Source organism: Heteronotia binoei, chromosome 9, assembly GCF_032191835.1.
Source record: "Heteronotia binoei isolate CCM8104 ecotype False Entrance Well chromosome 9, APGP_CSIRO_Hbin_v1, whole genome shotgun sequence".
NCBI classification, from domain to species: Eukaryota; Metazoa; Chordata; class Lepidosauria; order Squamata; family Gekkonidae; genus Heteronotia; species Heteronotia binoei.
The window spans coordinates 76,826,168-77,114,525 of NC_083231.1; the positions used below are offsets into that span (position 1 = coordinate 76,826,168).

At 41.6% G+C, this 288,358-nt stretch overlaps 1 protein-coding gene across 1 annotated transcript; it reads right to left on the bottom strand.

Moving 5' to 3' along the window:
• Nucleotides 1-15,306: 15,306 nt before the first annotated feature.
• FAT4 (FAT atypical cadherin 4) lies at nucleotides 15,307-202,114 on the bottom strand. Its single transcript, XM_060247379.1, has 17 exons — nucleotides 196,823-202,114; nucleotides 101,043-101,174; nucleotides 96,997-97,258; nucleotides 92,634-92,984; nucleotides 86,341-87,263; nucleotides 85,168-85,342; nucleotides 63,543-63,723; nucleotides 60,575-60,825; nucleotides 54,202-58,551; nucleotides 45,584-45,688; nucleotides 40,935-41,242; nucleotides 34,216-34,301; nucleotides 31,948-32,127; nucleotides 28,015-28,139; nucleotides 27,393-27,610; nucleotides 23,826-24,087; nucleotides 15,307-17,193 (listed from the first exon to the last, which is right to left on the bottom strand). The coding sequence occupies exons 1-17, from the start codon at nucleotides 202,112-202,114 to the stop codon at nucleotides 15,326-15,328; spliced, it is 15,069 nt and encodes a 5,022-aa protein (XP_060103362.1). The 3' UTR covers nucleotides 15,307-15,325.
• Between the last annotated feature and the right edge of the window lie 86,244 nt (nucleotides 202,115-288,358).

The following is a 288,358-nucleotide window of genomic DNA, read 5'->3' on the forward strand; positions in this document are numbered from 1 at the left end:
CCAGAGTCCTGAGACCACCCTTGACTGCCAAGTCCTGGGAGGGTATATAAATGTGAGCCCTCGTCCAAGGCAAAGACCAGCTAAGCTTGTTGTGAGCAGAGAGACTTGGTGGCTGAGAGCCCTAAGTCTACCTACACCCAAATCCCAGCATCAGAGAACAGATCATAATCAGGAGGGGGGGATTTGAAATCTGGATCTTCTACCAAGGCACCCAGTACCTCAGTGCTCAGCATGAGCAAAGACTTTGAGGCTTAGAGTCCTGAGTACACCCAGACCCCAGCAGCAGAGAGCAAATCACAATCCAGAGGGATGGGGTATAAAATCTGGGTCTTCTGTTGAGGCATCCAGGGTGGTTTCACACAGGAGATTTGACCCGACCTAGGAACGCCTCCCATTTGATTCAAAGGTGCACCTTCACACAAGCACTTCTGCCCCCCAAGTCCAGCCCGTTCCTGTCCTGTCCCCAGCCGGCTCTTATCCGCATTTAAAAGCTACCTGGATTCTCCTGGTATCATTCCCCTGAATCGATTGTAGGTTGCATAATTGGCTGCTGTCTGAATGTCCTGGCATGACTCATGAGCAGAAGAGCTGTGTGATCACACCAAGCCATTTCTGGCACAGTCAGGGTGTTTTTTCCCCTAGCCCCTCTCCACGGTGCGCTAGTGTGCTTCTCCGCATGAATGCATACACACAGGGGTCCCTCACAGAAAAAACTACCCTCTCTGCAGTGGAGACAGGCTAGCAGTGTGAAGAGGAAGCACAGACTGCTGCCGGGATCCTGTTGCTTCAATGGCAGCTGTCTGATCCCTCTTAAATGGATCTGCCTGAGTCAGGTTTTTTCGCCGCAGGATACTATTGCGTCAATTTTCCAGTGTGATAGCACCCCCAGTAGTTAAGTCCCAGTGGTCATCATGAACAAAGAGACTGATGGTTCAGAACTGAGTCCAGCTACACCCAAACCCAAACAGAGAGCCAATTACAATCAGGGGGAGGAGTATGAAATCTGGGTCCTTAATCATAAATAGCTTCCTGATCTATTGCATCTTCAAATTCAGGGCTCTTGGGGATCAAAGTGAATCCCCAGTAGAAGAAAGCAGTTCACAAGCAGATAGCAATGAATCTGCTCTGCTTTTAACAAGCTTCATGCCTATTTCTTAGCAGCCAATACAGAAAAGAGTGGGAGAGGAGCTGACTGAATATATAGCATTCTGAGTCCATAGAGCAGAATGGGAACTCTGTGATTGGTGACTGGCAGTGCCTGTTAAGCTTTGGAGGGCACATATTGACATTTCCAAGGTTGGAGAATTCCACCTCCCCTATTGCCTTGGAGTTTTATAAACAGTTTGAGTGATGCCAGTCTATCTCCATTTACTAACCACCACAAACAGTGCTAAAAGTTTGTGAAAGTTCATGGTGGAAGAGCTGCCACAAGCTTCATGTAGTAAACTTCAAAACAGCAAAAGTTCATCATGAAATTTAGTTCATGAACCAGTTTGTGCTTCTTTCTAGACATGATTGAAGTCACATTCTCCTTATCATATAAAATAAATTACTTCAGTTCACTTAGTCATAAATAGGTTCCTGATCTATTGCATCTTAAAATTCAGGGCTCCTGGGGATCAGAGGGAATTACATCTCCCACATAAATTACCACTTTCAGGGATGGAATTCTAGCAGGAGCTCCTTTGCATATCAGGCCACACCCCCTGATGTAGCCAATCCTCCAAGAGCTTACAAGGCGAAGGAGATCCTGCTAGAATTCTACCCCTGACCACATGTTTCATAAATTGCAAAGAAGGATGGATCACAAACTTCTAATCTGTGAAAGGGAGATCAAAAGGATTATCTAAGAGTCAGCTTTTGAGTTCAATCTTTGCTGAGTCTTTCAGGGGTACACTGAAATTTTCTGGGGTACAGTCAGAAGCTGACTCTCAGCTCATCAATCTTATTAGCTGAGAGTTAGTTTCTGATTGCCCTCACCCCAAACATTGCTGTTTCCCATGGAAGATGACTCTCAGCTGATCCCCATGACCAGAACAGTAGCTTCCAACTCTTCTCAGAGTCATACAATCATGTATAGGTTGTGTACAGCTGACCAGCCCCTTGATACAATGGCCACCTCATCATGGATGATGAACGGGACTTAGGTTGAATAGATGTATAATCAAGTGCCCATTGATATAGCCCACAAAAGTTAATGGTACAGTGAAGATAACAGCAAAATATGCTAAAATAAGTACATTTGAGAGATGTAATTACATACTTTCTCCACTCCACTTTCCATTTTTTTGTAAATGGAAAGCCATCTGGAAAGAGATGACAATATCCTACTGGGTTAAAAATGCTTTTCTTCAGTTAGGTGTTCTGAGGGGAAAAGTGTTGATATTATTTTGAAAACTAAAGAGAAGGAAGTCTGAAAGAGAAGATAAAAAGTCATGAAACAAACATTCAGCCACAAGCACTTTAACAGTTTGATTTACTGACACTTCACTTTGGAATCTCTGTCTCTGTCTTTCTCTCTGTGCCATATCAGCTTGCAAGACTGGCAAACTCTGAGAATATTCTCTCTGTAATAAAATAAATTTGCTCAGTGGCCAATTTACCTCTTGCCTATGTCTAGTCATGAGACCATTATAATATAAGAAACAGATCCCAAAAATTTAGGTCACTTGAAGGTATTTTTTTCCCTGTGACATGAATAAAAGAATCGCACAGAATCTTTTATTTCTGGTTGCAGCTGTGGAAACATGAAGAGGGTTATTCTTTCACACTGTCGAGAGCTCAATAGTATTGCAAAGATGCACAAGCCTGGCCTTTTAATGAGGTTATGGTCATGAAACCAACACAGATCAATTGCCTTGAAGCAGTAAATCCTTAGCAGTAAACTTGATCAGGGAATCATCTTTGGAAACCCCAATCAAGCTATTAAAATAATAGAAGAATTTGGTTCAAAGTTCAAAAACCATTGCTCTCATTGGGTCTTACAGAACCATAGAGGTGAGCAAGTCTACTCAGAATCCTACTCAAGTCTATCAAATGGGACTTACTCCCAGGAAAGCATTCTTAGGATTGCACTGCAAAAGCAGAAGTGATGTGGGATAGGCACACAGGGCATAATTTGTTTTCAAGGCTTAGTACAAATTTCAACAGTCCCTTCTAAACATTAACACAAATGCCATGCCATGCACACAGTCTCATGAAAGCAATGTCTATTTTATTGCTGAAATAAATACCATTGAATGAATGCTCATGGATTTCTGTCCCCTGGTAAAGTGTATCCCTGACCACATTACAACCTGAATCAGCAACTGGATCACATGATGATGTAATTTTCCCTTATAAACAGCCACAGACTTATTTGATGGAGTAAGTCACACTGGCAGAGGGTATGTTTATCCCTTTCTTTTCTGCATCATTTCTCCATTAAGTGTTGCCTTCACAAATCAAATTGACCTTTGCAAACTGAAAGGGAACCCTACTGGTACTAGTATGTGTTCCCCAACAGGGAATATAGCAATTTCAGAGGCAAATTTGAACCAGAAAAATGTCCTACAAAAAAAGTGACCGGCAAGCACTTCTTTCCACAGTAGCATTTCCACGATCAAAGCATAAGCACTTAACTGTGGCTCCTCTTAAGTGAAAATTAACAGGTCAGGAATCTAGTCATGGATTTTCCACATCTCATTGGTTTTCATCCTGTTAAGGTGCTTTGGAGCCAAACCTCTGCAAATTTGTCTTATCATTCTAATGGCAAAAGGGGAGGACTGTACCAATGTGAAAAGAAGACTTCTTTTAAATTCTAGGTTCTGTTAGTATGAATAACATGGTAAAGTATCATACAATATCACTTTAAAATTTCCCAGGAAGTAAACATTTCAGTTAAATCTGAGCATCAGAAAAGGGATCTTAATTTTTTTAAAGTTTAATTTTCAAAAAGTGTGCATGAGTGGGGCTGTGGAAGACTTGGTGATGAAAACAGTGTGTTTTCATAAGAAGACAGTTGAGGTTGCTATCATCCAGCTGGGACCTGAAGATCTCCTGGAATTACAATTGGTCTACATATTACAGAGATCTGTTCCTCTGGAGGAAATGGCACTCTCCTCTGGCTCCATGCCCAAATCTCCAGGAATTTCCCAACATGGAGCTGCCAACTCTAAGGACAATGTATGCTCCTCTTGTGTGTTTTATGCCATATACATTGTGTTCTCCTCCCCCACAAAAAAAGATTGCATACTATGACAGCCCAGTCCACTTCTCTCCCTCAGAGGCAAGATTTTCCTTCTGTTTTAATTCCTTTTGTGACTGAGCTACCATAGTTGTCTATTTTCTTCTTTCCTAAAGAATTCTGGTTGTCCCACCTGTCACAGTATGAGATTTTGGTTGTTTGTTCAGCCCAGAACCTGAGGAAAGATCAGGAGCCCACTAAAATTTACACAACTTAAATGTCACTTGATGCATTTTGAAATTCAAAAATAACAAAATATTTATTTAACATAGAGGTGAAAGGTCAAATGAAATCAGATGTTGAAATTTCTATACATGCACAGACTTAAATTTGTATATTTCAGGTGGAGAGTTTCTTAAAAATCTTCCTTGGTTTGGAATTCTTAAATACATTGAAAGATGAACCTCTCTAACTTATTAAAATCCAATTACATTGCTACTTTTTCAGATATTTCCACTAATTTGAAACAGTGGGACAAATTACAATTGTCCTGGATAGAGAGAATCCATACTATCAAATCTTTCATTTTTCCACGCCTACTGTACCTATTTCGGGCTCTCCCTATTGAGATACCCCAAAAAATATTAAACTCCTGGCAGCATTCTCTGACTACTTTCATCTGGAAATACAAAAAAGCTAGAATCAAGCTTTCGACTATGTCGTTCAAGAGCCAAAGGTGGTTTGGCGGTCCCTGATATCACTCGTTACTACAAAGCTGCCATTCTCTCTCAAATGGTTAAAATCCTGTACCTGCATCCTTTTCCCCCACCCTGGTCTCTTCTGGAAGAGGCCCACTTCACCCCTCTTAAATATTATGAACTTCTTTGGCTTAAAAAACCGGACCGCCCCCCTTGGCACTTTGTGAACCCATTTCTCAATGCACTTCTTTCGGTCTGGGACTCAGAACGATCCTTTCTTTCTCCAGGTCTGTCTATCATTTCCTCTTTCATAGGTCAAAAATGGTTTCCCCCGGCTCAACCCCCTTCCTCCTTCAAAATCTGGCGCGACTCTTCCAAGGTTTTCCTCTTTAACCTTCTTTCTTCTTCCAAACAAATTCTACCTAAGGACAAATTAGACCACCAACTCTTAAACCCCTCACCCTGGTTCCAATACTTTCAAATTAGACACTTACTACAAGACCCTAAACTGAGTTCTTCACTTTCCCGCCCAACAACTGACTTCGAGCACTTGATTCTCCACTTACAAGACCCCGAAAACTCAAAGGGTCTTATCTCACGTATATATCGGGTCCTCCTTTCCAAACTGGAAGCCCCACTCCCTTCATATACAATTCTATGGCATAAAGATTGTGGGTCTACGCTCTCTTCGGATCAATGGGATGCTATATGGGATAGCGAGATTCTTCACTCCAACGTGGTAAACATATCACAACAGAACTTTAAACTGATTGCTCGCTGGTATCTTACCCCCACCCAACTCGCACACATGTCTACTTCATTTCTCCCAAATTGCTGGAGGGATTGTGGTCTCAAGGCCTCCTATATCCACTGTTGGTGGGAATGTCCTAAACTAAGACCATTCTGGTCTTCAATATGCTCTCATCTCTCAGCCTTACTGGAAACCTTAATTCCGGAAGACCCTAAGATTATACTCCTTAATCACTGGCCTGGCTCTAAGCTCTCAACTTCTAAAAAATCCCTAATGGCCAAACTTTTAACGGCAGCCAAAACAACGGTTGCGCAGTTTTGGAATAACCCTAACAGTCCATCACTAGACTCCTGGCTCCTAAAAATTTGGGACCATATCGCAATGGATAAGATTCAAGCATCGCTTGACACCACCGACCCTTACCAAGCCTACTCTAAATATATCGCAGTTTGGTTTCCTATCCTGGGAAAAATTGACAGTGACCCATTCTACATTAACTCCTACAATAATAGTAAACTTTACAATGACTTTTTGTGGTTATGATCAATTCTAATGTACTCTACGCTATAAATCTAGTATTGGTTTTTCCCTTTTTATATTTTTGTCCCCTTTTTCTTTTTTTATGTAAATTTCACTGTTGGATGCTTTTTTATCTTCTAGTATATTTGTACGGTTAAATCCACCCAGTTATATGTACCTTTGGTTTTACTTCACTACTGCACTATGTATTCTTTTTTCAAACAATAAACCATTTATTGAGTTAAAAAAAAAATCTTCATACTGAAAGGCTTTTGTTCCAGTGTTTCCCCAATCACTTCTGTATACTTTTTTGAGTATTCTCTATGTTGGTTTAAATAAGGCTGGTACATTCTTTCCAGTATTCTTTTGAAACACCAGTATTCGTCTTGAGTTTTTAACTGACTCTTGGGCTGGGTACAAACAGGCAGCTTGGGCTGGCAGCCTCCCATTGCAAAAGAAGAAGATACTGGATCTATATCCCACCCTATACTCTGAATCTCAGAGCAGTCACAATCTCCTCTACCTTCCCTCCCACACACAACAGGCACCCTGTGAGGTAGGTGGGGCTGAGAGAGCTTTTTACAGCAGCTGCCCTTTCAAGGACAACTCCTGTGAAAGCTATGGCTGACCCAAGGCCATTCCAGCAGGTGCTAGTGGAGGAGTGAGGAATCAAACCCGGTTCTCCCAGAGAAGAGTCCATGCACTTAACCACTACAGCAAACTGGCTCTCAAAGCTGGCATAGTGGAAAGTGCACTGGGAGAGGCCAGACAGTGCATGGGCCACTGCCAGAACAGGGATAGGCTATGTGTACCTTGGAGGAGTGGTCATACCACTCAAGTGCATTAGTGATGCTTCCCTGGTGCTCCTCACCATTCAAAGGGCCGGAAAAGGCACCCCTGAAGTGCTTCAGTGATTTGCTACCATTTACTACCTGGTAGCTTTTTAAAGTGGCAGAGCGACTGTGGAAGACAAGGTAAGATGAGGCAGGACCCAGATTTGTGTGTTTGAACACACCATTTATATCTGGATGTGGGCTGTTCCTGTGTCAATCCAAATTGGCCATCTGAATTCAGCCTTAAGGTCTCCCAAGGCAGTTTCTAACCACACCAGACCAGACCAGGCATCTCTGCACTCTTCAGAGGTAACTCCTTGTTTAACAGGGTAGGGAATTTGCTTCTCTGTCTAGAAGATCTAAGAGCCCCATGGTGCAGAGTGGTAAGTTGCAGTATTGCAGTCTAAGCTCTGCTCATGACCTGAGTTTGATCCCGGCAGAAGCTGGGTTCATGTAGCCGGCTCAACCTTCCAACCTTCCAAAGTTGGTAAAATGAGTACCCAGATTGCTTGGGGTAAAGTGTAGATGACTGGGGAAGGCAATGGCAAACCACCCCGTAAAAAGGTCTGCCATGAAAACATTGTGATGCGATGTCACCCCAGAGTCGGAAACGACTGGTGATTGAACAGGGGACTACCTTTACCTTTTTTACTAGAAGATCTATCCCCTTTCCTTGTTCTGAATGGGAGTTTTTGTCTACTTCCCAATCTTCCTTGTCAACTTTTCCCCATTCTCTTGTCTGTGTTAAATTGCTCTCAGCTAAGGCTGAAATCAGACTGAATTCAGTCAAGGCAGAAATCTAACTGACTATCTTCACATCATGCAGCTCTTCCAAGACTTTTTCTGCTCAGCTGATGCTAATCAGATTGCTTGCAGCAGCCTGTCATTCAAGGCCCTCTGTTTCACAGCCCTTCACTCTGTCTGTACAGTGCTTCTAAGCTTTTAAAAAGTGCAGTCAATCACACATACAGTACACCAAACAACTTTTACTAGGAGCAAAATAAGATGGGAATACAACATGACAACAAGGATTCTAAAAGGCAGTATAATTTGTCCTCTACCAATGCTTGAATCTATAATGTTAAAAACAAACCCCTCACAACTTTGTCAGTTTCTGGTTCCCTGCTCCTTTCTGCAGAGAAACATGATGCCAAGAGAGCCAAGAAATATGCACCCCTGCCCAAGTAGCTCAATAACATTTCCCATTTTGGAAAATACCTCTATCATGACATGTAGTAAAAGGGCTGCCTTTTGAATGACTGGTGCTGACTATTTAAAGAAAAGGTTCCTAGATGCCTTCTGAGAGCAAAGTAATTTGATCAGAAACATTGATAATGCCACAGCAAAATGGTTAACTTCGTGTGGGGAGAATACATATAGAACATGCTGTACTATACCAATTAAACACTCAGATAAATACACATCCAATTATGTCATGGCTGGAAATATAAAGATCTCAGCCTCTCTCTTGCTTGATTCTCTTTTCTTTGCAGTAATGCATGTCACATGAAAATAACAAATTGCCTACTTTGTATCCTATTACAGCCATCCAGGGAAATCGTTAAGTCAAAACAGAAGCATTAAAATTTTGAGGCAAAAAGAATGTCAGTGGCACTGGGGTGGAGGGATTGAAACTTGTCAAATTCAGTTAATCAGGGCCTTGGCAACTGTTGGAAAGAGTTAATTAATTAATATTTGACAGACATGTGGAGGAAGGGTGGGTTGGGTACTTTGGACACCTTTCTCATCCACAGCAATCAGGGTCATAAGAAACATTCAAATAATACTGAGGGCAAAGGATAAAAGAGGAAGGAATAGAGCAGTGGTTATGGATGTTTTTAAAGCACAATCCATCCCAGACCAAACACTCTGTCAGATCTTTGGCATTGCAAAGAACATCTGGTGATTGGAAAGCAAATGCATCCCAATGCTCCCACTCCACTTCCATTGTTGTGGTTTACTTAAGCAGCCTCAGATAGTGTCACCATGCACCTCTAATAAGAAGAGTTTCTTATCTTAATTGCAGCAGCAGAAGCAGCAGTATCCATTATGAAGATAGCAAAAGATGGTGACTTGTGGAAAGAATTAAAGGTTTACAAAACAATATACATTGCCCCAACATTTTAAGGTAGGCTGGTAGGTTTGATGGTACCACTTGCCCCATGGAAAGCCATTTCGCTATCAGTATTTACTTGCAGAATTATCTCCAGAGTAAAAATGTTACTGTGGTCTAGAGGTTAAAATAAATGGTTGAACTAGAATCTGCGATACCCTAGTTTGAATCTGTACTCTGCCATGGATACTAACCTTGGGCCAGTCACACACTTTCAGTCTAACCTACCTCATGGGAAATTCAGGTGGATACCCATGTGGGTCTGAAGCAGCAGAACAAAGTTTGAATTAAGACCAACAAAGTTTTATTCAAGGTATAAGCTTCCGTGTGCATAGACACTTTTTCAGATATAGTGGAACAAAACATCTTCAACCATTAAATATAGCTAGAGGGGATAAGTTGCCAGGAAGGGCTAGTTAGAGTCAAGATGCAAAAGTAACTGGGCAATTATAACTGAGACTGGTTTAAGACAGTTGTTAAGACCTGTAAATAGAAGTGAATTAGCATACAAATAAAAGAGTTAACAAAAAGATGTGAGAATTGAGTTTGAGACAAGTGGCACCTCTAAGACCAAGGCTAAAATGGAGAGGAAGGAAAGAATGCTATATGTATACTATCATTATATCAAGTCTCCTCCTCCCCTCCACTTGTAATTTGAAACAAAATAGTGTTGTGACATGTAATCATGTTCTGATACAGGCACTGGTATTTCCTATCCTAAGCATTGACCCATGCTACTGTGGAAAGTCTGAAGTGGCTATTTTCATAGAAATTGAAGTCACATATGTTAATGGGTCATTTGGGGACTTGTCCATCCTTCTTACACAGTGTCAGAAATCTATTAGTGATAAAATTAGAGCATCTTTGTATATCACATAAAGTAGGATCAGCCCAAGGCAAGACTGATACAGCCATAGCTTGCACATCTCTTCATGGGGCTTTTTTTTCAGGGCCTGATGCACAAATACTTTTGTCACCTTCCAGAACAGCTGTAGTCATTCCAATGTTTCTAGTAAATTTGCTGGGAAAGGAAATGCTCAGAGAATGTTGTAGCCCCTCCCCCCCATGAAATGTTTCTACTGGGGGGAAGAGATCCGAGGAGCTCACCACAGAATTACTGAAATAAAACCCAGCAGAGAATGCACTGAATATGTCAAGTTGCTGTTCGACATCAATATATTTTTTGTTACTATAAAACAGTTGTTTAGTCTGGTTTAGTTCTGGATTTAAGCTCTTATTAATCATTCCAAGATAAACTAGACACTCAAATCTGATGTTTCACAAAGCAATTATCAGTGTAGCAATGGACTGTATTTTTGGTTTTGGTAATTGATAGCTGCGTCTTTTCTGTTTGCAACAATATATTCAAAATTTGTTCAACAATCAATATAGTTAAGATTGATTTAAGATCAGAAGAATTTTTGTTTCAACACAACCTGGGTGTCACATTTCCAGAACTGATATCTTTAAAAGCCACTCCAAAAGCCAATTTAAACCATGAAAAGTTACCAGTCAATGGCTTTCTGAAGAAGGAAGTCTTCCCAAGTCGCCATAAGGTCTTTAGCAATCTCGGTAAATGAGAAGGGGATCTATGAGGACTTCTATGGAAATCATACTCCCACATTGATTCCCAGTCTCCTGACCATGCTTTCTCCCTCCGCATTTCATGATGTCTTAACTTTCTTCTTGTTTCCTCTGATTCAGTATCTGATCTTTACCCCTCTGATCTGTTTCCTTAAAACCATGGCTCCTTCCTCTAATTTATCTTTCTTTCCTTGCCTGGTCATTTCCCTACAATTACTAGAGGGTTCCCTTGTCTGTCTCTGTTTTATTTTTGATCCATCCAACACAAGGTCTTTGTCTTCTTAACATGGTGGCCATCACCATCATATTTTCACATGGTACATTGAGTTGCTACTGTAATCTAACTTGTTGTTGTTCGTGCAAATACAGACCACTTCTAGTTGTTTTTCTTTTTATAAAAAAATCTTCATACCCTCATTTAAAAGTTTTGCAGTTTGTGACCTTTTTTTGGCAGAAATCTAAAATCTAGTTGAACTTGCTGGGCAGACTACTGACAGAGACTTCTATGGCTTATTATACAAGCAGAGATTCCACAGGGAGTGCCACAGATACCCTTTCCCAAAAAATGTCTCCTGCAAACAGATGAGATAGTGATGTCATCCAACTCCTTTGTGTGCCAGAGGTCTTGGACCATGAAGAGGTACACCAGGCTTCTGTGCATCCCTAGACCAGAGTCTAGAATCATTCTATTTTGGATATGAAATTCACTCTGGAGTACAGCTGTCTTCCTTGGGTGCCGTTGAATTAAGTGGTTAAAGAACAATACCCTTCATCCGCAAATTAGAATTTGTAGGTGAAGAGATATATCTTGATCTGTACACTTTTACTTATTTTTTTTTATTGTGAGAGCAATGTGTTCTTGTGGTTAATATACCAGTTTGCTTAGTAAAGCTAACCAGTTGTGTGTGTGGTTGGTCTTGCTCTTGCTGGAATGTGGAAAAGAACCTGGGGCACCATGACCTGCTCAGAATATTGTAAGAGGTGGAATGAACTGCATTCATTCTGCTGCCCACTAAAACTTTTCAGAGTGAAATTTAGTTGTTCTGCTTATTCCTAAGTAGTTTTCATATGGTTTGGATGTAAAACATATGCTGCTGGACCACTTCTGTAATAACTTTTTTTTTGAAAAATTATAAATGGGGAAATAAGACAATATAGGGGGGAATCAGAGTAGTTGTAAAGAGATTTACCCACATTTCTGTATCCTTAGGTGCTAACGTCAATGAAATTGGTTAAAACATTTTTTTCTTTTACTCAAAATTTATCCCACACATATTTAAATGTTGATTTTAAACTTTCATACCTTGCAATGTTTTCTTAAACCCATTTGTTTCTAAACATTATTGCCAAATATTATCTGGCTTTTGAAGGTATCTCATGTTCACAATTTTGTACTTTTAATCTCTTTTTAGTAACAGAGGCTTGAACTCAGTAAAATAGGCTATGAAAATAGAGTCTTGCTGATGGAAATCTGATTGGTCATCATAGACTTTCTGCTTCCATCTTCTGGAAATCGAAAGCATATGACCTCAAAGCCATTGGTAAATGCTGAAATATATATTTTGATTAAGCACAGATTACATGAAAAAAGAGCTTAGATTAATGCACTACAAATACAAAAACCAAAAACCACTTTAAAGGAATGTTGTCAATTCATTGCAAAGCCATACTGCATATAATTTCTCTATAGCAAAATAAATTGATTTAAAAAAGGATTTTCCATTGGCATATTGGAAATTTCAAGATGCCTGGGGTTAATTTCAAAAGATTTTGTTCACTGATGCTTTCAACAGTAGTTTAAAAAACCATTGCTTGGCTTAAGTACAGTCAATATTAAAAGGATAATATCCAGACCAAAACAGGCAGCTTTTAAACAGATGTTTAATTACACATGTCCTAGTCCAATAGATCAGTGGTAGATGTCCTGTTGTTTCAGATGTATACTGTTCTGGCTCACTGTTTTCTGCTAAGCACTTTATCATTAGACAACAACTTGACAACAACGTAATTTTAGTTAGAAAGCTGAGTGCTAGTACAAAAAAGCTGAAATGACCAAGACTTGCTACACATAAAAAATAGCTAGAGTTCTTCAATGTACTTTTGCCTGTATTGCTTGAATTCACTTAGTAAAGACTGAGTATAAAAATCAGTTGAGTGCTAAAATGATGTAATTCATCTTCATAATCTATAACTTTTCTCTTCACAGTCACATAAATCATAGTATGCATATTAATTGTTCAAAATATAGTTCTTTTATCAGATTTAGGACACAGTCCTAAAGTTACTGGAAATAGCAAGGTTAAAATGGAACACTGGCCTAAGGTCACCTACCTGGCCTAAGGTCATCTACCAGGCTTCATGTGTTGAATCAAAGCCGGTTCTCCAGATTACAGTCTGCAGCTCTTAAACACTATACTACACTGACCTGTTTTATTTGCTCAGTTAAAATTCTGCAGTGGATCTAGAGATTATATGTTCTAGATGGCCTTCTACAACAAATATGCAATATACAATACTATAGAATACAGTTGTTAATGGGTGGAATTCTAGCAGGAGCTCCTTTGCATAATAGGCCACACACCTCTGATGCATCCAATTTTCCAAAAGGCTTTTTTTGTAAACTCTTGGAGTATTGGCTACATCAGGGGTGTTTGGCCTAATATGCAAAGGACCTCCTGCTAGCATTCCACCCCTGGTTGTAAAGCTAATGAATCTGAGGCATCATGGACATTACGTTTCGCTAGCTATGACTGCAAATGTAAGAACTGGGAGTAAGCCCAATTGAATAATATCAGAGTCACCATTTGATTCCCCTCTGTATCTTACTTGTACACCACTGTTTAACAGTATTTTTATCACTAAGACCTTATCTTCTGAATAAAAACAAACTGTCAAGAAAGACATTATATGATAAAGCAGCCACAGTGTAAGGTTTACAGTGATGCACACTAGACATTTTAAATAAATATTTTAATTCTATTATTGGCATTTACACATAAGAAAGCGTACAGTATGTTACAATTTTATCAAAATGTGAAAATATGAATGTTACATAAGTAACAAATGTAAAAAAAAGAGTATTTTCTTACTTTCCCTGAAAGTAAGAAAACTATTCAGTATAGGAAAATATTGATACCAAAAAACATAGTTTAGCTAAAAAAAAAACTTCTAAAACTTTTTAAAATGTTTTGTTTTTACACAGTACAAATAGGATTTCAGAGCTGCATGGAAACAAATTTCTTCACAAGCCAACTTTAAAATGAGGGTATTCAGAACCATTGCGTATTGGAAATAAATCAGAGTCCCCCCCCTCACTGTTGTTTCAGGCCATCTTGTGATATATTTTGCACTCTCATGTAGATATAAAAAGAGGGAAAAAAGCATCTGTATCACACCTGTTGTGATAAGAGCAGGCAACTACTGTCTGCCACTTTCTCCTTTGAAATGCATGTGAACTGAAACTAGTTTGCATGTATTCTAAAGTGGGGAAAAGGAAAATTTGTAGTAGTTACTGCTATGGAGTGTTTCATACACCTCAGTACAAAACATACTTTTAGAATCATCCTTCCAGCAGAAATGTTTTTTGCTTCAAAATAAATAATTTTTCAAATGCCTCCATTAGAAAATTCTATGATGTACCAAAAAAAGGTCACTCTGAGGTCTCACAGGCAAGGCCGTGCTAAAGATTAATGATAATGTTTATTATGACGCTACATGGCTTTTTAGCACTTTTTATAGGCAAGAAGTCTTTCCAATGGCCTTCTGTGAGGTAGCTTTGTACTTTTTATACCATCTTCCTCCCAGAGAGATGAAAATACAACAGAAAACACAAAAATACAGATTTACCTAGGCCATACAGAGACAGTGGCCAAATGGAAAATGTGATTATTTTTAGTTCTTCTTGCACTCACCCAAGCTACCTGTTTCACATATTTTACCCTTTGTTTGATTTGACAATGTCCATTTATTTCTACACTAGCTAGAAATACTGCCAGTTTGGGGAGGGGGGGGGGGCTGAAGTATCAAGATTCAGAAGTTCTCACACAACTTTGTCAAAAACAATAAATTCCTAAAGTGCTGATGAGCTTGAGCTGGTTCTAGCACCCCTGTGTTGAGAAAAATAACAGAGCTATCACTCAACCTTATCATTCTTTAAAGTATCCAGATCTGAACAATCACAGAAATTGGATATAGGAAGTACATTTTCCGGGAGGCCCTGAAAGCACAGCTCCTTCACGCATTTACAAATGTCTCCCAAGGAAAAGAAAAGTCGATATTTAATTTTAGAACCACGTAATAAAACTGGATACAAACACACTCTGCACAATAAACAATTTGTGTCCATTTTTAGGACAAATCACTATTAATTTAAAATTTCACCATCCAAACATGGTTGCTGAAAATTCTTTCCAAATGCTGCATACCAAATAATGTGTTTGGAAATAATAATGCATGCAGGAGAAACAAATCCCACCAATCCCAATAAATTTAACAAAAAAGTACTTGTCCATTTCAGCAGCAAAACTGGTGATTACTTTTGAATGCATCCTTCTAACCACTGGCCCTGGGTTTTAAAAAGTGTGCCCTTTTCTTATCTACAACGATAGAATGGCTTGAGTGTTATGTTGTTGGGTTCACCCTCTAAAATGTCAGTATGAAGTTTTATACATACTGTTCTGCTTCCCCATCTTTTGGTTGTGTTGTACCACTTTTGCGCTCTTCAATTATATTTGTTCCTATCTTTTCTGGAAGAGATGCCAAATCTTTAAAAACATCTACATAATGCCCAAATCCCGGGCCCCAGTTCAAAAGATTGTCCCAATCAAAGTTGCCTCCTTGTTGTCCGAGTTTTAAAGGTGATGTATTGTCATTAGTACTAGGTGCAGTTGCTTGTGCACCCACAGGCCCACCACCTTCTCCTCTGCGGCCAGGGTATCTCCTAGGCTTAAGCCTAGCACCAAAATTGTCTTCATCATCTGCATCTGATTCATTAACTTGAGATAATTTAGGCATCCTGGAAGTATACACCATAGGTTTATCCCTATCATACTCCATCTCAGAACATGTAAAAGAATCATGGGAATCACTGTCAGATGATGATTCTGGAGCTGGAATACCATCAGCTGGATTCCTTGTTCTTGAAAGTGGCCTTCTGCAATCCTCCTCAGAAGAAGACCTTCCATGGTCAGCACTGCAGATGCTTGGGTTTCTAGGACGTGGTGTGTTAAGCCTCTCCACCTCTTCAATGGAAAGTCCAACAGGAGGACCGCTCTCCAGAGCAATCTGTCCAATTGGTTGCTTTAGACGACTTCCTGGCCTGGAACTATGAGTTGCCATCATTTGAGGACTCTTGCTTCTTCTCCCTAGTCTAGTAGGATAGTTAAAAATGCCTGTTTGACAGACATCATTATGCATTTCCAAAGGGCTCCCTTCACGCATTGAAAGATGCATTTCCCTTGCTGGACTATTTCTGTAGAAAGTTGATGATTTGGAAAATGGAGCTGGACTGTGGCGAGAAAGATGGTTGGGTGTAGGACATGCAGAATGGCTTAGGGAAGTTGTCCTTAGTCCTTGACTGTATGAAGGCTGATATGTCAAGCTACTTGCTCCCAGGGGCATAGGGGACTGTCTTGCAAACCCTAAAGGACTGTGCCTCTGAATGGAGAATTTGGGAGTGTGGCTCCGGAACTGCTTATAGTGCTGAATAATGTCTGCATCAGAAGGCGCTATGCTGCTTGCATTGTCAATGTCATAGTGTTCTATCTCTGGTTCAGGGGAAGCTAGAGGGGCACTGGGTATTGTCTCTGTATTGTGTGGTAAGTCTGTTTCATCAAAGATGAGGTAAGGGTTTTCTCTTTCAATTATGTCAGGCTTAGGGTTTCCTTCAGGCTGTTTCCTGATTGTCATATCATCACCATAGGGAGGTATATTGTCAGGATCATCAAAGCCATCATTCTCGCTGCCCTTCTTTTTCTTTTCCTTTGTTTTCTTCTCCTCTTTTGGCACTTTTGCTTTCTTTCCCTTACACTGATTGCACAAAATCAAGCTAAGCACAAGCAATGCCAGCACAGTAGCACAGCTGCCAACAATGGCTGGAACAGCCCAGAGTGGCAAGGACAGCTCAGCTGGGTAAGGCTGAGGGACACATATATGAGCTCCATTAATTCCTCCCTTACATGCATGTCCATGGCCACACAGAACACCAAGACAGGCCACCGCTGTCTCACATGTTCTTCCAGTGTAAGAGTCAGGGCAGCTGCAAGTAAATCCACCTCTATCTTCAGGTTCACAACTGCCTCCATTCTGACAAGGGCTAGAGGCACAGGCTCCTGGAGGCACACATTTATACGTATGCCACTGGTTAATGCACATTAACTCTCCCCAACAGGGATTGCTCGCACAGATGTTTGGCCCTCGGCAGCCAATCTTCACAGATGGATCTGTTCTGGAGATGGTAGCCAGGCTATGTTTGCCCGTGAAAGGAAGACTTTCTTCACCATACTTCAGGTAGGCAATGCAGCCATCAAAACCTAGGAAAAGAGAACAACAGTGACTTACAGATTGTATATATAAACAAAGCTACTCTGATTTAAGACTAGAAAGCAAAAATACTCTCTCAAAACCATCTTATGTAAAGTTGAGAAAAAAATAAAGACACTGTTCACTGGGTGTGGTTCTTTTAAATGGAGCTCAGCAAAGAAGCTTAAACTTCTGGATTATATACTCTGATTTTAAAGCCTTTTCATACACTTGGGTTTTTATCATTATTTGCTATGACGGCATTTCAGAATGAAATACACACCTTTCCCTATCCCCTAAAAATTGTTTGCAGTTCAATACTGCAATACTTTGCGGTAGACATGGAGACCTTATAAACTATGGATTAATTGATACCCAAGTTTATGATCACCTGAGCATAGAAACATACACAGTATGTCATTCCTACTGAAAAGCAGTGGTGATGCAAACATCAGGCCAACCTGGGCTATATACAAACTAGGAATTCTTTCTACTATATTATAGTAACAAGCCATAGTTTGACAGGACATCTGACTACAGCCACTATTTATTGGGCATGTTGTTGATTTTCTGACTAACAGCCTGTTTGCTTAATAGTTAATGATGCACTAGCTTTTGAAACAAAGATTGGACAAAATATTATGGCTCAACCTGGCTTAAATCAACAACCAATCTAATTAAGGTTTTGTGGGATTTTTTTTTATATCAGACATTTATTTAAAAACTAATTTTCTGCTATGTCAAAGAACATATTGCTATGTTGTATTCCTTTTTCCTGTTGGCTCTTTGGTTCTATCATTTCAACACATATTGGATAGCTAACCTAGAGAGCACACAGATTTAGAAATAAAAATAAACACAAACTCCGTTTCTGCACTACAACCTCTCAAAACTGCAAGAGCATTTTAAAACTTCTGAAGAACAAAAGCCATTTCTATAAATGGTTGAAAGCATATGTTTTCCTAAATATTTATATTTAAATTAATAAATATTAAAGCATGATCCAACCACAGTTAGGCACTACATCAACTTGATTCAATGGGAAAGATAAGACAGTGCTTAGCAGCCCTATCCTAACACACATTTCCTTGGAATTCAGGCTCAGTGATGTCAGCGGAACTTAGGACCAAACTAGACATTCTAGCATCCAGAGTTCTGACCCATGAACACTAACACAATTTCAGAGAAGAATTTGGCCATTTTTAACTGGTGTCGCATCCACAGGTCAGACCCATGGACATCATAACATCTAGTTTGACCTACTATCTAGTCAACATGCATAATATTGCTACCTAAATATCTTCCAATGAAACGAATGGAACAATGTCCTTGTTTTTATTTGTAATTGCCATATTACAAATCCTACTGATGTCACTTTAATCTCTAACATGGAATGTTTAGGATTAAAAATTAGTCAAGTTTTTAAAACTTTCATTACATGTTATAATATATGACAAGGCTTGAAAACACATTTCCTGCTTTGTTATTTGCCTTCATCAGTTAGGATATAAAAATATTGTAAGGAAGAAACCCCTAGGCAAAAAAGGGCACTTGCAAACAGGCACATTTCTGTCAACTAATGACCAGATTATTTTTGAACTTCTGAAATTCCAGTGGATATTTTTCTGACAGTAGCCTGAATACATGAAGACACATTATGACACATCAACCAAGTGCTGAAATTTGTTATTTTCATGACTTTTTTTTTCATTATCAGTAAATGCAGAACTGAAAGACAAAGAATCTAAGTCCACTGTTCTCTGTACCAGAAACTAAGGAACAGTGTTATTTGTTTACACAGTTCTATATGGTCAAAATAGCCCCGTGGTGCAGAGTGGTAAAGCTGCAGACAGAGCTCTATGCTCAAGACCTGAGTTCAATCCCAGTGGAAGCTGGTTCAGGTAGCCAGCTCGAGGTTAACTCAGCCTTCCATACTTCCGAGGTTGGTAAAATGAGTACCCAGCTTGCTGGAGGGTGACTGGGGAAGGCAATGGCAAACCACCCCGTAAAAAGTCTGCCATGAAAACGTGAAACCAACGTCACCCCAGAGTTGAAAATGACTAGTGCTTGCACAGGGGACTACCTTTACCTTTTATATGGTCAGACAAATGAGATGACTTCACATTGGACTCAGCAAGGTTCAGTTTGCAATGGAGCCATGCAGGAAAGGATGACCTAACCCTAACCATTCATCCTCTGCAGCATTTAACTATTCACTTGGCACTCAGTGTGCTAGATTTTTATAAGGATTTGGTAGCCTATTATTTATGGATTTGATAATTATCTAGCCTGCCCACCAAGGAACTAAAATATCTTCTTTATTTTCACAACATTTATGTGAAATAGGTTTGACAAGGAGACAGAAGGATCCCAAGGTATCTGTTGATATATCATACCATATGTCTCAATGCTTGGTACACACTGTGTGTGCCTAAGATGGAAGGCAACAGAATGGGTAACACAGAACTCTACCCTATAAGGATCCTTCCATATGGGTATTATACCTACACTGAATATGGATACTGAAGACATGTTACGATTGTCAGAATTATAGCCAAAATGTTTACAGACATATTTCTTGACTTAAAGGAACTTTTTCTTTAAAAGGAAATATATTTATCTATTAACATGTAGAAATGAATATTATTTCACCTTGCATATATCAAATTGTAAGCTGAGTTTGTGATAGAAATGGTATCTTCTGAACAAATCTATAAAATAATAAAAGCTCTTTCATCTTGACAAAACCAAGCAACTTGATTGGTTGGGACTGAGTGAGACTGTGGTGCACCAACCTTTGGCCCGTCAAACTATTTATTAACAGTACTTGTGTAACATTGGTTGAGCCCGCTCCTCTTGTTCGCCTGAGTGGCTGTTGCTATACAGCAAAACTGATTCTGTCAGTAAAAGGCAACCAACCTTAGTTCTGGCAGCTACTGGTTCTCCCTACTCTCCCATTGGTTGAGCTGCCTGTCACACTTATTCACAGAGGAGAGAAAGAAACCTATCCTCAATTGGCTGAGGGAGGGAGGAGGAGGGAAACAGCCAGAGAAAGGCTTCCATTGATTGGCTGAGGACTCCTCCCTGTCCTCCTCTGGAAATGGAAAAAAAATGGTGCCCTGTGGCAGCAGCAGGACTGGATCTACATGTTTTTTTTGGGGGGGGGGAATTAAAAAATGATGCCCCCTTATGGGCCATTATATCTTATGGTCCCATAGAATACAAGGGACTCCGTACAACATTTGGCGCCCCCCCTCCATTGGCGCCTGTGGCAAGCACCCCCCTTTGCCCCCCTAGATCCAGCCCTGTGCAGCAGACTAGATACACAGAGAGAGATATGGAGGGAAAGCAAGACTTGCAGAGAGATTGAAGTCCTCTGCTTAAGACCAACAACGTTATCAGAGACAGACTGTTGGTCTGAAAAGTATCACTAAAGGCCTCTGAGGCAGAACTCATTGGGACCAGTGCTGACTACAGCTGACAGTTCCAGGTTGATAGAAAATTCCTGGAGATTCTGTGGTAGTTTGAAGAGGGCATAGGAGTTAGGGCTTTACAGTGGGGTCTGCCAGACACAGGTTCTTGCTGTGGAAGCTGACTGGGTGATTTTGGACCTGTCACAGACTACCAGCCTAACCTGCCTCACAGGGTTGTTGTTCAGAAGAAGATATTGGATTTATATCCCGCCTTCCACTCCAAAGAGTATCAGAGTATCTCCTTTACCTTCCTCCCCCACAACAGACACCCTGTGAGGTGGGTGGGGCTGGAGAGGGCTCTCACAGCAGCTGCCCTTTCAAGGACAACCTCTGCCAGAGCTATGGCTGACCCAAGGCCATGCCAGCAGGTGCAAGTGGAGGAGTGGGGAATCAAACCCAGTTCTCCCAGATAAGAGTCCGCACACTTAACCACTACACCAAACTTGCTCTCCAGATAAAAGGGAGGAGAGGAGAATGATGTAAGCTGCTTTGGTTGCCGCACACTGTGGAGAAAGACTGTCGTTTTCCTATGTAAAAGCTGCAGGAAGAGGGGAGGCAATGGAAAGCTGAAGTCAGAGGGGCAGATAAAGGGAAGGAGATTGAGTTGCCAACTCCAAATTAGGGGTGGGGCCCGGAGAAGGTGGGGTTTGAGGAGGGGTGGGACTTCAGACAGCTACAATGCCATTTCCTCCTTGGGAAACACTGTTGCCAGTCTCCAGGTAAGGGCTGGAGATGATTCAGAATTACAACTGTTCTCCAGATGGTGGAGATCAGCTCCCCTTGAAGTGGGGGAAACTGAATGCCTTCACTTGGGTGGGTGTGAGAAGACAGCAAGGGGGGGCACTCACCCAGAGCCTCTTACAGAGCCCATTGTATTTTTCTTCATAACGAGCCTTATTCCTAGTATACAAATAATTCCTTAATTTGCATACATTCATTGTAAATTTTAAAAAAAGAGTTTAAAACAGGCTATTTCTTTCCATTCTACAAATAAAACAAAGACACAATATTATTTCATACTCTGCAGTTAATTTGGACAGCTCCATGAACCAACAGCATGATCTAAAGAGGTGGCTTCTCTGGTGACTTTTATTACAGAGCACAGATATTATACAGGGTATCTATCCTTTGGATTGTGTTCATTCTTTGCACAACTCTGGCATGGTTATCAATGCATATTACATTTTCTCTTCTTGTTTTTCACATATTGTTGAACATCTGAGTTCAGAGTGTTTTACATCTCCCATTTGTAAATCTTTGGCATGTCTCATGTGCTGTAATTCAATATTAAGAAACTGCTATATAAAAATGGCATGTACATTCCTACTGCAGGAAAGACTCCAGTAACTTGTCAACTTCTACATCATTCATTATTATTATTTTTTTAAAAAAATCCCTGCTCTCCTCCCATAAGCAGTCTGTTCTTGCATAAAGTACAAATCTTCTCTACCAACCTGGTCTATGAACATAGATTGGGCTAGCATGGTAAATGCCTTCTATGTGATTTCATTCACACCACATCTCATACCAACTGAGGTGATGCAGATTTCATTGTTTTCATTGGACATAGCAAAAGAATGTGAAGTGTGAACTTACTACAGGCAACGTTATTCTATCTAGTGATAATCCTTTAAGTTAGACAGGTATTTAGTTATAAAGAGCTCTCTCTAAAATATTACTGATTGGTTGGCCTTGGTGTCTGCACCTAAATATATATATATATATATATATATATTGTAAATCCTAGGTAAGGATACTAATGCCTACACTGCTGATTTAATGAACAAATGAGACTAATGTATTTAACAGTTCTTTATATGCATGGTTCTGACCAAGATGGACTGAACAAGCTGTTTTCTGTAGTAGCACACCTGTACCAGAGGCTGAAGTGGTAGCTTTCCTGAGTAAACATGACAGTTTGCTAATTTAACACTTGCAGAGTCAAAACAATTTGAGAACATTTCAACTTCCCAAGATATTCTACTGGTAATCTGAATATCACTACCCTGTGCACTCTCAGATGACACCTGTGCCCTGCTGGACTTGTTTAGTTTCCTCAGGGCATGCAAAACTGAATTATTTAGGTTGGCCTTCAGAGGATAATCACATGTTTGAGCTGTTTTAATAGTGGTATAGTGATAGCCATGTATTTTAATGTCAATCATTATATTTGCTAATTTATAGGGGTTTTTTACCTTATTGGGTAAATAAGGTAAAAGACCTTTTGGGTTAGAGGTAACTAAACATTTAATAAATAATAATAAATAATTTAAGGGAGATCTCAGTATAAAAAGCTGAACTGTATCAGGAAGGACAGATTAGCTGCATGTTGCTAGCAAGACTGTGATAACACCTATTACACCTATCACTTTACCTATCTTGTAAACATTTTAATTTTATGTTTAATTTTCTCTACCTTACTGAGTCTCAAAGGGTCTTACAATCACTTTCTCTTCCTCTTTCCACAACAGGCACCTTGTGAGGTAGGTGAGACTAAGAAAGTTCTGAGAGAACTATGACTAGCCCAAGGTCACCCAGCAGTTTCATGTGGAAGAGTGGGGAATCAAATCTGGTTTTCCATATTAGTTTGCCACTCTCTACACCATGCTGGCCTGCACATGTAAAATGCCACAGATTAATTTGCATCTCTTACATTCTGTTGTCTTCTGGACATTGTACTTACATTTTTGGTCTACAGGCTCTACAGCCACACATATGCAACACCCAACTCAGAGAATACTCTGGGAACAATGCTGTATATTTTATGATATATCAATTTCAAACACTAGTCATAATCCTACTAAGGTCTTCTCATAAGTAAGTACTATGTTATTTATTGATGCTTACTTCCAGGAAATTATCATTTGCGTTGCAGTCTTAGGTTCCTTTGCAAACTGATCTACCCATGTACAGTTATACCATTCTAAATCAATAGATTTGCACTGTCAGAAGTTAATCTCATTCATGAATACTCTGTTGTATACTCTACTGTAGTATACAGTAGTATACTCTGCTGTACTCAACAACATTGTGTTGTGTTATTTTGGCTAGTCTTCATAAAACTTTATATATGACTTTGATTTGTTGGTTTTTCTAGGAGCCTGCACAACTACCTATGTTGTCTGAATACTCATCCATTTTATTTGTTACCACCACTGTGAATTACATACCTGGATCACTGCTTCTTTGGGCCTGGTTAGGTGGAATCCCACCAAGAGAAACTGTAACAACATTCAGTCCCCCAAAATCTTGTGTGACATGTAGGATATCTCTACTGTGGATCTGGTCAACTACTAGTATTGTGGAAGTCCCATTTTTTTCAATGAAGAAAGAATGCCAGTGACCATCAGAAACATAAACTTCAGGGATGCTTCGCTCTACCTTGCCACCAACTCCAGCATCAGAAATATACTGTGTTTTGCCACCTTTTACCTGCAAAAAGTAAAGAAAAGAAAGATGATAATAAAGTAGATATTTTGTGTACATTGTTATTGCATAATACAGATTATAAACAGGAGGCCAAAAGGACTCACTGGGAAGGGAGCATCCCATTTCGCCCTCCTTTCATGGCCCCCTGGGTCCCTGTTGTGATAAGCAGTGGCTTGGGGTGGGAAGCACTTATGGTGAGGTCCACACCAACACAGACAATGAGGAGTTGGGCTTGAATACAGTTTACATTCCCATCTCCCCCTCCAATGTTGCCAGTCAACTGACTGGGGATGTGGACCTGAAACACAAAATGTGTCCATGATCCTTTTGCTCCGAGCCCAGATCCTGTCAGTCTCATGAAACAGCAACACAGTGACAACAGAGCATCTATGCAGCAGTTTTCCTAGCCCTTTCCTTGCAGTCCTGTGCCGTGCCACTCCACCCTCCACATAACCAGAAAGCTTTTATGTACTTAAAATAAGAAAACAACTATTCAACTGCTATATTGCTGTAACAGAATAACAATTGTACAATTTATTGCAATGCTCTAATAATTCTACTGTATCTCCATCTTTCATCAAAAACATGCCTGTAATATATTGCTTTATTTATACCCCGCCATTCTCCTCAGTGAGGACCTCAAGCAGCTTATATTGTTCTCCAAATATTCATTTTATCCTTTCAACAACATACCATGAGGTAGGTTAGGATGAGAAGGAGTGACTGACTGAAGGTCACCCAGCAAGCTGCCATGGTGGAGGGGGGACTCAAATCTGGGTTTCCCAGATCCTAGCCCAATATTCTAACCACTAGACCATACTGGCTCTAGCCCTTTGATGATAAGGACTGGAAATTTTCTTGAAAGAAATACACCTCTGCATTCAGGGTATCTGACCATCTATCGTATCATTATTTCACTATAACAATTGTGCAATTGTTGATTTTTTTTAAAAAAAAACAAGGCTTGAAAAAGGCTTTTGGTGACACAGGAGGAAAATGGCAAGAGATCTGAGACATGGAAAGTGGCACCAAGGTGCACAGAACCTTAAAAAAATGTACCTCTTCCTTCCCATGCACTGTGGAAAGGTGTTTTGATAGAAATCTTGCTAAGAACATCTACTAAATCAGATTTGCAAAAGTCAACAATTAAGGAATGATGTTGTGCAGATACTCAAAAAAAAAAAACCTGCTCTAGTTTGGAAACCAAATAGGAGCTCTCATTCAAGCATCCGTATGTGTTGTTCCTCTCAGAAGCCTTTGGGTTAAGCAAAGGTCTGACTTTCAGACCTTCTCTGTCCCTCCTTCTAGATAATTCTTGTCTGGAAAACACCTCTGGGGGGGAAGCAACCAAAGAAAGCAATTAGACCTCAGAAATTCATATCTGCTGTAGTCCACGGTATGTGTGTATGGCTCTGGGATTCCATCATTATATTTATATGCTTTTCCTAAGTACTTATGCTATCATAGGCTTAAAATCCCAAGATCATCTGCAAACACTTTTTTTCGTAATAATAGTTGCACACTGTCAGGGGGGAAAAATACACCCCTCCCTGCCAGGCCATACTGAGAGGCATTCTTAACCCAGAACTATGGAGCTTTTCTGCTTTAGAGGTATGCCAAGGCATAAGCCTGAACATCTCTTGGGATCACTGTAACTCTTTCTGCTGTCTGCTTTTTTTTTTCCTTTTTGATAAGCAGAACTAAATTTGTTGACCTTTTTTTTAGTATGAGTCATATAACTATCTACTTCCTACCCTTGTGTATGTTTGAAATAAAAGCATATTTAAAAGTACAACATTACGAAAGTCTGTAGACAGATTGTCTGTGCAGCAATAGGATTGTCTAAAGGCAATACTGTTGTACTCTGCTGAAGGGCTGTGGGGCAAGTGTTTCATATAGTTCTGTTATATAAGTCATTCCAGAGGCAAAGCTACATGGTCAGACTATTATACTTTAAAATCTAAAGCTATACCCTTCTGTGCACTTACTTGGGAGTAAGTCCTATTGAAATCAGTAGGACATCCAAGTAGATCTAGATAGCATTATGCTGCAAGTTTTTAAAACAGCTCAGTAGAATCTACAAATCACACTGTCAGGAGGAGTGGACTCCTGGGCTACAACCACACAGATGCTCTATAGGACAACAGTGATGCTACTAACTGTTTAACTGGACGTGCAGGGACTGTTGCATTGCTCTCTGAGTAGGAATGCATCTTGCACAGCTATGGAATAGTGGGAAAAGATTTCCTGTGCACTCCTCCTGTGAGTTTGATAAAGGCTGCTAGAGCCTGTGCCTATCAGATTCTCTTTTCCATTTCTTTGCATATGCACACATATACATGCTCAGCAGCCTCCTTGCCATGTCTTTTTTTCATCCCTGTAACTGCATGCCATGGATAGCTATCTGCTAATGAAAACACAAATATAACCAAATATTCTAATGGTTGACTTTTTTTAAAAAAAGTAGAAGCAATGAAAAATTATGCAGTATAGCTCTGAATATGCTAGTTAGGACTTTTGGTTTCTAGAAATCCCACAAAAGAACAAACCATGGACCTCTGAGAGAATGGGAAGCCAGATAAAATTGATAAATTAATGCTGGCTGAAGCATAAAACTGTGGTCTTACACTGGAGATTCATATAAGCTGAGAGAAAATGGAAACAATTAAAGTAGTCCAGAAAACTTGGATCTTATACCGATCCAATAAAGGAGCTTGCCAGCATTACTGTTCTACTCATTTAGTGTTATGACTAAGTAGACTGAGTCATACAGAAAGACTGAGCCTACAGGTTTGTCTTGTAAAAGGTACAGATGTTGGCGATACACTTTGAAATCCATTTGTACTATGTCATACTGATTCTTCAGCATCTCTTCTGAGAAGATGAAGACACATATATTCCGTATAGAGCTCAGCTGTAACTGTGGCTGATACTCTATTGATAACAAGACAACATAGCTGGCTTAAATCAAGGACTTTGGCTCAGTTGGTTTGAGGACTGGATTTGTGTGATTATGCAGTTAAACAGAGATTTACATTTCATAGTGGTGGTCACATTTTATAGGAGGACTGAACAAGAAAAGGATTTCACTCTAATGTGCAACGTTTCATTAAGAACATATGCAGCAAACAGCCTTCCGACTGCCATTCAAATAGTCAGAACTTGGAGTCTAGACAAAGCTGATTAGAAACAAAAAAAATCCAGCCCTCTGATACTTGGGAGCTGGGCCTAGCACTAGTCAACACTCTGGTATTTATTAAAGCATCACTTCATAGCAAGCAGCCCAATCAAATCAATGCAGATCTTACCTTCACGGTAGTATAATTACTGTTTTCCTGTACATGAATTAAAACTCCATTTTCACTCCTTGTTCTGAATTTGATTTCTATACTATTCATACTTTGGGGCTCCAAAACGGTATCTCCAATGTTAAGCTTCATCATGTATTCCCATTTCCTATTTTGACGCATATAGTAGTCAAGACGACCTTTGCCTTCTAATGATAAGGCAGTGTCAGCAGAAAGATCTAGAGTAATGAAGAAAGTTTTTATGGTTTATGACCTGATTCCTCATCTGACAAAGTGTGCTTAGAGCACACGAAAGCTTACATTCTGAATAAAATTTGTTGGTCTTAAAGGTGCACTTGAGTCATACTTTGTTCTATGGTAAAAAGTGTTCATCATGTCTTGTATGAAAACTATTCTTGTTAAGCAAATGGAAATGAATGGGGAAAAGAATCAAAGCAAGAATAATAATGATTAAAAAAAGAAAATGAATAACATATTAATGAAAAAATGTACCAAATCTGAATAAAATTTCTGTGCATTCTCTTTCAATTCTATGTGGAAACAGTAAAAATTACAGCAGTCATAAATAATGGCAAAAGAATGGCAAGAGAATGATAGAGAAAAAAGAAAATATTCCATTTACATTTTTCACAGTTTTTTCCAGCTAGGCCTTCCTTGCAGTGGCATTGCTGCCAAGACCAGTAATCTATACACGTTCCACCATGTTGGCAGGGGTTAACAGCACAGGCTCCTTCCAGCCTTGGACACCTCAACAAAGAAAGAAAATAATACAGAAGCATATTTATTTATTTATAGGATATTTAAATAGTTGTGGTCTTCTTTGAGATTAGTTCATCACACATGTGAAGCTATGTGCACATATAGCATGGCTTTTGGAATAATATGTTGTTCCCTTTGAAGAATTCTGAAAGAGAAAGTTTTCCTTTCCTACTAAATAAGTCTACAAGGCTGAGCAATAACACAGGTCTGAGAGGCAGGCTGGGTATCTAGGCTCTTGTGTCATCTTGAAACAGAGTACAAGACATGCTACATTCACTTCCTGGAAGCCATGTACAGTGGTTATCCATTTTATGGGGGACTGTGAGAATATTTATGCAAACTTCCTGTCTGGGTAAAGGTATCTGTAATTTCTGTGCAGTCTCCAGTGCTTTATTTGTGTGTGTTCCAAGCATGTATATTCAAATTTATATCCTAATCTCTGAAAGCTGCTTGTAAAATTACAGCCCTCAAAATTTCACCAATATCCCACTCAGTGCAGTCAACAAGCAGAGTGGGAACTCCCCCATTTCAAGCAACACCAAACCTAATATGAATGGTTACTACTGCTGAACTGATTTCCATTTAGTTGTGCCATTAGATATGACTACTTAACTGTTAATCTAGGAGTAACTTTATTACAGAACATTACAGATTTAATCTAGGAGTAACTTTATTACAGAACATTTGGAGGCATATTTTGTTGTTCATGTTTTGTTGTTGTTTTCCTGGGAACTGGTTATATGGGGGATTATTCCTCGTTTTGAACAACAGTTTCACAAGTTATCTGCTACCAAGCCTTTTGAATCATATCTAATTTCTGACCACAGCATTATGATGTTTTATCCTGACATATTTTCTTTTAAACACAAATATACATTTTGATGCTGAGAAGAAATTGCTATATTCATGGTCAGGGAGGGGGGGTTGGTAGGAAAAGCCCAGGAGGAACTCATTTGCATATTAGGTCACACCCTCTGATGTCACCATTGTTACGCAAAGGGCATTTTGTAGAAAAAGCCTAGAAGGGATTCACTGGCATATTGGGCCACACCCCCTGATGCCAAGCCAGCCAGAACTGCATTCCTGCTCAAAAAAAGCCCTGTTCATGGTTCTACTTTAGTTTCTTCAATTCCTTTCACTTGTCACTTCTTTTTGTGTCAAAAAGGAATTTAATTATATAATATTTTGTAAGTTTCCTTCATGTTCTCTTTGGAAAGAGGAAGAAGTTTGAATAAAATAAATAATCCAGTCAGATTTAAATTATACCTCTGCCCATTCCTGCCAATACCTCTGACCTCCCACTCTGGTTATAAGAAATTGTGGTACTGTCCTTAATTAAATTAATTAAAAAAAAACCTCCTCAGGAAGAAATGAAGAAACACTGGGGTGATCCTTCTGTTTAAAAAGATACCCCCACATTCATTTTTTTTTAACTTTTAAAAAGTAATTCTTGTATGTGTTACTTTTAAAGAATAAGTACACCTTGGTTCTTAGATATCAGGCTATCTGAACTATTACGCTCCAGCAAATTAACACATTAGCATATTTTGAAAAAAAACAATATCTCACTTATTAAAGTAAAAACATGAATGCTTATATTATGCTTCTGCCACATCATTGTTAAAATATGTGAAGTTACCTCACAAAAAGTTTATGCTTTATTTTTATAGGCAGAACAAACGAAATTAAAGTTTATAACTTCAAACTAAATGTTAGCCACTTGTGAACCTCTTTCTTTCCCTCTAAATGCTAAAAGAATGAAACAAATTCCAGAAACATTTTTGTATAATAGCTATATTGCATATAGTCTGAATACATAACATAGCCAGTAACCAGAGCGGAATAACTTGCACTATACATTAAATTAAGAGCAGAATGCTTTTTTAATGCTGTTGTCTGCCAAGCAAATCTGAAAGGAAGCCTGAAACCACTTTTCACTTTGGAGCTGTCCAAGGCATTAAAGAAGGAATCTTGGTAGACAAGAGACACACACATTATAGACACTTTTACTTTTCACTGGTGATGTTACAATGGTTGGCTGTCTATGAAAACATAATTGATGTTGATTTTCTGTGCTACAGAGGTTTTCTGCTATAAACTGAGACCATGAAAGGACAACGGATGAGCTAATCATTCTGGACATTCTCTTATTCCAACTCTGGTTCAAACAGCAGGATGGAAAAGACAACAGGTTCAGCTAATCAATCATTTTGAACTGACATTCACAAGGGAGGACCAGGTTAAAGGGAAAAGCACTGATATTTGAGAGGAAGAGCGAGATAACAGGCCCTAGGACTGTAAAAAAGGGCATTAAATGTACTGAATCAAATAAGGTGGGTTAGAGGATTTGAAATTGCTAAAGGAATCCTGCTTATCTACTAGAAACTGGTATCACTGGAAGCATAAATATATTTCAGTGCAGTGCTTCCATTCATTTTACACATGTAAAGTCCTACTGACCTCACTGTGGTGAACTAGGTACAGGACTGCAGTGGTAAAACTCCAATGCAATATAGCCATGTACAACAACGCATACAAAACCAGATACAATACCAGAAACATACATTTCCATATTGCGCATGGTAATACAGATGGAAATGTGTGCTGCCCTTTACACTGAATACTGAAAACAAATTACTTTTGTACTCTACAATATGTATTTTGGATATAAGTATTCAGTCAGTGGCAGAGTTCCAGAGCCAGCAAGAAAATTAGTATGCTGATGGTCTTCATGCACAACTCACTTTTTTTTTTTACAGAAACCATGATGACTATGTAAATGAGCTCCCCCTGGAGATCCGGGCCCTGCGGGATCTGCTTCAATTCCGCAGGGCCTGTAAAACAGAGCTCTTTCACCAGGCTTTCAGCTGAGGCAGTGGGCGTTACTTGTTATCGGCCTCCCCTCCTCATTCCAAACCAGCGCTACAAGATCTGCTGGACCTGAACAATAGGCCACATCTGTGAGGCAGAATCTGCCATCTTAGTCTGTCTAATTTTAGATTTTATATATTTTAAACTGGTCTTTTATTGTTTTTATTGTTGACTGTTTTTATGATGTAACCCGCCCTGAGCCTGTTCTACGGGAAGGGCGGGCTAAAAATCGAATAAAATAAATAAATAAATGAACATATAAAGCTGCCTTCTACTGAATCAGACCCTCAGTCCATCAAAGTCAGTATTATCTTCTCAGACTGGCAGCGGCTCTCCAGGGTCTCAAGCTGAGGTTTTTCACACCTATTTGCCTGGACCCTTTTTTGGAGATGCCAGGGATTGAACCTGGGACCTTCTGCTTCCCAAGCAGATGCTCTGCCACTGAGCCACCGTCCCTCCCCTTCAGCATCTTAATTGGTTGACTCCCTGATTATTTATTTGGATCCCATCTTTCTTTCCTTACAAGGGCTACTAAGGTAGCTAACAATTAAAAGTACACCTTATAAAAATCATATTTTAAAACCATTAAAGTCAACTCCCCCAGAACACACACCATACACACACATCATTAAAACAATTTAAAAATCAGAGTTAAAATACATACAGCACATAAACAGCAATTAAAACATTGGTTAGGAAGAAGAGATCACTGAGAGAAAGTAAAATGGAATGGGAGTAAAAAAAGGGTTTTTACTCGCTGATGGAAGGTGGCAACAGAAGGAGACAGATGAGTCTTCCTGGGGAGAGATTCATTTGTTCTAGAGAGGAAGTTCCAGAGCTTTGGTGCCATGACAGAGAAGGCACTCTCCCAAGTCACTACTCCCTGATCTCAGCATTGTATAAATAAACCGAATAAATGACATACTGATCTAAGATGCCTTCAGCTGCCAAAGCTTGACTGGGTTCTAAGGGACGTCCATTGACTGCAAACTCCATTATGCAACCGACAAAATCATGACTTTCCACCTGTCCTTTCCTTTGAAGTATTGGCTCTATGGACCTGATACCTCCAATTGTGACTCTGTTTGGCTGTACATCTAAAGTCCTGGGGAGGGAAATACAAAAAAATAGAACACTGACTTAAATGGCAAAAGGACAGATATACTACCTACTAATAATGGTAATAATTAAAACATCAGGAATCACATCAGTGGCTAGAAAAGCATTTATGGAAAAGTAATTTGTTGAGGATGTTGGTCAAATCCTTCCGAAAGTTAAAATTAGTTTTGAAAGGGAAGTGTGGGAAAAACCCACTGTCTTTTTAATGCATTTGATTACAGTTTTCACTTAATCAAAACCATTAGAGAACAATAATTTATAATGACTTCATGTAATATAATAGCTTCTTCTAAACTGTAGTAAATACCTTACTTTGTTACAACTAAAGGCCTCAATTTGATTGTACTGAGTGTTCCATATACAGTGTGACCGAAATCAAGCCCTGGAAGTGATTCATTGAGAAAGTAACATTACTTGGGTTGGAAACTGATCATTTGAACATGAAAACAGGGCTCAGCCAGAGTCCACAGGGGTCAATTATTTCATTCACCAAAGGAGTACTATTTGTACATATACTGTGAATGTTTCTGTAAATGGATCAGTTTTTGACTAGCAATGGCCAAACTTCCCCTGGCTCAAATCATAAAAGGCCAAGCAACTGATTAGCAACTTTGGAGTATTCTTGGGAAAAGAATCTTATTGTTCTACAAGATGTGAAACTACTGATAATATGCCATGTCTTCCCTATGAACCCTTTATCCTATCAGCTTCTAAACCCCCTTTCCACCAGCCCCCTGAATCACTTTAGGTATCAGATGTTTCTTTGGTGACAACATAATTTCTACTCCCTTCACACTCTCAGGGACTTCAATAGCTGTGGTTAACATGAAAAGACTAAAAGAAAAAAGGGAAGGCCGTCTCCATACGACCTTGCCTGACACCCTGAACAGTGCCAACTGCAGTACTCTTAGGATGCCTGAGAAATGTAGTTTATTTCCCCAGGGTGTCTTATGGCTGGAATATCATGCTGATGAAGATGGCAGAGACTGAGACCTCCTTTCCATCATCCCTCCATCTCTACTGTAGACTGTTGGCTAACATATGCATTCTATTCTTCAGGATGTTTTCATAACCCTATTCAGCCAATGGCTGCTGCTAATGGTGGCAGCAAAACACATATTGTAATGGGATCTGGACTAGACAGTCTAGAGGTAGTGGAGGTAATAAACACAGTACTGCCATTCTTGGTGTCTTGAAGTTCATCTCTCTACATCTTTTAATTACTATGTAGATAACAGCAATAGTGAAAAATTTATCATACCTTAAGTAAAGTTTTATAGGACACAGGAAGAACAGACAAGCTTGATTCGCAGGCTACACATGGCTTCCAGGCTTCCAGTTAGTGAACCCTGATACTGATTATTATTCATAATTTATAAAAGCTGTCTCTGAAAATATATTTTTTCTCTTGTTCTTAGATCAAAGTGTGCATCTGAGAACTAGTGAGTTATATATAAATTTTGTCTGTTTTATGGATTATAATATTTTACAATTAAATCTAATTGCAGTTTATTAAATATGAGACCTTGTTATGGTCATCATTGGCAATTAAAAGAAAAATGGTTCCTGTTGCAAAGACTACACAAAAGAATTGTAGCATTAATAAAGATGTAATGTTTGGAAAAGAGTCCATTTGCTTCCTGGTAAAGTTTGGAAGGAAGAAACAAGAGCAGGTTTTCTAAAATGGTTGCTGGAATTGTTGCAGTTACAGCCTCTAAACCCAAATTGTATAATCTGTAAACAAACATGTTGAGTTCTTTTGTAATATGATAGGATCAATCCTATGATAGGATCAAGCTCCAGTACAACAGTTTGAGACCACCTTCTAACTCTGCCCTAAACCTGATCACCTTGTATTTAAATGAAAGGAGTTGCTAATAAGTTATTACACCCAAGTCTTTCTAAAACCTTAATCAGCAATTCAGTTGTGTGTCAAAATATGTGGACCTAAAACTTATACTTTAGGGAATCAATCAGTCTTTAGGGTCAACCAATATATTTATCTGAAATCGCCTAGCCTTTATGGATTTGGCTGCATATTCTGTGCTAATGGATAAGGTGAAATGTTCTTTACCAATCACTAGAGACAGCCACATTGCTAACAGTGCAGTAGCCTGGTTCCACTTCCTCTGAGCAGGAGTCCACAGTCAAGGAAGCTGCCTGCAAAATTACATCAATAATGGATTACTACTTTAGGCATTCATCATAAAGCCCCAAATAAGAATTGGTTTAATTTATTACTAAATGTACAAACTGAGAGGGTTGAAACTAATTTTTGCAGTTTAGTTTTCTATTTTTAAAATGCACTCAAAAAGAAAACTAATATGTTAACTCTTACCACCATCTTTCAACACTGGCAGCAACTTTCTTATTACAGTAGTTATTATAACTACACTTTTGTCTCCAATCCCCTCTGGGAAAATACCCCAAAAGCATTTGGAAGACAGGAAAAACAAAGGAATTTTTATACTTTGAACCCTACAAGTTAACTGATGGCTTGCTCATTCTCTTTCACCCTGCTGACTCTGGCTAAATTAACTAAGTACCTTGTGTTTTGTGCCTGACATAGTCAAATAGACAAGATGGAGATGATACAAGATGATTCATACATAAAACACAAATTGCAGAAGGCAATATTTCTCTTTTAAAATGGTTAACCACCAATCAGGAAAACAGGCTTCAAATACCAAAATCTAGTAGAGATTGAAGGGTTAAATCCTTCTTGGCATACTCCCAAGGCAAATTGAGACTGCAGGAGTCCACAATTTGCATTTTATTGAAGGACAAGATGCATTAACTGAATGTTAAAATCTTGAGCTGTGTTTATATTAGCCAAACACAGGCTACAAAAAACATGGAAGAATCTTGAGTTTGTCATTACTGTGTAAAATGCGCTCTAATTTATATATTAATATTTCTGTTAAATGGCTTGTCTGACTACAAGCACCAAACATGCATGCTGTATAAAAACACACTTTCTATTAGCCAGCTCCTTACAAGTAATTTCTATCAATTTATATTGCTACACATTCTCAATGCTAGACAAAGAGTGACTTGAAAAAAAGTTTCGGAACTATATTTTACTTGTATCTGATTTCACAGAATTCAATTCCTAACAAAATTCAAATGATCCTACAGGTTACTTCAGCAGTTAATTTGCTACTGTTACCTCTTCAGTTATGAGAATTTCTACCTTGTCACTTTACTGTATCTCAAATCTGACAAGTTAATGATTTTACCAGTTTCCTACATCCCTATAGGAAATGGCAGTTTAATCCAGTAGAGTTACTATATGCGCTATATGCACTTTTGACACTAGAATATCTTATTTTTATGGTAGGGAAATAAAACACCATGATTTAATAATTAAGAATAACAACAAAGCAATAATTAGCCATATCAACAATACAAGTTTAGTTGCATCCTCTCAGAAGTAATCTTAGCTTATGAGTGTCCACAGTAGCTGAATATTTTGATAACCATTTCTAAAGAGCCAGTTTGGTGTAGTGGTTAAGTGTGCGGACTCATCTGGGAGAACCAGGTTTGATTCCCCACTCCTCCACTTGCACCTGCTAGCATGGCCTTGGGTCAGCCATAGCTCTGGCAGAGGTTGTCCTTGAAAGGGCAGCTGCTGTGAGAGCCCTCTCCAGCCCCACCCACCTCACAGGGTGTCAGTTGTGGGGAAGGAAGGTAAAGGAGATTGTGAGCCGCTTTGAGACTCTTCGGAGTGGAGGGAGGGAGGGATATAAATCCAATATCTCATCTTCTTAAAGAAATTTTGCTCTGCCCTCAGCATGTTTTGGGCAATAAAGAAAAACATGCATTAATGAGTCAACTGATGACTAAGAGCAGTCACAAAAGTGCTGTTCTGAAGACATCCTGAAAAAGCAACCTTACAACTGAGATGTGGGTAATGCATTACATCGTGCAATCAGGTACGACTGTCTCAGTTTAGGAACTGTCAATATGTGATGATAGTATGGAGATTAAAATTCAGCTTGATATTTAATTCCTGTGTAAAGCAGAGAACATTTCCTTCTGTAATATTTAAGCAAGAGGTGTCACTCCTGTTATTTCTTAATGAGTAGCTCTCTTAAGGTGCTCAAGGGCCTTACTGGGAACAATTATGTCATTTGGAAATCTGCAGCTCTGTTCCACAAAGCCCAAAAGTACTCACAGGCTGCTGATCAAGTGAAAGCAGGAAGGTCTTAAATGTTAAGCACTCTAAATCTAAAGTTAATGATTGTTTTCCACATCAAAGTAGAAATATTTAAAAGACCCAGTTAAAGCTATATGACTGTAGATGTTATACATGCAGCGCCAGCTCTAGGGCGCGCGCCTGCCGTCATGCAAGCCCCCTGCTGGTGCCCTCTCTCTCTCTGCAGCACTGCAATGAAGTGCTGTACTCCATCACCCTTGCCATCAGAGCATGCCATGCTGAGACTGGTGGAGCGCTTTGATGCAGGTGGTGTGCCATCTAATCCTTTGAAGTGCGTGTGGGAGAAGGCTTCTCCCCCCTCCTTCCTGGAACCAGAAGTGAGGGGGAGTGAAGCCTTCTCCTGAGCACGCTTCAAAGGATTAGATGCCACACCGGCCGTATTGAAGTTGATAGGACCCAGTCTCAACGCACTCCTCTGATCGTGCTGGGGGGTGGGGGCAGGCAAAGTGCAAGGGAAGGGAGGGGGTGGGCAGCAGTGGCGGGGGGAGAAGACAGGCAGGCAAACAGACTAGGCAGTTGTTGTGGACACCAGGAGGGGGGAGCCCAATTTTTTGGGGGGTCTCCTTCTGGCACCCTAGGTAACTGCCTAGTTTGCCTAGTGGTCAAGCCAGCCCCCAGCCCATGGGGGAAGTACAATAATTTTATGAAAAAAAATTGTCTGAAGCCTACTGAGTAATGCACTGAAAAATCCAATGCATGGTTATAGGATGGGGGAGACTTGTCTTAGCAGTAGTATGTGTGAAAAGGATCTAGGGGTCTTAGTGGATCATATGCTGAACATAAGTCAATAGTGTGATGTGGTGGCTAAAGAGGCAAATGCAATTTTGGGTTGTATCAACAGAAGTATAATGTCCAGATGAAGTGAAGTGATGGTATCACTTTACTCTGCTCTGGTAAGACCTCACCTGGAGTATTGTGTCCAGTTTTGGGCACCACATTTTAAGAAGGATATAGATAAGCTGGAACGGGTACAGAGGAGGGTGACAAAGATGGTGAGGGGTCTGGAGACTGTCCTATGAAGAAAGGTTGAAGGAGCTGGGAATGTTTAGCCTGGAGCAGAGGCGGCTGAGAGGTGATATGATCACCATTTTCAAGTACTTGAAGGGCTGTCATCTAGAGGATGGTGTGGAATTGTTTTCTGTGGCCCCAGAAGGTAGGACCAGAACCAATGGGCTGAAATTAAATCAGGAGTTTCCGGCTCAACATTAGGAAGAACTTCCTGACTGTTAGAGCTGTTCATCAGTGGAACAGGCTTCCTTGGGAGGTGGTAGGCTCTCCTTCCTTGGAGGTTTCTGAACAGAGGCTAGATGGCCATCTCACAGCAATGAAGATCCTATGAATTTAGGGGGAGGTATTTGTGAGTTGCCTGCATTGTGCACGGGGTTGTACTAGATGACCCTGGATGTCCCTTCCAACGCTATGATTCTATGAGTAGTTCAACTTGGCCTGAGAACCAAATTGGTGATCCATAGAGCATATGTGGTACCACAAGTGTCCTGTCTACTCTCAAAAAGTGCTGAGCTCCTAGGATAAAAAAAAATACCTAAATGCTAAAAATATTGATTTGATTTTCAGTTTAACAGTGAATTTGCTAAGATCATGACAGATTCAATGAAATACAATCCCTAAGTCTTTAAATTACTTTACCACTTGCACAGAATGTGTATCAATTTTCCAGCTTTTTTTTATTTTGTGAATATCAAAATTTGGGTTTATCATAGTTGATCTCTAAGACTTCACTGTTACGTTATAAAGGCCTTTACTGCTCATGTTAGATGATTTGTGTTCTTGAAAGTAAGACTTAAATTGTCAGTGTACAATAAGGCAGGAACTGGATGACTTTCCAAATGTACTGCATGGACAGAAAGATCCCATAACCCAGGTACAAAGCTGTTCAAATACAAGTTGAAAAGATGGAGTGCAAGGATGGAACACTGTTGTACTTCCCTCTGGACGGAAATTTGATTAGATAAGCATATCGAGTTGTTTAGTTTGATAAATAATGAAATCCCAGTTACAAAATGTTTTGAAAGTGAATTGAAACTGCATTATTCAGTGAGTGTGGAAGTACAGGTAGTGGTTAGAGTTTTGGACATGGAACTGGGAGATCCAAATTCAAATCCCACCCCCTCTCCCATCATGGAAGTTTGTTTAGAGGCCTTGAACCAGTTGCACTCAGCACAACATACCTCAAGGAGTGTTGTGAGGATAAAATGATGCAGAAGAGAACAATGTAAGCTGCTTTTGAATACTGTTGAGGAGAAAAGTGGGGTACAAATTAAGGAAATAAATAAATAGATGACATCACATCTGATTTCTCAATGGAAAAAGAGGAAGGGGGAGGAATCTTGGGGTTGCTGTTTTCTGCGTCAGTGTCTTTTGTATGAGTACTTCTTGTCAAAGAAAACTATTTACTATATTTTAAATATAATCTACTAATGTAGCATTTACAATAGTTATACTTATAGACAGTAATAGCCTGACAATTTGAATTCATGAAGTTATAATGGAGGTAAGAGACTGCCAGTGCAATTCAATACAAAATCCAGCCTATTGAAATCAGTGGGTTAAGACTAGAGAATCTTTGGGTATGATTGCATTGTAATAGTGTCACATTATTTTACCTACAATGAAACACCCAACCAGTTATTGACAAGTACTGCCAGTATATCGGGTAACTCTATAACCTGGCACAATACCATTCACAGCTAAATATGTACTTCTGCGGGGGAGGGGGGGAGCTGTCATTGGAGAAAATATTTTCTCTTTTGAGAACTTGATGCCTCTTCTTGCATGAGATTCTGTCTGTTTCTTAGTCAACTCATTGAGAAATGTCACAGATCTTTTATGATAATGATTGTGGGGTGTGGGAGACATATTTCACTGGATTAAAAAAATTCCTATTATATACTTTGATTAACATCTTATTAGAGTTAGTGATTTGAATATTGAAGTCATCACAAATTCTCTTGGAAGACGAGATTTTTACTGGTGCAATATGGGAATTTTGTTAAGTCACTAGGGATTTTCCCTTATATTTCACTATTTTTCTATGGTCCGCTTTCACATATCACTTTATGCTTGTTTTCTGATGTTACATGAAAAATTCCATAATTAATTTCTTAAATGGTTCATGTTTAATATCCTATTGTTGAATTCCTTTCTATTTTTACATGAAAATTTCCATAACTAATTTATGAAATAGTTCATGTTCAGTTTTCTGTTGCTGAGTTCCTTTCATTTACGTGAACTGCTTCTTAAAAAGAAAATTAAGTAGCTACACATATGAATAATTCTGCATAGTGAAACTTGAACAATCTTTTTGGATTTTTTTAATCCCCCCCCCCCCACCATGCAATGGTCTACAAATGCATTCGTATTCCTTCCAATTAATCAAAAGATTCAAATGTCCATGAGAATCCTAAAGTGACTGTTGTGTATTTAATAGAATGCACAAAACTTTTAAATGATTTTCATGAAGAAGAGTATGTGCAAATATTATCTTAATTTTTAAATGACTGAATTGTTAATGTTGCTGCATTTGAAGCCTTCAACTTTGCAACAAAGAGAGCCCTGCTAGATCAGACCAGAGATCCATCTAGTCTAGCATCCTATGTAAAACTGCCCATCAGGCACTTATCTGGCTTCCTATTCTATGCCTTCGCTAGCTTAGGCCCCAGAGTTTGTAATTTCTGATCTCTCAGCATGCCACTTTTTCCACAGCTAATATTCTTAACATAGTTCTAAAACTAATTTAGGATATGATTGTATTGCCAAAATTAGTGATATTTCCCATAAACTGTTATTGAAATTGATATCTAAAGCCACAAGGGAAATGGCTATTTTGTATAAAACATGACTGGAGATCAGAACAAAACATAAACTGGCTTGGACTCAAAGGGGCATGTGGATACTCTCAGCTTTCTTCATACCTTTCCTACCATAGCACCAGGAAGCAAAACTGATGTCACCTTTCAGTCAGCGGAAGCACTTCCACCTACATACAGAACTATTTGGGTTCCAGCTGCTAAGTTTAAAATTGTATTACAAATATTCATATTATTAAGAACTATGAACAGGGTGTTTCTTTTAAAAGGAAGAAAGAAAAACAAAAAGATTGCTTTAATGTGTGCAATGATTTATGTGAATAGCCTACTAAGGGGTGGGGGGGAGGGAGAAGACTAGAATGGAAGGTGGAGAGAACAGAGTAGAAAACTGTGCAGCAGAAGAATGATATCTGCTAATGATGAAAAAATGTACATAGCAACAATATAGTCTTCAGTTCAAACGGCTGATTCTTGTGTTATTCCAAGCATTAAATCAGACTTTTAATTAGCTCTTGCTAATTATTCCTACCATAGTCTTTACCAATTAATCAGACTGGAACAGTCATTTACCCTCCTTCTAAAAATACGGTAATATTCATTTTAGACTTTTACATGCTTCAGGTTAATATATGATGTAACTATTACAATTTTACTTTTTTCTATATGCATTTTGCATTTATTTGAAAGCAAAAGGGGCTGGTATTGAATGAACTTTATTTAATTAATTTTAAGTTGAATAATGCTTACCATTCCAGCCCTCCGGGCAATAACAGTGTGAAACTGTCCATCAGACACTTTCTTTGTTGTGGTGAGTTTGTATGTGCTACTGCCAAGGTTGTATGAGAATCTCAGCCTTTCTTCAGTTATTTCAAGGGCCAGGAATTCCGCTCTATCTCCAGTCTGGTTGTCATAATTATACAACATCAGAGCATTACTTTTGATAGTTGCAAATTTTATGTAAATGTAATTGTTGTTTGGATCCATACTGGGAAATTCCATATAAGATAGTTCTTCAAATCCATAGCTATTTACTTCACAATGCTTTCCAAAAACACCTATAAAATAAAAAAAAGCATTTCCATTATCAGTAAGCGCTTAATCACAATTGCTGTATTTTGTTTGTTGAACAGACTGTCAAAAATACGGATACTGAATGTGGTCCAGTGAAGTTATTCTAATAACAGTGCTTGTAATTTAACTTCTTCTGTTGAGATATAAAATATTTTATGTTCATTTCATAATGACAATCCTCAAAAGGACAAAACTGAAATATGCACCAGGAGCCATATTTTTAAAAACTCATTTGGCTTGCATTGCAAAACAAAACATTGCTCTGCTTGGGAACATTTTAATTGGATTTAAATATTAATAAAACATTTTAATTCAGACTGTGCCAAATACTAACTTTTTTTGGTATTTCACAGTGAGGAACTAGATTTGCTAACCATCTTAAGAAATACACAATCACATTTAGATAAACAATACTGTACAGTTTTGATCCCTGATCTACATGAACATTTTCCTAGTCTGCATTCCCCATTTCAGATTCCATGTTCACATGGAAGATGGGAATGGCACCTGCTGCTCCCACTTCTAACCTCTACAAGTTCACCCAGCCTTTTGGCAAGCCCCTGACTGCACAACAACACCTTCTGCGTGTATAATTTAAATATGGGTGGTTCTTAACTGATCACACCTTCAAATAAACCCATAAAGATCATGAATAGAGACAGTGGACACAATTCCAGAGCTTGCTCTATGTATGCAGTTAATGCATGAAAGGGGTACAGTTGCCAGGTTCAACTCAGGAAATACTTGAGGACCTTGTGAGTGTAACCAGGAGACTTCCATTCCCTGAAAAATAAATAAATGAAAATACAGCAGTGCAGTTCTCCTGAATACAGACTTCATTTCCTCATCCTCTTTTTTTTACCTTCAAAGGCATCCCCAGCAGCTGCACTTCCACTAAATGAAAGCTAAATTTGTCATACCCTCCACAAGTCCCTTGCCAGGCTTTAGTAGAATTTCCAAGCATAGCTTTATTAAGGGAAAAACACACAAAGAAGCCAAAATAAATAAAAACAGTTTGGAAATCCACACTCTTGTGATCTCACTGGGGCAATTTACTCACAGGAGTTGAATGTAACAATCTGCTGTATTTCAACCAACTTCTTCAGACTCACACAGGAAAACAAAAGTAAGGAATAAAGCAGTCTGCGGGGTGGAGTTTTTCTCCATCTCATAATCAGGTTTGTTTACTCTTTACTATCAATTTTACTATGCAAAATTCTGAAACAAATGCAAAAAAAACCTGAGGGCGTTTTCGCACTGACCTTTTACTGGCACGACCACCCTCCTCACGCCGGCGGATCTGCAGGGATTTCGCACCAGAAGCGCCGGCGCAGCCAAAAGAGCCAGCTACTTCCGTCGCGAAACCCGCTCAAACGTTTTCCTGCTTCTTGGCGGTTTCCGTTTGAGCTGGTTTCGCGACGGAAGTTGCTGGCTCTTTTGGCTGCGCCGGCGCTTCTGGTGCGAAATCCCTGCAGATCCGCCGGCGTGAGGAGGGTGGTCGCGCCAGTAAAAGGTCAGTGCGAAAACGCCCTGAGAGTCTTTTCTCTCTTCCTTTCTTATAGCTTCACACACTCACTAGGAAGTTTACAGAATACCAATCAATGAATTTTCTCATTCTCCTGTTGTATTTATCTGCATATGCTGTTTGTTTTCCATGCTTTAAAAAAGGGGGTTTTGTTGCTTCAGAACTAAGTCAAAACCTGTTTGTTTTCAAAAATAGTTGGCTATGTGAGATAATATTTTAAAAATGGTAGCCAACATGAAACCACTGGTTTAGCAGTAGAGAAGAGTAAGAGTCCAGTAGAACCTTGAAGATTAACTACTCATTTCTTCAGATAGAGCTAGAATGTATATCTAGCTAACTGTGTCTGAAAGAAGAAAGCAGTGACTCACAAAAGCTTAGGTGTTAGACTAAGGTGCTACAGGACTCTTTTCTATTGCTGCCGACAGACAAACATGGCTACCCTTTTTGATTTAGCAGTTCAGCATCTATTTTTTTCCCCAAGTCAACATATAAGGTATTTCACAGAGTGCTTGTGGTATTTTTCTTTACTATGGCTTGGAAGTCCTATACTATGGCTTATGGGTCCTATACACTGTCTGTATTCATACTTTGTTACAAATAGGAATTCCTTTATAAATAATATTTTTTTGCAAGGAACTGCTTAACATTTAAAGTGCTTAAAATGCATAACAGACTCCCTGATTTCAGAACTGGGAAGCAGAATGTAGTTAAGAAGAGACAATACATAGGGGGCTGTAGGGAGGAGAAAGAACTGGACTATAAGTTAGTATGTGGGAGAGTGGGATTTGTTGCTAAGAAAAGAGGGAGAGGGAATCTGGTTAGGAAAAAAGGGGGGATGTGGTATTGGGATATAGGAACTAAGATAATTGAGATTTGGGAGAATGAGGAAAAGAATGGAATATAAAATTAGGATGGGGGAAAAAGGAATCTGAGTTTAGAAGTGAGGAGGAAAGAACACATTTAGAATCTGATGACTGGTCTAGGCATGTAATGGAATGAAGTGATAAAGAGGTGTCAGAATGGCAAGGTGGTAGAATGAATAGTACCACTGCAAGGGAGAGGGATGAGATCTAGTTCCCCTAAATTAATAATGACCTGTAAAATGGGAAACTAGTACAGTATATGAAAGGCTACGCTCAGGGGTTGTTTTGTAGAAAAATAGGTTGTGGAGCTCATCCAGGGATTGTTATGCAGCTGCACATACTATTCAATGGACAAGGAAGTGGAACTCTCAGGAGGAGGAGGTGGAACTCTCAGAAAGGTTCAGGAGCTGCACTCCTGTGAGCTCCCACTAATCTGAGGCCTGGCTATGTTACACATTTTCTTTCTGATGTGCTTTTTTTAAAAAAAAAAAAACCTGTATGAAGCTTTTCAGCATTGAAGCATTAAAAATGTGACTCTCCCCACCTGCTGTCTGAAGTGGTATAGCCCGTACTGTCACCTCAGAATCCTGCCACCTCTTTCTGCTGTATAAATTAGGACAGAGGAGAAGTAAGATCTACCATTACAATGGTGTTTCCAACTTTCACAAGTGACCTGGAGATCTTCTAGAATTACAACTGATCTCCAGACTACAGAGGTCGGTTCTCCTGCAAAAAACAGCTGCTTCAGAGGGTGGAGTCTACAACATTAAATCCCTTGCTGCACTCTCTTTCCAAACTCTACCCTCCCAAAACTCTCTTCCCCAAATCTCCAGGAATTTTCCAACCTGGAGCTAGCAACCCTACATTAAAAGAATAGAAGACTGTGATCAGAGGATGGAATTCAAGTTGGCATAAGGCTAACATTTGAAGGAGTAGCATTAGGGATGGGAATGAACTGAATTACGATCCAAATTTCATGATGAACCAGGCCAGTTTGTTAGAACACAAGTTGTGATTTGGTAATCACAATGTATGTGAACTGCCCATGAACCAGCCTGGTTTTTGGTTTATTTGGTTTGGGTTTGTGGGTGGCCAAAGCAACGGTGGACTGTGCTTTCTGAGTTCACTGGAGAGTTGTGGCAGCTTCCCTGGGGGGAGCTGATGTAGGGGAAGGAAACTGTCATCAAGGAAAAGGGGGTACTGTGGATTTGACGGTGGTTGTGGGAGTTGTGCCAGTGCGCCAGCCCTTGGAGGAGGTAGAGGAAGGCCAGTAGGTGCAAACAGTGAAAGAATGGGATCTCCAACACCCCAGGAAGGTGCTGATCCAGGGGACAGAAAGTGAAATGGATGTTTGCTTGCATCAGCAGGAAGTGGAGCCCTGGATATTGGAGAGGGTATCCAGGAGCATCTTTTGGATTGTCATAAACCTAACAAATCACAAACCAATTCAACAAACGGAAAAGCTTGTGGAGGTTCATGAACCATGATATGTGGTTTCTCATGGACCATGAATCAGCATTTTCCCAGTTTGTGCTCATCCCTAGTTATCACCATTTTGAGGTCTCAGCTTCTTCACTTTTTCACATTGTACCACCCTTAAAACTGGTTTCTCTTGAAGCAGAATGTTCAATTTGGGGAATGGAGGAAGGCATATGTTCGAAGCAAGAATACTTTCAAACAAAGGAAGTAAGTTTAGTCCTCTTTGTTCATCCACCCACTTGTTATAGGAGATAAGAGTCAGCTAAAACTCAGATACAGCGGATATAAACACATTGTTTTATGTCTGTTTGTATTTTAGCTCTAGTGTTAATTGTTTTAATAATGCAGGGGCGATTGAGGATAGTCTTAAAATGTGACCCTGATGAGGGCAGAAAGGCAGGGTATATTTCTTTATTTATTGTAAAATAAATAAATAACATAACATAAATTCCACTTACCAAATGGACAATGGCAGTAATATCCTTCCACTCCATTTTGACAGGATCCTCCATTGAAACAAGGGTTGCATTCACAGTGATTGACAGCGGAGTCACATATTTTCCCTGTGACAGAATCAAATACTGAAAGATTAGAGATCTGGAGTAAAACACATTTGGACAATCTACATTAACAATAAACTTGGACCACATTTTTGTAGGAAATGATAATTCAAATCAGTACATAGAAGGAATTTGGTAAACTATCTCCAGGTGAATGGAACAGACTGTTTATTCTTTTACTCTGAGTTAGTCTCCTGGGTAACTTTTTTTTATATGGAGAGGAAAATAAACACTGCAGAGTAGCACCACTCTGTAACATTTCCATGGTACCTTATAGACAAGGCTGGCCCTGCCACTAGGCATATCAGGCATTTGCCTAGGGTGCTGGCCTTCAGGGAGTGCCAAATTGGGTGCCCCCCACATGACTAATGATCACTCTGCCCTGTGAGAGGAGCAAGTGTTTTCTGTGTGTGTGTGTGTGTGTGAGAGAGAGAGAGAGATAGACAGAGAGAGACAGACAGAAGAATGGGAGAGGTGTGGTGCGGTGCAGCGCAAGGTGGTGGTGGGACCATGTGTGCAAGAGCATCCTTGTCCACTGCAGCGTTCTCCAGAAACTTGGCAGAGGTGGTGTGGCTGACTAGGTTGGCAGGCAGGCCTTTCCAAGCACAGGCTGGGGTGGGGGGAAGGGAGGGAGCAGAGGAGGGTCAGAGCACACGTGGCCAATAATGAGCATAAGCACGCCAGTGTTTGTCATTTCCCAGTTGCACTCTCATTTTCTCGGATGGCTGAGCAGCCTGGAATTTTCTGACAGAAGTGCAGCCCTGGGCCAAGTTACTCCAGAATCAATCCTGCTGAACTGCATTGGGCACCTCTGATGGCTAAAGTCTGGAGTGTAGGGGGGCTGCTCTCTATGGGAAGGAAAGGAAGCCTCTGTCAGTCCTCAGCAGCTCTGAAAGGGCAAAAACAGCCCGGCCCTGGTTGCTTGCCTAAGAGGCCCAGCCAGCAGGGGACAGGCACTTCTGAATGGGGAAAGCCAATGAGGGGGTGGAGGCTTGAGGGATACAACAGTACAGAAAAGCCTTGGAAGGTTTACTCTTGAGTACGTCATTTTTGTTTGGAAGACAGACATTCTGCTACTGTGTGGCTTGGAGAGGTTAAATATTTTTAAAACATAATTTCCTGGGATCAGTTTTCATTTGTTAGCCTACGGAGTGCTAAGCCTGTTGCTGCTGCAGTCGCTATTAAATGCTCCTCACTTCTCTCCTTTGCTTGTCTGGCTGCTTCAGGGGTTAGGTTGCCTCTGCAATGGCACTTAAAATGGCAGACCTCTCTCTCCCCCCTCCCCTCCCCTCCCCTGCCTTCTCTAATTCCAGGAGCGCAGTTGACAACTTTGGGGGCTTTTCTGTTTTGTTTCCTTGGACCCAGCACAGTACTTGCTGCCCAACTTTCAGGAGGATCTGCTCTCTTGTCCCTGCTCTATAAAATGGTGCACCTTTCTCTGCCCATTAATTTTCATCTTTCATTGTTTACGTTTGCTATGGATAAATGGATTTTTAGATTTGCTGTTCTGTTATGTAATAGAATAAAATTAGAGCCCAGTGACACCTTGGCAAAACCATTGAGTCCAGATGCTTATTTGTAGTTTGGTATTCCTGTTACCAATAAGTTAAATTTTTGGAAATTAAGAGAGATGTACAGCAAAGAAGACCCTGTGGGTTTCTCTTTCCTTAAAGGCTTTTTGAAACTGGGCTTTGGAAAGGGTCCTCTTTGGAAATTTGGAAAGATCAAATTCCAAGGGATGAACTTCTCAGTCCCTGCACTGGTTGTTCTTTGCACAGCATAGAATGTGTTTGAGAGAGATTAGAGTACAGTGTTTATGCCTTTATGTAGCTCTAATTAGAAGCTCCATTTATGATGTCTCTTAAGTGCCTAGAACTCTTGTTTCTGATAGTAGCTCATTTCTATTAGCAGAAGTTCTGTTTAACCCTTTAAAGAGTAACAGCAGTTAGATGGACCATGTGGTAAGTGAAACATTTCTACAGCAGGCAATGATGCAGAAGTATGAGTCTTGTATAATAAGCCTGGATACCTCTCTTATTTTCTGTTCTGTCCTCCAAAAGCAGATGGCCAGCTCAGATTAAAGAAAAGTGCCCAACTGAGATGCTGAACAGAGCCTCCCAACTTTGTTATTTCATGGAGGTCTCCCATCCAAATATTTATCAGAGTTGGTCCTGCACGGCTTCCAAGTTCTGACAAGATCAGGTTTGCCTGGGCTATCCAGATCAAGGAGAAATTTCAAGATTTGTGCTTTTCATCTCCCCCCAATTTGTCTGTTTTTGAAAATTGATTATCAGGAGAGGAGAGTGCCAGAAGTTAGCCTTGCCTAGGGCACCAGATAGTCTAGGGCTGGCCTTGCTTATAGATGTGCCATAACATGCTGGAAGTGAGGAGGAAGACTGTAATTTAAGCATGGCTGCTCTCAGCAGATGGGATCCATGGGTCTTCACTTTCCAGAATGGCCATTAGCTGGCTGGACTGCTGCTTCTATTCATCACACCTATCACACCTACTAGAAAACCGATGGCAAAGAATTGGGGGAGAAGCTACTACCTGTTTGTTTGTTCATTGGGTCAGGAGCAAATGGTACCAAAGACAATGCCTCATTGGTAGGCAACTCACTAGTCAACAGTCACCACCAAAACCTAGAGCCAGCCCTAAATTCAGCCACCAAGACTAACATTACATTACCCATTATTATCTCTTCATTTAGCAATGTAAGGAAAATTTATATGAATTGGACGTTGTTCATAAGGCTGCCAAGCCCCCAATCTGGGTGGGGAATCCTCCGCGGGGTTCCCAACCCACCAGTCCACATTGGGCCGGTGGGGAGAACCTCCCCATACATCACTGGCATGATGACATCATCCGGAAGTAATGTCATCAAAATGGCAGCGCCCATGCAGAGCTGCTCTAGGTATTTCCAGGAAAACTCCATGGTTTTCCTGGACGCTCTAGCCATTTGGAAGGGAAACCATAGAGTTTTTACCTCCCAAATGGCTAGAGCATCTGGAAAAACCATAGTGTTTTCCCAGAAATGCCTAGAGCGGCCCCACACGGGCATCACCATTTTGATGATGTCACTTCCGGGTGATGTCATTATGCCACATGCGTGTTTCGCATGTGTGAAAGTCCCCCACTCCAGGAAGCTGGGGACTTGGCAACCCTAGTTGTTCAGGGCATGGCTGTCAACTTCTTGTTAATATGGATATAAACAGTCTTAAAGTTTCCTAAACTTCCCCAGTTCTTCATTACAGAATGACTTGAATATGAAGTTGTTTATCACTGCAAGGAATTCTCAGCATGGTGCAAATTGCACACTTTTATTGCCTTTGTAAAGATTCCTCCACAGAATTTAATTAAATTTTCAAGCCTGAAGAGGGGTTGATTTTTTAAAACATATTCCTCAGGCTATTTTTTCCTCAAAAAAAGCATTTCACAGCTCTATAATTAAGTGCATATGTTTCAAATAATAATGTTTTCATGAGTGAAACCAATGATTTGCTTGGGTAAATTATGCCCCGAAGTTAAACAAATTACCAAATGACTAGCTTCGTAAACTTTCAAGGGCTGTGAATGGCTCATCTACAAGTTTCAATTTCATGGATTCTGATCTCTTTGCCCATTCCAAATAAACTGGTCAAGGCCTACTTCTGATGTGAAGAGGGAGATAGTACTTGTACTGTGACTGAATACTCAAAGTTGTTAAATTAAATATGAGGTAAATAGTTTTTTAACAACAGATGGAGTATCCCAAAACTGCAGTCTTAAGTATTTTAAAGTAAGTATTTTAATTAAGATGAATTTATTATTTATTTAATTCATTTATATCTTGGATTTCTCCCCAAAGGGGATTCAAAGTGGTTTCATCCTTCTCCTCTCCTCTGTTTATCTTCACAGCAATCTTGTGAGGTTGGCTACGCTGAGAGTGTGTGACTGGCTCAAGATCAGCCAGCAAGCCCCTATGACGTGAATGGGGATTCCAGCCTGGGTCCGATACTCATAACCAATATGCCATACTGGATGTGCAAAGATATGCAACTATAAAGATATGCGACACAAGGACATCTGTATCCTTTATTATTATTTATTTTCTGCTTCTGCCCTCAAAGAAAAGCAGGATGCTGAAGAAAGAAAGTATTATGGTTATTTTTCACTGTTCTCCTTCAGAGTTTAATAGGTAATTGCTACATGACCACACTGTTAATGCAGAAATGGGACTCTTCATCTTATCATGTCTGGATCCACTTCAGTTTGTATTACCAATATGAACCACAGAATGTGCATTCATGATTAAAGAAAATCACCTGTGAATTAGACCCACAGTAATCCTGGTTGGTAAAAACCAGTTGGAAGGAGCAATGGTCATGGCATCAAAATTATGGTTGTTCGGTTTCTGCTTGAAAGCTTAATTTTCTGATTTATGTGGTCCTCATTTTGTCCGTAATTTTTCTGGAGAAGATGAGTAACTGAGTTAGCAGTCATCTTCTTTTTCCTAAAGCACCTAGCTGTACCTTGATAATCCCTAGCATTACTTTGTACCTTAATCAATGCTTCTGGTTGCATCTATCAGGCTTTCCATCCTATGGAATTAATATGAATTCTCTCTCACAGGTTGCATTCTAGTACCTCCACCTAGCCTGCAGACAGAGAGCAGTATTTATTGACAATGCCAAAAAATGTTTGCTTGTGGTAAATCCCTCCTAGCTATGATTTGAACTATAATGCTATAAATATATAGACACTGAAAAGACATTTTCAGTGGTATTCCTATCATGACCATAATGTGTATTCCATTTGTGGCCCTGACTGTGCCAAAAACTGTACTGCTGTAGCTGAGTAGAAACAGTTTATCATTAGAAAACACACTGGGCGTTTTCGCACTGACCTTCAAGTGGCGCGACGACCCTCTTCACACCGGAGGATCTGCGCGGATTTCGCACAAGAAGCGCCGGCGCACCCAAAAGAGCCGGCGACTTCCGTCGCGAAACCCGCTCAAACGGAAACCGCCAAGAAGCAGGAAAGCGTTTGAGCGGGTTTCACGACGGAAGTCGCCGGCTCTTTTGGGTGCGCCGGCGCTTCTTGTGCGAAATCCGCGCAGATCCTCCGGTGTGAAGAGGGTCGTTGCGCCACTTGAAGGTCAGTGCGAAAACGCACCAGTGACCAAGTATTTTTCGCAGCAGTGTACAATGTTATTGTCATAGCTGACCTCTTGTGATCAGAGAATGATACACGATTAGTTTTAATATTTATAGATATTGCTTGCTTTAAACAATTTCCTTTGGGATGCAGCATTCCATAAATCTAATTCCATAAATCTAAAGATGGTAAAAATGCCTTCCACAGAATTATATAGTTTGGGGGCAAACACAGTATTTGATCCATGACATTTTTTTCCTCTCTCATTTCCTTTCATGACACCATAGAGGAGCATTTCAAACAAAGGCAGGATGGCAATGGAGAGGGAAAGAAATAACTAACACCTACATCGTTACTAATAGCCTTCCACTATTATGATTATTAGATAGCCAGTGTGGTGTAGTGGTTAAGAATGTTGGTCTGGTCTGGGAGAGCTGGGTTTGAATTCCTACTTGTGCCAAGGAAGTTCACTGATTGACCTTGGACCAGTCACACTTTTTCAGCCTAACCTACCACATAGGGTTGTTGTGAGAATAAAATGGAGGTGAGGAGAATGATGTAAGTCACCTCAGGGCCCCATTGGGGAGAAAGGTGTGGTACAAATAAAATAAGAAATAGAGAAAAGATTGCTGATAACAACATTTAAAATTATTTGCCACATCAAGTGATATTAAGCCCCTGAGCCAGTTAGAGGGGGTGGGTGGGATATAAATCTGATAAAATAAATAAATAAGCATAAAGAGCATTTTAATAATCCTTATTTCTAGTCAACTTCTTTTAAAAACCCTTGAAAATATTTAATAAAAATTCATGCATTCCCTATATATAGGACCCCAAAATGAAAAATAAATGTAAGATTCACAAAAAGGGCAAGTGATATGCTACTGTATGCCACAAGATAGATTCAGTCTTGCAACCAATATTTTCTAAAACGAAGTACGGTAATTAGTAGACATAATTCTAAAAGACTGCTTCAGCCTTAATGTTACACTCAGGTAATTTTTCATTATAGTTGTGCTCATTGGAATAAACTTAATTTGCCTCTATAGAGAGATGAGGTGCAATGCAGCTGGCTAAACATAATAAATCAGTGAAAAATCTCTGTACCCTCCCTGTCTTAAACTCAGTCATCCTAGTGCTCTATAACTCAGAAATTTAAATCCTCAGTGAACAGAAAGCTTGCATTTATAAGGTGTCATTCATTACAAACAAGAACCACATGTTAAATCTCTTGATTCAACTATTGGCCTTATCCAGACATAGACACATACAACCAACAGGATGGGGAAAGTGTGGCCCACTCTCTGGCCCAATTCAGTACCTCGGACAAGGTGTGCCAGTGTGTGTCTATGATCCTGTAACATTTAGTTACAAGTGCTGAGTGAGCGATACTAGCCTTCTGTTTTAACAAAATGCTATCCTGCTAAGTAATCAAACTTACTGGATGACAGAAGTCATTCTTTCAACCTTTCCTACTTCAGAGTTGTTGTGAGGATAAAATGGCAGTGGGGAGATCCATGTACCCTGGTCTTTGAGGGTGTGATGGGAAAAGACACACTAAATAAATTCATTAACATTCTGCTGTGGTTGGTTTCTGTCAACAATGGCATTACATTATTTTGGGAAGGGAGAAAACAAAACTTTTCTCACAAACATGCAATATCATTAATGTATAGGAAAATCCAACAAGAAGACTGGGAAAATCAACACATTCAGATGTGGGGAAATGTCACAGGCATCAGATATGCCATTCAAACCAGCAGATCACTGGAGTGTCATTATCCCAATTATAGACAAGAGATGATATAACTACATTTTGCTGTAGCTAAAATGATTGTTCTGTGGAGCTTTCCCAGTGAGCATATGCTTATGTAACCTCCTGTGCTATTGTCTTAAAGGGTTACTTGCAATTGTGCCATGGAATTATTCTGCTCTGGTGCAGGCCAAATAATTTGATGTGCTGATTCAATGTGAAATATAATCTCAGATCATTAAGTTAATTAGAACAGCCATTCAATTACAAATAATTACTTGTAACCTGAGGCTCAGCAGGCATTACTGATGGTGTACATAGAAGAATCCCATCAGCAGCTCCTGTGCCAAGAAAGCTTTCACAGAGAACATATGCCAGTTGCCACAGATGTTCTTTAAATGCAGATGTAAGATGCATGATGTTGACAGCTCTTCGGGTTTTTAAATACAAAGCAGCATATTTTGTATTTAACTGAGAGGCTTAATGGAAAGACCCAAAATGTTGATGCTTACACAATGTTCTCTGTGGCAGGAGGGCAGAACAGAGATGTGCATGCTTTAATGCTGATGTTTCTGGCAAGTGCAAAATCAAGGTTTTGTGAAATTTATTGCTTCACATCATATTTTATATTCAGGTTTAATTTAAAGTGATGCTGGTGATGCAAACACACTTTCTGTGGTGAGGTAGGGTTGGCTTTGTACTTGCACAGCATCTCTTTTTAAATGAAGCTTCTGCACAGGCAACAAATTCGAACAGGATGTTGTGTGAGTGCAAGGCTCCACTGGTGAGTGCTTTTAGGTCCAAACAACCACATTTAAATCTTGCATTACAAAGAACAGGTGAGGTGTTACACTTCTATTTAGACTGTATCATGCCTTAGATCCAGATTAGATGTTCTTTCTCATCTGGGAACAGAATTCTAGGGGACATTTCAGGTAGCCAGTGGTGGAACAGGGGCAGAAAAACTCTGTTCTATTGACACATGTCCTTTCACCTATGGAAACATTAGCCTGGATCCAGCTGTATGACAGACTGCAGGTGGTCTTACATGATTGAATGTTGTTCTATTTTTAAAAGAAATCATGACACATTAAAACTGTATATCAGAGACAGACATGCCTGTTTTCTTGGAGATGGAATAATTTTTTTGTAGAAAAGTATCAATCATCTGAGCATTGCCTATAGTCTGAATTGGCATTTATCTGCAATCTTATTTGCTTTTTGTGAGGATTAGATTATATATAGACTCCAACGTCTTCCAAAGAAAACATTTTTTGGGGAGGTGAGACTAATAAGGTAGCTAACATTTAACTTTTAATTATTAATCATGGTATTACACACTGTGAATAGAGAGACTATGAAGAAAGGCTTACTAGGTGACCGCCAGTATATATTAGTTAACCTGCTTTACAGAAGCGTTGTATCAAATAGGAGGAAGACATGTGTGCTATTCTACCCCTTTGAAAAAGTGCAGGATACAAATCTAGTAAATTAAGATTATTTCTTGATTGCATTTTTGTCAGAATTTAGGTTCTCAACAATAATCCAAAAACAATGCACCCTTAAGGTACTTCTAATTGTATTTATAATAACTGCACACAGGGAAACAGCAATTGTAAATTCTTACCTGTATAGCCAGTTTTGCAAATACAGTTGAAGCTTCCTGGGAAGTTCTGGCAGAGAGCACCATTTTTACAGGGACTGGACAGGCACTCATTAATATCCCTTTCACAAGCCATTCCTGTAAAACCATTGGGACAACTGCAAGAGAATCCTCCCACCAGGTTCTGGCATGTCCCACCATTGTGGCAAGGGGATGGAAGACATTCGTCTATGTCAACTTCACACAATGTTCCATCATATCCTCCCATACACTTGCATGTAAAAGGCTGAAGTGGTTCATTTGCCACAATGATAACTGGTACACTATCATAGCTGATTAACTTTGGACCGACACTTGATTTTCTCAGGCAGCTGCCACCATTCTGACAAGGATTTTGTAAACATGGATCATGGTCCACAGATTCTATTCGAACTCCACTTTGGCGGAAGAGGATTTCTTTGATGCTTTCAAAGAAAGTAGTCACACCACCAGGATTCACATACTGATAGTTGTTCCGCTTCACAGCCATCATCAAGAATGTCCGATTATTCTTCTCAAAAACCCCAAAGAGTTGCACAGTTGTTCCCAATCCTGTCAACTGTGAATTGGCAATTCGCAGAAAATGAAGGTAATGATTGGTCAGAAATTCTTTCAGAGATTGTACATTTAGACGGAGAAGAATGCTGTTATCAATAGTGGCATTATTGAATCCTGAAAAGAAAACCCGAACACTGCTAGTAACTGAGCTGTGCAACCCATCATTGCTTAGGACTGTCAGATCAAACGTCCCATCAGTAGACCTTGCCACAGAACTCAGATCACAACTGCCTGTTGGAACACTGAAGAGGGTTGTCATCCCTGAAGTAAGAGAGCATTGGAAGCTATCTAAAACATCTGGATCCTGAGGTTTTACACTTCCTAGTATTCCACCAGGGAACAGACTGCCATAATAATTAACAAATATTTCTACTGATCTAGGTTGTGATGGGTTATCATTTTGGTCTAGTACTTTTATATGCACAGTTCCGGTTGAAGACATCTGAGAAGTGCCTGAATCTCTGGTTACCACAGACAAATAGAAGTCACTGATCTGTTCTCTGTCAATCTCTCTTGTTGTAGTCAAAACTCCTGCAGTGCTGAGACTAAAATAACTGGTTGCTATGCCAGTGCTAAGTAAGTAGTAAGAAAAGGGGCCTTGGTTTGGAGGAAGATCAGGATCCGTTGACAGAAGTGTCATCACAAGAGTTCCTGCACGGCTGTTTTCCATTATTTCTCCTTCCACAGTGGAAAGTGAGGGTCCATTATCATTGATATCTTCTAAAGTTACCAACAGAGAGGCACTTCCTGTAGCTGAAGGTGTTCCTGAGTCAATTGCTAATACAGTTAAGTTGTACATTGGTAAACTTTCGCGATCCAGTTCTGCAGTAACTGTAACCTGTCCTGTCTGGGGGTTAATGGAAAAGGCACCATTGTTGTTCCCATTACCAATAAAATAGGAAAACCGATTCCAGCTAGGGAGGGAGTCAGAGTCAAAGGCACTTACAAATGTGACATGGGTTCCAGGAGGAACACCTTCACTAATTTGTACATTATACATCTTCAGACTGAAAACAGGGGGATCATTGGCATCTAGTATAGTTATATTCACAATTACTTCATCTATATCTGCACCACGAATGCTTCCAGCATTTTTTGCAAGTACCTTCAGAGAGATTCTTTCTTCCTTTTCCCTGTCAAGTGGACCAGCAACATAAATCTGTCCACTACTGTCATCAATCTGGAAACCCTTTTTTCTGCTGTTGCCAAATATAAGGTAGTGAACATCTCCATCAGTTCCCATATCACGGTCACTTGCAAAGACTTCTCCTACAATGGTGCCATGCGAAGCTGCTTCAGAAACTTCAAAATAATAAAGCTTTGACACGAATCGTGGCACATACTCATTTGTTCCTTCTAAATGGATGTTGACATTAGCAAAGCTGCATCTCTCTTCATCTGGGACATTAAAGGCTTTAATAGTAAGGTGATAGCTTTGTTTGGTTTCATAGTCCAAAAAACCTTGAGTAGTGATAGTTCCAGTATTAGGATCAATAACAAACAGGTCACTGTCTGAAGACTGAACTGCATATGCAATCACAGCATTAGGTCCAGAATCAACATCAGTTGCACTGAGATGGATAACAGTTGTGCCACTAGGAGCATTTTCTAAAACACTTGGAAAGTAATCTTCTGGGCTGAAAGTTGGAGAATTATCATTCATATCAATAACATTAATTGTGATGCTACAGTATCCAGTTCTAGCAACCCATCCTCCATCTATAGCACTAACAGTCATCTCATGCTTTTGGCATATCTCATAATCAAGGGGTTTGGCAAGCCTTAATGCCCCAGTAGTTGTGTTAATTGCAAAGATTCCAAGCTCATTTCCAGAAGAAATGTTATATTTTATTAGACCATTCATAACAGCATCTTTGTCCCTTGCTGATATAGTCCTGAGAGTAGCTCCAACAGTATGACTCTCAGGAACTGTTATAGTTATGTGGTTTGGGGAAAACTCTGGTGTATGATAATTTTCCTCAGTTACTATTATCTGCACAGTTGCTTCTGATGAGAGAGGAGGATTCCCTTTATCTTGAGCTTTTATTTTTATTAGAAAGTTTTGATTCATATAATTAATCAACGAAGATGCTACTGAAATCCAGCCTGTGTTACTGTCCAGATTAAATTTATCTGTTAGGCTGTCATTTGAAATAATGTATTCCACTTCTGAATTCAGACCAAAATCTTTAACATCAATGGCAGTAACTTTAATTAGCTTTGTACCAATAGCTACATTTTTAATGACAGGTGTAAAATACTGGCTAGATGTGAACTGTGGTGCATTGTCATTACTATCCACTATATTGATTGTGACTGTTGTTTCACTAAGCAAAGGAGGGCTGCCTCGATCTGAAGAGGTAACTATGAAACTATGTCTGTTAAGGTTGGCATTGGTGGAACCACTAGAATTCTGGAACTTTAAAGACTGCTTGTTAAATACCTCACCCGTAGAAGCATTAATTCGGAAAAACTCTGACTGGGATTTTATGAAGTAGAAGACTTGTCCATTGGAGCCTTCATCTGGATCCGTGGCAGATATCTGAGTAATCTTTGATCCAACATCATTAAATTCAGGACAATCCAAGTAATAGGATGGTTTTGTAAATCGTGGAGAATTGTCATTGATGTCTGTCACAAATATTGTTACATCAGTGCTTACTGTCCAACTGGAGTCATGGGCTGAAACCCTGATTCTGTAGCGATCTGTATCCTCTCGATTCAGAAGTCTGCTAATTGTTATATCTCCTGTACTGGGATTTATGACAAATGGTACACTTGTATCCCTTATTGAATATCTGCTGATAGCATTCATGCCAATATCTTCATCTGAAGTTGTGACTCGTGTAACGGTGTAACCCAAGGGTGCATTTTCAGGAACAAGAGCACTGAATATCTGAGAAAATTTAGGTGCGTTATCATTTTCATCTAAAACGTTAATAAGTACTTGAACAGTTGAACTTTGAACAGAGGTACCTTTGTCTTTAGCTTTTATCATTAGTGTATATTGGGCTATATGTTCCCTGTCTAAAGGTCTGACAGTTTTTATTTCACCATTAGCATGATGGATACTGAAACAGTTCTCCTTATTGCCACTGATTATTTCATAATGTAACTGTCCATTCAGGCCACTATCTTTGTCTACAGCAGTGACAGTGATTATTTTAGATGGTGGAAGGTTCTCCAGTACTTCAGCAATTAACAGATATTGGTCAAATATTGGTGCATTATCATTTATGTCTATCACTGTAATTTCTAGCTTCACGTAGGAAGAAAATGGGGGAAAGCCTGTATCTCTTGCCTCAATCCATACAACATATTTTTGAATTGTTTCAAAATCTAAGGGTTGGTGGATAGAAAACTGCCCTGTTAGTTGGTCAATCTGAAAGGTGTTGCCAAAATTACCACTAGCAATGTAGTACGACAAAGAACCACCTCTGGATGACTGTCCAGAAACAGAGGTAACTAAGGTGCCGACTGCTTGATTTTCAGGAAACATGAAAGTGTGTTGTTCAGCTTGAACTTGAGGAAAATCTTCTCTGTTCACAAATCTTACAGTCACAGTTGTAGTGTCTGTCTTTGGGTGTAAGCCACCATCTTTGACATTAACAGAAAAGGTCACTTCAGAAGTCCCAGAGAATCTGTCAGCAGTCATAATTGCCCCTCGTTTTGGATCAATGCGAAATTTTTCAGAATTTTTCCCCAAAAGGGAATAATGAAGCTCAGCATTGGGTCCAGTATCAGCATCTGTAACTGTGACTGCAAATACAAATGTACCTGCAAAACAAAAGAAAATAATTTCATTATCTGAAACGAATGTTAATCTGCACTGATAATTAGGCCTGCAAGCAGATTTGACATTCGTGCTCTGGGATATATTTCCTTTTTCCATAGAGAAATTTTTAGGAGCTGGAAGCACTCATAAGTATTGAAGTAGGCAACATTTATCCTGAACATCAGGTAGTGACAATCATGTAAGAATTCACAAAATTGTTGTCTCTATGGAACAATCTGTAAGACACTTGTGATTTCCGAACTTCTGTACACAGTTTAAGCACATTTAGGCAATATAAGGAGTATCATTTTCAGTAACCCCTTATATTCAAGCAAATGATCTTGTTGTTAGCATAGTAATGAAGATATTAGCACATGCATTTATTTAATCCTGCTTTTCTTCCCAATGAGAGCCCAAAGCAGTTGAGGCCATAGTTTTCCTCTCCACCATTTTTTCACAGCAACAACTCAAGGTTATCTTGAGAGAGTGTGATCGGCCCTAGGTCACCCAACAAACTTGGATGGTAGAGTGTGGATTCAAATCCAGATATCCCAGGTTCCTAGTTTGTCACTCTGTACACTACACCACTCTGTCTCCATCTCTATTACAAATTCTACTGAACATTTTTTGGTATTGCAGAACAAACTGCACTGTCAAGACTGAAGCTTTATCTACTTTTGTATTCTTATACATAATACATATACATACAGGTGTTATTTAAATGTCATGATTTGCATTTGCAAATTTAATATGTTTGGATGTAGAAATATACCCAAAGCTGCAGTTTTACAGCTTGATACAATCCACATTTACTCAGAGGTAAGCATCATTGAATTCAATATACTTACACACAAAATATAAGATTGGTTTCTAACAGTGAAAGCCCAGGCATATGTACACCCTTCTAAATCCACCAGTGTCAGTGCGCTTAGACTAGTATAACTCTGTTTCAGATTGCACTATTAATCTATCTAAATTAGATCTGAACTGAAATAAAAAAACTGAGTTTTATTAATCTTGTTGCCTCTCACAAAGCATTCACTTTTGTATGACTAGGGGAAAAATTGTCAAGAAAATTAGACTGTTTGTCAAGGAAAGTAGACTAATGTAGCTAGATTAGAGTCCACTAGCAATTTAGAGACCAACAAGATTATCAGGATATAAACTTTCAAAAGTCAAAGCTCCCTTTATCAGTTCCACCAGGTCAAAGTCAGGGCCAAAAAAACCAGGGCCAAATAAAGTCAGATTTAAGGAAAGGCAGTGAGCAGAGACATACACTTATAACAAGATATGCTGCTGGTAAGGGTTTTCAGAGAATATCTTAATTCCTCTAAAATTTTCTTTGCACTAAAAAAATGATACAATACATAGAGTTGGTCATTAAACTGATTAAAAGGATGTGCTTTATTAAGTAAATCTAACGGCCCATTGGGAGTTGTGAGAGGGGTAACGTATTGGGAGTTGTGAGAGGTGGTAATAATTATAACTCCTCCACCAAATATATAAATTAAAACTGTAACTGTTAATTAGGAACAACAATAAAACATTAATGTCCCTTTCTCAATCATGTTTCAATCCCTGACTTTACAAAAAACCCACAATGTCTTTACAATATTTGTGGAAAGTCTCTAAGGGAAGGCTGAGTCACAGCTGTGCAGAAACCACAAAAACCTACTGTCTGCAAGAATCTTAAAACCATGATATAAAGAAAGTACAGTCAATAAAGTTTTTTTAAGCTATTTCAGTACATTCCAAATATTTTACAGAGTAATCCTTGCTTTCAAAATCATGTATAGAAGCCAACACTTAGAAATTGGATTGGTCCACAATTAGATGGCATTTTCATATGGTACTGCTGTGGCACTTGGCCATAGGAATTAAAACCCATTAGTCTGCTTTTTCATCGTAACATTATCTTTTAATTAAAATCTCAGTGATCCTTGCAATTATATGTCTTATATCTTGGATGATCATTACACTGTGGAAACTGCCAGGTATAAAGTTGTGATAAAGTTATTAGGTTACCTGAACTTGTAGGTGATGGAATATGAGTGACATAAGGATGATGCTGAAATTTGGGGGGGTTATCATTGACATCAGCAAGAGTGACAAGAACACTTGTGGAACTGGAAAGCGACCTCGGGGAGCCACCGTCTTTGGCTGTAATGAACAAAGTGTAATTCTCCTTAGTCTCTCGGTCCAACAAAGCACTTGTGATTATCTGACCAGTTGAAGGGTTGATTGTGAACTGAGCATTTCCACCACTAAGGCTGTAGCTGTATAGAAATAAGACAAGACAGAATATCTATCTCAGCAATTTACTGTGTACTACTGTATACATTTTATATTCTGAAAATAAAGAACAATTGCAATTCATCCACATACTGTAACTAAGGAAATATGGACATGAATAAACAAATACATGGGTGACATCCTGATTCCATTCATTTTTGTGTATAACGAAGGGTATGACTGCAGTGAATATATAGAAATATATTGATTAAAACCCAGTAGTGGTTTTTGGTAATATTTAGTTCATATTCCCCTTTCAATATAGTTTATTAAACAAAACACAGGAATTATCTTATTTATCTGAAGCTAGGATAACAGTCATTTTCAACTCTAATTTGAAAAACAACATTATTTTAAATATATAGACCCATGAGCTTTAGGTTGGAGCCTAACAACATTTAGTCAACAACATTTAGTGTCACCTTCTAAAGGTGATTTCATATAATACAAACTAAGTACACTGAGAATAGAGTTGCCAGATCTGGGTTGGGAAATACCTGGAGATTTTGTGGGTGGAGCCTGGGAAGGGTAGGATTTGAGGAGGGAAGGGGACTTCAGCAAAGCACAATGCTATAGAATCTACCCTTCAAAGCAGCCAATTTCTACAGGGGAATGGATCTTGATAATCTGGAGATCAATTTTAATAGCAGGAGATCCCCAGGTGCTACCTAGAGGTTGTGATCCCTAATAGAGGACCATAGTAACCAGTGCTGGGAATCCATTTAGAGATATTAAAGCACATAGAAAAATTAGAAGTTTTGGAGAGACCTGAAAAACTCAGTCCTATTGCTTCTTCACAAAATGTATACCATCAAAATTGGGAGGACTTTTTTTCAGTATTGCAAATGGAAAAATTGGGAAATTCAGGGGTAAGAACAATCATTAACCAGGAAAATGCAGTTCATGTCATGTCCCATTTGCAAATCACAGGCTGTCATGAATTTTTAACCATACCACAAACCAGTTCAGTTAGTGATGCCCATGGCCTGTTGAAATGCCCCACCTCCCATACGAGAGACACCAAACTGGCTGATTCTATCCACCCTCCAAGTTTGGTAAGAATTGGATTTATGGGGTCCAAGTTACAGCCCCTCAAAGAAGGTACCCTCAGGAAATGCTTTCTGGGGAAATGACCGGCATCATTTTCTCAGAAAGCACTTTCCTGGGGGCACCTTCTTTGATGGCTATAACTTGGACCCCATAAATCCAATCCTCACCAAAACTGGAGGGCAGATAGAGGATAATCTGTTGGAGATTTTCGGCAAAGTTGGTGCTTTTACAGGACCCATTCTATACATTACTGAACCTGCTCCTGTCAAAATGACAGTCATTTGACAGATGTAGGCTCAAAAGATTCAGGAGTGTACAGAACTGATCCTGTGGAAGCTATAGCATTTTACAGCATTTTAGCACCTATTTTATATATTTTACCTATTTTAAATAACTTATTTGTAATTGATATATTTAAATTGTTTATGTTGTTTTATGTGAATCATGGGACTCCCATGTCTGTTAGCCGCCCTGAGCCCGCCTGGCGGGGAGGGCGGGATATAAAAATAAAATATTATTATTATTATTATAGATACCAAACTAACAGGAAATCTCCACCTGACTCTCCACTACCTGTCCTCCATGTTTGGTATCTCTAGCTTACACAGGATCCATACTATACACTCCTGAACCCATGCCTGTCAACTGTCATTCTGACAGGCATGGGTTCAGGATGTTCAGGAGTGTACAGAAAAGATTCTGTGCAAGACAGAGACACAAACATTGTGGGCCAGTAGAGGAGAGTCAGATGGAGGTCTGCTGTGAGTTTGGTTTATTTAGCTTAAGCAGGATCCATTCTATACACTCCTGAACCTGCACCTGTCGAAACCACTGAGTTCAGGAGCATACAGAATGGATCCTGTGCAAGCTACAGACATCAAAAGTTGTAAGTGACCTCTTCCAGATGCTCTTCTACCTGCTCTTCAAGTTGTTGCTTTGAAGTTTTGTAAACATTCTGAATGGAGACATTCTGTCTGGGAATGTATTCACTCATAAACTGGTATGATCCTCCACAAACAACATCAAAGTTCATGTAAAGTTTGTGCTGGGTGCCCTGCCACAAGCTTGGCTTTGCAAAACATGTCCCCAAAATAGAACTCAAAAACTGTCTTGGTTCCAGGGAATCAATATCCAGGAGGGGGTAGTGGCTGATGAGCAAGAGAAGGAGAAAACGAGGAGAGGGGAATGTGATAAGAATAGAGCTGGAAGCAGCTGTTGGGGGTGGAGTCTGAAAGGAAGGGAGAGAATTAAAATCGGATTCATGTTTATTTCTCTGTCATAAACACATATATGAAGCTGCCTTAAACTGAGTCACACCACTGATCCATCAATGTCAATGTCAGTACTGTCTAATAAGATTGATGGTGGCTCTCCAAGGACTCAGGCAGAGGTCTTTCACATCACCTACTGCCTTGTACTTTTAAAAATGGAGATGCTAGGGCAGATGTTCTACCACTGGGCCATGGCCCTTCCCCTCATGTTGTTCAGCTACTGTATTTTTGTATTAGCATCAATGTTATACTCACAGAAAATAAAAGATAGATTATACCATTCTCATTTGTCCTTTGTATGTATTTGATATTCAAGATGGACAAATGGAAAAACACATCATAAAGCACAGTGCTCATAGCACCACAAGCAAAGATCATACCTGATAATAGCATTCACTGATGCATCAGCATCTGAAGAGTTTACAAGTAAAACATCTGCCCCTGTGGGTGCATCCTCTGGGATGGTTTTGGAATACACATTAAAAGCAAATTTAGGGACATTATCATTGACATCATCTACTTTGACAGCAATAGTCCCTGTGCCAGTTAGGGCAGGACTTCCTGGGGAAAAGAAAGAGATTTAAAATGCTAGAGGTTACATACATAACAATACTGTTACTAGATATGCCACTCTTCATTTACTATCTCATACTTGAACATGTCACAGTTCAGAGCTGAAAAACCAAATCCCTACCAAGAACAAGATTACCTTTCATTGTAAAGACAGTCATCTGAACTCAAAATTTCACGAACTGTCACAAAAGTTTGAGCCTCATATTATCAAGTAAAGTGCTGCTTACAATGAAATTTAACACAATACACAAAGCTTGATTATAAGAACACATGCTAAGTTGATGGCTACAATAGGTCACTGAGTGAGTTATTCTACTGTAAATAAGGGTGGAACTAAACATTGCATGCAAACACATACAAAAATCTGTAGTATGGCTCCTTTTCTTAGAAACCATTTTCAGATGCAATGGATAATGCACTTTCAATGCACTTAAAAATAGTTTGTCAGAGGATTTTCCTGTTTCATATAGGAAATGCTATAGGGCATTGAAAGTGCAGTATCCAGTGTGTGAGAGAGCAGTCAGAGAAATCTACTCAAGATATTTTAATTTATAGCACAGTGGGAAGGATAAGGAAATGATAAAGAGCAAACAAGATAGAGATCTATAACATTTTGCATGGTGTGCAGACAGTGGATAGGGAGAAGCTTTTCTTCATCTTCCTGAAGCTGAAGGGTGAGTGTGAGGAACCAATCAGGGTCAGCTTGGGAGGGTGACCACAATAAGTTTTCCTCAGTCACCTTTACTCGGTCCCTCAGGCACTCATACAGAAATCTTGTCAGACTTCTAAGAAAATAGGCATCAGACAGTTTAAAATTCAAAAATCAAGGAAATATTTATTGGATAATAAAAGGCAAGGGAGAGGGATAAAATAATATTGATTAGATCTGATCAATAACAATGGATCAGTTGGCAGGCAGATGGTTGCTAGAATGATCAATTACTCAACATGGAGATTTGTCAGGCTGAGTTAAAAATTAGATATATAACCATGGCAGAAGATTTTTAAACTACCAAACAGGCAGACTTCAGAATTCTACAGAACTCTATGACAGGGAGGCAGTGCCTACTGGGCACTAGGAATGCTTTGCAGTTCAGATGATATAGCCCTATGCTCTGGCTACTCAAGTCATAACAATAACAAACTGACAGTCACTCTTTTCCACTCACACAGAGAACTCCTGACTGGTGCCAGATTAATTCTCCCTCACAGCCATCCACACAAGCATCCAGGACTCACACCTCTGAGAGCTAATGCCAGCCCCTCACTCCTGGTGTGTCTCAGCCCCAGCTAGTTTTCTGGTCTGTATCTTGGGAAACCCTGTTGACCACCAGAATCCAGACCTTGCTTCTGAGTGTTTGTGTGATCTCAGTTTGTACAAGACATCTGCCTTGATGATTGTGCCGCTTGGGAGCAGTGACCATAATGTTATTGATTTCACCGTTTGTATAAATAAGGAGTTGCCCCAAAAGACCGCCACAACCACGTTTAACTTTAAAAGGGGTAAATTCTCTGAGATGAGGAGGCATGTGAGGAGGAAACTGAAAGAAAAGGTAAATATGGTCAAAACCCTTGGGGAAGCTTGGAGACTATTTAAAACTATAATACTAGAAGCTCAGATAAAATACATACCACAAGTTAGCAAAGGCACAAACAGGCATAAGAAAAGGCCTGCATGGTTAACAAACAAAGTAATGGAAGCTGTAAAAGGTAAGAAGGACTCCTTTAAGCAGTAGAAAACCAGTCCAAGTGAGATTAGTAAAAGGGAACACAGGCTGTGGCAAATCAAATGCAAGACTGTGATCAGGCAGGCAAAAAGGGACTATGAGGAGCATATTGAAAAAAACATAAAGACCAACAATAAAAATTTCTTCAAATATATTAGAAGTAGGAAACCAGCCAGGGAGGCAGTGGGGCCCTTGGATGACCATGGGGTAAAAGGATTAGTGAAGGAGGATAGGGAAATGGCTGAGAAGCTGAATGCATTTTTTGCCTCCATCTTCACTGTGGAAGATGAGAACTTTTTGCCCACCCCAGAACCACTAATTTTGGAAGGGGTGTTGAAAGACCTGAGTCAGATTGGGGTGACAAAAGAGGAGGTCCTACAACTGATAGACAAATTAAAAACTAATAAGTCACCGGGTCCGGATGGCATACATCCGAGAGTTCTGAAAGAACTCAAAGTTGAACTTGTGGATCTTTTGTCAAAAAATCTGTAATCTTTCATTGAAATCTGCCTCCGTTCCTGAGGACTGGAAGGTAGCAAATGTCACCCCCATCTTTAAAAAGGGTTCCAGAGGAGATCTGGGAAATTACAGGCCAGTCAGTCTGACTTCAATACCAGGAAAGTTGGTAGAAACCATTATCAAGGACAGAATGAGTAGGCACATTGATGAACACGGGTTATTGAGGAAGACTCAGCATGGGTTCTGTAAGGGAAGATCTTGCCTCACTAACCTGTTACATTTCTTTGAGGGGGTGAACAAACATGTGGACAAAGGAGACCCGATAGATGTTGTTTACCTTGACTTCCAGAAAGCTTTTGATAAAGTTCCTCATCAAAGGCTCCTTAGAAAGCTTGAGAGTCATGGAGTAAAAGGACAAGTCCTCTTGTGGATCAAAAACTGGCTGAGTAATAGGAAGCAGAGAGTGAGTATAAATGGGCAGTCTTCGCAATGGAGGACGGTAAGCAGTGGGGTGCCGCAGGGCTCGGTACTGGGTCCCATGCTCTTTAACTTGTTCATAAATGATTTAGAGTTGGGAGTGAGCAGTGAAGTGGCCAAGTTTGCGGATGACACTACATTGTTCAGGGTGGTGAGAACCAGAGAGGATTGTGAGAAACTCCAAAGGGACCTATTGAGGCTGGGTGAGTGGGCGTCAACGTGGCAGATGCAGTTCAGTGTGGCCAAGTGCAATGTAATGCACATTGGGGCCAAGAATCCCAGCTATAAATACAAGTTGATGGGGTGTGAACTGTCAGAGACTGACCAAGAGAAAGATCTTGGGGTCGTGGTAGATAACTCACTGAAAATTTCAAGACAGTGTGCATTTGCAATAAAAAAGGCCAACGCCATGCTGGGAATTATTAGGAAGGGAACTGAAAACAAATCAGCCAGTATCATAATGCCCCTGTATAAATCGATGGTGCAGTCTCATTTGGAGTACTGTGTGCAGTTCTGGTCGCTGCACCTTAAAAAGGATATTATAGCATTAGAGAAAGTCCAGAAAAGGGCAACTAGAATGAGAAAGTAGAGAAAGAGGTACTTTTTTCCCTTTCTCACAATACAAGAACTCATGGGCATTCGATGAAATTGCTGAGCAGACAGGTTAAAACGGATAAAAGGAAATACTTCTTCACCGAAAGGGTGATTAACATGTGGAATTCACTGCCACAGGAGGTGGTGGCGGCCACAAGCATGGCTACCTTCAAGAGGGGTTTAGATAAAAGTATGGAGCAGAGGTCCATCAGTGGCTATTAGCCACAGTGTGTGTGTGTGTGTGTGTGTTTGTGTGTATATATATATAAAATTTGGCCACTGTGTGACACAGAGTGTTGGACTGGATGGGCCATTGGCCTGATCCAACATGGCTTCTCTTATGTTCTTATGATGTGCTGGCAGAACTACCACAGAGAATTTCCCTCACAGAAGGTGCCTCATTTTGCCCCCTTCTGACTTCAAACCCTCTCTCAGACAGAAGCTCAGCCCAGCTCTGTCTCCACAAGGAACTCAGCCCCACTGGCTGTTCTCAGCTCCTTGTCCAGTTACTTCCACAACTGACCAGCCTCAGTCCCAGGCTCTCACTGAAGACTTTCCTCTCGAAGACTCTAAACTAAACTGAAAACCCTGAGGCATTCCCTGCTAGCCTCTTCATTTTGCTACATTTCAGTTACCATGGCTCTGTTCCAGCCAATAGCCGTAAGCCTGTTCTCAGCTTCTCAGGCTACATTCCTGAGTTCATCACAGTGGGCAATTCAAGATTGACAAAATAAAGGACGTCCTCACAAATCACCTAGTTAAGTTATGGAACTCATTGCCAAATGGTGTGGTGATGGCTGCCAACCTGAAAGCTTTAAAAGGGGAGTAGACAAATTCATGGAGGACAAGGATATCAATGACTTCTAGTTATGAGAGATATCTACTCTCCAGTGCCAGAAACACTATGCCTCTTTATGTCAATTGCTGGGGAAACATAGGTGGGAAGATGCTGATGCAGTCATCCTGCTTGTAACTTCCTAGAGACAGCTGGTCAACAACTGTTTGAACAGAATGCTGAACTAGATGGACCTTTGGTCTGATTCTGCATGGCTCTTTTTATGTTCCCTACTTGCTGATTTTCTGCCACAACTAACCCAAGAACCTGTCCCCCACCATGATTTCACACACTTGTGCTTGCAAGTATTAACATACATCCCGATGCCCACTGGACAGAAACCAAGGAAAGCAAATGGATATCAGTGTAAAAGCAAAAGGCACAAAAAATAACTAAGCAAAACCCCATTTCACTGCCATTTTCCTATTCCTCTTTGAACATTCCAAAGTAGCGTTACTTTAACAAAAGAGATCATTTGGGTTTTGATACATAGAGATGCTTATAAAATTTAGTTCTTTAAAACATGGAAATCTCCTTAAGAAATTGTATTGTACAGCAAGGTTCCCCAACTTTTTTTTTTGCCTGCAGGCACCTTTGGAATTCTGATACAGCAGTGGTGGCCAGTGGTAGCTCTCCAGATGTTTTTTTGCCTACAACTCCCATCAGCCCCAGCCATTGGTCATGCTGGCTTGGGCTGATGGGAGTTGTATGCAAAAGAATCTGGAGAGCTACCGTTGGCCACCCTTGTGATACAGCATGGTGCATCCAGCCACAAAATGGCTGCTGCAGGAGGTAAAGCAAGCCAGAAAGCAGCTACTACAGCTTACCTTCAGTCACACAGTGAAGATCCGTATGCTGTGGTGGCAGCTGCTGCTGAAACAACATCTTTAAAAATCTGCACAGCCAATGGCCATTCAGAAGCCTTGCTGGGCAAAAGCTCCACCTGACCCCACCCACTTTGTAAAAACACTTGGTGGGCACCAGAAAAGGTGTAAAGTAGGCATCATGGTATCCATGGCCGCCACATTGGGGAGGGACAGTCAGGCAATCAGTGAGGACTTAAAAGCTGTGTTTAGATGCTCAGACCAGCACTTAATCATGAACTAGGAATATTCGCAGTTATGTAGTTGGTGTTTTCGAGCCTTCTCCACTCATTTGTACCATAAACAGAACATCCTACTTTCAGAGATTCAAGTTGCATGTATTTTACCATTTATGATTTTGGAAAATAATTCATAAGACAACAACCTTCAAAAAAACCCAGTCTTAATTAAAAATGAAAAAAGGATAAATTATTCAGTTTTCCATTCCCCTCCCCCCCCCCCAGTTTTAAAATACACTTTTCTCTCCTGCGTCTGAATCCATTGAAGTTTTTGGGTCATCTTCAAGGCCAATCCCATGTAGAATTGTTACAGTAGTTCAGCCAATGATGTTATAAAAGCATAGCCCAGTCAGCCAAGACTAAGGAATGGGTCTGATAAACCAGATGCAGCTGATAAAAATTACCCACTGCCACTCCCACTTTCCCAATCTGTAACAGCCATGCTAACTTCATAAGCACTCCCAGGCTCTTAACCTGTTCAGCAAAATGCCCACTCCAGTCAAAACATGTGGGTTGGTAATTCTACCACAGCATCAGCATTCCTGAATAGCGTGGCCTCCATTTTCTCTTCATTTTTTGCTTGTTCTGCTTTAGACACTTGATCACAGCCTCAAAGCACTGGTTCAGAACCATAACAGATAAGCCTGGAAGCTACGATAACAAAATACAGAGCTCGTCATCATTTGCACACTGATGATGTCCAAGTTTTGAGGTTGGAGAATCCCATTCAGGGGCTTCATATATTGATGCTAAAATAATCAAACTTCTAACAGAACAAGATTCCTTACATATATCTTGATGCAGTATAATCATTCTAACATCTCAGTGCTCCTGTGTTGCCCTACTTATATCTGGTTCAGAGTACCATAGACAAAACACACAGATATGCAGTGACCTGCATAAAAGGTTGAAAATGAATATGTGTGGAACTATATCTTCATATAGTTACATTTAAGGACACAGAAAAAAATCTGTAAAATTTAGGTTGAATCCAGATAGCATTTTCACTTTATCTCACCCAATTCTTCTTGCTAGATTCCCCATCCCACAGAGCATTTGAACATGCATGTCCCATGATTTTGGTGGTCAAAGGGGATCTGCCTTTTTACCTGTTCGCCAGCAATTGGATCTAATTCTTCATCTGGCTGAATTCCTTAACAGATAGAAATGGGAGACAAGAATCTGTGTTTAATTTCAGTTGAACTTGTTACTAGATCAATGGGATCAATAGTATTTGAAATAATGAAGGTATTACTTCTTTCAGATACGAGGTGAAAACAGATAGCAGCAGATTAAGATTAAAGTAAAATGTGAGCAAATTAGTAGACTAGAAACTACAGAGATCTGCTACCAAGGAAAGCAAATAACTAGATGAAAAATGTAAAATGAATAATTAAAATGTATTACTTAAACTGCCAATGAACCCTAATTTATGGCCTTCCCGTAAATTTAATATGTTATCCTGGAACACAGTAACAATTTGAAATAGGTGGAATTTTTGCTCAACTGAAATCTGTTGCTTTGCAACAAGGCTGGAGTCAGACAGCAACTGAATGGAGCCTCAGAGTGGAAGTTATGTGCTATTACAAAGATATAACTTTTCCATGAATTAAACAAGGCTTTTCAGATGAGAGACTAATCTTTCAAAATGTACTACAAATCTAAAGAAGTTATATGTGCATTACTGTGATTATAAATGTATTAAAATATCAATGATTTCTTAATTGTTCTTAAATCTAACTGCAGTGCCTACAAAAACACAGTACACCACACTACATTGTGGTTTAGCACAACAGCAACCCCACAAACAATCTGTTCTTCTCTAAAATGCAAATTAAAATTGCCAGGGTGCTAATGTACAAATTTATTTATTGGATTTATTTATCAAATCCCAGTGAGATCCATTGGAAAAAGAATGCAGAAATGAAGTTATAAATTGCCTGAAATAATGTAGATAATGGAAAAAAGAAGACAAAAAATGTGAGTCAGCACTGCACAGTTTGAGCCAATGTATAAGAATACTTAAAACATATCTTATTTTTTGCATGCAGAATTTTTGCAAACTGTAAAAAGAGCAACCCCTCCAAAAATTCAGGCTGCCACTGAAAAAGAACACTGATGTGATAAATTCTTATTTTATTACAGATCATTTGAATCCTACTCCTGCTTCATAATTACACTTCAGGGCTGGGTTTGTTAGGTTTTTATATATCTGCACAGTACTTAGCCCACAACCTGGATCCAATGTTATTAAACTGTGCCAATCAGATATGTCTTTGATAAAGGCTGGGTGACACACGGTGGATTGATTGGACACTGCACGCTACAGTTCAGGCTTACTAACCCTATTAGACTGAGGGAACAATCGTAAACAGATCAATTCCGATATAAGTCCAATTTATTCAATGGATATGACTTCCAGTAAAGTCTTCTTGGTATTCAGTGGAGCTGACTTCCAGAAAAGTCTTCTTGGTATTGCAACTGAAAGTTTCTTATAGTTCATTGAAGTTAATAACAGAATCATAGAGTTGAAGGAACTTCCAGGGCCATCTAGTTCAACCCCCTGAACAATACAGGAACTCCACAAATACCTCCTACACACACACACACACTCCCAGCAATCCCTGCTCCATGCCCAGAAGATGGCAAAAACCTCCCAGATCCCTTGCCAATCTGGCCTCGAGAAAAGTGTCAATCAGCATTTCCCTGGTTGTGTAAGAAAGGGCCTTGAGAACTGTAAGGAAGTTCTTCCTAATGTTTAGCTGGAAACTCTTTTGATTTAATTTCAATCTCTTGGTTCTGGTCCAACCTTCTGGGGCAACAGAAAACAATTCTGCACCATCCTCTATATGACAGCCCTTCAACTACCTGAAGATGATGATTGTATCACCTCTCAGTTGTTTCCTCTCAGGCTAAACATAACCAGCTCCTTCAGACTTTCCTCACAGGACTTGGTCTCCAGACCCCTCACCATCTTTGTTGCTCTCTTCTGGCCATGTTCCAGCTTGTCTATATTCTTCTTAAATTGTGGTGTCCAAAACTGAACACAATACTCTAGATGAGGTCTAACCAGAGCAGAGAAAAGCGATACCATCATTTTGCTTGATCTGGACACTATAGTTCTGTTGATACAACCCAAAATTGCATTTGCCTTTTTAGTCACTACATCACACTGCTGACTCATGTTCAGTTTACAGTCCATGAAGAAGAAGAGGAGGAGGAGGAAGAGGAGATTGGATATATCCCCTGTCCTTTACCACTCGAAGGAGTCTCAAAGCTCCTTTCTCTTCCCCTCTCCACAACAGACACCCTGTGAGGTAGGTGGAGCCGAGCAGCTCTAACAAGACACTGCTCTTGAGAGAAACAGCTCTGTGGGAACTTGTGACTGACTCAAGGTCACTTCAGCAGGTTTATGTGAAGAAGTGGGGAATCAAACCCAGTTCTCCCAGATAAGAGTCCTTAACCACTACGCCAAATTGGTTCTCCTAGATCCTTTTTGAACATACTATGGTCAAGACAAGTCTCCCGCATCCCAAAATTATGCATTGGATTTTTCCTGCCTAAAAGCATAACTTTACATTTATTCCTGTTAAAATCCATGTTATTGGTTTTAGCCCAGTTTTCCAGCCTCTCAAGATCATCCCGTATCCCGTCTCAGTTGCAACCCCTCCCAATTTAGTATCAACTGCAAAATTTAATAAGCATTCCCTCTATTTAATAAGCATTCCCTCTATTTCATCCAAATCATTTATAAAGATGTTGAACAAAACAAGTCTCTGGACAGATCCTTGAGGCACTCCACTTGTCAATCCTCTCCACAAGGATGAGGAACCACTCACAAGCACTCTTTGGGTGCAGTCTGTCAATCAGATCCAACTAAGAGTAACAGGATCCAAACCACATTTTACCAACTTGTCAACAAAAATAGAATGTGGAACATTTATTATTATTATTATTATTATTATTATTATTATTATTATTTTCTGCCCATTCCCCATGGGGGCTCAGGGCAGAGTACATATCTAAGCCTTACTGAAACTAAGACAAACTGATCTAAAACGTTTCCAGGTATAGATGTCAAACTGACAGGTTGGTAGTTACCCGGATCCTCCTTTTTCCCCATCTTGAAGTTGGGGACAACATTTGCTTGGCTCCAGTCTTCTGGCACCAGGCCTGTTCTCCAAGAATTCTCAACAATAATGGGCAGAGGCACAGACATTATGTTTACAAGTTCTTTTAGTACCTTTGGATGCAGTTCATCTGGCCCCAAGGACTTAGTTTTATTTAAATAAACTAGGTTTTTAAATACTACCCTTATGCTGATTCTAGGCTGCAACTCCCTTTCCTCATCATATGTTCTTTTTTGCCATGCTGAGCACTTTCCCCCACAAGAGAAAACTCATGAAAAGTAGGAATCAAGCAGTTCTGCTCTTTCTTCACCACCTGTTACAATTTCACTTTCCTCTCCCCCACAATGGGCCTACCATGTCCCTTCCTCTTTTTTCTGACATTGAACATAAGAAAATAACTCTTTTTGTTGCTGTTTTTAGCATACCTTGCTAGCATAAGCTCATTCTGAGCATTAGCTTTTCTAACTCTTTCTCTACAATCACTGGTTATTCATCCTGAGTTATAAGACCTTCTTTCCATTTCCTAAATAAGTTTTTTTTTTTAATTCTCAAGTCTTTATGGAGCTACCTTGGCTTCTTTAGGCTCCCTTCATTTTACCTTCTTATAGGAATTGTTTGTAATTTTGCCTTCAACATTTTGCTTTTAAGAGACTCCCACCCCTCTTGAACTCCTTAAAGTATTTTTGATCATGGGATTTCATGTTTCCCAGAGAGTACTGAGATCGGGAACTCAAAACCTCCTCGTTGTCCCCAGGCCAAAGGAAGCCCGTTTGAAATCTACTAGGGATAGGGCCTTCTCCGTAATGGCCCCTTCCTGGTGGAACCAGTTGCCGGAAGAGGTAAGGGCCCTGCGGGATCTCGCTCAATTCCGCAGGGCCTGTAAGACAGTCCTCTTCTGGCTGGCTTACAACTAACCGGCACTTGAAACTGAGTGTAGTTTTTATAAGACTGCTGTATGTTTGTAATGTTTTAACTGTGTAAACTGTATAAAATGTTTAAATTTTTATATTTTTATTTTAGATTTTATATGCTGTAAGCCGCCCTGAGCCACCTGCTGGGAAGGGTGGGATATAAATCACAAATAAACTAAACTAAACTACCCAGCATAACTCTAAGTTTGTCAAAATCTGCTTTCCTGGAGTCCAACCTATATGTCTGACTATGTACAGCTTTTCCCTTTTTCCCTTCCCCAGGATGCCCATTACTTCCACTTCATCCACCAGTTCTTCCCTGTTGGTGGGAATCAAGTCCAAGATAGCAGATCCCCTTGTTTTCTTCTCCACTTTCTGGAAAATGAAGTTGTCAGAAAGACAAGTCAGGCATTTATTTGACCTTTCATTTTTAGCAGAGTTGGACTTCCAACAGATGTCCAGGTAACTGAAATCTCCCATCACCACTGTATCCCTTCTCTTTGGGAACTTTGTAATCTATGGTAGGAGTATCCAGGAGTGGAATTCTAGTAGGAGCTCCTTTCCATATTAGGCCACCCACCCACCCCCGATGTAGCCAATCCTCCAAGAGCTTACAAGGCTCTTTTTTGTAAGCTCTTGGAGGATTGGCTACATTATGGGTGTGTGGCCTAATATGCAAAGGAGCTTCTGCTAGAATTCCACCCCTGGGAATATCTCATCTAAATCCTCTACCTGGTTTGATGGTCTATAGCAGACTCCCACCATAATACACTGTTACTAAAAATCACTTACTATTTGGAAAGTTTATTTTTTAAAAAAATGAAAATGCAAAGAAAGTTGGTTTCTTGAGGATTATTAAGTTAGTCTTATCCCTTAAGGACTTCAGTGTAATACATGGTAAACTGCCTTTATTTTGTTATTTAATTACACTTTTTAAACACCCTGTTTGATTCTTGGGGATTAACCTTCAGGATAAGCTTTCCTTGCCATATGGCCAATTTTTACTGGACATATCCTAGCAATTAAGCTTTCCTAATTTGTAATCTCTGAGCTGAAGAAGTAACTAGCAATATTTCAATTTATAAGTTGTAGTACACTGTTTAATCAGTAGTCTCAAGCCTGTTACGCATGGGTGTTTCTCCTTGCTTTCACTATGCATGTCTATTGGATTTTGTTCGCTTTCATGGCCGGAGTTCATTTGTTGTTGTAGATTTTCCGGGCTGTATGGCATTGGTCTTGAAATTGTGATTTTGGATTTTCTTTGTCATTCTGCATTGATTTTCCTTCCTTCAGCACTCAGTTATCTCCCACCCCTGAAGGTCTCTTCCTGCCCACATTTTGTTTTGGCACTCTGCAGCTCCCCCCTTCATCAGTGCATTTGTTTGTTTTTTTTACAAATGGCATGAGTCTCATGACATGAGACTATTGCTTGTCTCAGATTGCTGAATTTAAAAAAAATAAATAAAATTATGGAGAGATTTAAAAGGAGCTGCACAAGGTTTAGTTCCCTGTTGGTATTGGCTTGAAACGGGGATCGAAGAGGAGACAAACAACAGTATCCTCAGTGCTTTAGTGAACAAATGGGTTTTGGGGGGAGAGCGGGGGAGCCATTTCGGCAGTCTGTGGAAGTGGCAACTGAGCTACATTCCGTAACGTGCCAAACTTAAGAATCACTTGGATAAATCCATTTGGAAGAGGAGTAAAATCTACACAGGGCATGCTTTAAAAATTGCCAAGATCCTGACCAGTGTCCAGGGTCAAATTATAGAACCACAAAGAGAAAACTAGGCAAATTTTCAAGGAAGGGTAGGAAAATTGGCATTGCCATATTTAAGCCAGAGTATGGCATTCAAATGGCTTACTATATTCATAAAAGCAACAGTAAATGTACAATCCTAGATCGATTTTGCACTATGGCTTGTTCCGAGTGGAGAGCCATTTTGATCCTGGCACTTCTCTCCATTTTTACACAAGTTGCCGCGGAGCTGCAAGTTGGCACACCATTCTCCCGTGGCAAGCAGAAACCTCTTGGAAGAGGATCCTGCTTGCTGCAGATGAGCGCCATGCCAACTGCAGCTCCAGGGCAACTTGTGCGAAAATGGAGAGAAGCTGCGGGAGCAAAAGGGCTCTTCACCCGGAACAAGCCTCATGTGAAATCAGTCCTATGCACACTTAGGACTGACAGAAGAACAAAGTTTGGTGCAGTGGTACCTTTAAGACCAACAAAGTTATATTTGAGATATGACCTTTTGTGTGCTTGCACACTTCTTCAGATACATTTGCCTTATCTATTTATTCAGCTATATCTCCAGATATATTTGAAAGGAGTGTTTGTGCACACAAAAGCTTATACCTTGAATAAAACTTTGTTAGTCTTAAAGATGCTACTCCCACACAGCTACCTACCAGAATCTATCTTATTGCTAGAAGTTACTTCTGTGCAAACTTTCAGAGGATTTGCATGTAAACTAGTATTAACACCAATAAAACAACTAAAACAAGACAAAAAAACAAGCAGCAAAAGAAGAACAAACTCCCAGACTGAGCATCAAATCTACTATAGAGCTATTGATATAAATGCTGAAAAGAAAGAGAAAATAGCATACCAAAATCTCAGACAAAGAGAGAAAGTATGATCAGAACCTAAAAAAGATGAAAAATGTCCCAGAAATGGACCACAAGCAGAGAAAATGGTAGCCCTTCAGTGATGTTCTTTTGAGAATAATCCCAAAACATGGGCAGGTTTGCATGGGAAAAGGCATTCCTTCAGATTTCCTGGTCCCTGACATTTTTTCAGAGCAGAAATGCACAAGACTCAAAGATATCACTTGTTAGTTACATACAGCCAGACTCTAGATCAGAAGAGAGATCCTAGGTAGTGATAAATACAAAACACAATCAGTAATGATGTTCTTCCAGCTGAACAAAATCTCAAGAAATATGATGAGATTCTCAGTAATGTATGAAATAAGGGCCTAAGCAAATGGGATATGGACTTGAAGTTTATACCTTCTCTCTCCATGAATCTTATTGAGACTTCTTCTGCCAAAAAAACAAAACAAAAACAAACCTCTGTTTGGGGTATGCTGGACACCACAGTGCCTCTTTAGCAAAGGACTGAGTAATGTGTCTAACTGTTGGCATTGTAACTCATGTGGAACAACCCTAAAACATATACTTTGGTGTTGTCCTTGGTTTTTCTGAGAAGCTATTACTCATATCAATTTTGCGTTAAAATAATGGATTTTGGAGGATGCTTACATACTTTTAAACTATTTGCCTGTCTTTTGGAGGTTAACTGATGGTCAGTGAAAATAGATGCTCTAGATGCTTACTATTTTCTAAAAGAGTCATATTACAACACTGTGGAAAGATAAAAGTCCACCTCTGGTAAATGAGTGGATTGAGGCTATTATAATTCTATCAATTATTGAATGCATGGCAAATAGATGACAACTGCATATAGATTTATTTTTAAATATTTGAAAACGGTTTATAGAAACTGTGGATCTATCCACCACTGCTGGTTTGGGGGTTTTTTGTCTTTAAGTATATCCCCTCCCCCCCGGAAAATATCTTATTTAGTTATTGGATTTTAAGGGGTTTTTTTTCATTGTCCTTTTTTTTTTATAAGGGCATAAAATAAATTTAATGAGCAAGAGCATTTCAGGAGGGAAGAACTGGATGAGTATGTGAGTGATTGCTATATAACGACTTGGTATTTCTAAGGCCTTTCCACAGTATAATGCATCTGGTCTTATTAATCAGCAATATTTAACTGCAATGGAAGAACTCTGCATGTGCTTTCTACTTGATTGCTGACAGACATCATATGTTACAGTTAAAGCAAGAAATAAGAACCTTCCACGCACACACACACACACACACACACACACAAATAAGTACCCACAGACAATACAAAAGTCATGGATGTTATTTAATAATGATGCTCTTAGACTAGGGGAAGAATAGGAACAGTATTGTAGTGCAGGATTAACTGTTCTGTAAATGATATGCAAACTTTTGAGTTTACACAGAACTCTTTAAAAGGCAATAAGTAGCTTGAAGTCCGCAGCTTGGAATGCAAAGGGGGAAAACATCGAATAGCTTTTTGAAATATATAATTTGCCAAACCACTTACAGCAACATAGCTAAAGTATGACAAAAGAAGTATAACAAACCAAGATTCTGAAAACTGCATGCTTTTGGTTTATTTAAGCCTATAAAGCCATGCCAGTAAAGCAGACTGGCTACAGATGTAACTCTTCTCCAGAGAATTAAATATCTAAGTAAATCATTTTGAAAGCAAAACTGCAGGTAGAAATATCAAACAATAAGTACAAAGACAAGATACAAATTCCACTTTGAAAATATTCAACTAATCTGTTTTAGAGTTTTATTAAAATAATTTAGAAGCACAGTATTTTGGCTGTAGTAATGCTTCAGGTAACAGGTCATTCTGCTCCACAAATGGAAGGCGGGGTGGAGTGAGGGAGAAAACATAATCTACTCAGTCAGTAGGCCAAAGCAGCTAGTAAGGATCCAGATGTGATACTCTACAGTCAGGCAATTAATAAAACAAAGGACAGAAGCCAACATTTTTGCAGGAAAATGTTCAAAAGACAAAGAAGATAAAAGCTGCCGTTTGAGCAGACGGCAAATTGCCATTTGCTCATCTTTGAGGTTCAACATATGGATTTTTAAAAAAGAAAATCACTGCTTTGTTTTTCCCTAAGAAAAAAAAGAGGCATGCTAGCCAAATAATAATTTATGCTTTAGGAGACTCATAACATCATTTTCAAATGATTAAATGTCATTTTTCTGGACAGAGTACAAGTATGGGGCTTGGTTTACTATCACATGATTTTGAAGTTCATAATTTTGACTGTCATCATTTTCTTCATTTATTAACCACATCTCTTCTTTGTGGTCTGTAGTAAAAGAAGGATCCTCTAATTCAGGAACAACAACAACAAAAAAAATTGTTGTTCTTAATCACATTAACTTGGACTCCGAACTATCAGAAAGGGGCCTCTGGTTTTAATCACCACTTGCAGCACTGGGGGGAGGGAGGGTCAAACCATGTCAATGTGCAATCACATCAACCTGTTATGAAACTTCTGTCCTTAACAGATTCAGTTCTGATTTAGTTTTCCTGACAGTACTACGAAGCACACAAAATTTAGAATGATGTATGAAAGACAGATATGAGCTGAATCTTGCGTATTTTGGAGCTGACTCATAACAGCACAGCATTGATGTGGCTAAAAGTCACAGCTTGACTTTTTCTGACAGATGCAGAAGCTGAAGCCCTTATGGGAATTGCACATTAAGATAAAGAGCTTTTTTTTTTTTTAAGGAAGTCAATATGTGAAAAGAGGATGGTGAACAGAACATGCAGAACCTACAGAACATGCAGAGAGGATGTTTTGTCCATTTACAGACCTTACTATATCTGCCCATTCTGGATGGTTTTTTTGTACACCTGGCTCCCCCAATTTAAAATATTGTCATTTTATGACTCAGAAGAGGCCACTGCCAGAAGGAAACAGTACAGAAAATCTGCTCTATAGCTGAGATTGTATGGGGGAGCGATAGATAATGGAGTTTTCTTCAAGAGCCACTGCCCACACCCTCACATCCTGTGGAATCTATCATCACTAGGTGCTCATAATCAGAATTTATTTTATTCTTTATTTTCTTAATACCCTAACCTACTCTCCAAAGAGGGCACAAAGTAGTTTACCGTATTTTCCTCTCCTCTATTTTATCCTCACAACAACCCTGTGAGGCAGGTTAGGCTGAGAGTATGTGACTGGCCCAAGGCCACCGAGTAAACTTCCATGGCACAGTAGATATTTGGGCCTGGATCTCCTAGGTCCCAACATGACACTCTAATCAATACACAACATGGGTTTCTTCGTTTGGAAAGCTCATGAAAAGGAGACTTCAGTCAAGGTCAACAGTAACGATCTAGACAGTGAAGATCATATATACACGGCCATTATTTTCACCAGGCTTATTTTGCCTCTTTTTGCCACAAAACCACATTTTATTGAAATCCTGATAAAGTATTAAAAACTTTTAAATGGATCTATAAGAGATATTCAGCTCCAGTTTCTATACCAATCATGAGCTACATAATATATCACGGCAGCAGCACATGGCACAAAATATCCAAACAATTAAAATGTTACCCTTTACATGGAGTTCTATTTTTCATTAAAAAAATTCCTATCAAGTTAAAAATGTAGATTATATATAAGAAAAGGCAATGTGTAAAATGACAACTGCTTTGTCAACAATCAACAAAAGCCATTCTTTCTTCCACCCGCCTACTAGAAATAAAAGCCAAACCAAAGTCCCCAAATTAATATCTGTTGTTTTATTTATGATTAGAGAGCATATGGATGAATAATTTTTTTGACAGGCAGCATTTCTCAAGATTTTGACCAGGGCCGAACCTAGACTATTTAACACCCTAGGCAAGGCTAACTACTTGTCATCTCCCCCTGCCCCCCAATAACCACTTTTCAAAAACAGATGAATTGTGGGGAAAATGAAAAGCACAATTCGGCCCCACTCTGGCCGCGCCGCAAAGCGGCTGCGCGCCGCGGGGCCGTCTTTTGCAGCCCCGGCAGGATGAAAGGGCTGCCTTCCTGGGCATCCGGGGATTCTGTACGGGCTGGGGCTGAGGCTATAAGAAGCCTCGGCCCCACCCCTCTCCACACAGTCTCGTGGAGTCGTTGGCCCGTCCACTCGCCCTGCAGTAGTACAGGATTATACCGGTCACCTTATTAGGGGCCAGGTAGGAATTTTTTCACTATCATCTGAATTGGCCGTTGGTGGTGTGTTTTTCGCCTACCTTGTACTGCTAGCAGTGGTGTGGCTGTTAGGTAGGTAGCTAATTTGGTCACTTGGCGGAATTTGCAAGGGGTTCAGACCTTGCTGGTGAGCACCCAGGCCTAGGCACCTGTGTTGTGCATGCGATCCGTAGGAAAGGCAGATGGGCTTCACGGCTCAATGGATATATGGAGCGGGTTTCATGCCTCCCTTTAGTCGCCCCCTTCTGGTGATCGGGGCGGGGATAAGGGGAGGGCATGTTTGGTCTGCCGGCCCGGTTCTAGCCACATTTGTATGGCTGGGACCGGGGGTAGGGTGCCTCGCCCTTGTAGGACTTGGCGGGGTCAGGTGTGACCGCAGGGCTCGTCCTATTTCAGTTTACCTTGCCAGGTTCTGTTAAAGGTTAATAAAGTGGCCCGTTTTCCCAATTACCTTGTCTGCCTTTTTATTCTGTATGGGGGTGCAAAACTTGAAATTGTTCCCTGACCTGGATAGCCCAGGAAAGCCTGATCTTGTCAGGCCTCGGAAGCTGAGCAGGGCCAACTCTGGTAAGTATTTGGATGGGAAACCTCCTTGAAATAGCAAAGTTGGGAAGGCAGGCTCTATTCAGCCACCTCTCTGAATATCCTCCAGTCCCCCAGTAAAGGTCAGTCACCAGAGGTTTATGAACATACAAAACATACAAACATAAAATATACACATAATTGCAACCCTAACCTTGTAAGAATCTCAGAATGAACATCAGGCAAGAATAAATGTAGCCTTCCTGTTTTTTTTTTCCCCTTGAAAGTGAAATATTCTCTAGCTCCCACACTAGACACCACTTGCAAGGGTGAGACAATAAAAACCATCTAGGGTACACACACCATCTCTGATCTCAACATATGTCAAATCACAAAGCCACTGCTTGACTTAAAATCTGGATAGCTGAGGATGAGAAAGCGGTTTTTTAACTACTGAATTCTTAGACCCCAGTAACTCTGTGTCTTTGGAGTGCTACTAGATTTGAATCTAGCTCTTCTACTGCAAACCAACACACACAAACCCTCTTAAAGTATCAGTAAAGTCACTTTTGTTGGTCCTAAGGTGCCACTGAACTCAAACTTGGTTCATTTGATTCATGCTGATATTGTAAATTAAAACTTAGTCTTTATGCAGCTCATAAAATCAATTTGTTGTTCTTAAAGGTGCCACTGGACTCAAACTATGTTCTTTTGCTAATACTGATATTGTAAATTAAAACTTAGCTTTTATACAGCTCATTTAAGTCCTTCAAAACCAGGTGCCATCAGAGTTCCACCAGTGGTACCAGAAGCCCCACCCTGCCTGCCCTTCCCTGGTTTTCCCCTGGTTTAAACATCAGGGAAGAGTATGAGCTTTTGTGACTCTTGTAAGCTTATGCCCTAGAAATCTTGTCCAGATGTTGAAGGACTTGAATCCTACTGCAGATGAGAATGGCTACTCTCTGGAAATATTTTTTTTTAAAGTTAATCAAGCAATGTACACTGTGGAACAAAAATAATACTGACTAACCTCAAAGGGCTGCTGTAGGCATCTGATATATAGCCTGGAGGTTTGGTTCCCTTGCCTGTACAAAGGCAGAAAGACAGGCTCCTGATTTTGGAGCCTTGCTTAAGGGTTGCCAACTCCAAGTTGAGAATTTCTGGAGATCTGGGGTTGGTGCCTGGGGAGGGGAGGGATCTCAGTGGGGATGCAATACCATAGAATCTATCTTGCCCTCCAAAGCCACCATGTTCTTCAGGGAAAATGATCTCTGTAAGTCTAGATATCAATTGTAATTCAGGGAGAACTCCAGATCCCTCCTGGAGGCTGTCAACCCTAGCTATAGCTCCTGTTAACTGTTTGAGCTAGGCTTATCAACTGTGGCTTAGGAAATTCCAAGAGATTTGTGAGTAGAGTTTGGGAAGGAGGAGGAATCTCTGTGGGGAAGTAATGCCCTGGAATCTACTTTTTGTGCTGCCATTTCTTCAAATGTGTAAGCTGCAGTTTAGGTGGAACTCCCGACATCGCCACTTCTTATTTGCCTGATCTTGATGGGATGTGCTTTGTTTGTTTGTTGTTTGTAAGTCCCAGTGACATCAATATCCAAAAGCAGAGTCTCTCCCCAATTTGGGCTCCCTCAAGGTTGTTAATTGTCACTGTCCTAGTGGCTTGGAACTCCCAGCCTTTGCGGTGTTTAGGGGAGTGGGTGTATTGAAGGGTGGAGCAGGAGGGGTGGGAGGAAATGGGGCTAATCAAACATTTTTTGTGGCCAAATTTCCCTCGGGGTCTTTCCAAACATTTGTTTGGATAATTTACCTCCAGAATAGGGGGGGGGGGAATACTTCACTGACTCACTTACTCACTCCTCTCCCCCAGCCTACCCCCTTCACCCAAGACTGTTACAAAGCTTCTCAGAAGGAGACAGATGGAGAAGAACCTCCCCTTCCTGCCTGGTCACCCACTGGGGAGGGAGTGTGCTTTGTACTGCAACTGGGTGCTTATGGCACACTGGCAAGCTGCGGCTATGGGCTGCCACTGGATGCCTCCACCTCCTTCTCCTACAAGGATATTCTTGCTGGCTCTGGACTGCATCCATGCCACAGAGGCAGGCATCCCAGAGTCTGTCTGCCCAGATGCCCTTGCCTGGTTGCAGCCAGCTCACTTGCTAGGAACCAGCAGCCCTTTCTTCCATCAAGGCTGCTGCCGCCGCCAATGGCACCAATGCTGTGTGCTCACTCAGGCACGAGCTGGGTGGAGTCCCACACACCAAAACCAGGCACAGGACAGGCAAGTGGTGGCACAGGTGAAGCTCCTGTGCTGGGCATGAAGGAAAGCATGGGGAGATTACTCACCAAATGAGTGCAAAATGGCATCGAAGGGCAGCTTGGACCTATTATCCTGCTCCAGGGTCAGGTCAGGACTAAGAAAATTACTGTGCAGGCACACCTCAGGGAAGCCTGTATCTGTGCATGTGCATGTGGGTCATGTTGGGGGCTTCCAATTAAGCACCCCAGGAAGACCAGCACCCTAGGTAATGGCCTAGTGGATGGTCCAACCCTGATTTTGACATGCACAACTCTGTAATGGAGAAGCTCCACACTGCCCTAGTTGAAAACTGAAAAGAATATACACTGAAAACAGAGGAGGTGCCTAGTAGACATTAAATAAATATTTTTAAACAAGGCAGACATCCTGTGCACTGCAAAAAATGATCAAGATCTTAGGAAACAGTCCATGATTGCTTACTTAAAGATAATATCTGTGTTTCCAACTTGAACTTCAGCTGGAGACTACTACCTTTACTTTTTACCTTTATGGCCAAACTACTGCAGATAATGATAATTGATTAGTTTAGATAGAGGTTGCAGGTCTGTTGCCACTACAACACAGATCTGTTGCCACTAGATATGGAAAATGGGTTTACTATCTATGCTAGAAAGCTTAACAGTGGCTATATTTTTCCACCCCCAAAACAGACTGTTTATATTCTTTATATGTTCTACAAGATGAATAGTTATATGTCTGGGCAGATGTATATGGTTATAATGAACTACCATAAGGGTCCAACTCCAGTTTCTCTACTACCATTGATTATTCTTCTCTTTTCCTTTCATCTCAGTGTCAGTGGACATATGCTTTAATTGTTACTCCCTACAGCACACAACAGAAATCTGTAACTTTCATAACTCAGACTCTGATGCTGTTGCCTGTCTCCATAAAACTATTCTCTAACAACACTATTAAAAGAATTTCTCCTAAAAAGGTTGAGGAATTAAAAGGTTTATGGTTGACAATGCAACACACAACACTTTTAAAATGACTGCAGACTACCTAGGAAGATTGAGGTTGCTATGAAAAGGAAGGCAATGGTAAACCACCTCTGCTCATCACTTTGGATGGTGTTTCCACGAGTCAATTAGGACTCGATAGCATATTCTCCTTCTTCAATAATGACTGCAATAATCTAAAATTCATTTCTTTCTGTCTTGTTTCAACTTGTACTATTTCTACTTTTAGGAAAAGGATGGGGAGGAGACAGTGGGAAGATCAGCATCTGAATTGGCAGAAATACTACCAAGCACTTATGACAGGGATAACAAGTCAACAGGACTACATGTTTGCAAAATGAAGGCCTATATAAGGCACTGCTTAAAGGAAAACTTTTTAATCCAGCAATGGAAACCTAGATATTTTGATGTTTGACATTGGCTTCAGTGGAAGCAGGTGGACATACATGATTCACCTTCTGAACACAAATGAACCTATGCTGTGTATTTTTACAAAGAACTATATGTCCCCAAGAAACAGAACTAAGGCTCATCAACCCAGATAAAGCAGTGATTTTGTTCACCTGAATCGGCTGCTGTGATCAGCATGACATATTGTTCTTTTTTTTCTCGGTCCAGGCTCTTAACAAGGCAGAGCTCCCCAGTGGCTGATAGCATAAAGGCACTATCTTCATTTCCATCAACAAGGAAATAGGTCAATTTGCTATTCAGACCTTGGTCATCATCTCTTGCTACAACCTAAAGAAGGAATGAAATATAACATAGCAATAAGTTATATGCCTTTCTGTCTAATGTCCACACAATTGTTTAAGGAGGCAGATGCAGCCTGACAGGAAAAGAAAAAACAAAACAAAACTACCTGCCTCCCCTCCCCCCCCCCCCCCCGTAAAAGACCCAAATGACATAAGAATGCAATACACAACTAACTGCCTCTTTAAAAATACCAATTAGATTTGTTTTCAGTAAGCTGCTGATGCAAATGAAATACTGAATGAAGTTTCCCTAATCTGGCAAACAGACATGCATCCATATGAAACAATTCAATGACACTTCATTAACTTAGCAATAACTGTCTGCAAAAAGAAGATGAAAAAATAAAGGGAGAAAATGAGAGGAGTTATAAAAATCAAGATTTAAAAGTCTGTTTAGTTTATACACAATGAACTGGCAAGAGCCAAAGGTATTAGAGTTACACATTTCAAGCCACTAATGATGGTGTAAAGTTCTGGCAACCCCACAACATTTTCAAGACGTAGTTTGCCATTGCATGACTCCACACTATGACGCTGGTTTTCTTAATTAATTAATTCAGTAGGCTTATATTCCGCCCTTTCCCATAAACAGGCTCAGGGCAGATCACAACAGAGTAATAACAATAAAAATCTACAATTCAGAGTTAAAACAGTACGTTAAAATTAAATAAAGTAAGAACAATGAAACAATAAATAAAGTGCATCACAGGCGGGCATGTCATACAAGATAAACAATTATGGGTCCAAAATAAAATGATGGTAGTAGTAAGCAGGATAGCACCATAGTAAAACATGAAGGTCTCCCATTCAAACACTAGCCAAGGTTGACCCTGCTTAGCTTCTGAGATCTGACAAGATTGGGCTAGCCTAAGCTATCCAGGTCAGGATCATGTCATCCATACATGTCATTTAATTATACAGAAGTTTCAGAGTGTTTTGTTAAAGTTAATAGAACTTTGTATTTATTACTTTAAATGCACTAACCTGAAGAATGACCTTCGGCAACATTTCCAGATTTTCTGGGACATTTACAGAATAGGGAGAAAGCTCAAATGTAGGGACATAATCGTTAACATCCATCAGAATAATACTGACTGCAGCAGTATCAATCCGTGGGCTACTTCCACGATCAGCTGACTGAACTGTTAATGAATAGGAAGCCTTTTTTTCACGATCCAAAGCTTTAGCTACTGTTATTACCCCAGTGACAGAGTCAATCCGGAACTCATTATTATTATTTCCACTGATGATAGCATAACGAACTTGTCCATTGGAACCCTCATCCCCATCTTCTGCAAATACCTGTACCACATCTGTCCCTGTTAGAGTGTTTTCCACAATCTCAATTTTGTATAATTTTTTAGCAAAAATGGGGTTATTATCATTGATATCAAGGACTATCACAATTACATCAGTAGATGAAGAAAGAGATGGGTGTCCCTTGTCTGTAGCAAGTACGGTCAAGGTGTAATTAGAAACAGTTTCTCTGTCAAGTTCTCCAGTGAGCCTTACTTCACCATCAATAGTACCAATGCTGAATTTGTTTTCCAAATGATTTAGCAGATTATATTCAACGTAGCTATTTGGACCACTGTCTGGATCCGTTGCTTGGGCTTTGAATACTATGGTGTCAATAGGTGTATTCTCCGGGATATAGGTTAGCTTAGGAGAAATAAAGCTTGGAGGGTTATCATTCACATCAAGCAGAATAATAGATACTTGAGCTGTGCTTGTGTATCTGGAAGCTGGAAGAGCAGCCATATCATGAACTTGAACAACAAGGCTGTAGAAAGATTGACTTTCACGATCCAGTGGCTTTTTGATACTTAACATTCCACTGTTGTCTATATTAAATTGGCCCAGGCTATCTCCAGAAGTAATACTGTAAGACAACTGTGAATTGGAACCTGGAAAAAATGCCAAAAAAAGAGAGATTAATCAGTCTGATCCTAATTAAGATAAGGCCAAGTTATCTAAATAACGGAGAAAAACATGTTAAGAAGAATTCTCAGTGTCTCCAGGTTTCACAAAGTTGCAAAATATTTTACAAAACAAAAATATCAAACATATTTTACTGAAGTTTCAGGTCATAGTAGGAAGACTGAAGGATAAACTAGGAAAACAGATGACTTCATGACATACTTTACAATGGAGATTCATTCTATTTTATTCATGGGATTTTGCTCTATCAGTGTTTCACTGAATTTTATGCAGCTTTGAGGATCAAAACTTAAGGAATAAGGAAGGAACCTTATTGTTCTGATGTCAAAATATAACTTGGGGAAGGGAAACTCCAAAAATACAGAATTCAAACAAAATGCACATTGGAATCCTCATAAACAGGGCTCAGTTTAATGAGTAGTCAGGCAATGACGGTGGAAAACCATGATTTGAACATGAAATTCACCATAATGAGATTTTATAATTGCTGCAGACTACAGTTAGAAAACAAACAACAAATCATGTACATCCTGGATTTAATGTTGCAGTAAAACCCTAAACAAACTTGTATCAAGAAAAATATATACAGAGCATTTAAAACTCAGAGATTCATTATGTTTGTATTAGCCATTATAAAGGCAAACCAGTATCTACTCTTTCTCGTATCAACAGATTAATGGTTGAGATCTTAGAGCACTAAATAAATAATGTGGAAATTTTATCTACCTAATTGCACAAAGGTTGAGGTTTGCTTTTACTGGATTTCTATTTTCTATCATGCCCTTCCTAAACTTTCTCTTTTTCATTTTGTGTAATTTGATGCTGGCTATCGATACAATTAAACATTTTGTTCTTTGTGCCAGTGTAAGTAACATCCTCTAATATGAAATGCATTGATGGCTGCTATTTATTCTTCTAAGATAAGAGGCTATATAATGTTAGTATTTACATGATCAAAGATGAAAAATGATTCTACATGTATTTCTGCCACACATATCCATTAGTGGATGGTTTCTATTCTGTAATGTACTTACTTCACATTTAATGTGATTAAAATTTGCCAGGATATGTTATGGAAGTGACAAAATTTGAAGCCTTCATCTGGCCTAAGGAATCTTTGCTAAATATATGGCTCTTCCAGTAGCTGAACAGAAACATAAGTGAAAGCTCCCAAGACTAGAAGAAGGCTTCAGACTTCAAACTCAGTGGAATACTTATCAACTAATAATTTATTTGTTTGTGGGGATGTTGTCATTAATTTGAAAGGATTAATTATGACTCTACGTTATACTTTTGTTGTGTCAATGAAAGCTCTGCTTGGCTGAGCTGGTGAAAGCAGACATACTACTGAATTTCACAAGCTCGATGATTAAACTGAAATTCCTTTTGTTTCAATTTTGCATCTCCTTTATTTTGGTCAATGTTTTGTTTTCTTAAACTGTTATTTTTCCCTGTCAATTGTACACATTTTCCCATATTATTTGTACATTAATAAATCAATACTATGAACATATAATTAAATACTTTATAAATTGCATCAAAGAAACAAGGAAATAATCAACACCTTTGATGGAAATGGGGAGACAGAAGCCACGCATAAAGACAACATATGGAAACAAACAAAAAAAATGTAGAGAAGCAACCATCCCTTGTTGAAAGCAAGAGAACCCAAGGAAACAAAAGGCAATGGAGAAAGACAGCTGAAAAAAGAAAGACTAGATGAAAATACAGGTCTGGGTCAAACTGCATTTTTGTCAGGAAGAAAGAAAAAGGAAAGAGACAAAGTGACATAGGTCGCCAAGATCCTGGAGGAGGTGTTCCATTTATGGTGGCACCTACTGTCACCTGCCAACCCTAAGGGCAATGGTGACAGCCCTGAATGTCATATAGTGAACTAACCTAGGAATTTTTTGGGGCAGTATGGTTCAAAACAAATGTTATTCTTGTATCTTTCCATGCTATAGTAGTTTATTTTATTCCCCATGCCATTCCAAGAATGCTAGTCTTGCATTTAGTTTAAGTGTACAGACATTTCATAATTAATGTCCTATAATATACTTAAAATGGGCCATAAATTAGAATCTTCATAAATCAGATCCATTAATCAGTTCTTCATAAAACAGCCAATCATACCTAATTTGACACTCTGACTCTGTGGGTCAAACAAAAGCATTTCAACTCTCCAAAGACCACTTAGTCAGAAAAATCAGACAAAAATAATAGGAAACAGGTTAAGTGTCAGTTGAAAAAGTTCATAACAGGTCAATTTATAGCAGGTCATTATTAACAGGTCATGTTAATAATCCATTCTTTGTCTACTGCTGCTGCTTTTGAATAGAATTTTCATTTCTATGTCCCACAGAAAATATAGATAAGGTGGAAGAGAAAGTGGATGCAATGAATATTGAGTATTTAAGATTTATAACAGACACCAGAGGATTTTATAAAAGATGCTAGAGGCATTCATCTCTGAGGACAATAGAATATATGGTATGTAGGCTTTGAGGATGAATGACAGGGCATATAGCAGTAAGGAACTGAGCCATTTTATGCTTGAGGCTGGCATCTTGTGCACACTGACCTGGCAGCAAGTTCTATTCATGTACAGAAATGTGGAAATGGGTTTAAATAGGACTTCAACAAGAATGCTCCAAACTATATCCAGTGACATTATGTGCATTAACGCTATTAATATTAAAGTGTAATATTAATTACACTCTTACACTTACACCAGTATTGCTCAGATCATGTTCTCCTGACCAGTTGTTTTAACTGAAAATACTATATTTTCATACATTGCTCTATTTTCTCATGCGTGCTATTAGCATCATGTATTTACTTTACCGGGGACAGGTAAAAAAGGTTTAAACCCTACACGTGAGTAGCTTGCTTTCTGTTCTATGAGGGAAAAAAGGATCAGTGTGGGGGTAGGAGCCAATTATATTCCAATGTAATTGTTACTGCAGAGATTTAATCTCCCCTTATTAATTAAAACATAGATCCTGCCTTTCCTCATAGTTCAAGGTGGCTTACAATAATAAAAAACATCTTCAGTTAAAACCGAAAATGAAATAGCAAACCTCAGATCTCTCCCCCTTTAAAAGATGGCTGATATGTAAAATCCCTTGAAAGCCCTGGCAAATCTTAGAGCACCTTCTGAAGATTTCCAAGAAGGAGCCCCCCCCCAACCTCTTCAAGGAGCCTATTCTACAGAGGCAAAGCTGTGATGAAAAAGGCTCTGGGCAGTGCCAGATGGGCCACCCTAAGTGGTGGGATAGCAGATAGACAGCTGCCTGATAAACACTAACACAGAAACCCAGTGCTGGAAGGGTCATCTAGTCCAACCCTTGCACAATTCAGGAAATTTACATCCCCCCCCCCCACTCACCCAGTGACCCCTGCTCTATGCCCAGACATACAGAATGAGACAGACCTTCCACTATGGATGATAATGAGAAATTCCTGCATGCACAGGTCTCTTTAAAACAACCCCTCAATTTAAAGTGAGGAAAAATGAGCTGAATTGGTAACATAACACTTAGCTGCATGAATACCAAAAACCTGTTTCCCTTTTGTTGTAAAATCAAGTTTCATAGCTATTATTTTTCCTGCAACCATTTCCCTGTATTAAGGCAACTGTTCTTAGTCAGTGCTGTTACTTGAAATTTGCATTAAAAAAAAAATCTATGGAGAATTTGAGCTTTTTAATGTCACCATGCTTTTAAACTTTAAAGCAGACACAAACTCTATTGGATATGATTTGTTTGTTTGTTCAGGGGTTGAAAGCTATAATTAATTCTCTCTGATGTCCAAACATAATGTCAGTTATATATAAAGAATCCCACACTGACGTTAATACTATTGTTTTCAGCAAGCATATTAAACGGGAAAGCAACAACAGAAATTTCATGTCTGAGCTCTCATTCTATCTTCATCATTGTTAATACCAGAATAACAGGAAATTAGCATGAATTCAAGCAATCTGTTACTTCTAGATTCAGTCCTGGAACTTGCACAACAGTATACTGCCCCAAGGACATGCTTAAAAATGCAGTTAGATTATTTTTCTTGTTCTTGATTAGTATGTGGGGAAGCAAACATACTACAAGGCAGACAAAATAAGTTACATTAAATTCTAGTGAAATAAATGTGGAAAATTAGTCTGTCTCAATTTCAATAAGATGGATAAAAGCGCCCCTTCAGCGACAGATTTCCTTCATCACAGGAGAGCTTCTTCTGGAGGAAAAAAATGTCTGACTTTGCAGAATGGAATCTTTGGATCCAGCACAAAGGGCAGCACCCATAGCTAAGTCACAGAGCTTCTGCTTTGCATGCAAAAGACCCAAGGTTCATTCCTCAGTACTTGGAATTAACACAGTAGGACATTTAAAACTGGACTTATGCTGTAATTGTCTCCTGATTGAAGACATGGATTATATGATTTAGATTTTGAAAGATACCTTGCATTATATCAATATATTTCAGGTCTAACGTATTATCAGATATGCTGACTACTGAAACTTGACTTGTTCTAATAAGACATTGTATTACTAAAATACTATATATATGGTACCAACAGATGTGAACAAAAGTGTAAGTTTCACAGATCTAGTTCCATTTAAATATATTTTACACATATACAAGACACACAGAAATAAACTGCATTGAGTCACTTGCAGTGCAATCTGAAATACTGTACTTAAAGAACAAATCTTTAGATTAAGATTGTGCACTTCTAAAATTTAATGAGTACATTGTTGGATGTGAGGGTGATCTGGTTATGTGCAACATCTGTCACCCCATTGATCGCCAGGGTTGATTTGGCTGATCTGGCTGGCTAGGCAGGTGTCCCCTGCCTCCTCACCACTCCATGTGCATCCCTCCCAAAGCTATGTTCTCGGTGGAAGAGGACGACCATCCCAGATAGAAGGAGTGTACCATTCTTAGGTCAAGGTTATACGATAACTGCACTTTTCTGCTAGAACCTTCACTTGTTTTTACTGTTTTTTATTTGATTTTTATCTTGTTTGAAATTACAACTGTTGTGAACTGCTTTAAGCATGGTTATCAGGAAGGTGATCAAAATTTAATGAAATAAATGAATCAATTTCAATCGGCATAGAATAATTCTGCATAAAAATTCCTGAATACTTCTTGCAACTATATTCTGGATTATTAAGGCTGATATTTATTATGAGATGTATATATTCCATGCACATTTGACAATAATTACTTCTGCATTCCCCATTATGGGAAATTATAATCATTCCATGATAACAATGGTATAAACACAAAAATATAGTCCACCATTCACATGTTAAAAAATAAATGCATACCATCATCAGTATCAGTAACGTTGAAAATAAGGATAGTAGAGCCTGGAGGCAGGTTCTCCATCAGAGATGTGCTGTATGAAGGCATGTTGAATACTGGTGGATTATCATTTACATCTAGTATGTTGAAATAAACCCTGTCAGTTGTGAATTGTCCACCTCCATCTTCTGCACGAACTGTAAGTATGTAATATTGCTGCACTTCATAGTCCAACATGCAAGTCAGGTTAAAAACTCCAGTGATTGGATTCAGGAAAAAAGTTCCATCTCCATCATCTTCACTCACAGTGTATGTGATTTCTCCATTCACACCTGAATCTTCATCAGTAGCTAAAATGGCTGCTACTAAAGAACCTAGAGTATAATTAAGAAAACTGTTCAGAAAGAAAGATAAATTTTCCCATGGATCAGTTCCAGGATCAAAATTAGTTATTTCCTTTATCGTACAACAAAAATAACTATTGTACAACACCTACTTGTATAGAAACTAATTATATTTCAGCCTTGCATTTCAAAGAAATATAAATCAGTAATTCAAACTCCATTAATTTGAAAAGAAGGTATAGCATAATCTGTTCCATAATAGAAATGAGACTTCAATTTCCATGGATAATTTGTCCTCCAGACCCTTCCTTAACCATATTCAACCATGTGTCCTGTTATTTATTTATGACCAGACTTAATAAAATCCATTCAAATAAATTTGAGTATTGATTTTGTTTACCACAAAAATACATTAGATCCTTACAGCTCCCCAGCTATATATAGTTGTTAAAAACAATTTAAAAACTCTGAAAACTGTATTTTAATAATTAGTTATGCTAGTATGTCAAAACACCTCCCCACCACCTAATTTAGCACTTATAGCGGAGATCCTCAACCTTTTCAAGCCTGTTGGCACCTTCAGAATTATGACATAGTGTGGTGGGTATAACCACAAAATGGCTGCACAAAAAGGTTGTCAGAGGAAGCAGAGCCAGCCATACAATGGCTGCTGCAGCATACCTTCAATCACATATTCTTGAGCTGTGGTAGTAGCTGCTGCTGAAGCAATATTTCTAAAAATCTGCACAGCCAATCATATCTCCAATAGCCAATTAAAAGTATTTTTCTGAAAGCTGATCTGAGTGACCATTTTCTTGTGCATAATATTTTCTTTGTCCCACCCACTCTCACCCACCTCCAACCCAAACCACTTCCTCTCCTCCCCGCTGAAGACCACTGGTGGTTGTTGTTGTTGTTTTTTTTTAATAAAGGTGGTAAAATATTGAAAAAGTTTTGTAGCAATAATCTTATCAGGTTCTATGAATTCTCATCTTCCATTTAAAAAGCAAATCTTCACACACACGCTTCCCTTGCAGAGAGATAATGGGGGGATATCTTCATAAAGGCTAGAAACTTTTTTAAAAAATGGAAGCTGGGGATCCACTAAAACTATTGTTACAAAATTCTAGCAATATATTGATATTTTAGTGCCATTTTTAAATGGTGTGTGTGTGTGTGATATCCCAGTCAGGGCCGGAACTCTCAAAAGCGAAATGAAGGTGAAACAGATGGATGCCTCTCGTGAACTTTTAAACATTTTTTGATAGTTTTGTTTCCACAAAGGGGTTCCAGATCTCCATTCCACTGTGTTCCCAGAATAAAAGCCCTGCCACCAATGACACAAGTACCCTCTCTTGAAAATCCTCATTGCTGAACATGCGTGGAAGAAAATAAACTGATTCCACAACTATTAAAATGCAGAGGAAGGGCTGACGCACAGAAGAATCATGTCCAAACTGATTTCAAGGTTTGTGGATTAACTACCAAGAAAATCAGGAGTTCAGCAGACAGAAAAACCCTTAGACAGAAATTCAGACGGCATGTTCAAGCTAAGATCATTGCGCTTTTCAGAATCTAAGAAAATATTCCTAAATAGGACTACTCAAAATTTTATTCAAGTCTATTTCATGGAGCTTATTCCCTGGAAAGTGTCCTTAGGTTGACATTGTTCATGTATACAAGCTAAAGGGTCTGACTTGGTATGGAGACCACAAGCCCATCCAAATGATCATTTTATCACATGTTCAACCACATGGTAGCAGTTGATTTATAATAAAAATTTTCTTACCATTTTATTTATTTATTTAGTATATTTCTATTCTGCCCATTCCCCATAGTGCTCAGGGTGGAGTACAACATATAATAAAACAAAATACAATAAAACATTTTATAAATGAACAACTCAACAGCACTCAGAAAATTTTCCATATCATCACAATATTGCCCAGCCTGGCCATCTCACATCATAACGAGATATTATCCCATAGAGATGACAGATATAATTCCATTTTATAGCACAGATGACAGTGCCAACAGGGGAGGCCAACCAAATCAAGCGGAACAGCTCTGTTTTACAGGCCCTACAGAAGGCTAATAGACCAGGTAGGACCTAGATCTCTGTAGGAAGCTGATTCCACCAAGTCAGGGCCAGGACTGAAAAAGCTCTGGCCCCAGCTGAGGCAAGGCAGGTGTCTCTTGGGCCAGGGATAGCCAGCAAATGTTGGGAGGCCGAACATAACGACCTCCTGGGCATATATGGGAGAAGATGGTCCTGTGGGTATGTTGGTCCCAGGTCGTGTAAGGCTTTGAACATTAAAACTAAAACCTTGAAGCGGACCCGGTAGTCAATACTCAATTTTGTAAGATGATAGCTTACTCTGCAAGGACAGAGCTCATTTTAGGATTGCTTGGTCATTTACATTGGCTTAAAGTAGAATACCACTAAGCAGTTGAACACATTCGATCTGTTACCATTTAAAATAAAGTGGTGCAAGCCTTTTAAAAACTAAAACTCTTCTAGCATATTATTCATATCTAGAAATATAGAAAAGAGGAAAGCCCATGGAGGGAAAGCAAATATAAATTGAACCCCAAATTTCTGCTCTGCTTCAATTTAACTGAAATTTCATTGAAAATGCTTTGAAACGCTTGATTCCAAACAGCCCCCTACCCTCATTGTTGAATAGACCCTAAACACCATAATTCTAAATGTATATATATCTTTAAAAGTTGAGGACATGACCTCCCTTTATAACCCCTACAGACAACTATAAAAGACTTGAAAGGCAGGGAGAATTCTTAGAAACTTATTATCTATCACTTTACTTGCTGATTTCAAATTGCTTTTTATACTGGAAACAAAGGATTATGTAACTCATACATTCCCAGCTGTTTCCACTCACTTTGTTTTCATGCCAATCAAAGAAACAAGAACAATACAGGGGCTTTGATACTTCCCTCTTTACCACTTGCACAAAAGCTTGGAAAAGAGAGCTCTGGACTAGCTAACCAAGATGTCCAATTTAATCAATAGTAATTCACTGGGCTGGTTCCAGGTTGGAGAGGGAGCTGGCAAAACATTGTCCAGCAAGCCCCTTCCTAAGGACAGTCCTGATACAGATACAGAGGGTGCACAAGCAAATGCTGACTGGCTGCTGCTCACAGTCGGAATTGCTGTTCCCTAATCTGCTTGTGTAAATGAACAGTTCAAAGAAGGATCAGCCACTGCTTGTTTACCTACCTCTCTCTGGTTGCTAGCACCTCCTGCTGCTTTCAGTAGGCATCAATGTTCAGGCAGGTAGGTGGATAGAGGCATGAAGCATTCTTTACTGCCCACCCTCTCACAGGAAATGCAGTTTCTGCAAGCTAAGAAGCAGGAAGAAGGGCAGGTCTGCTGTCACCACCCACAGAAAAGGCAGCCTGTTATTGATATGGTACATCATGGTAGGTTACATAGCAGTGGGCATCCCAACATATTGGAGTCCTGCCTAACAATGCCTATCCTTGATGCCAATACTGGCAATTTTCTGAAAACTACTGCCACTACCACACCTTACTTCCACTAGTAACAGTTTAATACACAAATAAGGGTATTGACTAATTCAGATTGTAATCCTTAAACAGACCAATTTGGAAGCAGGGGTGGAATTTCAGCAGGAGGTCCTTTGCACATCAGGCCACACCCCCATGATGTAGCCAATTCTCCAAGAGCTTACAAGGCTCTTGGATGATTGGCTACATCAGGGTGTGTGGCCTAATATGCAAAGGAGCTCTTGCTAGAATTCCACCCCTGTTTGGAAGTAAGTGGCACTGACATTAATGGGGCTAGCTTCTGAATAAATATGGTTAAGATCAGGCTGTTAAACCAACTGAAAGAACATAATCTGAATAATTATTTACTTAACCAGGATGAAATCCAAATTTTTAAGTGTGTTCAGATTTTAAAAATGCATTGAAGACACCATAAATTGTTGCAGTGGTTAATCACCTATTAAATCAAGTGCTGGAAATAAAACAAAGAACCACACTGATTCCTGTTTACCTGGAGTAGTATCCTCCGGTACGTCAAAAGAATACCAAGGTTTGGAGAATGTAGGTATATGATCATTAACATCACTAATGGTAATATTTATTCTCATATCTGAAGACTGCAAGCCATCATCAGCACGAACCAGTAGAGAATATTTGGAACGGCGTTCTCGATCCAAACGTTTGGTGGCTATCAACTCTCCCGATTCAGGATCAATATGGAAGCTGTCATCTGCCCCACTGATGATAGTATAAGTGACCAGTGCGTTTGCACCCTGAACAGTGACAAATAAAGGCCAAAATGATCTGTGTCTCATGGATATCAACATGAAGTCATTCTGCTTCTTTACATTTCTAAAACAATTCATAAATTAAAAACAAACAAAAAAGTAAACATATGTAAATAATGAATTATTTACAAATTGACCATAGTGAGTCAGAATGTTATATTAGGACCAGGGATTCAAATCTCAACTGCCATGAAACTCACCAAAACCCTCATCCTCCTTCACTGTAACTTATACCACAGTGTTGTTAAGATTTGATGGTGTGGAGCTGGAAACAATGTAGTCTTTTCTGGACAAACTTAATGAGGGCAGAATAAAAATCTGGCAAATAAATAAAAATATGATCTAGTTCTGGTCTGTTCTGAAAGGAATTTTGGAATGCTGGTAACAGAATTATTATATTGGGTATTTTAATTCCACCTGTCTTCCAAGGAACCTGGGGTAGATACATTGTCACGTGACATAACTATGTAGTCTACATGATTCTTGACTGATTAGGGTTGCTACAGGAAGAAATACTTTTTAAAAAAATGGCAACCAATCTGCATATCTGGGAAAGAGTTCTTATTTCATTTACATTTTAAGAATGGGGCATGTGATACCATTTAGCTCCTACAAAGGTATCTTTCAGATCCCCAGTTTTGTTGAATAAATATTTGGCACAACACAAATGTTCATGTAGTGTGTAGAACTTGCTTGTAGACATGTGATCAAGTGGATGCTTTAAGAACTTTCACGTAAGTGGAGAGTGTGCATTCTTTACCATGTGATTCAGATGTGAATTATTGTCCTAATATGACTACTATAAAATCAAGTACACTGAATTTTTGTCTGGCTATATCATAAACTCATCATATAGGAGATAAGTGAAAAAGGTAAATCAAAGTATTTTAAAAGTCGTTAAACCATTTGTGGCATAGCTGGAAATCCCATTTTAGCACATTAGCTCTTGAGTTCACACTATGCTATGAGTCACTGTAGCAATGATCATATTCATTCCATTATGCCAATGACATATCTTTAAACTTCTGTGCTGTCTGCCAAATGTCAGTCATGTTGGTTCCAAAAGTGGTTGTTAGCCAAGTGTTGTGTCATCATATTTTGCCACCTGAAAATGTTCATTTTTACACATAAAGAGAATAGATTTTTTAAAAGTCTGAACTCACATACAGTTTGCATCCTCTTTTTTGAAAACATATACCACTACCAATACAGCTAGTTGTTAGTTTCATATTCCACTGATTTTAGCCTTATTATGAACACGTAATAGAATTACTACATTTAAACAGCACAACCAACCTTTACACAAAAGCAGCTTGTGTGCCATGTTTGTGCATGCCTTTCCTCCTCTCCTCATGCACAGTGCTTACTTGTTTGGGAAGCATTCAAACAAACACCACTTTCCTGTGATGTAAACACCTGGGCAAACTAAACTAGAGTTTGTTTTGTGATCATATAATAGACTATTATTTCAAGACAGACCTGAGGTTTGTCCAGCTGCCTACCTTCAAAGCCTCTGGAGGCTTCCCAAACTTAGAAACTTTCTTTCATTTTGTTAGTATTTGTGTATGAGTGTGTATGTGCGTGTGCCATGGCTAGGCGTCCCAACCCTCCCGCTCTAGCGGGGGACGCCAGGATTTCCACCATCTTCCCCCGCCCCCCCAAAAAACGGAAGCGGGGGAGGGAGGGAAACGGCGGGTACCCCATCCCTGAGCGGGCGACGACGCCGCGCCGCTGCTGCCCGCCGTCCCCCCTTCCTACCTACCTACCTACCGCTGACATTCACGTCTTGAAGCTTTCAAACATGTGATATTTATTCTATGTGGCTCCTATATTAAGCCAGTGTGCCCACCACTGCACCAGGCAAAGGGAGAGCCGCCGGGCTCTAGGGCCTGCCATGCGACGGCTTCCTCCCTTCCCACCCCCTGGCTGGGCGGAGCGGCGGCTGCGCGGCGGCCCCAGTCTGGAAGAGCTGGCTTGCCGGCGCCGAGCCCTGGTTGCTTCTCCGGCCGCGGAGGCCTTGGCCGGAATCTGCCCTGCAGTGCAACCGGGCTGGGAGCCTCCAGGTCTGTCGCCTTCCCGGCCTTTCTGGGCTCCTCGGGGCTGCTGCTCTGATCCCTCTAACGCCGCCTCCGTCGGTCCCCGTCGCTCTCCTTCCTGCCTTCTGGCTCTGCAGCCACACCGCTTGCAAGTTGCATCTCTCTCCCGAAACCATTCGCCTCCCCCGGCTGCTTTTGCTCGCCCCGCCGGCAGGCAGGAAACAAAGCAGACAAATGTGAGGCTGGTGGAACCTTCCAAGACTGCAGATCTTATTCCTGCATCTGTTGTAGGGTTGCCAATCTCCAGGTGGGGGCACGGGATCCCCCTGTTTGGAGTCCACCCCGCTTCAGGGTCATCAGAAAGCGGGGGGGGGGGGAGGGAAATGACTGCTGGGCACTCCATTATTCCGTAGGGAGAGCGATTCCCATAGTGAATTGAACTGTGGGTATCTGGGGCTGTGGGTGGGGGCTGTTTGTTTGAGGTAGAGTCACCAAATTTTCAGCGTAGCAACCAGTGCCTCTCTTCAAAACACCCTCCAAGTTTCAAAAAGATTGGACCAGGGGGTCCAGTTCTAAGAGCCCTCCAAAAAGGTGCCCCTTTCCTTCATTATTTCCAATGGAGGGAAGGCTTTTAAAAGGTGTGCGGTCCCTTTAAATGTCCTCCTGTGATGGCCAGAACTCCCTTTGGAGTTCAATCATGCTTGTCACAGACTTCATCTTGGCTCCACCCCTAATGTCTCCTGGCTCCACCCCCAAAGTCTCCTGGCTCCACCCCCAAAGTCCCCAGATATTTACTGAATTGGACTTGGCAACCCTAGCCATGGCTGACATTCAAAGATGTTGCTTGCTTGCTGCCTTTGCATCCCGGCCTTGGTATTCTGCGGAGGTCTCCCACACAAGTACTTTCCTGGGTCGGCTGTGCTTGGCTTCTGAGGGCTTGCCTGGGCTATCCAGGTCAGAGTTCAAACTAAGAAACTTTCAGTCATGTTCCATACATGAACAAAGGAAAGAACAAAAACATAATGCCTCACTAGATTAATACAATCTAAAAATAGACCTATGGTCATGAATAGCCTGAAGGAAATAGAAAATTGCAAGGACTGGGCAGTATAGGTTTAAAAATCTTTCAAACCCAAAAGGGTTCATTGGCATCCACTAAAATGCATGGAGCCCAGAAAGAGGGAAGTGTGAAGGGGCAGGAACCTCTAAACCTCAGTTCAGCGAGAATAACATGCTAGGATTTTATTAAAACATCAAGAGTAGTCCTAACAATACTTTTGTTCCTCACTTGGATAAATTTCTAATACATTTTGGTTCATCCAACCATTTCTCAAGGATAATTAAAAGCTACAGGACATAGTAAAATCATATAAATAAGCATGTTAATTGAAAGTTTTGCAAGTCAGAGATTTATGGTTACCCTCTGAAGCACACCCTCCTCTTGAGTCTGCAAGGGTTCTTTGCAGAGGGTCATCAGGTCAGAGTCTACATAAAAATTATAACTGCTGTGGCTAAGGGAATTCAGTGAAGGATGACTGCTCCAGAATTCTCCCTTTTCTCATTCTATTACTTAGGAGCTTCTTTCACCAAATTTTCTGCAAAATTTCATAGCTTAGTGTATAAAAAGAACCACTTCCTTGAGCAAAATTCCTCTTTTCTTCAGTGAGAGTAGAAATTTAGGCACAGCAATATTGTTACAACATTTGTGTAATGCGCTTTCAAATAAGCAATACCTCGTCAGCATCCATGGCTGTCAGCTGCATTATTTTAGATCCATCTCCAACATTTTCTTCTACAGTCAAATCAAGCATATCTGTTGGAAACACTGGCGGGTTGTCATTCACATCTTGAAGAGTTATTTCCACCTATGGGCAAAAGGGAGACAATGCCATGACACACTGTTTAAACAAGAGTGCTATAAATCAGGGGTGGCCAACGGTAGCTCTCCAGATTTTTTTTGCCTACAACTCCCATCAGCCTCAGCCAGCATGGCCAATGGCTGGGGCTGATGGGAGTTGTAGGCAAAAAAAATCTGGAAAGCTACCGTTGGGCACCCATGCTATAAATGACCAAACTTTACATTAAGACAGGTAAACAGTGCATAAACTAATATTCAAGAACTTTCCAAAACAAGAACGACAAGCATGAGCAAAATTCCTGGGGCTGTTAATAAATCCTCGTTGTTAAAAAATCCTCCAAGAAAAGTCTCTAACCTAAACAATTTGACTTGTTGATAGTAACAGATTTTAAATGGACCTCAACTAGTTTACACTGGATATGGTCCATTGATTGACTGTCATTGTAATCCCTCAAAGTTGGCCCCTGGAGGGTAGCTGCCAAGACCTGGGCTACACGCTCATTCAACCATTAAATGCAGCCTGACATAAAGATGAGGTGGTGTAAAATTCTTCTTGAAATGTTTACATATTGGCATGTAAAAAATGATTTTTAGCACAAAAATTGGTTCAATTGCCATTTTGGAGGAAAGATTTTGTGATTTTTTAAAAATCAATATTATATCATTGTAATGTCCTTTTCTACCTGGCCTACTCACATCTAAATGCAAACATATTTTATTTTTCTTAAGTTGTTTGTATACGTAACAAACATTATTAGTTCAATTTGAAATATCTGCCAGAGCTGTTTATTCAAGTTTCTGTGTAAGCAAGATTGTTTAGATCTCACAAGAATAGGTTAGCTAAGGTTTCAATTGTTAGGTGGACACATACTAATAATTGCCTAATTAAAAAAGAAAGAAAGACAACAGCTGGTTTATATCAGCACTGAAAGCAAGGGATTCCCACAGGGCATAGACTAACAAGTTGTCACCAAAACATGAAGACCACCAAGGAGATAATGGTACAGTCTCCTTTCAACAAACACAGAACAGACAGACTGTTTAGTAAGACTTAAAAAGAGAGAAAGAAATAGAGTTTAAAAATCAAGGAAGATAAGAAGGCTGATGAGCAGAAGCTCAGTGGTACTCCAGCATTTCCCCCATCAGCCTTTTCCAGCTGATTTTTTTTCTAAAGCAGCATTAAAAAAAAGCAGTACCAATATTAAAAATTATATATTCCAAAAAATGTATGTATGTTATCTCTTCTGAGATAAGAACAATGCAGGCTAGGGTTCCTAACCTCTGAGTGGAACCTGGAGACTGGCTGGAATAAAAGCTAATACCCAGAGGAGGGAGCTCGATTCCCCCCTGGAGAAAATTACTGCTTTGGAGGGTAGACTTTATGGGCACCCCATCTTGCTGAGGTCCCTCCCTTCCAAAACCCCACCTTCCCAAAGTATCACCCCTAAAACCAAAACATGAGCTTGCAATCCTAATGCAGATCCATATTGGTTTCCATTTATCAGTAAAGCAAAAATCTGTGTACAGTCTTCTACTTTCAAAGGAAAATCATATCTTAATATAGATGCACTATATGAGTTTAATAAACATAAGGTTAACAGCAAAATACACAGAACTTCTAGATATTGTCTGATTTCCTATTTCTTATCCTTTCTCTTATAAAGCATTACCAAACCTAAAAACAGTTATATCGGTAGTTTAACAACATTTATAACATATCATTAGCAAATATTGCATTCGACCAGTGGAAGAGGTGCTCACAGATTCATATATCTTAACTACTTGTATCTTCTCTGTCAAAATCCCTCACCGTTCCATTCACTATTCTGCCTCTGAAGCCTTTTTAAAAGCACTATTGGTGTAAGTGGCCGTGGCTGAGTGGCTCAGACGGAGTGGACTGAGACTGAATCCTGCGAAGACAGAGGTCCTCTGTTTGGGCCGTCGTGGACCGGGGGGGGGGGAAATCCCCCTGCCGACTTTTGACGGTGCGCCGCTGACGGCGGCGGACAGGGTCAAGAGCCTGGGGGTGCTGTTGGAGCCGTCCCTAAAGATGGAGGCTCAGATAGCAACCACTGCCAAGTCCGCGTTCTTTCATCTTAGACGGGCAAGGCAGTTGGCCCCCTTCCTGGACCGCGACGACCTAGCAACAGTGATCCATGCTACGGTCACCTCGAGATTGGATTACTGCAATGCCCTCTACATGGGGCTGCCCCTGTGCCGGACCCGGAAATTGCAGCTGGTGCAGAACGCCGCGGCCCGGCTGTTATTGGGCCTCCCAAGGTGGGGGCACATCCGGCCGGGCCTTCGGGCTCTGCACTGGCTTCCAATAACATACCGAGTCCGGTACAAGGTGCTGGTCATTACCTTTAAAGCCCTATATGGCCTGGGACCTGCCTACCTGAAGGACCGTCTCTCCCCACACGTTCCCCAGAGAGTACTGAGGTCTGGGACTCAAAACCTTCTCACCATCCCCGGGCCCAAGGAAGTCCGTCTCAAGACAACCAGAGACAGGGCCTTTTCTATAATGGCCCCCACATGGTGGAACCAGCTGCCGGAAGAGGTGAGGGCCCTGCGGGATCTTACTCAGTTCCGCAGGGCCTGTAAGACAACCCTCTTCCGGTTAGCTTATGCCGACTAGATAAATGTAGCTTATCAGATTTTAGTGAAATATACTGGATAGTTTTAATGTTAAGATTTTAATGTTTTTAGGTTTTTTAAATGTTTTGACTTTTAAATGTATTAACTTTGTACCTTGTTTTATTGTTTTGTCGTTGTTGTGAGCCGCCCTGAGCCACTCTGTGGGAAGGGCGGGATATAAATTATAGAATAAATAAATAAAATAAATAAATAAGAGGAAGCTAGAGGCAATTACAGCAAATTTACCCTCTTCACGGTAGTCTCTGTGTCTGTGGCATTTTGTCTGCAATGTCCCCTTTCCAGGATAATCTTTTGGGAGATCAAAGGGAACTGCTGAGGTGCGAAAGATCTGCATCACATTATTAAATGAGCACCCTGCATAAAAGCTGTTATATAAGAACCACCTCAACCTTTGCAGAAATATTCTTTTGAGTCACAAACTTCTCAGCCCGAAGTTAAAAACAGTGCTCAGCTATTGTATAAATTAGTTGTACTTGTGTTGTTAAAGATTAGAGCAACATCCTCATTTTATATTTCCTGCTCGCATTCTGCTACGTACCCTTACTTCAAAGTATGTATAAATCTCAAATTACGTAGCAATTGTATAGTACAGAATGTTACCCAATGAGTTGAGGGGATACACATGTACCTCTCAGCCCTGGTCTGGGATCCTAAATCTGTATACACAGATGTGTGTTTGGGATAACCTATGAGGAATAAATCTGTATCCACAGGTGTGGAGGGACAGAGGAAGAACATATTTCATTAATTAAATAATCATACTTTTTCACATTCACATTTTCCGTTTGTGTGCTTGCTGTTACTTTGGTGGAAAGGGTCTATTCCACACATGCTTTGCTCCCTCTAGTGGTCAATTTGATATTACATCACTTTATGTTTGGCATAAAAACCTGCAGTTTAAATCGGCAGGCAGATATGCCAGACATAAAGTGATGTAATATTAAAATGACCACTAGATGAAGCAAAACATCATGGAATGGTAAAAACACAGAGTAACAGGAACATACAAGCAAGGAAAATGAAAATGCATAAAAGCCTATTATTTGTTGAATACAACAGATAGAAAGACAAAAAGGGAAGGCAGTTTTAAAAACTGTACATTGAAATCAAACTTACATAAATTCAGTGATAAAATTGAAAGTAGTTGAAAAATTCCTAGTAAAAGTGGTCATGTTTAAGTGGTCATGTTTTAAGATATGTCCCACCATGCTTGTCCTGGTGGACCTCACTCATAAGTCACCAGGTCCAAGAGTTCTGAAAGAACTCAAAGTTGAACTTGTGGATCTTCTGACAAAAATATGTAATCTTTCATTGAAATCTGCCTCCGTCCCTGAGGACTGGAAGGTAGCAATGTCACCCCCATCTTTAAAAAGGGTTCCAGAGGAGATCCGGGAAATTACAGGCCAGTCAGTCTGACTTCAATACCGGGAAAGTTGGTAGAAACCATTATCAAGGACAGAATGAGTAGGCACATTGATGAACACGGGTTATTGAGGAAGATTCAGCATGGGTTCTGTTAGGGAAGATCTTGCCTCACTAACCTGTCACAGTTCTTTGAGGGGGTGAACAAACATGTGGACAAAGCAGACCCAATAGATGCTGTTTACCTTGACTTCCAGAAAGCTTTTGATAAAGTTCCTCATCAAAGGCTCCTTAGAAAGCTCGAGAGTCATGGAGTAAATGGACAGGTCCTCTTGTGGATCAAAAACAGATCATACAACAAAGGTTTGCTACTATACTACTCCTGAGTACATTCTGTCACCAAGCAACATAGAGATGAGAAGGTCTTGAGACAAAGAAATGAAAATAAAGGGGGGAATTAGGTGGAGAGACTCAGAAATAAATGAGAAAAGTTTGGAAAAGTGGGAAAGAAATTAAGAAAAAGAAAGGGAAAGGTAGTTGTATCTTACTGCAACATCCTGAATAATGTTTTGCGACAACTGACTGTGCTGGGTGCAAAGAAAGAAAGTGAGAAAGGCTAGACAACGAAAAATGACTGGTCTTGCTCCATTGCTGTATTAGTTGATGTGTTAGCATAATCTGTTAGGCGGGTTTGCTTCAGTCTTAGAGAAAGGGAAACCTAGCTCGTAGTAGAGTGCCTTCTGCTATTCTCAGACATCCCTGTACCTCTAGTGGCTATAGCCAGAACTACATTAAAAATGGAAAGATGTTTGGCTGGATGCAGCATAATGCTGGACTGTCCATCTGACTTGGCCCCCTGAATTTTGTCCCCCCAGTCTTCCTCTGTCGGCAGCTTTGAATATACCTTTTTTAAGACACATATAGTAAGTTCCAATCAGCTATACCTGGACAGTGGTTGGGTTGCTTAAACTAAAGATTCTGTGCTATCTTGAAGGGCAGCCCTATGTAGAACACAGTAATTACAGTAATCCAACCATGCGGTTTCAGAAGTTTACATATGAGTAAACACATATAATTGGGTTGTCTGTGGGACTTCCCCTCCCCCAGATATCCATATGACTGGCCTTTAAATTCTTGCAGAGACCAGATTGAAACAATAAATTCTCCAGCCTACAAACAAGAAATCCTGTCTTATAACATCCCTAAATAAGAAACTCAGGAAACTTCATCCCTTCCAAAAACTGTGAGGTATGGAAGCTGAATGTAAGGTTTTCCCGTCTAATATGTATGTATATGTATATATGCAGATGACTTGCCTGGCTGTCTGGTGGTTGTTCCTACCATAATTAGGAACATAAATTTCATTCTACCTCTTTATTTAGAGAGAGAAAAAATTGTAATTTGTTCTTATTTTTGATCCTTATAACAATGTAAACGAAGAGGTATGTTTTCAGGGGGAAATGTGAATTATTATTCAATTTTGAAGGATTTTAGTAAAACCTTCCTTCATTTATGTTGTCAAAAAATAGGGCTAGTTAAAAATTCCTGCAGATTAACTAGTTGTGTATTCTATGCCTTAATAAATAAGTAAATAAGTTAAAACTTGGCTGCAAACATTCCTAAAAATGCAACCTTTTCTGTATTTAATTGGTTGTTGCTTATTTATTTTCAAACCAATTTATCAGGGATCCTGGACTTAAACAAGACTTGAGTATTACATATTGCTGCTGTATATTGTGAAATGTATATTGTGAGTATAAATGGGCAGTCTTCAAGTGGAGGACGGTAAGCAGTGGGGTGCCACAGGGCTCAGTACTGGTCCCATGCTCTTTAACTTGTTCATAAATGATTTGGAGTTGGGAGTGAGCAGTGAAGTGGCCAAGTTTGCAGATCACACAAAATTGTTCAGGGTGGTGAGAACCAGAGAGGATTGTGAGGCACTCCAAAGGGATCTGTTGAGGCTGGGTGAGTGGGCGTCAACGTGGCAGATGAGGTTTAATGTGGCCAAGTGCAAAGTAATGCACATTGGGGCCAAGAATCCCAGCTACAAATACAAGTTGATGGGGTGTGAACTGGCAGAGACTGACCAAGAGAGAGATCTTGGGTTCGTGGTAGATAACTCACTGAAAATGTCAAGACACTGCGCGATTGTAATAAAAAAGGCCAACGCCATGCTGGGAATTATTAAGAAGGGAATTGAAAACAAATCAGCCAGTATCATAATTCCCCTGTATAAATCGATGGTGCGGTCTCATTTGGAATACTGTGTGCAATTCCGGTCACCGCACCTCAAAAAGGATATTATAGCATTGGAAAAAGTCCAGAAAAGGGCAACTAGAATGATTAAAGGGTTGGAACACTTTCCCTATGAAGAAAGGTTAAAACGCTTGGGGCTCTTTAGCTCAAAGAAACGTCGACTGCGGGGTGACATGAAAGAGGTTTACAAGATAATGCATGGAATGAAGAAAGTAGAGTAAGAAGTACTTTCTCCTTTTCTCACAATACAAGAACTCATGGGCATTCAATGAAATTGCTGAGCAGTCAGGTTAAAACAGATAAAAGGAAATACTTCTTCACCCAAAGGGTGATTAACATGTGGAATTCACTGTCACAGGAGGTGGTGGCAGCTACAAGCATAGACAGCTTCAAGAGGGGGTTAGATAAAAATATGGAGCAGAGGTCCATCAGTGGCTATTAGCCACAGTGTGTATATGTATATATGTGTGTGTGTGTGTATTTATTTTGGCCACTTTGTGGCACAGAGTGTTGGACTGGATGGGCCATTGGCCTGATCCAACATGGCTTCTCTTATGTTCTTATGTTCTTATACACTGGATGTTCAGGAAAGTTCTGCAATTATCTGTTTTTTTCCTTTTCTTTCTAATCAGTCAGTTTTTAAGTTAATAAACTCTGTGTAGGGATGGGCGTGAACTGGAAAAAATGCAGTTTGGTTTGTAGTTCATGGTGTGCTTCATTCACAAACCATGGACCATCCCAAATTTTTAGCTGCCTTATGAACCGGTTCAATTTGTGAGGTTCATGAAGTAGTAGAATGCCAATTCAGTGTGCTAGAGACACCAACTTCTAAGGGGGTCTCTAGCTGACTCTCCTCTTCTTGACCTCCAAGTTTAATTTAAATTTAATTTAATTTGCGATTTATACCCCGTCCTATCCCGCAAAGTGGGCTCAGAGTGGCTTACAACATTAAAACATTACATATCAGATATGCAGGATCCAAGTTATGCCCCCATCCCCTGCACAGTATCCCCAGGAAAGTGCTTTAAAGGGAAATGTCTGCTTGTTATTTTTCAGAAAATACTTTGCTGAGGATACCATTTTGGAGGGCATAACTTGGATCCTGTATATCTAATCCTCACCAAATTTGGAGGTTAAGTAGAAGAGAATCAACCAGAAATCCACTGCAAATTTGATGTCTCTAGCTTGCACAGACACTGGGAGATACACTCCTGAACCTGTGTCTGTCAAAATGTCTGAGAATCAGAATATATTGAATGGATCTTTTGCAAGTTAGAGACATCAGAGTTGCAGGGGACCTCTCCTGGATGCTCCTTTACATGCCCTCTAAGTTGTTGCTTTGAAGTTTTGTAAACATTTCGATTGAGTGGCGATAATCTACCTGGGAATATATCCACTCACAAACCAGCATGAACCAGTAGGTTTGTGCTGGGCACCCTGCTATGAACTTGACTTTACAAACCATGGACAGGGCAAAATTTATAACAATTTTTGCTTCATGCCCATCCCTAGCTCTGTGTGCCTCATGAATTTTGCCATTCAGCCTCATAATATAGCACTTTATGTAGGTTAAAGCTACCTTACAACAAAACAAAAAAAGGTTAGAGGTGCAAAGTTAACCAAATGATACTTTAAAAATGAAGTTACTTATATGTATATCAACAAAGGACAATAGTGCAGTGTAAAAGCTTTAGAGGCAAAACATCGACTTGTGGTTGAAACCTTAGCTGATCATGATCTGTATGGTATTAATAAGTAAACTGCAGAGCTTTGCAGCTGCTGTACCTTGAAACTGGATCTGGTGAAATTTAATAGGTCTGGTAGCTTGCTCTAGCTGTGTTCACTTAAGATTCCAGACTCCAGACTTGATTGTGAGCAATAACATATCACTGTCTTTCTTCTATAATATACTTTAGATTGGTGTTGTTTGTTGAAATTAATAGTCATAATTTTGAAGTGCTTATTTTTTTTTATGAGTGAACCTCTCAGGCAATTTAATTTTCGGAAAATGAAAGTCCAAAATGATTTAATTCTAAATTCTTAGCTTGGGACACTGTATTTAATGCTATGTCAACAATGCCTATGTTAATTCTGAGATCCACAGGTTTAAGGTTGTATATTAAAAATCTCCAGGTGTAGATTTGACATATGAAAGCCAAACCCAAGGAGGTCATTTTTTTATCTAATGAAATTCATCCATGTTCAGTTCTTTGATTTATTTGCTCCCAAATAATGAGCTTTTCAGTGCTACTTCCAAAGCTGATTATTTCAACAGCATGCTGAATCTAATTTAAAGTTCCTTGGCTGAGCTAGTTCATGAAAAATTGTGTTTTGTGTTTGGGTTGCTGAATAGGTGGGTGGGCTGGAGGTGAACTGGAATCATTAGCAACTAATAGGGAGTGTTGTGATTAACTGCTAGTTTATATGGACATGCAGAACTGCCTTCTACAGACTCAGAGTATTGATCAATCTAGGTCAGCACTGTCTACATTTGACTGGCAACAATCCTTCAGTGAAATATTCTGCTAGTTGGAAATGCTGGAAATTTAACCCGAAAATTACTGCATTCAAAGCATGTAAACTACTGAGGAATGGTTCTTTGCTTCTGACAGAGCTGTATGTAGGTGAGCCCTGCTCATGTATAATTGAAAGCTAAGTCCATACTTAGTGGGGTACAATTGTACACTGGGAGGCAAAGCACCCCTGATTTCTCCCAAAGGGTTCATGTGAATACTAACAAGCTTATTTCATCTTGCAGGTATTATTAACTGGGTCTCTCTGCCTATATGGTCCTTATCATCTTCAAGGTCAGAGTTAGGAATGTTATAATTGGCTTTTCTAGAGAACTTATTGCCCACAGAACAGGAGGTGGGAGTCAGGAGTGATGATGCAGTCTTCTAGAGGGTTCTAGTGAGAATAAGTCCTGATTGAATTGCTACCATCACTTGACATCAGAAGGCTCAAGACTATAATTGAACTAAGAGCCTGAGTGAAAGAGGCTAACTTTGGGGATTTTTTGGTGAATTGAGGCTGGACTATTATATGCTCATTTTGCAACACATGACTACATAGAGAACGCTTAAACCATTGCCTCAGCTGTTTGGATTCTAAGATTATGTCATCTAATTCAAGGTATAAATTTGTTAGATATTAAAAGTTAGCTTTTAGAGTGTTGTATTGCTTAGAAACACACACATACACATACAAAAAAACTGGTTTTCTTTTGTGTATTGCCCTGAGAACCCATGGGGTTCAGGCTTAGATTCCTTGATATATACTGACTTCCATGCATCTGTACCATTTTATAATCACAAAATGTCATTAATATGTAAATAATTACATGTGTAAGTGGCAAAATAGGTATGCTGGCATCAGATGAAAGGAAGATGCTGCCTATTGTTACCTCCATCATCCCCTACACTCTTAGAGTTATAAAGCTGAAGTTGTAGGCAGATTACATATTAGATCAAACTGGAAATCATGATGGGAATTCAGTGTAATAAAATAATGAGCAGCCTGGTCCCCATGAGGCTCTGTCAAAACCCCTCGTCGAGGCCTTTTCTTGTAACTCTTAGGAGATCGCTCTATACCCAGACCAAACTGAATAAGTAGTGTATGTGTGGGACCATAACTTCACATTCCATTTCACACAAAGAATGCTCCAATTAACTGGGTTGGGTCTCGGAGGTGCAAAGGCAGCCCCCAGTTTCCTTCCCCATTTAAACACCCCAGTAGGGTGTTTAAATTGGGAGGGGGTAGGCAGTTCGCCTGCCTCCCATTTTTTGAGTAGGGGAGCCATTTTGTGGTTTTGCCGCCACTCAAAAAATATGTAGATCTGGCCCTGTCAATTAATATAGGCCCGTGCAATAAATTAGGCTTTAAATCAGCAACTAGCTTCATATCATATCTTGTTTGCATCTCACTTAGAATAAGTCAGATAACGCAAAAACCTTGTACCTTGTACCTGCAATTGGTAGGAAAAGTTATACATTTTGCATATAAAATTACCCTTTTTAGCCCGATGTTTTAAGTTCATTTGCTTGCCAAAACTGTCCCTCTACCACTGTGGCTGCTGACAACACTCATGCATCAGGATTGGGCAACACATGAACTGCTCTATTTCCTTTGATCTCTCTTTTCCTCACCCCAACTATCTCTCATACACCAGTTCCCCCATATGACCACCTACAGGGCTCTTGCTTGTTTCTCTCCACAGAGCTCTATTCCAGAGACCTCTCTATTTCTATCCACCATCAACACATTCCTCTCCATTCTACATTTCACTCTCAACCATCCCCTGGGTAACACACTGCTTCTGTTTCTCCTTTCCAAAATGTCCAAGTCTGCATTCTTCTGCCATTTTCCTTCCACCACCCCCACCCCTCCATTTTAAGCACAGCTCTTAACTGCTTGCTGATTCTTTTGTATTCTCCATGGCAACACCTTATCTCCTGTATGCTCCCTCTCATATATCCTGTCTTCAAGGACACTATACATACATGCATAAGAACATAAGAGAAGCCATGTTGGATCAGGCCCATTCAGTCCAACACTCTGTGTCACACAGTGGCCAAAAAAAAATTATATATATATATATATATGTATACACACACACACACACATATATATATATATACACACTGTGGCTAATCGCCGCTGATGGACCTCTGCTCCATATTTTTATCTAACCCCCTCTTGAAGCTGTCTATGCTTGTAGCCGCCACCACCTCCTGTGGCAGTGAATTCCACATGTTAATCACCCTTTGGGTGAAGAAGTACTTCCTTTTATCCGTTTTAACCTGACTGCTCAGCAATTTCATTGAATGCCCACGAGCTCTTGTATTGTGAGAAAGGGAGAAAAGGACTTCTTTCTCTACTTTCTCCATCCCATGCATTATCTTGTAAACCTCTATCATGTCACCCCACAGTCGACGTTTCTTCAAACTAAAGAGCCCCAAGCATTTTAACCTTTCTTCATAGGGAAAGTGTTCCAACCCTTTAATCATTCTAGTTGCCCTCTTCTGGACTTTTTCCAATGCTATAATATCCTTTTTGAGGTGCGGTGACCAGAATTGCACACAGTATTCCAAATGAGACCGCACCATCGATTTATACAGTGGCATTATGATACTGGCTGATTCGTTTTCAGTTACCTTCCTAATAATTCCCAGCATGGTGTTGGCCTTTTTTATTGCAATCGCACATTGTCTTGACATTTTCTGTGAGTTATCTACCATGACCCCAAGATCTCTCTCTTGGTCAGTCTCTGCTAGTTCACACCCCATCAACTTGTATTTGTAGCTGGGATTCTTGGCCCCAATGTGCATTACTTTGCACTTGGCCATATTAAACCTCATCTGCCACGTTGACGCCCACTCACTCAGCCTCAACAGATCCCTTTGGAGTGCCTCACAATCCTCTCTGGTTCTCACCACCCTGAACAATTTTGTGTGATCTGCAAACTTGGCCACTTCACTGCTCACTCCCAACTCCAAATCATTTATGAACAAGTTAAAGAGCATGGGACCAGTACTGAGCCCTGTGGCACCCCACTGCTTACCGTCCTCCACTTGAAGACTGCCCATTTATACTCACAATATACATTTCACAATATACAGCAGCAATATGTAATACTCAAGTCTTGTTTAAGTCCAGGATCCCTGATAAATTGGTTTGAAAATAAATAAGCAACAACCAATTAAATACAGAAAAGGTTGCATTTTTAGGAATGTTTGCAGCCAAGTTTTAACTTATTTACTTATTTATTAAGGCATAGAATACACAACTAGTTAATCTGCAGGAATTTTTAACTAGCCCTATTTTTTGACAACATAAATGAAGGAAGGTTTTACTAAAATCCTTCAAAATTGAATAATAATTCACATTTTCCCCTGAAAACATACCTCTTCGTTTACATTGTTATAAGGATCAAAAATAAGAACAAATTACAATTTTTTCTCTCTCTAAATAAAGAGGTAGAATGAAATTTATGTTCCTAATTATGGTAGGAATAACCACCAGACAGCCAGGCAAGTCATCTGCATATATACATATACATACATATTAGACGGGAAAACCTTACATTCAGCTTCCATACCTCACAGTTTTTGGAAGGGAGGAAGTTTCCTGAGTTTCTTATTTAGGGATGTTATAAGACAGGATTTCTTGTTTGTAGGCTGGAGAATTTATTGTTTCAATCTGGTCTCTGCAAGAATTTAAAGGCCAGTCATATGGATATCTGGGGGAGGGGAAGTCCCACAGACAACCCAATTATATGTGTTTACTCATATGTAAACTTCTGAAACCGCATGGTTGGATTACTGTAATTACTGTGTTCTACATAGGGCTGCCCTTCAAGATAGCACAGAATCTTTAGTTTAAGCAACCCAACCACTGTCCAGGTATAGCTGATTGGAACTTACTATATGTGTCTTAAAAAAGGTATATTCAAAGCTGCCGACAGAGGAAGACTGGGGGGACAAAATTCAGGGGGCCAAGTCAGATGGACAGTCCAGCATTATGCTGCATCCAGCCAAACATCTTTCCATTTTTAATGTAGTTCTGGCTATAGCCACTAGAGGTACAGGGATGTCTGAGAATAGCAGAAGGCACTCTACTACGAGCTAGGTTTCCCTTTCTCTAAGACTGAAGCAAACCTGCCTAACAGATCATGCTAACACATCAACTAATACAGCAATGGAGCAAGACCAGTCATTTTTCGTTGTCTAGCCTTTCTCACTTTCTTTCTTTGCACCCAGCACAGTCAGTTGTCGCAAAACATTATTCAGGATGTTGCAGTAAGATACAACTACCTTTCCCTTTCTTTTTCTTAATTTCTTTCCCACTTTTCCAAACTTTTCTCATTTATTTCTGAGTCTCTCCACCTAATTCCCCCCTTTATTTTCATTTCTTTGTCTCAAGACCTTCTCATCTCTATGTTGCTTGGTGACAGAATGTACTCAGGAGTAGTATAGTAGCAAACCTTTGTTGTATGATCTGACTAAGTAATAAAAGGATGCTTCTCCCATTGTCCATCGTTTACATGTATAGTAATGGAACATTAAGAACATAAGAATATAAGAGAAGCCTTGTTAGATCAGACCAATGGCCCATCCAGTCCAACACTTTGTGTCACACAGTGGCCAAAAAAACAGGTGCCATAAGAAGGTCCAAGTTCCCAATTCAGTCTCCGGGTTATTAATAATTGTGCTGGTGGAACATCTGCTAGCCCTTTGTAAATGCTATTTGCTATATGTCAAGTTATGTAATCTTTTAAATATTATTAAAAATTAGTTTTATAACACATACCATAACTTCTCTTATCTTTATTTTTTGATAAGTTATGCCTCCCAGTGTGGTATAGTGGTTTAAGTAAGAAAAGAGAGGAGGACTCAACCCAAAAGAATTGAATCAAGAAATGAAAAGGTTAGTTGTGAATAGAGCTGCCAAGCCCCCGGTTTGGGCGGGGAATCTCCCACCCAAGAGGTTCTCAATCCGCCGGCCCACATTGGGTCGGTGGGGGGAACCTCCACCTGCATCGCTAGCGTGATGATGTCACCCAGAAGTGATGTCATCAAAATGGTGGCACCCGTGCGGGGTCACTCTAGGCATTTCCAGAAAAACTCTACGGTTTACCCAGATGCTCTAGCCATTTGGGAGGTAAAACTCTATGGTACAATAGGTACCATAGAGTTTTCCCAGAAACGCATAGAGCGGCCCTGCACAGGCGCCGCCATTTTTATGATGTCACTTCGGGCTGACGTCATTTTGACATGCACGCATGCATCACGCACACGAATGTCGCCCGCTGGGGGATGAAGAGGACTTGGCAACCCTAGTTGTGAACCATGTAGGGCCAATTACAAAAAACAATATATGAAATCTAAATATCAAAAATACATTATTGAATGGGCAAAAATATTTAGGGGCTCAATTGTAGCCTTATTACAGCATGCAATACATGTAGCCTAAATTCTAAAGAACTAGTTGTGCTTGAAGGCTCAGCAGCAGATCTCATTCTTCTTTTATTCTACCAGTATGTTCTGAGTGAGAGAAGAACTGTTGAAAGACCTTAGTCTGGAGTTATAGCAAACGTTATGTCACAATTCACTTGCAAAGGAACCACATTTGTGTAGAGTTCTCTTTTGATCTAGCAGCTCAGACACTGCAAGTCGTTTTACTGCGTGTCATGAGTTGAACTCCATAGATCAAAACAAATTACTTTTGCAAAACATCAACACTCTTTAGAAGCCAATTGGCTCTTGAAGAGTTTACTCTTAATTTGCCAGTGACATTGCTTTGGATACCTCTGCAAAAATCTGAATAGAATTAGAACAATGTCAGAGTCAGCTGAAGGAAGGAGGGTGGAATGAGCAATCAGTTAACAGGGACATTTACTGGGCCTGAGAATGAAAACTATCCAGTTTGTTCCTGTGGAGAAAATGCATTTTGTTTTGAGATTTGCAAAGCCCCCACACTTGCTTTTAAAAATTATTCTTGGTTAGCAGAAGACTGGCAGGAAGAGGAAATTCAATTGCTCTTTATTCTGACTTTCCATTCTCCTCAAACGTTCAACTGTCCAGTGACTACAAGGAAGGAGTGGCCATAAAAATGCTGAGTCGGCTCCTATAGGGCAAGAACAGTCTGCATTGGCAATACAAGCATTTACAGCAAAATTCAGAGGGGGGGGGAAGTATTTTGGGAGCAGATGAGCCACTACGTGGGCGCAGGAAGGGTGCGCGCCGACGTACGACCAGCGCTGCCGCAGTGGAGGGGAGGTACGTGGGCGGGGGACCGCCCAAGCACCGTTCCGCCCGAGGAAAGTTGAGCCTGAGGGCTGCGTCCAAGCGTGGGTGGAAGTGAGGTGGAGTGCGGCATTCAGGCAGAGGAGGGGGTGGAGTTGGGTGTGCAGCCAGGTTTAGGCAGCTTCCTTAGCAGTTTGACCCATGACACACACCCCCTGAGAGGCACAACTTTACGCCAGCAAAAATGGTGGTGTGGCCCATAAGCACTTGTTGAAACCAAAAACAAAGGTCGCCTCCGCCACTGCGGAAGCTTGCAAACCCCTTAGGGAGCAGCGTGATTGCCTCACCAATCCCCTCGCGCCTCGGGCTGACAAGCCCCTTCCCCGGCACCCAATCGCCGTCTCCCTCCTCCTAGAAATATTTCCGTTCTGGCCTCACACAACTCAGTTGTTAGGGAGGGGAGCGCATGGTGGGCAGCTTTGTCGGCGAGCTCCCAGCCATACAGACTTAAAGTGAGGGACAGGCAGGCACATCGGTGACGGGTTATGCACTGGGCAGTTGCTTTGAGAGTATCTTTGACTTGCAAGGGGGAGGGAGAGAGAGGTCTCACCCCAGGGCTAACTGCTCTTGTTTCCAGGTTTTCACAGGTTCCGGGCTCCCGGAGGCTCTGCATGCGAGGATTGTCATCCATGGCTGGGTAAGTTCCACTGTCCCCCCTCCCCTGCCTCCCCTTCCCCTCGCTCTCGACCACTTGGTGTGCGAGCATCTTTGGCACTTGAACCAGGCAATGGGCTCCGGCAAGGGGCATTTGCTGACCCCGCTCCCCTGTGCTACCGCCTGCTTCCTTCCCTTGGTCTGCCCTCTGCCGCGTTCCCAACCCCTGGCAGGGCATGGGGTGTGTGCAAGGAGGTGGGTCAGAGACTGTCCCTTTAAGAGAGTGCCCAGCTGAAATGCAGCCTGCTCTTCCAGCTGCCGCCCCTGCAGGTGCTCTTGATCTCTATCTCCATTTTGCAGGTGGGACTCCAACACAGAGGCTTCCGTGTGTGCCACTCCACCCCCCCCCCACTCCCTCAGCTGTTTTCTGCCCGCCGCTTGGAATGGAGTTCTGCCCACAGCAAGACTACCCAGCACGCGCCAAGGAGACTGTTGCACTCTCTTCCTGAAAAATAAAGTCTAAGCTGTGCCCTCTATTGTCTCTCCTGCTTGGCATCTGCTGCACATTCACTGGGCAACCCCACCCCTGTCAGTGGCCTCTCTGAGGCAATGCCTGGGAGGGTGGGCAGACTTGGGGTTTTTTGGGGGGGAACAGGGGAGGAGAGTGCCACTGTTCACTCCCAGACACACATTCCAGCTGTTGTCTATGACAGCGAACTCCTGCACTCTGTACTTCCTCCTTGTCTGCCTGGCATTGGCAGAGTCTCTGACAGTGGGAGGGTGTGAGGGGATTGATGGCTTCTCCGTGGTCCCATGCAGGTCTGTCTCACCCCCACCCCTGCCTCGCCACCAAGCCAGGCTTCTCGTGAGTGCATGCCCAGCCTCACTCCTGTTTCCTCCCCATGTTGGTGGGACGTCTCTCCTTTTTCTGTGATGGTCTGCCCATCATTGGCTCCATTCTCTGGTTGGGGATTGCAATCAGCCTCTCTGGGGCCACCTCTCCTCAACCCTGACTGTCAAGAGCCGCGGTGCATGCGCCAGGACTGGCCAATGGGGGGTGAGCTGGCCCTCCCCTCTGGCTGCCTCCACCTCCCTTGTGCCTCAGCCAGCGGTGTTGTCATGGCAACTGTCTCCCTCACAGTAAGCTACACCTCTCCCCTCCCCACGCTCCAGCGTGCTAATTTCCTCAGGAAGTCTACTAGCGCCGTGGCCAGCCGCCACTTATGTTTGGATTGGGCTGCCCACATACTACTTTCTTCATACCATGAACACGTGTTTCATCAGGGTGCCATAAATAGAATATAATCTGTGAAGAAAGGGACCACCATGTCTTATTATGTAGTTGACATGTATTTGTACCCCACTACTATTTTGTTAAAAAGAAAGCATAGAAAAAAGAAGTTTGGTCAAGAGCAACTGATTTTTGTTTCTCTCCCCCCACCGTTATGATGTTGTGGCACCATTTATTCTTTTCAAGGAGCTTTGGGCAAAGTACATGCTTGACCATCTGTCCATTTTATTATATTATCTAGAGTCTTGTGAAAGGCAATAAATTTTATCTTGGCTTAAAAGAGAGAAAAGAATGCTTGCTTATGTGTTTATGCTTGCATTTTTATTGAAGAAGGTATAGAAACAAAGTTTTCTTTTCCACTGATGAAGGAGGTCAAAGGTCAAGAAGGAGGCTGATTTTATCATGGAATTTTGGCCCAAAATAACACAATGTTGCCTAGATGTTGCTAGTGTGATGATGTCATTTCCTGTATATGCCAGCAAAGTCCTGGGTCTTTCTCTTTCTCTAGGTAAGTAGCCCTCCATCCCCCCCCAGTGCTTGCCAGGATGGACCTAGCAACTGTATTACAATCTGTTACATACTAATGCAATGAACTGTACAGTTCAAATGTCTAATAAGGAATTCCCACAAAATATAAATTAAAATCAAAGGTCAATCAACCTAATCATATACTGTATTGCTGTATTTCTATTTACACTCCAGGAAATGTGTAAATGCTTACTAATTCATGTGGCTTTCATCCACAGAGTTTGGGGGAAGGGGCGGCCAGCAACAATACTGACACAGGGCACAATTGTTCATACTTTGGTTTGTAATAATATGCTTTAGTAAACCAGCAAAAAGAGAAGTTGCAGGCAAATTCATACACTTGATACTTAAACAGGTGGGGCACGCTGTTACGCTGCTGTAATGTACAGCAGCATAAATGCACCAATATTGTCACTACTGATGTAGAACACTTTTTCTACACTGTTATTAAAAACATTATAATAATTTTGTAAATCAAATAAAGGAAAGAACTAGGATAAGAATATATGTCAATACTAGGCTGTCTTGAAGGAGAAAAGTCCCACACATTTGTTCTTTTTTATTTATAATTATTCTAACTCAAGCAGAAAATTTAACCAATTCACTAAGTTACATTTCTCAAGAACTGAACAAACTTAGTTAAATTCCTATATGTAGTAAATCATATTAACTATTCCTGTGTCACTGTAGTAGTGATCTTGTTTATTTGTGCTTTGTAATTGGATGTGTTTTAATTCTAATCATGACAATATTCAGTTTTTTTAAAGCAATACAGCACCTTCCTTTAGCCTAGGATTTGGAGTAAATGTTTCACTGCATCCACAAGACTTCATCATGCACTATACCAAAATGTACTCTGTGTCAATTACTCATAATGCAGAAATGTACTTATTCACAGCTATGGCATAGGAAACCAAATCATTAGTAGATGAAGGGATCTATGTGCCTGATTAATGTTATCCCTTTCAAATTGTACAGAAACAGTTGAGTAAACATTATCATATACATAGTCACCTAGAAGTCATTATTTGTACCTCTGAATCTTAACATACTAGCCATATATTTACATAAGTATTATCTAATGAAAGTAACCCCAATTCCAGGGAATGGCCTAAACTCCTTGGTTCCAGTGTACATCTCCTGCACTGAATTTTTTAAACAAGATACACGCTTGTGTTTCCCAACCTTGTTTCACTGATTGAAACTAACTCTTTTATAAGTCCAAATATTCTGTCAAACTCATTTGTGCAAAGATTTATTGCGGTGTTTGGGTCAAGCCCCTCTAGGGCATATGGAAGGGAATAGTGAAACTTAAATCTATTCAGACAGTCTCTCAGTTCCAGACAGCCTATGGCTCCTGAATGGGGCTAGCACTGCTTTCCCCCCTCATATTAAGATGATTATTTCTATTAATCACTAAATATCACCTAGCAGCCATAGCCATGTGTTCTTCATACAAAGTATTTTTTATCAAAGGGTGGGGGGAGGGGAAGAAACCATATGAATGACAAACTGGGCAATCAGCCAAAAATGCCAGGAACACCCCATAGTGTAGACAAGAATGGGATAGCTCTGCTCTTGACACCAAAAAGCTTTTGAAAACCCACTGAGTGTGCGGTGAAGTAAGAAAGGCATTGAGCTTTTGTTAGTAGACCATGTTGCTTGAAAAGCTGTGACAGAATGTGCTCCCCCTCCCCAAAGAATCTCAGAAAATCACACTGCCCTTTTTAGCTTTCTGGAAATTAATACAGTTTCAGTAATTGTTTAAGTCATTTACTGACCTCTTAGGAGAAGTGCTGCTTCTCATGTAACTGACAGCCTAATTGTCAAATGCTTTTTGCCATCAAGAACACCAATTGTTTTTTGCCATCAAGAACTTCCAATTGTTCAGTTTCTAACAGAAAATGATTTCCTTCCAGATAACTCTGTTTATCTGGACATGATAAACTATTCCTTTTTTAGAGAGTTATAGTTGATCTTTGATTGTTATTGGTTTAGATTTATGGTACTCTTATTATAATTGTAAATCAAACTTAATGTTAACTCTTAATTTATTAATATCTTTTTAATTTGTGTTTTTTTTATGTTTGAGAATGTCCCTAAAATTTTATATATATATATATATATATATATATATTAATTCTCAATAAAAATAAAAATATTTTAAAAACCCACCAGTGAAGTCAATAGAGCTGCCAATGACACTGAGGAAGAGCAGTTCAAAAATGTGTGAACATTGGAAAGCATTGTAAGATTATGGGGGATGGGTTTCAAAACATATATCTTCACATGCGGAGTGACATTATCAGCCCTAGCAGTAACAACATTAGAGTCAATACAGGAAATGTTTTAAACTGCTATCATAATAAAATATTGAATAAAGCTCCATCCCTCAATAATAATACACATTGGATTTAAATATATATTTAAAGCAGTGGCAGCATAGCTTCAAAGGGTTCCCTGGGTGCCAGCATGTCTGACCCACGGAGATATTTGTGGTCTGTGGACAGTCTGTCAAGACCGCAAATACATGGAAGGTGCAAACAGCCCCTGGTCCATGAAATTAGGTCCATGGACCAGTCTGTGCCTATCCCTAGATTTTATGGCATTGTACCCCACTGAGGTCCCTGTCCTCCGCAAGCTTCACCCCCTAATCTTCAAGAGTTTCCCAACCTGGATCTGGCAACCCCACCCCCATCCCCCACCAGTGGCCAGGGCAGACCTAGCAACCCTATGTCTTACTCAGTCTTACACACAACCCTATGTCTTACACACAAACACACACACATATATATACACACTGTGGCTAATAGCCACTGATGGACCTCTGCTCTATATTTTTATCTAACCCACTCTTGAAGCTATGCTTCTAGCCGCCGCCACCTCCTGTGGCAGTGAAGAAGTATTTCCTTTTATCTGTTTTAACCTGACTGCTCAGCATCTTCGTTGAATGCCCATGAGTTCTTGTATTGTGAGAAAGGGAGAAAAATACTTCTTTCTCTACTTTCTCCATCCCATGCATTATCTTGTAAACCTCTATCATGTCACCCCGCAGTCGACATTTCTCCAAGCTAAAGAGCCCCAAGCGTTTTAACCTTTCTTCATAGGGAAAGTGTTCCAACCCTTTAATCATTCTAGTTGCCCTTTTCTGGACTTTTTCCAATGCTATAATATCCTTTTTGAGGTGCGGTGACCAGAATTGCACACAGTATTCCAAATGAGACCGCACCATCGATTTATACAGTGGCATTATGATACTGGCTGATTTGTTTTCAATTCCCTTCCTAATAATTCCCAGCATGGTGTTGGCCTTTTTTATTACAATCGCACACTGTCTTGACATTTTCTGTGAGTTATCTACCACGACCCCAAGATCCCTCTCTTGGTCAGTCTCTGCTAGTTCACAACCAATCAACTTGTATTTGTAGCTGGGATTCATGGCCCCAATGTGCATTACTTTGCACTTGGCCACATTGAACCTCGTCTGCCACGTTGATGCCCACTCACCCAGCCTCAACAGATCCCTTTGAAGTGCCTCACAATCCTCTCTGGTTCTCACCACCCTGAACAATTTAGTGTCATTTGAAAAACCTGACCACTTCACTGCTTACTCCCAACTCCAGATCATTAATGAACAAGTTAAAGAGCACAGGACCTAGTACTGAGCCCTGTGGCACCCCACTGCTTACCGTCGTCCACTGAGAAGGCTGCCCATTTATACTCACTCTCTGCTTCCTATTAATTAGCCAGTTTTTGATCCACAAGAGGACCTGTCCTTTTACTCCATGACTTTCGAGCTCTCTAAGGAGCCTTTAATGAGGAACTTTAGCAAAAGCTTTCTGGAAGTCAAGGTAAACAACATCTATTGGGTCCCCTTTGTCCACATGTTTGTTCACCCCCTCAAAGAACTGTAACAGGTTAGTGAGGCAAGGTCTTCCCTTACAGAACCCATGCTGAGTATTCCTCAATAACTTGTATTCATCAGTGTGCCGACTCATTCTGTCCTTGATAATGCTTTCTACCAACTTCCAGGTATTGAAATCATACTGACTGGCCTGTAATTTCCCATATATCCTCTGGAACCCTTTGTAAAGATGGGGGTGACATTTGCTACCTTCCAGTCCTCAGGAACAGAAGCAGATTTCAATGAAAGATTACATATTTTTGTCAGGAGATCCACAAGTTCAACTTTGAGTTCTTTTAGAACTCTTGGATGTATGCCATCTGGACCTGGTGACTTATTAGTTTTTAATTCATCAATCAGTTGTAGGACCTCCTCTCTTGTCACCTCAATTTGGCTCAGGTCTTTCAACACCCCTTCCAAAATTAGTGGTTCTGGAGCAGGCAAACACTTCTCATCTTCCACAGTGAAGACGGAGGCAAAAAATGCATTCAGCTTCTCAGCCATTTCCCTATCCTCCTTCAGTAATCCTTTTACCCCTTGGTCATCCAAGGGCCCCACTGCCGCCCTGGCTGGTTTCCTGCTTCTAATATATTTGAAGAAATTTTTATTGTTGGTCTTTATTTTTTATTTTTTTTGCACTATGCTCCTCATAGTCCCTTTTTGCCTGCCTGATCACAGTCTTCCATTTGATTTGCCACAGCCTGTGTTCCCTTTTATTAATCTCACTTGGACAAGCTTTCCACTGCTTAAAGGAGTCCTTCTTACCTTTTACAGCTTCCATTACTTTGTTTGTTAACCATGCAGGCCTTCTCTTATACCTGTTTGTGCCTTTCCTAACTTGTGGTATATATTTTATCTGAGCTTCTAGGATTGTAGTTTTAAATAGCCTCCAAGCTTCCCCAAGGGTTTTGACTGTATTTTTTTTTTCAGTTTCCTCTTCACATGCCTCCTCATCTCCTCATCTCCTCCCCAGCACTGTCTATCAGCCTATCTACAACATGTGTAATGTCCGCTACCTTAGCACCAGGCAGGCAAGTCACCATACGATCAGTACATGGTTTTGCCACTCAGCTGTCTACTTGCCTAAGGATCGAATCACCAACTACCAAGACCCTCCCCCTCTCTCTGCCCAGGGATGGTTCTTTGGCACGAAAGGATATCCGCTCACCAACTGAAGAAGATGTCCCTTCTGAGGGCGCATTTCCCTTATTCTCAGCACGGTGACCTGTTCCCTCTCGACCCTCATGCTCCCTGGCAGCAATAGGGCTGCCACGTTCAGAGTGGGGCTCATCTACTACGTCCCCGAGAGTCTTCTCCGAGTGCCTGGCTGTCTCTGCTTCTCCAGGTTAGTCACCTTGGTCTCAAGGGTACGAACTCGTTCCCTGAGTACCAGGAACTCCTTGCATTGAGCACACACCCAAGATTTTTGTCCTGTGGGCAGATAGTCATACATGTGACACGCAGTGCAAAACACTGGAAAGCCCCCACCCCCCTGCTGGCATTCTACCTTCATGTTAACTTTTTTAAAATATACAGTCCCCTTTTAAATCCTGTTTGTTTATGTGGCTCTCCTTCTGGAAGGTCTACTTACCTTATTTGGAACACAAGGAAAATAGGGACCTGGGTTCCTGGTCCTTACACAGCCCACAGGCCAAGAGCCGTTCGGCTCGCGCCTTTGGCAAGGTGCAGCTTAATAATGCAAAGAGGGTGGGGCCTCAGTCTGCCCCAGGAACACAGTCACTCCTAATCAATCAGCAACAATCACCTTCAGCCCACTCAAACCAAACAAACAGCAGTTCCCAAGCAACCACAAACTCAGAATTTTCAGCAATCACACAGTCACACAAACTCAGAAATTCTCAGCAACTCCCCCCAGCTGTTTAGAAAGCCAAAACTCACTCTTACAGCACTTCATATCTGCTCTCTCTCAGAGCTCTCTGAAATGGGGCTCCCATTCTGCTGTGTGGGAGCAGATTATATACCAGTATACAATAATACCACACCCTGACTCAGCTGATTTCACTTTGCAGCACAAAGAGAGAAGTGTTAGTTTGCTGCTAAATGGCTGATTTAGGGGAACTTTGAGGGACTCCTTTTTTCTCCACACAGTGAGACAATTTTTTAAAACATGTCTCCTGGCTGGGAAGGTATTCCTGTGCGTTCAGGAAATCAAACAAATTACAAACCAACATGAACCACTGGTTCAAACAATCAAATGAACCACAAAACAACACAAACCACCATTTTCCCAGTTCATGCCCATCCTTAGGGCAGACTGTTGAAGAGTATTTCAAAAGGTTGGATTTCCAACTTTTAAAAATCAATATATTATAAATTCAGAAAGGCCACCTACATTTGTAAAATATTCCACGAGTTATACATAAAGAATAAAAGAGTGTACTCTAGTACATAGGTGGACATTCCTACCCTTTTGATGAATTATGGAACAGGAATTCATACAACTACAACAGTCCCTCAACTCAAGTGTACAGTCCACATGCCACAGTCCTGGATCTCAAAGGTCTAGCTTCCAGACCCTCCAAGTATCTTATGTTTTAATTGTCTGTTTTAACCATTATTCAGTAACTAACTACTCTGTCTTGCCTAATCGCCTATGGTGCTCTGTTACATGCACAAGTTCTGTCACATACCGTAATATATTCTTAACACAAGACAATAAAACATTTAGCATGCTTTCTTTGCAATCGCAAGTAAAAAGCCTGCTTTTGTGTGTGGTGGAACTTTATGTGATCAGCTCACTCCTGACAATGAGTCATGTTATTACTACATTGGATACTCCTATAAAAGTTATGTATGGTGTTATTATATATACAGGTCACTTTTTTTTTTCTAGATGAGTACAGAATTGAGGAGAGGAGAAGGCTTCTTGTGCATATTTTAAGTTTTCCACCTGAATAACCTGGATCTCAAAACTCAGTCTTACAGACAGTGTGTCATTCCCTTTAGTAAACTCTGGTGATTTTCTTCTAAGCCTATATTAAGCTTCCTGCAGCTAGCATTACTTTTAGTCATTAAAATCTGTTTTAGCCATCTGCCAAACTGATACAAATGCTTAGCAAGCACCTTTTCCTAGGATACTTTAAGGGTAAAATACTGGAACTTTATACATTTGGGAATCATATAGTTTACAATTTTATATTTAACTTAATGAGAAGCATCACTGTTTAATAATGTATGGATTTCAGAGGTATGCATGTTACCATTCTTGTAGGGAAAATGAAACTGAAGTTCCAGAGTAGAAATATCACCAACAATAAATTAATAAATGAGGAATTATATATACAGGTGTAATTTCATACTATTTGCACCTTAACAGTGTCCAGTAGACTGAGGCCATAAAGGAATTAATTTCATAAAGCTAGATAAGGATTGAATTCAGCGGAAAAGTTGTTTTCCCATTTTTATATTGGGAAAATGCATGAATATATCAACCACAATTTCTTTTTGTTAATATATTTTATCATGAATTGTTTTCATCCACATGTTTTCATTGCTCCTACAGAAGATTTATTTGAGAGGGCTGCATTGATTTTAATTTATTTCATACAATATATAGTGTATTATACATACAGCACACAATTTTAATATATAATGCACAAATAATGTACAATGAAAATTTTTTGACCCTAAAGTAGTTTGGAAAAGGTGAGAAAGAAAGAAAGAAAGAAAGAAAGAAAGAAAGAAAGAAAGAAAGAAAGAAAGAAAGAAAGAAAGAAAGAAAGAAAGAAAGAAAGAAAGAAAGAAATTTAAATAGAAAAATGGCATGAAAATAAAACCAATGGGTTCAGTTTGTTCAAGAGATATCAGAATAGGGATACTTGAATCAAACCAGGAAGCTTGGGTAATCAGATATCATTTCTAATGTCTATCACCAGGATCACTTTATAAGTCATACAGTCTACAGAGAAGTATAAGCAAAAGATGCACATGCAGAAGAAGAGAAAATAAGAAATTGCCTTTATACTCCACCCTGCCCTTTACCCGGAGTCTCAGAGCAACTTACAATCTCTTTCCCTTCTTCTCCCCACAGGTGGGGCTGAGATAGGCTTCCCAATCCTCCTGCCCTGGCGGGGGCCCCCAGGATTTACAGCCTCTTCCCCAGCTCTCCAAAAAAACAGAAGCGGGGGGAGGGGGAAACGGCGCCAAGGAGTGTGGCGAGCCGCGAGTCCGGGTCCTTCTGAGCCTCAGAAGGACTCGCGGCTCGCCACGCTCCTGGCCTGCCTCCACCCTCCCCTTCTCTGATTTTACCTCAGAGGAGGAGCGGAGCGGGCGACGCCACTGCCCTGCCGCCTCTTCTCCGTTTCACCGTAGCTGCTCCTCCGAGATGGGTTCAGGCTGAGCCCATCTCGGAGGAGCAGCTACGGTGAAGTGGAGAAGAGGCGGCAGCTGCGCAGCAGCGTTGCCCGCTCCGCCTCTGAGGTAAAATGAGAGATTGGGTGCTGGAGTGGGGGGGGGAACAAGCAGCTCCGCAGCCTGCCCCCCTCAGCCTTGGTGGGTTGGCCGCTGGAGAGAGGCAGGCAGCGAGTGGCAGAAGAGGAGCTCTGAGGGGACCACGCCCGACCTGCAGGACGAGATGGAGGAAGGCCGTGAGGGCAGCCAAGAGCTGAGTTGCCTCCCGCTCTGCCAGATGGTGTGGACCCCGGCGGGCTTCTTTTCCCCACAGCGATGCCTTCTCTGCTGCCGGCCTCGCTGCTGCCCGCCGCCTATTCCGCCCCTTTGCCGGCAACTGCTTGGTGCACGGTGGGTGGGGATGAGGTTTCTTCAAAGTCTTGGGGGGGTGGGAGTTTGCAAAAGGGGAAACTTTGCAGAAAGGGAAACCCTCGCCCCTTTGGGCGACGCTGGGCCGGTCGCTGCTGCATCTTCCAGGTTTGTTCCTTGCTGCCTCCGAGGCCTTCGTCCCCCACCCCCCCCCAAGTCCTTGGGATTTCCCATCCACCACCAGCATCCTGGGTTTGGCTCTAAAAAAATCTGCATCTAGTTATTGGCTTTGGTGCTTCCAGGTCATTTAACATACTGGAATTAAATAATTGTTCTATGGAGTAGAACATCAAGTAAACATCTCTTACGGCCTCTAAGCTGCTGTTCCCTCGAAGCTGCAAGAGTCTTGTGAGCAAAAATTCTACTTTGTGAGCTACTGGCATTAAAGTGATGAGCTACTTCAAATAAATTAGTTTGCTCTGGGGTCATTTTTCCTGAGCAAAGACAAAAATATGTGAGCTGGAGGCTAAAAAACTGAGCTAGCTTACGCTAACTCAGCTTAGAGGGAACACTGCTTACGGGAGGGGGGAAAGTGGTGGGTGAAAACTCACCAGTCCAGCTATCTACAGAGTGACTCCAGTCTAGGTAAGCTCTTTCTCATTTTGCAAGGCAATCCTAAAGAGTTGCACATTTCGGTTTTGGTTTCTAAACCTCTTCATCCCAGACACCAACAGAGATTTGTTGCTGTTCCCTGTGTGTAAAGGACAGCACTGGTTATTTGCAATTCCACAGTTCTGTAGTCCTAAAGGTAAAGGTAGTCCCCTGTGCAAGCACCGGTCGTTTTCGACTCTGGGGTGACGTTGCTTTCACAGCGTTTTCACGGCAGACTTTTTACGGATGGTTTGCCATTGCCTTCCCCAGTCATCTACGCTTTCCCCCCAGCAAGCAGGGTACTCATTTTACCAACCTCGGAAGGATGGAAGGCTGAGTCAACCTAGAGCTGGCTACCTGAACCAGCTTCCGCTGGGATCGAACTCAGGTCATGAGCTCAGGGCTCTGATTGCAGTACTGCAGCTTTACCACTCTGCGTCACAGGGCTCTTACCCAGGGCTTAATTTAAATTCCAGGAATTATTTTTTGAAGATCATAAGTCTCAGAAATGTGTGAAGTGATGCCTGAAAAAAAGGGTTCCTGGACATGTGAAGACTGGCTTGCTCTGTCACTGAAGAATGTGTTCTGGCACATTTAAGTGTTGAGTAACTGTATTTCCAATGTTAGCTGGCTGCGGGTTTGCCCCGTATTTCTGCTTGTTTTTTAGAATTTGAACTTTCCTGGATCAGAATCCACACTTCTAGTATTTCTTTATTATTAAAACAAGCCCCCCCCCCCAACTGAAGCTCAGCCTGAGCCCATCTCAGAGGAGCAGCTACGGTGAAGCGGAGAAGAGGCGGCAGCAGCGCAGCGGCGTCGCCCACTCTGCTCCGCCTCTGAGGTAAAATGAGAGAAGGGGAGGATGGAGGGAAGGAAGACATTTAAAAAGGTGTGCCGTCCCTTGAAATGCAATGGCCAAAACTCCCATTGGGGTTCAGTGATGCTTGTCACACCGTTGCTCCTGGCTCCACCCCAGTGTCTCCTGGCTCCACCCCCAAAGTCTCCTGGCTCCACCCCCCAAAGTCCCCAGATATTTCTTGAATTGGACTTGGCAACCCTAGGCTGAGAGAGCTCTAAGAGAACTGCCCTTGAGAGAACAGCTCTGAGAGAACTATGACTGACTCAAGGTCACTCAGTAGTTGCATGAGGAGGAGTGGGGAATCAAACACAATGCTCCAAATCGGAATCTGCCACTCCTAACCACTACACCAAACTAGCTCTTAATAAATGAAGGAGCCCTGGTAGAAGCCAGATACCACAGCAAAATTTAAAATGATTAAAGGGAGGTTTGGGTGCCCAAACTACATATTTGCGGAGTTGTTTTGGGTTTTTCCTTGACTACCAAAATAGTTTCATAGGGTAGCCATCTTGGTTTTCAGTAGGAAAGCTAGATTCAAATCGAGCAGCAGCTCAGAGACCAATGAAGGTTTTTACCCTCAAAAGCTTATACCTCAAAATCTTGTAGGATGCTACTAGATTCAAATTTAACTCTACAAATAAAAAGCTATATATAAAATGCTAAAATACTATATAAAATCCTAACAATGATTTGATTTACATCTTTGGTGTATGCAATAGAATACATTAACTAATTACAAGTATTAAGTCTGAGACACAAATAATCAAAACACACAAAGATCCAGAGCTGCTTTAACTGTTATCCTCTTACGTGTACAGTCAAATCTGAGCTTTGACCTATCTCCATTTGTTGTAATGTGGTTCGGTCCACATTAACTTCACTAAGAGTAGAAGATTTGTTTGTTTGTTTCCCCATCGTATGTATATATGTTACAGTTATAGTGCCAACTTCCAAGTGGGGCCTGGAGATATCCCACAATTACAACCAATCTCCTAGGCTTCCCAAACTTCCCGCTCTGGCGGGAGACTTCTGGGTTCGCAGCCTCATCTCCCGCTCTTCAAAACTCTGGAAGCGGGGGTGGGGGGTGGAGGGGGGGGAGAACATAGGCTTCATGTTGTAGAGCTCCTGAGCCGTTTGCAAAATGTCTGCCCCTTTAAGGCTGGGCAGGAAGCAGAAAGGGCTTCTGAGAACGGCCCCTCCCTTTCTTTTGCTTTTGTTTTCACAGGAAGTAGAGTTGTCCGGAGAAAGATCTGGTAAGTGTGTGTGTGTGAGAGGGAGGGGGCAGGGGATTCCCTAGTTTGGAGGCCCTCCCCCCCTTTAGAAAGCGTGGGAGGGAGGGAAATGTCTACTAGGCACTCTATTATTCCCTATGGAGAACGATTCCCATAGGGAATAATAGGAAATTGATCCATGAGTTTTGGGGGCTCTGGGGAGGCTATTTTTTGAGGTAGAGGCACCAAATTTTTCGTATAGCATCTAGTGCATCTCCCCAAAATACCCCCCAAGTTTCAAAACGATTGGACCAGAGGATCCAATTCTATGAGCCCCAAAATATGGTGCCCCTATCCTTAATTATTTCCTATGGAAGAAAGGCATTTTAAAAGATGTGCTGTCTCTTTAAATGTGATGCAAGAACTCCCTTGGAGTTCAATTATGCTTGTCACATCCTTGTTCTTGGCTCCACCCCCAATGTCTCCTGGCTCCACCCCCAAAGTCTCCTGGCTCCACCCCCAAAGTCCCCAGATTTTTCTTTAATTGGACTTGGCAACCCTACAATCTCCAGTCCAGATATATCAGTTCTTCTGGAGAAAAGGGCTGCTTTGGTGGGTGGACTCTATGGCAGTATACCCTGATGAGGTCCCATACCCAAATCTTCACCCTTCCAGGCTCACATATGAATTATATTTTTCATTATCAAGAGCTCAAAGTAAACAAGAAAAATATAGGTGGGAAATCAGTGGTTGGATAGAAGGGAAGACATGAAGGAAATGTTTCTCATCACCATTACTTGTTCAGAGAAATATATATTAGGTAGCTAGGCATGGAAACCAACAAGAGAACAATGGCAGGAAGTTGGGGGGTATGAGTGGATGATGGACAATCATGTGATCCACTTTCTGGAAAACCTGGAAGTAATGGCATTCCTCTCTAGAAACTAGCTGAAACTCGATGGCAAAATCACAGAGGAGTGTCATGACTTCCAGGGAATGCAGAAGGAACATCAGTCTATTTTAGAAATTGCAAAAACCTCTAAGAGTTCACCACAGAGTTTTAACCAAGTATGGTTTTCTCATAGGGTTGCCAAGTCCCTTGCAGCCTCTGGTGGGGGACTCTCTTCCTGGACGTGATGTCATCATGCCAGTGATGTCACACGGCAGCCACTCTAGGCATTTCTGGGGGAACTCTCTATGGTTTTCTCAGGTGCTCTAGCCATTTGGGAGGGGAAAACTCTATGGTACAATAGTTTTTTCCCTCCCAGATGGCTAGAGCATCCGGGAAAACCATAGCATTTCCCCAGCAACTCCTAGAGTGGCCGCTGCGCGATGTCACCAGCATGATGACATCACTTCCGGGTGTGGGCTGGCGGGTTGGGAATCTCCCGGGTGGGGGAACCTTCACTCGGACCAAGGGTTTGGCAGCCCTATTTTCTCATATGGTGTCACCATAGAGTTATGACCAATTCCTAGAGAGATGTGACACCTCCTCCAGGTTTACTCCAGGTTTACATCAGTTGATACCTACTTTTTAAATTTTAATTTTTCTTGCTGCTCAGAGTAATGACAGGAAATGTCAGCTGGGAGCAGGGGATCCCCTGCCACAATGAGTGGCCAGCACCCCTATCTTCCTGCACCCCATCATTTACAACATACTGTGACACTGACACTGACACTGATAGGCCAGAGAATGAATCTACTTACTGGATGCCAGGAAAGGCATTTTGTGAGGAAAGTCCTGAGGTATGGCTGGAAACAAAAAGTTCTACAATCAGCATTGAGAAGTCTACTTCAGAATGGCAATACAAGCCCCAGGTGGAGCTGTAAGGGCTAACTCTGGAGATGGGCTGGGCTAGCAGCCATTTGTGGCAGTTGGTGATAAGTGGGGAAGCAAGTCATTCAGGCCAGGATACTTGTTAAATCAGAGTTTCAAAGCAGCAACGAGGGTCTCTGAAAGGGAAGGCAGATGGAATAGTGTGGGGAACTTGTGACCCATGAGGCAGGAAAGCTGCTGTCAATTACTTCCTTGCACTGTATGCCTGAAGGTCTGAAAAAACATCTGGCTGAACCAGAAGGTCCTTCATGTACTTGGGGAGAGTGAAACCAGTAGACTCTAGACCCTTACCCTGCTAGGAGACACACAGTCCTGCCACACATGATAACAAAATCATGCCATCCAGCATTTAATTAATGATAACAGGGACATGTTATAACACCCTTTTCTCACATCAAAGATTACTGCCCAAGTTCTCCTCATTATACATTGCAACACAATGTTTGTTCTAATTTTAGATAACCAGAAAAATATTGTTATCTAAAAATACATCATTAAATATTCAACCCACACTCAGAAGCTAAAACGTGTGACATAGTGCATTGGGTTCCATTTTAGTGTTCATATGTGTGCATTTGCATGCATATGCATTAGAAATCAAATGCATACATCCCCACTCAACCCTTGAACAGATTTAACTTCCATAGGCCCAGAGGAGCAAGAATCCTAAAACATTATTTCCAGGTACTCACATCAACACAGTTTTTTTAAAGTAACCAAAACACTGTCAAATAGCCAAAAACAGGATTTTTGGAAGATACTGAAATAAAGAGAATATCTTTAATATACAGAAAGTATAGGCAAAACGTCTGTAATTCTGCAACATGTAAAATGGATAAAAGTCAAAAAGGTATATGGCTGCAGTTCACTAAATTCTCTACAGTAAGGCAATTAAAATTATAAAAAGATATGCTTAGCATTTGAGGGAATTTATTGAACTTTCTTTATATTCCCATCAAAATATTCAATCTTCAGCATTACTTAACCACTCTGGAGACCATGGTATAACAGTAAAACTGCTTAGTTCTCTTTTTTACATACCACTCAATTCCAGAGCAAACTTATTATGTAAAAAATTACATCCTAGCAGTGAAACAGAATCACCACTAATGATTTTTGCAGATAGCATTATAGAGCAATAACAAATTTCATCAGTGTCAACCTGTGAAAGAAAGCAAAGATTGTAATGAAAATAGAATGATGAGAAATTAATTGTCTGCATTATGTGATGTATTTGGTTTCTACTACCGTTTAGCATTCCATTTGTTTGTAAGCCATATTAGAATGATGCAAACACACAACAGCACAGGTGGATGTCAAGTATGAATACCAACTCAGTCCTTACATTACATATCAAAAGGAAGAGAAAAATACATAACCTACCACAATGTGAAATTATCTCTCTTAAAGACTGATAAAATATAATGGAAATCTATATGCATACTTGAGACCAGGGCTTTTTTTGAGCAGGAATGCACAGGAACGCAGTTCCGACTGGTTGACATCAGGGAGTGTGGCCTAATGTGCAAATGAGTCCCTGCCTGGCTTTTTCTACAAAAAAACCCTGCGTAAACCAATAGTGATGTCAGGGGTGTGGCCTAATATGCAAATGAGTTCCTGCTGGGCTTTTTCCTGCTCAAGACATTATTCCCACATACCTGTATGCCCCAAGGCTGCTGGTGCCATTTTAGAGAAAAAAATGGCCATTTAAAATGTTGCAAGGCTCCAATCTATAGCACTTGTTCCCCTCTCCATGTCTTTTCAAGTGCTCAAGCAGCCAGGGGAACTCTTTCAGCATGTGAAAAGGTGTGTAGTAAACAAGATTGCCTAGTCCTGCTGTGCCATGGGCCTCATTTTTAAATGGTCAAATTAATCCAAATGCCATAACCAGTGATGGGTCAGACCCATGGCTGCTGCAATGTCTAGTTTGGCTCTCACCAGGGCTTTTTTTGTAGCAGGAATTCCTTTGCATATTAGGCTACAACCCCCTGAGGTACCCAGTCCTTCAAGAGCTTACAGAGGGCCCCAAACTATGAGCCCTGTAAGCTCTTGGAGAATACATAAGAGGGGTGTGGCCTAATATGCAAAGGAGTTCCTGATACAAAAAAGCCCTGGCTCTCACGCTACATAGAAGCATTGGATTCAACCCACTGAAATAAAATTCCACATTCAGGATGCCACTTCTTGTTTCAGTTATGAGTCCCAGTACAATATCGGTACTCATTTTCAAGAGCATCAAGGGAAATTAACGTTTTTCAAACTTATTGTATACTAGTATAAGTACATTACAAAAAATTACATCTCCAGCCTGTTTTGGGGGGAACATGATAACATAGTAGCACCTGAATTTCTCTGTTTGTTGATGACAAAACCAAAACTTTTTGGGTAGTTTACGCATAAATGAAGTACTAACTTCTATTGTCCAGATAATAAATAGGCTTGCCAATCCCCAGGTCCCAGCGGGGGGTTTTCCGCTTTCCAGGCTCCTTCCCACCCCCAGTCAGCTGGCCAGCAGGGGGGAGCCCCGCCCCCACAGCCATCATGTGCCTTTCCCGCTCCGGAGGCTTCAGTCTCTACTTGAGAAAGCCTTCCTCTTTGGATGAAGTGTCTGCGTCTTTAAGGCTGAAGGGGAGCAGGGGGGGGAGGCAGAACAACATGGCTGTGAAAGGAGCCAAGACCCTCCGTTTGTTGCACAGTCCTTGCAGAGGTCGTTTGCATAGTGTGAAGGTAAACTTGAACCTTTGGTTGCCCTGTGTTACTGTGATAAACTTGAAAGTTCAGCAACTTTTGAGCAGAGGTGCCAATTCCCAGGTGGGGGCAGGGGAGCCCTGGTTTGGAGGCCCTCTGGAGCTTCAGGGTCATCAGAAAGCGGGGGAGGAGAGAAATGTCTGCTGGACCATAGAGTATAATGGAGAATTAATCCCGGGGTATCTGGGGCTCTGGAGGGGTGATTTTTTGAGGTAGAGGTACCAACTCTTCAGTGTCGCATCTGAAGAATCTTCTCAAAATGCTCTCCAAGTTTCAATTTTATGAGCCCCAAAAGAAGGTGCCCCTATCGTTCATTATTTCTAATGCAGGGAAGGCATTAAAAAGGTATGTGTTCCCCTTAAATGTGATGGCCAGAACTTCCTTTGGAGTTCAATTGTGTCATAACTTTGCTTATGGCTCCACCCCCATGTCTCCTGGCTCCACCCCCAAAGTCCCCAGATATTTCTTGAATTGGACTTGGCAACCCTAATAATAAATAAAGTTATTAGTAAGATCAAGAGGGAAAAATGAATATGAATTACATCAAATGATGTCTGTGTGATGACATCACTAAAGCCTATGCAAGATATTTTGAAATGGTCTACTAAAAACAAAACAAAATTGCATTTACTCCATTTTTTAAGGAAATTAAGTTTTAAAGAGTCAGGAAATCACCCCTCAAGAAATCAATTACAATTTGTCTAAAAGCCAAATTATAGCTAATCATAGCTAAACAAAACCATTCAGATGAATAAAACAGCCTCTCATTGCCTAAACAAGATCCATTATTTGGCTATGTAAAATGACTGATAACTACAGAATAGCTTGAATACACAACCCTAATTATTAGGAAATTGCAACTTTTTAAACTATTCCATGAAATATATAGTTTACTCTTCAGTGAGTTTACTTACCAGAAATACACATACACCATTCTTCATAGAAAAAAGAAATCACAGCAATTTAGCTCTAAATCTCATAATAAGATATCTACTGACCAGTCTCAACACCCTTACTGCATAGATTCCACAGTGTGGTTTCCTTGCCTTGTTAGTGGAACCAGACAAGTCAAAAGAATACAAAATGTTCATTAAGTCATTTCTATCTGCAAAATGGGTAAAAACTGCTGATTTTTTTCCCGTCCTGAAGCATGCTTGACTGAAGAGTAAACTCATAATACATTTTGACCTATAACGTTCACAGTGGCAATTAAGAACCTTGTGAAGTCCTTGCAAATTTGAAAATAACATCTTTTGGACCACATTCTAAGTGCTTCCAGAAGCAGAATTCAAGAATAAATAATGATGAGCAAGAATATGACTGGGGGGGGGGGCTCACAAAATAAACAAACTCCTAATGCATATTTATTCCCATTCTGCTCCTATATGGTGGGCTATATAGGAATACATAAAAAGATAAAATCGTCCTTTAATATCAGCTTCATTTAGAATTATCTAGTTACTGGCAGAAAACAAATTCTAGAAAGAACTTCAAACCTGTAAAAGCTCAGTGGGTCATAGAGATACTGTGTTGGATTCAGACTAAATTTTACCATGAAGAATGGAACTTTTCTGCCTGTTTCCTCCAGCTACAACCCACTGATCCTCATGAAATGTTGCTCCTGGGAGATAGTGGAGCCTGAGGGGGGGGGGGTGTTGTCTGCAGCAGGAAGGGGGATTTGTTGAAAACTGTCAATTTAAGTTGGATCCAATCTATTACCTACAGTTCAAGAAAAAAGTTAAATTAAGTAATTTGCAGGGTATACATTTTATATGTTAGATAGGAGACGGATGCTAAAGTGGGGTGAGCAGTGAATATAAAGCTGTGTCCACATCAAGAATTTTCCATATATCATATGATGTGATGCTAGTATTTGTGCAAGCTATGGATTCTATCTCCAACAGCAACTGTCACAATTTAAGATTCACTTTCAGATTTCTTATGAAGATAAGATCTTCTGGTCTTATCTGGATCGGGGCGGCTCGGCGGTGCTGATGTTGTTGGACCTGTCGGCGGCGTTCGACACGGTCGACCATCGGCTACTGAAGGGTCGCCTCGCCGACACAGGGATTCAGGGGTTGGCTTTACAGTGGCTTTCCTCTTTCCTTGAAGGTCGGGGACAAAGGGTCGCAGTTGGGGGGGAGCTGTCCCGGAGGTGCACACTTGACTGTGGTGTGCCTCAAGGGGCGGTTCTCTCCCCGATGTTATTTAACATCTATATGCGACCTCTTGCCCAGATTGCCCGAAGGTACGGGCTAGGGTGTCATCAGTATGCTGATGACACCCAGCTCTATCTATTGATGGATGGCCAGCCGACCTGCGTCCCGGAAAATCTAGACCGGGCACTATATGCCGTGGCTGAATGGCTCAGACTGAGCGGGCTGAAGCTTAATCCTGCGAAGACAGAGGTCCTTTGCTTGGGTCGCCGTGGTCCGGAAGGGGGAATCCCCCTACCAGCCTTTGACGGTGCGCCGCTGATAGCGGCGGACAGGGTCAGGAGCTTGGGGGTGCTGTTGGAGCCTTCCCTAAAGATGGAGGCTCAGATAGCAGCCGCTGCCAAGTCCGCGTTTTTTCATCTTAGACGGGCAAGGCAGCTGGCCCCCTTTTTGGAGCGCGACGACCTAGCAACAGTGATCCACGCTACGGTCACCTCGAGGTTAGACTACTGTAATGCCCTCTACATGGGGCTGCCCCTGTCCCGAACTCGGAAATTGCAGCTGGTGCAGAATGCCGCGGCCCGGCTGTTATTAGGTCTCCCAAAGCGGGAACACATTCAGCCGGGTCTTCGGACCCTGCACTGGCTTCCAGTAATATACCGAGTCCGGTACAAGGTGCTGGTTATCACCTTTAAAGCCCTATATGGCTTGGGACCTGTCTACCTGAAGGACCGTCTTTCCCCGCACGTTCCCCAGAGAGTACTGAGGTCGGGAACACAAAATCTCCTTACTATCCCTGGGCCGAAGGAAGCCCGGTTGAAGTCCACCAGAGAAAGGGCTTTCTCTGTTATGGCCCCTACATGGTGGAATCAGCTGCCGGAAGAGGTGAGGGCCCTGCGGGACCTTGTTCAGTTCCGCAGGGCCTGTAAGACGACCCTCTTCCGGCTAGCCTATACTTAGCTTGAGAATTTTACTGTAACTTGCTGGATTCCTTTTATATATAGCTGAAATATTTATGTGTATTAATAACTAGGGTTTTATCTGTTTTATCTGTTTTATCTGTTTTAAATATGGATCCCTTTATATGTGTAATTTTGATGGATCTACTATTGGAAGCCGCCCTGAGCCACTTGTGGGAAGGGCGGGGTATAAATCTTAAATAAAAAAAAAAAATAAATTTACCATTTTAAGGAAGTAGAAATCTCTGCAGACTGAAGTTCTTGTTGGGCTCTATGACATTTTTTCCTCACAAGTTTTCCCTTTATTTTGAAGACCCATTTCAATCTGGCTTCAGGACAGGATATGGAACAGCTACTGCTTTTGTCACCCTGCCGGATGACCTCTATTGAGAACTACTGTAACCCTGATAGTTCTGCTGGATTTCTGCCTTTGATAATATGCATCATAATATCATATTGAACAACCTATCAGTGCTGGGGCTAAAATGCACCATATTATGGTGATTTGAGTCCTATCTAGAGGGCCAGTCTTAGAAGATAATAGTTCTACTCTTTCCCAGAGCTGTTAACCTGTGGGGTGCTACAGAGCTCATCTTATCTCCTATGCCATTTAATATCTATACGAATTACTTGGTGAAGTTATCAGAATTTAAGGGCTGTAACATCACCTATGTGTAGGGTTGCAAAGTCCAATTTAAGAAATATCTGGGGACTTTGGGGGTGGAGCCAGGAGACATTAGGGGTGGAGCCAAGATCAAGGCTGTGACAAGTATAATTGAACTCCAAAGGGAGTTCTGGCCATCACATTTAAAGGGACGGCACACCTTTTCAATGCCTTCCTTCCATACGAAATAATGAAGGATAGGGGCACCTTCTTTTGGGGCTCATAGAATTGGACCCCCTGGTTCAATCATTTTGAAACTTGGGGAATATTTTTGGGAGAGGCACTAGATGCTGTATTGAATATTTGGTGCCTCTACCTCAAAAAACAGCCCATCCAGAGCCCCAGATACCCGCGGATCAATTCTCCATGATTTTCTATGGGAATAAATCTCCATAGGGAATAACAGAGTTCCCAGCAGACATTTCCCTCCCCTCCCCAAGCTGAACAAGCTGAAACTTGTTCCCCAAGGGTGAGCAAGCTGAAACTTAATCCTGACATAACAGAGGTTAGGAGAAAGGCACACTAGGGACTTCAAATCTTCTGTGTCAGGGGTGTCGAACTCATTTGTTATGATGGCCAGATCTGACATAAATGAGAGCTGGTTGGGCCGGGCCTTGTTGGGCCGGGCCATGTGTGTACCCATTTAAGATTAGGAAGCAAAGATATAAACTTTATAAGAACACAGACAAACATGATTAAAGTTTTTATTTTTTTTTAAAAAAAACCCCTTAAAATAAAACATGCTTAAAACATTAGCACTCGTTGGTCTTAAAGGTGCTTTCTTTGTATCTCTCCTATGGATCCAGGAAACTGGCAAAGGAAGCTCTGGCTCTTTCCCTCCCTCCCCAGGGGACCAGGAGAGGGAAGGGCCTCAGCCAATGGAGAAAATTGAGGTTTTGCTCTGTAGCTCCTGTGCAATTGAGCAAGCCTTGTAAAGCAAACTAAGATGCAGAAGGAAGCAGATGACAGCCAGTTGCTTGGGGGCCTGATTTGGCCCCTAGGCTGCATGTTTGACACTCCTGTTCTATGTCTTGGATGTGGTAATACTCCCCTTGAAAAGCTGGGTTTGCAGCTTGGGAGTATTGCTTGACACAGAAGTCACCTGAGTTTATCTGAGTGCTTCTGAGTCACTGAGTTTATCTGAGTGCTGGTGTGTCAGCAGCATCCATGTCCAGTTCAGTCAGATCTAGCCACAGTGATCATGCCTTAGTTACATCTAGACTGGACTCTGGCAATATGGACTACTCTTGAAGACTGCTGGTCAGGGCCAGCTACCGAGACCATATGTCCCAGATACTACCACAATTACATTGGTCACCAATCTGCTCCTGATCCCAATTCAAGGGAGGTACACCTGGCCCCCTCATTGTTGACTTTCAGGAGGACTGCATTGGATTATTTAGGACTGCACTTGATTTAACTTTTCTAATTAGCAGTACTAATTTGAGTTTTTTAAATTGGTGGCTTTTATGTTTTTTATTTGTGTGTGTGTGTTTAAAATGTTTTATATTGTAAGCCACCTTGTGATCCATAAAAGAATATTTTACATAAATAAATAATAAATACAGCAATATTATCTACATATCTCAAATATTTACTCTTTCAGCATATTACAGCATGCTTATACCACCACACAAACTTACTTAAAATGATAAACATCTAGTCTTTAGGATAAGCAGTACTGCATTGAACACATTAAACTGTCATATTAAATTAGGCCATCGATCTATCAAGGTCAGTATCATATGCTATGATTGGCTGCAGTTCTCAAGGGCCTGAGGTAGTGGTCAATATCACTTGCTCTCTGATTCTTTTTTAAAACTAGAGCTGCCAGATTACTGAAACTGTGTGTTTCTGCATGCAAAGCATGTGCTCTACCAATGAGGCACAGCCTCTTCTCATTAATGCAGATGTTCCAAGCAGTGATCCCCAAACTTTTTGAGACCGTGAGCACCTTTGAAATTTTGAGAGGATGAGGTGAGTGGTACCCCAAAATGGTGGCTGCAGGAACTGGTGCCAAAAGCAATACTTCCATCCTCCCATTGCAAATGAGTAGCACGGCAGCCACACTGAACACATGGGCTGGTGCCAGACAGGCAGGTGGTTTAAGCCACCCCAAGGACGGCAGGTGAGCAGACTAACAAGTGCATCTAAACGTGCACATCTGCCTGTCATCCCATTCCCACCCACAACCCATCCCTACCTTACCTGGAGCCGGCTCAAAAAGGTACCACATCAAAAGTGGTACCTAATTGATGGGGTGACGCCAACAATCCTGGCCATCTGGATTACCACGAAGCACCCAGAAAGCACATGGGGAGTGATGGGTGGGGTGCATAAGCGCTCTGGATGCTCCCCTGGGGCACCTGAGGCCTGTCCCTGTTCCATAGGCTGTCTGGATGCTCCAGGGTGCTCCAATTTCCACCAGCTCACTTCTGGGTCAGCATGCCGCTGCCCTGAGCTGGCGGTCTGGAAACACCAATGGAGTGCTTATTCAGAGTCCAGCCATTTGTCTGTTAAGGAAAGTAGTATCTCTGGTTGGAAGTATAGTCCAGCCACTGGGAGGACAGCAAGCTTGGAGGAAGTAGCACTTGGTGGGCATCAGCTGAATTAGTGATGGGCACCATGATGCCTATGGGTCCCACACTGTTGATCCTTGCTCTAGAGGAAACTATTGCACTGTGGATGTTCCAGAAGAATAACAAAAGGAAATGAGAGGCAGAGAGGCAATATCACCTCATGCCCTCTCTTTATGACACATCTGAATGGATAAAATACTTCAGGTTTTAACTACAGGCTATAACAGGAAACAGCTGAAATCACCCTTGCAAAGTACTGTGCTCAGCGTTTTAGTGGCTCACCAACTTAGAGTCATTAAGTGAATATTGCACCTCCAGATACAATCAGCAGATGCAAGTTTACATTATATCAATGTTGAGGTATTTTATGTTACACCACTGTAAATTCTGAGGGAATCAAATTGTGTCAGTGACCTTCTGTTCACATTACACAAATTACTTTGCCAGCTCATTTTTGTTGAGCAAGACTTCTGAAGCAAAAAAAGAGTTAATCAAAACATACTATTACAAAAATGCAAACGACTCAGATCTGTCAAATTTAATGAGGATGGCAAGAAGGAAACAATACAGTGTTCCTTTCTAGGCTGCCAGAAACTACACAGTTTGAATAATGATAATAAATACTGCAGAAAATGCATGTCATTCCCTCAGTTGCAGTATTTTTGTTTTGTTTTATAGTCTATGATTTTTAATGCAAGAGGGAATACTCTATTAAACAATGCAATTTGCAACAATGTTAATGGCCTTAGTATTTATGCAAATCTTGGAACGTTTAGGATGTCCCCCATGGTTCCTCAGCATGATCATCCAGCTACATGAAGACCAGCGAGGCCAAGTCAGACACTGCAATGAGCCTCTCGGAGCCCTTCCCAATAGGCACAGGTGTAAAGCAAGGCTGCGTTCTCGCGCCAACTCTCTTTACGATCTTCTTTAGCATGATGCTTCAAAGAGCCGCAGTAGATCTAGATTATCTACATCCGCTATCGCACCGATGGCAGCCTGTTCAACCTGAGGAGACTAAAGGCTCACTCCAAGACAATGGAAAAACTTATCCGAGAGCTACTGTTTGCTGATGATGCTGCACTCGTCTCCCACTCGGTATCAGCTCTGAAGCATATGACGTCCTGCTTTGCAGAGGCTGCCAAGCTATTCAGCCTAGAAGTTAGACTGAAGAAGACAGAAGTTCTCCACCAGCCTGCACCCCAGGAAGATTATTACCCTCCCTGCATCACTGTGGGTGAATCAGTTCTGAAGACAGTCCAGCAGTTCAGCTACCTGGGGTGCATCATCTCCTCAGATGCCAAGATCGACAAGGAGATTGACAACAGGCTGGCAAAGGCAAACCGTGCATTTGGCCGACTACACAAAAGAGTGTGGAGCAACAAGCATCTGAAAAAAGGCACAAAGATCAATGTTTACAAAGCGGTTGTGATGACAACCCTCATCTACGACTCCGAATCGTGGGTTTTATACCGTCATCACCTGCGACTCCTTGAGCGCTTTCATCAGCGCTGCCTTCGCACCATCCTCAACATCCACTGGAGTGACTTTGTGACCAACACTGAAGTCCTCAAGAGGGCGGAGGTTACAAGCATCGAGGCACTGCTGTTGAAGACGCAGCTGCGCTGGGCAGGGCATATTTATAGGATGGAAAACCACCGCCTTCCCAAGATTGCTCTGTATGGCGAACTTTCCACCGGCCATCGAAATAGAGGGGCACCAAAGAAGAGGTACAAGGACTCCTTGAAGAAATCCCTTGGCACCTGTCACATCAACCATCACCAGTGGTCTGACCTAGCCTCAGATCACAAAGCATGGAGGCACACCATCCACCAGGCTGTCTCTTCCTTTGAGAACGCACGCATAGCTGGTCTTGAGGACAAAAGGAGATTGAGGAAGAATCACACTGCTACAGCACCAACCCCAAATCAGACTTTTCCCTGCAGCCACTGTGGCCGGATCTGCCTGTCCCGCATTGGTCTTGTCAGCCACCAGCGAGCCTGCAGCAGACGTGGACTACTGCACCCTTCTTAAATCTTCATTCGCGAAGTCAAGCCAAGAGAGAGATTTATGCATTATTCAGGACATGGTAACATTCTAAACAGAGCATTCCACAGAAAATTTAATTTAAAATGTTAAAAGGCTAACCGCAACAAAAATTTAATACAGGAGCAGTATTAATTGGTTCAAATATCTGGTTTTTTACTCACATGTACTCACAAATCAGTTTACAATCAATTTAAAAGCAACCAAATCCCACCCCCAACCTAGCAACATATATACATTTCAGAAAGTTATAAAAGACAAGGAGAAAATCTATCAAAACCTGACATAAAGAAAAACTATATATAAATTCAGACTCCAGCACACAATATTGAGCAACTGATACCAAATGTTCTGTGAAATAAAAATAGACAGAATCAGAAGGTTATGCCAGTAAGGAAAATTCAAGGAAAATTATGCCAGTAAGGAAAATTCACCAGTGCAACCACTGAAAAGGCCCTGCTTTGCATTGTAACATTCCATACCTCATGATAAATGGAACCTTTGTAGATTAAAAGAATGAACTGGTAAATTTATGTGGAAGAAAATGGTTGTTAAGGAACCTTATCCCAGGCAATTTAAAGCTTTAAAGATCAAAATGTACAGTTCAAATTGGGCCCAGAAACATACAAGGAGCAAAGAGACTTGTTTCATTATGACAAGCTTAGTCAATTGATATAATCTTATTCATACCTATTTTTGGTGCATCAAATACTAATGTTTTAACTGTTCAGTAAAAGTTAAGAAGAATTCAGTAAAAAAAATATTTTCAACAATTTAAACTGTATGTAGGGCTAGTTACTCAAAGAATATAAAAATAATGCAATGAGGTCATCATTAATCCAACAGTAGTCTAACTATTGATATCCATCTACTTCAAAGGGTGTCCTTTTGCTTAGGATGGCACTGCAAAACACTTTGGTATTCATTTAGCTTTATCTGAAAAGGCCAAATTTTCAGAAAGAAATAATACTTTTTGTTATTTGCTTAAAATTCTGAATCATTGGTATTCACAACTTTTTAAAAAGGTAGTGAATTAATAAAACAAAATTAATACATGTATCATGTATTTTATTTAAGAGATTTTTATCTTACCTTTCTACTGAATTAGGACTCTTCAGTCAGTGAACAGTTAACAAGACGTTACATTAACTTTAAAAATAATACTTATATGTAAATACTTATATGTAAATTAGCAGTTAAACAATAGATTAAAACAGGAATGACAGAAAGTGAAGGAATGTAAAATGAAACATAAAGATTATAGAGGAAGGCCAAGTCCTTGGTGGGGGAAGAGAATTCATAAAACCAAATTACATTTCCCACCACCACAATGATTAGTGGTGGTACTAAAATACATTTTAAAATGGCTGTCAGTCTTGATATTGTGACATTACTTCCAGGAAAAACCAGAAGTGATGTCAATCTTCTCAAGGAATCACAGAAAAATCTATGGTTTTACCATAATGCTTTTGGTGCTTCCTAGATGTCACTGATGTCATTGATGGTGGGTACCTGTGTGTGCCCCCTCCATCTCCTGTGGGTTGACAGGCCTAGCAACCCTAGATAGGGGATAGAAGGGATAGAGGCAAACAAATGAATCTCTCTGGAGAGGGAATTCCAAGGTTTGGCAGTCATGACCAGAAAGGCCCTTTCTCAGGTTGCTACTCATCATGCCTCAGATGACAAGAATGCCCAAAGAGGGGCCCCTGAAGACAGCTATTACAGTTGGGTAAGTTCATATAGAAGTAGGTGATCCTTAAAGTATACTTTCATTGACCACCCATCCTCTTGTACCTAGTGGTGTGATTTGCCTGCTTTTCTGGAATTGATTTACAGTGTCCACTGTAATACAACTTGCATTTGTACCTACTATTTCATTAAAATAGTGTGATTGTGTGCATATAATAAATACTGTAATACAGTAGTCTTCTGTCAAAATTCACTGCTTTCTTTGTTCAGATTATCAGTTTTGAATATTTTTCCAGACACAGCCATGAGCAATACAAATTATGCTGTGTTTCAGTATTATTTCTATGGAACAATGTAAGTAATCAATTAAGAGAAGTTAGAATTACAGTTGAAACTAAACAGTCATAATTCTTCAGGATACAAAAGCTGAATTCAGGCACTGAAGCTTGTATCTAACTAAACAAATTCAGTTCAAAAGACGATTATATGAATTTTTGTTAATCAAAGTGCTATGATGCAAATTCATTTAAATTATGTAAATTAATCTGTGAAAAGGTAATTGTTTTCAAAGCAGACTACTCAGAATAGCTGTTTGAAAGGCAAACTGCTAACTTGTGTAATAAATAAGGAGTCTTCACTCCTTGTTTGTATAAACAGAAAACAAGGTACAAATGCATCAGTGGATAGAAATGTGTTCTTGGGACTTTCTGATACACTCACATAATGCTGTTTTACATAAGCTGAGGACTTTTCTCCTGACTAACACACTTTTAGCTCCTACCGCCAGCTTTCAGTGGCTCTGTGCAAATAAAATTTATATTGTAATCCTGGGCCAGATGCACCAATGCATACCAGCCACAGTCTAACACTGTCAGTCCCTCTAGGCCCCTTTGCAGCATATTTACTTCTGTAAGCCTCAACTCATGTAACATGCAGACTGCTCATGGTAAAATCACATAAAAGTTCTAGCTGAAGCAGCAGAAGCAGAAATCATGTGCATGTAGTTAATATATGAGTTACATGTACCAAGGAGTCTGAAAACACTGTCCAATCTATTATGGTATTGTAAGTACATCTCCACTATTAAGTATTAGACTTTTTTAATAGAAATTCCTGGCATGATCTACTGGAAGGAGAATGAAGAAATAAAACACTGAGAACACTGAAAAGCATATGATTTCTATTACACTTTGTGGTTAAACTGTTCCGACCTTTTCTGTGTTATTCTTGCAACACAGATTTCATGGTATTCACTGAAGCCAGTCCAATCCCTAAAGGACTTTTTTATGCACACCTTCCAAATTACATACTCTTAGCAGAGAACCCTCAGTTTCCCAATAAATTCCTTAAAAGTAAGTTCTATATAATTGCATTATGCTGGAGAGTGTTGAAAAACTGTTAGTACTCTGACCCAACCAATACATATGTATTTCTGCAGGGACATATATGTTAGATAATGATCATTTTGGGAAGTCCAGAATTTGAACAACAGTATCATCATTCATATTTGCTCCCTGAAGAACAGAGAGGGATCTGGTATCAGCAGATTTGCTTCTTATTCTCTTTCACAAAGGATCAAACCCAAAATAGATACAGCCTAGCTAATAATTTTGTTGCCAATAAAAATAAGATAAATAAAATAAATGTAGGTCAAGAAAATAAATGTAGGTCAAGGTTCATTCAAACTTTGTTCTGTGAACAGCTATTGGTGGAGCTATGGCATCTTGAGTGGGCTATGCCCTCAGCCATTCGTAGGGTTACCAGGTTCAATCTTGTGGGGATTTAGGGGGCATTCTAAAAGAGGGTATGGCCATCTCTAACATGGTGACATCACATAGTGACATCATCACATCCTGGACACAGCTCATGCACACCTGCACTATTTTCCAACCATTTAAAGGGAATCTTCTCCTTAAATGGTTGGGAGGGAGAGTAGCAGCCAGGAGCTCCTGCCTTGTGAGAGACAAAATCACCTCTTGCATGGCAGGAGCCAATGGCCCCCACTTTTGAAAGAGGCATGCAAACCTCCCTGCAAGAGGCAATTTCACCTCTTGCAAGGCAGGAGCTGATGGCGCCTGCTCTTTTCAAGAGGGGCTTTAGATCGCTGTTGAGGGTGGGGCTTCCCACCCACTTCCCAGCTGGCTGTCATCAGGGAAGCCCTAAAAATTGGGGGAACCACCACTGCCACCTGGGGACTGGTATGCCTAACCATTCCATGTGACACATTTGTATTTATTTACTACATTTATACTCCACCTTTCTCCCAAATGAGGACACAAAAGTGGCTTACATCATAATCCTCTTCTCCTTTTTATCCTCAGAATAACCCTTTGAGGTTGGCTAAACTAGACTGTGTGACTGGCCCAAAGTCATCTTTCTAGCTTTCCTAGTTCAACACTCTACAGACTATGCCACACTGCCTCTTAGTGATCACTGACAGAACCATCTATTTCTATGTTACTAACACATGGTGCAGCAACATTGTGTCATGCAATATGGATTATATTTCCTACTATACAGAGGAAGATCTGACGGAAGGCCTAGTCATTATCCAAGAAACATTATGCTAAAATAACAAAAAGAGAACCATTGTGCATGCTGCAGTAACATGAGGAAAGCCCATAAACTGTAGCCTCTGCCAACTGGCAAGTGTCTGAGACAGGCTGAAAACAAGTGAATATGAGGGGCAAATTCTCATTACCATACAGCAAGATTCTACAGATGACTAGCTTACCATATGTTTACATGTGGGTGCTACTGGCAACCATGTCCACGGAACAAATGCTGACCTGACCCCTACTCTGCTACCCTTCAGCTCCACCAAATCAAAGCTGTTGATTCTGATAGAATTTTATTCCATGTATGCATGCCAAGGGTTATCTCCACCCAAAACTTGCAACACCATGTCTAATACTTTTTGCTTCCTTTCAAATTTCTGTAACCCTAGTCATATTATGTTGCTTATTAGATTTCACATCATATTGATTGCATTTGTTTAAACTGTTTTAATCTTCCTTTAGTCTCAGTGACAAAGGGGGACTATCAATCAAATCTATCATTCATTTATTTATTATTTCAGATTTCTATCCTGCTTTCCCTGCAAGCAGGCTCAGGGCAGGTAACGATACAGTCAAAAATCAAAAACTAGTCAAAACACTGCAGGAAAAGATGGCTATAAATCTAGAAATTAAATTAAATTAAAGCAATTATGGAACTTAAAAGCAACTAAAATATGGTGAGCTATAAATCCAGTCAAAATATAAACCCACATGGACAGATGAATGGAGTCGAATGAAATTACATATTGTCAATGCTCCATATGGGCAAATGGATGGACAAGGTTGACATGGAGGCAAGATGAATATATACACACATATGGATTGGTTACAAACTTATAGATGGTGGCTTGTATCCAACCAATGGCAAGAGGAAGGCAGCTACGTTTTCTTATGTTCCTCTCCTTACAACTGTCCCTAATGGATCACATAAGAAAGAAGATGCTGGTTGAGCATGCTACCCTGTCATTGTTAGAAGTTTGGCACAAACACACTCTCTGGGTAGGGTTTAGTGCAATGAACTTCTGATTGGATTGCCTTGATGCTTATCTTGAGCAAAGCACTGGGCTGAAGAACAATTTTAATTTATGATCACGAATCACACAGTAAAGTGGTTCTTCTTGAGAAGGCACTGAGATTTTGCTGAATATTGAAGGAAAACAAATATTTGAATAATACCATGCATTATCTCCAACTGTTCTGTCAAAGCAGTTACTGACAGTGATAACACAGACTTCCATTCTATTTCTCAGTGTCCCTACTATAAAACTATTAATAATTCTCATAAATATTTCCTGCCTTAGCATCCTGTCATTGCTCCCTCTAGTCCACACCTGCAATTGTGAATAATTTATTTCCTTCATTTATTTTGTTTAGTTTAAGAATATTTATAGGCTATGTATAAGGACTGGCTGAATCTTTCTTCCTCTAGTTTATGAAAAGTAACCCATTTTTGTGTATTATTCTCTATCTGATATTTGATTTTGTATTTTATAGTTTTGGAACTACACCCTTTCTGGACAAGCAGATTAACATTGCAGGTGGATGAACTAGCATAAAGTCAATATATATGGCTGCATAAAGTCAGTGCATTACTGCTTTATATATTTGATAACTAATACTCCATTATGAGTATCCAAAGTGGTGATGGACTTATTTCTAAGTTACTCAAAGGTCAGCAGATCCTTTGAAACAGAAACTGTATTCACTAAAATTTCTCAATTGCAAGACACCTTAAATACTAAACAGCTAAAATGTTGGTTTAATTCAGTGATAGTTATCTGAGAGCCAACTGGATCTCTGACATGCTACCTGTGACTCTTCTGAGTAGTGAAAGGCATGAACCTGATCACAAGCCAAAAACTGATACAAACTTGGCCCAGATCAAAGGTGCCTTCCCTGAACATTTCTTGGACTTTTGTCAAGTATGGTTTGATTGTTCATGCTGTTCCACAGATTACCTGTTAGGTTTAAACACCAACCAGTGTGATTTTGACTTTTTATACCAATAAACCTACTTATCCTGAAATCAATAAACCAATGGTCATACAAAAACAGAATACACACTAGGTGAGGCAGACCACTATGACAAATTTGTGTAAGACAACCATTTAACCCTTCCCAGGCAATCTCCTCATTTTGGCCAGTTTGGTTCAGGCATTTTTTGTCTTGGTTCAGGTTCCATCAAGAAACTGCCCTGAACCTGAACCAGAATTTTCAGGTTCATACCCATCCCTACTTCTGAGTACTGCTCTGGCACTCGCTCTGTGGCTGATAACAGACTAGCACTTTGGGTCGACTTAGAGATGCCTCTGAAATAAACCCCCCAAAGCCTCCAGACAGCAACATCTGCCACCCGTCCCTGTCCCGTACTCACCCCATCCTCCAGGCTGATCTTCCCAGCTCAATTTCTAAGCCAACAGCCAGTCACCCAGGCTGTGTCTGGAAGTGAAAAGGCAGAAGCAGGGTGGCTTGGTATGTGAAACCACCAACTGCTCAAAGCTGCTTTCACCTCCCCCCCCCCCGAAAACCTGCCTGGAGCACATGAGTGCCTAACTATGGGGGTGGGGAGCACAGCCCCTCCACTTCAGGCTGAAGTGGCTGAATTGGGCCCTCCTCCACAGCTGGCTGAGAGCTGTGCTCCCCAGCCTCTACCTCCCTCCTGTTGCTGTCCTTGCAATGCCAGGGAAGGGGCAGTAGAGCATCCAGGACTTCCCAGGAAATGTAACCCCCTGCCAATCAGCTGATCAGTGGGGAAACTAGTTCTGGAGGCTGGGGGCTCCCATGATAGCCCTCTGGCAGCATCACAATCAGCGCAGGGTGAGAGGGGGCAGCAGCAGCGGGAAGTACAAGCCGGGACAGAGTGACCACGGCCACTGCTGATGTCGCTTCCTCCCCCCTTCCATCCCATGCTGTCGCTTCCTCCCCCCCTTCCATCCCATGCGATCCAGGATGGAAGAGGGGAGGAGGCGACGGTAGCAGGATTGTCACAGTGGAATCTGTGATCAGCTTGCTCTCTGGGCAATTTAGCAATCTTACCCAACCTGGCATGCCACATATTGAGTAGAGAGCAAGAAGACAGAATGGGAAGCCATCCTTACTCCAGATGCAGGACTGGCAAAGGTTCACCAGTGATAGGGCAAGATAGCCCTACATGCACAAAAGTGCTCTGGGAAATAAAATGTTATAGGTGCATCTCATAAATTAATAGTTGTAGCATATCATGTGTGTGTGTGTGTTCTTGAAGTGGTCTTGTAGCTCTTTTGATTGATATTAATTGCAAATGTAGCTGTCCATGAGCTGAGGAGTAAGTAGCGCTGCTTTATACAGATGGCTGTATAACTTGTCATCTGCATAAAATGAAATATCTACCCTGGATTCAGACAAATATTTTGTACTGATTTGCAAAGGAAGACATTAAGATACCAGAACCTTTCTCAGCACACCATACATTATTGAAAATAGAGTTCTCCAATAAAGTACCTCATAAAAACCCAAGCACAGTTATCTGAGATGGAATGACAACATTGTGGGGCAGGTGGAGATCTACATAAGTAAATCAGCTTAGTGTCATCCAGCATAAGAACACACGTGTGTAAAGGTACAGGACCTTTGAATACATTAGTTTGGAGGACAACAGAATACTTTGGAAGTGTGTGCATACTGAACAGCTATTCAATACACACAAGGCTCTTTCCAGTGTCTAAGCAACTACTGAAGCAAGAAAGCCATGGATAGTCATGTATAAACAATTTATAGCACATGCCTTCTTTTATCCCCTTTTCACACCATCAACGTCACCTTCAGTACCATATCACTAATAAATGTCAAAGCCGTCTTGCAAAAACATCTGTATTGGATTTGTTCTTCCTGCTGTTGAGCATACCACCACCACAATCACAACCAGACAGATTTGGCTGGACACATTGCCCTTTTATTACTTTACTATGCTTCACTGCCAATTCTTATGACAATATAATATGCAAAGTCATGGAGTCATTTTTCTTTAAAAAAATAGCACCGAGCTCTGTTCAGGAAGATTCCATCTGCTTTCAGATGTTGTAGAAATTTCCTGGAATTGTTTTTACTCCAATTTCCTTTCATATTCAGTATAATAACAAGAAATGTGAGCTTACAACAACATTACACTTAAAATGAACACAACAAAAGATAAAAAAGGGAATAAGCCCTAGTTACTTTCCTTCTATGAGTTGAGTGCATTTTGCAAACTCAATGACCATCACAATTCAGTTATACAAACTGTGAAAATGTTCAAAGTTCTGTAATTGTAATTCATTTCAAAAGTGTAAAATTTAAACTGCTTCATTTTAAACCCATATGAAAGAAGAACATTTAAAAATTACTTCTCATCAAATTAAAATTGTTATGCTGCAGAAAGGAATAAAAAGTGTAAATCATTTAAAAAAAATGTTTGTAATGTTTGTAGCAATGGTGGGGAAATTTAATCTTTGTTTAATTAAAACAAAGCTAGTTAACAGCCTATGATACATACTTTGAAGATGAGAAAAGAGTCAAGTGTTTAATCTTTCTTTCTATGCCTCTTCTATGATTTAAATAGCCCTCCCAAAGCTCTAGTTAGCTTTGCAGAGTAAAGAACCTTCCTGCTGCACTATTCACTGCTGCTTCTGGGGAAACCTGCAGGAAGAAATGGAGGACCAATTGGCATTACCAGGGATGCTATGATGCCACTTTGGCATGAACTGGAAGTGAAATCATTTTGTCAGGAAATGCTCTAGCATTCATGCTAGCATTAACTTTATGGTTAAACTGTGGCATTACTTTCAGTGCAAACCAAAAGTAACATGATTTCCCTGCTTGTGACGTTGTTGTAACTGTTATTCCACTTTTGAATTGTTTCTGGTATTCTTTAAAATATGACTGAATATGTTTATTCTCTGTGTTTAAACCTGAGGTCTAACTGGGTTTGTTTGTTCTTAAAGAAGGGTTTTATCACACACTTATTAGCTTTCTGCCTCTGTACCTGGCATAAAGAAACAACTGCAAAGAGGTTCTGACTGGAAAAAATATGCTGGATAACCAGGGCTTTTTTTGTAGCAGGAACTCCTTTGCATATTAGGCTACACCCCTTAATATAGCCAATCCTCCTGAAGCTTACCGTAGACCCTGTAAGAAAAGCCCTGTAAGCTCTTGGAGGATTGGCTACATCAGGGGGGTATAGCCTAATATGCAAAGGAGTTCCTGCTACAAAAGAAAGCCCTGTGGATAGCCATATATTTCAGAAACATCGCAAAGCAGCATCTGGTACTGCGGCCACTGCCCCTTGCACTTATCCCAGGAGACTGCAAGCCCCACCAAAGCCATGCTGCAATAGCAAGCCTTGAAGCTGAGGAAGTTGTCTGCCAAGCTGCTGCAGGATGTGGCCTTGACTGAGTCTACTCTAAAATCTGCTCTAGAGCTTGAAGGAGCCCAGTTAGCTCTCAGCACCATGCTCAGCAGCAGAAGCCAACCCAGCCCAGTTTCTACCAGAGGAGATCCTGGCATCAAGATTCAGCAGAGCTCTGGCAAAAGGGCAGGGACAGCAGGCAGCACTGACCTTCACAGACAAGATCAGGAGGAGCAGCCAGTTCTTTGAAGAATTTCAGAGAGAAATGGCCAAAGCAAGTATCCTTTACCCAGAGGCCTGTCACTCCTCAAGACTTGGATGGGGAGAGAGGATTGGCTGAGCCCAAGGTTGGACCTCTCTTGGGGAAGCATTTAAAAGGTGTGCCCAGAAGCAGTCAAGGAGGAAGAGCAAGACCTCTTCCCTGGCAGGCAGGAATAGGTACTTGGCAGACCAGAGTGGGGAAACTGGATGAAAGGAAAACCCCTCTTCTTGCTCTATTCTGAGGCTCTATCCTGGGGCACTTGCCCAACAAAAAGCAATCCTGGGGAGTGAGACAGCTCTGAGCAAAGACTCAGGTCAAGTGGATCTGATAGGATCTGGGCTGCGTTGGCTTCTGCTGCTGAGCATGCTGCTGACAGCCAGCTGGGTATTCTTGATACCCATGTGAATCTGTTTAGTATGGCTCTAGCAGAATATTTAAAGTGTTGCTACCTTTCATGTTCCTGTGAAGCTTATTTCCACCAAGAAAAGTCTATTATTAGTATCCCCATTTTATAAGGCGAATCTACATTGGATTTCTTCAGTAGCTACTTAGAGCTTGTAGAACAGCCTCCTAAAAGAGACCAGAAAGGCTTTAGCCCTCTTAGTTTTCTGATGAGGCTGAATGACTGTGTTATTTCTGAGAGCATGGGATAGGCTTGCCAGTCCCCAGGTCTGAGTGGGGAATCCCCTGGTTTTGCAGGTTCCTGCCTGGTGCCACTCAGCTGGCTGGTGGGAGAAGCCCTGCCCCAACAGCCACAATGTGCCTTTTGATCTCAGGCAGGTTTAGAAGGTAGCAAGCTGCTTGTGTTTTAGAAGGGGCGTGTGTGTGTGCCTTTAAATCTCAACAAGATTGAAGCTGTATGGAATTGATGTGAGCAGGCAGAGCCATGTGTGAGAGAAAGGAAAAGAGAGAGCACAGTTCCTCTGTTTGTTTTGCATTTCAGAAGCTGTTTGTATAATAAAAGAAACAGCAAAGAGGTTACTAGAACTTTCTTATGTGATAGACAAAACTCCCCTTAAGTCTCTCTCTTCTTAAGTTGGTTGAAATACAGCAGATTGTTACATTCAGCAACCTGGATGAGTAAAGTTATCTATACCAATGCCCCAGGGAGATCACAAAAGTGTGGGCATGCAAACTGTGTTTATTTTGGCTGCTGTGTGTGTGTGTGTGTTCATTTTCATTTAGATGAAGTGCAACTGCTGGTGAACAAAAAAAGCAACAAAAAAAAGGTTGATAAAATGAAGACTTTATTGTTGTTTATTTATTTATTTGGAATGAGAAAGTCTTCTGGCTCCATTCCCAAAGTCTGCTGGCTCCACACCTAAAGTCCCCAGATTTCCTGAATTGGACCTGGCAACCCTAGTATAGGAAGAAGGGTCATATTATCCTATTAGGGTTGCCAGCTTTCATGTGAGGCCTGCAGATGTTCTGGAACTACAGCTGATATCCAGACCACAGAGATCAGTTCCCCTAAAGAAAATGGCTGCTTTGGAAGGCAGAGTTTATGGCCTTATACCCACAGAGGTCACTCACCTCCTCAAAACTTGCTTTTCCCAGGCTCCACTTGCTACTAATCTCCAGGAATCACCCTCCCCAGAGTTGGTAAGCATGCTTCCAAAAGCACCATAAGATATTTCCAGATTGGTTATTAATATGGTTTTAATGCATTCTGTGCTTTTTCTAATGTTTATTTTTAATCTACTGTTTTTGAGGTTCTTAGAAGACACGTAGAAGGTGTATAAATATTTTAAACAAATATCCTAATCTGCTGCTCAGATAATGCTAGATGTGCTGATTAACAGTGGTACATTTTCCTTATTTAGACTATATAAGGAGGTAATAACATCAAAGCAAATATTTGTTGTGAGAGCACAAATCATGCTATGACATCATCCAATAATTTGTTTGTGTGACTGGGTTGGATGAAAAACTGGGTTGCGCAGCAGCCAAGCCATCAACAACATTTGGAAGTGATGATGGGAGCCCAGTTGAAAATGTTCCTGAAACAGTATCAACTACTTCTCATAAGAAGTAACTGTGATAGGCTGTTTCTGTCAACTGAGGGGACACACGCAGCCTCTTATGATTTGGAGAAAACAGGTTTATTTTAAACTATAGTATAAACCTTACCCTCAGTTACCAGATATTCTAAAGGTAGTGAGTGTACATGCTTTGGGTTCGCTGTTATGAGATAAGTTTTGAAGTGAACAATTAGAACATGGAGATCACTAAGGCAGGAATTTTATATTACAACGAAGAGTTATATATTACTTACAAGTAGGTTTCAAAGAATAGATCAGCAGTACAGGTCTCCATATAAACAAAAGAGAAACCTGGTGGAGGCACATCAATTTAGAGAGTAGTTTCAATTTTCTTTAATGCTTTCCAGAATAATTAGCCACTAGGTTGGATCCTAACATACACACAAGAGTCCACCCTCTCCAGCCTGTTCTTTCCCAAGAGCCAGACTAAATGGCACAAGGTCTGCTGATTGCCAGAGACAATTGGATACTCTGTTCTCTGTCAGAAGTATAACCAAATCATTATGCCCTGCTAGCAAGCAGAGAAACCCTTCACTCTGTCTGCTCTTTTCATGATCCAGATCTAGGGGTGCCAACTCCATGTGGGAACTTGGGATCCTCCTGGAATTACAGCTCATCTTCAGACTACAGAGATCAGTTTCCCGGGAGAAATTGATGTTTTGGAAGAAACATTCAATGGCATTTTATCCCACTGTGGTCTCTGTCCTCCCCAAACTCCATCCCCAAATCTCCAGGAGTTTCCCAGCCTGGATCAGGAAACCCTACACCCCCATCCCCCACCTATAGCCGAGGGGGACCTGGCAACCATAGCCAGACCTAAGCTCTCACTGTTCCCTCCTGGAGGCAGAACTAAACTGGACTCCTGCTGTGTTTCTTTCCAACATTCCACACATCCAAGGGTGACTGAATACTGGAACAGCACTCCTATAGGGTCAAGTGAGTAGTTGTCTTTGCCTTCAGGAACAGGACAGCCTTCTGTCTGTCACAATAACTCTCCCCTCCTTCAAAGATTTATGAAGAATGTTCTGGGGCTTCTCAGTTTGTCAGTTATTTTCAAATATTTTTGCTTGAAATATAAAGACTGCACTATTTGATATTACATGACATTTATAATCTAAGATTTTTTTCTTTTTCTTTTTTAAATTTACCTATTATTTGTACACTAGAGTATAATAAATACCTTAAGAAAGCTGTGATTATGTATTGATTATTTTGCCTAAATTATCATCTTATCAAATATTTTAAAAACCAAAAGATTTCATTAAATGAAATCTGACCTACAAGAATACCTCTTACAAATTCTTGGAACAATTTCAGTTTGAATGCATAGGTTTCTGAAAACCGAACTGGCTAAAGAAAGAGGAAAACAGAAAGCAAAGCACTAAGAAAACAATCTGCTTCTATTGCATGTAAATTGTAAATGGTTTTCAGAAAATTACAGTGCTGCCTTCAGTAAAAAGCCATGATAATCCTTGTCTCTGGGGGGGCATCAGTCAGCATTGTGACAGATTAAATAAGAGTGTGTTGGTTATAAGAAGCCAAGCCCTTGGACAAAGCTTCTTATCAGGAGAGACAAACGTACAACAGAAAGTCTTTAAAAACCTTAAAGAGCAGAAGCACTATGTTTGTTTCATAGGGGAATAATTTCCACAGCAGGAGAAAGAAACAAAAACAAAGAATGAGAATCAATTTATCCAAGTCTCATTCTGCACTGGAACCTTAAAAACCTAACTGAACCTTAAAAAGAAAACAAACAGAATTAAATGCATTTTTCTCTCACAACTTTTGTTTTCTTTAATCATATCTGAAGTTTATATCCTAATTGTATGATCAGGCTGCAGCATCTCAGCTAATGTGCTTACAGGTAACATGGCACTGAAAGTACCATCAATATTGTGGTGCTGAAGGCAGAGATGGAAATACAAATATTTAGGATCTGTGTATGTACATAACTACTCATAATAAAAGAAATCAACATATGGATCCTGTAAATAAGTAAAATTAATCTACCTCGGGATTCATCCCTTTGACGATGATGTTTCAAAATTCAAATGATATCAACATTTTAGCACAAAAATCATATATTAATATTACGGAATTGAATTCAAACAGCTTTTTAATTACTTGATTGCAGCCAGCCCTTCTATGCTTGTATCTACAATATTTTTTTTTATTGTCCAACTGAGAACTATTTTCCATTAACCTAAAACTGTTTCATTTAGGAATGTATCAATATGCCCTATATTTGATTCCATTATGATGTTGGTGGTAAGTCTTTTCATTTTGCCAAATTTTATACCTGATGTTTCCTTTTGTTTCTTTCAGGCAATATTTGTGCCATTTTAACACCATTTTATACCATTTATGTGCAGTTTACACAAAAAAAATTACAGATTTGCCATGAGACAATGGAACATGACACAAAAGCAATGCCTTGCATATTTGAAAAGTAAATTAAACCAGAGATTTCAGAATCAGAAACAGCAGAGATGACAGATTAAAAATCATTTCTAATTTAATCATAAATCACAGCAGGTAAACTGCTTTCTACATATAGCTAGCACAAGTGCCTTGGGTAATATGTCCTTTGTCAGAATTAAGAAACACATCTAAGAAAGAAATAAAACACAGTATTCTGGATAAAACTTAATGCAATTTCAGAGATGTGTATTTTAATCTTCATTGCATAAAAAGATTCATCCACTGAATTTTCAATATATTTAAATAAAATCTATCAACATAGATTCTTCATTTAAGTTTCACAAAAACAATTTAAATAAAAGTATTGGAGTAAAGAAGGGTACGCTTCACTGCATCAGGCAGTTTTTTCTCCTTTTATGATTTTTGTTTAGTGGAAATCAAGTATCAAATTAGTTAACAGTTGTGCATATTGATACAAATACAGGTATACCATTAAAACATCATTCTACACACTTAATTTAATTTATCCTTGTGGCTTCGTGAGATAGTTTCATAGGATGCTTTAAGATATACAAAACTGGGGTTTCTTAATCCACAGATAAAAAAATAGTTGCCTCAGGCACCCCTCCCCCCATGAAGACATGAGACAACAGCATTAAGTTTAACTAGATTAAATAATTAACTATGCAGTTCTACATCATACAATTAAATATGCTAACATATTTAAATGAGCAGTCTGTACTAAGCAGCCTCGCTATGGCTGCCTTTGGTGGGCAGACTCACTCTAACTCCATATTTAGCCTCCATCTTCCCCTGGGCTCATTTGTCAGTTATCACTGTACACAATGCGCTGAAAGGTACCCATCCCCATCCCTTCCCCCTGATGCACTGCACAGCCACTACAATTTCAGAAAGATGTTTTTTGTCAGCACCAAGACATTCCTTCCCAGTCACATCCCCCAGCCAATGATGTGCTGTTCTGGACATGCCCTCCATCACTGCTGATGGTTCAGGGTGCTTGTCTATCATCCTTATCATGATCAGTCTGCCCTATCCCTGACAACTTGTAATGGCCTAACAGTACAAAGACCAGGTCTAATTAATTACATCTACCCTGACATCATGAAGCAGGCAATAAAACCCTCAAAACTGTGCAATATCTAGCACTGCATGATTCTTGTATTAACAAAACACCACTTAATTGGAGCTGTATTGTGCTGAGAGTTAATAAAATTCTAAGTTAACTTCAACACAAAACACACATTTGAGCAAGATCAATTTATGGAGAAGTATAAACTAGGGCTTCCTATTTTGGATTGGGAAATTCCTGGAGATTGGGAAGTGAAATCTGGGGAATGTAGAGACTTCAGCAGGTTATAATGCCATACAGTCCACCCTCCAAAACAGCCATTTTCTCCGAGGAACTGATTGCTGAAGTCTGTAGGTCAGCTGTAATGCCAAGTGATCTCCAGCCCCCATCTGGAGGTTGGCACCTGTATGAGGTGAAAATAGGTTAGTAGAGTATTGAGGTGGTAGGACACTGTACAACTAGAGGAATACCATTTTCTGTTCTGCCATGTGAATGGCAGAACAATGGTTTTGAATTTCTTCTTGGTGTGTTAGTCTTCTACTCTCAGATGTAGATCCTGTGATGGAGGAGAAAGGGGTATGCATAGTTGGTGTTGAGGAGGAAAGTAGAGACAGCTGTACTGAAACACCATTAAAACAATAATCAATTGCTAGGTTCAGTTTCTTATAGATAAGTGAATGACCTACCATATGTACTCAAATTTTGTTTGCATTGAACTAATATTGTACAGTTTCATACAAAGTGTACTTTAATCAGCCATCAATATTGATTTACTTAATTGAATTCAGCTCTTTCAAGATCTTAAATGTTTCTTTTTTCATGAGTACATAGTTTTGAGCAATCACAAAACCTATTCAGAGGATAGTATTCTTTATTTATTCACCCACTGGTGGCCTTCATAAGTAATATGCATATCTTTCCTCAGGTCACATTTGTGCTACGTTAATATTTTAGTTGCCTCCATTGTGCAAGCTATGTTTTCAGAGTCTACCACATATGCTGTTACAAGCCTAGGACTGTAGTTCTGCAGAACTGCATACCACTTTGAACCCAGCAGAATCTGGGAATGCAGAACCGAGCTCAAAGTAGCAGAACTGAACTTAGAAAAAGTGTAAAATATAACTCTACTATAATTATATTGTATTACAGTAAATGGCATCAATTTAGGGCAGCAGATCTCATGTTTTATACAAATAAGAAACGTCCTTTCTAAATACTTTTTTTTTAAAAAAATCTGCTATAGTGACAGAATAATAGATTGAAACATTATTTTGCACAGGAAAAAATATTAGTTTATATTGTAAAACATTTCCTTTCTTAAAATCTTTCCTGTTTTTCATTTCTTCTGTATTCTAGATTTCTCTGAAACTGCAAATTATTATTGAATTTTCACTCTGAATGTCGAAAGTGCTTAGGCAAGCCATGCCCATTGAATTAATAAAAAAAGGTCAAATGTCACTGCCCAAGCATAACATTAGGTACAAGTGTTACAGGTTTCACTGGCGTAACACAGTAGTATTACTGTCACCTCACCATCACACTTAAACTACAGTTGGTTCAAGTATTTCATTATGTTAGTTGCTGGTCAAATACTGACTAAAAAATTAGCAATGTCAACCATTCTTGGCCACACTGGATCATCACTCACTTTAGAAAAAGGACTGATACTGTATTTTAATGTATTGTATTTATTTATACTCCACTTTTCTACCCTAGTGGGAACCCAAACGAGCTTACAACACTGATCTCCCTTCCTCCATTTTCCCAGGTTAGACCAAGGGTAGCCAAACTTGTTTAATGTAAGAGCTACATAGAATAAATGTCAGATGTTTGAGAGCCACAAGATGAAAGGAAGGAAAATAGATGAGGAGGGGGAGGGGAGGTGGAAAGCAAGCAACTTTAAATATATTCCCCAAGCCACCAACTGGCTTGGCTTGAGAATATGTGTGAAAGAGACACATATGGCTCCTGAGCCGCAGTTTGGCCACCCCTGAGTAAAGAGGATATGACCGGCCCTTAAGCACCCAGCAAGTTTCTTTGAGAGAATAGCAATTTAAACCTAGGTCTCTAACATCCTAATATGACACCATCCACAGTGCCACACTAGCTATCTTTTAAATTATCTAATGTAATTCATTATATTTTAATCAACTTTGAAGGAGAGCGGCTATCTGATGTAAGCTTCATGAAGGTGGAGGTTGTTATGGCACTCATTGTAATTCCAATATTAGATCATAGTGATGATTTTCACTACAGTGACCCAAGATTAACTATGTACATGCAAGAAAAAAAAATTGGAGGGGTTGTATTTTGAGTGTGTGTGCATGCCTGGAAGTCATGGTAACTTCTGGTGAACTCTACTGAGGCATGGAAGACATTCAGAGAAGTGGCTTGATACAGCCTGCCTCTGCTTCTCACTCCTAGTGTTCCAAGGAGGTCTCGCCAGTAGGGTTGCCAAGTCCAATTCAAGAAATATCTGGGGACTTTGGGGGTGGAGCCAGGAGACTTTGGGGGTGGAGCCAGGAACAAGTGTGTGACAAGCATAATTGAACTCCAAGGGAGTGCTGGCCATCACATTTAAAGGGGCAGCACACCTTTTCAAATGCCTTTCTTCCATAGGAAATAATGAAGGATAGGGGCACCATATTTTGGAGCTCATAGAATTGGACCCCCTGGTCCAATTGTTTTGAAACTTGGGGCATATTTTGGGGAGAGGCACTAGATGCTATACGAAAAATTTGGTGCCTCTACCTCAAAAAATAGCCCCTCAGAACCCCCAATACCCACGGATCAATTCCCCATTATTCCCTATGGGAATCGTTCTCCATAAGGAATAATAGAGAGCCCAGTAGACATTTCCCTCCCCCCTCACACTTTCTAAAGCGGGAGGAGGGCCTCCAAACCAGGGAATCCCCTGCCCCCTCCCACTCTCTCACACAGAAATACTTACTGGGTCTTGTTCCTGCAGAACTTTACTTGCTCTGAAAATGAAAGCAAAAAAAAGGAGGGGCCATTCTCTGAGGAAACTGTTACTGATCCTTTCCCATGAAGCCCTTCCTGTTTCCTGCTTCCTGCTCAGCCTTAAAGGCACACATTTTAAAAACTGTTTGCAGGCTTCTAAACCTGCAGGAGCTCTAAAACTACAGGATGACTGTGGGGGTGGGGCTTCCCCCACCGGCCAGCTGGCTGGGGGCGGGGAGAAGCCTGTCAAAACGGGGGATCCCCCACTGGGACCTGGGGATTGGGAAGCCTACTCCCAAGTACTTGCCAGGGTTGGCCCTACTTAGCTTCTGAGACCTAATGAGACTGGGCTTGCCTGGGCTACCCAGGTCAAGGCAAAAACATTTTTAAACAATATGGTCATTTTAAAAGGGAACCTGTCAAGCAGAGCTTCAACCTAAAATGTTGAAGAAATATCATTAGAATTATGCATAATCTTACTTCCTGTGGTAGCCATTTTGTGCCTGTCCAGTACCCTGAATGAGAATTCCAAAGATGCCTGTAGGCTCAAAAAGGCTGGGGACTGCAGAAAAAGCTTGTTCATCTAAGAATGTCTATTAATTCTCTTTACTTCATGTGATCGTGGCTTTCAATAGGAATGTTTCTTTAATCTGAGCAAAAATGTTAGAATTGCATTTTTCAAATGTTATAAGCTCCTGTTAGGATCTTATGGTCTAAAAGAAGATATTACACACCAAACATACAAATAAAAATAATCAACGAAGAACTGAAGCCTGCTTTAAGCTTATAATTTATATGTATTTCCTTCTGCCTATGACAACATACAAGATCACACACAGCTTCTCATTTTACAGACTGTAGCTTTGGAGCCTGCAATCTCAAACAGTTTCTTCAGTAAATTCATTGGCTTAAATGTTAGAGCCTGTAAAGATAGAAATCTTTATAGAAAATCTTCATAGAAATATATAAACTGCTCTATTTACCACCATGGAAAGTCATGTCAGAGGTAAATTTTATTGACAAAAACCCTGATTTATGCCAAAGATATTATTCAATCATCAAATACAAGATTTGCCCAACCATTCTAGTCTTTAGCATGTCTATTCATCTTCTCTAATCACCTTAAAAGCATACTTAATAAGAAATGATTTCACTTTAAAAAGCAAGCACTCTACAAAACTGTTACTGTTTCCTGTACAGAATCTTTTAAATTATTATTTTAACACTAAAATAAATGTGCTTGCTTGTGTTTTTTTAAAAAACCTACAGAATTCTGATACACAGCAACATAACTGCTTTTCACTATTGTTCACTTTATACAATAACCATTCAGCAATGAGAAGATGCACTGTTAGTTTCCTTAAACTGCCATTTTGGTTTAGGACAAACACATCTGTGACTCATTTGGGCCTGTGCTGTCAAGGAACATAAACTAACCCTTGACCACAGCCATTCTAATTCTATGGTAAACAAATGGAATGCCCTGAGCTTAATATGTAAACATCCCACATTACAATTAGGTCTCTGTGACTATACTTTTAACATTATCCTTAATATATGTTTACAGCCATTGATCACACTACAAATTGAATGACAGGCTGGGAGTAAGATGAGGATCAGAGAGATTGAGTCAGCTGTTCTAGTTTAGGACTGATGCACAAGAATAAGAGACAAAATAATCTCACCTAAATGAAATTCATTATTCCTGACACTGCAGTACAGAATGAAGGTTGCTAACCTGATTGGCCAGTTCTGCTGATAAGGCTATTTCACTGCTGAAGTGAATGCCCGCACTCCCGGAATACTGTGGTACTGGTTGGTCAATTTAAGGCTAAGCAAGAACGTTCTGGGTCTGTCTCAAATTGGAGAGCTACTATTGGAACTGGCCTGATTTCACCCTAGGTAGAGGGTGCAGGCTAGGAATGCTGCATCCTAATTAGATGATTGATTTATAGATTACTTTGCCTCACTTAACTAATGGATGTCGACAGGATCCTGGGTGTTCTGAGGATCACCACATGTTTTGAACCTCTGACTATCCTAGTTACTGAAATAAAGCAAAAGAACATTAGGGAGCCTCTGTTACTCATTAATGACTTTTTGCATCATTCTTTGAAACAGGCAGTTATTTATCTGCTGTTGAAAAACCATTACCTGAGAACAGTGATTAGGTAAAATCATTTTTCAATGTCCAATTAGCTTTGGGGGACTATGTGTGGGAAAATGGTGACCAACTCTAGGTTTTTTCCCCCTGAATGACATATCTGTCCTCATCCTTTTTAATCTGGCTTTTGAACTGGCTGCGGGAGAGAAAAAGCATTGGTGACCCTCATGGACAATCTCTGATTGACTGTGGATAATAGCTGTGCATTGCTACTGCTGCTACTGGATTAGTCAGTAGCTCATGAGAATTTCATGTTAGAGATAAAAAATCAGCATTAAAAGTATGCATTGAGATGGTTTAAATTATTATTATTATTATTATTATTATTATTATTATTATTATTATTATTATTATTATTTCCCACCCTCCCCACAAGCAAGCTCAGGGCAGGTAACAACAACTGGAGTGTAACATATAAATTAAAATATAACATGCAAGTTTAAAAAGATTTAAAACCAACTTCAGAACAAGGAAGGAAGGTTGGATCCAGCACAAAATTTCCACTTGTTCCAGAGCTCTTGCATAACCAGAAGTACAACAAAAAGATCATGATAGTCCTTGCACTAGATCATAACTTGTGTTTCCATTTGCGCAATCAATTGAACAACCAGCTTCTGGGCATTGTAAGTGTTGCACAAGACCTTGAGCAAGTGGAACTGCATCTAAATCAATTCATTAATCCATTTGCACACCTAGATTCAAGCCACTGTTTTACTACTGAAAAAAGAACTTCTCCTGAGAACTAAGAAAAGATTAATCTTTCAGTTTAATTTTAGTAGTCCTATAAAGCCCTACACAGTAGCCCAATTGTGCATAAATACAGAAAACTTTCTGACACTCAGAAACAAGGACACCTCTTATTAATAACCAGACTACCATAATGTGTGTGATGCGAATGCTTTTTGATATATTTCCCTCATATAGCAGCATTTTCGTCAGTGATTATTTCAATTCAAAATTTTTCTATAGCAGGGATTTTTCCTGTTTCCCATAATAATTAATCTCAGGCAGAGTTCATTTTTTCACACTGAAGGCAACTACAAAAGTCAAACCATTTAAGATGTGTTTTAAATTATAACTAAAGCATTCATAATGTTAATACTGGGAAGGAGTCCATTTAAGATTTTTTTTTAAATTATACCTAAAGCATTAATAATGTTAATATTAGGAAGGAGTCCAATATGAACATCATTTTAAATAGTGACATCATTTTTCATATTTGTAAGCTCAGAGTCTGAAAGCATTTTTATACACTGACACAAAGTAGGCACTGTTCATTACTCTAGTTATATGATCAAATGTCTGATATAGATACTGGTGTTTCTTGTTTTGTATCTGGTACCATGCTTAGAACTGGTTGAATCCTACAGTCATTGAGCAATAACAAAGAACTGTTATTTTATTCCTTAGTCTTGAGCTGGCAAAAAACTCCAGCTATTCAGAGCTAACTCATAATGATGGAGAGATGCTGGCAGTAATAATAGTATCTACTGACCCAACATAGGTTGTAAAATATTGGCCCTGGCTGTGGGTTGATATCAGTTATTGTATACACTTAAATCTAATGCAGGATTCCCCCAGATATCTTTCTGGATGCCCACCAAGTGTTTTGAGAGTAGCTGGATCCAGACTGAACTTTTGCCCAGAATACCTTCTGATTGTTCACTGAAAATCTGATTGGCTCTGCAGGTTTTTAAGAAGTGGCTTCAGCAGCAGCAGCAGCTGCCACCACGGCATAGGAATTTTCACTGTAAAATTGGAAGTACACTGTGTGTATACAAGATAATAATACGTTCATTTTAAAAGGAATCCCATTGAACAGAGTTTCTGTCTGAAACATTGAAGAGTTACTATTAGAATTATACATGACATCGCTCTCTAAAACTGTGTGGTTATCTCTCCCTTCTGCAGAGGCAATTGTGTAGTTGTGCTAGGATTCCCCAGGCGAATCCTCCAATTTTGGGGGTTTCTGCCCCTGGGGGAATCCACCCCCAAACAGCAATGCCACACCAATACTATGATGTTACATGGAAGTGACACCATCACGTTGGGGACACTGCACAGTGACGCTCTACTTTGGGGGCAAAACTCTATGTTTTTAGAGAGAATTTACCATAGTTTTTTGCACCAAAAGAAGAGCATTACTGTGTGACATCCCCAACATGATGCTATGTGCATCAGGGACATTGGATGACATCCCCTGCCCCCAAGAATGCCCCCCAAATCCTCACCCTGGTCTGAAGGCAGGACCTGGCAACCCTAGGTTCCACCTACAACCTTGTCTCAGAATTCCAATGGTGTCCACAGGGTCAAAAAAAAAAATGGGGACACCAATCTAATATTAAAACCAGTTTTTTTTTCAGTTGTGGAAATTAAACATTGGTTTTTCTTCCCCATCATGCTTATAACAGGAAAAATCAGTTTTCACTTCTATACTGAGATCACATCTGATTTAATTTCGCTCAGTCCAACTTTTACCTGCTTCCTGAACCCTTTTGTTATTTTTCTAATATATTACAGAAATCTTGTTTTGTTTTACCGAATGGATTGGAATCAGTCAGAATTTTCACCAAATCATGGTCAATTCCCCTCCTTATGTCCCATACGATATTGTCCAGGCCTGTGTCCCATACGGTTTTTATCCCATGGTTTCCAGCAAAACCTTTTTGGTGATCAAAAGTAACCACTTCCTCCCTTTTTTCTTGTTGGAAATGCTGGTTGGATCCAAACTGAATCAACCAGAAAGTTGCTGAGAACTAGAAAAAGATGCTGAAGATCACAAGAGAAAATTATATCAGAACGTAACAAAGTATATACCTATGAATGCGGTCTTCACAAAGGAAACAAGATTGGAAAACTCAAGCCCTACTCAGAGTTCTCTTTGTTGTTCTGACAAGATTCACAATTTAGTGTTAATTTTTTAATTTAGCTTGGCTGCTTGTTTCTCTATTCCAATATGATTTTAGCAAAAGAACCAATGTGGACACATGCAAAAAACAACATTTATTTATTTATGTTATATTTATATCCCGCCCATTCCATACAGACTCAAGGTGGCTAACAGCATAAAATAGACAGTAAACAAAACCAGAATTAAAACAATAGAACATCAACATAATGATTAGAGACAGAATAGGAAGGTACCCAGTAGAGCCATCTTGATGACATATTCACATAGCTGGCATATATGAAGAACACTGTTTATAATTGAAGGTATGGAACAGAGTTGTAGGTGACTCAAATGTAATATCTACCCTACATTGCCTCTCCCTGCAATGAGAATGGGCTGTAATTCAATGGTGCAACTTTGGGGTCAGATGCCTAGGAGGACACTATGACTGGTCTGTCTATGCTATTCACCCTTCATTCTGCCCTTCATCCAAATTTCTAAGGGTTGCATACTTCAGTGTCCCCTCCACCATTTTTTCCCGTGAAGCAGCTTACACTGAGAGTGTGTGACTGACTCCAGATCATCCAGAAAGCTTCATGGCAGAGTGGATATTTGACCCTGAGTCTCCCAGATCCCAGTCCAATCTTTCCAACCAATACACAAAGCTAGCTTTTAGGAATGGGCTAAGGCTAAACCTCCATACTGGTGACTATTTTTGATATACACATCTGTTGCACAATAATGCAGTAATGCAATAGTATGGGATACAAGACTAAATGTATTCCTTCAGCAAAAATACTTTATTGTTAAGTAATAGCCACCCAAATCTGATCTAGTGTGCATTTTACAGTCTGCTCAAAATGTGTATTATTATGTTACCTTGCAGCAGCTCAGGCATAATCTTTAATTCTACATCACTGTCCTGCCAGAGGGGCTGATATACTTCTCATGGAGTTTACACTTAAAAGATGATGTAAATGCTCAGAACTAATGAGCTAGACTTGTGCATGGTTTTAATGTAAGCTGCATTTACCATCCTTACACTAAATCCTCAGCTAATGAGGTGAAATTGCCACAGCAGCCCATCTCTGCACAAACATTCCTTCTAATAGAAATAAAAGTTATTTCTAATCCAATAAATATGTTTGAAAAGGTTACACCTTCAATAATTTGTACTTTATTTTTTTATTAAAATGTGAACTTTTATTGGGAATATTTATTCTGTCACTATTTTTCTGGTGTTAGTCATAATACATAACTTCCGATAGAAAAGAAAATACTTTGAATGTGAACTTTTTAAGGGAATTCGAAGCCTCTCACCTTGAGGTCAGTGTTTCAAAACCTACTCAGGTCATTACTCACATAAAACTGTTATAACCTGACAACAGAAGTCACATGCCCCACACAACTGGTGGTCTCACCCATGTTGTTTATAAAAACATGAGTCCAACTGAATAAAGACTGTATATAACTAAGCCACATAGCAAAACTTCCTTCAGTGACTGAAGCAAATAATTAATGAAAGAGAAAATTGGGCAGGTACCAACAGGAGTGGGTATCTACAGCGAAAAAACAACAACCTTGAGTAAATATTAAAATAATAATCTAACCTATTAATGGAAAATCAGAAACAGTACAGACATATATATTGTTTTTATCTACTGCATGAAAACATCTTCAGGATTTTTTTAACTATAATTATTAACAGGAAGGAGGAGCTTCTTTATTTTTGACATGCAACTAAACAAGTAGAATAAAAGTACAATTTTATTTGTCCAGCTCTCATAAACATACAGTTAAATATTCAGTTGATTACATTGGAACTTAATGTCATATTAACTACCTTTATCATTGCAGCAAAAAAAATAAATTTAATGAAATCATGCCCCCCCCCCAAATACTAAAGTTGCTCTCAGGTAATGTCTTCCTTACTGTGGCTTATGGTTGCCAGCCTCCAGGTGGGGCCTGGAGATTTCCCGCATTTACAACTGATCTCTAGCTGGCAGAGATCAGCTCCCCTGAAGAAAATGGCTGACTTGAAGGTTGGACTCTATGGCATTGTACCATGCTGAGACCCCTTCCCTCCCCAAACCCCATCCTCTCCCAGATCCACCCTCGAAGTCTCCAGCATCTGGTGCCTCTCCTCAAAACAAGTTTCAAAAAGACTGAACCAGAGGGTCCAGTTCTATGAGTCCCAAAAGAAGGTGCCCAATTCTCCATTATTTTCAAATGGAGGGAAGGCAATTAAAAGGCATGCAGTCTCTTTAAATGTGATTACCAGAACTCTCTTCAAAGTTCAGTTGTGTTACAACCTTGCTCCTAGCTCAACCCTTGGGATGTGCATTCGGTTCAGCTGAACCGAATACACTCCCAAAAAACAGCTGATTTGGCTGTATTCATTCCGTATAGAGCTGAATCAGATTCTCTGATCCGATTTGGAAGATGTATACTGCAGACACGAATTGCCGCTGAAATTCGGCAGCCATTCATTTTTGAATGGCGGCTACCGAACCTGCTATTAGGAGATATATGGCCTCCTGAATTTTTTAGCCCTGAATACCCCGGAATCTGAGTTTTCCCAGTTTTTTTCTGTTGCACACCCCTACTACACCCCCAAAGTCTCCTGGCTCGACCCTCAAAGTCCCCAGATATTTCTTGAGTTGGACCTGGCAACCCTAGTCTCCAGGAATTTCCAATACAGACCTGTCAACCCTAAAAGCCAACTCCACGTTCAGCAGTTTCTGGAGAAGTGTGTGCAGCCTGGTCCAGGAGGGTTGGGGAAGGGGAAGAGCCTCAGCAAAGTATAATGCAATACTGAACTGATTCCTGTTGTCTTACAAGATTCAGTCAAACCCATCATGCAGAGAAAGATACATCAAAAATGTTTGAAATTTAACTACTTCCAATTATGAATGTAAGTACCTTGCTAAAGTAAGAATTAATTAAGCTATATTCAGGCCTGTGACCCTCAAGGACTCTACCAGAAGTGACATCATTGGGCCATGTGCACTGTGAAAGCTCAGCCCGCTCCTCTCCCACTTCAAAGGGAGCCAGGAAAAGACCACCTTTTTCTTTCAGCTCCCTCTGAAATGGGAGATGGCCAGGCAAGAGGCGGGCCAAGCAGCACGTTCTTTCTTTGAGAACGTGTGGCTCAGCCCACCCCGCCCCTTGCCCGGCCCTCTCTGGCTTCAGAGGGAGCTAAGAAGAGGCTGCCTCCTTCTTTCTTCACAAAAAAGAAGGAAGCAGCCTCTTCCCAGCTCCCTTTATAGTCAGAGAGGGCCAGGTAAGGGGTGAGGTGGGCTGAGCTGTGCATTCTTTCCTTGAGAACATGCAGCTCGGCCCGCCCCTTGCCCAGCCCTCTTCTGCTTCAGAGAGAGCTGCACAGGCACCGTGGGGGCCAGCATGAGCGGGGACAGGGAGAAGGCACCTGCCTCCATCCCTGTGGCAAGGTGGCGCCCCAGGAGGCTGCCTACCTCGCTGACTCCCATTCTCCGGCCCTGGCTACATTAAAGGTTTCTGCTGCTTCCTGTAAATCTTTATGGATCTTATTTCCATTGGAATTTGTAATATTAATACAATGCCAAAGCCCCATAGGAATAAAAAAACTTCAAGAATCTCCTTTAAGCACAAAAACCTTAATGTGGAAGAATTTACACTCTACTAATCAACTTTTAAGACACAAGTGCAAAGTCAAAGACAAATGTTTTGTTTGTTGTAAAGCCTGTCTGCTGTAGTGGTTAAGAGTGGTGGAGAACTGGAGTTGACTCCCCACTTCTCCACATGCAGCTGCTGAGTGAGCTTGGGTCAGTTACAGCTCTCTCAGAACTGTTCTCTCAAGAGTAGTTCTCTCAGAGCTCTATCAGACCCCCTACCTCACAGGTATCTGTTGTGGGGAAAGAAATGAAGGAGTGAAGGGCGGGGTATAAATCCTCCTCCTCCTTCAGGATTCAGACAACTAGGGTTTCTTCCTTTGTTCTATCAACACAATAACCTTTTGGTCACACTATGAGAACAACCCTAGTTGCCACACTATGAGAAAATATGTGTGACCAGGTTATCCAATATAAGTGCAACACCTGATCAATTCCATGTTTCTAGGGTAGACCACTGAGTCCCAGATGTCTTGGCAAACTACAATTCCTAGGATTTTTGTTGTGGAAACATTCTTTTGGAAACGAAGGCTCAAGAAACAACCCTCTTGCATGTATTTATTGAGGGGATGGACTAATTACTACTGGACAGCATGTAGGGGAAATGATGAGCTCATAACAGGTTGAACTGATTTGTGACCCAAGGTAAATTAGAGGCTTAGATTATAAAATGCTAGTCATTTCTGAATTTGAGAATTACATTACAAATCAACCCAATTCCAAAAACCAGCAGCATCACTTTTTTTAACATTTCTCAGACAGAAATCCTAAACAGGTCTACTTAGGATCTGGAAGTGAACCTTCTGCAGACCAAGTGGAGGTTTTACCACGAAGCCATGGCCCCTCAGTTCTGCTCAATATGGCTTTCCTCCCAGGAAAGTATTCTTAAAATTGCACTGTCAGTGTTATAAGAACATAAGAGAAGCCATGTTGTATCAGGTCAATGGCCCAACCAGTCCAACACTCTGTATCACACTGTGGCCAGGAGGTCCATCAGTGGGGCCAGGACACTAGAACCCCTCCCACTGTGCTCTCCCAAGTACCAAGAATACAGAGCATCACTGCCCCAGACAGAGAGTTCCAACAATACGCTGCGGTTAATAGCCACTGATGGACCACTGCCCCATATGTTTATCCAATCCCTTCTTGAAGCTGTCTATGCTTACAGCTGCCACCATCTCCTGTGGCAGTGAATGACATGTATTAATCACCTTTTGGATGAAGAAGTTTTATCAGTTTTAACCTGACTGCTCAGCAATTTCATTTAATGTCCATGAGTTCTCGTATTGTGAGAAAGGGAGAAAAGTACTTCTTTCGGTCAGATTATTTCCTAAACATGAAGCAATAAAGTTTAGGGACAACTCCCTGGATGTACCACTTTTGGATGCAGGTGGAAAATTACATATCCAGCTAGTCAGCTGCATCAAAGACTACTAATTTACAAAAAATCATCAGGTCAAAAACAAAGTTTTCTAATCTAGTCTTGTCCTTGACATACTAGGGTTTCCTATTCTATGTGCAAGGCTTTTATCGTTGCTTTTAAATAGAGAGGGCTTTCATTCATTTGATCCTACTCAGTGTCCATCTTTCAAAGTATGCCATGTGGTTTTCCTGTGAGTGTTGTTTGTTACTAGCATAGTAACGAACTATACTTGCTCACTTGTGGATGAAAGCAAATGTAGCAAATAAATATGTGTGCTTTATACATGAGCTATGCTAGTAATACAAAAGGATACCTAAAAGCATGAAATGCCATCAAAAATTTGATACTAGCACCAAATTGTTTTATATTGTTATAATTGTTGAATTAATGTTTTATTGTAATTTACTGTTTTCATTGTTGTGAGCTGCCCTGAGCCTGCTTCAGCGGAGAGGGTGGGATATAAATCTAACTAATCTAATCTACTAATTACATCAGTTCAGTAAATTAATATTATGAAGTGGTGACTGAAAATGCAGCAACAGTGATTCATTCTGCTAAGTCTTGCTGTTCCTAGAAGTATTTTGTTTCTAATCAAAACACATTGGTTTCATTGAAACCTAAACACCATCAATATCAAGTGTTTCTAAGACCAAGGTCCACTCATCAATGCCTGTATGACTTTAACTGGTGCACACACACAAGAAACAAAAGAAAAAGACTCTTCACCTTCACCTTCAGGCAATGGCTTTGTACAGTATAAGAAACTAAGAAGAGTGGAATTATGTCCAATTTCTATATTTTGCTATAAATACCTCAAACAATGGTGATGTTAAAAAATGTTTCCATTGTAACTGTACAAAGTGCTCAATCTTAAAAGGGCTATAAAGAGCCATAAAAACATTCAGCACTTCATTATTTGCAATAATTGCCAGATAAAGGAGATGGTGGTTGAACTAAATAATGACATGCACAACTTTGCTGGAAGCAAATTATTAGGTTGCACAAAATGAGGCCACCCTAGCTGTCCATGTGAGGAATAAGGCAGCTGCCACTTTGGCCTTTGAAATAATTCAAAGGGAGCTACAGCAACATGCAGCTTTTACCAGCTCCACGCTTGGGCCCACTGAAGAAAACACTGCTGATATACCGCTGACAAAAAAACAAAACATGGTAAAAACAGCAGGACTACTACTTTGAGGGTATTAGTATGTCAATCACGGGATACAGCTGTAATACAGGCAGCTACTTAGGTATGCAAATCTTTGACAAAGTTACCTTTAGCTAGAGATTTCTAGGAAGCCTTTTTAGTTTTTAGGAACTATACTTGCTCATTTGTAGATGAAAGCAAATTTAGCAAATAAATATGTGTGCTTTATACATGATCTATGCTAGTGAGACACATCTATTTCATTTTAAAAATTCATATCTCATTTTAATTCAAATTTATAAATCTAGCATGATCAGTATCAACAGTGCTTTGCATATTAAAATACACAAAAGTATGACAAATTGTGTGAGCACTGGCTGTGACACTGATCATTTTCCAGGATTACCACAACCTTCAAATCGTTATCTAGCCTATGTGAAATACATTTTAATCCTGTATTTAAACTATGTTGTCTTGATTAGTTAATAGGCTTAAAGGTGTCTATCTTCCAAAATGAAGGCTGCAATCATACACCCTCCTACCCTTGGGGAAATTGTATTAACTCACCCTGACCTGGATAGCTCAGGCTAGCCCAATCTCATCAGATCTCAGAAGCTAAGCAGGGTCAACCCTGGTTAGTATTTGAATGGGAGACCACCAAAGAAGTTAAGGGTCTCAGTAGAGGGGGAGGCAATAGCAAACCACCTTTGAACAGCTCTTGCCTTGGAACCCTGTGGGGTTGCCATAAATTGGCTGCAACCTGACAGCATAAAAACAAAGCAGGAATGCTTTATGTATGTAAGCAATGAAAAAAAAAGTCAAAGTGCAGATTAATACTCACAATGAATGCACCACAAAATATTTGTGCCATAACACTTCTGTATGTGTATCTTTATTCTTGGAGAAAAACACAATAAACAACACGGGGTTATTATTATTAGACAACCTCAGAACTCATTGACTGCAGCAAAGGTTTGTTGCCTGGCTCCCCAAAAACTCAGAAAGCAAGTATTTTTAGTACCAGTAAGGAATTATGTACCTCTGAGGAGTGTCATTTTTTCAGCCATTCTGGGGTCTCAGAATGCACATTGATTTGAATAAAGAGAGTCTTCTGTGTAATAGATACATTTCTCAGGGGAAGAAAAAGAATTGTAGGTGGCATTAGTCTTTTTCAGGCTGTACAAAGTGTCACCCTGCAAGGCAGATAATCTCCCAAATTGAACATCAAGATTACTGAGATCAAACTAATTCCATTTCACAGTGCTTTGAGGTGACAAATTAGTTCAGAAGTTTGAGATCCAAGGCAAGGACACTGGCTGATCTAAATGCACTATACAGATAGATTCAGATGGGCAGCCATGTTGGTCTGAAGCAGTAGAACAAAGCAGGAGTCAATTATAACCTTTATGACCAACAAAGTTTTATTCAGAATGTAAGCTTTCGTGTGCTCTACTTACTATTGTCTGCTGAAGTGTGCTTAGAGCACATGAAAGCTTACATTCTGAATAAAACTTTGTTGGTCTTAAAGGTGATACTTGACTCCTGCTTTGTTCCACTATGCAGATAGATAGCTTATATTTTTTTTTAAAATGGTTACTGTAGTTTAATTGTTATGACTCAACAAAGGAAGCCATGGCCCTCAGTTTGTAAGACCTGAGGCCCATTAACATTACATTTTGGAGGCCATTAATTCATAGGGTCACCTTATGTTGAAAGTGACTTAACAGCACTTAACACACACAACAATAATCAGCATTGCTAGTTTCATGTAAATTAGACAAAAAGGTTTAGCACCAAAAGGAAACATAAAATGAATGAGATTCCAACATGACTGTTTTCATCCATGGGAATTTAGTCACAATTTATACACAGATAGTATCTCAATGTAAAAGAGATACACTTACCTACTAGACAGAAATAAATAAACCATAGCATTTCCTGTAACTGTATGTCTGAACTGTGAAAAATTACATATAGCAAGTAGTCTATCATTATTTTTGCTCACAGGTATGACAGCCAGATTCAATCAATTTAGAGGAAATGATAAATGTCCAGAAAGGCTTTAACTATACAATGGATGAGAAATCAGCATCAGTGAAAATCCAGATTGGTTAAAGTAATCTATAAATATCAGCTTTATGAATATAAGAGAGAAAATAAACTTTATTCAGCAATAGTAAAGACGGATGTTTATGAAGAAATCCAAATAGTTTTACATTGAAAAGAATGCAGCTACTACTGTGTGTTTGATTCTGTAACCAGATAATGTCTAATCTAATAAAAAAACTAATAAAATAAACAAATGTTCTTGATAGTTATGTGAGAAGACATAAAATGAAAGCCCGGATCTATGGCATATGTTCAACAGCTATTTTGCAAACAGACACCTGTATTATTACCATTTGTTTTCTGTCCACATCTTGAGGCTGGAGCATCTCTGACTCCTTTTTCAAAAAACTGTGTATATTGAGAGGGTTTTGTGCTTTTAACTAAGTGGTACCTCAAGCTTTAAATGATAAATATTTCTCCTGTCATTACACTAAAGCAGCAGTTTCATCAGTCTCAAAGAAGAAACAGTCCATCAGTTTCAGGACACTAGAACTACTGTTCCCTTTCAGAGCTTTCTTTTAAATCTTGCCCTTTTTCAAGCAGTAAGCCAGTACACAATGATGCTACAGGCTCCTCTCCCCAAACCACAGCTGTCAATATCAGGTTGTTTAGCCTTTGAGTATGCGAGCAGTCTAGAGTCAGGCTTCCCATGAAAATCAAGTCAATGACCTGCATCCCTTGCTCCTGTGAACCAAGAGATGGCTATAATTTTTCTTCCCCTCAGTTTTCACATGTTGTAAATGTTCACTCAAGTCATTAGCCAATACAAAAATGCATTAATTCTTGCAAAGTTAAGTTCTTCTTTGAATGGTTTCATTGTGGCTGATTAGGCACAGTTTTCTTCTTTGTCAAATTAAAAAACAAGAGAGAATTTTAAAAAGGAAAGAAATAAAGCGGCGAAATCAGGGAATGTTAAGGTATTTTTTTTAGTCACAGACTGTTTGCCTTGCTATCTAATCAAGTGGAAACAGCCTTTATCTCCCATGTTCCATTGTAGAAAAGTGCAGCAATAAAGTCTAAAGATTTTCTCACTTTTGTCATCCTAAAAGGCCCAAGTTTAGTCAATTACTGTCACATTAAAAATAAAAAGATAAAAAGGACATCATTGGAAAAGGGGGGAAATCTGCATTTGTAGCTGTACAAAATTCAGACAATGAAGAACCATATACCCTCAAGAATCCTTTCACTTCGCAAAGATTTGCACTCTAAAAAAATACTGTACACAGGCTTCAATGAGGGTTGCTTCTTGGTGACCATAGAAACATTAGAAATGGTGGAAGATGCAGTCCACTGAACTTCAAATGACTTTATTAAAGCATCACTAATCAGAATCCAAAGTGTTTTAGTGTTAAGACCAAAAGACTGAATGGTTCGTAAAAGTCTAATGACCTAATCTAGTATAAGAGCATTGCTTTTTTTAAAAAAAGTTTGTCGAAAACAAGATAAATATTGTTTGGTTTAAAAATCACATTCCTTTTACAACAATTAATCTTCAGTAGATCACAAATCTCCAAATAAAGCATGACTATAATGATTATATACAAGTCATAGCCTGAGATTCTATAAGGGGAGATACTGAGAGGGGGACGGAGAATATTTAACATTGCTATCTGTTAAGTAAATTAACCATGTTGTAATCTCTAGTACAATAAAATCAGAACACAATGCAAGAACAATCTAGTGAAACATTTTAGATCCCATTCATTTCAATGGAAGAGAATACTTAATTCTCCCACTGAAATCAAAAGAATGTAAATATGATTAACTTTGGCTAGCTAAATTGCATATACACTATTTAAAATGTTTACCTCTTAAAATGATGTTAGTAAGTGAACAGCTGAATAAAATACTACTTCTTAACATTGTTCATTAAATTGTCAGCTCCTAATATCATCACAGGAGTAATTTTACAGATAAGAGAAATTTATGAAAAGAAACATTATTGGTTCTGTATATCAGCTAAGAACATTCTGAAGCAGGGGTGGCCAATCTTGCTTAATATAAGAGCCACATAGAATAAGCACCAAATGTTTGAAAGCTACAAGATATGAATGTCAGCTGTGGGAGGGAGGAAGGAAATCGGGGAGGCAGAGGTGGACATAAAACAACTTTAAATGCATTCTCCTAGCCACCAGCTGGCTTGGCTGGGAAAAGTGTTTTAAAGAGACAAATGCCTTCTCCAATACAGCTAATGGGATGATGGGGGCTTCAAGAGCCACACAATGGCTGATTACAGACCGGCACTTTGGGCCAACTCAGAGACGCCTCTGTTCAGACGGCAACATCTGCCAGTTATCCTCCTCCCATCCTCACCCTGTCCTCCAGGCGCCCAAGGCCGGCTCAAAAAGCTACCACTTCTAAAGTAGTAGCAAATTTTTGAACTGGCCGTCAGTCGCCTTCCCACCACCTGGAGGGGGAAGGGCGCAAGTGTGGCAACCTGGTGGTGTGGAACTGCCAAGCCGCCCCAAGCTGGTCCTGGTTTTTTTATTTAAGAAATCATTCAGAGCACTGGAGCACTTGTGCACATCAGCGCTTGCCCTCGAGTTTAAAAAAAAAAAATCCGGCTTCTGGGCCACCTTCCTGTGCGGAGGCGCCCAGCCACCTCACGGACAGGATGCAGGTGGCATGCGGGTGAGCGTGTGGAGGCTCCGGGGTGGCTCTTTTTGAGCCGTCCCGATTCGGGCTCCAAGCCACCCCAGAATGCCCGTCTGTTCTCAGCCCATATGTGTGAAAGAGCCACATGTGGCTCCCGAGCTGCAGTTTGGCCACCCTGTTCTGGAGGATCTAGATCCTTCACTGAGTTTTTAAATGTTTCCAGTTCAAACTTTAGAACTTAAATATGAAAATGAGGTGTTGCCTCAAAAATATCTTTGTGATCTTCCTCTTTCTATTTATATTAACTTGCATGGTAGACTTATTATTATTTATTATTATAATATGGATGGTTAACTTGTGGCATGATTAGGATAACCAAACTCAAGGTAGAACCTGGAGTTCTTACAGAATTACAACTGATTTCTAGATTACAGAGATAAACTTTTCTGGAAGAAATGGCAATTTAAGAGGACAGATTCTATGGCATACCACAGAGAGTAGGAGATAAATAAGTCCTAAAGTGACATTATGTCTCTACTCAGCTTCAGTCTTCTCCATACTCCGCCCTCCCCAGTCTGTGAATAATCAAAAATATGTTAGCGTTTGTTTTCTTAATATATAATTACAAAATATAAATCTTTTATACCTCAAAATACAAAATTACAGTAACAGTTGACTCAAAGGAATTGATACCCTGCGCTGCTGGGGTAAATGCTCTTTTAAAGGGAAAAAGTTCCAATGCACTTACACTTCTCAAAGTCCACAGTATAGATTCTCTCAAGTAGAGATGCTGTCTTTCTGCCACTCCTGTGGAATGTGAAATGAATTCACTGGTATCCCCGAAATGACAATGCATCAGTAGCTAAGATCAACCGTTTCACATGTCACTTCATGAGGTAGCAGGACAAAATTAGTGATACAATCACAGTCTATCAAATGTGCAAAAATCATTCTAGGAATGTTCTACATCACTCATCCTATCTTATACATATCCCTTACTATAATTGTTCTGCAAATACTGCTCAAACACATTCCTGTTTCACCCATACCAATATAGAAAGGTTCAAGAATGAACATCTTACCCATTCAAAATAAACATCTTATTTGCACACTTTGAGTCACACTTTAAACAGCTGCAACATACACAAAGATCATTTAAAGAAAATACACACTCATTTGTTATTTAGCAATATTACTGTACATCAGGGGTGGAATTCTAGTAGGAGTTCCTTTGCATATTAGACAACACTCCCCTGATGAAGCCAATCCTCCAAGAGCTTACAAAAAAGAGCCTTGTAAGCTCTTGGAGGATTGACTATGTCAGGGGTGTGTGGCCTAATATGCAACAGAGCTCCTGCTGGAATTCCACCCCTGCTGTACATGGAAGGTGATAATATACAATGAAACTGGTGAATACCTTGAAAGAATTCTTTCAGCCAACAATTATTGTTTTGTCATAGAAGTTCAAAGGAATAGCACTAGGAAAGCAGGTCTGAGGACAATAACAGCAACTAGCTACGCTCATCTTCTTTTTGTTTATGACATTTTGTCTTACAACAGCTACAGGCATTTCTAACCTAGTTACTTCATAACCTGGGCAGTTTAATTAAATGCACCATGTAATAAAATAACATCCAATATACATAATCCAACACATATATTGGGTACATTACAAAGATAACCTCTGTTTTGTATATATCAGTAAAAGGGAGAGTTCGGTAAGTAACTCCAATGTCCAACCAAGTAAAGCTCCAGTAAAATCTTTTTTGTCATTGTTGTTGTTGATACTGTTGATAGTAGTTGTTATTGATTGTAGAAAGAGATCTCTGTTCCTTGAAATTTGTACCACTTCAGTAATAAACTCAATATGCAAAAAGAATATTAATTTGCATTGTTTTAAAATATTTATGTTTCAAAGCCATAAAGCTTATGTCTGAAAGCATAACTACACAAAGAGGTTATCCAAATAAAAAAGCCTAGTAAGATTTGTGCATATGAATTACTCCATTATTTCTGTGTAGAATTTAGAATATCCATTACTGCACTAGAATAAGAAAGACTGCATTTCCTGTTAACACTGCTTGCATTTTTAATTGAACATAATACATGATCTGGAAACCACTGAATGGCAATGTACATGGAATCCCACAATGCTGCTCTTAGAAAATGAATTTGCAACATGTGCTACCAATCATTAGCAACTAAAAATTTAAATTAAAACCAAGTCAACATACTCCAGACTATGTTGCAACTTTCACATCCAACCATATAAAATGAACATCTGTCAGCCCTTCGTCAAGTCCTCAAATGAAATAGACCAGGGGTGGCCAACGGTAGCTCTCCAGATGTTTTTGCCTACAACTCCCATCAGCCCCAGCCAGCATGGCCAATGGCTGGGGCAGATGGGAGTTGCAGGCAAAAAACATCTGGAGAGCTACCATCGGCCATCCCTGAAATAGAAAGCATCACTGAGTTGTATATCTCTAGAACAAGAGAAACTGAAAAGCTAACTAATGCATAAACAAAAACAGGGCCAGCCCTAGACTGCCTGGTACCCTAGGCAAGGCTAATTTCTGGTGCCCCTACACTGATAGCATCACCGAGTCACATGGGTGTGCCCAATTCGGTGCCCCCCAGAAGGCTGGCGCCCTAAGCAATTGCCTAGTTTGCCTACTGGCAGGGACGGCCCTGGGAAAGACAGAAGGCAAAAGAAGAAGGGGGTGGCAAAAGATGAGATGGCTGGACAGCGTTACTGATGTAACTAACATGAATTTGAGCAGACTTCAGAGGATGGTAGAAGACAGGAGGGCCTGGCATGACTTTGTCCATGGGGTCGCAAAGAGTCAGACTCAACTGTGTGACTGAACAAAACAAAGGGGCGGCCCTGCAAAAGGACAAACTTTTATACCTTATGATCTTTAAAAACTGTTACATTCTGAATTTTCTTCAACTGGCAGATTTACCTGGGATCAGGTTTTCAGATTTGTTGGGTTTTCATGGCTAGTAATAAAAACGTATATGGAATGCACAACTTCAGAATTCAGATGAGAAATTAAAATATTCTGCTGCCACAAAAATAGTATCTGAAAATTAGCATGTTAATATGGTAAAATGGATCCAATGGACCATCACAGGCAAAAGAATTTGGGGACAAATACTTCATCAATTCCCCCCACTACATGCCCAAATCCCCCCTGAAATGCTAGTCTTTGGGGCCAATGTAGGCAAAGTATTATTACCTGGTTCTGCTATTTGTCAAATTCTGCTAGTTCAATAGAATGACCTTGTCCTTCACCATATCGGAATCAAGCAAACAAAATCCTCCTCCAATGAGAAAAACCTGGTATTTTAAAATCAGTACATAAGGGAACAGTACATTAGACAATCCAGCAGTTCAGCTACCTGGGGTGCATCATCTCCTCAGATGCCAAGATCGACAAGGAGATTGACAACAGGCTGGCAAAGGCAAACCGTGCATTTGGCCGACTGCACAAAAGAGTGTGGAGCAACAAGCATCTGAAAAAAGGCACAAAGATCAATGTTTACAAAGCGGTTGTGATGACAACCCTCATCTACGGCTCCGAATCGTGGGTTTTATACCGTCATCACCTGCGACTCCTTGAGCGCTTTCATCAGCGCTGCCTTCGCACCATCCTCAACATCCACTGGAGTGACTTTGTGACCAACACTGAAGTCCTCAAGAGGGCGAAGGTTACAAGCATCGAGGCACTGCTGTTGAAGATGCAGCTGCGCTGGGCAGGGCATATTTATAGGATGGAAAACCACCGCCTTCCTAAGATTGCTCTGTATGGCGAACTTTCCACCGGCCATCGAAATAGAGGGGCACCAAAGAAGAGGTACAAGGACTCCTTGAAGAAATCCCTTGGCACCTGTCGCATCAACCATCACCAGTGGTCTGACCTAGCCTCAGATCGCAAAGCATGGAGGCATACCATCCACCAGGCTGTCTCTTCCTTTGAGAACGCACGCATAGCTGGTCTTGAGGACAAAAGGAGATTGAGGAAGAATCGCACTGCTACAGCACCAACCCCAAATCAGACTTTTCCCTGCAGCCACTGTGGCCGGATCTGCCTGTCCCGCATTGGTCTTGTCAGCTACCAGCGAGCCTGCAGCAGACGTGGACTACTGCACCCTTCTTAAATCTTCGTTCGCGAAGTCAAGCCGAGAGAGAGAGACATAAGGGAACCAACATATACGTGGTGTATACAGTATTTAAATCAACTATTTATTACTTCGACAAAATGCTGTAGTCCATTGACTGACTGAATATATAAAAATTAGACATGGCTAACACCTGAAAGGAATTAAAATTGCTCGCTCAATTCTAACATCCTTCCTGCTTCTAAGATAGCCTTTTCCGTTTATAACTGATGCCAGCATAAGTAGAAAGCAGTTCCCTTGAAGTCTCTCAACAGAAAATTGGCAGCTTTATTTTCTTCTTAAAATTATACCTCAAAAACTGAAAAATAAGAGAGCTAGAATGAAATGCCTACTTATTTTCAAAGAAATTACAATAAATTCTGCTTTAAACAAAATGTAATTGACTTCCTAACTGAGGCTTCAATAGAATTGTTCTCCATTAAGTTACAAGAGTTGTCCTCCTAGCACTTGAATTTATCACTAGTCCCATTCAAAGAAGTACTTTGTTGACAACATTGTCTCACAATTAATGAATTGTATCCATGTAAATTGTCTAATTATAGAGTAATACCTCTCATTTAAAAAAATTCTTTGGCAAGAGATGAATGTTGTCAAAGAATCAGTGCTGTCCTAGGACTAACTAGTTCACAGTTATATTTATCTTTGTGTTGTGCCCCAAGGAACCCAATTATCTAGACTATATATAGATTGATTATATCAAGGGATTTTGTTTTTAAATTGTTTTTCTTGTCTACTTTTCATCTTGATTAATATGTGAACAGATGTGATAAAAAGCTGATTGTATTCCTTAATAGTAGCAACACAACACATATACACCTCCCATAAGTGCACAGACTGAAATTGTAGTGTAATGATTCTAGTGTCTACACGCAAGTAAATACATGTGCATGGGTTACCACTCAATAGCTCAGTACCCAACTTTGACACTTTCAGGGTCTCATCACATCTGGGCCCCCCAGCATGTATATATCCTAATGAATGAAGGTTCAAAACAGAGATCATACACTGAAAAGATGGGAAATACAGACTGCACAGATATCCCCTTTGCAGATAGGAGCTCAAGCACATAAAGGTCAGTTATGTTGTGTTTTCATATTGATTTTATTGGATGCTTATTGATATTTATTCTTATTCCTAAGGAAATGGGCATTTTTAGAATGCATTTAGCAAAATATTGGAGGAAAGAAACATTCAGTCCGGCAACAATAAATCATGCAGTATAATAGTAATTGGAGAGGTGATGCTATTCCATTCTTCCAGCACAGTTATAATGCTTGAGGCTGTCAAGGAGACACAGAAACTCCTTCGAGACCAGGCATTATAGGAATATTTGCAATGTTCTGTGAAGACATGTATTGTGGAAACCATTACTATGTAATGGTTTGCAACACTTAGTACATCCATCAGGAAGAAAAGAAACAGACAATCAGGTGCCTGCAGCCCTCAGCGCAGCGGCTGGGCTGCAGAGGCACGAGTTTGCCTCCCCGGACGGGGAGAGACAGAGGGTGCCCGTTTAGGCGCGCAGGCTGGAGGGCGAGGTCTGGCTGATTGACAGCCAGACCTGCGTTCCTCTCAGTCTGCGTTGGGCGCTGCTTCGGCCCCTCCCACCCACCCTGTATGTTATGTAGGCATTTGCTGGTTGCTTCTTTGAGAAGCCGGTTAGGAATTTTTTCGCACCCTGGCTGATTGGCGTTGCCCAGGTTGTGTTTTTTGCCTACCCTACATAGCATTGCAGTGGATTGTGGATTTGGCTATTGGGAGGTGCTGTTAAATAGGCGGTCACTTTAGTGGCAGGTTTTTGGGGTTTAGGGCACTATGCGGCCAGGGGAGAACTGTGAAGCATCCCCCTTTTGGGGAATTTGGGGTCTGGCATGATCAACCCTGGGGTTTGAAGACCCGGATGGAGATTGCAGACAGCCGGGAGACTCTGGCGAGATGTGTGTCTGGGTTTGGGCCCTCTGGTGCGGGCCTCCTTGCTGGGCCTGCCTGGAGGGAGCTGAGGCGCTCAGCTCTGGCCGGGGGGCTGGGTCTCTTGCCCGTTATGGCAGGGGAGCGGTCGCGGTGAGTCCTAGCCCTGGCCAGGCCGCTGGTGGGGTACCCTTGCTGTTTGTGAGGTTAATTAATAAAGTGGCCCAATTTTATTCCAATCACTTGGCGTCTGTCTCGTTATTTCATCCTCGGGCGGGGGGGCAAATCTGCAACACAGCTCTCCGCTCATACACAGCTGCACTGGTAAACCAGTTACTTGAACTGGTACCGAAAACCAGTATACATGCAAAGTCAAAAGTTATAACCTTGGACCAATGTGAAGAATTCTTGCCTTTATACACAATCCATATGTATTTTCTTGCTTCATTTATATCCTGCCTTACTCCCTGAAAAGGGCCTAGAACAGCTTATATCACTTTCTTTTCCTCCATTTATTTTCACCACTACCCTGCAAGGAAGGTTAAGCTGTGAGTATTGGCCCAAGGCCACTGAGCACACTTGTATGGCTGAGCAGAACTTCAAACCTGGGTCTCAGATCCTAATCTGACGTTCTAGCCATCAGGGCTTTTTTTGTAGAAAAAGCCCAGCAGGAAATTTGCATATCAGGCCACACCCCTGACACCAAGCCAGCCAGAACTGCGTTCCTGTGTGTTCCTGCTCAAAAAAAGCCCTGGTAGCTACTATACCACACTGTCATATGGCTAGGAGTCTCCATTTTGCATCATTGCCATTGCAAATACCAAGGTGAATACAAGGCATTTACAGAATACAAAGCAACAGAGTGTCCACACGGGAGATCAGCCGCCATTTCCCCACTGCCTGCAAAAGTTCTGGGAAGGCATCTTTTAACTGGTAATTGCTATGATGCTGCAGTAGGGTTGCTAATTCTGGGTTGGGAAATTCCTAAAGATTTTGGGGTGGTGTCTGAGGAGAAAGCTCAGTGAGATACTATGCTATATAGTCCATCCTCTAAAGCAGCCATTTTCTCCAGAGGAACTGACTGCTATTGTCTGGCAATCAGTTGTAATTCCATGAGATCTCCAGTACGCACCTGGATGTTGGCAAGCCTAGCGTACATCAAAAACCGTCCACAATCCTAGCATAGCATGGAAAATGGCAGTCATTAGAGGCTGATAAAATGGCACCACTGCAGGAGACCCAGGACCTTTCTATCTGTGGGTGGAACACATAAGACCATTCCTATGTGGAAAATTGCAGTTTCAGTAATCCATGATACTACAATCATCAAATGTGAGTTGGCATTACCACCCCACATTGCAGACTTATTTATTATATTTCTATCTCACCCTTCCTTCAAGGAACTAAGATTGGTATACATAACTTTCTCCACTTCCCGCACCCCAGTGTTATCCTCACAGAATACCCTGTGTCAGGCTAATATTGTGGAAGGTTTATTTCCAGGAAGATCCAAAAGCAGATTGGAATTCATGGAACAGGGCTTTTCCACTTTCCTATCCCATTGTAGATAACCATACCCTCAAATGTTATTGTCAGGGTTCAAGAGAGACTCAGTAATGCTTCTGGGCGCAATGTTTTAGGTGGGGAACAAGTAAAAACTAATCCCCCTCCCAGTTAATGGCTTAAGTGGAAGCCACTCCCCTTCCTAGGGTTGCCAAGTCCAATTCAAGAAATATCTGGGGACTTTGGGGGTGGAGCCAGGAGACTTTGGGGGTGGAGCCAGGAGACATTAGGGGTGGAGCCAAGATCAAGGCTGTGGCAAGCATAATTGAATTCCAAAGGGAGTTCTTGCCATCACATTTAAAGGGACGGCACACCTTTTCAATTCCTTCCTTCCATAGGAAATAATGAAGGATAGGGGCACCTTCTTTTGGGGCTCATAGAATTGGACCCCTTAGTCCAATATTTTTGAAACTTGGGGGGTATTTTGGGGAGAGGCACTAGATGCTATACTGAAAATTTGGTGTCTCTACCCCAAAAAACAGCTCCCCCAGAGCCCAAGATACCTGCAGATTAATTCTCCATGATTTTCTATGGGAATAAATCTCCATAGGGAATAACAGAGTTCCCAGCAGACATTTCCCTCCCCTCCCCCCGCTTTCTGACAACCCTGAAGCGGGGGGAGGGCCTCCAAACCGAGGGATCCCCTGCCCCCACCTGGGGATTGGCAACCCTAGGGTTTGGCCTAATATGCAAAAGAGTTCCTGCTACAAAAAAGCCCTATTTGTACTTGAAATTGTTTTAGCAATTATGACTGCTATTTTTTAAAAAAATCACAGAACGTTGCTAATAAAGCAGAATCTGGCCATAATACCAAGTTGTCAAATGCATCATTTCTGCTTCATACCCATGGGATACAGAGGACTCTAGAGGTGTTGGTACTTGGTCAAAATATCACAATACTTCAAAATACACCCATCCTTTCCAGGCTCTACTGTTGCTATTGCTCTTCTTCTAAGGAAAAAGCAGAGAGAGCCTTTCCTGCCCCTAGAAGCACAAAAGGATTTCCCCTCAACACAGCACATACTTTTAAAAAGAGAGTATAATTGTTTAAAACAATTACAAGTCAGGCTAGAGTTTCCAGGTCCTTCCCAGTCATCAGCAGGGATTGGCAGGGGGCAAGGTTGCCAGCTTCAAATTGAAGATGAAGAAACAAATTGGTGCAGAGGGAAATAGAATCTTTAATAATTGTACAGCCTCTACACATCTCATGTGTAGCTTCATCAGGGGAATAACTGTTCAATTATTAAAGATTCTATTTCCCTCTATACCAATTTGTTGCTTCTTTGTTTTGCCTTGGTGCAGACCCCTTTTTGCCAGCTCCGAATTGGGAAAATCCTGAAGATTTGAGGGTAGGGTATGGGGAGGACAGGGACCATTTTCCTCCAGTGTATTTATTCTGCAGCTACAATTTTTTTTAAAAAATCCTTACTTTCCTAAATAGAGGTGAGAACACAACTTGGGCAGAGGCATCAAACATACAGACCAGCGCTGCAGCCTTGAAGTCTCCCTCTCACCTTGAGAAGCTTGCGTACTGGTTGCTGGCTCTTCTCCTTCACTTCTGTGACCAGCTGTTTAAGTGCAGAGCTGCTGAGCCCGTCTTAGAGGAGCAGCAGCAAGTTGAAGGCGAGAAGAGGCAGCAGTTCGCAGCGGCGGCCTGCTCTGCTCCCCTCCGAGGTAAATCAGAGTCTCTGATTGACCTCAGAGGGGAGGGGAGCGGAGCAGACCGCCGCCGCGCACTGCCGCCGCGAGCGAGTCCTCCGAGTACTGGCCTGCCTCCTCCCCTTCTCTGATTCAACTAAACACAACTAAAATTTCATTGAGATCTACAAGACTCAAACCAAAAGAGGAAACCAGAGATCAGATTCATAGCAGGAGACAAACACATAGGTTGGTGCTCAGAAGCTGTGCAGAATCCTGAGTAGGCTTCCCAACCCTCGCCACGAGCGAGTCCTCCAAGTACTGGTCTGCCCCCTCCCCTTCTCTGATTCAGAGAAGGGGAGGGGGCAGGCCAGGACTCGGAGCAGGCCGACGACGCGCTGCGCACTGCCGCCGCAAGTGAGTCCTCCGAGTCCTGGCCTGCCCCCTCCCCTTCTCTGAATCAGAGAAGGGGAGAGGGCAGGCCAGTACTCGGAGGACTCGCTTGCGGCGGCAGCAGTGCGCGGCGGCGGCCTGCTCCGCTCCCCTCCCCTCTGAGGTCAATCAGAGACTCTGATTGACCTCAGAGGGGAGGGGAGCGGAGCAGGCCGCCGCCACCGCTGTGAACTGCCACCTCTCGCCTTCAACTTGCAGGGGAGGGGGCAGGCCAGTACTCGGAGGACTCGCTCGCGGCGGCAGTGCGCGGCGGCGGCCTGCTCTGCTCCCCACCCCTCTGAGGTCAATCAGAGACTCTGATTGACCTCAGAGGGGAGGGGAGTGGAGCAGGCCGCCACTGCGAACTGCCGCCTCTTTGCGCCATTCCTCCCTTCCCTCCCCCCGCTTCCATTTTTTTTGCACAGCGGGGGAAGAGGGTTCAAATCTGGGGGTCTCCCGCCAGAGCGGGAGGGTTGGGAAGCCTACCCCTTTCCAATGGCTTAAGGGGAGGCTGAGAGAATGCTGGACTATTAAAATTATCTGGTGATATTTGAATGAAGTTTACTTTGACCTGAGGACTTTCCAGTTCATATTCTTAGCCATTTTAGCACATTGGGTCTACATTATCCCAGCACACATTTAAAAGGTTTGATTGAAGGAGAGGAAGCACTAGAAAGCAACAGTGGCTTAAATCAGTGCAGTTACTACCATACTCATCACAAAGAAATAAAATAGGATCACAATCTATTACCAAACTGTTATGAGACCATACTATTCCATTACAAATGTTTATCTCCTCCTATGGGAAGAAAGATGGCACAGAAATACTATAAATAATTAGATGAAAATAAATGCTAAAGCTACTGCAGTAAATCATTTTCACTCGTGTTACACCAGTAGGGCTTTCTTTGAACAGGAACACACAGGAATGTGGTTGTGGCTGGCTTTGTATCAGAGGTGTGGCCTAATATGCAAATTAGCCCCTGCTGGACTAGTATATATCATGTTTCACAAATGAAGATTAACTACCACATTTCTGCATTTGTATCAAAAGATATTTAGGTAATAGTAATTAGTAGACAGTAATAAATATAAATGATTGTTTTCATATAATTTTAAATAAACTTTGCAATATAATTTTATTTTTCTCTCATGTTTTGTTTCAAGAGCCCATAATAGTTGTGGTTGGTGGTGGTTGAAAAATCTGTGGAAATATTAAGACCAGGCATCCCCAAACTTTTTGAGCCTGTGAACACTTTGGAGTTTTTAACATGGAGTGGTGAGCAAAAGAACAAAATGGCTGCTGAAAGATGTGGGGTCAACCATAAAATGGCTGCAAGAAGGGGCACAACCAACTACAACAAATCACAATATTATTTTTACAGATTATTGGCTTGAGGGGGGGCTTTCCTTTTCCTTGTCTTGAAACCAGTGAGTCTCCTTTTCTCCTAGCCAGTGGTGCTTTGGAAGAAAAGAAGCTGATTGGCTGGGTGGGAGGGGGACATAAGGGTTTCCCCCCCCCTTCACACCCTTCTAAATCCATTGAAATCAATGGGCTTAGAGGGGTACACTGCAAGTATGATTATCAGCAAGTATGATTATCAGCAAATGAAAATTAGTTCAATTACATAAATGCAAAAGGCTCAAATGTAATGGCCAGCACCCAAACAGCTACTTTAGATGCACATGTAAGTTTGCCTGAGTTGAGAAGGATTTTAATATACATAAATATAAATAACTGTTTCTTAAGCTGCTTTGGAAGCTTTGCTCATTATTGAAAGTGGTTTGCAATGTGACATGGAAATTTGCAGCAGAGAACATTAAGGCATCTTCTATATTCATTAAGTCATAAAAAAATGGGAATGGCTAGAGAAAAAAAAGAATTCACATATCTCTGAATAGCTGTAGGCACTTCATTAATGATGCCCTTAAATCACTTTGTAAAAGGTAAAGGTAGTCCCCTGTGCAAGCACCAGTCGTTTTCGACTCTGGGGTGACGTTGCTTTCACGACATTTTCACGGCAGACTTTTTACAGGGTGGTTTGCCATTGCCTTACACAGTCATCTACACTTTCCCCCCAGCAAGCTGGGTACTCATTTTACCAACCTCGGAAGGATGGAAGGCTGAGTCAACCTGGAGCTGGCTACCTGAACCAGCTTCCGCTGGGATCGAACTCAGGTTGTGAGCAGAGGGCTCCGACTGCAGTACTGCAGCTTTACCACTCTGTGCCACAGGGCTCTTGAAACCACTTTGAGAGATCTAATATTAAAGACCATTTAGTTTTATGGTTTAGAAGAGACAGAGTGATAGGCATTGCTTTCCCAAACACCATTACCCCAGTTGTGAAGCAGGAGTTTTAAAACCTCTTGCTTCCAGGTCTATTTTTAGTTCTCTGCTAGTTTTAGTTTTCATCTAGTACTATTTTCCACTGCTGTAGGGCTGCCAGCTCTGGGTTGGGAAATCTGGAGGAAGAAACCAAAAAGGGCAGAATTTTGGGAAGAGAGAGACCTCAAAGGGGTACAACATGATAGATCCCATTCTACAAAGCAGCCATTTTCTCCAGGAGAGGTGATCTCTGTAGCTTGGAGATCAGTTGGGATTCCAGGGCATCTTCAAGGCCCATCAGGAGGTTGGCAACCCTACCACACGGTGTTACTACAAAGGAAACAATCTTTGTTCTGCGTTGTTCCTTAAGTTTGGCTTGCAGTGCCATGGCTGAATAAAGGCACAGAAGAACAATACATTTACAATTTTTATCCTTTTTAAAAAATCTGCTGGTCTTGCTACTTTTCTCTTTCTCTCCATACAGATACACAAATGTGTGCATGTGCACACAGAAACAAGTGCATGTCCTAAGCAGAATGCTGATCAGGAAAAAAAAATAACAATAATAGATACATTTATCAGTAACAGCCATCTGTGTTCCTTTAGTCTGAGCCAACTATTTTGGCAGGCATTTATATTTCCCCTCCTATCCAATAGGATCTAGCCTTGCAAAGAAAGTGTTTTACTCCCAGTTCCTTCATTCTCTAATATTACAAAGGTCAAGTAGTGTTCTAAATCTGTCAAAGACTGGATGTAAAATAATACAGTATCACTGGCTATGTTTAATTAAGTGCAAGCTAAAGGACGATTGAAACTTATTTTCAAGCTACACACATACACATTATTCACACACACATTGCAAAAAAGAGATAAAGGGTACAAGAGAGAGAGAAAGGTTATTTGTTAGCACAAAATTGTACCTACATTCAGATGAGATGACAAACCATATTGCAAGGGTGTCAAATATGCGGCCCAAGGGGCAAATCAGGCACCCAGAGGGCTCCTATCAGGCCCCCGAGCAACTGGCTGTCATCTGCTTCCTTCTCTCGCTCTCTTGCTTCCTTATGCATCTCAACTTACTTTGCAAGGTTTGCTCAATTGCACAGGAGCAACAAAGCAAAACCTCAATTTTCTCCGTTGGCTGAGGTGCCTCCCCATCCTGGTCCCCTGGGGAGGGAGGCCAAAATGTACCTCACCCTGAGCCCTACAGGGAATGGATGGAATAGAAATATACTAGATAAAAAATAAAAATAAAAAAGCCAGAGCTTCCTTTGCCTTGTTCCCTAGATCCCATGGGAGAAATACAAAGAAAGCATCTTTAAGACCAAGTGTTAATGTTTTAAGCATGTTTCATTTTAAGGTTTTATTTTTAAAAAATCTTTAGTTGTGTTTGTCTGTGCCCTTTATAAAATTTATATCCGCTACCTAATCTTTAATAGGTACACGCAAGGCCCAGCCCAACACGGCCTAGCCAGGTCTCATTTATGTCAGATCCGGCCCTCATAACAAATAAGTTCGACACCCCTACCCTATTGGTCTGTGACAAGTTGTAACACAGCTTGTTTATTCTGATGATGGTAGTCCTAGGTTATGGAAGACTTTATATATAAATATAAATACCCAGAGCTTTTTTTGAGCAAAGAATGGGCAGCAACGCAGTTCCAGCTGGCTTGGCATCGGGGGTGTGGCCTGATGGACTTTTTCTACAAGAAAGCCCTGTGCAAAACAATGGTGTTTCAGGTGGTGTGGCCTGATATGCAAATGAGTTCCTGCTGGGCTTTTTCTACAAAAAACAAGCCATTAAATTGAATGTGGAATCAACTAGGCAGTTTGTGAAGATGCTGTGATACAAAGCAGACAGCTCCCAATTCTGAACTAAGTGAAATTTCCCAGTTGTCTTCAAGGGCAGTTGCATACCAAGTGTCTTTGGTAACAGTGGTGTCAATGTGGCTAGATCAGGCAAACTAAAGTAGGGGGCTACATTCCAAATGAAAAGAAGGCACTTCCAGCAATTACACATACCTGTTTATTCAACAGCTTTCCCAGTTTGCAAAACTTTATATTGCTATTATATCTGACTACAAATACCTGAACAAACGGAATTCATTTTTGCTTATACATTCTAATTTGATATTGGGGGTTAAACAGTGGTTTACAAACTGAGTTTGAGAGAAGAAAACAAGATTTGTCTAGGCATCTACATTCATGTGCCATGGCAGACTGGAATTTTGTTGAGGGAAGGGAGGAAGATTGCAAGAAGCCTATGCAACATAATAACACATTGTGGTCATTATTATTTGGAAAGAGGTTTGCTGTGGCATCTGAACATATTTTATGTTTACTACAGTTAGCAACCATGCTCTCATTGACTTCTACTATAAAAGGGTAGATCTAGTACCCAATAAAACAAACCTAATCAAAGACAAACCAAACTACAAATCTCCATACTATAAAAATGCAGAAGTTAAGGCAATCCCTTCCTCTTCCAATCACATTTCCTTATCATTCAGACAGCACAAAGATTCATGATGGATTACAAACAAACAGTGTAACAGTGTAGGAAGGAAAAATTGAGAGTGAGAAAAACACCAAGGAGTTTAAATGTTATATGAAATCTCCAAGAAAAAACATCCATCTTTACTTGCACAATGGTATCTTCTGTTATAGGCATCATAATAATCCTTCTAACATATTCCTATAGAAACAATTTGATATTTCAATATACCCAACAAATATTAATGAGTTTTATAAACCTAAAGTTACAAATGTTTGTATATAAGTAAGTCATACAGTTCTGCATTTCACATAGCATGTGATTTACACCTCTGAGTTCTGGGATTAGATTCTTTGTTTACAACTACATTTTGAGAAGCTGAATAACAGAAACCCTTATCTAGAATTTCAGCCCTGTGCACAGCTCTTATATTAAAGTTTAAATAAGTAGTTTATATTACATAACTAAGCAAGACTGCAGTCTATATTTAAGCAGGCCACGGATGTTTGAAGTCTGAAAGGAAAGAATGCTGTAATAGAAGGCAAGATACATCTTTTTTTTTATTATATTACCTTTTTTGTAATTTAATAAAGATTCCTTTAAATAGATCTTCAGCCAAACAATACAAAATTTTGGAGTTATTCCAAATCATCATTTTTATATAAAAGGGCAGAGTGCATTTCAGTCATTGACTAGAGATGATCAGGTTAATTGTGGGTGATGCAAATGAGAAAGGGCATCTTGGAAGATCAGTTTTGTCTCAACATTTCAGTGAGACAGCAATAGCAATAAGTATATGAGATGAAAATGTTAAGAGAGGGAATAGGCTTCCTTCTTTTAAAAAAAATGCCCTGAAGTCTACATCAAAGCAACTGTTGTTATACAATCCTGTTGAGATGCAGGCAATTTGGTGCAAAGTCAGGCCCAGGCCCTGAGGGGGAGGTAAGAACTTTTATATATTTACTACATTTATAGCCCACATTTCTTCTCCCTGGAGCTCAAAGCAACATATGCAGAAAAGCTAAGTCTCCTATCCAAGTATGGACCAGACCCATACCTGCTCAGCATCAGGTTGTTAACTGTGCCATCAAGCCATAGCCTCTTCATCAAAGAACCCTTCACTGAAACTCCTACTAGTCCTGTTTGGACAGAACAGCAGATAGGGCTGCCAACTTGGGAGTTGCCTGAAAATTTGAGGGTAGAGCCTGGGGAGGGGAAGAGGAGGGAACTCAGTAGGGTATAATGTCAGTCCACCCTCCCAAGCAGCCATTTTTTCCAAGAGAACCAACTTCTGTAGTCTGGAGAATAGCGGTAATTCTGGGAGGTCTCCATGCCCCACCTGGAGGCTGGCAAACCTTCCCTCAGGGTCTAGCATTTCCATGTGTTTAGAGGAATGTCTTTCCTAAGAGGTGACAGATACACCAGGCTGTTTGGAGATTTTCATTGGATTTTCCAAGCATTTGGGCTCCAATGCGTATCAGAGCCATGGTGCAGAGTGGGAGTGAAGTTTAAACATTCTTGGCCTTAACCAGTTTTGCTGATACGTTCCCACCACCACTTGGACTTTCATTAGCCTTTGAAGGCTCTCTACTGTCTTTTTTGTTTTTTTGGCTTCCCTAAGCTAATAACAGCTGGGGGACAGTTTTAATCTGCAAAATCACATAGGGAGACAGATTTAAACTAACTCTCTCCTTAGCAGTGACCCTAATCCAAACTGGGACTTGTTCAGCTGCTAATTCCATTTAAACACACACACATACACACACACACACACACACACAAGAAAGACCTGTTACACCATCTGGTTTGGTCCCAAGTCCTTGCAATGAAAACAGTTCTGAGACACTTACATGCTTTAAAATGACGACTAGTAGCCATGCTGTATTGGTAAGATGGTTAACTTCCATTGTGACTTTTCCTTTCATTGCATCTATCCTGATATTAGCTGCAGAAATTTCTGACATGAAAATACCTGTTAAAAGCATATAAACACTATAATATCTAGTATTGAGAGACAGCTTGGCGTAGTGGTTAAAAGCAGCAGACTCTAATCTGGAGAACCACATGATCCTATTGGGTGACCCTGGGCTAGTCACAGTTCTCTCATAACTCTTTCAGCCCCACCCGCCTCAGAAGGCGCCGGTTGTGGGGAGGTGAAGGGAATGTGATTGTATGCCATTTGAGACTCCTTAAGGTAGAGAAAAGCAGGGTATAAAATATACTCTTCTATTGAGAACCAAAGAGGCAGGAATTATTTTGCTTCATTTTTAAAATATTTGTTTGGATATGAGAGAAAATGTGTAATCCTTCACAACACAACAGTGACATTCCTATGTGATCTAATAGAACAAACATACATTTAAGATAAAGGAAATAAATTTAAAGCTACTTTCTGACTTGCTTTGTGTACACTCCTAGGACATTTGTGAAGAATATATTTGAAGGTATTTATTTATATATGAAAAGAAATACACTCTATCCAAAGTACTTATCCAAACCCTGTAGCAGTAGTATATTCACAAAATCATCCCTACTTCAGAAAATCCTGCCTTAGAGAGCAATCATATGCATAATTATTTCAATTGGAGTAACTTTACTTATAGTGGAGTAACTTTACTATGGATGCCAACCTCCAGGTGGGGCCTGGAGAACTCCCAAAATTATAACTGATCTCCAGACTACAGAGATCAGTTCACCTGAAAAAACATTCTGTTTCCCAGGATAGATTGTATGGGATTATACCACACTGAAGTCTCTTCCCTTCCCAACCTCCACCCTTCTTAAACTCCACCCTCCAATCTCCAAGAATTTTGCACCTGAAAAGAACTGGCAACCATAAACCTAACTTAGGAGTGCATTATTAGAAACTAAGGTAAGCAGCAAGATACCATAATTTTTCATAGTTTTAAAATAAAATGGCCATTTTAAAGAAAAACAGCAAGAAACTATTCTATGTAAAGTACATAATAGGATTTACAGTTCCATCTTATTCAAATCTAGTCAGAAATTAGTCCCAAAGGATTCAATGGGATTTACTTCCAGGTAGCTGTGGCCTCAGATCCATTAGATTTACAAGCAATAGTAATATCACTACTAGACATTCTACTGTAATGTATTTACATTGGACTATTTCATATTCAGTGCTCCAAACGATAGCATGTCCTTGTAGTACATAAAATTTGCAGAAATTCTTGCTGAACCTGTCTTCCACAATCATCCTGATTTCCCTCACTAATCAAAACACTGATATACAAAGCTTTGATTCATTCACTAGAAATGAGGGCTTGCCAGATTCCAGTCATAGACCACCACAGCATGACAGTAAACCTGTGTTGACATCATCTATAACTGGTTAAAATGAAATATGACATTTGTTTTATTTTGGTTTAACTGAACTTGTAGATGATGCTGAAAACTTGTCTGTTGGCAACATTATTTGTGATTTTATACCAAAACAGCATAGACATTTTTAATATAAGAAATATGCATAAATGAAGCAACATTATTTCAGCTGAACCTGAATCATGTGCCAACATTTCCTGAACAGTAACTTAATTGATGACAAAAGGCATCAGAATAAACTAAGTACCAGCACAACATACTGCTTAAACAAGAGATTTGCAAGTCTTGGAATTCCTTATCAAGAACCCTACAACTGTTTTAAATAATACAAAAGCTGTATGAATAATAGCAGATAATTATATATACACATAAAAAGAGACATAACTTTGGTTTTAAATCAAAATGCAGCAAATGTACAGCCCAGTTCACTGTGCATTCTCAGAAGCATGCATACAAGCCCGTCCATGTTTACTTGGTGTGATCCAAATTCAGTCATGAATGCACCCCACTGATTACAAAAGGACTTACTTCCAAGTAAGTATGCATAGGATTGCAGCCTTAGTGCATTAGTACTTGACAGCAATTCCTGGAACACATTCTCTTTCAGAGCTAAACAACTCAGCCCATGAGGGAAAAGTCTGTGAATCACTGTACACTTCCGGCATCCCCTGCTGGTTGACTATAAAACAGATTTTGTTCCAGACAACAAAAGCTCAGGGTATAGTGAGAGAATCAGGACCTGAGCAATACCAAAAGGTAAAAGAAAAGCCCTGCCTTAATTGACCTAGTGGGTTCCAAATTTCTTTCTGAAAGACAATAGCCAGGGTACGTTTCCAGCTGCACAAAAGATACTATAGCTGAATATGCTGACAGCAGAATTCGTTCAGTAAAACAACTTGGCATATCATTCTGATATTGTTTTGGAATCCTTTCCCTCTGAAGCATGAATTACACTAATAAGAGAGCTATTTTAACATTCAGTATTTGGCTTTGATAGCAGTCTGAGAATATCAACAAAACACTGAACACTACTTTGAAACACCAGAGGAACCAAAGCCAGAAGAATGAAAACTGGGCTGAGAGGTAAAGGAAAATGCATTTGGAAGAAAAGGCCAAGTTTGCCTGGGCCTCTCATCCAAACACTCTGGTATTGCACAATAAGCAGTAAGAAGGCCTAAGACAAGATCACTTCATATAGAGGATTTTTTTCCTCTAACAGAGACAGGATCATGCATGAAGCATCCTAAATAGCTAAAGTCAACTTGTAGTCCCCGCAAATGGACCTTCACCCCTAAAGAAAATCAGTTATACATCATGATAATCAGTTAATTGACTGGAGTGGGGTGGGTTCTATGTTTTAATTTATTTGGTATATCTTCCTAATGATGAAACTTGCTTACTCAAAAGTTGTTTTTTATGCAGTTAACAAGACATTATATCAATATAACTGTACTTGGCACCTGTAAAATAATGACCACCTGTTAGATTAAAGAGCATTTAGCTGATAGGAGCAGGGGGGAGTTAACAAGCTCTTTTACTGTAAAAAAAAACCCTCCCAGAATAGTTAAAAAAAAGTTATACCTCAGCTCTCTGGGTTCGTGGCAAAGCAGCAGATTTTTCAATGGCGTAAACGTCCACCAGGTACAAGCGTGCTCCTTGTTCCCTGTCCAAAATAGCAGCAGTCTGGATCACACCAGTGTGGCGCCCAATGGTAAAAAGTCGCCCAAACATTTTGTCCTCACAACGCACTGAAACTATGAAATACTCCACAAGAGCTTCAGTCCCCCGAGGACTAGCTGCCACTATGGATATCACATTTGTCCCAATAGGTTCACCTTCTTTTAAAATAGTAATATATTTTGGTTGAGTAAAAACAGGCCCATCGAGTCCCTGTAGAATCACAGCCATTTCAGTAGTTGATTTTCTTCTCTCAGGACCAAGATCTGTGGCTGCAACTATGAAGCTGTACATAAGCTGAGAAGGTACTAAGGCCGATGTCACTCTCAGATCTCCACTGTAGCGATCCACAATAAAGGTGTCCATGTCCCCATTAATTATTTCATATTCAACCTCCCCATTAGCTCCTTCATCAGGATCAGCAGCAACAATAGTCGTTAAGACTGTACCAATCACTGCAGAGGGGTCTGCAGCAAGAGCATTTTGTGATACAAAAGTAGGAACATTGTCATTCTGGTCAGTTACCAGAATGGTCACATTCTTCAAAGCAAATCTTCTGGACTCTACAGGGACAGCCTGATCAGTGGCTTTCACTGTTAACTCAAAGAGATTAGCAAATTCACGGTCTATTTCAGCATTAGTGTATATTGTTCCTTTGATGTCATCTATATGGAAATGATTCCCTCTTGGCATCTGCTGAATGATTGTATATGTTAATTGCCCATTAATATCTGCATCTGGATCATGAGCAGTTACAGAAATGACTGAGCTCCCAATAGGAATGTTCTCAACAATAGATTTAAAAATGTCCCCAGGTGGAAATGTAGGAGGGTTGTCATTATAATCCCTAACATATATTACAATGGACATAGTAGATGACTGAGGAGGCCTTCCTTTGTCTTTTGCTGTTATATTTAGTTTATATATGGACTGTGTTTCAAAATCCAACTTTTTTGCAAGGAAAATACTGCCAGTGTTAGGACTGATGCTAAACGTTCCATGATTATTTGTTCCAGTAATACTGTAATGAAGATCAGCATTGTCCCCAGTATCCAAATCAGTGGCAGTGACAGAAGAGACAAGTTCCCCAATTCTCATGTTTTCCAAGACATCAACAAACAGAGTTAACTGAGGGAAGGAAGGACTGTTGTCATTTTCATCTAGTACATGAATGTTCAATGTACAAACTGAGCTTAAGGAAATAGTCCCAGAATCTACTGCTTGGATAAGAAGTGAGTAGGATGCTGTAGCCTCGTGGTCCAGTATGCCTATCAAAGTCACCTGTCCAGTGCCACTGTCTATTGTAAACTGGTTTTCTTCATTTCCCTTGATTATAGAATAATGGATCAATCCATTATTTCCTTCATCAACATCCGAGGCAGAAACCCTTAGGACCTGTGTCAAGTTTGCAGCCAATTCCGATATAGTAGCTTGATAAAGTTCTTTTAAAAACTTTGGCACATTATCATTTATATCCTTCAAGTAAACTTGCACAGTTGCCTGATCCCTTAAAGGTTTTGGCAGCCCCTGATCCATTGCAATAACTGTAAATGTAAATACTGCCGCTCCCCTCTGCCTCATAAGGGATTCCCTATCCAACTGATGAGTACTTTTTATTTCCCCACTTATTGCATCCAACTCAAAATCAGGCTGCATGTGTTCAAATGAGTATCTGACTTCACCATTAGATCCCGAGTCTTTGTCAACAGCACTTATTTTGCCAACAAATGATCCCCCACTCTGCTCCTCCTCATAATAAAAAACATAATTGGTACTGTTAAACAACGGTCTGTTATCATTTACATCCTCTAGAATTACGGTGACATTCACTGTGGCACTGAGCGGTTCTACTGCTCTGTCAGAAGCCACAACCAGTAGTGTGTATCTTTCCTGAAGTTCACGGTCCAGCTCACTCTTTATATACAGCTGACCATCTGGAAAAATGCCAAAGGCATCCCCAGCATTTCCTTCAATTATGGTATAAGCTATTTCACCATTTGGGCCTGAATCCTTGTCAGAAGCATGTACACTAAAAAATCGGGAATTCACAGGCTCCAGTTCAGAAATAGTAACTTCATAGGAAAGCTGGTCAAACATTGGTGGGTTGTCATTTACATCATGAACAGAAACAGCTAAAATAAAACTAGAGGAGCGCTGTGGCACTCCCAAATCAGAGGCTAAAACCTCTACTTGATAAGACCCAGCATTTATGTCAAGTGGCCCAGTTAAACTTATGGCACCACTTTCCTCACCAATATGAAACAGGTCCTTTGGATTGTGCTTTAGGCTGTAGTGGACCATTCCATTGATACCTTCATCAGGGTCAACAGCTTTGGCTTGGAATATTGTGTGTCCAGTACTCCAGTTCTCAACCACATTCACACTTTCCACTGCATGAAGGAAATGGGGGGAATTGTCATTTAAATCTCTGACATGTATGTTGACCACAGTATCCCCAGTTATAGCTCCAGCAGTGGCCACTACTTTTAGCTGGTAAAAGGCTTGCTCTTCCCTATCAATAATACTAGCTGTGGTGATCAGACCAGTCATTTTGTTAATTTGGAAAACACCCCTTTGGTCCCCTGTAGTGATAAGGTAGGTGATGTTGGCATCAAGATCCATAGTGGAAGCAGAAATGCTACCTACATGATAACCCAGAGCAACATTTTCAAAAACCACAAAGTTGTACATAACTTGGCTAAATACTGGGGGGTTATCCTGAGTGTCTAAGACAGTGACAGTGACTATTGCTTGGTTTTGGGACTGAAGGTGGCCACCATCACTGGCCACTACTTGGAGCTGGTAAGCAGTCTTCTCCTCTCTATCAAGGACTGTTTTGGTGGTGATAACTCCTTTCTGACTATGGATTTGAAACCTGGAGGTATCTCCAGCTGAGATGCTGTATTTAACTGTCCCATTGACCCCGAGGTCTGGATCACTGGCAGACACAGTGGCAACATAACTGCCTGCAGGTTCATTTTCCTGGATATGGGCAAAGTATTGGACAGGGTAGAATATGGGGCTGTTATCATTCACATCAAGCAGGCTCACATTGACCTGTGCTACTGAAGAGAGTGGAGGAGAGCCCAGATCAGTAGCCAGGACCTGCAACACGTAGTGACCCTGCTCTTCCCTGTCTAACTGTGATACTGTACTGAGTCGGCCTGATACAGGATCCAAGCGAAACCCTTTCCATCGGCCTACCAAAGGACCACCTGCCAACATCCCTGGCTCTGTTTCTTGTAAGGAGAAGCGCACTGTCCCATTGTCTCCTAAATCTCTGTCAATAGCTGTGAGAACTAGCAACTCAGTACCTGAAGGGGAATTCTCTGCCACAGACACATGATAGCCATCTGGCTGGGTAAACTGAGGCCTCTCATCATTAACATCCAAGATATTCACTACTAGCTGGGCATAGGAAATTTTGGGCTGCACACCTTGGTCACGGGCACTGATGTTCAACACCACCTGTGAAGCTAATTCCCGGTCCAGCCCTCCAGTTGCTGCCATGCTAGTGCTAGAAACACCAAGGGGAGGTCTAGCTATGATAGCATTAGTGCTCTTGGTTGTGACCAGGCCACTGTGCTCACTAATACAGAACCAGCCAAGCTCATTGCCAGAAACTATGTTGTACTTGAGGTTGGCATTGAGACCAGAGTCATGATCAGTAGCACTCAGGCCTTGTACATAGCTGCCAGGAGGCACCTCTTCACTGATATTCACTTGGTACACTGACTGCCCAAAGACAGGTGGGTGGTCATTGATGTCATTCACAAAGATGACCAGACTAGCCACAGAGGAGCGGCTCACTGGGGCAGGAGTTGCTTCTTCAGGGGTCAGGGAAGAAGGGGGTGATGGTAATGGTGGAGGCGCCCCAGAGTTGTCAGTCACAGCCACAGTGAGGTTGTATGTGGGTATGCGTTCCCGATCAAGAGCAGCAGCCACTTTTATAAGGCTAAGATTGGGAACTTTGCTGCTCTGCACCTCAAAGTGACGCTGCTCATTTCCACCCAAAATGGCTACTGAGATATTCCCATTGGCAGTTGGTGAGTCAGCATCACTCACGGTCAGCAGTGCCACAACTGTGCCAGGTGCTGCATTCTCATCTACTGAGGCAAAGCGGGAGGTGGCTGGGAAATAGCGAAATTTCACCCGTGGCTCATTGTCATTCACGTCAAGCAGGCGGATCAGAGCTTCAGCACGACCACTTAAAGCTGGTACTCCACGATCTGTAGCCTGAACTGTCAGGGAGTACTGCCGTCGTGACTCATAGTCCAGTGCTTCCCGGATACGGATGACCCCGCTCTCTGGGTCCACCTCAAAGGGAAGCACCCCTGCTCCATCTCCACCAGCACTTTCTGCCCCTTCCAAGCGATAGCGGATGTCAGCATTGGTGCCCTCATCGGCATCTGCTGCAGTCACCTGTAGGACACTTGCTCCAACAGGTGCATCCTCAGGTACACGAGTTTGGTAGAGGGTCTGGCTGAAGACAGGTGGGTTATCATTGATATCTTGCACGGTGACATTGACTTGTAAGTATCCATGCCGCCGTGGTTCCCCTTTATCTTCCACCTGCAGCAGCAGCTGGTAGGCAGGGGAGGCCTCTCTGTCCAGTCCACCACGAGAGACCAAGTGCAGGAAAGCACCTTCCCCACTGGGGTTGAGGGTGATATTGAGTCGGAATCGGCCTTCTTCGTTGCCACCCACGATGCGGTAGGAGCTGTGATCCACACCATTGGTCCCGCTGTCCGCATCAGTAGCCGTGTCCAGGATCAGCTGTCGGCCACTCCCTGTGTCCTCCTTGAAAGTCACCACAATGGAGGGATCTGGGAAGACAGGAGCATTGTCATTCAGGTCCAGCACCACAATGCGCACCTCGCTGGGGTAAGTCGGTTGGCTGGAGAGCACCACAAGGTCCATCACATCGCTAACCAAACTCTCACGGTCAATGGTGGCACGGGTATGCAGATCCCCTGAAGTGGCATTGATGGTGAAAAGAGCATGGAGCTCACTCAAGCGATAGGTGAAGCCTGGGCGAGTGGTGATGGTCCCTACCCAGGTGCCCGGTGGCTGTTCTTCCAGCACCCGGAAGACCTGCCTGGGCTCAGCGGAGGCATGAAGCGGGAGCAACAGGAGAAAGGCAAAGAGAAGGAGAAGCCCAGTGGAAGAGGCACTGCCGTTCCCCGGAAGGCCCATGGTGCTGAGGCGAGGGTAGGGAAGCAGGTAAGGGTGCCTACCTATGGGATGGCAAGTCCAACGTCAGGGCCACGCAGGGTGCACAAAAATGTCCAGTCGGGCAGACCCAATCCACATCCACAGAGTTCCTCAAGTGGCAGAGCTCTTCAGGGCTGTCATCCGCGGCAAAGCGGCGGGCATCTCTCTCCCGACGCCACGCGCAGTCGGTCCCAGACGCGCCGCCACCTCCCACCCAAACACCGGCTTGTCCTCTCGCAGGCTACCGTGGCGTTTGCATAGATCAGGCGAGACCCGCCGCAAATTCGGGTTTTAACTCCCGGCGAGCGATCAGTCCAGCCGGTCCCCTCGGCAAAAACTCTCGGCAGCGGCCGGAGCGGCAACTTGGCTTCAAAACTGCGGCCGGGAAAAGTCCTCTTCGCAGGGTAGAGCGGGGCTCCAGCCAGCCCTTCAGCAAACGGACAATCCTGGAACTCTTTCCCCCTCTCGCCGCCGCTCCAGCTGCTGCTGCTCGCAGACTTCCCGGGCTTGCGCGCAGCCCCGAGCGCTCCTGGGCATTGTGAAAAGTTCTCCTCTCAGCCCAGCCGGACGCCCCGCCTGCCTTTGTGCATCCTTCAGCGCACCGGCTCCGTTCCGAGTCGGGCATCCGGCACAGCCGGCCGAGGCTCCTGGGTTCCTCTTTGCCCGAAGGGGGAAGCCCAAAGAGGTGGAGGGCGAGAGTCCCGCAGCAAGTACGAAAGATGGACCGGGAGAAGCAGGAGAGGTTTGCGGGGGTCTCTGGGACTCCTTGAGCTTTTGTAGTCCCGAAACGTTGCCGCTCTCCCTAGAAAGTTTTAACGCAGCCCTTCAGCTCGGCGAGGGAGAGCTCCGTTCGCTGCACTCCTCAGGCAACAAGCGTCTTTCCCCGCACCGCGCACCGTGCTGCGGCGAGCCAGGCAGAAACTTTGCTCGCAGCCCATTCAGCGTTTCACTCTTTACTTTCAGACGCGGCTCCGCTCCCCGCCTCGCGCCGCCTCCGTCTCCGCCTCCAATTGGCCTGTCATCTCCCGCCCCGCCCACGCGCCTTCTCGTTTGAGACTGAGCGCGGCTGTCTCCGCCCTCCGCGAAGCGCTCCTCTCCCCTAGCCGGGATCTCAGTGGTGCCTCCCCACGTCCGTCAAAGTCCGATAGGCGAGGCCGGTCCTTGGGTGCTTTTGTGCACCAAGCTGTCGGGCAGCGGCTGAGCGCGCCGAGGCGAGGCTGGCGAGAGGCGGAAGCCGGTCCCGCCGAAGAGGGGGCGACGCTGGATTGCCACAATAAACAATAACTCCGAAAGGGATTAAGGGAAGCATGTCTGGGAAGGCGCGACACAGATTTATAACGTTAACTGTTTCGTCTCCGTTGGAAGCGACTGGACACTACGCGCGCCCGTGGCATCCCTCTGCAGCTCGAACGCCAGTCGCCAGCCCACATCACTTCACGGGTTCGTGTTTCAGGCGATCTAGAGCCCTCGAGTCCCGTTCCGTATCTTTTCCTATCACAAGCATCTGGGTTATTTGTAAACGACAAAGCGGGGAAGGGGGGGGGGGAGTTAAACTAAAATATAAAAAACTTGGTACTCGGAGGGGCTCATTAAAAATGTTTTCCCCAACACCAGAGACGCGGCTTCTGTAAGGAAAGATGAGAAGCAGCGTCGCCAGTCTGAACAAAATGCAAACGCCTACAACGCAGAATAAAAGTTGTGTAGCATGCAGAGGCAAGGTATTTTTTTAAAAAAATCAAATTGCACACAAGCGTTGGAAAAGTAAAATGAGATTAGTGGGTTCAGATTAGTGGTGACCGTAGAAGAATGTTAAATGTGTATGCTGCGAAATGCCCCCTCTATATGCATTCCTCCCCCCCCCCAAAAATGAAACATCCGTGTCCTAAAAAATATTGGCAATTTGCATTATATCCCTAGCACAGTGCACTGTCTTCTGCCACACAGTGACACTGTCACTGAAAATCTCTAGTCAGTCCATACTGTCTTGTCTGTAAATCATTCTGAATTCTGCACCCACCCACCCCCATTCTTGTGACTGAGGATTTCCGCCCTTCAGATATCAGTTCAGTCACCTCAGCCACCTGCTTCTTAGGCAATTCCTATTCTTTCAGCCTCAATTCCATATCTGTAAAATAGGAATAATGATCCCTTTTGGTGGGTTAAATGTTGAAATAAGGTCATAACCTATCTGAAATACCATATCACAACCCTAACTAAAAGATACACACTCCTTAGCTTTAGGATGCAAACTGGAGCTTCCCCTGATGCTACCTTCTCCATCACCCACCCATCCATCGGGCCATCTCCTCACCCTGGCAAAGAAATGGTGTGTTAGGGATAATTATCTCTTTTTCCAGCCTACCACTTATGTGGACCAAATCATCTGACCTCCCAGTTTTGCCACCACAAGAACTGGGGTGAAGGAGAGAGAACTGTTACTTTATGAGGATGCAAAGTCATTCTGTATATGGTCAGAGAAGCATTCAGTCCTGGCATATCTACCTATTTTTTTAATCCCACAGATTTTAATGAGGGAGATCTGAGCAATGTTTACCTCTTCCTTTGAAACAAAACAGGCAGAAGCATCTTTGGCTGAATTACATTCATGTTCTCATTAGTACATGTACTCCAGGGATAATAAGAACATAAGAGGAGCCATGTTGGATCAGGCCAGTGGCCCATCCAGTCCAACACTCTGTGTCACACAGTGGCAAAAAAAAAAAAAACCCTCAAGTGCCATCAGGAGGTTCACAAGTGGGTCTAGAAGCCCTTCCACTTTACAGCCCCCCCAATCTCCAAGAATACAGAGCATCACTGCCCCAGACAGTTCCAATAATATACTGTGGCTAATAGCCACTGATGAACCTCTGCTCCATATTTGTATCCAATCCCCTCTTGAAACTGGCTATGCTTGTAGCTGCCGTCACCTCCTGTGGCAGTGAATTCCACATGTTAATCACCCTTTGGGTGAAGAAGTGCTTCCTTTTATCTGTTTTAACCCGACTGCTCAGCAATTTCATTGAATGCCTACGAGTTCTTGTCTTATGAGAAAGGGATGAACCACAGATCCGAGAGATAGTACCAGGGCTGAGCCTGGAGATCACTGGATCAAATTAAGGTCTTCTTATTTTATAGGTTTGATGTAAGGACAGTTTAAGAACTGGCTGAAAAGGGAAAAGTTAAACTGACAGACTCTATAAGTTTGTGGTGGCAGCAGATATTTGAGCATCAATTAAGTCATTTTGATACTGCTGCTATTATATTTTAATTGCATTTTTAACAAGTATAACAGCAGAGACACGTCCTTCTGAGTTTATTGAAATCAGTGGCTTTATGTATGTATAACTTTTTTAAAGTTTCCACTGTAATTCTCTTCTAAGATTTCCTTTTTTTCTAGATTGTGATTTTGCAATCATGGCATATTTAAGGTAATAGGCTGGAGAAGCATTCCTTACAATTAATATAATTAAACAGTATAAGATACATAGCACATAAGCCACCAATAATAATAGCAAATTATTTATCAAGTTTACTGGTTTCAAAATGGAACAGTAATAGAACAGAAACATTCCTATTCCCAGTTTATTGCAAAGCTTTTAAAACACAGGAATTGCTACTTTGGATAGAAAACAATACTGACAGTTATTCAGTAACCTTTCTTCTTTGCTAGATTGTGAAGGCAGGGGAACAATTTATATGTTGTTCTTTAAATATAGCACAATAATTATAAAGTGTTCCCAATGGACAACATTAATGAAATCATTTAAACAAAAGTTCACTCCTCTATTCATGATAATTTGTGAACTTTTCAAGCAGTACAAAATGATTCAGAAGTTAATCTCCTTTTAATATTTAAGCACTGAGGTCACCCTTTAAATAATATAGATTATCTGCTTTCCCTCTCCAGTGCTGAAATGTACATTTCTTCATGTTTTAAAAGATATAAAATATATTTGCACTTGGCCTTTTTTTCAGGAATTCTATCCCAGCTACGAAGCCTAGTGTTCATTCCTTGGGAATGGTATATTAAATTACAAATAGAATCTGCTTTTTAATGCCTGGAAGCCCCTTTGTCTATAATATTAAGGTACAAATTTGCAACTGTAATGCAGGTATTAAATGTGTACCTTTCAATTTGCTAATGCCTATCCAGTCTCATCAATAGATTATGATTGAACAACTCAATCATAGATCAAGACTGCCCTCTGGTGTTTCTTTACTGTTAAACTTGTTTTCAGTTGACTGCCTTGTTTAATTTTATTAGCAGAATAGAAGTCTCCTGTTACAAAGCTATTTCCTCTATATTGCCTTGGGACAGTAGCAGGGGGGAAAAGATTTTCAGGAATTTCTGAATTGCACCTTTTGGGAGAAAGTATAATTTCTATTGTGCAATAGCTTCAAATTGTATCCAACCACTAGATATTTCTTGAAGAAGAAACTTCCTGGCAATCCCAAAGCTCAAAACTGCCAAAAACTTAATAGTATGTTATGGAAAACAGGGAATGGGAGAACACCAAGCATTTAAATAAATGTTAAAAGAGCTATTTGTAATGTGTTTGATACTTTATGTCTGTTTCACACACCCAGCAGCAAAGGTAAAATGTCCCAGATCTAGTATTGACCTTTATATGAGCTCAAGGAAGGAATTTCAGGTCATTCTTTCTGAACTTACCTCAGTAACCAATTCCATAACCAACATTGCTAGCTATTCTTCATTTTGATCCAGTGCTGGGAAATAAGTTTTTTTCCCCTGATATCTCAGCCTTGGCATAGATGCTGAGGGAGTAGACTTCTAGTCGCCATGGAACCGTTTTTCCCTTTTCAGCCTTATGGGCAATTCTGGTCTATCCAACAGACACTCCTGACACTGTGTTCCAGCTGCCCCGTGCAGACAGGGAAATCAGCAGCACTGCTGGCTTTCTGGAAGGATTTTCCTGAGGAGAAATACATTGTTGTATTTCCACTGGGCTTGCAAACACTGTTCCCTCCCCACAAGCATTGTGTATCTCAAATTTCCCCAGCATTATGTCTATGGGTGTCATGGTCCCAACAAGCACATTTTCTGGCACCCACCAACTGTTTTTAGAAAGTGTGTAGGTACAGGTGGGGCTTTTTGAGTTTTAGATATTTGTAGTATAATGCAGACAGTGGCTTTATGTATTAACCTGTGCAAATAGCAAAGTGGTATTCTAAGAACACAGTGGGACTCAATTTTGCCTATCACAATTGGTCTGCACTGCTAAAACGCTTAATACACCTAGCTGGAATTGGTGTTGAGGTCATTCCCAGTTTAAATGTAATTCAGGTGGAAGTTGATAATAACATCACTACATCAACGTTTTGCACACTTTTAAAATATCATTTTCACTCAAAATCTGGCCCAAATTTCTCACTTATGGTACACACATGCAAGAAGCTCCCTTCAGCACCAATTTTAATAATGCAAGTTGAAAATGGGCTTCTGAGAGAGGAGCTGATGTAAAGGGGAAAGCCAGGAGAGAAAGCTTCCTCTTTTTTCCTTTTGCATAAATACATTGGATGCCTGCAAAATGAAGACAGATACTGCCGGATGAAGGTTTCTTTGCTAGCTCAATGTGTATATTTTAAAACCATATATTAATTTTAAAAGGCATGATTTTAAACTGAGCTTTTGCCTGAAATGTTGAAGACATACTATCAGAGTTATGTGCAACCTCACTCTCTGACATTTTGTGGTTAGCTCTGCCTCCCATGGCAGCCATTTGCACCCTCCACCCTGTCTCAGGAGGTCTCACGTTCTCTGATTAGTGCTGCTTATTTTATTTGGTGGATGTCTGAACTTTATTTGTGTTTAATCAGACTGGCTTGGATTAAAAAAAAACATACCATGATTGTACCCTGTTTCAGACTTTGAAGAAAGCATGCCAGCAATTAAAAAACAAACTTTAAAAGTTACATTAAATGGTGCATTCAAGGATGCCTAGGCCTTGTTCTCCCCAAATTCAAAGCAAGGCACTTTCAGTTTCCTGAGTGGGCTTTCAGTTCTGGCTTTCAGTTCAGTTTTAAAACATTAGTTTGCAGTCACCCAGATTCCATCTATGGGCTTAGCATTCACCATCACAAGCAAATCAGAGGCTGAAATGTGGCGTACAGAATCATAGCCAGATTCCCACTCTAGGTATTCCCACTCTGACATTGTCACATATGCTCAAACCCTGCCAAGCCAAATTGCACAGGAGAGAAAACAGTAATACCATTGCTGAGAAAATCCAAGCCATAGACTACCTGAAGCTGGCCATGCCTATTTGAAGTTACCATGAATCTCTGCACATATATTCTTTTTAGTGCCGCCACCAGCGAGCCTGCAGCAAACGTGGACTATTGCACCCTTCTTAAATCTTCGTTCGCGAAGCCAAGCTGAGAGAGAGAGAGCCTTACCGTAATTTCAGCCATATTATCTACACAGGGTTTCATCAAAACATTCTCTCAAACTGAAAATATGTCAACAATTACAAGTCTATTGTTTGAAAATTTGGTGAGTTGACACAAAAATCCAGATGAAATGGTGTACCTATTGGCCCCTTTCTGGCTACAGTTCTAGTAGGGAGACAGGTACCTACCTGAACAATTCAAAAGAAAGCTTTTCACATTACTCAGAATCAAACATACATTTAATATTGATATAGATGTATTATTCCTCTTCAGTCAGGATGGAGCTGGTGGCAGCTGAGCAGCCAAAGGGAAGGAATTGGGCTATCATTTGCAGCCAGATTCGGTTATTCAGATGTGTCTCCTTTCTTCTATCACACTAGACTGAAAAGGATGCACTAGAAACAAATCCCATATCTTTTTTATTTCTTTTCAACATATCTCCAGTGCCCAAGTCACTGCCATAGTTCAGTCGCAAGAGTTTAATAGAACCAAATGGGAAGTGTTAGAATGGTCTGTGGGAGACTTGATTCTGTCCAGGGGAGACTTGATTCTGCTGCCTTCTCACTGTTGAGAAGAAACTTTGTTAACCAACTTATGATGTTAACCCGCATCCCCCATTTCTCATAGATACTGGTCAACAAAGCTTTTTACTTTATATAGCATTAGACATTTTCAAGCTTGTTGGAGGGTTCTAAATGCTTGTTAAATCAATTTTGATAAATGTTATAAAAGATTAAAGAGGAAATCATGGGATACAATATGCTTTCAAAGTGGTATATTACTTACAGTATGTGAAGGATCTTAAAACTTATGGTGATACTGAACTGAATTGTATAACAACACTGGCTACAGTACAGAATGCAAGAAAATGGAAAACACCAGGTATTCAAACAGAAATAGCAATCTTAATGGAAATGTTGGATAACATTAGATTGCTCTAAACAAACCAATTTGATCTTTTTTTAATAATAATAATAATAGATTTTATTTGTATCCCGCCCTCCCCACCTAGGCGGCTCAGGGCGGCTAACAGCATTTTATACATTTACATTAATAGATAAAAACTCTAAATTTAACAATTAAAAATTAAACATATAAAAACCAGTTAGTAGATTTAAAATACATAATTTAAGTTAATTTAAATTTTTAAATTTATCTGGCAGTAGTAGTAGTTGGTTCTATGACGCTGATTCTGCCAGTTTAAATAGTTCGATAGTAATGTAGATGGCGGATCCTTTATTCACAGCAATTCAGCAGTCGATGTCGATGTACACTTGTTTGAAAAGGACGGTCTTGCAGGCCCTGCGGAACTGGTCAAGGTTCCGCAGGGCCCGCACTTCCTCCGGAAGCTGATTCCACAGTGCAGGGGCTGCAGCTGAAAAGGCCCGAGCTCTAGTGTTTTGGAGCTTGACCTCTCTCAGCCCAGGGATCGCCATTTTATTTTTTCCCACTGACCTCAGTGCCCTCTGGGGTTCATATGGGGAGAGACGGTCCCTTAGGTAGGCTGGTCCTTGGCCATATAAGGCTTTAAAGGTAATGACCAACACTTTGTACTGGACTCGGTATGTAATTGGCAGCCAGTGCAGTCCGCGCAGCCCCGGCCGTATGTGCTCCCATTTCGGGAGCCCCAACAATAGCCTGGCCGACGCGTTCTGCACCAGCTGCAACTTCCGAGTCCGGCACAAAGGTAGCCCCAAGTAGAGGGCATTACAGTAGTCCAGTCTTGAGGTGACCGTTGCATGGATCACTGTTGCAAGGTCGCGACGCTCCAGGAAGGGGGCCAACTGCCTTGCCCACTTCAAATGGAAGAATGCTGACTTGGCAGTGGCTGCTATCTGGGCCTCCATTGATAATGAAGGCTCCAGTAAAACACCCAAACTCTTTACCTGGCGCGCTGGTTTCAATGGTGCGCCGTCGAAGGTTGGGAGAGCTATTTCCCCTTCTAGGGCGCCGCGACTCACGCAAAGGACCTCTGTCCTTAAATCTAATTCATTCTTGGAATCATTGTCAATGTCATAAGAACTATTTGTATATTTCATTTTATTGCATAATTTTAATTTTAAAATGGCTGTATCCTAAATCATATTACTTCTTGTTGTTGTTTTTATTTAATCAACCCATCCGGGGCAAGGCTGGGCTCTGAGCGATGTACAACAGTAATAACAAGATGCATAGGTTTAAAACAATAAAATTCTAGTTAAAATATATCTTATGAACTCCCCAGTAGTGTCTTGTCAATTTCTTCCATTCCCTCGCAGTGAAGAGATGGGAGCCCAGAGGGGCTGAAAAAAATATGGTGCCAGTTTGGCAACCGTCGCTGTCCTTACTCAAAAGTCTGGTGGAACATCTCTGCCTTACAGGCCCTGAGGAACTGCAAAATATTCTGCAGGGCTCTGTTGTCAGTTGGCAGAGAGTTCCACCACGTTGGGGCCAGAACTGAAAAAGCCCTGGCCCTCATTGAGGACAGTCAGACCTCTTTAGGGCCAGGGATCACCAACAAGTAACCAGCAGAGTGTAATGCTCTTCCAGGGACATAGTGGAGGAGGTGGTCCTGCAGATATGTTGGTCCCAGACCTCTCAAATGCTTGGCCGTGGGCAGAGAAGGGCAAAAATCCAGTGTATGAAAGGTACCAGAACAAAACTAAACAATTTTTTTGTCATGGATTGGTAGGTAGGTAGATATTATTATTATTTCTCCTCGCATTTATATCCCGCCCTCCCCGCCGAAGCAGGCTCACAACAGCTAACAACAGTCAAACCCAGGCGGCTAACAACAGTCAAACCCAGACAATAAACAATAGCAAACAATTACAATTAACAATAATCATTACCGATCAAACAATTTAAAAAAGTTAAAACAATTTAAAATGATCTAAAACAATTTTGGTGCTAGTGTTGGTACTATTAAATTCAGCAATGTTGGGCATCTACTTATACTGTAATTTAACTAAAGGCAAGTGGAAATAGAACTGTTTTACGGGCCTTGCGGAACTGGACAAGGTCCCGCAAGGCCCTTACATCTTCTGGGAGTTGGTTCCACCAGTGGGGGGCCTCAATTGAGAAGGTTCTTTCTTTGGTAGCCTTCAGTCTCGCCTCCCTCGGCCCAGGGATTGACAGTAAATTCTGCGATCCAGATCTGAGTACCCTCTGGGGAATGTGGGGAGAGACAGTCCCTAAGGTAGATAGGTCCTTGGCCATATAGGGCTTTAAAAGTAATAACCAGCATCTTGTAGCAAATCCAGAATACTATTGGCAGCCAGTGCAGTTCCCGCAGCCTTGGCTGTATGTGCTCCTGTATAGAGAGACCTAATAACAGCCTGGCTGCTGCGTTCTATACCAGCTGCAGTTTCCGGATTCGAGACAAAGGCAGCCCCATGTAGAGGGCATTACAGTAGTCTAGTCTCAAGGTGACTGTTGCATAGATTGCAGTTGCTAGGTTGCTGCGCTCCAGGAAGGGGACCAACTGTCGTACCCACCTAAGGTGAAAAAAGACGGATTTCACAGCGGCTCCTATCTGGGCCTCCATTGCCAATATGGGCTCCAGTAGCACTCCCAAGCTTCTGACTGGGCGCCGATATCAGTGGTGCCCCATCAAAAGCTGGTAGAGGGATTTCCCTTCCCAGACCACCATGACTCAGGCAAAGGACCTCTGTCTTCATCGGATTCAGCTTCAGACGACTCAGCCTGAGCCACCCTGCCATGGCTTGCAGCGCCAAGACTAAATTTTCTGGGGCAGAGGCCGGCCATCCATCAGCAGATAGAGCTAGGTGTTATCAGTGTACTGATGGCAACCCAGTCCAAATCTCCAGATAATCTGGGCAAGGGGGCACATATAGATATTGAACAACATCGGGAGAGCACCGCCCCCTGAGGCACCCCACAATTAAGCGGATGTCTCTGGGATGATTTTCTCCCGATCACCATCCTTTGCCCCCAACCGAGGAGAAAAGAGGAGAGCCATTGCAAGGCCAACCCCTGAATCCCTGCATCGGCAAGGCAGTGAACCAGCAACTGATGGTCGACCATGTCAAACGCCACCAACAGGTCCAACAACATCAGCACTGCCAATCTGCCTTGATCCAGATGCCGCTGAAGATCATCTACCAGGGTGACCAGCACTGTCTCCGTCCCATGACCTGGGTGAAAGCCGGACTGGTGCGGATCTAGGATGGAAGCATCCTCCAGAAAGCTCTGTAATGGCAGCGCTACTGCCCTCTCAATAATTTTACCCAAAAAGGGTGAATTAGAGAACGGCTAATAATGTGCCAATTCAGCCGGGTCTAATGTTGGTTTTTTCAAGAGGGGGTGGACTACTGCATCTTTGAGAGGCCTTGGAAAAAGCCCCTCAGAGAGGGATCTATTTACAGTATCCCGTATAGGATATCGAAGCTCCATCCATAGATAGATAATGAAGACCAGGAGTACTAATTGCTATTTCTGGTCCTCAGCCTTCCTTCTTTCCCTTTGTGCCTGGCTCTTTTTATATGTACTTGACTCCCTCCCCTTTCCCCCATACAAAAAAAGATTTCCCTCATGTGGGCAAGTGTTTGATTTTTTTAATTTAAAGGAGAAAACAATCCCTGATAATATATCACTATAAGGTGCACCTTGGTATACTCTCCCTCCCCATGTTTCTTTTTTTTTGGGGGGGGGGGTTTGATATTTTATGGGATTTGAGCTGTATCTGTTATCATTTTCAACCCTAGTCGGCACTGCTCCACAATTGTCTTCAAAGGCAGCCCCACATAATAGTCTTCAAGGCTGCCCACATAAAATGTGGTACCAGAATCAAACCTGAATGTGATCACAGCATACAGGTCACAGCAGCCAAACATATACAATATGTCTTGCATATGACAAAGTGAGTTTTAGCCACAGTACACTGGCTATTCTTTAAGCTGCCACAATGTTCTTTGTTGCTTTGACCACAACAGACTATCAAGGCTACACTCTTGGGCCTTGCTGTAGTGCAAAACAAAAACTTCATAGTTTAGTGAACAAAAGCTAACAAAATACTATCTTATTCACAAAGAATCAGTCCAGCCAATAAACTCTTTTACCTCTTTCCTCTTAAGCACCAGGGCTCAATATTTCTTCAAGTGAATGAAAAATAAATGACATAAGACTCATGAAGAATGGCAGGAGCAGAATGTTAACAAAGCAACTTTCCAAGAACCCCCAGCAGCTCCCTGCTTGTCATGAGGATGAGGTGCCAGAGACTTGTTTCTTGCGGTGTCTGCCCAGGACCACAGTGAAAAAGAGAGATCAGATCTAAACTTTACATGGGACTTTGGCTGGCGTCCATTACCAAAGAATTATTTGGGCTGATTTCTGGAAAGCCTTTGCTCTCTGAAACAAAGAGCTATCCCAGGTCATTAATTCTTGCAAGTCTCCTGTTCTTTTATATGAGTCATTTGGCATCTGGCATAAAGATGGAGAACAACATATATTTGGCTGTGGCCTTTAGAGATTAGAATCTTTTAGAATCAGAGAGAGATACATAAAAACAGTGAAAGAGGAAGGCTTTGATATGACATTATCACAAGTAGTTGTGTCCTGTTGTCTAACTACTGAATCCATCTGCTGCTTTGGATTATGAGTTGCTTGCACATATGAGGAGTATCTGATTGTTACAAGAAAGGCAAAAGCTTTTTTTAAGACAGCCGGAGGAACAAAAAAGAGGTGGAGAACACAATTTAATTTGGGAGTGCAATGCAGAATTACTCCAGTTTAAATCCAATGACTTTAATAGACTTGGGGCGTTTTCACATTAGCGTTTACCCCGGGGTGGCATCCCATTTACCTCCAGATCTTTTGCTTGATTTCACACATGTTGCTCCATGGTCACGATTTGATCCGCGGCTTCAGCACTTTCACCGCGCAGTATCTGGATGCACATGTTAGCAGAGTTTCCTAAAACCTGCGGATCCACTCCGTGGAGTTTGTTGTGGGAAACTCATCCCGTTCCGCATTGACTACTTTGGGGGCGGCACCCTCCTCTGCCTTTCAGTCCTCCCACTCCATCCCCCTGGGACGTGCAATGCAATGCAAATCATGTACGCTGATGGCCTGGCCAATCATCAGCCGTATAACCTAGTAGTGTATGTTCGTGGTGCTTCTGAAACGTGCCCGCCGGGCCTTTTTCCCCCCTTCATTTTAGTTCCTTGCATAATAGCGATATTTCACAGCTACGAAATTCCGAAATTTCAAGGAATCAAGGAATCAATGAGGTGCCATACAGCATACACAACGCATTCCGTTAGATCGAAGTCTTGAGGGCAGCATTCACAGCTTCGATGGATACGCATCCTTCAGATCACACATAAGTTGATGGCAGTGGTTAGAAGCAAGCTTGCATCATTGCCGGTTAGGCGGTGCCTGCTGTTTTTTTCCGGCTACTTCTATTTGATTGCATTACTGTGATATTTTGCAACTACGGAATTTCATCATATCCTTAATGCAGCATTATCATACATCAGGGTCGTTCCCTGCGGACATAAGTGTTGGGGAGGGGAATCTCGTGAGAATTGTGACTGCTGTACGAGGATCTCCTTGCATGTGCATTAATGAGTTGGCATCCAGCGTACAGGCACAAAAGCAAAACCTCTACTATGACAGGTTGAGATTCTCTGATGTCACAGAAGGGTCTCTGTGAGCTTCTCTGATGCTTGAATGCCTGTGACTGAGTTGCTCAGATACTAGAAAGGAGTGCACAAAGATCTGCACAAAGATCTTGCTGGATGAAATTGAGGACCTATTTAATCCAGCATTGTTATTCAACAGTGGTGAGCTGGATGTAGGGTTGCCAACTCCAGGATGGGAAATTCCTGGAGATTCGAGATGGAGCATGGAAAGAGTGACAAGGTGATGAGTGACTTGAGCTGATGAGAGACCTTTATTGAGTATAATGCCATATGGTCTATCCTCCAAAGCAACCATTTTCTCCAGGACAACTGATCTCTGTGTGCTGGAGATAAGTTGTAATTTCAGCAGATTTCCACCCCCTTCCTGGGGGTTGGCAACAATAGCTGTATGATTTCATAAAACCTAAAAGTTATAAAGGCAATAGTAATAGAAGTGTACTGCCTCGGGACAAGGAGTTTCCATACATTTATCTCGAAACTTTCTAAAGCCATCTAAAAAAGTTAATTGGATTTAATTAGAATTATAGTGTTATAATTGTTACTGAATTGTCATGTTGTGAGCCTCCCTGAACCCCATTCTGGGGAATAGGTAGGATAGAAATCTAATAAAATAAAAAATAATAATAAACAAAATAATCAAACTAGTGACCATTGCCTTATTTTCTGAGCCTAGGACTGAAGGAGGTAGACGCCTGAGAAGAAAACAGGTCAAACCTAAAAAATGTGAAGCAATGTGATGAAAGAAAGACAAACTTGGCATAATAATAGGCATGAAATATTTGCATATGGTCAGAAGGTAGAAAATAGAAGGAGATATATTTTATTTTTATTTTCTTATTTTTCAAATTTATATTCCACCTTCCCTGCAAATGGGCTCAGGACAGATTACAGGAAAGTAATTAAAGAGATAAACCACTCATGTCACTGACTGTGGGCCTTTAATTTCTATTGTTGTTACCTTTGGGATAGACCAAGATTTTAATAAACCCAAGTGAACAAATTAATAATAAACACATACATGAAATAGTTTTGGACTCCTCTGAAATGTAAAATATACACATTTATCACAATTGCATTGTTGGAATCAGTTTCTTCAAAGGTGTCTGTATAACTGTAAACCAGAGGATTTTAAAAGGTAAATTAATTCATGAAAGACTCCAGTTTCTAAAGAAGCACATTTAGTTTTGACCCAACATTCATAATTCACCTTTTCAAGAAAATATATATCCTTCTGTCTCGGGTTTCTCTGACTCTTTTGGGGTGGAGGAATTGTGATTTAAATATTAAATAAATCCACATACTTCCTAAAACAAAGCAAATGAAAACCTGAAGCTGACATTTTCTGGAAGACCACCAGGTGGTACAATTCGCTAATATAAGAGCAGCATTCCTTAGTTCCTGAATATGAGCAAGTAAAATGTTGTTGTTCAGTCACACAGTCGAGTTCAACTTTTTGTGACCCCATGGACAAAATCATGCCAGGCCCTCCTGTCTTCCACCATCCTCCAAAGCCTACTCTAATTCGTGTTTGTTACTACATAAGAACATTTAATTTCTAAAAAGCCATATTTCTTTTAAAGAAGAAAAAAGTTGTTAGAATTCCACACATTAAATTGATTATTAATATAAATTATCCAAAGATCATTCATTCTTGTTGATTTATGGTTGTAAACAAAGCAAAATATCATTATCATGTAAATTATTTACAAGTTCATAACCCATATTTGTCTCTTGGAATAATTCATGATTATAGCTCTTCTGCATGTAATTATAGTCCATGTCAGTCCTTCATTAGTTCTGAACACACAGTCTGCTGTATGTGAAGGCCGGATATAAGTGATACACTGTCAGGAGGATCAACAAACAGGGCATAAAGGCCAAGGCCTCCCACACTGTTGCCTCCTAGCACTGGTTTTCAAAAGATGTAGAAGTTCATGACTAGTAGCGCCACAGAGCCATCTGAAGCAGAATTACATTATTTTAAGCCCACTGAAATCAATGGGCTTAGAAGAGCATAACACTATAGTGGCATTGTCACTTTGCCATGTTTATCAGGTACATTTATTTCCTTATTTAGACTGCTTATAGCCCACCTTTTAGCCTTCCTAAGTGCTCAAAATGTCTAATCAAAATTTTAAATCTGAAATTACAAATAATAAAATTAGAACAAAACCAACAGCAATTAATATAAAATGTCAAATACATATACAGCAGGCACCAACCTTACCTTAATTTAGCTCAAAGGCCTTTTGGAATAAAAAACTATGAGAAAATGGATTCCTATCACTGCTTCAGCTTCCTGAAAAGCTTACTCATAATATTCATTAGATTGGCTAGATTGGTGGTCCCTCTTAAAACACAACAGATTATTCTGTGGCCAACCTTAGCATTTTATAACTGCAATTATATATTTGTTCAGGAAGTGTCAAAATGACTTCCACTTTGCTTCCTGAAGAAATGTAGTTTTAACTTGCCAGTTTTAACTGCAATTTGTTCTTAGAAGAACTAATATGAAATATTCACTTTCTGTTCATAGGATTGCACTGTTAGTCTCACAAGAGGTCTGAGGAGAAACGGTAGAGTAAAAATACCATAGACAGACAGGCAGCTAGATAGATGACACAGTAGCAATTGTAATAATAATCCTGATTTTACAGGGGATTCCTTCCAAGAATGATGGTCTATTTGCTTATTATATGGTTGCCGACTCCAGGTAGAGAAATTCCTAGAGATTTGTGGGTGAAGTCTTGGGAAGGAGGGATTTGGAGAGGGGAGAGGCCTCATCAGGTTATAATGCTATAGTGTTAAGCCAAATGCCCTCAAAACGAGGTTGGGGAATTAGTTAGGTGGACACCTGGCTTAATAGGAATCTTTTTACCAAATGTATACCAGGCTCAATCATCCAGAAGGTAAATGCTCAATAAAATGGACTCTAATTTAATAAAAATCAATTGTAATTTATTTAGAATAATAGTTCTTTCATAAAAGGTAAAAATACAAAACAATCACACATTCACACAGGTCTAAGAAACATAGATAGATTGATAGGGGAACATATATGGGTAGACAAACAGGGTAATATTTACCATCGTAGTCTTCCAGGAAGGTTTCCAATGGCGACATAAGAGGACAGGGGAAATGGACCCAAAACTGTGGCCAGAATTGGGGATGGATCTAGACAGCGGAACTGGGATACTGTTAGATGCACACATGAGTGGAGTTGGGTCAGAGGTTAAATAGACTCCCTTAGACCCTCAGGGGCTGGGAGGTCTTGGGGAGGAGCAGGGGGAGGCTCTGTGGTGACCATGAGGGCTGGACATTCGCAGAGCCAATGGTGAGTCCCTTGCTGACACCTAATTGGATGCCAGTTTGGGCCAATGAACTTCACCTTAGTCCGGTGAACCTGGAAATTTCCAAGCTGCAATGCTGCCTGGGGCGGCTCCAAGGTATTAGACTGGGGTGAGAAATGGGAATGGCTGGATACTTAAGGTTAAATGGGATTATCTGGGAAGGTGACAATAGGGAATCAAATACTGACCTAGGTATCACCCGGGTTAGACAAAAGACTTGGTTGAGACAGGAGATGGTTTTCCTCTTCCTTATCTTCTTCCTGGCAGGATCCATTGTCTAGGGTATTTCCAGACAATCAGGACTAACAGTTGGGCTGTTAATCCATTCATGAGGTAAATGGGTTGCTTGCAGGCTAGGAATGACTCAGGGTGCGTACGTGAGATTCCCACTAAGAAGGAATGAAGTCCAGCCAGCTTAGATCAGGAAAGCAAGATGGATCCTGGTGTTAGCCTTTGGTTCATGGAGGCAGGCTGGAAACATGGTGGCCTGGCTTCTTCCACTGCAGTGGCCAAGACTGGGCACACAAGGAGCAGCTGGAGCATGTCTGTAGTTCTGGCTAACACCCTTCAGAGATGTAGAATGCTGCTGCAAAGCTGAGGCTTATAGTATCCACATAAGCCTTAGAAACTGTGGGCAAAGTCCACTTCTTAGAGCAGATGTGTGAGAGTCAAAACTCCAGGCACCCTGGCAACCATACTGGTGATCACGATGTCCATATGTATGAAAAGTAGGGGGCTTTTCCTCACAGTCCCCCCCCCCCCTCAAGACCTACGTCACCATCTGGTGGCGAGGTCTTGCAATAACACAATGTCCATATCTGTAGTTGACAGGCGGCGAGTCCACGTAGCTTCAGGTGTCTACCGGGGAGTACCGACTATCTAAAAAGGTTGGAGCCACTATCTAAACTACTCAAAAATTAATTTGGAAAATATTCCAATAGGCCAAAGGTTCCTTCCTTTGAATACTACAATGCAGGGATAACAGACATTGGCAACATTGTAGGGCCTACAGTATTAAAACACAGGGTTACAATCATTGAAATAAAAGTTGAGTTCATAAAATCATTACTGCCATTTAAATCAGATAAATAACAAGAATTGATCTATAAATCACACAATCATGACAATAATTGATAAGAAAAACACACAGGTACATTAGAATTCGTGGTTACAAGTGAATTCATATCTTAACCTTGAGTCTTCTTTTCTTCTCCCCCCCTCGATAAGTTTCATATACTGGGGTTTGAAGAGGATCTTTTTCCATGTACCTATTGGGTATGTGAAAGTCCTAGTGGAGGGTGAACTAAAGAGTCTTCCCACCCCCCCTAGCACCCAGCGAAATCTGTCTTTATTGTTGCTAAAAAGGAATTCTTCCTGTAACCCATGATGGAATTGGCAATGGTGCTTTTCAGCCTGTATCACCGATGGTCCATAGGGCAACAGTGGACTTGAGGAAAGAACCAAAAAGGAACCAAAAACATTCACACATGACAACATGGAGATGATTCTGTACCATTGTAGGGAGCAGTGAAAGCAGATCAAAAATGCATACATTCAACCATGAAGAAAGGAGTCTTAAAAAGCGATTAGTGAAGTGTCCTCCTGTCCAGAGTATGGTGACCAGTGAGCTTTTACGTCACAAGCTTACATATGTCATGTTAGGGGCCTGCATCGGGCAGGTTTGCCTATTACACTAAGCATTCAAGACTTTAAGAGGCCTTTTCCTTGTCAAGGAAGGAAAGTAACATACACAATTCAGAAAACACAACCCAAAATATTCTTTGTTGCAACATAAAACTTAAAATAAAACATTGTGCACAAGGTTGGAGCTCCAGGAAAATGACCATAGTTGGGGCGTCCCCCATATAATGAAAATAGTTCCACAAAGAAGAGTCAAAAGAAAACCTTTGCTATAGCTTTGGAATATAATCAATTGTCAAAACAATAGAAAAACTTCAAAAACAAAAACTGAGGCCTCAATAGAACAATGCTAGCTAGCTTTATATGATATGTGAGCTAGATCAGAGAAATTTAAAACCTGGACATTGGTGAGGTGATCAGGTCCCACTAAATCCAGTTTTTCTCTGGGCTAGTTCAGCTAAAACGATCTCACATGTGAGCACAGATTTCAACAAAAACTTAACAAAACCAGAATTCTGAAAAGCAACATAATGGTTACACATACATAAAACAATTCTCAACAGACCTATCAACAACTCTTAGAACTACTGAGCATGCATTAGATTTGATTTGCAGGTCCAGATTCCCTGCACATCTATATTGAAAGAAAAGATGAGCAAACTTCACAAAACAAATCCTAGAAATCAAATTATGGTTAATTCACCTTGACAAACACACTAAAACAATTCATAAAAAGAGAAAAGATGTGGCAGGGCATCTGTAGTACCAAGAGAAAATGCTGGGTTGTTGCAAGGACAAGTCAAAAGAAAGACTTGAAGCACGAAAGCATATCCCTTGAAGAAGAAACCTTTTATGGAGTAAAAGGCAGAACTAGGATGATGGCTCCAGGTTTAAGGCCTGTGCCAGAGAACGATTTTCCTCTGTGCATACACAGAGTGCAAAGAATGTGTTGCTGGAAGGCAACATGCTGTCGAAAATACCAAGTAGACCAAAATTTGAGCATAATACAACAAGACTTAATTTGGAGAGCCTTGACAGGCTCAGCCAACTGGTTATAGATGCAAAAATAGCACAAAGGACATTTAGTAGCAAGAAGAAAATCATGATCAGAAATGAACTCTGAGGAATCTACATTAAGAATCTAACAGGTTATTGCTCATTTCCTTGAGAACATGGAAAATAGAAAAGGGTTTTCACTCAGAAAAAGTCTAGCTCTAACAAGATATACTATAGGTGGAGGCAGAACCATCCATTGGTCATTATATTGCTTAAGACCAAACAAAGATACTGAGCCCACAAGGTGGGGCCTTTTAAGAACATGTAGATACCTCTTTCCACAGGCAGACTGGATTAAACTAAAATTAAAACTCAAGCTTCACCAAATAGCTAAAAGGGAAGATTGATGATGCAAATGGCATTCAGAGAGCAAATGAAGATATCAATAGTTGAAGTACATTTGAGGAATCCAGATTTCTAATGGAGACCAAGAACTTTCAGGAATTCTGCCAAAAACAAGAGTATTAGTTCTTGAGGTTTAAGAGAGAAAAAGCACAGGGAGAGGGTAATTTTACCCCAAGGAAGTGTACAGATGTCCTATACTTCTTGTAGGAACCAAAATTTGTGAGATAAGGTTTAAAACATTGTCCTATATATAAAAAAAAAACTACTGGAAATAACCAAAAGAATTCTCTATTCGGTGCATCATTTCTTTAAAACAATGGAAATCATAGGCTGACTTAAAAGTGTTTCCTTTAAAATTAAAGCTACAAAATCTAAGTATAGGGGAGATTGGTACCAGTCACTAGAAAAATATTTTAAGACTTAAAAAGGTAAAGCAAAAATAAATAACAGAAAGAAAGCTTCTAATCTAGGAGAACTCTTAGTATTAGGGCAGTTTACAGGCAGAGGATTTTCTCTAGCAGAGAAGGATTGGCTGTAAGTAGAACTTTGGGATGCCAGCTCCAGGCTGGAGATTCCTGAAATTTTGAATTAAATTTGAAAATCACAAAGCATGCAGTCCATTTCCTTGGACACTTATTTCCTCCAGAGGCACTAGCCTCAATGTACTGGGGGAAAGGCTATGATTTTGGGAAAGACCTCCAGGTCCCACCTGGAGCCTGGCAACCTTACAAAAACACAGTAGTATGCACATCTTCCATCCAGGTATTTCTCTGGCTGGGAAGAGGCTGTCTCTGTGAGAGACTGCACTATTAAAAAAGTTTGGTAATGAAAAACTTTTGAAATTATATCTTTTTAGACCCCAAATCAGGAGATGAGAATTCAAAATAGCACAAAAATACCTCAACTGTATTTTCACACACACACACCCCCAGATGAGGAAGGTGGGGGAAGGTTTTAACAAACCAAAATTCCTTCCCTCTTGGATAAAGTGAAGGCTTAGCTTAACAAAAAGCTAAAACAGACACAATGGATTTGGCCAGTACTCTCTTATCTGATCCTGATAAGTTTTTACAAAGAAAGGTGGAGAAGAGGGAAAATAATGAGCTTTCTGCCTGGGTGGGGCTCAAAATTGTAAGTCTTTCCAGTTTCTTTAACTCAAGCTGAATTTGGCTGAGTTTATTTCAAGAGGGTCTGCATGAGATTTGCCAATCAGTACTACATTAGTTGTTGCTGCTTCTGCAGCTGGAGGTTCTACTTTCTGTACTTTCAGATTTAAATGACAAACTTGCCCATTTGAGGTTAGATGTCTTGTTGCTGTGACCTTTGAGAAGGAGAGGCAACACCTCTTATATTACAAACACTGAATTTGATCTCTTCTGAGGCTCTGCAAAAAAAAAACTTTCCTAGCCAGCCATCCACTGGAAGATACTGGGACAAAAAGTTCTTTACAAGAATGGTGGCAAACAAAAACTATGGTTCTTCTTGCCACTAGCTAGTTATAGGTCTATAAGAAAATGAGGCTCTCTCTCAAAGACACTGAGTTGCTTATACCTTAAGGAGACCTGAGATAAACAACAATTTAATTTCTCAGGGCAATGTATTTAAAACTCTATTCCTTTGCCTTAGTTGCTTATCAAATCTTTACTGCTACAGGTTTCCATTGAGCAAGAGGGAGAACAATTAGCATTTCTTCCTGATGGCAAGAGTGCTGAGCATTTGCAATACTTTAGCCAGTTCTATTTGGGCTAATCGGCAGGCACTCTGTACAAGCTCAGAGGCTATACCATTTAAAATTCATAGAACTGAGGAAATAAATATTTTCTGACTTTATAAGCAAGAGAGAGAGAGAGAGAGATGAACTTGGGAGTTTGACAGAATTTCATTCAGCCAATTTGAAAGTTAAAATAGTCAGTTTCTTACATTTTGCTCTAAATGCTTTGAATGAACAAAAACTAGTTCAATCTCTCTTTCTCAGGTACTTGATGCTGGCATCTCTAAAGGGTTAAACTAAATATATATTACATCCAGCTCCCATTACCCTGCAGAGAAAACTAACTCTGCAGGCTGGAACCCTTGCTGGGATTCCAGGAGATCTCCAGGCCTCACCTGGAGAAATGGCCTGGTCTAATTGTAGTCCAAGTCATTGCTTGTATGTTTTCTTATTTAGTCAAGGGAAAAGGTGCCCTTGTTACCTTTAAACCTAATAAAGCCAGATCTCTCTGTTTTAAGAGACATTCAAGTCTAGATGTTAGATTTTCCTTTGGGTAGGGGGAGGTTCAGAGACAAAGGAACCTTGCCTGCCCATGTGGGACTACCATTCTCTGAAGTTCCACAGAATTCTGGCTTTCAAATTCCCCAAATGGGATGAGCTAAAGACAGAAAATTTCTGGCGTAAAGGGCTGAGGCTTGTTCATGTAGCAGTGTCTGGAGCAAGTCCTTGCTAAAAGAAATACCTTGTGCCATAAGTGGGGAACTCTGCATAGGCTCAGAGACCACATTTCCTTCATGATTTTGGGGTAAGAGAACTGAAACAGGGACTGTTTTCTCATTTTCATGGGGGAAAGAAGTCTGGGGCTGCACAGCTGGGTTTGCCTCGCCATGTTTCCTCTTATCCAGCACTTCCAGAATTTCCAGTCTCCTCTCTGTGGCCCTGCAAGACTCCAGTACATGTTGCAGGAGACTGGCAGTTTCCTTTTCTTTCCTACAAGCTTCTAACTTTTGCTGAAGTTCCTGGTTTTTCTCAGCAAGCTGTTGGATTTCTAAATCTTTTTCCTGAGTAGGATTTGTAAGTTTCCCTACCCTTTCCTTATTAGGGAAGTCCTCCAAAGCAGTAGCTTTGGGGAAGCTAGCTCCATTTTCTGCAAACCCTGGGGCTCTGGGATCCATGTGCCCTGGTGGCTTCATGGCATCTGAAAGGGCAGTAAGTAGCACATGTGTGGGCTGCTTATCAAACTGCCTCATGTCTGCTCCAGTGGCTCTAAGCTGGGACCAAGCTACCATTCTGACTTTGTCTCGAGGGGTCCACTGGGCTGAGTGAGGACAGGGTCGCTTAGAGGCTGACCGTGTCTGCCTAGGAGCATAAGCCTGCTTGTAGAGGGGAACCCTCGGGGCAAGCTGGGTATAATGTACCAGTCGCGGAGACGAGCGTAGGGCAACGTAGTTTATTACATGGTACAAAACAAGATGGAAGAGAGAGAACACGCGGGCCGGGCCCCGCATATATACAGCACCGGAACTATTCTTCCTGCTGGCCAGTCCAATGTAGGCCAGCCATATTTCCCGCCACTAGCTGTGATTGGCGGGTGGCAGCGCCCTGCGCGGAGGCACCTTGATGTTCTCAGTTGCCTCCGCTGCTGGGCGGACTAACGCTATTTTGCTGTTGCGTTATTATGAAATGGTTGCGTTCTGCGAACGCCATACATTACACTCCTCCCCCCTTAGTTCGTGACATAATCCTGGAGGTAGGCGGGAGGTCGGCGCTCCCGTGTTGAACGCCTTGGGGTTGCTTGCGGTGCTGGGGCGGCTTCGGTTTCCGGGGTCCCTCCGGGGGCCTGAGCGTCGGTGGGCTGCGGGTCTGTTTCTGGGGGTTGGTTCCCCTCTGCTTGCGGATGTGGGCTTGGTGCTGGGGCAGGGGTTGTTGGTGGCTCCTCGGACCCCGCCACTTCCCTCGTTTCCATGGGTACCTCTGGTAGAGTCCGGCGGCGCATCTGGTCGATGTGCTGGCGTAGGATCTGGCCCCCCTCGGTGGATACCTCGTAGTGGCGGGACCCCATGACCCATAGTACCCGCCCGGCTACCCTCTCTGGTCCCGAAGCGTAGTTGCGGGCGAACACTGGGTCCCCCGCGAAGAACCCCCTAGCCGCGTCTCTGACCTCCGGGGATCCTCGCATGTCAGAGGCTCGGTCGGGGTGCAGTCGGTCCAGCCTTGTGGTGAGCTTGCGTCCCATGAGGAGCTCGGCTGGGCTGACCCCGGTGACTGGGTTCGGGATGACCCAGTTGTCGAAGAGGAACGCGGCTAGTCTGTGGTCCCAATCGCCCTGCACTATTCTGCCCAGGGCCTCTTTTGTTGTACGAACCATCCGCTCAGCCTGGCCGTTGGTGGCCGGGTGGAAGGGGGCCGACCTGATGTGTCTTATGAGGTACCTTTGGAGGAACGCCTGGAATTCCCCCGAGGTGAATGCTGCCCCGTTGTCTGAGACCACGGTGTCCGGGATGCCGTGGGTGCACAGGACCCTGCGCAGTGCTCTAATTGCCGCTGCGGAAGAGGTGGACCCCACGGGGATGACCTCTAACCATTTTGTGTATGCGTCTACAATGATTATAAAGATCTGCCCCTGGAATGGCCCCGCGAAGTCTATGTGGAGCCTGGACCAAGGTTTCCTTGTCGTCTCCCACCGTGTAGCCGGGGCGCTGGGTGGGTCCGGCCGCGACTCCTGGCACGCGCTGCACCGTTGGACCCAGTTTTCTATCTCCCCGTCCATTCCCGGCCACCACACATAGCTCCTGGCTAGGGCCTTCATTCTCACTATGCCTGGGTGTGTTTCATGGAGTGATTCCAGGACCCATTTCTGTAGAGGGGGGGGACCACCACCCGGCTCTGTCGGAGCGGGAGTAGCAGAGTGAGGGAGATGACTTGCCCGACACAGGGCTTCAGGAAAGAAAATCAGGCAGACACGTGCAACTAGTGCCAAAAGGTGTATTAACATATATACACAACAAGTGCTCTCTTGTGCAGTCTATACAATATCACCTCCACGGACAAAGTGCTTCGCCTAACCACCATCTCACAGGGAGAGACCTGTGTGATGCACACACAGATCATATATAGTCCAAGCAGCCAATCCTGGCCGTGCTGACTCAGCAGATTGCATCACTTGGCTTCTGCCGGCTCAAGCCGGTCTGCTGATCAGGTCACTGTGACCTAGCCTGGCAGCTAGATCACCAGCTGTCATACTGTAGCTGTCAGACTGGGTTTATGTAGATTCTTGCTCCAACACACCTCCTAATCTATTTAAACCCAGTATACCCAAACACTTTACACAGTTTTCATGTTCACTTGCAGTTAATATTTACGTAGCTCGGAACCCTTTCCGGAATTCGTTCAGGAACTCATCATGATTGTAAAACACATCATCGTGTTCCTGTTCAGCCAGCTCTTTCAGACGCTTGGCTTCAGCCTCCTTCTCCCTTGCCTCGCACTCTGCCACCCAGGCTTTCCATTTCTTAGCCTTTTCTTTTAACATTTCCTCAAATCCGGGTGGGTCTGGATTGACAGTCAGAGTGACATAGGGACACTTGTACCTAGCGGGACGTTGGCCTTTGGTGGACCTGGCAGACACCCGTGGCCCTGTGCTTGGACCAGCTTTGTCTTCTTCGGGTTGCTCTGTTCCCACCTCCTGGGCTGGTTGCTCTGCCCCTGTAATTGGGTGTTGAACCTCCTGACTCTCACGCTTTACCTCCAGTTCCTGCATTTGAGGCTCTGCCTCCTGACTCTGCTCGTCAGGCTCTGTGCCAGCATTCGGCTCACCTTCTCCAGCCCCACTGGGTGCCACCTCCTGGGCTGGAGTTCTGGGCTGCGCTCCAACATCGTTATCACTACTTGGCAGCAGGACAAATTGTTTCTGCAAGGAGTGCAACCTTGGCCAGCTGCTTTCTTCATTGAACTGGGCACTCTTACTAAGTGTTATCTTGCTTTTGCTATTGCAGAAACGATAACACCTGGCCCTTGGCTTGTAGCCCAGAAAAATTAGGCTCTCTGCCCGGACATCCCCCTCCCCGCTGCTCGTGGAGTGGATGCCAACCCGAGCCCGTGACCCAAAGACTTTTAAAGAACTCAAATCTGGGGTCTTGTTCAACAGTAACCTGTAAGGCACATTTTTCACAGTATTACACCAAACCCTATTTTGCAAAAAAACAGCTGCATGTATGGTTTCTGCCCAATAGGTCATTGGCAGTTGTGCATCCTCTAACATGCAATACATCACATTCTGCAATACAGCCCCATGCCCATTTTCTCGGGGCGTTGCCGGGTTCGTCAGACGGTGGGCGATGCCCTTGTTCTCCAGCCAACGTTTCATCTGGTTAGATAAGAATTCCCCCCCTCTGTCGGTTTGTACAGCCAGGAGATTAACCCCTAATTGTCTCTCCACTGCTTTGACCCACTTGGTGAATGTCTTATACACCTCAGACTTATGCACCATGGTGAAAACCCACGCGTACCTCGTGTGGTCGTCGGTGGCCACCAAGCAGTATCTCCTCCCCGACAGACTCTTTGGCAATGGGCCAATAACGTCTAAATGGACTAGTTCCAGGGCTCGTGTGCTTTCCCTTGAGCTTTCTTTAGCAACAGCACACGCCTTGCTTTTGGTCTTCTTGCAGACCTGGCAATCCAAGTAACATTTGCAAGGATTTACTTTCAAACTAGGCACGAGCTCCAGGGTTTTCTTTAACGCCCTAAATCCGCAGTGCCCAAGTCTCCTATGGAGCAAATGTATACAATTATTGTGCACAGGCTCATTCGACACCTGAGCCACCTGGGCACAATCACTCTGGACCACATACAGTTTACCTTCCCTCTTTCCTGTCACAAGCAACTTTCCCCCACCTCCCAGGATTTTGCAGCAGGTTTTCTCAAATCTCACCTGGTATCCCTGGTCAAACAGTGTGCTAACACTCAACAGGTTAGACTGCAGTGAGGGTACATACAACACATTTTGCAACATACATTTCAGTGCAGGAAATTCCACATTGCCTGAGCAAACGGAATTGGCAGTGGTCCCATCAGCCAATCTCACATACTTATGCTCAGGACTGTCAATGTTTTTCAACAACTCCTTCTTGCAGCAGAGATGGCTCGTTGCCCCGGAGTCTAAAATCCAAGCAGACCCTGTGCTCTCTACTGCAGACGTGGCCAGCCGGGTTGCTTCCTCACACGGGCTGGCGGTCCTCCGCTCTCGCCGCACACGCCCCCGCCTCTTCTCCCTCTCAGGGCAAGCTCGGAGCAGGTGCTGCGACGACCCGCATCCATAGCAGCGACGGACTGCAAACGCAGTCGGCTCCACTTCCTCCACCTTCGGACGCCTGCCAGCAGCAAAAGCTGGCTCATTCTTGGCTGTCTTCCCGGACACACCGATAACAGCACGCTGCCCGGCCGACACCCCCGGACAGCTCACGGCCGCAATTCTCTCTTGGAAGTCAAGCAGGTGGGCACAGACGTATTCCATGGTCAGGGTCGCTACGTCCACCGTCTCCAGAGAAGTTATCAGGGGAGTGTACTCAGGTGGCAACGACGACAGCAAAATGTACACTCTGTCGTCTGGAGCTACAGTCTTGCCTCTTGCCTCCAGCTCAACGAAACAGTCCGTTAGCCGTTTGATGTGATCTTTCACACACCCTCCAGCCGGCATAACGGTGCGGAACATCCTCCTTGTCAAGGCCATGAGGGAACCAGCAGTGGTGCTAACATGCACCGCACTCAACGCGTCCCAGGCAGCCTTGGGAGTGTCCTTCCCCCGCACATAAACCAGCTGGTCATCTCCTATAGATAGCACTATGTTGGCCAGTGCCTTATCCGATAACACAGTCTCGGCAGGAGATAAGTCAGCAGGGGGGTTACTCACGAACAGCCATTGCCCTTCACGCTTGAGGTAGTGTTGCATTCTCAGGCTCCACACCGCGTAGTTGGCTGAGGTGAGCTTCTCAACGGCTACTCCAAGCTGTTGCTGAGCCATCGTGCCGACTCCTCCTCACGGCTGGCTGCCGACGTCCCTCTGGCTCTCAAACAGAGAACGGTGGTGCTTCTGTGTCCTTCACCGGCGTTCCTCGCCTCCGGCTCTTTCCAAACTCACAGTCAGCTCAACTCTCAACTCTCTCCTCCGCGCAGCGGAACCGCCCTGGGCCCATAACCCTGTCGGAGCGGGAGTAGCAGAGTGAGGGAGATGACTTGCCCGACACAGGGCTTCAGGAAAGAAAATCAGGCAGACACGTGCAACTAGTGCCAAAAGGTGTATTAACATATATACACAACAAGTGCTCTCTTGTGCAGTCTATACAATATCACCTCCACGGACAAAGTGCTTCGCCTAACCACCATCTCACAGGGAGAGACCTGTGTGATGCACACACAGATCATATATAGTCCAAGCAGCCAATCCTGGCCGTGCTGACTCAGCAGATTGCATCACTTGGCTTCTGCCGGCTCAAGCCGGTCTGCTGATCAGGTCACTGTGACCTAGCCTGGCAGCTAGATCACCAGCTGTCATACTGTAGCTGTCAGACTGGGTTTATGTAGATTCTTGCTCCAACAGGCTCCCCCATAGCAGGCACCCCTTGTGGGCTGCAAGTTCCTCCCGTCTCATTTTGTAGGGCTTGAACTCTTCCCCCATGTCCCCTTCTGGCCACCCCCTCACCACCCAGTCGAGCACCCTTGCCAGAGTTTTGTTTTTCCCGGTGGCCTTGGCCACCTCTGCCGTGTGGAGGGGCTGGTCTGGGAGTGACTCGACTGACATGACTAGGTGTGCTGGGGCAGGATCGGGGCCCGTGTCTGGAAGCGGCAAGCGGCTGAGTGCGTCCCCGTGGCCCATTGCCTTACCCGCCCTGTGTACCAAGGTGTAGGTGTATGAGTTGAGGAATTGGTTCCACCTCAACACCCTTTGGGACAGGATTTGTGGAGTTTGGCGGTCTGGGGCCAGCAGACCCAAGAGCGGCTTATGGTCGGTCGCTATTGTGAACCGGCGCCCGTACAAATAATCATTAAATTTGTGGACCCCCGCTACAATGGCCAGGGCTTCCTTGTCGATTTGAGCGTAATTACGCTCCGCCGATGTCAGTGTGCGCGAATAGTAAGCGACCGGTACCTCCCGGCCGTCCGGTAGTTGGTGTCCCAGGACTGCGCCCACCCCGTATGGCGATGCATCGCATGCCAGGATGACCGGGAGGCGCTCGTCGAAGTGGTGCAGCACCACGTTTGAGACCAGAACGTCCTTCACTGCCTGGAAAGCGGCGGCTTGCCTCTTCCCCCACACCCATGGAGCTTTTTTGTCCAGTAACCGGTGTAGGGGCTCGGCAATGGCCGCCTTGTGGGGTATGAATGTGTGGTAAAAATTGAGAACCCCCAAGAAGCTCTGTAGCTCCGCTTTACACGTGGAGGCTGGGGCTTGAACGATGGCCCTGGTTTTCTCCTCGGTCGGGTGGATTCCCTCCGCGTCCACGGCGAATCCCAGGAACTCCACCCGTGGCACCCCCAGCAAGCACGTTCCCCTCTTTACTCTTAGGCCAGCAGCTTGGAAACGGCGGAGCACTTCCCTGAGGCGGTTGCTGAACTCCTCAGGGTCTGGGGCGGCGATTAAAACGTCGTCGAAAAACGGCTGGACTCCGGGAATCCCTTTGAGGAGAGCATCCATTATGCTCTGGAAGATCCCCGGAGCTACGCTGACCCCAAACTGTAGCCTGTTCACCCTGAACGCCCCCCCTGTGGGTGACAATCGTCTGTGCCTCAGCCGTTTTGGCGTCCACCGGGAGCTGCTGGTAGGCTTGTGCCAAGTCCAACTTCCTGAAAATCTTTGACCCCGCAAGGGCGGCCAGAACGTGGCTGACTACCGGCACTGGGTATGGGTTATCTTGGAGCGCTTTGTTGATTGTGCACTTATAGTCTGCACATATCCGCACTTCCCCATTGGGTTTGACCGGAGTCACTATGGGGGTCTCCCACATGGCATAGTCGACCGGCTCCAGGACCCCCTGTGCTACTAAGCGGTCCAACTCCGCCTCGATTTTAGGCTTCAGGGCGAAGGGGACCCTCCTTGCCTTGAGCCGGATCGGTCTGACCATTGGGTCGAGCGGTAGGGAGATGGCTGGGCCCTTGTAACTACCCAGCGACCCATCAAATACGTCTGGGAACTCTCTGCCCACCTCCCCGAACCCTCCTGCTGTGGTCGTTTGCGCCACCTCAATGCGGATTCCCAAGGGGCCGAACCATGCAAGACCCAACAGGGTGGTAAGTGGTCGCTTGACCACCAGGATGTCTAGCGGGCCCCTGAAGGACCCTCGCTCCACGTGTACCCGTGCCCACCCCGCGATCTGAACCGGGTTTTTCTGGAAGTCCCGCAAGATAAAATTTGCCGGTCGCAGCTGCACCCCCTGGCTGGGGCATAGCTTTCTCAGGGTCTCCTCCGCGATTATGGAAATGGAGGAGCCTGAGTCCACTTCCATGAGGCAGGGGGCTCCTTCTATGAGGACCGCCATCTTGATCTTGTTGGGGGTGGTAAGGGGCAAGTTCAGTACCTGGAGTGTGGTGGAGGCCGTGGAGTGGGACTCGGCAGCCTCGTGGTGCGCGGTTGGCCGCGGGCGGTAGGACTTGGCTCGGCAAGCCCGCGCTATGTGGCCGATCTTCCCGCAGCTCCTGCAGTCCCAGGTCCGGTACTGGCAGTCCCGTCGGTCGTGGGGGTCGCCGCAGCTGGCGCATTTAGTCCTTTCGTTGGTGCGTTGATTCGGCCATTCGCTGGCTCGGGGGCGCTGTGGAGCTCGGGCGGTTGGTCCTGTGGAGCGGCACATCTGGAAGGCTTCTCCCTCATCCTGGTGCTCGGGTTCCAGCTCCTCGTGGTGGGCGGTCTCGGTCTTGGCCCTGGGGAAGGTCCGGGTGGTCCTCTCGAACGCCACAGCCTCGCTGAAGGCGCTCTGGAGGGTGAGCTCTTCTTTGGCGAAGAGCTTCTGCTGGAGCCTCTCGTCGCGGAGACCCCACGTGAATCGGTCGGCCAGGGTGTCTTCCAGCTGGGGGAAGTTGCAGTTCCCGGCGATTTTGCGGAGGGCCGCCAAGTAGTCAGCGGCCAATTCCCCTGCAGCCTGGTCCCTTCTGTGGAACAGGAACCTGCGGGCCACCCGTGAAGGCTGGGGCGAGAAATGGCCGGTGAGGAGCCTGATGATGTCCTCGTAGGACTTCTCCGTTAGGCGGTCGGGAGCCGAGAGACCCTTGGCGATCTCGAACGTGGCCGGGCCGCAGACGCTCAGGAGAACGTCCCTCTTCATGCTAGCGTCAGTGACCTTGTTGGCCCTAAGGTAGAACTCAACCCGTTCCGCGTAGGACTCCCAGCTCTCTGGATTTGCGGGGTCGAAGGTCTCGATGTAGCCGGTGGTTCCGCGCTGGGTTGCCATGGTGGCGGCGGCGGTCGTGACCCGTGGTTGCCCTAGATCTCCGTAGTAGCCGATGAGGCTAGCATCCCACCTTCGTCGCCACTATAATGTACCAGTTGCGGAGACGAGCGTAGGGCAACGTAGTTTATTACATGGTACAAAACAAGATGGAAGAGAGAGAACACGCGGGCCGGGCCCCGCATATATACAGCACCGGAACTATTCTTCCTGCTGGCCAGTCCAATGTAGGCCAGCCATATTTCCCGCCACTAGCTGTGATTGGCGGGTGGCAGCGCCCCGCGCGGAGGTACCTGGATGTTCTCAGTTGCCTCCGCTGCTGGGCGGACTAACGCTATTTTGCTGTTGCGTTATTATGAAATGGTTGCGTTCTGCGAACGCCATACATTACACTGGGGATGGCAAGAAGAGCTGGAACCAAAGCCACTGTTTTGGAACTTCCAGTTCTGGCTTTCTTTTCCATTCCCATCTTGTTCCTGATTCCAGTAAGCAGGGCGCTGGCCTCTGCTATTTAATTGTGCCTGAGTGAGCTGTGTTTCTAAAACAGCAACCTTTTGTTCAGTGACTTGGGCATGCTTTAAAGCATTCTCCAGTCTGCATTTGACCTCCTGGAGAGTGTGGGTTAGATTTTGTTTGTCTATTAGATGCTCATATCTCTCAGCCCTGAATTTTTCCATTTCCTTCTCATAAGTTTTTAACCTAGCTTTTGTTTTCCTAAGCTTAGAGGATACCTGTTTTTGCTGTTCTTCTACCTTACGGGCAGCCTGCTCCTGGCATTCTTTTAGCTTAGCTTCTGACTTTTCTAAGTTTTGGTAGGTTTCCACATAGAGCTGTTGGGCATCTTTGGTATGTTCCACTGAGGCTTGCAATGCTGTGAACAAGCCCCATGCAACAAACCTGTCCAATTCGAACCCTCTATATTCACAGCAGTTGTCAAAGAAATTCCTAAGTCCCTCTAGGATGTCCATTCCCCAGAAGAAATATGTGTTCCAAGGGTTTGGCCCTTTGTTTGCCAACCATTCTCCCAGTTTTCCAAAGGTTTCCTTCATTATTTTTACAGATTCAGCTTCATTCTGTTTTCTGGCTGTGGTCTTTTTATTGACCACAGGACGGACTGGGGCTGGCTGTTCTGCTCTGAACTTCCCAACTGCCTCGTCCTCACTCTCTTCGTCTGAGGAGAAGTCACAGAGAGCAGAGGCCGACACAGTTGCTATCAGTGTCTTTTTGATCTCTAATTTCTTTTTTAAAGCTGCTATTTTTCTTTGGCACAAATCATGGTTAGCTGCTTCGTGTACCTTGCGGGTTTTCTCGGAAATGTACTCCATGGCATGCTGTAATTTATCATTTTGGGCTTTAGTTGTTCCAATTCTTTTTCCAATGCCTTTAACTGCAATTGGGCCTTTTTTAGAGCGGGTAGAGTTTCTTGCTGTGCCAACGCTAGGGCATGCTTTTCTACTCTGAGTTCCTCTGAGACCCTCTTTGCGTCTTGCCATTCCAAATCAAGGCTGTTATTTTCCTCCGATAGCTCCTCTACCTGTGCTGCATGCTTTCTACCCAATTCTGCTTTTTCAATCTCGTGGTTCTGGAGCAGGAGTTCCTTCTCAGCGGTATGCTTTTGGAACTCTTGCTCCAGTGCTTCTGCATGTTTTTAAAGAATTTCTTCCAATTCTTGCTCATATTTCTGATTTTGTTCTCTAAGTTGTTTAATCATAACCGAACTATCTTGTAAGGCTATGAATAAACCCCATGAGGCGAACAGGTCTGTTTTCCCAGAACTGATCTTTTTGTTCTTGCACAATTCCTCGAGAGTTTCTCGGAAGAAATGGAGGGGGTCAGAGCCTTGGTTAAAGACTCCCCTCTTCCAGGGGTTATCCCCTTTCTTCACTAACCACTTCTCCAGCTTGGAGAGCTCTTCCTTCGTGGCCAAGAGGTCCATTTTAGCTCAGGGGTGGATCCTTTCTTAAGTTCCCTGGTTTTTATTTTGCCTACTGCCAATCCCTGTGATTGCGCTTCGGCCTGAGTTTGGGGCAGCGAGCCAATCCTACGATTGCGTCTCGGCCGGAGTTTTTGGGGCGGAGTGCCGATCCTGTGACCGCGCCTCAGCCTGGGTTTTGGGCAGCGAGCCAATCCTACGATTGCGTCTCGGCCAGAGTTTTTGGGGCGGAGTGCCGATCCTGTGACCGCGCCTCGGCCTGGGTTTTGGGCAGCGAGCCAATCCTACGATTGCGTCTCGGCCAGAGTTTTTGGGGTGGAGTGCTGATCCTGTGACCACACCTCGGCCTGGGTTTTGGGAAGCGAGCCAATCCTACGATTGCGTCTCGGCCAGAGTTTTTGGGGCGGAGTGCCGATCCTGTGACCACGCCTCGGCCTGGGTTTTGGGCAGTGAGCCAATCCTACGATTGCGTCTCGGCCAGAGTTTTGGGCAGCGAGCCAATCCTACGATTGCGTCTCGGCCCAAGAAGGAAATGTTGCCCAACAGTCAGATTGCAGCGGTCCACTGATCCGCCTGCCTTCGTGATTGTCGAATGCCTTAGACTAGCCTTGGCCTAGACTCGTGTAAGGACTTGAGATGTGTGTGTAGGTGTATGAGTGTATATGCAGTGTGTGTGCGTGTGTGCACTAAGCTCTAAGAAAAAGGAGAAGAAGGAAGGGTTCCCTATCCAGATCTTAAACGGTCCTGACCTATCCTGACATTCCCTCCCACGATAGACGCGTTTAGGAAGGCCTTGGGACAGCGGCCAGACTTCACGGGACTTCCCCCTTGTGTTCTATCTGGCTCAGTCCTTTTGCAAGGTGGCTGGCCTTCTAGGTGCGGCTGGAAAGTCCACGCTGAATGATAGAAATGGGGCAGCCCAACCCACAATTATAGAGATGCTCGCTAGAGCCGTTCACACAGAACTCAGTCACTCAATCACTCACACAATAGCCTAACTAGCACGACTTTCTGAATGATGCAACCTTACGTCTGTCTATGTGGAGACACGCGTGTCGACTCGCGTGTGTTCACACAAACAGGGTATGCCCAAGCTTTCTCCACCACTTCTGTTAAGCCAAATGCCCTCAAAACGAGGTTGGGGAATTAGTTAGGTGGACACCTGGCTTAATAGGAATCTTTTTACCAAATGTATACCAGGCTCAATCATCCAGAAGATAAATGCTCAATAAAATGGACTCTAATTTAATAAAAATCAATTGTAATTTATTTAGAATAATAGTTCTTTCATACAAGGTAAAAATACAAAACAATCACACATTCACACAGGTCTAAGAAACATAGATAGATTGATAGGGGAACATATATGGGTAGACAAACAGGGTAATATTTACCATCGTAGTCTTCCAGGAAGGTTTCCAATGGTGACATAAGAAGACAGGGAAAATGGACCCAAAACTGTGGCCAGAATTGGGGATGGATCTAGACAGCGGAACTGGGATACTGTTAGATGTCAAAACTCCAGGCACCCTGGCAACCATACTGGTGATCACGATGTCCATATGTATGAAAAGTAGGGGGCTTTTCCTCACAATAGAGTCCACACTCCAAAGCAGCTGTTTCTTCCAGTAGAACTGGAGGGTGGACTATATGGCATTGTATCCCACTGAGGTCCCTATCTTTCCCAGGCTCCATCCCCAAATCTCCAGGAGTTTACCAACCTGGAACTGGAAACCGTACCCCCTATCCCCCACCAGTGGTCAGCCCTCCCCCCACCCCCCCAACAACACTATTGACAATACTTTCCACCACTAGCATAGATTACATCTCTGCATTGTGTTGGATTCTGCTCTAATAATAAAAGCAAATGAAATGATATCTTGTTGTTGTTCAGTCACAGTCAAGTCCAACTCTTTGCGACCCCATGGACAAAGTCACACCAGGCCCTCCTGTCTTCCACCATCCTCTGAAGTCCACTCAAATTCATGTTAGTTACATCAGTAACACTGTCCAGCCATCTCATATTTTGCTGTCCCCTTCTTCTTTTGCCTTCTGTCTTTCCCAGCATCAGGTCTTCTCCAGTGAGTGCTCCCTTCTGATTTGGTGGCCAAAGTATTTGAGCTCCAACTTCAGCATCTGACCTTCCAGAGTTGATTTCCCTTAAGACTGACTGATTTGATCTTGCAGTACAAGGGACTCTCAAGAGTCTTCTCCAGCACCGCAATTCGGAAGTATCTATTCTTCTATGCTCAGCTTTCCTTAAGGTCCAACTCTCATAGTCACACATTACTACTGAGAATACCATCGCTTTCACTATACTGACTTTTGTTGGCAGGGCAATGTCTCTACTTTTTATTATGCTTCCTAGGTTTGCCATAGCTGTCCTCCCAAGGAGTAAATACCTTTTAATTTCATGGCTACAGTCACATCTGCAGTGATCTTGGATCTCAGAAATGTGAAGTCTGTCATTACTTCCATGTCTTCCCCTTCTATTTGTCAAGGAGTGATGGGGCCAGATGCCTTGATGTTGAGGGGGGTTTTTTTATGTTGAGTTTCAAGTCTACTTTTGCACTCTCCTCTTTCACCCTTAACAAGAGGTTCTTTAGGTCCTCCTCACTTTCAGCCATTAGAGTGGTGTCGTCTGCATATCTGAGGTTGTTGATGTTTACTCTGGCAATCTTAATTCCAGTTTGTAATTTATCCAGGTTGGCATTCTGCATGATGTACTCTGCATATAAATTAAATAAGCAGGGTGACAATATACATCCTTGTCGAACTCCTTTTCCTATTCTAAACCAATCAGTTTTTCCATATCCTGTTCTGACAGTTGCTTTTTGACCCTTATACAGGTTTCTCAGGAGACATGTGAGGTGGTCTGGTACTCCCATCTCTTTAAGGACTTGCCACAGTTTGTTGTGATCCAAACAATGAAATGCTTTAACATAGTCAATGAAGCAGAAATAGATGTTTTTCTGGTACTCCAATGCTTTCTCCATAATCCAGCAAATATTGGCAATATGATCTCTAGTTCCTCTGCCTCTCTGAAACGCAGCTTGTACTTCTGGTAGCTTCTGATCCACATACTGCTGAAGCCTAGCTTGAAGGATCTTTAACATGACCTTGACGGTGTGTGAAATGAGTGCAATGGTGCAATAGCTTGAACATTTCTTGGCATTACCCTTCTTTGGGATTGGAATATAAACTGACCTTTTCCAATCATGTGACCACTGTTGTGTTTTCCAAATTTACTGACATAATGAGTGCATCACTTTAACAGCATCGTCTTTTAGGACTTTGAATAGGTCAACTGGGATACCGTCATGTCTGCTCACTTTGTTGTTAGTAATGCTTTTTAAGGCCCATTTGACTTCACACTCTTAGCTATATATCTTAATTATATCTAAAGGGTTAGAAAGTCAATTCAGAAGTTTACTGAACAGAACAAAGCCACTCTTGAACTGCTTGGGTATTACTGGAGCATGGCAAATCTAGAAATACCATGTGGCTTCCAATATTTGGCCATATTAAACTTATTGTAATAGGGTGCTTGGATGGCCATCTTAAAAATGACCTTAAGTAATAAAGCATTTCAGCAGACAAGGCCAGCCACAAATCACCCAGGTTCAACCTTAAAAGACTGGCAATGTAATATATAAAAATCATAACTACTGTAGTGTAAACTGAACTGCTTATTCATATACCATGTTTGTCTCTGCAGGGACAATGCAGTGGGTTTTTTTTTTTTTTAAAGAGGCCTAGATCTAGGATTCACTGAAGTGGTAAACCTGAGCAGAGATCTGCAGATGGTGATTCACATGACTGAATGCGCAATACAAAAAGAAAAGTTACCCCTACACCAAAACCAGATGTCTGTGGGATGGTTAAAATTTAGCCTTCTCCCCTGACCTGATAGTTTTTTTGTAAATGTCTGAGTTCTTTTTATGACCTCAGTGAATGGGTCAAGCCACAGTTAACTATATTTAACCAAACAACTTGTCAAGTTTCACTAATGTTGCCATCTTCACATTACATTAGGTCCATTGTACATAGTGGGATTTAATTCTGAGTAAACAGGAATAGGATCGATTGTATAAAAAAATCAAGCCCAGAAAGGTAAGATTTTTACCCAGTTTTGTCAGCAAACTCCAACTTCTACCATCAGTAAAAAAAGGTAGTATCAGTACACTTCATCTGTAGGGAAGTGAGTGGTAAAGGGTGGGGGCCCTTTTCTGCAGGTAGCTTCTGGTTATGGCTGGGCCCTCAGGAAAGGCCTGATAGCCTCCCCTGATTTCTTGCAGTCTCTACAGAAATCACATTAATTTTCCTAAACTTTTAAAATCTTTGGTGAATGATATGGAATGCACAATATTGGGTTTGTCTCAATATTTATACTAAGAAGCAAAGTTTTCGATCGCTTCTTTTTGTCCCTCCAGGCTTTGGATCACATTTCTGAAACATTTCATAATATGTGTTAACACTAGAGGCTGCTATTGCCATTTTGGTGTCAAGTTCTGTCAACCACTGACAAGTATTTTACAAACGACCATTTGATCTAAGTGTATTTTTTAATCATCATTTAAGGGAAGAAGATGTTTTGCATATTCATCACTTTGCCACTGTGATGTTTTTATACATGTTTTTTGAAGCCTGGCCCCTGGCATGCCTAGGATTGCTTTCAAGTTTAAATAACAGTATTAATTAGTAATTTCAGATTCAAAAATTAAAAAAAAATAGCACCACCAAAGTAAAGGCCTGTCTGTTCTGTAGTCATTCATCATCACCACCACCACCACCACCACCATCATTGATCTCACAAATATTTCTTTTCCAATTATTTAGCACATTTTACTTTTTTACTCAAATTCCTGAATGCTTCCATTCTCTGACCTTTAGCAGTAGAGTGACTAACAGATCCAGACAACAGTTCTGGGAAAACTGGGAACAAAATGGTTTTAATGTTTGGTCTGGTATAAGATATTTAATTGTGAGCCTATGTAATGTCACCTCAGCTATCTGAATATCTGTCTCAGATTGCCTCTTTTCTAAAACAGTCATCCCAGAAGGCCATTAGGGTGAAAATTGCTTCCATTATCCAAAGCTTTAATTATGCAAATATATTCAGTGTTTCTCATGACACTGGAATAATCAAGGTTGTATTCTGCAGACAATAGTTCCATGACTATCTTCTCATGCTTCAGGCTGAGTATTCTTTGCTCCATCTGCTGTCTACCCCCCCCCCCTCCCCACAACAAACATGCGGAAGCCTATACAAAAGCCAGATTTCTGGGTTAAAACTCATTAATATAAGCAAACTGGATACTGACAGTGCAATCCTAAAAACCCTTTCCCCGGACTAAACTGTATGGAATAGACCTGGGGAGGACTATGAATAGCAAACATGGAATAGGAGCCATGTGAAATAAGTATGCAGAGGCAAGAAAGAATGTGGATATCTCTTTCAGTCTCTTTATGGAGCAATCAGCACTGCATATTAACCTGTTACTGGACAAGTGATGGTACTCATATTAAGGAACACCTACAAATATTGTGTTGGTGGCTTTGTGATTCCAATTGTGCAATTAGAAGCAATATACATTTTCCATTCAATAACAGATTATACATTGGCTAATTCACATGTTTCAAAGTACTTAGACAGACATGAGTTGTGGATTCTCATTTCCCATATTCATGTGGTCAATTTAGATAGGAATCATGGCAAAATTGAGGGACTTCACCATTCTCTCTGTGCCATATTTCTGACTTGTGATGTTTCTGGTTAGGGATGGGCACAAATCACATTTTTGCAATTTTGTTTCAATTCATGGTTTGTAACTGTGCTACATGACTGTGCTATGGAGCAGATGGTTTCAGAACCTACCAGGGGTGGGGCGATCCTGGATTTGGTCCTAAGTAATGCCCAAGACTTGGTGAGAGATGTAAAAGTGATTGTGCCACTTGGGAGCAGTGACCATAATGTTATTGATTTCACTGTTTGTATAAATAGGGAGTTGCCCAAAAAGACTGCCACAACCACGTTTAACTTTAAAAGGGGTAAATTCACTGAGATGAGGAGGCATGTGAGGAGGAAACTGAAAGGAAAGGTAAATAAGGTCAAAACCCTTGGGGAAGCTTGGAGACTATTTAAAACTATAATCCTAGAAGCTCAGATAAAATACATACCACAAGTTAGGAAAGGCACAAACAGGCATAAGAAAAGGCCTGCATGGTTAACAAACAAAGTAATGGAAGCTGTAAAAGATAAGAAGGACTCCTTTAAGCAGTGGAAAACCAGTCCAAGTGAGATTAGGAAAAGGGAACACAGGCTGTGGCAAATCAAATGCAAGACTGTGATCAGGCAGGCAAAAAAGGGACTATGAGGAGCATATTGCAAAAAACATAAAGACCAACAATAAAAATTTCTTCAAAAATATTAGAAGTAGGAAACCAGCCAGGGAGGCAGTGGGGCCCTTGGATGACCATGGGGTAAAAGGATTACTGAAGGAGGATAGGGAAATGGCTGAGAAGCTGAATGATTTTTTTGCCTCCGTCTTCACTGTGGAAGATGAGAACTTTTTGCCCGCCCCAGAACCACTCATTTTGGAAGGAGTGTTGAAAGACCTGAGTCAGATTGAGGTGACAAAAGAGGAGGTCCTACAACTGGTGGACGAATTAAAAACTAATAAGTCACTGGGTCCGGATGGCATACATTCGAGAGTTCTGAAAGAACTCAAAGTTGAACTTGTGGATCTTCTAACAAAAATCTTTAATCTTTCATTGAAATCTGCCTCTGTTCCTGAGGACTGGAAGGTAGCAAATGTCACCCTTATCTTTAAAAAGGGTTCCAGAGGGGATCCGGGAAATTACATGCCAGTCAGTCTGACTTCAATACCGGGAAAGTTGGTAGAAAGCATTATCAAGGACAGAATGAGTAGGCACATTGATGAACACAGGTTATTGAGGAAGACTCAGCATGGGTTCTGTAAGGGAAGATCTTACCTCACTAACCTGTTACATTTCTTTGAGGGGGTGAACAAACATGTGGAGACCCGATAGATGTTGTTTACCTTGACTTCCAGAAAGCTTTTGATAAAGTTCCTCATCAAAAGCTCCTTAGAAAGCTTGAGAGTCATGGAGTAAAAGGACAGGTCCTCTTGTGGATCAAAAACTGGCTGAGTAATAGGAAGCAGAGAGTGAGTATAAATGGGCAGTCTTCACAGTGGGGGACGGTAAGCAGTGGGGTGCCGCAGGGCTCGGTACTGGGTCCCATGCTCTTTAACTTGTTCATAAATTATTTAGAGTTGGGAGTGAGCAGTGAAGTGGCCAAATTTGCGGATGACACTAAATTGTTCAGGGTGGTGAGAACCAGAGAGGATTGTGAGGAACTCCAAAGGGATCTGTTGAGGCTGGGTGAGTGGGGGTCAAAGTGGCAGATGCGGTTCAATGTGGCCAAGTGCAAAGTAATGCACATTGGGGCCAAGAATCCCAGCTACAAATATAAGTTGATGGGGTGTGAACTGGCAGAGACTGACCAAGAGAGAGATCTTGGGATCGTGGTAGATAACTCACTGAAAATGTCAAGACAGTGTGCGTTTGCAATAAAAAAGGCCAACGCCATGCTGGGAATTATTAGGAAGGGAATTGAAAACCAATCAGCCAGTATCATAATGCCCCTGTATAAATCGATGGTGCGGTCTCATTTGGAGTACTGTGTGCAGTTCTGGTCACCGCACCTCAAAAAGGATATTATAGCACTGTGGAAAGTCCAGAAAAGGGCAACTAGAATGATTAAAGGGCTGGAACACTTTTCCTATGAAGAAAGGTTGAAATGCTTGGGACTCTTTAGCTAGGAGAAACGTCGACTGCCGGGTGACATGATAGAGGTTTACAACATAATGCATGGGATGGAGAAAGTAGAGAAAGAAGTACTTTTCTCCCTTTCTCACAATACAAGAACTCGTGGGCATTCGATGAAATTGCTGAGCAGACAGGTTAAAACGGATAAAAGGAAGTACTTCTTCACCCAAAGGGTGATTAACATGTGGAATTCACTGCCACAGGAGGTGGTGGCGGCCACAAGCATAGCCACCTTCAAGAGGGGTTTAGATAAAAATATGGAGCAGAGGTCCATCAGTGGCTATTAGCCACAGTGTGTGTGTGTGTGTGTGTGTATATATAATTTTTTTTGCCACTGTGTGACACAGAGTGTTGGACTGGATGGGCCATTGGCCTGATCTAACATGGCTTCTCTTATGTTCTTAAAAACTGAAGCACATACTGGTAGGAACCAGGAGATTAATTTGTGAAGTGTTCATACTGGTTTGTGACCTCCTACTTTCTGCCCTTCACTTTTAGCAAGGAGCAGAAAACAGTGGTTTCCCTGTGAAAAGTGGTGGGGAGCAGAAAGCAGGGGTTTAAATGGCTCTGAGCCATTTAACGCCCTGCTTTCTGCTCCCACCATCCATTCATAGTTCTGGTGATGCTATTGGTCCATTGGAGAAATCCACGTTCCTTTATATATATTGCTTGGAAAGAGTGAATTTAAAAACAAAATAAAACCTTGAGCCTTGAATGTGCTGAATCCTCTGAAGTCAATAAGCTTCGAAGGTTTGAATTGGATAGTCATAGATGCATGTACATGAATCACCATCCTAATCTACACTCTTTTTGCAGTGGCCAGATGGTATGAATGGGATTAGGAGTCACACAAGCCATTTTACATGCAGGGAGGACCATGTGCCATGCAATATAATGCACAGGTTCAGCATACTACTTGGAAAGGTGGGCAGCTCCAGGCTCCACTGGGCCTCTGCTCCATTGACAGCAAGGACAAGGGTTTGGGCAGCATCACACAATAATGAACAATGTTACTTCTGGTTTGTTCCTGGAAATGACATCACAGTAGATGAAGAAATTCCTAGACCATCATGACATTGTTTCTGGGTTCAAAACAAAAGTGATATCATGATGTTGCATGCCATTGTACAGTGCTTCACTGTTTGTCAGCACTCTGCTGGCAACCCTAATAGTGCATATGGAGCAGAAATCTGTTATAATACTTATTAGAAATGAATTTATAGGCCTCAGATAGAAATACTGGTGGAGTTTCCTTATAAGGACTAGTTCATTATTTATTTCAGTGTCAGCTTTAAAATAAACTTTTGGATGCCAAGGTTACTCTCAAGCACACAGCTTTTGGAACTAGAAACATACAGAACTACTCCTTGGTGCATTTTGTTCCTAACACACAATTATTTTGCCAAGCATCAGCTATTTATGTACATACAGCTAGTCTTTTCCTAAGAAAATAAAATGGCTGCCAAAAGCCATCCTGTCTTTAATAAAAACTAATGAAGTCTGGGATTGTATAAATATCTATTTTATGTGCTTGGCTATGCATGTGATCAAAAATGTCAAAATAAATCATCACTGCCTGACATCCAATCAGAAGATTGCTCCTTTTATACATGCAAGTAGTGTTTGTGTTTTAAAACAAATTCTAAGGAAGTCACAGGCCCAACTTGTGACTTGTTTCCTTGACTGAATTCTGTGAGACATTATCAAGTTCAGTTTCTACTGAATTTAATGCAGTAATCCTAAACATATTTACTAGGAAGTAAGTTCAATCTAAGTAACACATGATTAGGATCAGACTGAGAGAGATTCAGTAGAATTAGAACTGCACCACATGTGATTCTGGGTGTCCATGTTTGTAGCCTCATGTTATTTGGCTGCAAAATGCAGCCACCAAAAAGGATTGAGACAGCATTGGGTTGTGGCCAGGGCTTTTTTTGTAAAAGGAACTCATTAGCAATTAGACCACACCCCCTAATATTAGCATATTAACTTATTAGCATACTAGGCCACACACTAATTAGCATATCAGGCCACACCAGCTGGGATAATAAAGTGCAAGTGGAATTGATGGCAGCTGGCTCCCAACCCCCACCTGCCACCCCTCCCTCCATCCCTCCCTCCTTCCAGAAGCTGTAGCTGCTCCTACCAGACCTTCAAAGGCACTCATATACCCCAGCAGTAGTCCTTCAGAAGACAATGCCCACCACTCAGGGAAGGAAGGGAGGGAGGAAGGAAAGTGGGAGTGGGAAATGAAGCAAATAGGAAAAAAGAAATATTGACAGAAAGAAAGACTCACAAAAAAAAGAGTGGGGGAGTGGGAAATAAAGCAAATAGACAGGGAAAAAAGAAAGACTGACAGAAAGAAAAAAAATGAATGACTGAAGAGGGAAGAGAAAGCCAGGAAAGAAAGAAAGAAAGAAAGAAAGAAAGAAAGAAAGAAAGAAAGAAAGAAAGAAAGAAAGAAAGAAAGAAAGAAAGAAAGAATCCCACCCTTTTTCCGGTGCTGCTGTCTCAATCCAGATGAAAGACTGTCATGATTGATTTTTGCACATCTGAGGAATTGGTCATGGATTCCCAGAAACATATATCAATTTATCCCCTATTATTAACATGATCTAACTCAGGAATACAATGGTATACTTACTTGTTTGGGGGAATATAATCAGTATTATGTGATGATTACAGAAATTAATCATCTAACTGTGCTACATCTTTAGCAGTGCCTTTCAATTAGAAGCTTCTATACAAGATTCCCCCACCTCACCTAACCATTAATTGCTGGAGGAATTGCTTGGTAGAACAATACATTTGTTTGGTCTTTGTATCTAGTTTGAAATAGGTCTTTATGCAGAGACTACAAAACACAAACCTTAATGAGAGATCAATACCGTCCAGTACTGAATTGTAAACTGTGACCTGAAGGTCAGACGCACTATATCCCACATCCCATCAATATGGAATTTGTCACTTTAGATTAAACCAGAGGTTCATCAGATCTTCTTGTCACCTTTTCAGCCCCCATTTCTAAATACAAGGGAGTGCCTAGTAAAGGAAAAGAAACCCTAACTTTTCTCTGACCGTAGAATTTATAATTCTACACATAAGCAAAGGGCTAGCAAAAGTGCAAATCATAAGTATCTTGGGAAAGTTCTTTGAATCGCACAACTGCACCTTGTGGGTACTTCAGTCCATATAAACTTGCCTAAGGGTCACATTATACAAGGCTGAGATCATGGATCTCAGTATGTCTTTAAAAGCTAGAGAGGTCAGTTCCCTGGCCAGTGCTGCACCCCTGAGTGGTGGTGAGTAATGATTGAAATTAGGGAGTGGTGGGTGTCACACTAATGTCATCACTTCGCTTCTGGTGTGACCTGGAAGTGACATCAACTTGCTGGGTGATGGTCTATCATATTGCCTCTATGTGATAAAGTTGTTTCAAAAGCAACATCACTGTGTTGGTGGTCCCAGGTAAGTCTCCCACTGGTTCCCAGCCATAGACGATAATCCACCTGCACCTCCTAGAGCAATTGGTGGTAGTGGTGGAAAGTGCCATCAAGTTGCAGCCAAGTTATGGTGACCCTGTAGGGTTTTCAACACAAGAGTCATTCAGATGAAGATTGCCAATGCTTGCCTCTGTGTAGTAATCCTGGTATTCCTTAGTGGTCTTCCATCCAAATACTAACTAGGGCAAACCTTCCTTAGCTTCCAAGAACTGACAAGCTCTGGTCCAGTCAGGTCAGGGCCTTTACACCAATGCTAGTCCTTTAAAGGGGGTGGGGGGAAGGGATGGAATCTAGTGTGTTGGAATCCTCCTGTTTCAATCTTTAACAAAAAACAAAACAAAAACTGCGATGGAAGGTTTCTCTTCCATCCCTGCCTGGCTCTGCATTGAGCCCAGCACCACTGTAACTGAGCTTTTAGAAATAAGTCAATATATAACTGCATTTCCTAAAACAAGTGGTTTCTTTTTAAGCCTCTATTTGTGTTAAAGCCTGGAATGAGACCAGTAGGACTCATTTATACCTACTTTAAATTGATGTTCACAATGTCTTTTGTATTCTCAAAAGCTTTTCCTTTTCAGCACAATTTGCTGTATTACTCTGTTTCTCTGCATACTGTTTTCTTCCCCCCTACTAAACCTCATTTTACCTCAACTTTTCTTCATCCATTATTAATTTTTACCCATTATTTTAGATTATGGCATTTTTAATTAGTGAGATTTTTACAAACTTGGAAATGCAATATATAATAATTCACTACAGAGAGAGAGAGAGAGAGAGAGAGAAGTTGTGTTCACACAATTACTGGTTGCAAGTGGTTTTTGTTATTCTTATACAGTATAAATTCAGTTGTAAAGCATGTTAGTGTGTGTGAACACACCAAGAGAGAGACCATAACTACATAACTAAACAGTGTGATAACATTATCCAATGCAAGTTACTCAATGCCACATGCAATGATGTATGTTTAGGTTGATTTTAATGGTTTTATAATGTAATTTTACCATATGTGTTTTAAATTCTTAGCTGCCTTGATGGTGCTTGTAAGGGCAGAAAGGTGGATACCAGGGTCACTACGCAGAGACAAACAATGGCAATCCTCATCTGAATGTCTCTTATGTTGAAAACCCTACAGGGTCACCATAATTTGGCTGCAACTTGATGGCACTTTCCACCATCAATAAATACAATAAATAAATATGTCTACAGACTGAGATTTAAAAAAAATGTTCAGGCACCACTAATAAACCATCGTTACAGATATGCTTGAACAATGTGTGAAAATATTTAATTATGAAGGGATTCTTTGGACCAAGAATATTTCAATTACATCAAATCCAGGGACATCCAGAAACCACAAAAACTTTGACAGTGCATGACCTTCATTTGGAGAACAACATATTTTTAAAAATGTATAATGGGGTGCATCCTACCCCTATCCCTGTAGTATATTTATTGTCTATACTATAATGGAACTTCGCCCTCTGATATTTGTGAGTTGGTTGTCTCATGTAGTAGAGTCCCTGGTTGTTACTTTTCTTTGTTAACTGGACTTGTAGACTGCATGGGCTTCTTTGACCTGAAAGCAGTTGCTGTCATCCCTGTATCTTCTTGCCCACACCTGCTGTGCTGTGTGAACATAAGAGCAGGAATATGAGTGATTACCCTAGTCCTGATATGCAAGCAAACATCACAGTCTTTCCACTTCACTGAGCAAAGTTTTAGCTTTCTTCCAACCTAAGGATCCTTTCTCCAATGTGTGGCTCTTACATTGGAGGAAAACTGAAGGAAAACTCCTTGGAGGATGGTTGGATCCACTCCAGTCTAATTACTGTCCTTGTTTGCAAGTTACAGAGAATTTATGTGAAATCTAACTACAGTGTATGCTTGATTTTTTTGTATACATGTGTGAATTTATGTTGGATGTTCATTCACTGTAATGTGTAAACAAGACTATGATCTAGTTTATGTCATTCTCAAGAGAATTCCATCCTTAGTATTCAAAAACTGTCACCTTAGCTCCTAATATTTAATTTATTACAGACTTAATGTGTATTAAGAGTCATGTGGTTTTCTTTTTGTTCTCACACACAAACCACCAAGCAAACTGCACAAAGTATTGTCAATGAACATTAAATCTTCAGCAAACAAACCTATTTCATCTGAAGCAGAACACAGTTTCCTCTGGATTATATCTTTCCTTTTGAGCAGGAAATACAAATATATTCCCATAGATTTTGTAAAAAACAAACAAAAACTCCTAGGTTTTGGTTTTTGATGCACCTAGCACCATGTCATGTTACTGAGGTAGTCTTTTATTAGAATATTTAATGTCAGTGGATTGGATCCCATGATGTGTCAGCAGAAAACATTGATGGTTGCAGATCTTCCTGGCAGTTTTCCTTGAGGGGTGGTGGGGGAGGGGGTGGGATGACAACTTTAGAGAGCAGAGTCTATGGTATACCTATACCACAAATTTTAGGTTAAAATATCTCTATTTGACAAATTCTCTATTTGACAAACACTGAAAAAGTGAGAGCTTTCACAATTTATTTTATTTAAAATAATTATATCTCACTTTCTGATCCATTGGTTCTCCAAACCAGTTTACACAGAACAGTTGAGAAGGGCACCTTCACATAAGAATAATCCTGCATTTACTACATTGGTTATTGTTATTTCTTTCCTGCATTCTGCATTGCTCATCTACACTTTTGCATCAGGCACTATACTGTTCTCATTGTTGCTTGCATGCCCTCAAATTTAGTATTTCTAGTCCTATTGTATAGTTCATTGGATGCCTTATGTTGTATGATTACAGTTTTTCCTCTTTATTTTGTAATCTATTTGATGTCAGTGAAAAAGATGAGCTATAAGTAAACTAAATAAATAAATAAAATACAAGCAACATTAAAAGGAACTCAATAAAACAAATCCAGCAGCAATTACTGGACATTATTCTGATATTAAAAATCTGACACTAAAAATCATAATGTTCAAAAAACCATGCTTGAACTTCTAGGGCATTCTATTCTGATTTATAAGTTCCTGTACCAACAAATGAACTTCAAAAGGAGAGTCCAACAATTATTGTTGAATTAGAATACATGAGCAATATCAAGACTATTGGAGGTTGGGAAGCTGCAGTGGGGAGGAAACAAAACCATCCCCTTCTGCCTCCTCCTTCAGTATAACTCTGCCTCTGCAAGAGGCAAAAGGTAGCACAGCCTCCTGACTTGCATGGCATTCAGTATTATTCCATGGCTAGGGTTGGGAAATTCCTTGAGATTTGGGGAACCTGGGGAAGGTGGCTCTTGGAGAGGGGAGGAAGCTTAGCAAGAATGTGATGCCATAGAATCCACTGCCCAAAACTGCCTTTTTTTTTCCCAGGAGAACTGATCTTGGTAGTCCAAGGATCAATTTTAATCCCAGGAGAATTCCAGATCCCACCTGAAGGTTGGCACCCCTTCCTATGATAAATGAAGATGTCCACTGTTGGCAACACTTTCGTGATACTCCTTATTGTGTAATTTTTTTAAGTCTGGGGAAAACATCCATCACTGAAGTACATATGTAAGAAGAAGATATTGAATTTATACCCTGCCCTTCACTCCTACTCTGAGTCTCAGAGCATTTTGCAATCTCTTTTACCTTCCTTCTCTACAACAGACACCCTGTGAGGTAGGTGGGGCTGAGAGAGAGCTCTCACAGAAGCTGCCCTTTCAAGGACAACTCTGTGAGAGAGCTATGGCTGACCCAAGACCATTTCAGCAGCTGCGAGTGGAGGAATGGGGAATAATAATAATAATAATAATAATAATAATAATAATAATAATAATAAAAAAAATTTTATTTATACCCCGCCCTCCCCGCCAAGGCAGGCTCAGGGCGGCTTACAGGTATGGCAAAGCCATTGAACAATAAAACAGTTATACAATTCAATAAAATTACAATTTACTGTTAAATTTTTTTCATAATCTAAAACAGTCTAAAAACAGTCTAGAATAATCTCTACTCGCTGTTATCTCAGTTATTAGTATTTGTGATGGCGTGATGTTTATTTCAAGCTCCATCTTGAAAGGCTAGCCGGAAGAGGGCAGTTTTGCACGCCCTACGGAATTGACTAAGGTCCCGTAGGGCCCGCACCTCTTCCGGCAGCTGGTTCCACCATTGGGGTGCTTTTATAGAGAAGGCCTGTTCTCTAGTTATTTTTAGTTTGGCCTCCTTTGGCCCAAGTACTTCCAGGAGATTTTGTGAACTAGATCGTAGTGCTCTCTGGGGAGCATATGGAGAGAGGCGGTCCCTAAGGTAGACAGGTCCTCGGCCATATAGGGCTTTAAAGGTAATAACCAGCACCTTGTAACGAATCCAACCTGGTTCTCCCAGATAAGAGTCTGAGCACTTAACTACTACACCAAACTGGCTCTCTATACAAATTCTAAACCTGATACCACTTATTTAAATAGGATTGTTGTGAAATAGATGAGTTAAAATGACACTTATGATGTACAAATAAAATCAGTAGGTCAAATCTAAAGATATCTGACTGTTAGGGTCTCCCCACTAGTCGTTCTTTGGAATGATATAAACATGTGATGGAGGGGGCTTAAAAGCCTCTTAACCTTACAGAATGTCCAAAGGCTTACTATAGGCCACCTGACACAAGTATTTGCCTGTCTTCCTGATGTGTGTGTGTGCACGTGTGTAGGCTTATGCACATGTAATACTTTGCATTACAGTACAGTCCCAAATTCTCTTCTTCTTTTTTTTTAAAGGGTGTGTGTGACAATAGCACATTATATGTTCAGGATCCTCATCCTGACACATGACACTGTGATCCAGAGCCTGCAGAAGACAGCAGCTGCTGCTCTAGCCTTGCATCTGAATTGCATCTTCCTTTTCTCCACCTCAGCGCGCCGAAGCAAGAAAAAACATCTTTTGCAAATGTGGCTGGGGAGGAAGCAGGCCGCATGGTCTGCACTGATGCCCTGAGGCAGCTTCTCATCTTTCTGATGGCTGCTAAACTGGAGCAACCTTGCACAGACTTTGTTTGCTCACTACCATCACTAAAACCATTAGAAGAACGCATGGTTTCCTGTTCCATTTCTTCTGATTAATTGTTCATAGATTCTTCTCTTTGCAACGTGTTATTATTGCTGCTCTGTATAATAATACAGAGACTAAGGTTCTTTATAGCAGTAAAAAAAATAATATAGGCTTGCTGTAATTATTTGGCACCAGGTGGGGGGAAATTTTCTCTCTCTTGTTTTCTTTACCTACTTGTGTAAACATACCATAATCTCAAAGAGCACCTGCATTTGAAATATCACTTCATCATTCCGTGAACTCTTCCAAACTCAATCTTGCTTCATATGATTAGACCTTCTGTCTCAGGGAGATAAAATTCCCAATGTAAATTCCACCACCCAACTTGATTCTGCAGGGTCAAGTTAATGTCTCTGCCAGGATGTAGTGTACTATTTAAATCCCCCTCTCCTAATTTGGTTATTGAAATTGTATTTTGTAACCCACTTTGAGTTCCCACTAGAAAGAGAAGTAGGGTAAAAATGCTTAAATAAATAATCTCTGTCTGGCCTGCCACTGAAAGTTCAATTACTACCAAAAGCAACAGCCAGATAGTTGGCTTCTGCTTCATAGAAAGAAGATATCTGACCAGTTTTATACACTGCACTGGCTATCTATTTGCTTCAGGTTCAGATTCTGTGTGTCAATCCACCCACCGGATGTTGAAATCCACCTGTTGGATGCTGAAAGTATGCATTATATACACAAAAGTAAATACAAAATACAACAAAAACAATAATTTAAGAACAGTAAAGAGGTCAGTGGGTCAAAAAAATGAAAGTTGTGGATATTTTGGCATGCAGCATGACTCTGGCAAATGTGCAGAGTCACGCTGCATGCCAAAATATCCACAACTTTCATTTTGCCATTATTATGTAGTAATTGTGGAAAACAGAATCATTATTCCAGAGTTTGCAAGCATTCTGAACAAAGCAAACCTATATACCACTTGAGAGAAGTACAGTGAACAATAATGATTTAATAATTCAGACACTGATATCTTCTTCATGCATTGTGTTAAAATAGTACATGCTAAAACACCCAGATAGTTTCTATAGCTTGTTTTAGCATCCTGTAAGGAAATGCTGAGGTCCTGGCTCAGGGGTGAGATTGAAGGTCAAATAGACAAATAGATCTGTAAATGTAATGGACTACAGGGACTGTCTTAATATTGTGCATGACAGGAAAGCAAAGTGTTCACCAACTAAAGTCAAACTGAAACTGCATTATAACCAGCATAGAGTAGTAGTTAAGAATGGAAGACTCTAATCTGGAGAACTGAGTTTGATTTCACATTCCTCCACACAAAGCCTGCTGGGTGACCATGGGCCAGTCACAATTCTGTCAGAATTCTCTCAGCCCCTCCTACTTCACAAGATGCCTTTCGTGGGGAGGCAACGGGAATGTAACCTGCTTTGAGACTCCTTAAGGCAGAGAAAGGAAAGGTCCCTTGTGCAAGCACCCATCATTTCCGACTCTGGGGTGACATTGCTTTCACAACGTTTTCACGGCAGACTTTTAATGGGGTGGTTTGCCATTGCCTTCCCCAGTCATCTACTCTTTCCCCCCAGCAAGCTGAGTACTCATTTTACTGACCTCGGAAGGATGGAAGGCTGAGTAAACCTCAAGCCAGCTACCTGAAAACCCAGCTTCCACCGAGGATCAAACTCAGGTCATGAGCAGAGCTTAGGACTGCAATACTGCAGCTTTAACACTCTGTGCTATGGGGCTCTTCAAGGTAGAGAAAGCAGGGTATAGAAACCTACTCTTCTACCTTTTTTGCCGTTGGATGTGTACTAGAGGCAGAATATCAAGGAAAAGGGTAGCAAATGGAATTCCAGGTTGTAAAATTCTAAACAGAAAGCCATTCTATTGGCATACATGAATCACATGAAACTTCTAACACTCAATACACCAACAATTATCAGCATATGTGATACAGATACTGACAGAAACTTTGTCAAAGAACAAGAACAAAACATATTAAAGGCACAACCCTAAAGAAGCTACATGGTGGTAAGAGAGAAACCAAGATAAATTTTGTATCTATGTATAAATGAGTTACTACTGTAAGCTAACTACCAAATGTCCACTGAAGAAAACATTTCACTTGACCTTGACAGAGCAAATGTGTTCTAAGTGTTAGATGGACATAGGCAAATTTTACTAGATAAAGCAAGCAGCTACCACTTTTTGGACTCCAGAAGGCTGCTACAAATGATTTTGCATACCATTCTGAATAAAACTAGCAGCTGAGAAGTATCAGTGCTGTCAATGGGATGTGTTGACAGGTCTCACAGGAATAAGTGTAATCACAGATGACATTTTAGTGTATGGTTGTGTGTTGATACCATAGAGGCAGCTATTTCAGACCACAATCGTAATCCCATTTACCTTTTGGAAAGAGTGAGAAAAATCTATCTGAAACTCAACAAGGTTGAGAAAAGGCTAAAATTGACAGCAGTTCCATACATGGGTCACCTTTTAACATCTCAAGGAGCCAGAGCTTCGGATATATAAGAAAGAAAGAAAGAAAGAAAGAAAGAAAGAAAGAAAGAAAGAAAGAAAGAAAGAAAGAAAGAAAGAAAGAAAGAAAGAAAGAAAGAAAGAAAGAAAGAAAGAAAGAAAGAAAGAAAGAAAGAAAGAAAGAAAGAAAGAAAGAAAGAAATGAATGCTACAACAATCTTAACAATCAACCATGAGGTGAGTGTGTGGTGAAAGCGGTTCAGGATGGGATGTCTAATCAAAACTTCCCACAACTATTTAAACGACTGCAAACAGAGGCACAGCCAGATCACACCAAGCCTCCAGTGTGATCACAGCTTTGGTGTAGCTAGAGTTAAGCCCAAGGCAGGGCAAGGCAAGGCAAGGAAAATCAAATGGCTGATGGCCACTATAAAGAATTCCATGAAAAAGATCAACAACAACAACAAATGAACAAGAGACTTAGAAAAAAGTCATGTTTTGTATGCAGTCTAACAATTGGAAAGCTCCATACCAAACAGACAAGCATAGAGAGGGCATTCCAAAATCTAGGCAACAATGTAGGAAAAAAATCGTTTTTCTAGTGCTTACCCTTACATATCAGAAGGCAACAGGATCTCTGGTGAAGGAAGACCTCAATTGAGCCGCAGGTCTGTCTCTCTATACATGTATGTGAATGCCCCCATAGAAGCCCTCCATTGGAGAGAATGATATAAACTCACTGGCTTTGATCTGGCCTAAAATTTCCATGGAAGTGTGACTTCCCATTTCCCTCCTGCTGCAGTCTCAGATTCCCCGACCCCAGCACTGTTTCCAGGACATGGGGAACCAGCTACAGCTAGGGAGAAATGGAGATGTGTTACAGGAGCAGGGAATCAGCACGTATTACTCCTTTGCATGCATGGAAATTTTAGACAGAATTCAATCCTCTGTATGGCAAAGTGAAACAGATGTATTAAATTAATGGTAGCAGACTGAGACCATATTCTTCACACAATAAATTTTTTGATTTGTGCATGAGAGACCAGTTACATCTGCTAGGCAGAATATAAGGTCTTTCTTCTTTCTGCCATTCCTTCCCTAGCTACAAGCTCATCAGGCTTCTTCTGCTCCGAAAGGCTACAAGAAAAATCTGTTGTGTATAATTTCGCCAGCAGAGCTCTAGAAACTGCAATCAAATATATTTGCACCTGCAGACCTATTTAAGACTTGAATAGGGGTTTGTCGGCACAAATGGAATTACAATTGCAACCCTGTGAACAGTATCTTGAGGAAAAGATTAGATAAGCTTACTTAAATATAGGAGAGAGATTATATGAGAATCCATGCTGTTTGACTGGTTTATAATTTTTATTCTTCATTACTATGAATGTATATTGATGATGGCATTGGATTTTGCTACCCATTGGGTTGCTATACAATGAGGCATTATTTCTATTGTGTACAACATTAAACAATGGCAACTGTGCAGTTAATGGCTTGATACATTCACAACAATAAACCTAACAAGATCATTGCAGCTGGTTTGGAACAATATTAATTTTGTGAGTGTAAATCATAATCGTGATGCTTTGTGTTTTTTTTTTTAAAAATATGTGTGTGTGTACTGAGGAATGGGAACTAGGTTCACTAAAGAAGATGCTGAAAGCTCTGTCAGAAATCTGCCAGTTCCCATGGGTGCAAGGTCTTCTGCCCAGGAAAAAAACAGCATTTGAAAGTGGCAATAGTATTTGAATGTGACATTCACTTGGATCCACACTAGTGCTTCTGGGGGCACAAGCTTTTGAGATTATGAAATGAGATTTCATCATAAGACATATGATAAACACTGTAAGAAACACTGAATGTATCTTAGCCTCGCCAACATGGGAAACCTGAATCAAACAAGCAAGACAGAGTGGTTATTCAGCAGTAGACAGGTAAGAGGATTCAGATCAGCAGATTCACTCTTCACAAACACCAGAGCAGACATAAACTGTTAACAGATACATTCTGGAAGTTTTGGTATGAAGGATTTTACATATAACCAAAAAACATAATGAGTCAATAGCATAGGTGTTGAGATTTAGGTTGGTTTTTTTTTTAAAAAAAAATTAACTTTCTTTGAAAAAAAATCTAGTTTTCCAAGGGAATCCAATTCCCAAATGCCTTGTATTTAGAAGTGTGCACATTTTCTTTCCAGGTGGACTCCAGTTCTATATTAATTCAATTGGCATAACCTATTTTATGTCTTGCCATGAATTTCAAAGGACAAGATTCAAAGGGGAATGTATACATCTCCTCTCGTGTACATTTGCTTCTGCTTCAAAGCCAAATGTATATGCTAGAATCCAGCCAGTATGACAACAGGAAGACCACATTGTTTAAAAGAAATGAGAAATATGACAATTACGGCAATGAGACAAGATAACTGTATAATTTGCAGCCATGTGGGATGAGAATCTCCAAATAGGTCCCGCCTTTCCTCACTGTACACATCTGTATGTTAAAGCAGAAATGAAATTGTCTAGTTTTAGTGCATAATTGACCCATTTAATGACTCAAAGTTCTCAGTCTTTTTTTTTTAAGTTCCTTATTTCAGTTCTTACATGTGGGCTCCTGTTTAACACCAATTCCTTTGCCTTTTAATTTCTATACTATTTACTTAGTAAATATCAATATGTAGTAATTTGCAGGCTTTTTAAATGGATTTTCCACTCTTTGGAACATTGTGCGGTGTTCTTTCCAGCAGGGAAAAAAAAGCAGATGGAAATCAATACTCAAAAGCAATTCAAGCTCCTTTGGATTTATAAAGTGCTGCTTTTTAGTTATAGGAAAAGAAATATTTATGTGGGACAAACAATAGAACAAACAGATATGTACTAGCTACATAAAGAGCCACATGGCTTGATTTAAAAACTCTTCTCATACAGACAAAAAAGCCGTCTCCCCCAAGCACTTGGGTGAGAGAGGAACTGTGCAGGAACGCAGTTCCAGCTGTCTTGGTGTTGGGGAGTGTGCAAATGAGTTCGTGTTGGTGTGGCAATGGTGATGTCGGGGGCGTGCAGATGAGCCTGCTGGGCTTTTTCTACAAAATTCCCTAAAGACAGCCATGTTATGATGTTATAGAAGTGAGGGGGGGGGGCTGTTTTCTCCTTTTTTAAAACAAACAAACAAAACCCATGGATGAATCATAGAGGGAATGGATCCAACAAGATTTTGACAGGTTAAAATGGGAGATGATGCTCCTCTCTGCCCACTAAAAAGGTTGGACTGGAGATTATAGAACCTGCTGGAGATTATAGGACTGGGAATTAATGGACACAAGAAATTTTGGATGATATTGAAAGGAAGTGTCTGAGCAAAAAACTAACTTAATGCATTCAAAGAGTCAGCAAGAGTGAAAAGATAGTGTTGGAATTGAACTTCACTTGAAATGCCTTCTTTGAGATACTTCAGCTGAGAACAGACAGGCATTTAAAGTCACCCGGGGGGGCAGGTGGACCAGAAAAGTGCATCCACATGTGCACACCTGCCTCCCGTCCCACCCGCAGCTTGCTGGGAGCTGGCTCAAAAAGTGGTGCCTTTGAAAGTGGTGCCTTTTCGCTGGGGCATCTCTGAGGTGCTTCCCGGGCTGTCTGGAAAGCTGAGAAGTGCCCAGAGAGTGCCCAGGGAGCTGTGGACAGGACATGTGAGTGTTCCAGACACTTCCCGGGTCCCCACAGCCTGCCCCTTTTCCGAGCGCCAGAAGTGCTGGTAGTAGTAGTGTTGGTGGTGTGATGGTGGTTTTAGATTCTCCTACTCCACCCACCTACCCTGCATCCACCATGAGGAGAGTGGATGAAACTGGGCCAACAGACCATGTCTCAGGGGGATTTAGCCCCTCTATTTTACTTTTTGGATTTTTCTGCAAATTTAGAGATTCTTCCTCAAGCTTGTTGAAAGATCTGATTTCTCTCAACATGTCCCCAATCCAAGATTTATATATCTACAGATGGGGCTACATTAAAAATTGATAATCACAAGGTAAGGAAGCTATAATCAACATTGCATATAATCAACATTACATTTTTAGGCTTTGTGCCTAGAACACTATTTTTTATTATTTGTATGTATTTAATGTATTATTGTTCTGTACTTTTAATATGTTTTCTTCAAATTTAAAGATATCAAAGTTAAGAGACAGCATGACATCTACTGGAATAAGTTTAATTGAAATGTTTGGACATCATGTCAAAGAACTACTGGAATTTATTTTTTGTTCATCAGATTTCTTTCCATGGGGCATCTATGCATCTTGATTAGCCCAGGCAGTCATTTCTGCAAGTCATGAATTAGATATTTATCACTGAGTAGCAGTGTGATTTAGTAACTAGCAGGGGTGAAATTCTAGCAGGAGCTCCTTTGCATTTTAGGCCACATACCCCTGATGTAGCCAATCCTCCAAGAACTTACAAAAAAAGAACCTTGTAAACTCTTGAAGGATTGGCTACCTCAGAGGTGTGTGGCCTAATATGCAAAGGAGCTCCTGCTAGAATTTCACCCCCTGATAGCTAGAGTGTTGGGCTAGGACTGGGGAGGCCTGTGTTCAAATCCCTTTTCAGTCATGAGTTCTCCCAGATGTTTTAAGAAACTAGACACAATTTATATTGATATTTTCATTGTTCCATCATTGTATTTTCATTGTTCCATGATTTCTTCATCAAAAATATTTGTTATTCTTATCTTGAGAAGCCTGATGAAATGGTATCACTGTCACAGGTCACTGGTGGTGGAAAGTGTCAAGTCACAGCTGATGTGCGGTGAACCCAGAACGGTTTTCAAGCCAAGAGACATAAAAATGTGGCTTGCCATTGGCTGCCACTGTATAACAACCCTGATCTTCCTTGGTGGTCAACTATTCAAGCAGGTTTGACCTGGCTTAGTTTCTGAGATCTGAAGAGATCTGGCTAGCCTGAGGTATCAAGATCAGTGCAGTAGGTTGCTACTTGGTATTAAAATACCTTTTTGGAAAGCAGATTGTCAAACACCATGTGACAAAATTGTATGTATGGATTAGGGATGTGCTTTTAGATATCTCCAGCCCAAATATATATCAGAAAAATACCTTATTGGTATTATCCAGATATAGTTGGGACTCTTGATGGTATCTGAGATTTTGTAGGATTTTGTAGGATACCAGGAAATGGATCCTGAAAAACCCCAGAAATATTCAAGATTAGCTATAAATATCAAAACCAGCATTTGAAGGCTCCCAGGAGCTTGCTTTTTCTTTTCTTTTCTTTCTTTTCTTTTCTTTTCTTTTCTTTTCTTTTCTTTTCTTTTCTTTTCTTTTCTTTTCTTTTCTTTTCTTTTCTTTTCTTTTCTTTTCTTTTCTTTTCTTTTCTTACTGTGTGTCTGTGTTTTCCCAGGCTTTGTGTCAGCTTGGCATGTTGATTTCACTTTGAGCCTGTCCTTTTAATTGGGTTTTATTGTTCTTGAAACATTATACCCTTTGTGCAAGTTGATTTGTGTTGGGTTTGTGGATTCTCAGGTTCTACATTGCCTTCCATTCACAGGTTGTACATTGGCACAGATTCTCTGATCTTACATTTTTCACATTTACAACAGCATTCCTATTCAATTTGGCTTGGATGATTCTCTGGTTTGATATTGGGTTGAATTCTCTGGATGTTCATTTGTTGTTTTAGGCTTACCACAGGTCTGCTGGGATTTGGGTTTGTTGAATCTGTCTGTTTTAAGAAGTTTTTGGCCAGGGGCTGCTTTGCTTGCTCTTGTGTCTCTGGCTAGTCTTTGCATTTGAGAAAGCATAGAATAACTCCCCAACCAGCAAGCAATAGAGGATACCTGGGGGCATCTTGTTCAGAGGCTCATAGAAGTGGACCTCTTGGTCCAATACACTTGGAATTTGGTTGTTATATAAAGGACATGCACCCACTGTTCTGCTGCAATTTTGAGACAATTTGACTGAAAAAAAAATCCCTAATCCCTCAGGAAAGATTCTTCATATGAAATAATGGAGCTGAATAATATTGGAATCCTGGAAAAATCCAGATCCAAATGCCAAACCAGTATTTGGAACCAGAAAAACCAGCAGTACCAATATATATATTTTTGCTCCCTGATATTTGAATCCAAAAATTACCCCTCCCTCCCCCGCAAAAATTGAGGGGCACATTCCTAGTATGTATAATCAAGACCAAACTCAGAAATTTTATCCTTTGGAAATATTAAACTGTTGCCTGTCACCTATCAACAGCGGTAATTAATGAATTATTTGTGCCCAACACATACCTTTATGGTACTGCCATAAGTGCACAAGCACAATATTATATTGAGAGAGCCAGTTTGGTGTAGTGGTTAAATGTGTAGACTCTTATCTGGGAGGACCGGGTTTGATTTCCCACTCTTCCACTTACAGCTGCTGGAATGGTCTTGGGTCAGTCATAGCTATCGTAGGAGTTGTCCTTGAAAGGGCAACTGCTGTGAGAGCCCTCTCAGTCCCACCCATCTCACAGGGTGTCTGTTTTGGGGGGAGAAGATATAAGGGATTGTAAACCGCTCTGAGTCTCTGATTCAGAGAGAAAGGCGGGGTATAAATCTGCAGTCGCGGTCATATATGTAAACATGGCAAAAAAGGACCAGACACCCATGAGCCCAAAAGACTAGAGACAATAATGATAACAACAGTGGCAGATAGAGGAGAAAAGACACATTTGCCCTCTCCTCCCCCCATTTGTCTGGCAAAAACACAACCCTATATCTGCCCTGCTCCTAAAAAGATCCAGAAGGCTTCAGCAAAAAGACTGCCTCCAAACAACCTCCTCAAAACCGCAACTCCTGGACTACAGAATCCAGCTGTAGGTAGGGATACCACCACATGCCACTCCCCCAATAATCCAAAGCTAAGGGAAACAGCAGGAAGCCACCTCAATGCCCAATCAAACCACCAATGCCAAAGAGTCGTTTGACCTGATTGCAGAACAGCCCCAGCTGCTCGCTTCTGCCGCCTCAGAAAAGGACACCACACAAAGATCGCCTCTACAAGAGATAGGCCTTAAACAGATATTCTCCCTTCACTCGGAGCTCTCAACAGCTCTGAGCACAAACTGCAACTGAGATGTCAGAGGGCAGAGCCTTGTCACAAGGCTCGATGGCTCTGCCCCTAAGCCAGCTGCAGTGAATCGCACTGCTTAAATGGTGTTGCCGTACCATTCTTCCAATGTGGCAAAGCTGCCCCAATCCTCTAGTGGAGTTACCATGGAGGGACAGGAGTTGGATTGATGAGCCAGTCATATCTAGGTATTTTTAAGTTCAATGATAGTTTAATAACCAGGGCTTTTTTGTAGCAGGAACTCATTTGCATATTAGGCCACACACCCCTGATGTAGCCAATCCTCCTTGAGATTACTAAGAACCCTGTAAGCTCTTGGAGGATTGGCTACATCAGGGGTGTGTGGCCTAATATGCAAAAAAGTTCCTGCTACAAAAAAAGCCCTGCTAATAACTTTTAACTTGTAAACCGAAGCCCATGCTTTTGGTGTTTTTTATTCTTTTCAGCAAAGCCCAGCAAGTATACAGATACTAACTCAGGGGTCATTTTTTAGCAAAATAGGTGGTGGAGCTCATCCAGGGATTGTTATGCAGCTGCACCTATTATTCAATGGACAAGGTGGGAAGGAGGACATGGAACTCTCAGAAAGATTCAGGAGCTGCATTCCTGTGAGCTTCCGCTGAATCTGAGGCCTGGAGATACTGATCTTGCGCTGGTCCTATTGATACTAATAGTTCATACACTCTGCATCTTGTTTCAAAAATGTGTAACAATGATGGTTGATGATGGAAAGAACTGGGTGTGGTTGATGGCACCAAGGCTCAAAGAAAAAGAATGAACAAATTTCAGAATATCTCCAGTGATATGTAATGATGGCTAATTATTGTTCTGCACCACCTGATAATAATGAAGAAAATGGACATAAAATTAATTAGGAAAAGTCTATGCTGAATAGTTAATTATTAAGAGCATAAGATGATAAACTAAAGAATTTCACAGTTTCACAGTTTATAAGCTATATCGCAGAGTCTGAATTAAAATTCCATTCTAAATAAGCCAAGACAACTTGATAGAGCCAGAAGCCCCCACAGTACCCACATTTAGTTTATTTAATTTCTTTTGGTGACTAATCTGTCATCACCCTGAGGACAAGGATTTGTTCATTAATCACACACCTTGCTTTGTTTTCCTCATTTTAAAAGCACAGTGAAATGTTGAAAACTATAGTAATTGCATATGGCAACTCCCTGTCATTGGATGCAGTGCTTACTTTAACTGAAGACTGAAAGCAAGAAAATTCAAATCCCATTCAATCTTTATGTCAATAGAAACTTATTGTGATTGCTTCAAAATATAGAAACAACTGAATGTAAAATATAGATACAATTGAACAAGCCTCAAACAGGCAATTCCCTTCATTAAAAATCTGTCAGAAGATGTGAAGGTGCGTAATAGATTATAAAGCACTACTTCCAAAAGAGGCAAAGTTGTATTTTGTGTTGTATTTTAGCCTCACAGTCCATTTGAGTCAGCGGACAACATAATAAAGAGTTTCCTTCAGCTGTTGTACTATCTTAAAGCAATATTCTTGACAACACAATGAAACTGATACCTGAAACACATCAAAAGAATGTTCATTACCATGTCTCTGGGGATCAATTCTTCTTCCATGCTTCTCAGGCTAAATATAGTTTTCAAGACAGATAAGCTGCCATCCCTGGGCTGCTTACTCTGGAGTAATTATTTTTTAATTAATAGACTTTCCAAGCATTAGTAGTTTGAGGACTGTTTGATACAGCTGCACCAGACTTCACTGCATACATTTAATTTTCATATTTATAGGATTGCCAGTTCTGAGTTGGGAAATTCTGAGAGATTTGGGAGTGGAGCCTTGAGATAACTGGATTTGGGAATGGGAGGGACCACAGTGGGGTATAATGCCCTAGAGCAGGGATGTCAAACATGAGGCCCAGGGGCTGAATCAGGCCCCCAGAGGGCTCCTATCAGGCCCCTGGGCAACTAGCTGTCATCTGCTTACTTCTCTCTCTCTTGCTTCCTTCTGGGTCACAGCTTGCTTTGCAAGGCTTGCTCAATTACACAGGAGCTACAGAGCAGAGCCACTTACCGTTTTCGCACAGTTTACCTCACAGTCACAATCCTGTTCCCTCCGCAGCATCCGGTCGGATTTTCCACCATCTGTGCCGGAGTTACAGGAAGTGCCGCGGCTTTTGTGTAGCAAACGTAAACCGCTAAAACCAAGTTTACGTTTGCTATGCAGAAGCTGCGGCACTTCCTGTAACTCCAGCGCAGATGGTGGGAAATCCGAACTGACGCTGCAGAGGGAACAGGATTGTGACTGCAAGGTAAGCTGTGTGCGAAAACGGTCACTGTTTTCTCCATTGGCTGAGGCTCTTCCCTTGGGGAGGAAGGGGGTGAGGGAGAGCTTACTTTGCCAGGCTCTCTCAATCATGCAGCAGAGCTACTGAGCCAAGCCTCTCTTCCTTCTATTGGCTGAGGCGCCTTCCCCTCCTGGTCCCCTGGGGAAGGAAGAAAAGAGCCAGAGCTTCCTTTGCCCAGTCCCCTGGATTGCATGGAAGAGATACAAAGAAAGCACCTTTAAGACCAAAGAGTGCTAATTTTTAAGCATGTTTTATTTTAAGTTTTTTAAAAATCTTTAATTGTGTTTGTTTGTGTTCTCTGTAAAATTTATATCTCTGTTATTTGGCATTACATTTTATGACACACATGGCCTAGCCCAACAAGGTCTCATTTATGTCATTTCCCATATATGGAGTCATCTCATATATGGAGCTGTCCCCTCCTCTGAAGTGGAGAGGGAAGCAAGTTTGTATACAAAATTATATGGTGATATTCAGACTCAGCAAGCCAGCATTAAGTCATGAACTTAGCTTACTGTGTATGAACTAATCTTATGGTGCTTCCAGGTGTACTTTGTTCCTCCAACTCCTCCCTTTTCTCACATGGGGAATCCAAGTTAGAATCTAATTCTAGAAATCATGATAACTGCTCACGAAATAAGAGTTACATACCACTTTTATTGTACCTATCTGTACGAATTTAAGACAGCCCCTATTTTTCTTGATGGCACTGCTGATCTGTTCATTTTTTCTACACTGGAAGGTGTATTTTTCATGGGTCTCATTCGAATGCATTGTTTGAAAGTTCTGTGTCCAGACAGGGTTGTACAGATTCATCCCTCAGAGAAGTCATGGGTCCAGGAAGGAGGATGAGGAGCAGAGTGAGCTGGAAGAGAATATAATGTGAGGCATCATGGTAAATTTGGGTTTGCTTCTCCTAAGATACAAAATAGTCTTGAAATGTGTGTGTGAAGTTCTGTCAAGTTATAGCTGAAGTAATGGGGTTTTCAAGGAAAGTGATTAAGCAGAGGTGGTTTGCCATTGCCTGTCTCTGCCGTCTCTCTTGGTGGTATTCCATCCAAGTACTGACCCTGCTTAGCTTCCGAGCCCTAACAAGATTGGGCCATACCATGCCACTTTCCTATCATGGTCATGAAATACAGTCTCAGTAATACTATACATTTATAAATAATATGAAAAATAAAATACACTTTTACTTAGGTTTAACTGATTGGAGATTCTTATGTTTAATGTTGGGGAGGCAGAAAGTAAGTGCCATGTTACTTTACAAGTGGTCTCAAATAGTTCAGTAAATTGGTCCTATTTCAAGGTTTGCCTTTTTGCATAAACAATTATCATTATGGAAGTATTAACTTATAGTGTGATTTTAAAACCTCCGTCTGTTTTTGCTCTGTTATAGTTTGGTATTGTTTGGACTTGCTGTTCTGTCTTCAAAATAAGGATGACAGACAAGATAATCTCTTCAGATGAAAGGGAACAAAGGATGGTGGATTTGAAATCTCCAAGACTGAATCATGTTTTTAATATCTCTATGTTGCTCCTTTGCAAGAATAGAGGCTGGGGCTTATAAACAGGATGTTGGTTAATCTCAGTTCTGGGAAACCACACAGCTGATTTTTCCCAGTCTCAACAAACAGGTGTTAACTTTGTTGCAGGAATACATAGAAGAGAGCAGTTTAGGAATTCAGGGGGATAAGATCTAATTATTTCAATATGCCTCAATAACAACAGAAGCAACAAAATGCAAATGCAGAAGCAAAGCATATGCAAATAGCAGAGTCCCCTTACATTTGCATTCCAGAAAATGGTTTCCTAATGCAAATAGCTATGAATGCAATGATGAGAGAAGAGCTAGATTTTATCCTTGAAATTAAAACAATCCTGCAGACCTAGTATGACTAGAGATATTTATACACTTAAGGCCATACACAATATTCTTATGTGTATGTGTTTGTTTCAGCCAGGCTGCGGTTACTTTTAACTGGACTCCTAGACAAAAACAAGAGTCAAGTAGATGATGAAACATGAGTAGTAGATAGGGGACCAAAGTGGCAGCTGCCCCGCCCACACATGCATGTGCACACACAAAAAATGAACGCCGTATGTTTCCTTACAGTCCCCGATGGGAGGCTAGGGATCCGCTGACCCCAAGGAATGCTGGATGTTTCCTAAGGGTGAAAGGAGGGTCAGCCACAGGTGTAGCAGGCTTCATATTGTTTGTAGCAGGCTTCATGTTGTTTGCAATTTCATGTTTTGCAACACAGACATTATTTAGAGAATTGTAGAGATGCAGCAGTTCTAAGCGGACATAGTTTGGAGAGGAGACATACCCAACGGATAAAATGATGGCTTTAAAACTGAACACGGCTAACCTTATACGTGTAACACGTCCCTTTAACATCAGGTTGCATGTTGATACAACTCATGCTCTTTAACTTGTTCATTAATGATCCAGAGTTGGTAAGCAGCAAAGTGGCCAAGTTTGCAGATGACACTAAATTGTTCAGGGTGGTGAGAACCAGAGAGGATTGCGAAGCACTCCAAAAGGTCTGTTGAGATGGGGTGAGTGGGCGACAACGTGGCAGATGAGGTTCAATGTGGCCAAGCGCAAAATAATGCACATCGGGGCCAAGGATCCCGGCTACAAATACAAGTTGATGGGGGTGTGAACCGGTAGAGACTGACCAAGAGAGAGATCTTGGGGTCATGGTAGATAACTCACTGAAAAAATGTCAAAACAGTGTGCGATTGCAATAAAAAAGGCCAACATCACGCTGGGAATTATTAGGAATGGGATTGAAAACAAAGCAGCAGGTATCATAATGCCCCCCTGTATAAATCGATGGTGCGGACTCATTTGGAATACTGTGTACAGTTCTGGTCATTGCACCTCAACTTCGACTGCGGGGTGACAAGATAGAAGTTTACAAGATGTGTGGGCGGGGCAGCTGTCACTTTGATGATGATGGGGCCCCCTATCTACTACTAACATGCTTCACACTTGGAAATGAATACAATGTCTCATTGCCTTATGGTGCTTTAAAAAATCAAATACCCACCATGTGAAGTAGCCATTATTTTAATGACCATCTTTGACATGTGTGATGGATGTAGCCTGAGAACCTTTAAGTGACAGGCTGTTCAAACAGAATTCTGTTGAGAAAGTCAGTTAAGGAATGATAGTTGGAAACTGACAGTTGAAGAAGAGACAGTTAAGCACTCACTGTGGTCTGGGAAGGAGGCTAAGAGAGTGAGTGGATCAGGAGGACTCTTATCAAGCAAAAAAAGAGGGGGACTAGCTTCTAGTAAAGAGAAGTGATGCCTGCTCAATTAAGAAGGGAAATAGATTCTAGAAAAAAAGAGTGATCCCTGATTTGTGTATAAAGAAGGATTTTGGAAACTTGGTTGTATGTTCCTGTCTTCTAAACTTTATGTGTCAGTGAAACTCAGAAACTTATGCTTGGGTGTTTAAGCAGAAACTGAAAGAAAGCCTTTGTCCTTAAAGATTTAAAGACCTTGTTGAAGAGCAAAAATGTTTACTTGATGGCAACAAATTATCTGGTTTGTTTGTGAATACAAAGCTACTTCAGTTTGGTTATCTGTTTACTTCATATATTCTACACCTGATTCCACCTGGCCTTTTCCCCTCCAAGTTAAATAAAACATTGTATCTATTTTGAACTTTCAAAAGCATCTCATGTGCCATTTCAAAAGCAGAGAATAAAAAGGTAATTTTGTCTCTTCCCTCAGCTCCCTGGACTGAGTCAATATCTATCTGTCTGTCTGTCTGTCTGTCTGTCTATCTATCACTGATGAGGCAGCCACAGAAAACAAATAAAAAGAAAATAAATGGGCTTCTCAGCACGAAAGAAGACAGAAGGGAAAATCTGCAATGTCAGTAAAAGAACAGTGCAAGATCATCTAACATGTATATTGGTGAGAGGAAAAGCAGGAAACTAAACTGGCCCTGGAGTAATTCAGTAGCCCCCACAATGGCCATGGCTTCATCCTACAGATTGGTGACAATGTTGGAAGAGGCAACTGGAGAGCAGACACAGATTAACATAGCTGCTGAAGTGTCTGAATTAAGTGGCCCCTGAGGTAATAGCAAAGTTGCTGGGGCTTGGCTTTTCTTACTCCTCATTGCCAGCAGCCCTCCAGGACTGTGAAATTTCTCTGTAGATTAAATAGCCACTCCACGCCTGTTGACAATGAATAAGTGATAACTTATCCACATTCATATACAACTATTTGGCAGAGAATTTTACCAAATGCTGAATGACTTGTGCAGTAATAAAATGTAACTTGTATCTACCCTAAGTTTCGACAAAGGAAATTTTATTGAAGAGCTTTTTACCCATCCATCATCCTTGTCTAATTGTGACAGTTCTAGCAGAAGTGGGGAGTGGGGAGAGATTTGGATGTAAACTTTTTCTGACCTCTTCCTGTTTCAGTGCTATGATTCAAATACTATTCATTCCTTATGGCAACATATCTTACTTGTGCCTTCTTGGAAATATGGAATAGTATTCTAACAGTTATTACTTTCCTTTCAAAAATAGTGAAATAAGCTGGGGCTTATTCTGCAGATTTTCCATTTTCTAATTATTATGTATAGCGAGTCACTTTTTTCTTCTGTCCTTGTATTTTTTCAGTAGTGACAGTAGGAACAGGAAAGATGCAAGATTGACTTGACCAAAAAAACCATGAATGTTATATTCATGATGAAACAAACAAACAAAAGAAAAATGAAGTGTCAAATCACATTACTGGAAGAAGTGCCAATAACGTTATCTCTAATGAGAAAAAGCTTCAGAAGTGTATTCAATGCAAACAATATTAGTAATGGGTTTTATTACATAGACTTTAATTATTGCCTTTGCACAAAATGTTTCAGAGCTTATGAATGTTACACATATTACCTTTTTTTTAAAAAAACCCACATGACTTGGCACTTCAGTTTTCATAACCTCCTATGAGAAGTGGGGGGGGGGAGAGCAAAACAGTAAATTAATAAAGCATAAAAATGCTCGTATTTACTGCATCTCCAAGTTTTGGTTTGTTTAAATGCTTTCAGTACATAATTGTCATATTCTAGGAGAAGAGTTGGCAGGAAAAGAATTCTGGGCAGGTGTCAAGGAAGCTTGGAAAGGGTCAGAAGGAGTAAGGCCAGGAAAGGAAATGAGTTCAGTCTGGGAAGGAGATTAGAAAAAAGGCACCCAAGAGCAGTAGGGACCAAATCAAAGCTGACCTAGAAAACAATCAACATTGGAAACATACAAAGAATGCAGCACAGGGATTGTTAAAAACAAGGGAGAGAGAAGAGGATGCACAGACATACAGATGTAGACTCCACAGGAAACATTAGAGAAAGAATAAGAGCCAATACTGAATTCCTAGGCATAATTCAGCAGGACATTTCTTATGCAAGCCCCATTAAATTGAATTGTGTGCAAAGCTCATCGTTCATAGAACCTAAAATGTGTAATTGGTTCTTTATTATTTTAAATTGTGCTTAATTGCTCAGAACTCACTGGGTTGCATCAGCTGTATCCTGGGTTGCATCAGCTGTATCCTTTTGTATGTTAGACATGAGATAGCCCAGGACAGAGCTGTGCTTCACCCCCCTCAAGACCTCCCTCCAGATTGATGAAGTGCTGTTGATAAGCTTCCTTTCATTATAGTTTTCCACCCAGAGGAGATTCCACATAAAATCAGCGTTGCTTATATTCATTCTTTGTTGCTGGTGCTAGTGCTTATTGTGGCATTAATCCTTAAATATTATAGAGGAGAAGTATGAGAGCACTTTCAGGCAGCTCTCACATTGGAGGATGGCAGCACTCTTTTATTGCTTCTGATTGTTATAGTGAAGACCTGTAGGGTGCTCAGGTCCACTGATTCTTCCTGTAATAGGGACAACAACACTTTAAACTATAATTGACAAAGTTTAGTAGATATCTGATGAAGGGAGTTTTGACTCTTGAAAGCACATCCCCCCCCCCCCCCCATCTTATTGGTCTCTAAAGTGCCACTAGACTCTAATCTAGCTTTTCTACCACAGACCAACACAGCTACCCACTGAAACGTCTTGGAAGGCACCACATTCAGCTGCATGGAGTAGAAATGCATGCACCTCATGAAAAAAAAACCTTGCATAGGTACAAACTGATATTAGGTATCTGACAAAGGAATCTTTGATTCTTGGAAGTGGATACCCTGCAAATCTTGTTGGCCTCTTAGGCACTACTGGACTCAAATCTCAATTATTTGAAAGTGATCATAGTTCAATGGCAAAGCACATGTTTTGTATGCAGAACATCTCAGGAAGGACATGTAGGATTCTGTTATCATTGGTAGGCCCATGTTTTCCCCATCCTTGAGTAGTGGAACAGAGAAGGACCTCTATGTGAGACACTGGATAACCACTAAAGCGTACTGACCTACTGGACCAATAGCCACTATCAGCAATAACACTGGCCAAGTTTGGAGCCAGGGTGGAGTTACCCAAAACAACAGTTGCTATAAGCTGTTTGTTAGATCCACATGTGTAGTTATAGCAGTGTTTTGATGATGCAGTTCAGCTACTAATTTGGTTGAGGACAGAGCTTTTTGGTAGAAAAAGCACAGTAGGAACTAATGTGCATATTAGGCCATGCCCCCTAATATCACTATGGCCTGTTTGAGCAGCGCTGGTCACCAGGCTAGGCCCACTTGCATAGTGTCTAGTTGCTGCCTGGGTTCAGTTACAACACACCAGTTGCTGGGTTAGCCCCATTTGCACAGTGGGGAACACATAGCCCCAGTAGGTTTTAATTAGATGGTTTTAAGGGAATTTTAAGGAAATTGTATAATATTGTAGACTGTTGTTTTACTATGTAATCTTTGTATTTTATATTGTGTTGCGAGCCACCCTGAGCCTGCTTTGGCAGGGAGGGCGGGATATAAATTAAATGTTATTATTATTATTATTATTATTATTATTATTATTATTATTATAAAAACTTGCTGGGGGCCCTGACCTGGATAGCCCATACAAGCCCAATCTTATCAGAGCTTGGAAGCTAAGCAGGGTCAACATTGACAAGTACTTGAATGGGAGAACTCCTTGGAATACCAGCTATTGGGAAGACAGGGACAGGCTTTATTTAGCCACCTCTCTGAATATCCTTCAGGCCCCCAGTAGGAGTCAATCACCAGAGGTCACCATGACTTCCGGGTGCAGACACACAGACAAAAAATAACACACACACACACGAGGAGGGGGGACTTGCTGGGGCATCTCATTTTTTCTTTATATTCCCTCCACACACTGTTTCCTCTTTTTCTCCTCCTAGTAGCCTCCATATCCTTGCCTTTCCCTACTTCCTTTTCTTCTTGCCACGCATCAACCAATCCACGCCACCCTATTATCTGCTCCACATCTGCAGCTATATTTATTTAATTCATTTAAACTTTTTCTTTCTCCATAAGGGGGCACAAAGCATCTTATATCATTGTCCTTTTGTCTATTTCATTCTCACAATAACCCTGTGAGACAGGTTAGGTGGAGAATGTGTAACTAGCTTGATGTTACCCAGTGATCTTCCATGGTAGAGTGGGAATTTGAACCCACATTTCTCAGATCCTAGGCTGAAACTTTAAACACACACACACACACACTGGCTTTATTGTGGTGACTGCTGTTGAAGAGTAGCAAGCATCAAGTCCTGAGTGAGTCATTCTAAGTTGGGTGGAAGCAAGTTGCCCAGTGGTTGCTGGTGGATCTTGCACCAATACATCGCACCTCAAAAGCCAAACAACCCTGAAACCTTCCTAAGAACATAAGAGAAGCCATGTTGGATCAGGCCAGTGGCCCATCCAGTCCAACACTCTGTGTCAAACAGTAGCCAAAAAACCCAGGTACCATCAGGAGGTCCATCAGTGGGGCCAGGACACTAGAAGCCCTCCCGCTGTGCACCCCCCCACCCAGCACCAAGAATACAGAGCATCACTGCCCCAGACAGAGAGTTCCAAAAATAGGCAGTGTTTGGGTGAAGAAGTACTTCCCTTTGGGTGAAGAAGTGCTTCTTGGGCAAAAAATTTTGGTCATAATATTACATTAGAAGAATGGGAGAGAATATGGAAGCTCAATGTAAAATTAACTAGGACAGCAACTTTTAAAGAAAATTTATATAAGATGTTTTATAGATGGTATTTGACCCCACAGAAATTGTGTAAGATTTATACTAATATGTCTAACAAATGTTGGAAATGCACTAAACAGGTTGGTTCTTTTTACCATATGTGGTGGACATGTGAGACAGTGAAGGGTTATTGGAAAATGGTGCATGAAATATTACAGATGATTATGAAGACACAGATCCAATTCAAACCAGAACTATTTTTATTGAACATATTTCCTGAGGACTATTCCAAAGAAATGAGACATTTGTTGGCACATTTTAACACAGCAGCCAGGATTCTCTTGGCGCAGAGATGGAAATCTCAGGAAATTCCCATGAAAATGGACTTGGTGGGAAAAATTCTGGAAACAGCAGAGCTGGACTTTCTATCCCAGCTGTTGGCTGGGAGATCTAAAGAAGAAGCAAGAAAATACTGGATGAAATTTTATGCCTGGTTAGACACTCAAGATTCTTAAGATTCTCTGGTGTGAACTTATTTCTCCTTTTTTCCCTTGTATTTTATATTACAAATTTGCCTTTATTGGAATTGTCAAAACTAATAGATAACTTTAACAAAAGATTTATAGTATAAAATTTTAAAATGATGATGATGTTTAGTATAGACATAATAATATGGGACAATTTATGTAAAGAAAGTATTATAGATGTAAGCTTGTATTTTTTGAAAGTATTTTTATGCAGAATAAGGTCAAAATGTATTGTGCTCTCTATTCTCCCTATTCCCTGCCCTTACTCTTTCTGAAACTAATAAAACTCTTTAAAATTGGAAGAAGTGCTTCTTTTTATCCATTCTAACCCGACTGCTAGGCAATTTTATTGAATATCCATGAGTTCTCGTATTGTGAGAGAGGGAGAAAAGTAGGTCTTTCTCTACCTTCTCTATTCCATGAATAATCTTGGACATATGGACATATGAAGCTGCCTTATACTGAATCAGACCCTCAGTCCATCAAAGTCAGTATTGTCTTCTCAGACTGGCAGTGGCTCTCCAGGGTCTCAAGCTGAGGTTTTTCACACCTCTTTGCCTGGGTCCTTTTTTGGAGATGCCAGGGATTGAACCTGGGACCTTCTGCTTCCCAAGCAGATGCTCTACCACTGAAACACCGTCCCTTCCCAAGCAGATGCTCTACCACTGAGTCCTGCCCCTTGTAAACCTCTATCGTGTCACCCCTCAGTCAATGTTTCTCCAAGCTAAAGAGTCCTAAGCATTTTAACCTTTCTTCACAGGGAAAGTGTTACAACCCTTTAATTATTCTAGCTGCCCTTTTCTGCACTTTTTCAAGGCAATAATATCTTTTTTGAGGTGCAATGACCAGAATTGTACACAGTATTCCAAATGAGGCCAAACCATTGATTTATACAGGGGCATTATGATGCTGGCTGATTTGTTTTCAATTCCCTTCCTAATAATTCCCAGCATGGCATTGGTCTTTTTTATTGCAGTAGCACACTTTCTTGACATTTTCAGTAAGCTATCTACCATGACCCCAAGATCTCTCTCTTGGTCAGTCTCTGCCAGTTCACACCCCATCAACTTGTATTTATAACTAGGATTTCTGGCCCCAATATGCATTATTTTGCACTTGGTCACTCTGAACCTCATTTGCCATGTTGATGCCCACTCACCCAGCCAGGCCCATAGCTATGAGGGGGCCTGTGGGGACACAGCCCCCACTTTTGGATGAGGCCCCCAAACTTTGAGCCCCCACCTGCCCCCAGGGCCTCTGGTCTCCTTTCCGCCACCCTCCCTTCCCTGGCACCCAAATCCTATGTGGGGGTGGGTGGCAGAAGCATCCCTCAGCCAGTTAAAGCACCCGCCGATCAGCTGATCCACGGGCCCTTTAACTGGCACGGAAGGCTGGGACTGCTTCTGCTGCCCATCAGCCTGTGCGTGCTATTTGAGTGGCAGGGAAGGGAGGGCAGTCCCTTCCTTCCCTGACACCAGGTCCGGCCTGTGGAGTTCTGCCGCCAGTGCTGGAAAGAGGAATCACCATTTTTTTCTTGACTTTAAGGAATGGGGGGGACTCCCCTCATTCTTTAAAGCCAAGGAAAATGCAGTGCAGCCGAGTTCAGTCAGTGCAGGAGAGGGAAATTGCTGGTTTTCTTTGGCTTTAAGGGGTGGGAGGCTTCTCCACCACTTAAAGTCAAGGAAAAACACTTGTCAGTTTCCCTCTTGTAATGTACTGCAACCCAAGACGGTTTGAAGGCAACATTCTTTATTACGAGCACATTACAAAGTGAGTGCACGCGGTCGGGGTCCCGCATATATACATATCCCCGGACGCCCCCCCCCCCCGGTCTGACCAGGCCAATCCTGGTCGGTTAAACTTCCCACCACAAATGTTGAGGGGCGGGGCCACTTGCAAGCCCCATCCGGGAACCGGAGGGTCTCCTTTAGGTGACCATCGCCATGCGGCCCAGCCGCTTATGTACAATACATAACACTCCTCCTCCTTAGCTCAGGACACATAATCCCTTAAGTATGCGGGGGCCGAGCGCTCCCAGTTGGGCCTCCGTAGGCTGGCCGGCGGAGTGGGAGCGGTGGCCGCCGTCGTCGCCGGGATCGTGGCTCCCGAGCCAGGTGAAGCGGCGGTCTCCCCACTGGGAGAAGCCGCCGGCCTGCGGTTGTCCCTGACTGGCTGTTCCACCGGTGCTCCTGCCGCTGCGCTGCTCTCGCCCTGGTTGGGCACCGCTCTCTGCTCGGCTGGAGCGGATGGAGGATCAGGGCTATCTCGCGGCGGACCCGCGGTAGTGGGCGCCTCTGTGCTTTGCCCTTTCGTTGGCTCTTGCACGGTGTGGTGCCGTATCTGGTCGATATGCCTCCGCAAGAGGAGGCCACCCTCCGTGGACACATCATAGTGACGGGACCCGGTTACTCGAAGTACCCACCCCGCCACCCACTTGGGACCGCTTGCGTAGTTCCTAGCGTACACGGGGTCCCCCGGGAAGAACCCTCTAGCCGCCTCTCTGCACTCGGAGGAGTTTCAGATGTCGGTGGCCCGGTTGGGGTGCAGCCAATCTAGCCTCGTTATGAGTTTCCGTCCCATTAACAGCTCGGCAGGGCTGACCCCCATGACGGGGTTGGGAGTTATCCTATTGTCAAATAGGAATGCAGCTAGGCGGTGATCCCAGTCCCCCTGTACTATGCGGCCCAGGGCCTCTTTTGTGGTGTGGACCATCCGTTCTGCCTGGCCATTGGTAGCTGGATGGAATGGGGTGGACCTTATGTGATGGATCAGGTACCTCTGCACAAACTCCTGGAATTCTCGGGAGGTGAAGGCGGTTCCATTATCCGAGACAATGGTGTCTGGGATCCCGTGTGTGCTCAGGACCCTGCGTAATGCCCGAATTGTCGCAGCCGTGGATGTCGAAGCCACCGGGATGACTTCCAGCCACTTAGGGTAGGCATCTACCACTATAAAGAAGATCTGGCCCTGGAAGGGGCCCACGAAATCTATGTGTAGCCTGGCCCACGGCTTTCTGTGTGCTTCCCAACGCTGAGTGGGGGCGCTGGGCGGTTCAGGCCGGGACTCCTGACATGCGGTGTACCTCCGGACCCATCCCTCAATTTCTTCGTCCATCCCTGGCCACCATACGTAGCTGCATGCTAGGGCCTTCATCTGGACGATCCCCGGATGCGTTTCATGCAGGGCCTCCAGCACTTGTCTCCGCAGTAGGGGGGGGGACCCACCACCCTGCTCCCCCATAACAGACACCCCTTGTGGGCGGCTAGTTCTTCCTTTCTTGTGGAGTATGCCTTGAACTCCTCCCCCGGTTTTCCCTCTGGCCAGCCCCTCACCACCCAGTCGAGGACCAGGGCGAGAGTTTTGTCCCGCCCCATGGCTTTTGCTACATCTGCTGCGTGTAGGGACCGCTCTGGCAGTGTTTCCATTAGCATCACATGGTTGGCTGGGGCCGTTCGGGGTCTATGGAGGGGAGCGGTAGGTGACTGAGGGCGTCTGCGTGACCCATGGCCTTGCCCGGCCGGTGGACCAGGGCATAGGTGTAAGAATTAAAAAATTGGTTCCAATGCAAAACGCGTTGCGATAGAATCTGTGGCGTTTGGTGATCTGGGGCCAGGAGGCCCAGGAGCGGCTTGTGGTCCGTGGCTATTGTGAACCGCCTCCCGTACAAATAGTCGTGGAACTTGCGCACCCCCGCAACAATTGCTAGGGCCTCTTTGTTTATTTGCGCGTAGTTCCACTCCACTGTAGTTAGGGTCCTGGAGTAATAGGCTACTGGGACCTCCCTCCCGTCCGGGAGTTGGTGACCCAGGACAGCGCCCACCCCGTACGGCGATGTGTCACATGCTAGGATCACCGGTAGGCCCTCATCAAAATGGTGGAGCACATCGTTCGATGTGAGTAGGTCCTTTACCGCTTGGAATGCCGCTGCCTGTTTCTGTCCCCAAACCCAGGGGGCATTCTTATCCAAGAGTCTGTGGAGGGGTTCTGCAATGGCAGCCTTGTGGGGCAAGAATGAATGGTAAAAATTTAATAACCCCAAGAAACTGTGGAGGTCCGCCTTGCTCTTCGGGGTTGGGGCTTTCATGATAGCTGTGGTTTTGTGGGGCATCGGGTGGATTCCTGCTGCATCCACCACAAACCCCAAGAACTCTACCCTGGGCACCCCCAGGGAGCACTTTTCCCGCTTTACTTTCAGGCCGGCCTCTTGGAAACGGAGGAGCACCTCACGCAGCTGGTTGCAGAATTCCTCCGTGTCCGGGGCAGCGATCAGAACGTCATCGAAAAACGGCTGTACCCCGGGGATCCCTTTGAGGAGAGAATCCATCAGACTCTGGAAAACCCCTGGGGCCATGCTCACCCCAAACTGCAACCTCCGCACCTTAAACGCCCCCCCCCGTGGGTGACTATTGTCTGTGCCTCTGCCGTGGCGGCGTCTACGGGCAGCTGCTCGTACGCCTGGGCCAGGTCTAGTTTCCCAAAAATCTTGGATCCTGCCAGCGCAGCCAAAACGTGGCTGATGACTGGGACCGGGTAGGGGTTATCCTGAAGTGGCTTGTTAATAGTGCACTTATAATCTGTGCATATGCGCACGTCCCCATTCGGCTTCACCGGGGTCACGATCAGAGTCTCCCATTCAGCCTGAGAAACGGGTTCCAGCACTCCCTGAGCCGTGAGGCGATCTAGCTTGGCCTCAATCTTAGGCTTTAGTGCAAACGGAACCCGCCTGGCTCTTAGCCTTACCGGCCGCATTTGGGGGTCGAGGGGTAAAGATATGGGGCCCCCCTTATAACACCCCAGGGCCCCATCGAACACTTCCGGGAACTCTTTACACATGTCATCGAATCCCCGCGTCCCCAGTTGCTGCACCCCCACTATTTTTATTCCCAGCGGTTGGAACCAGGCTAGCCCCAAAAGTGTGGTGAGCTGCCATTTGACCACCAGTATTTCGAGGTTTCCCCTGAACCCCTTGTACTCCACCTCCATCGTTGCCCAACCCAGGACTTTTACAGGGTTCTTTTGGAAGTCCCGGAGCACGAAACCGGCCGGACGCAGTCTGGGCTGGCCCCATGAGCACAATTTCCTCAAGGATTCCTCCGATATTATGGAGGATCCCAAGTCCAGTTCCATCAGGCAAGGCTTGCCCTCTATCCTGACTGAGACCTTGACCTTGCGGGGGGTCTCGTTGGGCAAGTTCATTACCTGTACGCTGGTAGATGCTGTCGCATAGTCTCTGGTCGCTTCCTGGTTGGTCGCCTGGTGGTGGCGGGTGCCCTTGGACCGGCAGGCCCTTGCTATGTGGCCCATCTTGCCGCAGCTCCTGCAGACCACATGGCGGTAGGGGCAGTCCCTTCGCTCGTGTTGGTCCCTGCAGCTGGCGCACCTGGTCGAGGCTGGTCTCTCCATCGCCCGGGGTCGCTGGGTTACTCGTGGGCCCGTCCCTGGTTGGCGGTGCAGCTGGAGTGCCTCCTCCTCCTTCAGTCCGTAGGGGTCCATTTCTCCCTGGTGGACAGTGTCGGTTCTTGTTTTGGGAAAGGTCCTCGTGGACCGCTCGAATGCCACTGCCTGGTTGAAAGCGCTCTGGAGGGTGAGCTCTTCTCTCGTGAACAGCTTTTGCTGCAGCCTCTCGTCCCTCAGGCCCCAGACGAAACGGTCTGTCAGGGCCTTTTCCAGCTGTGCGAAGCTGCATTTGCCTGCGATTTGGCGGAGGACTGCCAGGTAGTCGGCGGCCGACTCTCCCGCCTCTTGGTCCCGCTTGTGGAAGACGAACCGGTGGGCCACGCATGAGGGCTGTGGCAGGAAGTGCCCAGTGAGAAGCCGAACTATCTCTTCGTAGGACTTCTCCGTGATCCTCGTGGGGGCTGAGAGACCCTTGGCGATCTCGAACATGGCCGCCCCACAGACACTCAGGAGGACGTCCCGCTTCATGCAGTCTTCAGTTATGCAGTTTGCCCGCAGGTAGCACTCGACCCGCTCGCTGTAGGTCTCCCATCCCTCCGGAGTAGTGGGGTTGAATTCTTCAAGACGGCCCGTGGTCCCGCTCTGGGTAGCCATGGTGGCTGTGGTGGCAGCCATGTTCGCTCAACGGATTGTCTTGGTCGTCTCTGTTGGATCCGTTTGAATTTGGCGGGCTAGGATCCCACCTTTGTTGCCACTGTAATGTACTGAAACCCGAGACGGTTTGAAGGCAACATTCTTTATTGCGAGCACATTACAAAGTGAGTGCATGCGGTCGGGGTCCCACATATATGCATATCCCCGGACGCCCCCCCCCCCGGTCTGACCAGGCCAATCCTGGTCGGTTAGACTTCCCGCCACAGATGTTGAGGGGCGGGGCCACTTGCGAGCCCCATCCGGGAACCCGAGGGTCTCCTTTAGGTGACCATCGCCATGCGGCCCGGCCGCTTATGTACAATACATAACACCTCTGCAGCACTGGCCAAGTTCAGCCAGTGCAGGAGAGGGGAATCACCCTTTTTTCCGTGGCTTTAAGAGAGGGTACTCCCCCCACCGCTTAAAGCCAAGGAGAAACACTTGTCAGTTTCCCTCTGCAGCATGGGCTGAGTTCAGCCAGTGCAGGAGAGGGGAATCACCATTTTTCCTTGGCTTTAAGGGGGGGGTTCCCCCCACCCCTTAAAACCAAGGAAAAACAATTGTCAGTTTCCCTCTGCAGCTCCGTGGAGTCCAGCCAGTGCAGGAGAGGGGAATCACCCTTTTTTCCTTGGCTTTAAGAGAGGGTACTCCCCCCACCCCTTAAAGCCATGGAAAAACACTTGTCAGTTTCCCTCTGCAGTGCGGGCCAAGTTCAGCCAGTGCAGGAGAGGGGAATTGCCATTTTTCCTTGGCTTTAAGGGGTGGGGTGGGCAGAACCAAGGAAAAATACTTGTCAAAATAAAGCCAAGGAAAAATACTTGTCAGTTTCCCTCTGCAGTGCTTGCCAAGTTCAGTCAACGCTCTAGTAGCTGCTGCCCTCCCTTCCTCACCACCCAAATCATGTAGGGCAGTTTTATTTGAAGGAAGTGGGAGAGAAGGCTATGGGGTGTGGCCGCTGAGTGCCCCCTGAAAAATTTATAGGCCCCCAACCTTCCAAATCCTGGCTACATCTCTACGCCCAGCCTTGGCAGATCCCTTTGGAGTGCCTCACAATCCTCTCTGGTTCTCACCACCCTGAACATCCGCAAACTTAACCATGTCACTGCTTACCCCCAACTCCAACTTATTAATGAAAAAGTTTAAAAGCATCAGACCCAGTACTGAGCCCTGCGACACCCCACTATTTACCATCCTCCAGTCAAAAAATGTCCCATTTATATTTGCTCTCTGTTTCCTATTAATTAGCCAGGTTTTGATCCACAAGAGCACTGGTCCTTTTACCCCATGACTCTTGAGCTTACTAAGGAGCCTTTGCTGAGGAACTTTATCAAAAGCTTTCTGGAAGTCAAGGGTCCCCTTTGTCCACATGTTTGTTCACCCCCTCAAAGAACTCTAACAGGTTAGTGAGACAAGATCTTCCCTTACAGAACCCATGCTGAGTCTTCCTCACTAACTTTTGTTCATCAATGTGCCTACTGATTCTCTCTTTCATAACAGTTTCCACCAACTTTCCCAGTATTGAAGTCAGACTGATTGACTCATAATTTCCCGGTTCTCCTCTGGAACTTTTTTAAAGATAGGGGTCTTTATCCTCCCCCTTCCTTTCACTGACAGAAGTCAAGCTTGGAGGTTGACAATACTGTTGTCATTGCCTAGCAGCCCCTACAATGACCGCTGAAAGGGCATTTGTTCTTAAATCTACATGTCCTACTTGTATTTTGGTTTTATATATATCCTGATTTTAAAAACAAAATTCAGATTTTTCTGTAAACATGCAGCTTTTTTCAAGTTTGCAGAAAGATTTCATATCCACCAATTTTGCCATGTTAAGAATTAGATATACTGAGAATGAGAGATATACTAATGACCATCACTGGAAAAATCAGGTATATGGAGAATCATGTATACCGAGAATTAGATATACTGAGAATGAGAATTAGATATACTGATGACCATCACTGGAAGAATCAGGTGAAAGGAATCAATTTATATATCACAGTGTAAGCAAACTTTTTCTGTCACAAGTTCTATCACATCCTTGTCCAAAATGTCAAACATAAACTGTACACCAGGGAACTAAGACATTTATTTTATCTTTCCTTATAGGGTTTAGTGTGCAAATATTTTTATTCACATTATAGCCTAGTGTTGCGCTGAACAGATAGCTGCAGTTTAGCACATTATTGCTATCAGGCTACTTACTGTAGATTAGGTGTCAAATGATATTGTAATATAACAGTGGTATGTTTTCCTCAAACAAAGCTACCATTGTTCTGAACGAGATCGCATGACTATCTTGTACATAAAGCTATTATCAGATCAACTAGATATTTCCACACAATATCTTTAAATCTCTATTTCAAGGATTGTGCATAACTATGCTGTTAAGTAAACAGCAAACCCACAGGTTATGTTGTGTCCTTGTTTTCATAATCCAAGCAATCTTTTAGTAAGAGTCCATGTAAAATTAATCACCATCTCCATAAAGTGTTATAAAACACATGTGCATCTCTAACATTAGTCATGTAGGGACAATAGGGCATGTAACATAAATGATCTTCCAGGGTAATAGATACCCTAACTGAAAATTATGAGCAACCATCTACTTGTTCCATTTCTATTTAATTTGATGGTAAATTCAGTGATATTCTGGTATAACAAAAAGAAAGAGATTGTGACATAACCTTTAATCTGATAAAGTAGGTTCTTGTCCATGAAAGTTTATGTCACAGTAAATCTATTAAAAATTAAAGTTCCATAAAGTTCTTTTTGTGTTTGATTTTGGATTGTCTGGATTGCTTAGTTCCTTGATCTAATGGGACAATTTTATGTTCTGACATTTTGTCTGTATACTCTAGGAAGGTAACCAGAACAGTCAAAAATGCTGAACATGGATGAATCCTTTGTTCAGGGTTCTCAAGAGAAGTCATTACAGCTTCCAAGGTTCTCAGAGCAGGAAGTTTTTAAGCCAGATGGCCACATTTCATTTATATAGTATGAACATCTTTCCATGTTGTCACAGAATAAGCCATGACTGACTAGCACACTACATTCTGTTTATGGTGGCTTTTTAAATTCAAATGTTATGCAATTTATACAACAGCCGTCCTTCATAATTTTCAGAAATAGCCCAGTTCAGCAATGTTTACAGAGACACATGCTGTCCAAAAGAGTGCTTCCTGGATATATGGTCACGTTTTACCATGCATGTGAATGTGTGTGTGTATACACAAACACACATTGAATAGAGACAAGCTAACTGCAAATTAAGTACCAGACAAGTAAACTCATAGGATAGTCACAGACACACTGCTAGTAGAAAATCTAAGGTTCTTTTTGGCTTCCAGCCACAAGAAGAAGTATTCATTTAAAATCTGAATTGCTGATAGGAACAATATTTGGGGCTGCAGAAGGATTATGGGAGCACATGTGCCCAGCAGATCAGTCTTGCTGTGCTTCATGAAAATTGCCATCTTCTGGGTAATTTTTGATTTGGATTTTTAGAGTGAAAGTCATGAATATTTGATATATACCGTTAGAGAGGACTCTGAATTTATTCAATTATGAACTAGGATAACTGGACAAATTGAGAGCTCAGTATTACTCATATAAATGTACCTACACACCTAGCAATATCTATTCATACCTAACTACGTCTGATGACTTCTTTTGAAAAATGTCAAAGAGGTTTTTGAATGCCTGATCCTACATTTATAGTACTAATAATAGTAATCTCTCTGGTCTTCAGTTGTCAAGTACAATAGACATTCTGTGCAAGCAATACCCTAGTGTTGTTTTAGGAATGAAATTACAGTACAGCTTCTCCCTTTCCAATTACAGAGGAAATATAGGTATTTGAAGTCAAAATATGATCAGACAGGTTGGAACTGGGCCAAACCACAGGGGTTCCAACCCATTGCTTTGGGGAAAGTTTGCTTAACTCCTAATAGCACAGCTTTAGAGCAGTAACAATAATAATATCTTTTTCTAAAAATTAAGGCATTAATGACTATGTACAATACAAGCTAAGGACCCACAATTACTTATGTGCAGGATTTCATTTCCTTCTGATCCACTATTTTTTTTTCTTCCCTGAAAGACCCCATAGCCTCTCCTCTTCCCTCCTTCCTGATCTCCTTCCTACCCACCATGCAACTTACCTTTATTTGCCCCTCATCTTCAGCTTTCCCTCCTTCCCTCTCCATGGTAGCTTCTACCCAGGAAACCTATGGCTTAGTTCAGCCAGCTCGTACCAGCTCACAAGACCTCATTGTTCCATTTTCAGGAACTTTGCAAGCCAGTTGAAAACTTATCAGGAGCTCTAGTAGTGAAAAGAGCCTTGTGGTGCAGAGTGGTAAGCCTTGTGGTGCAGTACTGCCAAGCTCTGCTCATGACCTGAGTTCGATCCCAGTGGAAGCTGCATTCAGGTAGCTGGCTCAAGGTTGACTTAGCCTTCCATCTTTCTGAGATTGGTAAAATGAGTACCCAGCTAGGTTGGGGGTTAAGTGTAAATGACTGGGGAAGGCAATGGCAAACCACCCCATTGAAAGTCTGCCATGAAAACATTGTGAAAGCGACATCATCCCAAAGTCAGAAATGCTGCTTCCACAGGGGACAGTAGTACTTGCAAAAAGGAACTAGGGGTCTTAGTAGGCCTTAAATGAAACATGACTCAGCAATGTGATGGAGTAGCTAAAAAAGGCAAATGCAATTTTTGGCTGCATCAACTGCAAATATAGTGTCAAGATAACACTGAGACTGATTCCCCACTAGTCTTACCCCGCTCTCACTCTCCTCTTCTCTGTGAAGCTTCCTTCAGATTTTGTACAAGCTGCCTTGGGGCTGCAATTCACTTCACCTCTTTCATGCAGTAAACAGAAACCAGTTTTTAGAGGATCTTGCTTGCTGTGCAAAAGAGGCGGAGCAAGTTGCAGCCTCGGGGCAATTTGTGTGAAATCTGACGGAAGCCCCACGGAGAAGAAGAGAGTGAGAGTGGGGTAAGGCTAGTGGGGAATCAGTCAAAGCGATGGTATTGCTTTAATCTGCTCTGATTAGAACTCACATGGAATATTGTGTTAAGTTTGGGGCACCACAGCTTAAGAACAATGTTGACAAAGTGGCATGTATCCTGAAGAGCGCAATGAAGATGGGTGAGGTGCTAGAGAAAAAGTCCTATGAAGAAAGGCTGAAGGAACTGGGTATGTTTACCTTTAAAAAGCAGATGACTGAGAGGACCCTTCCAGCTCTATGTTTCTGTATTTCTCAATATGATTCTTGAGAGATGGAATATAAATAAGAACATAAGAGAAGCCATGTTAGATCAGGCTAATGGCCCATCCAGTCCAACATTCTGTGTCACACAGCGGCCAAATATATATATATATATATATATATATATATATATATATATATATATATATATATATATATATATATACACACACACACACACACACACACACTGTGGCTAATAGCCACTGATGGACCTCTGCTCCATATTTTTATCTAACCTCCTCTTGAAGGTGGCTGTGCTTGTGGCCGCCACCACCTCCTGTGGCAGTGAATTCCACATTTTAATCACCCTTTGGGTGAAGAAGTACTTCCTTTTATCCGTTTTAACCTTTCTGCTCAGCAATTTCATCGAATGCCCACGAGTTCTTGTATTGTGAGAAAGGGAGAAAAGGACTTCTTTCTCTACTTTCTCCATCCCATGCATTATGTTGTAAACCTCTATCATGTCACCCGGCAGTCGACGTTTCTCCAAGCTAAAGAGCCCTAAGCGTTTCAACCTTTCTTCATAGGGAAGAATGAATGGCAGTTCATGAATGGCTAAATTTCCAGACAGACTGACTCTGCTCAGTCAAAATGTTTACCAAACTTCAAAGCAATGGGGGTGGGGGTGGGATTCACCAGCCTTGGAAACATCAATAGGGGCGCCAAAGCTTAACCAGTTTGGTGTAGTGGTTAAGCGCACGGACTCCCATCTGGGAGAACTGGGCCTGACTCCCCACTCCTCCACCCACACCTGCCGGAATGGCCCTGGGTCAGCCATAGTTATCACAGAGATTGTCCTTGAAAGGGCAGCTGCTGTGAGAGCCCTCTCCAGCCCCACCCACCTCACAGGGTGTTTGTTGTGGGGGAGGAAGGTAAAGGAGATTGTGAGCCGCTCTGAGACTCTTCGGAGTGGAGGGCGGGCTATAAATCCAATAAATACATACATACATACAGTGCAGGATTCCAGCAAAAAAATCTTATCTCGCTAATTTCATTTGTTATAAACAGAAATAAACTAGGTCAGAAACAGCCCCAGTTAGCATGCCCAAGTTGTTGTGCAAAATACGCAACCCTTTTGAAATTAGTGGGATGCTTTCTCAGCCAATAATTAGTGGCTATTCAAGTTCACATTAATATGAAGGGGGAGCTTTTATTTGTGATGCACTTGTGAAAAACTAGTGCCTTATGATTAAAATGGGATGTGGCAAGCACATTTACATATTTATTAATTAACTGCAGAATTTAAAAAGATTTAAATGAGATCTCCTATGTGGAGGAGTGTTCAGTGTCAACAGCATAAATTTAACAGTGCTAGATATATCCCTATAATTCAGTAATGTGCCCCTGATGTTTTCTTTTTTAAAGTGCAACCATTGACTGGTTGTTTTCTTTACTCAAGGGTGACAGTTATCTTCATGAAATATTCTTAAAATATTCCTCTGTGGTAGTATTGTCATATTTATTTTAATTAGCTAATGACAGTTTCAAAAGAAAGGACCAAAACAACAACAAAAGATCCTTGAGGGGTCCCAGACTATGATGATTTTGTTGCAATGTCTTCAATACAGAAGATCTCTGCAGGTCCCTTGGGAATCACACTCAGAATAACTATATGGTGGTGATGTTCCTTACACCTTCTATACAGAGAAATGTAGGCTCCTTGCCAGCATTTAGCAGCTGGGTATGAAGAGAAGGAAAGCCAATGTCATGCAAATTAAATGCCTGGGAAAACCTGTGGTGTTGCAGAGGTAACAGCTGCTATTTCAGCCCATGGAGGCTAAAAGAACAAACAAAAAATAGCCTTGCCAGTCCCTGCAGGCTCCCTGAGCAACTTTAAACCCACCCACTCCAAGGCAAATATTCTAAAAAATATGAAGCAGAGATTCAAGGTAACAGAGACCCCTTTTTCATGTGGGTTATAACAGCACTACTAGAATGTTTGAGCCACTGAAGGACGGATGAAAGGACAATATTCTTGACATGCAAACAATCCTTTGCTTTGGCTTTCCTGTCCTGGATGGGTCAGCAGCAGAATTCCAGTGCTGGTAAAAGCCCTGGAACTGCCCACCATATCGATACATAATGAAAAGCAGATGGGACAGTAATAAAAATGAACACATATTTTTAAAATGAAAACAAACAAACAAAAACACTTGTACACCATAGGTTCCAAATGTGCCCATTTATAATTCTATGAGCCCCAAAAGAAGATGCCTCGATCCTTCATTATTTCCAATGGAGGGAAGCCATTTAAAAGGTGCATGGTTCCTTTATATGTGATGGCCAGAACTCCCTTTGGAATTGAATTATGCTTGTCACAGCCTTGCTCCTGGCTTCACCCCCAATGTCCCCAGATATTTCTTGAATTTGGACTTGGCAACCCTAGAAAAGTAGTCTATCAAGTCTCTCACAGTGGCCAACAAGATGCCCTTAAGGATATACATGGCATAGAGTCAGAGGCCTTCCCTTACTGCTGCATCCAAGCACTGGGAATTTTAGAGGTTTGCTATCTCTGAATATAATCATGGCTAGTAGCCATTGATGGACCACTACTCCATGAATCTATCAAACCCTCCTTTAAAGCTATCTATGTTCACTGCCATCACTACCTTCCCTGGGAGTGAATTCCATGGTATGATTAACAGTTGATTAAAAATTATTTCCTTTGGTTGTTTTGAACCTATTTCACAAGAATTTCATTAAATGCCCCTGACCTAGTACTATCAGAGAGGGAGAGGAAGCTCTCTCTATCCACTATCCAGCTCTCTCTATCCATAATTTTATAAAGTGTACTATGTCTCTCCTTAGCTGTCTTTTTCTTAACTGAAAAGCCCCAGACTCTCCAACTCCCTAACCATTATAGTTGCCCTCCTTTGTACATATTCAATATCTGCATTTTTTTTTCTTGTGATACAGAAACTGTAAGTGCATACCACTCATGATATGGAAAATCTATTGGAAATATATAAAAAGTAGCTTTCAATTTCTGTCTAATTCCTTGAGAAATTTTATTTTATGAAGGGTGGACAGTCCTTTTCAGCACTGCTCAAATTATAGAACTCCGTATTATTACCTGCAATCTTGTATGGGTCACAATTATGGCAACTCTTGATTGTTAAAGATTTTGAGTGACTGCAAATAAGTTTTTTCTTTTAAAGCATATTGGGAATTCCCAATAGGGACTCCAATTTGATAAATATATTTAGAAATTGGGCTGCCCTCAATGACATGGAAATATGCTATCAAAATGTGATTTAAAATAGTTTTGCTAGAACCCCTTAGTCAATTAGTATGCTTTATGAGACAAGTTTAATTTGGGGGGGGCAAATTGTCTGTTGGGGTTTTTAACAGATGATAATTATTCTTATTGCTTTTGAATACAATAAATCAGGGGTGGCCAATGGTAGCTCTCCAGATTTTTTTTTTTGCCTACAACTCCCATCAGCCACAGCCAGCATGGCCAATGACTAGGGCTGATGGGAGTTGTAGGCAAAAAAACATCTGGAGAGCTACCATTGGCCACCCCTGCAATAAGTGAAGATATTTCATTGCAAGATTGGTCTGGGCTGATTACTGATTTGTATAGGAAGTGCTCTGCTCTGTATTATGGGTATATTCCCACTACTTGCTTTATGGATGCCAACCATTTGATCACTATGCAAAGCTCTAAATATAGATGTTTAATTTTATTTGCTTCCAACACCAAAATACACTGAAAAACTTAAAGCTATTCCCTGGATGGAAAGAAAATGTTCTCGTGCTTCTGGAGCAATAGAAACTGTCTCACATGTTACATTGTCCCTTGTTTGTTAAAGCCAGGCACAATATATTGGGAACTTTTATTAATTCTTGGAACACAGCAGTAGACAATTGCACCTTTAAGACTTACTAAGTTTTATTCAGAATGTAAGCTTTCATATGCTCTTAAGCAGACTTCATCAGACATATGGGACATATCAGACATATTAATTCTTGTTCAGTGTTCTAGTAATCATTTTGACATTGTTGTTTTCTAATGATATGGACTGGTTATAAACTACTGCTAAATTTCTTGCACATGTTTTAAAATAATTGTAATCTTTATTTATCAATTTGTCACTGCACCCCTTTTTCCAAATCCTATGAATCTGTGGTTGAGGGGAGAAAAAATTATAAACTATTTATTTAAAATATTTCAATAAGTGCACACAGTATTCCAAATGAGATTGCACCATAGCTTTATAAAGGGCACTGCAATACTGGGTATTTTATTTTCAATCCCTTCCCTAATAATTCCTAACACAGAAGTTGCCCTTTTCATTACTGCCATACACTTGGTAGGCATTTTCATGGAGTTTTCCACCACATTCCCAAAATCTCTTTTAACTTCAGTCTCAGCAAGTTCAGACCCCATCAATATATATATTTAAATTAGGATTTTTATTCCAGTTTATGCTTACTCACATTGAGCTTCATTTGCCACATAGTTGCCTACTGTAGCACTTTTCAATCCACCTTGGTTTTCACCGTCCTGAATAATTCCGTATCATTTGTAAACCTGTCTACTAGACTGCTCAGCCCCACTTCCAAATCAGTTATGAACAAATTAAATAACACCAGTCTCAGTACAGATTCCGCTAGGAGCTCACTGTTCACTTCCCTCCACTGTGAGAACTATCCATATATTCCTGTTCTCTATTTCCTGCCATCTAACCAACTTTTAATACTTGAAAGGACTAGTCCTTTTATCCCATGAGTTTTGGAGAGGTACCTTGTTAATAGTCTTTTGAAAGTCCAGGAATATGATGTCTACTGTGTTGCCCTTATCTCTCTCTCGGCTTGACTTCGCAAACGAAGATTTAAGAAGGGTGCAGTAGTCCACGTCTGCTGCAGGCTCGCTGGTGGCTGACAAGACCAATGCGGGACAGGCAGGTCCGGCCACAGTGGCTGCAGGGAAAAGTCTGATTTAGGGTTGGTGCTGTAGCAGTGCGATTCTTCCTCAATCTCCTTTTGTCCTCAAGACCAGCTATGCGTGCGTTCTCAAAGGAAGAGACAGCCTGGTGGATGGTGTGCCTCCATGCTTTGCGATCTGAGGCAAAGAGATCTACATTTTGACATTGTTGTCAAATGTACAACAATGCTTGTTATCTACATGCTTGTTAACTGCTCAAAGAACTCCAATAAGTTAATGAGGCATGGCTTCCCTTTACAGAAGCCATGTTGTTTTTCCCACAGCAGACTTTGTTCTTCGATGTGCTTCAATTTCTGCTCTCTGCCTCTGTTGAATCATGTTCTGTATTTTTGCCCATTTTTCCCTTTTGTAGATGCCTTGGTAAAATTCTGCTATTTTAAG

Coding starts and splice junctions, on each gene's coding strand:
- FAT4 (XM_060247379.1), bottom strand. CDS start 202,114: ATGGGCCTTCCGGGGAACGGCAGTGCCTCTTCCACTGGGCTTCTCCTT. Junction 101,175..196,822: donor CACGAACCCAGAGAGCTGAG/GTATAACTTTTT, acceptor TTTTGCCCATAG/GTGGAAATAACTCTTCAAGA. Junction 24,088..27,392: donor GTAATTATACTACCGTGAAG/GTAAGATCTGCA, acceptor TACTTTTTGCAG/GTAAAAGGTGGCAAAACACA.